Source organism: Watersipora subatra, chromosome 1 (assembly GCF_963576615.1).
Source record: "Watersipora subatra chromosome 1, tzWatSuba1.1, whole genome shotgun sequence".
Classification (NCBI taxonomy): domain Eukaryota; kingdom Metazoa; phylum Bryozoa; class Gymnolaemata; order Cheilostomatida; family Watersiporidae; genus Watersipora; species Watersipora subatra.
Genome location: NC_088708.1, coordinates 1,411,157 through 1,691,200, shown reverse-complemented (window position 1 = coordinate 1,691,200; position 280,044 = coordinate 1,411,157). Strand labels below are relative to the sequence as shown.

At 37.3% G+C, this 280,044-nt stretch overlaps 15 protein-coding genes and 1 pseudogene across 17 annotated transcripts; 10 read left to right on the top strand and 6 right to left on the bottom strand.

Moving 5' to 3' along the window:
• Positions 1-10,023: 10,023 nt before the first annotated feature.
• Positions 10,024-21,178, bottom strand: LOC137398608 (V-type proton ATPase subunit F-like). Its single transcript, XM_068084779.1, has 5 exons — positions 21,144-21,178; positions 14,907-15,011; positions 13,794-13,875; positions 11,805-12,010; positions 10,024-10,382 (listed from the first exon to the last, which is right to left on the bottom strand). The coding sequence occupies exons 2-5, from the start codon at positions 14,955-14,957 to the stop codon at positions 10,353-10,355; spliced, it is 369 nt and encodes a 122-aa protein (XP_067940880.1). The 5' UTR covers positions 14,958-15,011; positions 21,144-21,178; the 3' UTR covers positions 10,024-10,352.
• A 2,338-nt stretch (positions 21,179-23,516) lies between these two features.
• Positions 23,517-37,712, bottom strand: LOC137385783 (terminal uridylyltransferase 7-like). The gene is made up of 7 exons (XM_068072339.1): positions 37,673-37,712; positions 37,362-37,462; positions 37,170-37,262; positions 32,688-32,840; positions 26,338-26,415; positions 24,134-24,359; positions 23,517-23,668 (listed from the first exon to the last, which is right to left on the bottom strand). The coding sequence occupies exons 1-7, from the start codon at positions 37,710-37,712 to the stop codon at positions 23,517-23,519; spliced, it is 843 nt and encodes a 280-aa protein (XP_067928440.1).
• Positions 37,713-45,717: 8,005 nt separating this feature from the next.
• LOC137385782 (craniofacial development protein 2-like) lies at positions 45,718-46,332 on the top strand. The gene has a single exon (XM_068072338.1). The coding sequence runs from the start codon at positions 45,718-45,720 to the stop codon at positions 46,330-46,332; it is 615 nt and encodes a 204-aa protein (XP_067928439.1).
• Positions 46,333-54,970: 8,638 nt separating this feature from the next.
• On the top strand, positions 54,971-55,405 carry LOC137385771 (general transcription factor II-I repeat domain-containing protein 2A-like). Its single transcript, XM_068072323.1, has one exon. It carries the CDS (start codon positions 54,971-54,973, stop codon positions 55,403-55,405), a length of 435 nt encoding a protein of 144 aa, XP_067928424.1.
• Positions 55,406-55,537: 132 nt separating this feature from the next.
• On the top strand, positions 55,538-56,122 carry LOC137385765 (general transcription factor II-I repeat domain-containing protein 2B-like). Its single transcript, XM_068072313.1, has one exon. It carries the CDS (start codon positions 55,538-55,540, stop codon positions 56,120-56,122), a length of 585 nt encoding a protein of 194 aa, XP_067928414.1.
• A 5,150-nt stretch (positions 56,123-61,272) lies between these two features.
• On the bottom strand, positions 61,273-108,987 carry LOC137385761 (terminal uridylyltransferase 4-like). The gene is made up of 19 exons (XM_068072300.1): positions 108,829-108,987; positions 102,025-102,390; positions 99,855-99,968; positions 99,327-99,504; positions 98,832-98,972; positions 97,658-97,857; positions 95,320-95,427; positions 94,576-94,635; positions 86,714-86,945; positions 83,837-83,988; positions 83,477-83,636; positions 78,547-78,633; positions 74,738-74,838; positions 74,347-74,439; positions 68,828-68,986; positions 68,338-68,451; positions 65,128-65,208; positions 64,349-64,574; positions 61,273-61,799 (listed from the first exon to the last, which is right to left on the bottom strand). The coding sequence occupies exons 1-19, from the start codon at positions 108,985-108,987 to the stop codon at positions 61,648-61,650; spliced, it is 2,883 nt and encodes a 960-aa protein (XP_067928401.1). The 3' UTR covers positions 61,273-61,647.
• Positions 69,098-73,659, top strand: LOC137410575 (myb-like protein X; annotated as a pseudogene).
• Positions 108,988-114,176: 5,189 nt separating the features above from the next.
• LOC137385759 (uncharacterized) lies at positions 114,177-120,056 on the top strand. Its single transcript, XM_068072299.1, has one exon. The coding sequence runs from the start codon at positions 114,177-114,179 to the stop codon at positions 120,054-120,056; it is 5,880 nt and encodes a 1,959-aa protein (XP_067928400.1).
• A 2,267-nt stretch (positions 120,057-122,323) lies between these two features.
• Positions 122,324-130,809, bottom strand: LOC137385742 (cartilage matrix protein-like). Its single transcript, XM_068072283.1, has 6 exons — positions 130,769-130,809; positions 129,796-129,890; positions 127,136-127,304; positions 126,303-126,445; positions 125,198-125,400; positions 122,324-122,617 (listed from the first exon to the last, which is right to left on the bottom strand). Exons 1-6 carry the CDS (start codon positions 130,807-130,809, stop codon positions 122,324-122,326), a joined length of 945 nt encoding a protein of 314 aa, XP_067928384.1.
• A 172-nt stretch (positions 130,810-130,981) lies between these two features.
• On the top strand, positions 130,982-134,967 carry LOC137410259 (collagen alpha-1(XIV) chain-like). The gene is made up of 7 exons (XM_068095789.1): positions 130,982-131,064; positions 131,191-131,273; positions 131,678-131,739; positions 131,833-132,097; positions 132,305-132,504; positions 134,350-134,473; positions 134,774-134,967. The coding sequence occupies exons 1-7, from the start codon at positions 130,997-130,999 to the stop codon at positions 134,941-134,943; spliced, it is 972 nt and encodes a 323-aa protein (XP_067951890.1). The 5' UTR covers positions 130,982-130,996; the 3' UTR covers positions 134,944-134,967.
• An 11,854-nt stretch (positions 134,968-146,821) lies between these two features.
• Positions 146,822-176,525, top strand: LOC137394359 (transient receptor potential cation channel subfamily A member 1-like). 2 transcript variants are annotated; one of them, XM_068081074.1, is made up of 25 exons: positions 146,822-146,879; positions 150,035-150,191; positions 154,397-154,572; positions 155,998-156,105; positions 156,501-156,609; positions 160,307-160,404; positions 160,815-160,905; positions 161,184-161,332; positions 162,756-162,956; positions 164,157-164,323; positions 164,810-164,974; positions 165,372-165,486; positions 165,817-165,943; positions 166,214-166,338; positions 167,834-168,019; positions 168,354-168,424; positions 168,867-169,032; positions 169,652-169,738; positions 169,880-170,049; positions 170,824-170,953; positions 173,686-173,883; positions 174,855-175,034; positions 175,318-175,412; positions 175,521-175,711; positions 176,029-176,525. In XM_068081074.1, exons 1-25 carry the CDS (start codon positions 146,829-146,831, stop codon positions 176,166-176,168), a joined length of 3,453 nt encoding a protein of 1,150 aa, XP_067937175.1. In that variant the 5' UTR covers positions 146,822-146,828; the 3' UTR covers positions 176,169-176,525. The 2 variants fall into 2 exon arrangements, with proteins under 2 accessions (XP_067937175.1, XP_067937182.1); XM_068081081.1 differs by lacking the exon at positions 164,810-164,974 and adding an exon at positions 164,595-164,759.
• Positions 176,526-178,338: 1,813 nt separating this feature from the next.
• Positions 178,339-193,167, bottom strand: LOC137402222 (post-GPI attachment to proteins factor 6-like). The gene is made up of 12 exons (XM_068088723.1): positions 193,036-193,167; positions 192,475-192,661; positions 191,704-191,794; positions 190,693-190,821; positions 189,195-189,331; positions 188,682-188,962; positions 186,765-186,988; positions 184,289-184,454; positions 181,718-181,921; positions 181,185-181,363; positions 179,166-179,429; positions 178,339-178,994 (listed from the first exon to the last, which is right to left on the bottom strand). Exons 1-12 carry the CDS (start codon positions 193,076-193,078, stop codon positions 178,632-178,634), a joined length of 2,268 nt encoding a protein of 755 aa, XP_067944824.1. The 5' UTR covers positions 193,079-193,167; the 3' UTR covers positions 178,339-178,631.
• Positions 193,168-199,714: 6,547 nt separating this feature from the next.
• LOC137410531 (DNA (cytosine-5)-methyltransferase PliMCI-like) lies at positions 199,715-233,593 on the top strand. Its single transcript, XM_068095961.1, has 29 exons — positions 199,715-199,848; positions 210,061-210,109; positions 210,199-210,306; positions 211,743-211,872; positions 211,952-212,090; positions 212,255-212,440; positions 213,086-213,294; positions 213,726-213,877; positions 214,010-214,175; positions 214,417-214,547; positions 215,342-215,496; positions 215,654-215,767; positions 216,916-217,140; positions 219,278-219,487; positions 220,887-220,992; positions 221,104-221,286; positions 223,212-223,375; positions 223,477-223,684; positions 225,866-225,925; positions 226,041-226,125; positions 227,000-227,151; positions 228,307-228,438; positions 230,179-230,381; positions 230,553-230,664; positions 230,937-231,086; positions 231,302-231,462; positions 231,558-231,798; positions 232,977-233,093; positions 233,238-233,593. Exons 1-29 carry the CDS (start codon positions 199,796-199,798, stop codon positions 233,331-233,333), a joined length of 4,197 nt encoding a protein of 1,398 aa, XP_067952062.1. The 5' UTR covers positions 199,715-199,795; the 3' UTR covers positions 233,334-233,593.
• An 892-nt stretch (positions 233,594-234,485) lies between these two features.
• Positions 234,486-246,932, top strand: LOC137400597 (uncharacterized). Its single transcript, XM_068086930.1, has 13 exons — positions 234,486-234,627; positions 242,134-242,311; positions 242,759-242,894; positions 243,184-243,299; positions 243,391-243,457; positions 243,634-243,867; positions 244,231-244,283; positions 244,620-244,737; positions 245,044-245,171; positions 245,320-245,426; positions 245,592-245,741; positions 245,831-246,261; positions 246,433-246,932. The coding sequence occupies exons 1-13, from the start codon at positions 234,567-234,569 to the stop codon at positions 246,643-246,645; spliced, it is 1,992 nt and encodes a 663-aa protein (XP_067943031.1). The 5' UTR covers positions 234,486-234,566; the 3' UTR covers positions 246,646-246,932.
• LOC137400607 (U4/U6.U5 small nuclear ribonucleoprotein 27 kDa protein-like) lies at positions 246,791-260,777 on the bottom strand. Of its 2 annotated transcripts, none has more exons than XM_068086945.1 (8): positions 260,617-260,777; positions 250,440-250,534; positions 250,289-250,333; positions 249,953-250,094; positions 247,973-248,019; positions 247,739-247,818; positions 247,246-247,307; positions 246,791-247,132 (listed from the first exon to the last, which is right to left on the bottom strand). In XM_068086945.1, exons 2-8 carry the CDS (start codon positions 250,474-250,476, stop codon positions 247,078-247,080), a joined length of 468 nt encoding a protein of 155 aa, XP_067943046.1. In that variant the 5' UTR covers positions 250,477-250,534; positions 260,617-260,777; the 3' UTR covers positions 246,791-247,077. The 2 variants fall into 2 exon arrangements, with proteins under 2 accessions (XP_067943046.1, XP_067943041.1); XM_068086940.1 differs by having other exon boundaries at positions 249,953-250,100; positions 260,617-260,774.
• A 9,636-nt stretch (positions 260,778-270,413) lies between these two features.
• Positions 270,414-279,646, top strand: LOC137393146 (hydroxysteroid dehydrogenase-like protein 2). Its single transcript, XM_068079576.1, has 8 exons — positions 270,414-270,553; positions 272,013-272,176; positions 272,293-272,506; positions 273,620-273,723; positions 275,973-276,074; positions 277,923-278,120; positions 278,391-278,615; positions 279,037-279,646. The coding sequence occupies exons 1-8, from the start codon at positions 270,537-270,539 to the stop codon at positions 279,270-279,272; spliced, it is 1,260 nt and encodes a 419-aa protein (XP_067935677.1). The 5' UTR covers positions 270,414-270,536; the 3' UTR covers positions 279,273-279,646.
• The last annotated feature ends 398 nt before the right edge of the window (positions 279,647-280,044 follow it).

Genomic DNA, 280,044 nt, shown 5'->3' with positions numbered 1-280,044 from the left:
TGGTGATGACTGCCATACTAGAACCTACTGCTGTACTAAGGGTATTTGATTTTCCGCAAAAATATTTACAACCGACTCAACCAAAGCATAGACGACTGTTATGCCGACCAACACTATCTAAATCATCTCCACCAGACCGCAATGAGCCAGTCCTAGAACCTTCACTTTGCTATGAAGAGCCAACAGCCGCCAAGCAATCTGAAGAGATCATTCCCGACCCTCTACATAAGCGTACCTCATACCTTGGAATAGGGAATTAAATTTTTCAAACATTTCGCGAGGCCAAGTATTTACCTCTGTACAAGCTTAGACAAGAGCATATAGAAAGACTGTCCTCAAAGATTCGGGCCAAGGGAGGTTTCAACAATAATCCAGATGTCCGTAGCTTCAAATCTGTACTGAGAGCTCGACTAGTGAAAACAGACATCACATCAAGCACGAGTGCTAACTGTCCTGATTGTGATAGCTCAGATGGCTCCTGCTCCCTACTTCCCTCATCTAAACGAAGAAAAATTCTTGTAGAAAGTGATGATGACTTCTATGATTATTTGGAATCAAGCGAACGGCTGGAAATCAATCTGTCAAAATCTGTCTCGGACATAGTGGAGTACATCGGTAGGTAACTACAACCAATTCCTCCAAATTTTCTACAAAACAAGAGATCTGGCACACATTGCAGCCTTGCTGCATGTGCTAAACTGCATGACTGCCCATATTTTGGTACATGATTTATGTATGTACATGTATTTTGGTATTAGCTACTTTCACTTATTGTTAGTGTATAGAACAGATATACAGGTAGCAGAGTGGCTTGAAATAATACTGCAGCAAATCAGTGAGATGTAGGTAAATTTATTTTACGGTTGATACATATACTTTTTATAATAATATTAACATATAATATTTATTTAGCAGGTTATGTGGTACGGAGCTTAAAACTCAACTGCAATGACTGCACCAGCTTTATAGCCTCCTGTCCAGGTTTACGCACCAGGGATGATGCGATACTAATCAGTGTAAAAGATAGAGGTGGTCTGTTTACACCTCATCCTGTCATCACAAAGATATGTCTAGGCTCAGAACAGATTATACGGCAGTGTGTCGACTTACAAGGAATCACTGCAGACATACACAAGCTGGTGGTCACTAAGACTCTTTTATTGGTTTTACAAAGCAATTTGCATCAGGAATTTCCATGCTCAAGTCACAGCGCAACCAGCGTTAGTTAAAACTATCACATCCAGATGTCAGAATTAGAATTCACCACGAGGCTACAAAGGTAGCAGCTAACAAAAGTAATCTTAGATCAAAGCTCAGCCGAATGGTCGTCTTTAGTCATGTGTAGCCTGTCACAATAATTATGTCTAGAAAAGTGTACCATTTGTCGTTTGTTTTCTACGATTTTTCTGATGCTGTTTGCATAACACCTAAGACTCAACATTTATGTTCATGGCAGACTGCAATCAGTGTACCATTTACCAGTGTGTATGCATTTGAAATCTGTTTGTACACCTCGCTATCTGACATATGTTAGCCCATAGCATAGGGCAACATTGATAATTTTGCAATATTTTTTGAATAGATATATACATTTTTACTGGCACTTTACATATGAAATATTCAACTTTATGTTTACAAATTTGCAGGGTAGGAAAAGCATAGTGTATAAGCTTTGCATCTAAAATTTTAAACCAATATCTTGTGTACTTTAGTAGTTATGTCAGATTACATGTAGCAACAAAGCTGTCTCAGCCATTCTTTCAATGTAAACAATGATGACTCGCTTGCCTGACCAGCTGCAAGTGAACAAAGCGTTGACGTTACGTCGCGAGGAATGTGGCTATTTATGTAGGACACCGTGGCTTCGCATTGCCCAGTCTAGTATAGTTAATAGGTCTATGATTGGAGATCAGGCCCTCTAGTAAGTAGTCGGGACCTAAACTAGCCAAGATAGGGTCTCAGAGAGCAGGCCGTGCTAGCCTTCCAAGTAAGCCTGAACTGCGGATACCCAGCCGCGGCCTGACCCGACCACTAGGTGTGTCAGGCAGGCCGACGAGGGGAAGGCCCAGTGTTCAGACTGCACTGCCTTGCTAGGAAAAGTAAAGCTGGCTCAGCTACCGGGGCCAGACCTTTACACTGGTGGCAGCAGTGGGATCTAATCAATCCACAAAAGATAACTAGCAAGGCACAATCATGGCAAGCCGCACTCGTAGCGCGAGACGACCGGGAGTCCCCCAAAGGGAAGGACTAGAGGGTCTAGAGCGATTAACGAATGTGCTAGAGAGGGTGCTTGTGAACCAAGAGGCACAAAGGAATCCGGAGCCACCGGTACCCAGAGAAACATTCAAGGCTCCTGAGTACGATGGGAATGGTGATGTGGAGGCCTTCATAAGGCAGTTCAATGATGTGGCTGTCGCCAATGACTGGGGAGCCAGATCCGCCCTATTACACATTCGAGGGAGGCTGAAAGAACAGGCCAAGGAATGTGGGCATGGACATACACTACAGGTGGTGTTCAACACCCTCCGGGCAAAGTTCGGTATGACCCCCAAGGAGGCAAGGTCGGAACTGCAGGGCCTGAGGAAGGAAACCTGCACTACGTTATTCGAGCATGCTGCTCGTATAGAAAGACTTACGAGCATTGCATTCGAGGAGTTGTCCGATCGAATGAGGGAGGAAATGGCAGTGGATACTTTCTGCGGGTCCTTGGGTAACATATACCTGCAAAGACACCTTTTGGCAGTACCCACCCCCACCCTGGAGGCCGCCGTGAGAGCAGGAAATGAGTACCTACAGATACGGCCCGAGATGACCATTCGACAGAACCATCCAGCGAGACCCGGGGTAAGGGCAGTCCAGCCGGACGAGCTCGAGCAGGCCATGGAAGAGCAGGCCGTAATAGTCCGTGCTGCCCCCGACTCATTGGGTCTACTCCTGACCACGATGAAGGATCTAAAAAAGGGAATGGCCGATCTCAAGAGACAAGTCGGTCACTCGCAAGGTCCCCCACAGCAAGTGACTCGGGGAAAAGAAGTAAGGAGATGCTGGGGGTGTGATCAGGCAGGCCACTGGAGGAACTGCCCCAAGAACCAACCCCGTAGCCGCACCACCCAAGGACAGAACCAGGGAAACGCCTACCGCCCGCAGCAGTAGGGCAACCTGCTGGCTGCAATAGGGCACCAAGAACCAATAATTACAAAAAGGTGAGAGGGGCAGGCCGAAGGAAGGCGGAGGTGGACCCGGAAGGCTGGTCCTACCCCGCGAATTCGGTAGCTATCACGCAGAGGCCTCCGGTAGGGAAGGTTCCCACCTACAACCACTACCAGAGCTTAGAAGGCCTAGCCGAAGACGAAGGAGACATGGAGATGGATCCTCAAGTATCGCCGCAGGAGGCCCGACAGGCCCAGAGGCGGTATGTTTGCCAAACCCAAAGGCAAGCTAGACAAAAAGCGACATCAGGAGATGTCGGTAGTCTAGAGGAAGGTACAATCGGGAAAAACTACTCCAAGAGATCTGGACCGCGAGAGTCGGGACCGAGAGCCGATCCAGCACCAGCTGGAGCTCTCGAAAGACCTAAACGCAGATCGGGAAAGAAGGAGAAGTTAATCTCAAGCGAACGCTTCCAGGAACCAGGACGACCTAGGTCGGGGGAAAAAGGCCCAGCCAGTGCTGATCCTTCCCAGAGATTTGGACGGGGTAGATTGGGAGCGAGAGCCAGTTCATCCGGAGCTGAGCTTCTCCAGAGATCTATACCCTCCAGATCGGGAGTGGAAGAAGAACCAGCTATGGTGGAGCGATTCCAGAGACCAGAAGGTCGCAGATCCAGGAACGGGTGGGGCTGGGATCGAGCCTACTGTCCCCCAGGATCAGGAGTAGAGGAAGGACGGGAGTCGAATCAAGTCGACCCGTTCCGGGGTGAAGACCCAGGCCAACGCCTGAGCCCGGTGTCGGGTCCGACAGGCCGGTACGGGGAGAGCACAATGCCAGCTGCTCCCGAGGAAAGCCTGGCGGGCCAGCTCGATGAGAGTCCACAACCGGACAGGCCTCGGCGTCTGCCACGAAAAAGATATTCCAAAGGGGCGCCTAACGACACCTGCGAAAGGAATGAGTTACCAAGAATCGGAGCCTTGGAAAAGCCCCACAAATCTCGCTACTTCTTGCCCGGGAAAATGGAGAGACAGGACCTGCTCTTTCTCATAGATACCGGCTGCAATACGAACCTGTTGTCAAAGAAGGTGTTCGACCAAATGCCAGCCCGGATTAGAGATCAACTGGAGGAAAATGACCGATACGGTCTGATGGCAGACGGGAGTAAGCTCCAATTCTACGGACTAATCCGACTAACCGGGAGAATCCGCGATGTACCGATCGAGGAGAACTTTTGTGAGCCAAATCAGCGAGGACGCCATCCTGGGGATGCCCTTCCTGATCTCACACCAATGTCACATGGACTTCGACTAACCCGTCATCTCCATCGGGGACAGAAGACTCTCCTGTACCGATAGATACGGCAGACTGATGGTGTCGAAGGTACACACCTGGAAGAAGGTCACCATTCCACCATTGTCTGAGGTGACGGTGGCGGGAAGGGTGTCAGCCCGAAATTACGTACCCGTGGGCATAATAGAAGGAGCCGACCCGCACCTTCCGGTGGCACGTAGCCTGAATCAGCCCGGAGACCAGGGCGCCGTGGCCGTGCAATGCCTAAACCCGGGTAACCACCCCATCGAATTGGCGGCTGGACAAGTGATAGGCTTGTACACTGCCATCGGGGCAGAAGATGTGCAGGCCGAACCCTGGACAGAACCAAAAAACTTCAACACCGAAGTAACTGGAGTAGGGTGTACAGCTGTATACGCTGGGAAAGTAGTGCCCGAACATCTAGTCGAGCTCTACGATCAGGCCGTCCGGGGTTGCTCGCACGACCAGGAAAGGCGGAAGTTGGCCGCCCTGCTGGCTAAATACCAGAATGTCTTCAGTAAGTACGAGGGCGATGTGGGGCGGACCGATCTGGTAAAACACAGTATTCCGCTGATAGAAGGAGCCAGGCCCATTAGACAACCTCCCCATAGGTTGGGGCCCCTCAAGGAGGCAGAGGCGGACAGACAGGTGACCGACCTATTACGAAAGGTTATTACCATTTTACGAGGTTCTTTTGCAAATGCGGGAGAAATTCGACCTCGAGGGACACAATCGCCAAGCACCAATCAAGGATGAAGGACGTGGAGATCCGGAAAGCCCACGGTGGAACGGGCGTTAAGATCTACGAGGTCGACCGCGCCAGCTATCCCGCATGGAGCAGGAGGGTACAATTGGTCAACCCCCCGGCCTTCGAGAAACCTATGCCCTATGGTCCGGTTGAGATGAAGCCACCTGTGAGGAGAGGACCGCAGGCACCCTTTACCTCTCCCCCGAAGGAAAAGCGGATAGATCGGAAATGTAGTCCGCTCAAAAAGGGGAGACCCATACCTGCTCCCAGGAAGACGCTAACGACGGTCGGGAGCATCCAGAGCCGACTGGGAGATGTCCGACCCCGAGCCACGGTGGACGCCCTTCGAGAGGAGGCCTCTAGCCTCAGACGGACGGCCCGTCGCCTGGAAGAGTTGGCTAATCGGATGTCGACCAAGTGAAAGATTGCGACCCGAATCCCGTTAAAGACATTGACTATCCCTATTTTGTAGTGTGTTCTAGTTTGTTTGTGTTTTCTTTTATTATTTTATTCTTTTTTTTGGTTTTTTTTATTATAGCCGATCGCCGTCTATAGGGGCGGCGTGTGTGGTGGAACACCAAGTTTCTGTCCTTCTTGTACAATTTCTAACTGGAGTTATGTTCCCTTTTTATCCTTTTGTAACCACGCCCCTAAGGGAGGCTGGTCTTTGCATCTCATTTGCATAATTTGATGTACTTAAGGCAGGGCCTCGGCTCTTTATGTTCGTTCAATATATGCAGTGCATTTGGAATCATACTCTTTCTGCTACCCTGCGTGATACCAGAACCACCCCAGGCATATAGCTACCTCCAAAGACCTAGTCTATGGACTGTGCTGTGGGGATAAACTCGTAAAAACACTGTAGACCTCCGGTCGACCTTGTCGACCTAGTATAAAACCCCTCTGGGTGCAATCCCTTGTGTACGGTGGTTAATGTTGACCGGTGGAGTAAGCCGACCTAGTCGCCTCTGCGTGTTGGTCACGAGAAATCAGTACACAGCCCCTGTGAAGGGCGAATGCAGACCGGTAGAGTAAGCCGACCTAGTCGCCTCTACGTGTTGGTCGCAGGAACCAATACACTTTCATAGATGTTTGCGATAACTTATGGTATGTTCAGGTGTTTAGATTATGACATTTGCTGTTGCAGAATGGATTCATCAAACAGAGCTCGGGTTGTGAATACATCAGTAGCTAGAAAAAAGGCAATTTCAATAAACTTATTTGTCAGCGTTTGTCTTCCGGCTTTGACTATCGAACTGACTCTTATTATATAACAATACATTGTGTTGAATAAACTAGTTGCTGTATGCATTTTATGGGCTTACAATTACTGTTAAACCAGATATCAGCACATAATGTTTTTTTTGCTCAGGTACCTCTAAGCCTTCTAAAACATCTAAAACAGCTTGCAATAAATAGTGTTATTTCTATTATTTGTCTATGTATGAGTTCCGACTACAACGCTGTATGATAAAATTAATAAGGACGAGACATCAACAGTTACGTCATCCATACCTAAAACATGAAAACAGCCCACAAAAACACTATGCAAGATAATTCAGCAATGGTTATTATAAAATTACGGCAAAATTAGTGCAAACCGGCCATCACGGCGGTAAAACATTCTGAAATTTGGTCGCATTAAATTTGGCAGTAAATTCCAAGCTAGCTCGGCAATATCAACGTAAACTTACGTGCGTAATAGAAAATATTAGGAAAATATTTCGTGCGTCGTTTGTATCTAAGCCAGCTTTCTAGGTAGTCTACGTAATTACATAGACGTACTCTTTCATAAAACAAAGATTCCCTCGCTTCTTGAATGGGGCGTTGGACTTTTTGACAAATGTGTAAGCTTTAGTCTACAGTCTGGTGGTCTATATTCTGGTAGTCTACAGTCTGGTAGTCTGGTACTTTGGTCACACCTATTATCGAAAAAAATAATTACAGTCAAGCATATCTTGCTTAATAATTATTTTGTAGGTAATGAAAGCCCATATCTGCTATCTCACCTCGAGCATGCTTCACAAATTTTCTGGATAGGACATGGCATCGACTACAGTATGTATAGACAACTCCTAACTCCTTGTGCTGATTTAATCTGATTGCATGCAGTGACGAATGAGTTAAACCCCAGTTTGGGGGCTGTATATCATTAGTTAAACCATTTCATCATATTGGCGCTGTAGGAGCATCACTTCTTGCAATACTTTGATTTAGCAAACAAATATAGAATTTTATTAAAAAGTTGCTTTATTTATCCAAGCCGATCTTTTAAATCTTTATTGCTCTTTATTGTCAGAGGTCTATCATCTTGTTATGGATGGATGTGGAGAAATTATGTCATGCATAACTAATCCAAATTCACACACAACATCAGTGTCGAATTTGCTTGTCATATTATTCTATTTTGACTATGTTCAGTTTGTGCACTTTTGCTTAGCTTTTGGGAACTGAATTGATTATTATTGGCCCATTATTGGTTCAGGTACCAGTGAAGGTGTCAAGCTATTGTAAGCAATACTGATATTTACCAATAAAAGATACTCTTTTATTCTATAAGTAAAACAATTAAAATACAAAATTCTACACATTAGTATTAATGACAAGAAGTTAAAATAGCCAATAAAAGTCACTCACTTAGTCGAGCTGATGTCCATGTTTGCTTGCTCGGTCCCGTACAGCTCGAGTTTTGAAAGTCAAGCAAGACTCATGGCAGTTCTTAGATATAGAAATGTTGAAATAGTAAATTAGAAGAGGCTCAGCTGATAATGAAAAAGGAAGCTCCATAAACAGAGAGACATAGGCATAGAGGCCTCACAGGCAGAGGAAAGAGAGATGCTCCACAAGCAGAGAAAAGAGCCTCAGCAGGCAGTAGAAAAATAGCACCTCAGCAAGCCCTTGAAAAAGAGAGGCTGACAGTAGAGCTGTTCTCTTTTATAGATGTCTAGCATGTGGGAAGGCTAGCCTGTGGGGAGTAGGTTGAGTGTTAAGGCTCAATGCTTTATGTCAGGTATGTGAAGATATCTTGTTTGCATAAGTCTTTAGCTGGTGTATGTGATGTAGACATGTAGGGTGGAGCTCGTGAATTACTTTTGGTATCTAGGTCATGTTTGACAGAGAATGGCAGATCTGTAAATGTGTAATCATCTGATTTATCTTCAATGTTTCTTTGGTGGTTTTCTGGCAGGGCAATTGACTCATTTTCTTTAATGGATTCCTTTTACGTTGGAGTTTCTAATTTGCTTTTTGACGTTTTCAAATTATTGGATGTCTTGACGTTTTGCTGCTTGTATGTATTGTAAGCTTATTTTGTGGTCCGGCTTCACGCTCTGTTTATATCTTGCTTTGGTAATATTTCTATACAACAATCTATTACTCATCAATAAATCTATTACTCATCAATAAATCTATTACTCATCAATAAAACTACTAAGTTAATTTTTGCAAAGTCATAAAACACCAACAACAAGGTGCTGCAACAAAGTTTATTGAAACATAACACAAGTAGTGTAGCTTTTAATAAGGTCAAGTTTGTGTTACAAAACATTAAGTGACTATGTACTATTGTGCATGCTAAACGATTCTCAGCACGCTCTTGAGGGCCGAGATTATTGTGTGAGTAATTTTTACTTCAATTCAATAAGTATGCTAGTCTTTGCTAGTCAAATAGCTAGCAGAGCAGTGTCAACATTCACTTAAATATTGTCAGTGTGCTGTTGTAGATCTTTTTCTAACCGCCGAGGAGTTTATTGTCGTTCATCAGCTGTTGGACATGCGTTAGTTGGACAAGCAAAAGTTGCAATGCTTGACATCAAATTTATTGCTAGCATTAACTTACAGCCAATGAATATGGTCTGATTGTCTGTTTTGTACCTCCCACACTGTAAGCAGATTAGCGATTGTGGTTGCAATGGGTAAAGCTTTCAGATTTAACAGTTATCTACTCTTATCGTAGAAAGGAAATAACTCCAGTGCTTTTGGTTACAAGTTTGATTTAGCGTGGTTCAGGCTAGTCAAAATTCATGTGTAAAACTAACGAAATGTGAACGTAAAGTTTAACGTAACAACGTAATACAATGGAAAAAATTTGGCTTAACCAAACTCTAGTTTTGCTTGACCTAAGTGACCAATGAGGAGAATTATGAACTGTCGATCAGGCACCAGACCAAACTACATATACAATTAGTTATATTTCCAAGTTGTGTCCTTTTTGAAAAGAGATGATAACCATGCAAAAAATAGTTTTTCAGCACTTCCAGTCTATTAACCACAATGAAATTATTTTAGAAAAAAACAAAAAGCACAGAACTTTGGTAATTTTTAAAGAATTTTGCGAAAAAGGGATTTCTTGTATAGAATATTAAAAGACTAATTTTACAACAAACTAAATTATAATACAAAACAGTTGAGCAACAGTAGGCTTTGAAATGATTAAGAAAATAACATATTAAGCCAGAAAATTGAAATGAAAATTATGAGCCTTTGGTGCAGGTTCGGTCACCTACCTATAGTCAGGGTCAAAAATAACACGACAGACGAGAATAAGTAGATATCATGCTCTTCAACGAGTTGCAGTCCAAAGTTGAGGCTGACCTCTAGCACAATACCAGCAATTGTTCATACTATCTATGCTAAAATGCTTGTTCGGTTTTTCTCAAATTGGTAATAGTAAAGCCATAACCATGCTATAAGTTCTTGCCAATGACGAAGAGGTGCGGTGTAACTATGGCATGTAGTATAACCTTTCTACAAGCATGTTATCGGCGGCAAATGCATCAATATCTTGAGCATCTAATAATTTTTAAGTTACACGATAACTCTGACAGGCAGTATATTTATAACTCTGACAGTCGGTATATTTAAAACCGACCATCAAAACAACATAACTATGTTTAAAAATACTCTATGGAAAGTTTTGTAAACAATATTGATAAATAATAATATCGGAGAACTACCCTGTTCGAAGAACAGGAAATAAGAATTAAAGAGCCAACAAGAGTGGCAAACAGATTCGACTGACATGAAATTCCTCAGAAACTCTATTTAGTTTAAGAATGTTCTGTCCGGTTCCTTTTCACTTTTGAGTATGACTTGAAGGCAGCCCATCTGCACGCTCAGCAATAGCAATAGATAAATGTCCTGATTATCTCATGTCTTCTGCAGAGAACATTCCCTACGAATAAATTGTCATGTTAGCAAGTGTGCCCTCAACTACATAGGCCTTATATTCATGCTTTATAAAACGGTCTGATCTGGCTAGCTTGACCAGTATTAATCTATATATATTAATCAGTATTAATCTATATATATATTAATCAGTATTAATCTATATATATATTAATCAGTATTAATCTATATATATTAATCAGTATTAATCTATATATATATTAATCAGTATTAATCTATATATATATATATTAATCAGTATTAATCTATATATATTAATCAGTATTAATCTATTTATATTAATTAGTATTAATCTATATATATATTAATCAGTATTAATCTATATATATATTAATCAGTATTAATCTATATATATTAATCAGTATTAATCTATATATATTAATCAGTATTAACCTATAAATATATTGATCAGTATTAATCTATATATATATTAATCAGTATTAATATATATATATATATATATATATATATATATATATTAATCAGTATTAATCTATATATATTAATCAGTATTAATCTATTTATATTAATTAGTATTAATCTATATATATATTAATCAGTATTAATCTATATATATATTAATCAGTATTAATCTATATATATTAATCAGTATTAATCTATATATATTAATCAGTATTAATCTATAAATATATATCAGTATTATTCTATAAATAAAGACAAAGACATGGTAAGCCAACTTTCGGAGCCATTAATTATCTTCCATTTCATTGATTTTAGGTTGCTTTGAAATTTATGAAAACATGAAATACCTAATTAGTGACAGCACCGCAAAAAATCTTTGGTTAGCTGCAATTCTGCGTTAAAACAAACTAAATAAAATTTCTTTTCTAACTGAAAGCTGTTTGATTCCAAAGGAAACTGATGAGCATATTTTGAGAGTAAAACAAGATTCAGTAAACCAGAAAAGAGTCAGAGTTACTGACATACAGTTAGAGACTTGAACAATAAAACGTAGAAACATTGATAAAGTCTAGAACCCACTGATTATAACAGCTGCTTGCCTCTGTAAAATATTTATCTAGTTTTGTTTTCACTGGGTTTACATATTAAACAAGGAAAGGGCAAGGGTGGCACGACTGCTAAGATTCAATATTAGCTAAATCTTCAGCCCTTGAACAGCAATATAATATTATTATATAATATTATAACATATTATTATGTATACTCAATATAATATTGTAACATACTATTATGTATACTCAATATAATATTGTAACATACTATTGTGTACACTCAGTATAATATTGTAACATACTATTATGTATACTCAACATAATATTGTAACATACTATTATGTATACTCAACATAATATTGTAACATACTATTATGTATACTCAACATAATATTGTAACATACTATTGCGTACACTCAGTATAAATAGCATACCCTTGCTCGTCGTAGAATTGAATCTTTGGAGGCATCATACGGGTGCTCCTTACTGGGTATCTCTAGCACAGCGGGTATAGCATCAGTGTGATTGTCCAGCACATGTCTGATCATGTCAGCAACATGCTGGTTTATCAAAATTATGGCTATATCTTCCCTATTGACGAAACCTCTAAAGCAGTCTTCCAGCTCACCAATACTTGTATCTGTAAGAGAATAAACCACGGTGAGTCTTGAAATCTCATGGATGAATGAGAACATATAAACATTATCGGAATATACAGGAGCTATACATACATGACTGATATACAGATACTATACATACATGACTGATATACAGGTACTATACATACATGACTGATATACAGGTACTATACATACATGACCGATATATAGGTACTATACATACATGACTGATATACAGGTAGTATACATACATGACCGATATACAGGTACTATACACACATGACTGATATACCGGTACTATACATACATGACTGATATACAGGTACTATACATACATGATTGATATACAGGTACTATACATACATAACTGATATACAGGTACTATACATACATGACTGATATACAGGTACAGTCATACTTCAACTTACGAGCTTAATGCGTTCCGAGACTGAGCTCGTATGTCAATTTACTCGCATGTTGGTGCAATTCATTTATATATAGAACAATTAAATATATATTGATTGGTTTCCATACTCTAAAAAAGCAAATAAAACACTAAAAACAAGATATTGTAACAGAAAGAACATGTTGGTTATTGTCCTTACGTACTACATGCTTTCAAAAAGCAACAAATAAAAAATAATGCAAGGAAATGTGATTAATTAAAATGTAAAATTAAATACATACAATAGCAGTTAACACTCGCATTTGCCAGGGAAGGAGATATAAGTTATCCTTCGTTACAACAGTTGTCCTTGATAAATTTGGATTTTATCAAAGTGTTAAAAGACAAACTTAGAAGCAAACCTAAAAGCAAACTTTCATTTTCGACTAAACGTAATTAAAATTTCTTCGGCGTTCATAGTTTGAAATTTCTCGCTGGTTAGCGAGAAATTTTTCCTTTTTTTTCGCTTTCACGACTAGCCGGCCGTTTTAAGATAAACCTATCTAAGGACGTTTGCCTTTGTAGCCCTTGCAACATGTTGCGATTAGGATGAACACAGGTGCCGTCACAAATGGTTAACGCACGACCACTAGCCAACTTGTCCGAATGTCTATTAAACAGTTTGGATATATAGCGCCGGCCTTTTCACATAGCATCGTTTCAGTTACGCTGTCACCGGCCAATTGTTTGTCCAATGCCATCAGCGGTCGTGAAGATCGCTGCATCGCTTAGAAACTATGGTTAGTCCTTTTGCGAACTAAATGCCCTGAATATAATCCTTCTGTTTGATAATTATGAATGTATTTCTGTCATATTGCCGAGCTAGCTGAATCACGCATACACATTTCGCATATTTTTCAATATTTTTCCGTTTAATATCGACTGTTATCATTTGCTTTTTCTTTGTATTATCTTTCATTTTACTGGCAAATTTTCGGTCTACGCACAGTACATTTAATTCACATAATTCTGCACAGAAAATCGTGCACAAAAAAACACGGTACAACAGTATAACCTGAGCAGTTGAAAAATACAGAGTGATGCTGTTCTCATAAAACACCTCCGGCATACTTGGCAACTGACTCACGTGCTCGTATCTCAAACATGGCTCGTATGTTAGTGCTAAAACTTGCTTGAAAGCTGGCTCGTATCTCAAGTTTCTCGTACGTTGGAGCACTCGTAAGTTGAAGTATTACTGTACTATACATACATGACTGATATACAGGTACTATACATATATGACTGATATACAGGTACTATACATACATGACTGATATGCAGGTACTATACATACATGACTGACATACGCTAAGTTCATTGTGAGATACAAACAAATAAACTGTAACGAGCAGGCACACCTTTAGTAACTACTAAAAAGTTCGGGGTCCTCGTCTTATTCAGTTCTCCTATGCCTCCCAACAAGAAGCCTGTGACAGTATCCTGCAATAGTAAAAACCCATAGTACACACCTATAGGAAGACATATCACTGTTACTCATGAAAGCTATCATTAAAGACAGCTGTGGCTATACAAAGTTGTGGCTATACAAAGTTGTGGCTATACAAAGTTGTGGCTATACAAAGTTGTAGATGTACAAAGTTGTAGATATATAAAAATGTGGCAATAAAAAGTTGTGGTAATACAAATTTGTGGCTGCAAAAAATTGTGGTTATGCAAAGTTGTAGGTATACAAAGTTATGGCTAAACAAAGTTGTGACTATACAAAGTTGTGGTCATATAATACTCTTGGCTGATCAACGGACAGCAGTCAAGATACGAGGAACATAAGTTATGCTACATGTACATATATACATATAACGCACATATATACATATAACGTACATATATACATATAATGTACATATAACGTACATACATACATATAACGTACATATATACATATAATGTACATATATATGTATAACGTACATATATACATATAACGTGCATATATACATATAACGTACATATATACATATAACGTACATATATAAGTATAACGTACATATATACATATAACATACATATATACATATAATGTACATATATACGTATAACATACATATATACATGTAACGTACATATATGCATATAACGTACATATATAAGTATAACGTACATATATACATATAACGTACATATATACATATAATGTACATATATACGTATAACGTACATATATACATATAACGTACATATATACATATAATGTACATATATATATATATATATGTATAACATATATATATATATACATATAACGTACATATATACATATAACGTACATATATACATAACCTGGCAATATCAAAAGAAAGCTGACTAGAAGTGATAAAAGGTGTTCTTTAGAGTACTTACTTGTACTACTTACTTGATGGTGAGATGTCAGCTACTGATATCAGAACAGACAATATGGATGTTTCTGAGAACTTTCCACTGAACATTATTGAAGCCACTGAACAAATACTTACCTCATCTCCTATTATGGCAAGTAATTTTCCTTTTTGTGCCGAGTGTGCCATCACGCCTTGAGAGAAGCCTGCCTATGAGAACAGGATATCAGCAGTGCTTGAGAACTGTATAACAAGCAAAACATGACTTATTTTATTGCATGATATTTCAAGTGAATGTTTTCAAAACATGCTGAGATATTTAATGTTTTTTATAAGCCAACGGTAGTGAAAGTTAAAAACCTGTTAACACCAGTTATTGGAGAATAACTGGTAAAATATTCTAAAATCGGGTACAAAGAATTCTTAACGTGAGGAATAAATTTATCTTTATAAAAGACAATTTGTAGGTAAACCAGTTCACTAATGACATAATCAGTGAGTTATAACAGTGATATGAGACTCATTTTAACAAAGTCTACTCTGATAAGCAAAAATAACCAAAAAACCATGCGCAATGAATTTTATTCATCAAAGCTATCAGAACAATAATGCTATAAGAGTGTTATATGACTGTTATACAAACTAGGCAAAAATCATTCAGATTTACATTAATAGTTGCGTGTGATTGAAGAATGAGTTCAATTATTACTTTTTACAACCACCTAGTGCCAAGTGCACTGTTCCATTGCTCATGGCTGACCAAGATTGTATAATGGGATACCATACAAACGTCTTTACCCAAATTACTACTATCAAACCAATAGGAATAGCCAATGAACCTAAGTTAGAAATAGCGCATCACTACAAACCCAGGGTTCTAAGAATTGCATGCTAACATAGTAACCTGCCAGCTTTGGCTAACATTAAAGTAAAATGTAAGATTAGTATATCATAACGGATAAATCATAACAGATGATGCATTTTCATATCTGCTGAAAATTATTCAACAATAACATGAGACATTCGTAAAGAGCAACATCTGTGCTTACGGGAACCTCAAATTTTGCTCATAGACTAACACCAAATATCTCTAGCACATAAAGTCATTGTTCATATCAATACTTTTTGGCTGGTTATCATTGGGCAGACTACTCTTTTATATATTAAGTTGTGAGAACATCTCAGTATCAGTCTCGGAGTTCTACAATATTTTTTGAGGCTTCTACCATAAAAAAATCACAAAAGATTTGCATTCACAGTTGAGTTGCCGAGCTCTACTATATTTATATATATTTTATTTTCATTTGGTTACAGACAAGAAGAGTCGACCCTGAAAAATAGACCTATAGCTAGATCAGAATAGACCGAGGCTAGATTAGATATATCCATGGTTTGAAGATCTCCAATGTATATGGAAATAATCGTACTAAAATGGCTAAACTAAGGCCGTAACAGTTTACGCTGAGGTGAGTGTGGGATTTTATATATAGCTTCAGCATTGAAAATCTTTGGGTAGGGGAGGCTAATATGTTTGTTTATTTCGCCATTACTTAGGTAATGGAGGCATGTGGATTTTGTTTATTGTATTTTGTTATGTTAGAATTTATCTTTCAGGCTTGTGAAGTCAATTTAAGTATTCCTTATATACTTTATGCATACAATGTTTATGGTACACAATCTTGATTTTGACGGGATCCGTCGCGAACCCTTTACTGGTTCACAATCAACCAACCATTTAATCGAGTAGAAAAGTATAGAACTATAACAGATGTCTTTATATAAATAAATATATGAAAATACAGCCATGTTTGTGCATACAGCGAACTGCATACGGTGAGACTTCCCCAGGCTCTGCCTGGCTATCGATGGTCTCGCCTCTTTTATATCATTGGGGAAGGTTTAGGCTCTGCCTTCATCTCTAGGGGCTGAATAGTCGTCTTTTGCTGACATGGAAACTAGTCAGTCTTCTAGGTGCTGACTCGATGGCAGGCCAGTCGGTTCTCTACTGTCTTGCAGCCAGCCGGTCACACTTCCGCATAGCCAGGTCTCTTCTAAGCTCATTCGGGTAAGACTGGCCTGAGTCCCTCTCAGCACAGCCATCCTTCTGTCACTTGGCTGGCTGGTCGTGTCATACATACTCAGCCCTGGGCCCGCTCATCCATATCCGTTACAATACAATTCCCTTGATGTAAATTGTTACTGAATGATTTGGGCGAGTAAGAATAGACAATTATATTTTTATGAATTTTACTTGCCAATCAAAAAAACTTGCCTAGCCAATATAATTTAACTTGTGTGCATATTACTATAGAAAAAAGAATCCTAAAACTGGAATTAGAAAACTATAATGTTTACAATAGGTCTAGGTCTAGGTGTTTTAAGAACCCGTAAATCCCGAAATCGGGCAAAAGAAGGCCGTTGAGAACTTTATTTAAAAATAGTCAATAAAACATAAAATTATGGTAAGCCGCGCAAGTTGCGCGATGTTCTAGGTAAAAAACTATTCATATAAAACCCGGTGTTTGCACATACAGCTGAAGGAGCACCCCCCGTAACCAGTCTTGTTTCATGACTGTGAAGAACATTTTGTATTTGGTTAAAACTTTCGATAAGAGATTCATGGCAGTCGTCAGATAAAATCTTTAGCATGAGAGACATTCTTGCATGTTTGCGTCTTAGTTCTAAAAGTTCTAGATCTATAAAAATTCTTGCCTCTGTAACACTCTGCCTACCTTTCAAACCAGATATAAACCTAACCGCCTTTCTTTGAACTGCTTCCAATGATGCTACCTGTCGCATCAAATGAGGGTCCCATACTTCACTCGCATATTCCAATATTGGTCTACACAGAGTGAGATATGCAACCCTTCTAACCCTCATCGGCGCATTAAACAAAACATGCTTCATCATTCCCAATCGCTGACTTGCCTTAGATATGATTGAGTCTATATGTAAATCCCAATTAAAATCATTTGATATAAAAACTCCGAGGTATTTAAAACTGTCTACTACAGATAAAGGTCTGCCACTTAGGTAATACACCACATCTGGGTTTCCGCCACTCTGCCTTGCAAAACGAACGATTTGGCATTTATCAGTGTTAAAATTCATTTTCCAGTTATAGGCCCACTGGTCTAATATGTTTAAATCCTCCTGGAAATTCACTGAATCCTGAAGGGTGTTTACCTGAGAAAAAAGTAAAGCGTCGTCTGCAAAAAGCTTGATAGTAGAAAAATTTAGATTATCGGAGATATCATTTATGTACACCAAAAATAGGGTGGGCCCGAGGACAGACCCTTGTGGAACGCCCGATGAAACCAGCAGGTCAGAAGATGCAGCACCCTCTATCACTACTCTTTGGAGTCTGTTTGACAGAAAGTCCCTAATCCAATTTACCATGTACGGGTTTATGTTTGATTTTATCAATTTGTCGATCAACAAGCCGTGAGACACCTTGTCAAATGCCTTAGAAAAATCCAGTACCGCTGCATGTACTATATTATTGTTATCTACTAATTTCATTATTTCATTCACAGTAGAGACTAGCTGGGTGGAGCAAGATAGGCCTTTTCTGAAACCGTGTTGGTTAGAATATATGACATTTACCAGATCTTTATTGATGTTACTAAGCACAATATGTTCTAACAATTTGCAAGCAATGCATGTCAGAGATATGGGCCTAAAATTTCCCGGATCTTCCCGACTGCCTTTTTTATGTACCGGAACTACATTGGCCACTTTCCAGATATCTGGAAGTTTTCCAATGTTCAACGAGTACTGGAATATGCTCGCCAATATCTTACTAATAATTTCAGGTTCTAGGCAAAGATCTTCTTTTCTAAACTTATCTGGGCCCGGGGCTTTCCCGCGCTTAAGAGTATTTAGAAGTTTGAGAACTCCATCACTAGTTACTTGTATAGGGCATTTATCTGCAGAAAGTTCAGTTTGAGTTGTGGAAAAACAGTCACTATTTGAAAAAACACCCTGAAAAAATTCGTTAAAAATCTCAGATGATTCTAAGGCTGATTTATTTTTGAAAACCGCAGTGCCTTGTGAGTTTTTTCCAGTTTTCCGCCTATAAAAAGAGTAAAATGGTTTGCTATCACCCCTTTCCAAGGGTTCAAACAGCACTCGGTGGTAATATTCCTGCTCCATTTTACGAAAACTCTTTCTGTTGGTACGCCTAGTTTGTTTATACTTGGAGAAATCTACTTCTAACCCAGTGTGCTTACTTCTGTCATAAAGTTTTCGCTGTTGTTTCACTGCACGCCTGGCTGAGTTATTAAACCATATTGGCTCCCTGTTATCATTTTTCTTAGGGATACATTTAGGAACAAATCTATTGACAGCTAGATTCATGGACGTCTCAAAAATCTGCCAGACGGAGTTGATACTCGTTTTACTTTCAATTGCCTGTACTATATCTGTCAGAGAATCAGTCAAAAGCTCTTTAATAGCAGTAGAATCAGCCTTGTGGTATAATTTGATAAAAGAAGGCTGTTCATGAGATGTCTTAAAATTTGCTGCTACACAGAGTTCAACTAAAAAATGATCGCTGATACCGGGGTTGATTATCCTGTAGTCATAAACAAAACTAGACTTATTTGTCATAACTAGATCTAAAGTGTTTCCTAGCTGATGTGTTTGTTCCATTATAATCTGACGCATATCATGAGACAAGATGCAGCTCAAAAAAGATCTATGCAATTGTTTTTGATTTGAGTTTGATCGAATTTGTAGGTTGCACCAATCTATATCTGGAAAATTAAAATCCCCCACAACTAGTACATTAGACCCTGGAAAATCAGAGGTCATAAAATCCAGCAATTCCTCAAGTGGTGCAACTGCCTCTCCCGTCAGCCCAGGCGGAACATAACAACAAAGAACAAAAAATTCATTTTCATCTCTAGGACATCCAACTTTCACACAAACAGCCTCAACGGGTAAGAAAGATCTTTTGAAAAAGACTTGTTCTTGAGGCAAACTGGCTGTCAAAGCTAACAAAACACCACCACCATGACAATCTCGATCATGTCTGTATATAATTTTTTGAGAAGAGCTCAGAATCATTTCATTATTAAATGATGGATCAAGATGGGTTTCGGTTATGCACAATATATCATATTCCGAAGACAGAACTTGGATGTCATTCAGTTTGCCTCTAACAGATCTAGCATTGAGCAGCAAGATTTTAATCGATGTTATTACTTGTTCACTTTTATTATTTTCCCTTTTTTGATTTTGTACGCAGAATCTGGGTCTGCCTCCCTCGTTTCTCTCAACTCCTTTCGAAGCCGAAAATCCTCTTCTTGTTCTTTCTTAGAAAGATCTTTTCTAGCAAAAATACCTGACAGCTTCATGCCATTAATCCTGCTCAACAACTCAAACATTTGATTTTCAGACCTGGTGGATATTCTAAGAGGGCGAGGTCGCTCTTTGTGCTTTGAAGCATCGTACCTACCTAACCTATAGCTGTTATTCTTTTCTACTTTCATGTCAATATGGCAATCTTTAATGATTTTGTCTACTTGCTGTGCCCATTCCTCTCTATTGTCACTCTCTTCTATTCCAAAAAGGATCAGGTTCTTGGCTCTAAATTCAGAGTCTCTGTCTTGCTTTTCTTTATCCTCCAACTGGGCTACCAAGGAACCAGCCTGCCTTGACTTTTTATATAATATATATAAAAGTCAAGAATATAATTCTTGACTTTTTTATCGTAGTTTGTGATATTGTTTGCACAAGCCTTGCTAAACTATTGCACAAACTGATGACAAAATACTACAATAAAAAATACATTTGACAAACTAATGTCACCGATTTGTCATACACAAGGTTTGGTTTGACAGACGTTCATAAGGTTAATTGTAATAGTTCGAGCTTTACTAAGTGTATGTACAAAAAACAGTATGTGCAATGATTCCAGTTCATACGCAGTGCACAAATCAAGAATAAATTGTAATATAAATTTCAACTACCCAAGTTTGAATATAAACACAACCCATTGGATATCACATCTTTTTTAAAACTGATGTCTGCAAAAATATATATTGCGTGTATACGACAAGAGTGGCAAACTGAAGCTACCTAATCTCAATAATATAACACGAGACCTAATAGAATAAAATGCAAATTGAAAAAACAGTATTATTTCAAGTATACATGAAAATCACCGACGATTAAAGTTTGCACAGCAATATTCTAAAACCGGCTTTAATATTGAAAAAATGTTACTGAAATACAAGCAATAAACTTCAATTCACAAAAATGATGAATAATTTAGTTTGATAAAACAAAACCTGCTACTGCTAGGTCACCGTTTAAATACAAGATACTCCAAGTTGTTCAAATACAAGTTCATGAGAAACAGCTGACTACCTTTCCATTAAACTTTATCAAACCGGAAATCATGTGCTAACCATAAGATTGACAACATTGAACAATTTGAAGGTCATCGTCGCAACATTGACTCGATGCGTAGTATCCGAGGCTATAATCGTCGAGCCAGCGTTTGTCGGTTCAGGGCAGAGAACATCGGTTCGCCCAAAACGGTAATGCTTTTTGAGAACAGACAACTATTTCGGTGTTTTGCATACTATCAAAATGAAAGATATTTGTCTTCCATTCTGTCCATTGCTGTCTTTCATTATATTTGATCACGCAAGTATGTTTTTGCGAAAAGGCTAATGTATAAGTATGAACATTAGCCATTTTTAATGAACATTTTTAATCATTGGCCATCATTTGTTTTCATAATTCACCTTAGGTAATTTTATTATCTGAAACATAATTTTATGCAGTTTGTAGCCATCATTTTTTTCTTTAAGCTTTCTTCTTAAAATAACCTTAAATGTCTTCCCTTAGTTTGATTGGCTGAGTAGGCTGACAGAACAGAAGTGCACCATGGTCAGGTTTAGCAGTTACTGGCAGATAATGAATCACAGCTCACTCAGCAGATTAGCCATGACGTTTCTACACTAAACATGGGTTACTGAAAGCAAGACAACGGCGAAATAATTATGACCATAGACATGAAACTCAAGATAGGAGTCCATTAAGACTTGCAGCCAGTCAAAATTGTAGATGGTTCTAAAAAGAAGCCACGAATTGCTACTGTGGTGAGCGCTGATGCTCTTGAGGTGCTGCTTAAGAAGGATGGGAAGTTGCTGAAGCGTAATCAAGCACATGTTAAGTCTTTTGAGAAGTTGGCTTCGTCGTAGACTCCGCAATTGCTCATCGATGACCAGCTCATGTTTCCAGTACCCTCCTGTGATCTAACTGCCGAGACACCTAGTGAAGGTGAGCTATTTTCTGACCAGCCAAGTGTTGCTATTGAATTACCACGTAAGGCGGATCATCAAGCTACCACTACACCTAATAGTGGCGAGCTATTCCCTGACCAGCCAAGTACTGTTATTGCATAACACATATCAGATGGTGCTGTACGTCACGTCAGTTCAGTGATACTATGGTCTCGTGTCAGTCAGGAGATGCTACTGTGTCATGTCAATAAAGCTGTGTCGTTGCATTACAGGATAACTCATCTAAACCTGCCTCTCTCAAAGATGGCTTTGTACCAGCAAAACCTATATCTTGAGTTTATATCTTGAGTTTGAGATCTATATCTATACATCAGGCGGAAGGATGAAGGATGAAGCCACCGAACAATCTAAATCTCTAGCTAATTTAATGAATGTTATAATATCTAACTTTAAAATTAGTATTTGAAGGCATATCATTTTCTGTTATACAAGCTTGTGAAGCCAGAGGTGCTGAAGTAGTAAAACGAAAAGTTCAGCATGTTATAGGCATATTGATCAGACATGCCAATAAATAAAATGCTGGAATGTGCATTTTTATTATAGCATTTTTATTATCACACTTTTTATTATCGCACCTTATGTTTTTTGCACCTTTTATTTGTGGCACCTTTTATTATTTGCAACTGGTTATTGGGCTTTCTTGGTTTGTCCCATTCATACTCAGTCTATTGTCAGTTTTCATGACGTTTTTACAAATCAGGATGTTATCGTGTTATGGACATTGAATCATCTCCTACACTAATAGTGTTGTTGCATCAATACTGACTATCATTAATCTCAATGAAAACTTGAGGAAATGTAGTGTACAGTAATTTCGATGTCTATGAATGAGGCCGAAAAGAAACCAGCTATGCCGAGGTTTTTAGACCAGAGCTGAAAAGAGTGAGGCGAGAGAGCTTTGGTAACACTACGTTACGAATGCATAGTATTATTCCAGCCGCTTTTATATCACTATGCTATGAGACTCTACCACCGGACAGAGGTTGACGTAAAGTTTATAATATATATATGTATTATTATCCTGATCTAAATGTGTTGTCAACAGCCACTTTGATCTCTTACTCATCCTTTCTCTTGCTCGTTGTTTTTTCTCTCTTTTCTTTTTCTCGTTTTCCAAGGCATCAATTTTGTAAAAGCAAGTAGGTATATAATAAAGTTGACAGACAAAATAAACATCTCAAACTCTTGATGCAAATCTATAAAAATTTTGCTCTAGTAAATGTGTAAAGTTATTCTAACAAAATATGTTATACATTTAACGATTAAGAAAATTTTTTGAATATGTTTGTTTTAAAAAAATAAAAATTGGTCAAATAGATAATAAGATAAATAAATACACAGATGATAAGAGTGGTTAGATTCAGTTTCTCAGTCACCATCAATGCTTCAAGTTCAAACTTCACACGCGAGCTTGTCCACTTTTAGCTTATCATCTTTGTCTCTGCGTTGAGCCTGGAGGCAACTTGAAAAAGCGTTTGTTTCGCAAGTAGTAGTCATGCATTGGCTCTTCTTGTGACGGTTCCGGAGGATTTCCAAATACATCTCTAGCAATTCTCAGGTTGCTCAATATGCGCGTGTTGGCTGAAAAATAGATGACAATGCATCGATGTCAGGAGAGTACCTACGAGTATGTCTCAGGAGCAATCTTCACTAGTCCTTATTTTAGTCGATTATAATTTTACTTGCTATCGTTTCTCTTAAATAAATTCACCATTGAGTTTAAACATAATACATCCTTGACACAGCAGTCGTTGCTTTATTTCTTTAGCTATGAAAATATTGCTTATGAAGTTCCTTAATATAACTAACGGTTTGCTGCTAGTTGGGTATTGTAATTATGGCTGATCACCAAACAAGAGAAAAACTACAATTAATTGACATCTTTAGATATATCAAAACCGCATTATATGTAATGAATTTTTTATACATTGTGGTAATTTGTAGCAGTAGTAACTTGAATTGACTAATTTTGGTTTAAGGTAAACTTTGCTGTTGCTCGCAGAATTACAGAGTAGAGCACTCTTATGTGTAACAAAGGGTACTTACTTTTTCTTGTGAGTGCCTTGCCCAAGTTGTGGTCTGTATTGAACGGGTCTTCAATTACTAAAAAATCTGAATTCCAAAGTTTTTCCATCTTTGTGACATCTTGAGCTGTTCGTATGCTGACCACCTTCTTCTTGTAGTCAAACTTCTGGCTGTAGAAGTCAAGGAAACCAATCCAGAGTTCCGACTCATCTTGTTTATTTGGTCCATTTTGTCCCCATGTCGTTGCCTACAGCATTAACTTCAGTCTCACAAGCTTGATCAATCACTGTAGTCCCTGAATGAAATTATTGATATTATTTGCATTCATATTTGTTACCATCTTATAAATATGCCAAGCATTGTGCTAATCTCGTGCCTTTAATTGGGTATATTTCTATTTTCAAATAGATTGCTGTGATGAAGGTAAGGGGTCATATAATGATGCACGATTGATGTGGCATAGCATCTATATATGTATATATTATATATATATATGTATATATTATATATATATATATATATATATATATGTATATATTATATATATATATGGTTTATTAAAAACTACTGGTTGAAATCATTACTACTATTAGTTTCATGCAATCGCGTTGCAATCTTCAGGTAGAATGACTAAAATGTATACTGTACAAGCTATAAAATTACTTTATAAAGCTGAAGGCTCAATACTGTTGTATGATAATATATAGTATACAGCAAATATGTAGTCAAATTATGTTATTGAGCTAATTAGGTGTTTTCTAGCATGCCGGCATGTGGATATCAGCTCACTTCTAGTGTTAAGGCTGGCTAACTTCGATTCGAATATGATGAAGTACTTTTCCCATAGACATAACTGGCAAAATTTTGTTGATATGTCGTATGACCGTGCTCTTTTGATGATCTTCCAGGTTATATTATCGTAAATGTTCTTGATTTTTGAAAATTTGCAAATTTTGAACCGCGCATTTAACCACCAAGCTGCGCTGTTCTAACAATTATATTGCTCTTATCACACACCGTATACCGTATCCTCTGGTTATTGACTAATATTACCTTTTGCATTTATTAGTTTTTGAAATTGTTTAAAAACTAATTTTTGCTACCATTACCTACTTTTTAACTTGTAATTTTAAATGTGTCGTTTCAATTGTGCCGTTATACTTCTATTTCCAGTTTTTCGTAAGGTTCGATTACTAAATCCGTGAAAGATAATACTTTTTATGCGGACAATTGTATCATCCCGAGTAGGAATAGCCTCTACATTCTTTCTCCAGTCGGTCAGACAAAGTACCAGACTAAAACAGTCCATTATACCATTTTTCTCCAGTATCGAGAGGTACCAGTATCGTCGAATTCAATGTTTTCATGGATAGCTTCTGCTGGAACAGTAACCATTTTTATATACACACACACGCACACACACTTCTATGCACAAATTGTTATTATTAATTCAGCATATTCAAGATTTGTATTTTGTTTTCTCAGTTCTTATTAATTGTATCATTACCCAAATATCTTTTATCGTAATCTTAGTGAAGCAGGATTAATTTAGCTATTACTTACTAATTATTTCACACTTCTATAGTTGTTTTATTTTGTTTCTTAATTTATTTGACCTGCACAAAACATTTTCTTCATGATATGAAGTTTGAAAGTTACAGTTGTTTGGCAAAGTCTGAAAACCTTTACAGTTGTTTTATTTTTTCTCTCAATTTATTTAAACTGCACGAAACACCTTTCTCATGATATGAAGTTTGAAAGTTAGAATGGTAACTGATGTTATATGTTAAATAAGAATAAATTTTCTGTGCAAAGACTTTTATTACTCAGGCAGCGCCGGGCATTAATCTATCAGTTTTATACATGTAGGCTACAGTAACAGACTTTCTTTGAGTCAAACACATTAAGTGTATTCTAAAAATGCTTTATTGGATTTACTCACCAGTCAGTAATAAAGTAATAAGCATAATACCCATGTATTACTGAGATTATTGTGTAGAGAATAAATCCAAGTTTGTGGATATCTGTAGGACTAAATGAAACTTTCCATGTACCCCATTCAACAATGAGTACTTTTAATATTTCGTCATTGGAAACCCTCTGGAATATGTGTAGGAAATCACTATGTACTGCACCTGGGAAATCGCATCATAAAAATGTTACACTTGAGCTCTCCCAGTTAGTTCTAAGTTTTGTGGAGCTAACAAGGGGCATGTGAGACATACCAGAACTTTTTCATCTTGAAAGAACCAGGTGTTCCAACCTTCGACCAGGTTTTCAGGCTTTATGTCATCGGCGTACATCTGCAATATACTTTTCTTTGTATAAAAGCTGGTGATTTTTATTAGCTGAGATGGTCACATTACCAAAACATGCTTGTCAAGACAATAAAAGCCTGATAGTAACAGGAGCATAGTCCGCAGCTTGGTCATGTGACAAGGAATATGAAAACAAAAGCGCTGAAAAAGTTCATAAATGAGTCATTAGCAGCATAAGCCAGTCTAGGGTGTAAGTGAGCCATACCATGAGTCTTTTACAACATGAAAGGCTCATTGAAAAATAGTTCCACAACATGTGTAGTCCACAATGTGATTAGCCTACAACAGGAGTCCACAGCATGAGTAGTCCACAACACGAGTAGACTACAACATGGCTAGTCCACAACATGAGTAGACCACAGCATAAGTAGTCCACAACATGTGTAGTCCACAACATGATTGGCCATCACATGTGTAGTTCACAACATGAGCAGTCTACAACATGAGTAGTCCACAACATAAATAGTCCACAACATGAGCAGTCCACACCATGAGTAGTCCACAACATAAGTAGTCCACAACATGAGTGGTCCACAACATGAGTAGTCCACAACATGAGTGGTGCACAACACGAGTAGTCCACAACATGAGTAGTCTATAACATGACTAGTCCATAACATGAGTAGCCCACAACATGACTAGTCCACAACATGAGTAGCCCACAACATGAGTAGTCCACAACATAAATAGCTCATAACATGAGTAGTCCACAACATAAGTAGCCCACAAAATGAGTAGTCCACAACATGAGTGGTCCACAACATGAGTAATTCACAACATGACTAGTCCACAACATGAGTAGTCCACAACATGAGTAGTCCACAACATGAGTGGTCCACAACATGAGTAATCCACAACATGAGTAGTCCACAACATGAGTAGCCCAAAACATGAATAGTCCACAATGTGAGTAGTCCACAATGTTTATAGTCTTTAGTGTGGATGATCCGCAGTTTGAGTCGCCCACAATGTAAGTAATAGTCACCTCTTGTAGGACAGGAAGCACAGGTGGATCACAACGCTGCAGGTAGAATATCAACATCAGTATGTATGCGTAGGATGATAGGGTGCGTTGGTACACATCTGCCATTTCATATTCCTGTATATCATGTTAATTTCAATGTTATCACATCCCTAGAGATGAGAGCTAAATTGGTTGATAAACTAGAAACAGGTGGACAGCTAAGTAGGCAACTAGACCTATTGGTCGAACTGGTACACCGCGAGTAGACCTAGTGGTTCAACTAATACACTGTGAGTAAACCTAGTAGTTCAACTAGTGCACTGCAAGTAGACCTAGTGGTTCAACTAGTATACTGCAAGTAGACCTAGTAGTTCAACTAGTACACTGCAAGTAGGCCTAGTAGTTCAACTAGTGCACTGCAAGTAGACCTAGTGGTTCAACTAGTGCACTGCAAGTAGACCTAGTAGTTCAACTAGTACACTGCAAGTAGACCTAGTAGTTCAACTAGTGCACTGCAAGTAGACCTAGTAGTTCAACTAGTGCACTGCAAGTAGACCTAGTAGTTCAACTAGTGCACTGCAAGTAGACCTAGTGGTTCAACTAGTGCACTGCCGGTAGACCTAGTAGTTCAACTAGTACACTGCAAGTAGACCTAGTGGTCCAACTAGTGCACTGCAAGTAGACCTAGTAGTTCAACTAGTGCACTGCAAGTAGACCTAGTAGTTCAACTAGTACACTGCAAGTAGACCTAGTGGTTCAACTAGTGCACTGCGAGTAGACCTAGTAGTTCAACTAGTGCACTGCAAGTAGACCTAGTAGTTCAACTAGTGCACTGCAAGTAGACCTAGTAGTTCAACTAGTGCACTGCAAGTAGACCTAGTAGTTCAACTAGTGCACTGCGAGTAGACTTAGTAGTTCAACTAGTGCACTGCAAGTAGACCTAGTAGTTCAACTAGTGCACTGCGAGTAGACTTAGTAGTTCAACTAGTGCACTGCAAGTAGACCTAGTGGTTCAACTAGTACACTGCAAGTAGACCTAGTGGTCCAACTAGTACACTGCAAGTAGACCTAGTAGTTCAACTAGTACACTGCAAGTAGACCTAGTGGTTCAACTAGTGCACTGCGAGTAGACCTAGTGGTTCAACTAGTACACTGCAAGTAGACCTAGTGGTTCAACTAGTACACTGCAAGTAGACCTAGTGGTCCAACTAGTGCACTGCAAGTAGACCTAGTAGTTCAACTAGTGCACTGCAAGTAGACCTAGTAGTTCAACTAGTACACTGCGAGTAGACCTAGTGGTTCAACTAGTGCACTGCGAGTAGACCTAGTAGTTCAACTAGTGCACTGCAAGTAGACCTAGTGGTTCAACTAGTACACTGCAAGTAGACCTAGTAGTTCAACTAGTACACTGCAAGTAGGCCTAGTAGTTCAACTAGTGCACTGCGAGTAGACCTAGTAGTTCAACTAGTACACTGCAAGTAGACCTAGTGGTTCAACTAGTGCACTGCGAGTAGACCTAGTGGTTCAACTAGTACACTGCGAGTAGACCTAGTGGTTCAACTAGTACACTGCAAGTAGACCTAGTAGTTCAACTAGTACACTGCAAGTAGGCCTAGTAGTTCAACTAGTGCACTGCAAGTAGACCTAGTGGTTCAACTAGTGCACTGCGAGTAGACCTAGTAGTTCAACTAGTGCACTGCAAGTAGACCTAGTGGTTCAACTAGTACACTGCAAGTAGACCTAGTAGTTCAACTAGTACACTGCAAGTAGGCCTAGTAGTTCAACTAGTGCACTGCAAGTAGACCTAGTGGTTCAACTAGTGCACTGCGAGTAGACCTAGTAGTTCAACTAGTGCACTGCAAGTAGACCTAGTAGTTCAACTAGTGCACTGCAAGTAGACCTAGTAGTTCAACTAGTGCACTGCAAGTAGACCTAGTAGTTCAACTAGTGCACTGCGAGTAGACCTAGTAGTTCAACTAGTGCACTGCAAGTAGACCTAGTAGTTCAACTAGTACACTGCAAGTAGACCTAGTAGTTCAACTAGTGCACTGCAAGTAGACCTAGTAGTTCAACCAGTACACTGCGAGTAGACCTAGTAGTTCAACTAGTACACTGCAAGTAGACCTAGTGGTTCAACTAGTGCACTGCAAGTAGACCTAGTGGTTCAACTAGTACACTGCAAGTAGACCTAGTGGTTCAACTAGTACACTGCAAGTAGACCTAGTGGTCCAACTAGTGCACTGCAAGTAGACCTAGTAGTTCAACTAGTGCACTGCAAGTAGACCTAGTAGTTCAACTAGTACACTGCAAGTAGACCTAGTGGTTCAATCAGTACACTGCGAGTAGACCTAGTGGTTCAACTAGTGCACTGCGAGTAGACCTAGTGGTTCAACTAGTACACTGCAAGTAGACCTAGTGGTTCAACTAGTACACTGCAAGTAGACCTAGTGGTCCAACTAGTGCACTGCAAGTAGACCTAGTAGTTCAACTAGTGCACTGCAAGTAGACCTAGTAGTTCAACTAGTACACTGCAAGTAGACCTAGTGGTTCAACTAGTACACTGCAAGTAGACCTAGTAGTTCAACTAGTACACTGCAAGTAGGCCTAGTAGTTCAACTAGTGCACTGCGAGTAGACCTAGTAGTTCAACTAGTACACTGCAAGTAGACCTAGTGGTTCAACTAGTGCACTGCGAGTAGACCTAGTGGTTCAACTAGTACACTGCGAGTAGACCTAGTGGTTCAACTAGTACACTGCAAGTAGACCTAGTAGTTCAACTAGTACACTGCAAGTAGGCCTAGTAGTTCAACTAGTGCACTGCAAGTAGACCTAGTGGTTCAACTAGTGCACTGCGAGTAGACCTAGTAGTTCAACTAGTGCACTGCAAGTAGACCTAGTGGTTCAACTAGTACACTGCAAGTAGACCTAGTAGTTCAACTAGTACACTGCAAGTAGGCCTAGTAGTTCAACTAGTGCACTGCAAGTAGACCTAGTGGTTCAACTAGTATACTGCCGGTAGACCTAGTAGTTCAACTAGTGCACTGCAAGTAGACCTAGTAGTTCAACTAGTGCACTGCAAGTAGACCTAGTAGTTCAACTAGTACACTGCAAGTAGACCTAGTGGTTCAACTAGTGCACTGCGAGTAGACCTAGTGGTTCAATCAGTACACTGCAAGTAGACCTAGTGGTTCAACTAGTGCACTGCGAGTAGACCTAGTGGTCCAACTAGTGCACTGCAAGTAGACCTAGTAGTTCAACTAGTGCACTGCAAGTAGACCTAGTAGTTCAACTGGTACACTGCAAGTAGACCTAGTAGTTCAACTAGTGCACTGCGAGTAGACCTAGTAGTTCAACTAGTACACTGCAAGTAGACCTAGTGGTTCAACTAGTGCACTGCGAGTAGACCTAGTGGTCCAACTAGTGCACTGCAAGTAGACCTAGTGGTTCAACTAGTGCACTGCAAGTAGGCCTAGTGGTTCAACTAGTGCACTGCGAGTAGACCTAGTGGTCCAACTAGTGCACTGCAAGTAGACCTAGTAGTTCAACTAGTACACTGCAAGTAGACCTAGTGGTTCAACTAGTGCACTGCGAGTAGACCTAGTGGTCCAACTAGTGCACTGCAAGTAGACCTAGTGGTTCAACTAGTGCACTGCAAGTAGGCCTAGTGGTTCAACTAGTGCACTGCAAGTAGACCTAGTAGTTCAACTAGTACACTGCGAGTAGACCTAGTGGTCCAACTAGTGCACTGCGAGTAGACCTAGTGGTCCAACTAGTGCACTGCAAGTAGACCTAGTGGTTCAACTAGTGCACTGCAAGTAGGCCTAGTGGTTCAACTAGTGCACTGCGAGTAGACCTAGTGGTCCAACTAGTGCACTGCAAGTAGACCTAGTAGTTCAACTAGTGCACTGCAAGTAGACCTAGTGGTTCAACTAGTGCACTGCGAGTAGACCTAGTGGTCCAACTAGTGCACTGCAAGTAGACCTAGTGGTTCAACTAGTGCACTGCAAGTAGGCCTAGTGGTTCAACTAGTGCACTGCAAGTAGACCTAGTAGTTCAACTAGTACACTGCGAGTAGACCTAGTAGTTCAACTAGTACACTGCGAGTAGACCTAGTGGTTCAACTAGTACACTGCAAGTAGACCTAGTGGTCCAACTAGTGCACTGCAAGTAGACCTAGTGGTTCAACTAGTACACTGCAAGTAGACCTAGTAGTTCAACTAGTACACTGCGAGTAGACCTAGTGGTTCAACTAGTACACTGCGAGTAGACCTAGTGGTCCAACTAGTGCACTGCGAGTAGACCTAGTGGTCCAACTAGTGCACTGCAAGTAGACCTAGTAGTTCAACTAGTGCACTGCAAGTAGACCTAGTAGTTCAACTAGTACACTGCGAGTAGACCTAGTAGTTCAACTAGTGCACTGCAAGTAGACCTAGTGGTTCAACTAGTACACTGCAAGTAGACCTAGTGGTTCAACTAGTACACTGCAAGTAGGCCTAGTAGTTCAACTAGTGCACTGCAAGTAGACCTAGTGGTTCAACTAGTACACTGCGAGTAGACCTAGTGGTCCAACTAGTGCACTGCAAGTAGGCCTAGTAGTTCAACTAGTACACTGCGAGTAGACCTAGTGGTTCAACTAGTGCACTGCGAGTAGACCTAGTAGTTCAACTAGTGCACTGCGAGTAGACCTAGTGGTCCAACTAGTGCACTGCAAGTAGACCTAGTAGTTCAACTAGTGCACTGCAAGTAGACCTAGTAGTTCAACTAGTACACTGCGAGTAGACCTAGTAGTTCAACTAGTGCACTGCAAGTAGACCTAGTGGTTCAACTAGTACACTGCAAGTAGACCTAGTGGTTCAACTAGTACACTGCAAGTAGGCCTAGTAGTTCAACTAGTGCACTGCAAGTAGACCTAGTGGTTCAACTAGTGCACTGCGAGTAGACCTAGTAGTTCAACTAGTGCACTGCGAGTAGACCTAGTGGTTCAACTAGTGCACTGCGAGTAGACCTAGTAGTTCAACTAGTGCACTGCGAGTAGACCTAGTAGTTCAACTAGTGCACTGCAAGTAGACCTAGTAGTTCAACTAGTACACTGCAAGTAGACCTAGTGGTTCAACTAGTGCACTGCAAGTAGGCCTAGTGGTTCAACTAGTATACTGCCGGTAGACTTTTTGGTTGAATTAGTACATTGTATAATCTGCTACAGGACTGCTAGTGTGCTACAGAGAGGTGTTCTTCTGATGGAATTCCTTTTAATTACGATTAAGATATTACGAGAAATCGGACTCAAAGGTTACCTTTGCAAAGGCTTTAATGAAGAAACCGAGTGTTCTAAGGCGCTCGTCAATGCGCGAGTACTTTTTGAGCAGTTTGGTATTTTGCAGCGCCAACTGATTGTACAGGCTCAGATCACACTGGAGACCGTCAACTGTCAACTTCACTATAGGCACCTACAAGAAAATACTTTCTAAAATATTGATTATTTAAATTCAGTTAACTTGTGGAATCAGTGTGTGGTCATAAAAATGCCATGTTGATAATAGGTGAAGCAGGAATGTTGTGTATTTAGATTCGTATGCAACTATGACAGGTGTCTGATGATGACAGGAACAGTAACTTTTTGATGGCTTCATTTTCAAAAAAGCCTAGTAATCAGGGATAAAGGTTAGTTTACACAATCATATTTTTGCTGCAAGGTATTTTGCTGCAAGGTATTTTGCTGCAAAGTATTTTGCAGCAAAGTATTTTGCAGCAAAGTATTTTGCTGATGTTGTTAAAACTACTCAGGCAATCTACCCAGCTATGACAATCATCCACTAAAGTTAGGGCGATGTAGTATTTAGACTATAGCTAACAGCTATTCATAAAGCGTATACACCCACACTTGCACTGTCAACTAAGACACTGATGACACTCATACTGTCAACTAAGACACTGCTGACACTCACACTTGTGCTGTCAGCTAAGACACTGATGACACTCACACTTGTGCTGTCAAATACTGATGACACTCACACTTGTGCTGTCAGCTAAGACACTGATGACACTCACACTTGTGCTGTCAACTAAGACACTGATGACACTCACACTTGTGATGTCAAGTACTGATGACACTCACACTTGTGCTGTCAACTAAGACGCTGATGACACTCACACTTGTGCTGTCAAGTACTGATGACACTCACACTTGTGCTGTCAGCTAAGACACTGATGACACTCACACTTGTGATGTCAAGTACTGATGACACTCACACTTGTTTTGCCAACTGTGATCTGATGCACTCAAATATACAAGTACAACTACTTCTCACAAGAGAATGTAAGATTACATGGCTGTAGTAAGAAGGGTAGTAGATTAGCGCTGCTGGCACTTGATAGCTCAAGATGTTGCACTTCAAACTTTTTGGAAGACTTTCTGGTTTGCTTATACAGTTCTAACCTCTATTGTTGTTACAAAGAGCCCTCAAGGCTTTACTAACTTAAAGATCCCTAGTCACACTAATAATTAGTAAGATCTCACAATAAATACTTCCAGCAGGTTGAATGACATTGATCTAATCTTATTGTGAATGTCAGGTGTTGCAGGTTTTTCTGTCATAACATTATGATGTAATTTTTACTATTTCTTCTGATTTCTACAAGTTCAACTTTTTAAAATGGCACTTATTCATCGGCCCTTATTCATCGGCCCTTACTCATCGGTACTTACTCATCGGAACTTACTCATCGGCACTCACTCATCGGCACTTACTCATCGGCGCTTACTCATCGGCACTTACTCATCGGCACTTACTCATCGGCACTCGCTCATCGGCACTTACTCATCGGCACTCGCTCATCGGCGCTTACTCATCGGCACTCACTCATCGGCACTTACTCATCGGCACTCGCTCATCGGCACTTACTCATCGGCACTTGCTCATCGGCACTTATTCATCGGCCCTTACTCATCGGCACTTACTCATCGGCACTTACTCATCGGCGCTTACTCATCGGCACTTACTCATCGGCACTCACTCATCGGCACTTACTCATTGGCACTTACTCATCGGCACTTGCTCATCGGCACTCACTCATCGGAACTTACTCATCGGCACTCACTCATCGGCACTCGCTCATCGGCACTTACTCATCGGAACTTACTCATTGGCACTCGCTCATCGGCACTCACTCATCGTCACTTACTCATCGGCACTCGCTCATCGGCACTCGCTCATCGGCACTTACTCATCGGCACTTACTCATTGGCAAAATCACCTTAAAAAATAAAGACAATGACGAGCACCACATGAACCAGATTACTAATGATGAGCTCATTCTGGGAGAAGGCAGATGGTCTGCACCCTCCATGAGCATATTAAAAACGTCTTCTTACATACAATACAACCCTGAGCATGCGATATGAGACTAAATGTTTTTAAAATGTCTATAGTGCATGCTGATCAACTGACGCTAGTTCGACTTGGTGTACCACTAGTGAAAAACCAATCAGTACGCATTGTTGCTATTTAGCGGTAGATACGAAAAGCCGAACGCACTGAATGACTGAACAGACCGAATATCTTTTGGGAGTTGGCCTTCCTCAACTATTATCTATAAATCAATTATTATCTATAAATAATATTGATTGCATGTTTCATATAATTATAATAAATATTACTATATATAGAAATAAATATATTAATTTCCAATTGAATAAAGAAACAATTTTGGCTAGTTATTTAGCTACTAGTTCACCAATGGTTAATGATACTACTGAACAAATAAAACCTTTTGCTTCTACTAAGCATTTCCCTTTTATCTGTCAAAGGTAAGGCAAGTACTGATTGGACTAGTGACAGCAAAAATACTTTGATTGAATATGTAATATTTTTATTCACAGCGCGCTTCCCTGGCGCGAAAATAAACAACAGCCTCTAAAATGTTTCTACGGAATTCATTGAGCTCTTTATTTATAGAAGTTTGAGTTACGCACCCTTATCCTTAAATAGTCACACAAGAGGGCAACTGCCAAAATATTTGGTCTGTTCAGTCATTCAGTGCGTTCGGCTTTTCGTATCTACCGTGCTATTTAGATTCCACAGCAGTTTGGTCATAAAAGCCTGGAACTTTCGGTAAACGAAATAGATAGCAAAGGTCCCGATGCTGTTATTGTGATAGAAACAAGCTAAGACTTGGTAATTAGCAGTGCCAAGTATTCGCAGCAAGATTACCTCTATGTCATTACCTCGGATTGCCTTCATAAAGTATTACTAGCCAAATTTACTAGCCAGCACGCTCCGCCCACATTTATTGTTACCCTAGGACATTTATGTATTCGCGTCATCTAACTTTCGCATTTTCGCGGTGTCATCCTCTCGCGAAAATTTCATGAGCGAAACTAAACTATCATAACGAACGAGCGAAAGCGCGAAATTTAATAGCTTTGTTCATTGATATCCACAATAAAATCGTCATATTAGAAATGCAGGCAATTTTCGTCTGTGGTTGGGCTCAATGGGAAATTTCTGGTCAACTTATTATAGCTAATACACCGACTGAACAGCATGGCAAAGCAAATTAAGATGATATCAGTTTAGTCACCGAATTTTTAACTGATGAAGATGAAAGTCTGGTAGGTGAAGTCATAAAATTGAAGAATAATTATCGTAGTGATGAATTTTATTACCAACCAAAAACAATATCAACCCTCATCAGGTTCAACCACATTATCTCTTTCACTGCCAACCATGTACAAATTCGCTATCGGCCTAGTGCCAGCCATTTTACCGAAATTGCCGATATTGCTTCATGATATGTATACAGTATTTGTTCAAGTTCAATCTCTATCTAGAACATTTTTGTTACATATTTTATTTTGCCAACATCTTAACCAATATTGCTATGCAAAAATTCAATGTATCTCTGCTTGCGCGCGATGATAAAGCTATGTGAAGCTACGATCGATCCGAAGCTAAAATGTTCCTTACTCTTACAAAACTATTACTTTCACCACTGTCAGAGACAGTGCTGCAACTTTAATTATCTGTATAATCACGAAAATCTAAATCCCAATTGGCTATAATGTCATCAACAACTAATTACCTGTTTTATGACTCGCTCGCGGTAGTTAATGAACTTACAGAAAAATGTTTGTTTTTAGATTAGAAATTCTCAAACAAAAGTTTAAAATTGCTTCGTTGTTTTAGGCTGATTTTATAGAGAAATCTTCGGACAACACAGTTAATTTCATAAAAAACTTGAAGACCGTGGGTTATGTGGTCGACGAATAATAAAATCAGGTTACCACACAATTGCTGAGAAAGTCCAAAAATGCTTTTATGACAGTGGCCCCTAGAAAACGCATAAATGCGTTTATGGCAGCGAAAGGGTTATACAGTTTTGGTTGTGAAGTTGGTTGTTACCTATCTATTTTCTTCTTCTTGGGATTCGAGTGTGAAAGTCACGGCGAGAGGGACCGTCATTGATAGTCCAAGAAACAAACGGCAACAAGTGATCAAATTGAATTATCAATCTCACCCACACATTTCAACCTGCGGTTTACAAATACGAACTAGTCCCAAATTGAATTTTTTTTCTTATTAGCGAACTGGACCTGAGGAATGTAATCTGTTTTTTTTTCCACTGCATTTATTTTCACATCACTATATTTTCGCACTCATCAGAGCCGCGAAATTAAGTTGCAGCGAAACTTTACTCTGTGTGCTACTCACGAAACTAAATACTAGCGAAATAAAAGTGTCCTAGAGTACATTGAGTCAATTTGAACCAGCTTTTACCTTGCAATTAGTAACTGATTGAATCTCTGTACATCCTGGCAATTTCCTCAAGAGACTTGCTACAGACTTGATGGTGTCAGAGATTAAACCCGGCTGTAACACAGATATGTGGCTAAACACTCAGTAATACTGTATTCAAGCAGACACTAGCGTTATATATTATTATTGTTTATTTTAATAGAAATTCCTTACTTTCATTTTCTCTTGACCTTCCAAGATCCAGGATATATCAAGGTCGCTTGTGCGGCTACCAAAGCCATTAGCTGAAGATCCAAATATGGCCAGCTTTGAATCTGCAACAATGAGTTTACTTTTTTAAGACTGTTAATAATCCTTGGATTCAAACTGTGTATTATGTAGTAGTACATAGACAAGACAAAATACGGCAATAATTTCTTCAAAATTTGTCTTTTTAGTTGACTATTTATATGTGAACTGCCTCCGTACTGCTGATTCCATACTGCTGCTTCAATACTGCTGCTTTCGTACTGCTGCCTCCATACGGCTGCCTCCGTACTGCTGCCTCCGTATTGCTGCCTTCATACTGCTGCCTGCGTACTGCTGTCTCCGTACTGCTGCCTCCGTACTGCTGCCTCAATACTGCTGCCCCTACTGCTGCCTTCGTACTGCTGCCTCCGTATGGCTGCCTCCGTACTGCTGCCTCCGTACTGCTGCCTTCATACTGCTGCCTTCATACTGCTGCCTCTGTACTGCTGCCTTCATACTGCTGCCTCCATACTGCTGCCTTCGTATTGCTGCCTTCATACTGCTGCCTCCGTAGTGCTGCCTCCGTAGTACTGCCTCTCTACTGCTGCCTCCATACTGATGCCTCAATACTGCAGCCTCAATACTGCTGCCTCCATACTGCTGATTCTGTTCTGCTGCCTCCATACTGCTGCCTCCGTATGGCTGCTTCCGTACTGCTGCCTCTGTACAGCTGCCTCCGTACTGCTGCCTCAATACTGCTGCTTCCGTACTGCAGCCTCCGTACTGCTGCCTCTGTACTGCTGCCTCCGTACTGCTGCCTCCGTACTGCTGCCTCCGTACTGCAGCCTTCGTACTGCTGCCTCCGTACTGCTGCTTTTGTACTGCTGCCTCCGTACTGTGAGTTTGTGAAATGCTCTGCACATATGATCATAGATGAGAAGTTACACAGTCTTGTTGACAGACTAAAGTAAAAGTTGATACCCAGTGTACAAGTTCAATTTTGTTTGCTCCATTTGGTTAGACCAATCAACTTGTACAAGGCATGCACTTCTGCAGCTTTTCACTAAATCACTTCAATATCTTATTTCTTTAGTACCACTAGTTTTATTTTCCCTCTTATGTGGCCCATCATTTCGCCACCATCTCTTTCAGTTCTCTTCACATTCTTCTTCTACACCTCAGCTACATGATTTCTATATATCATACTGTAACACCTTCCTTTACCTAAACTTCCTTCCGATTAAGACTTATTGAGGCTGAAGTTCAAGGACTTCCATTTCTCTGAGTAAGCAAAAATGAAACTAAGAATTCGGCGGTCTCCCTTTACCACAATGCTCTTTTAGAACTATTTGTGATTAAAAAGTTTGCTAACATTTAATACATTAGCAAATACTTGAGCAATAGATACCTGGTTAGTGCACATCTTAGTAAAACAATTCTGCCTAGCAAAAACTGAGCTACCACCTGTATGAATAGCTCACTCTTGGGTGCTATGTAGCTAGGAAACACGGCGCTTCTGGCTAGAAAGTACTTAATCAGTAAGTTCTTTATCAGGACTTAGCTAGTACATACCTGGATAATGTTGTTGTACCAGATTAGTTAAATTAGCTACTAAACTTTCCCGTCTTTGATTTTCTTCATCACTAATCTCATTTTCGGCTGAAAATAAACAATGCCTAATTTGAAATCACACAGCACGGCTTTGATCATTCTATTCTAAATAAAGCCCATTCATTTTCACAGAAAATTTATATAGGCTGTTAAAGTAAACAACAGTTAGCTTGTTGAACCAGTTATGAATGAACTGCTGTCTAACATATAAAATGCATGAGACTTGAGGTGCCATTTATAACCGATACAGTCATTATGAATGCGTGCTTAATAAGTAGAGTCGTATAGAGATTTGAATACTTTGTTTAATTGATAAACTCTGTTTTCAAAAATAAAAGTGTGATGAAAACAATTTGTTTTGAATAGCTCGCTCAATGCGACATTTTTTCTGCTAACAAAAACTCTTTGTTTAACCGTTTTCAGCTTTAAAACAAACAGATATGGTAGCTCATGACATGCTTTTGACTAACATCTGATAATTTTGATTTAGCTGTCCAATACCTTTTATGCATTTGAGAAGTTTTGATAGAAAATTCTTTTGCTCATCTGTCAACTCTTTTAGAGGATTACACTTGGGAAGTTCCTCCATTGAACACTGCTGAGCTGTGTGCCCTGCTTCTTGACACTTGTGGCAGGAAATTGGAAAGCTGTCTCTGAAATTCTGTGTAAGAAAATTGTGTACACAAAAAAGTGCAATATATTGAGTGACTCTAAAAAAGAGTTCATATTAGCATAGATGCTCTAATGTAATCTATATTACTAGTCTACACTTATATGATTACTTTGATGATTGTACCTACACAAAACTTACACGCAAATAATCAAAGCTGAATAGAACAACTTTTTCAGGTGTACCAAACTGCTCTGGTACTACGATAGAAGTTGGCATCATCATCTGTCCTGTTGCTCTTAAAGTAGACTGTGTCATCAACTGATTTAGTGTTGTAATGGAGGGAGGTAACATGAACTGCCTTGGCGTTACATTGGTAGGTGGAGTCATCATCTGATTTGCTGGCGGCATAAAAGGTGATGTTCTTTCTTGTTTTGGTGGTTCCACCAAAGTTGATGTCATCTGTCTTTGGGCCACGGTAGGTGGCGGTGGTGATATTGATGCCATCAAAGGTGGTGTCGTCACTTCCATTGGTGTTGCCATGGTGGGCTGTGTCAACACATGCCCTGGTGTTGCCATGGTGGGCTGTGTCAACACCTGCCCTGGTGTTGTCATGGTGGGCTGTGTCAACACCTGCCCTGGTGTTGCCACATTGGGGGGTGTCATTACCTGCCTTGATGTTGACATAGAAATGGAAGTCATCAGCTGCCCGGGTGTCACCATAGAAGACGGCGGTACAACTAGCTTTGGTTTCGCTACAGAAAACGTCATCTGCATTGGCATTGTCATGAAAGGCGGCGATACCATATTTCTATGTGTTGCCATAGAAGGTGAAGCAAAGTGATTGAAACAGTGTCTTAAAAAGTCTGATACGTAATCCAACACACTCAGACTGCTCACTATTTGGCACAGATTGTTCTTTGGACATCCTGGTTCTAAAAGTATAGAAGTTTAAAGTTATAAATACAGTTTTGAAAGCGCGCAAAGTTTGATCATTATTATGACATCTTCATTAGAATTTTAACGAGTTCTATTGGCTGTAGCGAAATGTAAGCAAGTGACATGTTGCTAGAGTAAACAAGTAAATCACACACTAGTTTACACTAGCGTTTCTCAGAAATCTGAAAGCTAAAATTATATCTCTAAACTAGTTAATACTTTTATACAAATGCTTTTGTTCTCATCATTTTGCTATCTCAATTCAGTCTAGACCCAGTAATAATAAACTAATAATTCGTAATAATAACTTGTATCTGAATTATACATGTATATAACTACATAACTATAACTACATTTATTGATAAGATGTATATAGTAGTTACAACTGACAAGTACTGATTTACTGATAAGATGTATATAGTAGTTATAGGCGACAAGTACTGATTTACTGATAAGATGTATATAGTAGTTATAGCTGACAAGTACTGATTTACTGATAAGATGTATATAGTAGTTATAACTGACAAGTACTGATTTACTGATAAGATGTATATAGTAGTTATAACTGACAAGTACTGATTTACTGATAAGATGTATATAGTAGTTATAACTGACAAGTACTGATTTACTGATAAGATGTATATAGTAGTTATAACTGACAAGTACTGATTTACTGATAAGATGTATATAGTAGTTATAACTGACAAGTACTGATTTACTGATAAGATGTATATAGTAGTTATAGCTGACAAGTACTGATTTACTAGTAAGATGTATATAGTAGTTATAGGTGACAAGTACTGATTTACTGATAAGATGTATATAGTAGTTATAACTGACAAGTACTGATTTACTGATAAGATGTATGTAGTAGTTCTTAGAGATGCCCCGATTCTAAATTCACTAGCCGATTCAGATACCGATCCGATATACCGATTCAGATACCGATCCGATATACCGATTCTTATTGAAAAATAATCCGATTCAGATACTGATTCAGATCTTTTGTGTTGCATAAATAGTTGTTCATTTTATTATGCAAATATAAACATAATGCAAAGAAAATATAAATATTAATGTATTTATTTGTTTGAAGTTATGAAAAAAATATACATGTATATACATATTGATATACTGACATACCGTGCATGTAGTAACAAAACAGTCCATGTTTCTTGTAATTTGTAAATAAAGGTAATTACTGTTAGTGGTACAGTTCTCTATGTGATAATGAAGTCTCTCTTCTATTGCTGGATGAACTGCTGCTCCTGTACAAGTTTAGAGCAAATCAACGTTTCTTTTAATTACCGTTAGTGATTAAATTCTCTCAGTAAGAAGTATGTTTCTTCTATCACTATCAATGTAGCCAGGCGTACTGAAGAGGCACTCACTTGCCACAGATGATTGAGGACAGGCTAAATGCCGATAAGCCACGGGGGTTACCGTTTTTTGTATGGTACAAACGATACATTGTATTGTCAGGACCAAGAGAGTGATAGATAACTTTACGCATCGTCTGTTTAAATTACTTTTGTAATGCTAGTAAATAGAAATATTACACATCGTTTTTGTCTCTCATCTTTGTTATCTTGCTCGTGATTGACAGAAATAAATCATATCGCTGTAATTGGGAAATACCACATTTTGTGACTAAAGCAAAAAGGTTCTTCAGCTGTGTTGATCAGGCTATAGACATGAAATAAATTGTGTGGCACGAAATTCATTAGGTAAAAGTAAAGAGTACAAATAATTTTTTATTAGTGTAGCAGGCTAAAATACGGTTTTCTGCAAAAAAAGTTGTTCCGTAAAAAGTATCGGAAGTTTCAGATAGTTTCTGAAAAGATCGGCCGATACCGATTCAGATACTTAACACCCACATCGGCACCGATACCAAAATCGGGACAACTCTAGTAGTTATAGCTGACAAGTACTGATTTATTGATTAGAACTATTTACTCAATACCAATCAAGTCTGATCGGATTATTTTAGGCCCGCTTACCTTCAATTGCAAGACGCTTTCCTGTGTGCCAGGATTTGGCTAACTTCATTAGTAGGCCTATCTGAAGAATACTGACACAGTAATCATTATCAAAGTCAAGAGAGTAGAAACGAAGCATGTAGATCCAGAAATTTGCTATATTGTGTTCATTCAACAGAGTCCGAGGTATATTATATGACTCTGTGACTTGTTCCTAAAAATTGCACCAAAACAAATAATAATATATAATGATCTTCCAGCTTTTCACAAAGTATGTAAGGTATCTAAAAATTTAAAAAAGTTGGCACATTCAAAGGCTGCTGCTTCACATTGTGTGCTTTTTCAACTCTGTTTAAATTACGTTACTCTCGGTAATCTATGTTCACACAGACACATAGACATCTGGACACATCAAGAGTTTTCTCATGGCTAAGTAGCTTTAGCCATAAAGTAGAGCATGTCAGTAACAACAGGTTCAGCACAAAAGTGTTTGGGGCAAAGGTCATTGTGGTGACTCATTGTTTAGAACTAATCACCTTCATTCAGAGCCCACTGACCATTGTTTCAGTTACTTACCTAGCACACTATTTTAAGAATTACTATATATTGCAGCATTTATTAGATTGAAAAGATAAACTTTAATTCGAAACTTGTCTACTGCTCAACAAACGGTTTTAATACTATTTCAGAGACTACTAACCTAGTTGAGAAATGCATTGTAAGCATATAGTGAGCGGTTCATTGTTGATTCATATGAGAATATAGTAGACACGCCTAAAACGTAGACCTCTTCCTATGTACATTCCATGGAACATAAAGAATTTATGTAAAGTGTTTGCATCATATTACATAAAAAATTGCATATAACATAAAGCATCAAATCGGTTCAAGTTCTCAAATTGGTTTTGAATAACAATAATTAGCCTTAAAAATAGTGCTTTTCTCCTTGCTGCTCCATTGACAAAAACCAATTTTTTATCCTAATCTCTAACCATAGCTTCAGATAGATGGACAGACAGACACATTATGTAATTATGTAATTCTGTAATTATTTTATTTATTACACTTTATTTTAGACATGTACAATATTCTTTCTTTTTCTTTGCAGCATAGACCTTGCCGTAAATAAAAAATTTTTGATCGAAATTGACCTGAAAGATGTGTGCTCTCATTAACTTAACGTAAAATTACCATAATCATGAAACTTAAACCACGTGTAACTTAGGCTTGGGGCCACTAGCAGTGCAGTGCGCACTGCACTGCGCTAGTGAACTGCACTAGTGCAGTGCATAGTGCAGTGCAATCTAAAAATAGAAATGTCTAGTGCAATGCTAATGCAAATTTGACATGAGTCCCTGGGTGCACTAGTGCAAGTGCAGTGCTTAGTGTGACATGGTATGTACTAGTGCAGTGCCTAGTGCGGATTAGAAAATTCCCATAAACGTGCAAGTGCAGTGCACAGTGCAACATAAAATGCTCTAGTGCAATGCCTAGTGCGGATTGGAAACTTTTTCATAAATGCACTAGTGCAAGTGCAGTGCCTAGTGCGACATAGTATGCACTAGTCTAAACTAGATCTAAACTGACTGACGCCAACTTTGAAAGGCTAATGTTCCTTCGGTCTAATAAACATCTTCTCTGAACAATATTGCTTATCAATTTTGCCATCAATATGGCTTACTGTTTACATGATACTGGTTTATCCAAGGGTAGATTTTCTTGTTGTACATAGTACATTTATGTAATAAGAAGTGAATTCTTCCATTCCATGCTTGCTTAGTATATTTAGTTATTGTAATTGTAATACATTGCACTATTTGATATCTGTTGTCATCTGCACTATTTAATATTGAGCATTATTGTAGGTCTATGGTTTGTTTGAAATTTTAGGTGAGGCTAGTTTATTTGACAAATACATGGCTGACATCCTTTGCACGGCTATAATTGTACTATTGCAGTGGATAGCAGTAGATATCTGTTGATTAGCAAGCAATTCTTGCAGCTGCTATAGCAAAAAAGCTCATTGGTCTAGTGCCTAGTGAAGTTTAATAGTGAAGTGCCTAGTGCATTTATGATTTTACACTGCATTAGTGCTAGTGCAATGTCTAGTGCACAAGAATTTTTGCTGGTGCAGTGCCTAGTGCATTTTATATTATTACTATGCCATGCACTAGTGCTAGTGCAGTGCCTAGTGCACCTTACTGTCGTCTAGCCAGCAAATAGTGCAGTGCGCTCAATACTCACTAGTGGCCCCAAGCCTGCGGCGGTGTAAGTAAGAAGAACAAAGAGAAATGGTCAATATAAACAAATACTGCCACAGTTACTGTACAATCATAAAATTAAGAAATTAATTTTAGTTTTTCCATTTTGAAAGACCTTAGCTGTGAGTCTTAGAACAGATTAGGTTATTTACATGTATTTACGCTTCGTATCTCGTAAAATCCTTATAGCATAAATGTTTTGAATGACTTATCTACATGTATATTGTAAAAGTGTCTACTCCACCATAGTTGACTCCAAGTTAGTTTTATACTAAAAGTTTGCTATTACTTTTGCTCCTCACCAGTAGATTAATGGAGCCTTGCAAATATTTGCTTGTCTTTTCCACCATCCTACTCTACAAAATGAAAGTAATTAGCTGGTAGAGAGTGTGCATCTCAAATACCTTGTGATGTTTTCAGACTAGTATACATTGAGTAGATGTTTCATTCTATTATGTATTGAGTAGATGTTTACCATAGATATATAAACCTTATACGTATATATATATGATTATATGGTTTATATACCTATGATGTTTACAAACTAGCATATTCATAGCTAGACATATACACATCCATTGAATAAATGTCTTCAGACTAGTACATACCAAGTAGATACCTTCAGTCTAGTATATACAGAGTAGACTTTTCAGACTAATATAAACTGAGTCGGTGTCATTAGACTAGTATATACAGAGTAGATGCCATTAGACTAGTATATACAGAATAGATGTCCTCAGACTAGTATATACTGAGTAGGTGTCATTAGGCTAGTATATACTGAGTAAATGTCATTAGACTAGTATATACTATATACATAGTAAGTGTCATTAGATTAGTATATACAGAGTAGGTGTCATTAGACTAGTATATACTGAGCAAGAGTTGGTACGGACAGCACGACATGGAAGGACGTCATCGGCAAAGAGGGAATTGGCAGTATGAATGACAATGGTCTCATGCTTCTCACCAAATGTGCAGAACTTAACCTTGTGATTACAAACACCCTGTTCAGACAGAAGAATAGAAGGAAAACAACCTGGAGGCACCCTCGCTCCGGTCACTGGCACTTGATAGACTATATAATCACCAAACAGCGGGACTTGGCAGATGTAAGAGTAACCAAAGCGATCAACTCAACAGATAGCTGCTGGACGGATCACAGATTGGTGAAAACTCTGCTGAGTTTCACTCTACAGCCCAAACAGAGAAGAGCTAAACGGACAGCAAGGCCAAAGTACAACGTGAATCTATTCAATAAACTGGATGTGAAAAAAGACTTTCAAACAAAAATCAATGAGAGACTATCAGCTGAAATCTATGACCAAAATGTCAACTCGACTTGGACAAATCTAAAGAGCTGTATCACTGAGACATGCGAGGAGGTATTAGGCAAAGCGAAAAGGCACCACCAAGACTGGTTTGATGAGAATGACCTAGAAATAGAACAACTTATAAATAAAAAACGATCTAAATTTGCAGCCTGGCAAAACGATTTTAGAAACAAGGAGAAACAGAAGGCATACCACAGCATACGAACAGATGTGCAGCGATGAGTTCGAAGGATGCAGAATGAATGGTGGACACAAAAGGCAGAGGAGCTTCAGAGCTTGGCGGATCAGAATAAGACAAGGGATTTCTTTGCAGAGACACGAAAACTGTACGGTCCTCTGTCACATGGCTCTGTATCTGTTCGAGACAAGAATGGTGTGCTCCATAAAGACAAAGATGCCATCAGAGATTGCTGGAAAGAACTTTTCAAATCTTTTGAACCAAACATCCACGGTAGCTGATCCAGTCCTGCAGAAAGTCCCACAGCTGCCAACCCATCAGCAGCTAGGAGAAGAGCCAACACTAGTCGAGACGAAATCCGCCATTTGAGCAATGAAGAGTGGGAAGGCTGCTGGCGCTGATGGAATACCTGCAGAAGTTTTCAAGCATGGTGGAACTAAACTTACCAGGAAACTGCACTGCCTTTTTACACTTGTGTGGACAACTGAGAAAATACCTGATGAATTACGTGATGCACTGATTGTTACCATCTTTAAAAAAGGAGATAGGACGATGTGTGAGAACTACAGGGGGATATCCCTCTTGTCAATAACGGGGAAGATTCTAGCTAGAATTCTGTCCTATAGACTCTCCAGTGTTGCGGAAAAAATTCTTCCAGAGACGCAGTGTGGTTTTAGGCCTGGCAGGGGTACAGTAGATATGATATTTGCTGCTAGACAGATCCAGGAAAAATGCCGAGAACAGAACAAGGACCTTTACATGGCCTTCATAGACCTTACCAAGGCTTTCGACACTGTTGACAGACAATCTCTCTACAAAGTACTTGAGAAAATCGGCTGCCCTCCCAAATTTGTGGCTATTGTGCAGCTTCTGCATGATGAGATGAACGCATCAGTTTTGGTGGATGGCCAACAAACGGATCCTTTTGGAGTAAAAACTGGGGTGAAACAAGGCTGCGTGATTGCGCCAACGCTGTTTTCTATCTACTTATATGCTGTACTACACCTTGTGAAACAAGAACTCTCTGAAGGTATCACATTGAACTACCGAATAGGCGATCTGTTCAACCTGCAGAGACTTCGGGCTAAAACTCTAACTTCGAAACAAAGTGTTCTTGAGCTCCAATATGCTGATGACAATGCTCTCGTGGCTCATACAGAAGAACATCTTCAAGAAGTCATGACAGCTTTTGAAAATGCTTACAGGGCTCTTGGACTCAAGCTGAATGCAAAGAAAACTCAAGTATTGTACCAGCCGAAACCTGGAAAAAAACATAGTCACTCCACGCATTGTTGCCGGAGGCGAACCACTTTGCCCTGTAGATGACTTTGTATACCTAGGTAGTAATCTCTCCTCCAAGGCCGACCTAGGGAAGGAGATAGAGAGAAGACTGCAGGGAGCTAGCATAGCATACAGCAAACTGAGACAAAGAGTGTTTGAAAATCCAGTCTTGCAAGTCGACACCAAGCTAAAAGTGTACAAGGCAGTAATTGTCCCCACACTACTGTATGCCTCAGAAACATGGGCTACTTACAGCACTGACGTCAAGGTTCTGGAGAACTATCACATGAGGAAAATAAGAGAACTACTAATGATCAAATGGTCTGACAAACGCACTAACAATAGTGTGTATCAACAAGCTAAGATGTCCAGCCTCGAAAGTATGATCGTTAAGAACAGACTTCGTTGGGCTGGACACTTGGTTAGAATGCCAAACTACAGACTACCAAAACAGATTCTGTATGCCGAACTAGAAAATGGGAAGAGGTCACAGGGGGGACAAAGAAAGCGCTATAAAGACTGTCTCAAAGATAGCTTGAAGCGTTGTCACATCAGATGTGAAACCTGGGAATGGAATGCCATGAGAAGAACTGGATGGAGAACTCTAACTCATAAAAGGGTGAAGATACTTGAAAATGAAAAAATGCGTCACAGAGAGGAGCTCAAAGCAGCACGAAAAGTGCGGCTTAGCTCATCTGATACTTTGATGAATGATGACTACCAATGTCCACATTGCAATCGTCAATGCAGAGCAATGATCGGACTACGGAGCCATCTTAAAACACACCAAACACATCAATAAAGCAAGCAGACATCTTACTCTAAAAAGAGGGATTGCATAGAGAGAGAGAGATATACTGAGTAAGTGTCATTAAACTAGTATATACATAGTAGATGTCATTAGACTACTATACCTATACTGAGGAGATGTTTTCAGACTAGTATATATAAACTAGATATTTTCAGACTAGTAGAGGGGACAAAGAGGCTGTCACATTCAATATCTTATAGTGTATTTTCATAATGCCTTTCAACTTCGACTAGTTGATTGCTTTTCATGTTTCGTTGCTGAGCAGAAGCATGTCTACTTCATTTGTTTCAAGTGAATAGAAGTTTTGTCATTTTGCTTGATGAAATAATATTTTGCATACTCATTGATGAGAACACAATCCAAAAAGTTATACCTGTTAAATAAACACACATTTCAATTAACAGTAGCCAAGGAGCAACTTTTTACTAATAGATTTGCCACCGATAAGCCCTTTTTTAGGCCTATGAAAATTTTTTCTTTTCCTTCAAAAGCTAGAATCTAGAGGAACAATTATATTCAAAGAGCAGACAGCATTTCATTAGGTTTTTTATTCACAAATCTTTATTATTCTAAAATAATACTCAAGGAAGCCCAGCTACATGTAACTGACTGACACACAGACTGACACACAGACTGACTGACTGACACACAGACTGACACACAGACTGACACACAGACTGGCAGAGGAGCTCTGAAGCTCCTCTGCCTTTTGTGTCCACCATTCATTCTGCATCCTTCGAACTCATCGCTGCACATCTGTTCGTATGCTGTGGTATGCCTTCTGTTTCTCCTTGTTTCAAAGATCGTTTTGCCAGGCTGCAAATTTAGATCGTTTTTTATTTATAAGTTGTTCTATTTCTAGGTCATTCTCATCAAACCAGTCTTGGTGGTGCCTTTTCGCTTTGCCTAATACCTCCTCGCATGTCTCAGTGATACAGCTCTTTAGATTTGTCCAAGTCGAGTTGACATTTTGGTCATAGATTTCAGCTGATAGTCTCTCATTGATTTTTGTTTGAAAGTCTTTTTTCACATCCGGTTTATTGAATAGATTCACGTTGTACTTTGGCCTTGCTGTCCGTTTAGCTCTTCTCTGTTTGGGCTGTAGAGTGAAACTCAGCAGAGTTTTCACCAATCTGTGATCCGTCCAGCAGCTATCTGTTGAGTTGATCGCTTTGGTTACTCTTACATCTGCCAAGTGCCAGCATATAAGTAGATAGAAAACAGCGTTGGCGCAATCACGCAGCCTTGTTTCACCCCAGTTTTTACTGACACAGAGACTGACACACAGACTGACACAGAGACTGACACACAGACTGACACAGAGACTGACTCACTGACTGACGCACAGACTCACAGACTAACTCCCTGATTGACTGACAGACTGGCTGACAAACTGACTGACTGATTGGCAGACAAACTGGCAGATTGACTGACTAACAGGCAGACGAGTGATTAAACAAACTGACTGACTAATTAGCTGTGTAGCTGTGGCTGAGAGAGATATTAAGCATCAATCAGTGTCTCTGCAAAAGCAGCCCTAGAATTTGAAAAAAAACTATTTACATCATAGGCTTTAGACTTTATCTTCTGTTCATCTGGCCGGTGATTGGTCCAAGCAAATAGTTTTTCCTTTTATCTCTCTCTCTGCCTTCTCTCCCATCCCTCTTTTCCTCCCTCTCCTCTCCTCCCTCTAATCCCTCTCTTTTTAGGAATACTAAAATGGCTGGGCTAACCCCTGGCTATTAACTCCACCAACTGAGGCAATGCGTTACTACTGCATTAACTTCTTATCTTTGAAGATAGACTGAGCCTTACTATCAATCTTACTATGAATATAACTATGGGTGGGTGTGCTATCCCCCTTAACCGCTTGGGTACACCTTTCTAAAGTATACCGGTCTAATGTGTATTGCTGCCTACACATTGCTGTCAACACCAACAGTGATTGTATCACTTCGTAATAGTGTATCAACGTTTAATGTTGCTTCAATTTTGTTTTATTTCTATTAACCTTGTATTACACATGCTGTGTTTTCTGCTGCGTTGAACATATGAATACAGCCAAATTTTGTAATGTTTTATTATTTTTTGTGTATAGTTTGCTGATGCATTGCATAGACAGCAGTAGAATTTCATAGCCTACAACGATGCAATGCATGCATCGAACGCACCATCGTATTAAAGGCAGTCCAAAAAGGGCAGTCTAAAAATTGCTTTAAAATATATTCATATGACAACGAGTGCGTGAAGTCATCGTATCAAATGTTCTTTAAGTAATCATGAATGCTTATCAAAATATTTATCGGAAATATAGTTATAGCTATCGAAAATAAACTGGGAAATGACACACAGGACAAAAAATTTAAGGAGTGTAACAACACACTGAGATAAAGATTCATAATTGCTTACAATGCGTTTAAAAGTTGATCGCTATTTTAAATTCAACGTATGTATAAGAAACACTTACTTCAATTAGAACTGGTAGGAGTCTCTGTTGCTGGCAGTAGTAAACAACGAGTATGGGCATACACATAGGGAGTAGTCCTCCCCTCTCCACATCTGTCACGGCTCCCTGCTGCAATGTCACAAGGTGAAGGTTACAAGGTGTCATAGAGTAATAGAAGGCTGCTTGAGAAATGATATGACAGATAGGATATATGGTGGTGAGACTACTCCTACCTGAGAACCTTATTAACTGGTGTTATATGACTGATAGGATATATGGTGGTCAGACTACTCCTAACTGAGTACCTCATTAACTGGTGTTATATGACTGATAGGATATATGGTGGTGAGACTACTCCTACCTGAGTACCTTATTAACTGGTGTTATATGACTGATTGGATTTATTATGGTGGTGAGACTACTCCTACCTGAGTACCTTATTAACTGGTGTTATATGACTGATTGGATTTATTATGGTGGTGAGACTATTCCTACCTGAGTACCATATTAACTGGTGTTATATAACTGATAGGATATATGGTGGTGAGACTACTCCTACCTGGGCAGCATACTTGAGGAGGATGCCGAGTTGTTTAATCAAGGGATGCCATTGCGAGTATGCGGACAGAATCACATGCGACTTGTGTTTTCCTTCGTCTATTAATTGTATTTTGAATTTTCCAGAAGCTGCCGTAGTATTGAAACTAATAGATGGGAATGGTGACTCCAGGTCTGTTATGACATCGAAGTACATTTCACCTAAAATGCAATGCCAGGCCTTACAGGTTGCATTTTGTACATCACCGTTTAATCTGAGTTTACCCAACTACATGTACACCCTCATATAACTACTGTGTATACTACTGTCTACTTCATACCGTCTAGTGGCTCACTGATGTCAGCGACCTCCGAGTAAACTCAGCTCCTATCAGGCACTAATTATTCCCGATCAGGTAGTTATTGAGAAAGGAGCCATGACAGGGTCATGACAGTGTAAAATGGTGCAACATGATGCATCAGCTATTATTATGCAAAATAAGTCGCCGGCAACATAACAAAGGGCAGATGTAGATGGATCAGATGATTACTCTCTCTTACTACTAAATTTCAGGCTAAAATACTTGCCATCTGATGAGGTTTTAGCTATTGTGAGAATTGAGTGCGGAACTTTCATCTTTTTCATGGTTTGACAACTTCCAACATTTTCCCGTAACAGTATAGCGCTAAATCCTGTAGAGAGCTAGCCTCATATTAAAAACAACGGCATACCATTTTCCTCCAAGCATCCGCTCAACTCAGACAGTGTAGTAGCGCTGACTTTTGCCGCTGTAACCCTTATGTTTGTGTCGCTGTCTTTAAGAGCAAATCCAGCTTGGACTGAACCGCTCAGCTCCAAGGTGACATCTGCATGAAAATACTTCATTCAACAACAAAATAAAGATGAGAAACCTGGTTTCATATTAAAGCTTTAGAGTATGTCGCCCAATCCATGGTAGATGAGAGCAGAGAAAAGTTTTTAGATTAGAAATGAAACATAATCAATTAAATCAATACAGGATTAAAATAATCAATAGAGAGAGAAATGCATAGGGTATCTTCAAAATATGTAGTCTATTTCTGATATACATATATTAGTGGAGTACGATACCAGCCAATGAAGGCTTCTTATCGATGAGCTGTTGCAAGTCTTCTACAACGCGTTTCCGATCTCTAGCTTCGACATCTCCCAGCTTTACTTTGTCATACACAGCGTAGAGGTAGTCTGACAACTTGTGCAAGTGCGGCCCTGTTGGCTTTGGAATATTTCGCAGCTGCTCATTCTCCTTAGCAACCTGTCAAATACGTAATTTGCCTACCTTTAGTAAGTCTCCCACTTGATACTGAACGTCTTAAGGAGTGGTTGCGGGAAAAACAACCCACATCGTCCTACAGCAAAGGCTTTGGAAGGGGGAAGCAGCCTAAGCATAAAAACTTGCAATCAAGCAACCAGGATCTACATGAAGCTCAATTTGGTTAGACCAGATTTAACTTGACAGCATATTATTAGCTCTAGTTGCTTCTTAATTGTGGTTTGAAATGTAATAAATGAAATTAAGCTGCCATAGCTAAGAAATAGTTGAAATGACACAATGACATTAGTTTTCTGAATTTGGTTCGGATTCATATGACTACTCCATACTATCTGTGGCTGCTTCAGCTGAGATTAACTATCTGTGGTTGCTTCAACTGAGATTCACTATCTGTGGTTGCTTCAACTGAGATTCACTATCTGTGGTTGCTTCAACTGAGATACACTTCATTCAGAATCCTTGACTTACATGTAAGTCTTTTTCTACTCTGACTTTTAGCTATATTTTTAGCTAAAAGATAGCTATAAGCATCAATAACTTCAGTAGCAGCTTGCTCAGGTAATAGTTTTCATATATACAGCATGATGCTGACAGCACTGAATGCTGACAGTACTGAATGCAGCCAGAAAAACTGACCGACCCACCGAGCGACTAACCGATTGGCTGACCGAATTGACAGGCAACAAACAGTCGGGTATTTAGGTCTATGGACTTTTAGACAGCTAGACAACCTGACAGTTCAACTAACAGATAAATAACAAATAGGCAGCTCGATGTTGACTTCTCTCCATGTCAATCCTTTCAGTTCTAACTGGACAACCAACTTCTTATAGAGTTCTCTATTCATTGTATTGCTGATTATTTATGACTCTGGCATAATTACATTTTTTATGTTGATGAATTTTCCTTGCTGAGCTAGCTTTTATCTACCTATTGCTAGCTGAAAATTCTTTATCAGATATTGCAATAGACATGCTTCAGAGCCTTTGGGTGACAAGTTCAATTTTGGAGTAATCATCGCTTACAAGATGACCGTTCACTCATAAACACCATTGTATAAACCAGGGGTGTCCAAACTACGGCCCGCGGGCCAACTGCGGCCCACAGTCCATTTTTAATTGGCCCGCAAGAAATTTTATAAACAGAATGGAATATGGCCCGCACTTCAAATTTTGCCTGCACTTCTAAGTTTTAACATCAGGGGGAGCTACTGTTGATCAAGGCAGTTGCTCCACCAAAAAGGCAAGTTAATACTAAAATAATAGTTGTGATATCTGACGGCAGATATAATATTTTATTACGTTTGTGAATAACGGCCAATATATTGCATACTATATGGAACGTAGATCTGAACATAAACCGAATCGCTAATAATAAAACTCAACCGGATATAGATATAAATCTATGATAGTTACCGTAGTTAATCTTTATTGAATTAATATTAATATAAATTATAATATTATTTGTGCCTCTATTTGCAGGCAAAAATACATATAATCTATAATTAGTAAAAATATTACTAAAAAATATTCGGTTTGTTCAGTCATTCAGTGCGTTCGGTCATTTGGCGCATTCGGCTTTTCGTATCTACCGCCAAAAAGACCAATCCCAGAAGAAATTTACCCATTACTAAACATGACAGAACCAAAGAAGCGAAAGGTAGAAAGTGAGTGCAGAAAATTTCAGACACGGTGGGAGAGTGAATATTTCTTCAAAGAATTTAAGGGGAAGTGTGTCTGTTTGATCTGCACTGAAACTGTGGCAGTTATGAAAGAGTATAATTTATGACGTCATTATGAGACCAAACATCAGGCCTATGCATCCTACGCTGGTGCTGAGCGAGAGCAGAAAGTAAAGCAAATGGTAGCTAAACTGCAGGGTCAGCAACAGTATTTTTTGCGTGCTCAAAAAGTCCAGGAAAAGGCTACAATAGCCAGCTATGAGGTCGCCCAACTCATCGCAAGACACGGCAAGCCTTTTTCAGATAGAGACCTCATAAAACACTGCCTCGTTAAAGTCACCGAAATAATGTGCCCGGAGAAAGTGCAGGACTTCAACAACGTCAGCATGCCCAGAAATACAGTTGCGCGACGCATTGAAGACTTGTCAGCCAACGTTAAACTGCAGCTGTCTGATAAAGCTTGTGCTTTTGATTTTTACTCCATCGCATGGGATGAAAGCACTGATGCCACAGACACCGCACAGCTGCTAATTTTTTGCGGAGAGTGGACGAGAACTTTGGAGTTACAGAGGAGCTGCTCGATCTTGAGAGTCTAAAAGGCACAACAACGGGTATGGATATTTTTGAAGCTGTGTCAGACTCAATTGACAAAATGGGACTTCAATGGGACAAGCTGTGTGGAGTTACAACAGACGGGGCTCCAGCTATGGCAGGTGCACATAAAGGAATGGCGTCTATGGTGTGCGCTAAGGTGAAAGAGACTGAAGGTGAGGCTGTTAAAATGCACTGTATTGTTCACCAAGAAGCCCTTTGTGCCAAGACAGTCAATCTTGGAGATGTAATGAACACAGTTGTGAAAACTGTCAACATAATCCGAGCAAGAGGGCTGTACCACAGAGAATTTCAAGCTTTTCTTTCTGATGTGGATGCTGAATATGGGGATCTACTCTACCACTCGGATGTGCGCTGGCTAAGCCGCGGTGCCGTGCTGAAGCGTTTTTACTCCCTGAGGTCAGAAATTGACCAGTTTTTAAAAGAGAAGGATTGACCTCTTCATGAGCTGAGTGACCCTCTATGGTTGGCAGACCTAGCATTTTTAGTTAATCTTACTGATCATTTAACCACCCTGAACAAGAGCCTGCAAGGGAAAGATCAGCTTGTACCACAACTTTATGCGCACATGAAAGCATTTTGTGTGAAGCTCAATCTCTTTAAGACACAACTGCGCAACTTCAACGTTGTGCACTTCCCCACACTGTCCGAGATCAGAACTGCGTATCCACAGGCCAACCTTTCTGCTAAAAAAGGGAAATATGTGTCTGTGATTGCATGTCTCAAAACAGAATTCAGACAGCGCTTCCAGGATTTTTCTGTCATTGATAAAGAAATCAAGCTATTCGCTACTACTTTCTTGGTGGACGCCAAGGAAGTGGAAGAGAATCTGCAATTAGAACTCATCGAAATCCAGCGTGATGATGTTCTGAAGAATCAACATCAGCAGCTTTCCCTCCCCGAGTTCTACCGGAGCTTGGAAAAGGAAAAGTTTCTTATGATGAGACGCCACGCGAAAAGAATGATCAGTCTATTTGGCTCAACATACATATGTGAGCAGACATTTTCTCCGTTAACACTTAACAAAAGCAGAATGAGAACCAAAATGACCGACAGCAATCTCCATGATGTCCTTCGCATCGCAACCACTAAGTTTACTGCAGACCTGCCAGCCATCCTTCGGTCCAAAGCGCAGCATCACTGCTCCCACTGAGTGCAATGCCGTTCCCACTTTAGGTGAGTAAAAAATTTATTCAACAGTACCCCTGTGTTAATAAGCATGCATATGTAGGTAAATACACTAAAGTTAAGGCTATATACATAATTTCTAGTAAGTGGCCCAGCCCCTCCTATATTTTTATGTATGTGGCCCTCAGTGAAAAAAGTTTGGACACCCCTGGTGTAAACCATACATTGTAGGAAACCTCACTGCATATTATATCTACAACATTATAGATTTCTCAAATGGATAATCTTACAAAGACATGTAGGGAAATAGTGTTAGAAACTTGGCAGCATCTTGACTAAATAATGACCAGAAAAATTATATCAGTGTCATGCATAGCTAGTCGCACACTCTCCAATGGTAAATGGGATAATCAGCTGAGCCAATTGACCTTATAACCTCTTGTATCCTGAAAAGGTAATGACAATGGTAATGGTAGAGGCTGAATAGCACCCTGGACTAAATAACAATAAGGGAAATTACATCAATAGTATGATTGGCTAGCTACAGGCTCTGAAATACTTTGCACACAAAAAGAATCACAATAACTAACTGGGCAATTCATCATATGACCTCATGTATCTACACTAGAGAGGTGTTACTAGCCGTGGCTTCCTGCAGCAAATTACCACTAAACAGGCGCGAACGAATGTTTCTCTTTCAAACAGCATGCATGATTGGTCAAACCAGAACCCAGTAGCCACTTGCTGTTTATAGTAGCCAATTATATAATAGTTCGGAGAGGCTTATGACTGCACTATTGAGTTACATGTATGCTGATTCATGATTCCCTTATTTTACGCATATCAGTGTATTACGTGTTCTTATCTGCCCTGTTCACACATTGACACCATTTCTAAAGCTTACACTTTTATTGCTATGGATTAACATAGCTCTACCCACCTTTTTTAACTGACCCAATTTTCGCTTCTCCTATTTTAGTAGGAGTGCAAACCGCTGTTTTAGTAGCACTGCAAACTCCTGATTATTATGCCTCTTCATTGCAGAAAAAAACACTTTTATAATATTGTGATTCTATTGTGAGGTTGTATGGCTGCATGTATGGCCGGACGCACTCTTAATTGTAGCAAATTTTAGTTGTAAAGAACTTGATTGCACACTGGAGTATTGTTCTTCCTGCTGCTCAGCAGGGCATAGTTGTAGTAGTAGCATTAGTAGCAGTAATGATAGTATTGTAGTAGGAGTCGATAAGAAATATCCTGAAAAATCTAGGTACATTTTCAATAACAGAAATGTTCACAACAGAGAAGAGCACGAAATGCCATGTATTATCGCAGGGCGCCGTGACCAGAGCCGTAGAGACTGACCCAATAGTCACCGTGGTCACCAAACCAAGCCTTCCTGCCATCGAAGAAGGTTCGGTCACCGATGAACAGACTCGGACGACCGAGCAATAAATAAAGAGTTCGAGCGATAAAAGAGGACGAAGCCTAACAAAAAATGATCACATAAAAGAAGGAGAATGCGGTTGTACTGCAGAGTAAGCGCAGGCTCTTTGCACGATTGTCACTTGTTGCACACACATTTAAATTGATGTCTTGTGATAAACTATATATTCTCTGATGATTAAACACGCTGTGTGTTTATTTTTTGCTTGACTGTCTTGTGAAGAGTTAAGGAGCGGGCAGTTTCCTTGACATATGTAAATAGGGCGAGTTTATCAGCTCTATTGCACACCTAACAGTTGCTCCCCTCCCCTCAAGAACAGTGGCACTACAAATGAAAAACTTGATGAGTGGGGACAGTAAAGGTCAAAATGTTAAGGTACAAGACACAGATTGTCTTCTCCTACCATACGCCGGAGCACCCTGTAGGCCTACGTAAGTTATATAGGTCGTGAGTAGTTGATGGCACAGAACAGTGAAGAAACACTGTTGTAACATACCGAGCGCCAGAAATTTAGTTGAGATATAAATGGGTTCAGATGAAAAGTGAAGTTTTTAGTTCTTAACAAGAAAAAATATTTGGTCGATGAAAACTGTCTTGCTAGGAAATGCACTTTAGATTTGGTGGAGAAGGAAGTAAAGAGCAAGTCAAACAAACTCTGCACACTTATAATAGGAGTTTATTTGCAGTGAGAGTCGAATGCATGAGAGGTCTTTGCAAGCTAATTGATTTTATGTAGAATAGAATAGAATAGACACAATTGCACGCTATACTAATAAAAGTACTCCGTGCTCATGTTCCTGAAAGACTAACAATGCTGTCATTGCTGAGTGGCCAGATGAGAGCGAGCAGGAATCAGCAGTAAGTCTGGGCAACATGTGAATGCTTATATAGCAAATATCTTACCCGCACTTTTCTTGTGTGAGAATCTTCTTGTCTGTGTTCCTCCATGAGGGCTTCACTGTGAATATGATATTTGCAAGGCTCACAGTAGAAGAATGCATTATAGAACCTCTGTGACCTCTACAGAATGAAACATGTATGATATAACAATACCTTGTCATAGATGAGATTAGTTTACAGCGATATGCTATGAGTAATTATTTGAAAAGAGACATAATCATCCACGCTGTTACTCTTTATATCAATGGACCGATCTCAATAGCAACAAGCATTTTAAAAATATCAAAAGCTTAAACACATGTAAAGATAGTATCAACAAAACATTCTGGATTTATGAATTCACAGTCGGCAACAGTTATCATACCCTCAGTGACACGGACTATAAGCAAGGCCATTGCGTTTGGGTTTTTAGAATAAAGTCAGAACAAATTGATTAGGTCTAGCTCTTCCCCTATCAACTTTATTTCCACGCTTGCAATACAGTCAATGCATGTAATACATTCAATGTGTGAAATACAGTGAATGCCTAAAATACAGTAAATGCCTGAAATACAGTCAACTGTGAAAATACAATCAATGGTGAAAATACAGTCAATGCGTGAAATACAGTGAATGCCTAAAATACAGTCAATGCCTGAAATACAGTCAACTGTGAAAATACAGTCGATGGTGAAAACACAGTCAATGCATGAAGTACAGTCAATGCTTGAAATACAGTCAATGCCTAAAATACAGTCAACGCCTGGAATACAGTCAACTGTTAAAATACAATCAATGGTGAATATACAGTCGATGGTGAAATACAGTCAATGCCTGAAGTAGAGTTAGTGCTTAAAATACAGTCAATGGTGGCAATACAGCTTGCAAGCTTCACATGTACATGTAGTTGCAATCATTGCCTGCATTTTGTTCAGTGGCCCTTCATGGCTAACATTTCCATTTAACTTGTCGATAGGCTAAACAAATCTACAAGTGCTGTCTTTCTTCCCATAAATTACTTTGACAGTGTTTTTATACTTACGCCGATCTTTCCCTCAATGCTACTTCAGTGTATCAATTTTCAATTTTTTTCAATTTTATTATCAAGATTTATTCCCTCTCCGCTGCATGTATGGCACTTTATTCCGAACCAGATTTGTCCTGGAACTAAATATGCTGTGACCATCTACTCATGGTATTTCGCACATGAGCGATCGTGACTGGGCCACCAATGGTCCTTCTGAGATTTGAACCACCGACCTACTGATTATATGCCGGCGCACTAACCACTGGACCCCAGCTGCTCAGTATGATTTGCTGCCAACTGGTAAATCCTAATTTTGCATTTGTACATTTGAAAGGATGATAACTTCCTGATCATGAGTCAGCCTCTCTTGAGTCTTTCCCTCTTCAAATACAGTTTACTTTTTATTTTCTGCTCCCAAACAGAGTGTGCTATCAAACCTACGATAATAGTCACCTGACTGTATATACACATTGTTTTTAGCCTGTGGGGCACACCCTCAGCGGCTATTGATCTCATCCTCTTTCAGGCTCCAGCCACAAATGTGACTACCTGCCATCTACAGATAAACTAAAGCTACAACCACTACAAGCTGCTGGTTGTCATCTATGTAACGTTCAGTGTCCACATCCCTTCAAGCTACTCTCCTTCTCTAACCCTGAACCACAAGATCAGTTACCAAAATACTGTTGTGTATACATTGTGTACTTTTTATGAACATATAAACTACGAAGTCTATGCATGGTGCATTTTGATTATTTGCTAACTGACTTACTGCAATGCTGACATCTTCACTGCATCTATGAGTAAATGATAAAACAGATAATACAATCTCTATAATCAGTTCATAGCAACTGACATGAATGAGTGCACACACTGCTACCACAAGTTTCTCTGTAGCTTATATAAGGAAAAGCATCAGCTTATGTCCAACATTGCTGCCAGCCTACCAGACGCACAGGTTAGTGTCTGACACAATTGCTACTAATGAGCGTGCTGCCTTGCTCTAAAGTGTCCAGATGCTTACAGGTGAAGGATAACTCTGTGCAAGATGCCAAATCGTCACTCCGCGAAAAGAAACGCGGGAATCTAAGGCTGTCAGTCAACTTACTAGTTCCTGTGTGTTTAGTATATAAATTCCTTCCTGGTTCAGTTTCTGTAAGTATCTAGAGCCGACTCTGTCTAGATATTTTCTACTGAACTCTAAAAACTCGTGAAGAGAAAGTCTTTGCCTAGAGTTGGCCATCCTTTCCTCGATACCTCCTTAATCTGATTAGCTCCCCTGTATGTTACTTATCAGTGCGGCGTTTTTACAAACTCTTAGTAAGCCTAGGAAGTTGCATCTTATTTCTAGCTATACTATAATCAATATAATGTAATCAATAAGTCTGAATGGAAACTTCCTCACAGTGGCTGGGACTTCCCCATCACTAAACTCACTAAGCAATCATCTTTTTTAAAACGCAAGTCAAGCTGCAAGTGTGAGCTTGAGAACTAAACACATAAATCAGTGGGCTGTACTACTGCCCAACCCCTTTTAGGAATCATGATTCAGGAATCATGAAGAAAGGCCCTTATTAGAGCCTTACAATCTTCAAAAGCCTTTTGATGCTGATCATCAGTAGTAAAAAGAAACTGAGTCACTTTTCATCAAAGCTCACCCTGTTAAGGAGAACATAAGTCTTAGTAGACAAATTATGAGAACTTGTTGTATGCGTCCCGATTATGATGTGCCATAGAAACCTGCATGTTTTCGGCTAAGGTCGCGGACCATAATAAGGAGAGAGTTAAACGCCAAAAGAGGTGGATAACTAGAGCTGAGATCTTGCGCGCTGACAAACAGATTTCAGTATTCTTATCAATTCAGGCTGCAGTTTTATATAAGCTACCATAGGCTGACAGCAAAAGAAAGTCACCTATTTATTGTTCGAGAGTGCAATGAAAAATATAAACACGGCCATCTTTCAAGTGATTTTGCAATGCATATCTACTTTATGCATTATTGCATTATCTACTTAAAAGGACACCAACAAGTATGTAAAAATCCTATAAAAACATAATAACCAAGAATAAAAGTGTACAAAATAAAATCTACGTAGTGAGCGGTAAAAAGCAAATAAAACTCTATAGGAGTTACAGTAAGTCGGTGGACAGAAGGAAAGGTTCACCGGTCTCTAATATGTGCCGTCAAGGAGACAGTTCACTTCCTGCCATGCTCTGGCTCATTCTCAGGCAACAAATATGTCTCGTGTTTGAAAAAGTACTCAAAGTGTTTTCTATTCTGCAGAGATTGGATGGGATTTCCAAAGACATTCCTGGCCAGAATCAGGTTGCCAAGGATTCTTGCATTACCTGCAAGTGCATGAGACCGGTTGTTGGCAAATACTTCATTTCAGACTAACATGAGTATGAAAAAAGCCCAGAAAAGTCTGACCAACAGTTGGATAAATTTATCAGATCATTTTTTGTTTAGAAAAGAAAAGAAAGGCGGTAACTTTGTTTGAAAAAGTTGTTTTTTAGTGCAAATGCAATAAATATAACAACAAATTGCAAGGTATCGACAAACGTTTGGAAAACAAAGGAATTAATACTAGCGTATCGGTAAAAGAAAAGTCTTAAGTATTCGTGTTTCTATCTATAGAGTTAACATGATTGTATCTATAGAGTTAACATGATTGTATCTATAGAGTTAACATGATTGTATATATAGAATTAACATGATTGTATTTATAGAGTTAACATGATTGTATATATAGAGTTAACATGATTGTATATGTAGAGTTAACATGATTGTATATATAGAGTTAACATGATTGTATATATAGAGTTAACGTGATTGTATCTATAGATTTAACGTGATTGTATCTATAGAGTTAACATGATTGTATATATAGAGTTAACGTGATTGTATCTATAGAGTTAACATGATTGTGTCTATAGTTTTAACGTGATTGTACCTATAGAGTTAACGTGATTGTATCTATAGAGTTAACGTGATTGTATATATAGAGTTAACATGATTGTATATATAGTTAACGTGATTGTATCTATAGAGTTAACATGATTGTGTCTATAGATTTAACGTGATTGTACCTATAGACTTAACGTGATTGTATCTATAGATTTAACGTGATTGTACCTATAGAGTTAACGTGATTGTATCTATAGAGTTAACATAATTGTATTTATAGAGTTAACGTGATTGTATCTATAGATCTAACGTGATTGTATCTATAGAGTTAATATGATTGTATACATAGAGTTAACGTGATTGTATCTATAGATTTAACGTGATTGTATATATAGAGTTAACATGATTGTATCTATAGAGTTAACGTGATTGTACCTATAGAGTTAACATGATTGTATCTATAGAGTTAACGAAAGACTATTGCAAACATTAAAAACCCTGTAATAAAACAGCAGAATAAATTTTTGTCAGTAAAATGCAATCTTAACAGAAATATTCTAAATGGATACAGTGATATGCAATGGGATGCAATGCATGCTTTCCTATCTGTTCCTTTCAAGATTAACTTAGCATCAAACATGCATTAAGCCAATGTGGATCTGCTTTTACAAGTCACAGACAGCGTGACAGCGGAATTCTGCAAACTCTGCATTTTAATTTATGTTAAAACCAGTTTTAGATATGCTCCCTTTGGTTTACTTGTGCATTCACATGCCGACTATCCTGCATCTTCACATAAGATTTCACTGCAAGTCAGCTGTTTTTACTTTTCTAGGGCAGATCAAAACCAAACAAATTTTAAGTAATATCAACTAAACTGACATTTGAACTATTGCAATAGCACTATAATAATAGCACTATAATAATAGCACTATAATAATAACACTATGATAATAGCACTATAATAATAGCACTATAATAATAGCACTATAATAATAGCACTATAATAATAGCACTATAATAATAGCACTATAATAATAGCACTATAATAATAGCACTATAATAATACACTATAATAATAGCACTATAATAATAACACTATAATAATAGCACTATAATAATAGCACTATAATAATAGCACTATAATAATAGCACTATAATAATAGCACTATAATAATAGCACTATAATAATAGCACTATAATAATAGCACTATAATAATAGCACTATAATAATAGCACTATAATAATAGCACTATAATTATTATAATAGCACTATACAAATAGCACTATAATAATAGCACTATAATAATAACACTATAATACTAGCACTATAATAATAGCACTATAATAATAGCACTATAATAATAGCACTATAATAATAGCACTATAATAATAACACTATAATACTAGCACTATAATAATAGCACTATAATAATAGCACTATAATAATAGCACTATACAAATAGCACTATAATAATAGCACTATAATAACAGCACTATAATAATAGCGCTATAATTATTATAATAGCACTATACAAATAGCACTATAATGCTGCTCATATTGATAGAGCCTAATGCGCAATAGACTTATTAGATTTGATGACGAAGTGCTCATAACTATTTTTATGGTAGGACAACCCTAGCGGTATAACTATCACTACTACTAGTGCTAGCTATACGGCTAAATATAACCAGACTCACTAGGTGTTAGATTATTTTTGATTGGTTACTGTAATGAAATAATCATCTAAAAATTGACACGAATGAGCGAACTGAATTTAAAAAGTTGATCTGAATGCTCAGCTGAGTTGAGTTTGTACCAGTTGAACTGTGGAGCTGAGTTGTCACACGGCTTAACACTACAACCGGCTAGAAGCTCAGGTTTTTTCATCTACCTTTTTAGTTACTTGTGACTAACAGAAACATAACAATGATAAGAAAGACGCCTTCTGTTTTGAATGTCGAATAATAAACTCCGTATTCATCTTACTTTTCGCTGAAAGTGCCTTGGCTAGGTTGTGGTCAGTCTTGAACGGGTCTTCAATCGCTAACAAATCTGAATTCCAAAGCTTCTCCATCTTTGTGACATCTTGAGCTGTTCGTATGCTGACCACCTTCTTCTTGTAGTCAAACTTCTGGCTGTAGAAGTCAAGGAAACCAATCCAGAGTTCCGACTCATCTTGTTTATTTGTCCGAGGTTGTCTCCATCTGGACCTCTACAATAGTTCTTTGGTATGGGCGTAAGGAGTATGGGAAACTACCGCACTACAGTCACTTCCTAAAAGCTATTACTGAAGTACTAGACACATAGATTATAGACACAGAGATAGTTCTGTTTAATGATTACACATGGACACAGAGATAGTTCTGTTTAATAATTACACATAGACACAGAGATAGCTCTGTTTAATAATTACACACGGACACAGAGAAAGTTCTGTTTAATGATTACACATGGACACAGAGATAGTTCTGTTTAATGATTACACATGGACACAGAAATAGTTCAGTTTAATGATCACATATGGACACAAAGATAGTTCTGTTCAATAATTACACATGGACACAGAGATAGTTCTGTTTAATAATTACACATGGACTCAGAGATAGCTCTATTTAATGATTACACATGAACACAGAAACGGTTCTGTTGACAGTTCTTTGTAAAATTGGTAAGCAGTTTTTGAAGACTTCTATTAAAACCTGAACATGATAGACAGCTTTATGGAGGGGTTGGTAAATAGCTCTCTAAACGCTCAGATAACCTACCAGATCTCTCTTATTTCCTGAGTAGAACCAAGCATTATAGCCGTCGACCATCTTTTCTGGTTTGCAGTCTTCGTTATACAGCTATAAAATATATAGAGAAATGGTTATTACTCAAACTTCTATGTAATACCTCTAATTGAACGCCACCTTTATTTGAACGCCACCTCTAATAGGACACCATTATGAGACAAGTTTTGAAAAATACAGTGTCACTCTTTAATTGAGCGTCACCTCTATTCGATTGCCACTTTGACATTCTTTGATCTTCACAAACCAATAATAGAAAATGGTCAGTAGAACAACATCTACAAAACGGTACTAATAATTACTAATAATGTTATAATACTTACAATAATTCTAATAATACTAATAATGTTACAGCAATAAAAATTAAATCTTTTATTATTGCTGTTGTGGTTACCATTGTTTTAGTGACGGCGTACCTGAGAAGATTGATTATCACAATCATCAGAACTACAAGCTGATTCCAAGTCACTCAGGTCTAAATTCGATTCATTGTCCTCACTATCGTTCATAATGTGGCTTAAAACCTGCCGTGAAGACTTTAAAGTGTTTTGATGAATGATGAGAATAATCTTCAAGAACACCGTACTAAATAAAAGCAGCCATTATTATGGCGTATTGAAGTCTGTTTTCTAACTCCAAAAGCTTTACAGTTTTTTATGTAAAACTTTAAAAACTACGCCATTGACATAATTAGTAACTGTATCATGCTAATAATAGTTCTTTGTTTAATTCTATCTGATACTTTGATGTAATTGAAAAATGGTTTAACAAAAAAGCTGCAAATAGCATGTCGGCAGATGTTGCTGCACCCGAAGGAGAGTGCAAAATATAGGTGACATTAGCATCACTTCTCCAGTAAGAGGCTTAAATTTAACTTTTAAATTTTCTGAGTGAGAAGTTAGTTGAAAAATACAGCGCCACTCTCTATTTAAACGTCACCTCTAATAAAACGCCATTATAATAGAGGAAGGGTTGAAAAATACAGCGCCATGTCAATCAAATAGAGGTTTTGCGGAAGATGCCAAACAAATTACATCCTGCCAGCTTAGCTAGTACATGAAAATAGTCCAATATCACATGATTCATTCACAGCATGATTGGCCCATAGCGTGAGTGGTCCACAACATAAATAGTCCACAACATAAGTAGTCCACAACATGAGTAGTCCACAACATGAGTAGTCCACAACATGAGTAGACCACAGCAAGAGTAGTCCACAACATGAGTAGTCCACAACATGCGTAGTCCACAACATAAGTAGTCCACAAAATAAGTAGTCCACAACATGAGTAGTCCACATCATGAGTAGTCCACAGCAAGAGTGGTCCACAACAGGAGTAGTCCACAACATGAGTAGCCCACAACATGAGTACACAACATAAGTAGTCCACAACATAAGTAGCCCACAACCTGAGTTGTCCACAACATGAGTAGCCTACAACATGAGTCCACAACATAAGTAGTCCACAGCATGAGTTGTCCACAACATGAGTAGTCCACAACATGAGAAGACCACAGCAAGAGTAGTCCACAGCATGAGTAGTCCACAACATAAGTAGTTCACAACATGAGTAGCTCACAACATATATGGTCCACATCATGAGTAGCCCACAAAATGAGTAGTCCACAACATAAGTAGTCCACAACATAAGCGTCCACAACATAAGTAGTCCACAACATAAGTAGTCCACAACATGAGTAGTCCACAACATGAGTAGCCCACAGCAAGAGTGGTCCACAACAGGAGTAGTCCACAACATGAGTAGCCCACAACAAAAGTGGTCCACAACAGCAGTAGTCCACAATATGAGTAGCCCACAGCAAGAGTGGTCCACAACATGAGTAGTCGACAATAGTAGTCAAATAGGAGTAGTTCACAATATGAGTAGTCCAGAACATTTAAAGGTTGACTTGCAATAAAATTCACACTACAGTTATTTGGTATCAAAATATTCACTATGTCTTACTCTGTTGTGTTGTAGGTGCTAAATACGTGGAAATGTGATTACAAGCCCTTAAAAGCTCACAAACGAAAAGCCGCCGTAGATTGGAATCTCTTTATTTATCTGACGTTGTCATTACAGTTTGGTTATTGTCTTGTCACGTGATGTTCTCACGTGTATTGAAAGGCCAATAAAAAGCTCACTATAAAACATATCGTAGCACTAGTTTATGACAAACACTTCGGGTTTTACCGAAATCCCCGTATTAAATATAGATGCTCGCTACTTTACAGTTTTGTTTTGGCATTATTCAATCGTCAAGTCGTAATTTGATCACGTGACCCAATACTTCGCAAATAATTTTTGCAGCACTTTTCGATTATCGCAGGTAACCAACAGGCTCGTCATGATTATCAGACAATGATATGTACTCCTTCGAGCTAAGGTTAAAAAGTTTAACGAGTTTTTACGGTAAGTTATAAGATATCAGTGCTAAAAGTGACAGCATTACAATGACGATAAAACAGACGTGTAAGAACAATAGACATGGTTTTATTGAATGCGTGAAGTATATTTGTGAAAATATTTCGACGAATGAGGTTGCATGAATGTGTAAACAGAAACCATCCTGTAACAACTACGTCCCATTTGAGCTGTTTTTGAAAGCGAATCCAAACTACGGCTGTCTCGTGTGGCTGCGATTAACTGTTCGTTTTTTAGCTTTTAAGAGCTTGTAATCACATTTCCACATATTTGACACCTACAACACAACAGAGTAAGACATAGTGAATTTTATGATACCAAATAACTGTAATGTGAATTTTGTTGCAAGTCAACCTTTAAGGTCTTTACTGTGAATGATCCACATTTTAACTTGTCTACAATGTAAAGCCTGGTTTTCATATTGGCTGCGAGACACCAGCAGTAATCTCCACAACAAAAGACTTGCGGCGCTAGACTTGGCGGTTTATGTTCACATAAAGCTGCATGGCTGATGATCGCATAAAAATGGCCACTCGCCATGTCATTTCGAAATTGCTGACAGTGCGCATTAGAGCCGTACAGTGCATTTTGGGAAGGTTTTGCCTGCAGCACCTTGCGAAAGATAAACAACTTGTGTTGACTGCCAGCAACTATCAGTGATACTCGGCGCGTAGGTTTTCATTTCAGTGCAGATAGCCCTGTATCATGCCACAGGTGTTTGTGGCGTATATGGGAATAAGGCTTTATTGATAGTCACCTCTTGTAAAACAGGGAGTACAGGTGGATCACAACGCTGCAGGTAGAATATCAGCATCAGTATGTATGTATAAGATGATAGGGTGCGCTGGTATGCATCTGCCATTCCACATTCCTATAATAAATAATTTTGCTTGAGGTCATTCTTTTTAGGCACTAAATGCTGCAGAGAAGTTACCATCTTGTCTTCATCATAATTGTGTTAACATAGATGGAGAGTTCAGCATGAACCACACAAAACCAAAAACTTGTTGGCTTGCAGATCTCCATACCTTGAGATTCAATAAAATGAAAGAGGCAAGATTCACATGTAACTGAAAGAGTTTATTCCCATGTATAACTTTATGTATAACCTTTACTATGTATGATGGCAAACATTGATATCTATGTATCTTGATATCTATGTATGATAATAATCATTGAGGTCTATGTAAGGTAGCAGTCGCTGACCCAAAGTGCAAGAAATAATTTGTGGCTTAGGAAAGAATTACCTTTGCAAAGATCTTCAGACAGAATCCAAGAGTCCGCACACGTTCATCTATTTGTGAGTAGTGCAGAAGCATTTTTGTGTTCTGGATGGCCAGAAGGTTATTAACAGAAACATCGCAGCGAAGTTCCAAGTTCGCATTACAGAAACTCACAACCGGCACCTGAATGAAGTTGTCATACATGTAGGTCTTTTTGAACAGGCCAAAGGGCTGGTGCATAGAAGATAGTATGCATTCATAAGTTTCACACCTTGTATTATATAGTGTCTAGGGATGCAAGGTGAATGCATTTCAAATGAGTGCATTAGTGGTTGGTTTCCTAATCATCATGATCTAAGAATGAGATTTAAGGAGGAGATCTAAGATAATGAAACCAAAGATAATGAAACCAAAGATACTGAAACCAAAGATAATGAAACCAAAGATAATGACACCAAAGATAATGAAACCAAAGATAATGACACCAAAGATAATGAAACCAAAGATAATGACACCAAAGATAATGAAACCAATGATAATGAAACCAAAGATAATGAAACCAAAGATACTGAAACCAAAGATAATGAAACCAAAGATAATGAAACCAAAGATAATGAAACCAAAGATAACGCAACCAAAGATAACGAAACCAAAGATAACGAAACCAAAGATACTGAAACCAAAGATAATGAAACCAAAGATAATGAAACCAAAGATAATGAAACCAAAGATAATGACACCAAACATAATGAAACCAAAGATACTGAAACCAAAGATAACGAAACCAAAGATACTGAAACCAAAAATAATGAAACCAAAGATAATGAAACCAAAGATAATGAAACCAAAGATAATGAAGCCAGAGATAATGAAACCAAGATAACGAAACCAAGATAATGAAACCAAAGATAATGAAACCAATGATAATGAAACCAAAGATAATGAAACCAAAGATAATGAAACCAAAGATAATGAAACCAAAGATAATGAAACCAAAGATAATGCAACCAAAGATAACGAAACCAAAGATACTGAAACCAAAAATAATGAAACCAAAGATAACGAAACCAAAGATAATGCAACCAAAGATAACTAAACCAAAGATAATGAAACCAAAGATAATGCAACCAAAGATAACTAAACCAAAGATAATGAAACCAAAGATAATGAAACCAAAGTTAATGAAACCAAAGATAACGAAACCAAAGAAAACGAAACCAAAAATAACGAAACCAAAGATAATGCAACCAAAGATAACTAAACCAAAGATAATGAAACCAAAGATAATGCAACCAAAGATAACTAAACCAAAGATAATGAAACCAAAGATAATGAAACCAAAGTTAATGCAACCAAAGATAACGAAACCAAAGAAAACGAAACCAAAGAAAACGAAACCAAAAATAACGAAACCAAAGATAATGAAACCAAAGATACTGAAACCAAAGATAATGAAACCAAAGATAATGACACCAAAGATAATGAAACCAAAGATAATGACACCAAAGATAATGAAACCAAAGAAAATGAAACCAAAGATAACGAAACCAAAGATACTGAAACCAAAAATAATGAAACCAAAGATAACGAAACCAAAGATAACGAAACCAAAGATAATGAAACCAAAAATAACGAAACCAAAGATAATGCAACCAAAGATAATGAAACCAAAGATAATGAAACCAAAGATAACGAAACCAAAGATACTGAAACCAAAAATAATGAAACCAAAGATACTGAAACCAAAAATAATGAAACCAAAGATAACGAAACCAAAGATAACGAAACCAAAGATAACGAAACCAAAGATAACGAAACCAAAGAAAACGAAACCAAAGAAAACGAAACCAAAAATAACGAAACCAAAGATAATGCAACCAAAGATAATGAAACCAAAGTTAATGAAACCAAAGATAATGAAACCAAAGATAACGAAACCAAAGAAAACGAAACCAAAGATAATGAAACCAAAAATAACGAAACCAAAGATAATGCAACCAAAGATAATGAAACCAAAAATAACGAAACCAAAGATAACGAAACCAAAGATACTGAAACCAAAAATAATGAAACCAAAGATAACGAAACCAAAGATAACGAAACCAAAGATAATGAAACCAAAAATAACGAAACCAAAGATAATGCAACCAAAGATAATGAAACCAAAAATAACGAAACCAAAGATAATGCAACCAAAGATAATGCAACCAAAGATAATGAAACCAAAGATAATGAAACCAAAGTTAATGAAACCAAAGATAACGAAACCAAAGAAAACGAAACCAAAAATAACGAAACCAAAGATAATGCAACCAAAGATAACTAAACCAAAGATAATGAAACCAAAGATAATGCAACCAAAGATAACTAAACCAAAGATAATGAAACCAAAGATAATGAAACCAAAGTTAATGCAACCAAAGATAACGAAACCAAAGAAAACGAAACCAAAGAAAACGAAACCAAAAATAACGAAACCAAAGATAACGAAACCAAAGATACTGAAACCAAAGATAATGAAACCAAAGATAATGACACCAAAGATAATGAAACCAAAGATAATGACACCAAAGATAATGAAACCAAAGAAAATGAAACCAAAGATAACGAAACCAAAGATACTGAAACCAAAAATAATGAAACCAAAGATAACGAAACCAAAGATAACGAAACCAAAGATAATGAAACCAAAAATAAGGAAACCAAAGATAATGCAACCAAAGATAATGAAACCAAAGATAATGAAACCAAAGATAACGAAACCAAAGATACTGAAACCAAAAATAATGAAACCAAAGATACTGAAACCAAAAATAATGAAACCAAAGATAACGAAACCAAAGATAACGAAACCAAAGATAACGAAACCAAAGATAACGAAACCAAAGAAAACGAAACCAAAGAAAACGAAACCAAAAATAACGAAACCAAAGATAATGCAACCAAAGATAATGAAACCAAAGTTAATGAAACCAAAGATAATGAAACCAAAGATAACGAAACCAAAGATAACGAAACCAAAGATAATGAAACCAAAAATAACGAAACCAAAGATAATGCAACCAAAGATAATGAAACCAAAAATAACGAAACCAAAGATAATGAAACCAAAGATACTGAAACCAAAAATAATGAAACCAAAGATAACGAAACCAAAGATAACGAAACCAAAGATAATGAAACCAAAAATAACGAAACCAAAGATAATGCAACCAAAGATAATGAAACCAAAAATAACGAAACCAAAGATAATGCAACCAAAGATAATGCAACCAAAGATAATGAAACCAAAGATAATGAAACCAAAGATAACGAAACCAAAGATACTGAAACCAAAAATAATGAAACCAAAGATACTGAAACCAAAAATAATGAAACCAAAGATAACGAAACCAAAGATAACGAAACCAAAGAAAACAAAACCAAAGAAAACGAAACCAAAAATAACGAAACCAAAGATAATGCAACCAAAGATAATGAAACCAAAGTTAATGAAACCAAAGATAACGAAACCAAAGATACTGAAACCAAAAATAATGAAACCAAAGATACTGAAACCAAAGATAACGAAACCAAAGATAATGAAACCAAAAATAACGAAACCAAAGATAATGCAACCTAAGATAATGAAACCAAAGATAATGAAACCAAAAATAACGAAACCAAAGATAATGGCAACCAAAGATAATGAAACCAAAGATAATGAAACCAAAGATAATGAAACCAAAGATAATGAAACCAAAGATAATGAAACCAAAAATAACGAAACCAAAGATAATGCAACCAAAGATAATGCAACCAAAGATAATGAAACCAAAGATAATGAAACCAAAGATAACGAAACCAAAGATACTGAAACCAAAAATAATGAAACCAAAGATACTGAAACCAAAAATAATGAAACCAAAGATAACGAAACCAAAGATAACGAAACCAAAGAAAACGAAACCAAAGAAAACGAAACCAAAAATAACGAAACCAAAGATAATGCAACCAAAGATAATGAAACCAAAGTTAATGAAACCAAAGATAACGAAACCAAAGATACTGAAACCAAAAATAATGAAACCAAAGATACTGAAACCAAAGATAACGAAACCAAAGATACTGAAACCAAAAATAATGAAACCAAAGATAATGAAACCAAAGATAATGAAACCAAAGTTAATGAAACCAAAGATAACGAAACTAAAGATACTGAAACCAAAAATAATGAAACCAAAGATACTGAAACCAAAGATAACGAAACCAAAGATACTGAAACCAAAAATAATGAAACCAAAGATACTGAAACCAAAAATAATGAAACCAAAGATAACGAAACCAAAGATAACGAAACCAAAGAAAACGAAACCAAAGAAAACGAAACCAAAAATAACGAAACCAAAGATAATGCAACCAAAGATAATGAAACCAAAGTTAATGAAACCAAAGATAACGAAACCAAAGATACTGAAACCAAAAATAATGAAACCAAAGATACTGAAACCAAAGATAACGAAACCAAAGATACTGAAACCAAAAATAATGAAACCAAAGATACTGAAACCAAAAATAATGAAACCAAAGTTAATGAAACCAAAGATAACGAAACTAAAGATACTGAAACCAAAAATAATGAAACCAAAGATACTGAAACCAAAAATAATGAAACCAAAGATACTGAAACCAAAGATAACGAAACCAAAGATACTGAAACCAAAAATAATGAAACCAAAGATACTGAAACCAAAAATAATGAAACCAAAGTTAATGAAACCAAAGATAACGAAACTAAAGATACTGAAACCAAAAATAATGAAACCAAAGATACTGAAACCAAAAATAATGAAACCAAAGATACTGAAACCAAAGATAACGAAACCAAAGATACTGAAACCAAAAATAATGAAACCAAAGATACTGAAACCAAAAATAATGAAACCAAAGTTAATGAAACCAAAGATAACGAAACCAAAGATACTGAAACCAAAAATAATGAAACCAAAGATACTGAAACTAAAAATAATGAAACCAAAGTTAATGAAACCAAAGATAACGAAACTAAAGATACTGAAACCAAAAATAATGAAACCAAAGATACTGAAACCAAAAATAATGAAACCAAAGTTAATGAAACCAAAGATAATGAAACCAAAGATACTGAAACCAAAAATAATGAAACCAAAGATACTGAAACCAAAAATAATGAAACCAAAGATAACTAAACCAAAGATAACGAAACTAAAGAAAACGAAACCAAAGATAACGAAACCAATGATAATGAAACCAAAAATAATGAAACCAAAGATAACGAAACCAAAGATAATGAAACCAAAAATAACGAAACCAAAGATAATGAAACCAAAGAAAACGAAACCAAAGAAAACGAAACCAAAAATAACGAAACCAAAAATAACGAAACCAAAGATAATGAAACCAAAGGTACAAGTGATAAAAATAATTTTATGTACAGAATAATATGGTTACATTATCAAAAATGATTTATTTAAAAAGTGAGCAACTAAAAATAAGAAAGAAAAAAGATAAAATGGAGATGTTACCTTACTATCGAATACTGCATTGACATCCTTTATTTCTTGGGCTTCTTCCATAATGCCCTGCACTTTCTCTACCACATCCTCTATTTCATCACGCTGTAATTATTCCCATGCAATACACATGTACATGATATAAATATGATACCTGCAAGAGCTTAACCCAATGGCTTACATGTATGCTTGTCCTACAGAGGATTTACATGCATATAAATTATTTAACATAAACATCTATTGAAAGGAGAACATGATCAAATGTACCTCATAGGTTACCTCAAAGATAACCTCATATGTAGAGCATATGTACAGCTTCTAGTGAATGCTGTCTCACAGATGTTCTACATATATATTTAACATCCATGTAGGTGTTTGTCTTTAATCCTATCCCGCAACTTACATCCAATGGTTCTTGTTCCTCGCAAACCAGCGTTACATCTATGTCGCTATTATAGCTTCCGAAACCATTCTTAGATGAGCCAAATACTTCTGTTCTTGCACCTGCATAAAGCATGCAGCCAAATAGGGAATTTTCATTCAATCAACCAATCATCTGCTAAGAATGCTCAAAGTTTCAACAAGATTGTCCAACAGATTCAAGTCTATTAAAATGAACAACTTTTGGTTGATGTCCGTCCATGATCCATGTCGGAAAAAAGTTTTTTGGGTTATTTTAAAAACTTCTGTATATACTGTCCTATAGGGCTGTTTGGTGATTGCAACACAATAAAAAATGTGAAGTTGCAAAGAAAATGTGTAAACACATCATCTCTAGGTAAAAGTCAGACTAGTGCTAACCACTCACACTTGGTTTTTGAACTTTTTACTATGTATATATATATATAGTAAAAAGTACAAATATATAGTACATATATACATGTATATGTATATATATATATATACCGTAAAACCTCTAATCGAACGCCATGGCGCTCTATTTTTCAACCTTTCTTTTATAGTGGCAGTCAATTGGAGGTGGTGTTCAAATAGAGGCTGGCAGTGTATATTTTTCAACTAGCTCATCAGAATTTTCGGAAGGTAAATTTAGCCCTAATACAGGTGAAGCGAAGGTTGCCTATATTTTGCCCTCTTTTTCTGGTGGACCGATGTTAAACCTTTTGGATGCAATAAATCTGCTAACTTACCTTTAACTTGTCAAAGACCTCTTAATAAATGTGCATCAAAAACCGAAAAATATCTCTACCAGTTGACACCTATTGCTTGCAATTTACCTGCGATGATATTATAGCGTGTGTCCTTTTTTGCAGTTTGTTGGCATTTTCAGAATTTATTTCATTCTAAATTTGAAAACATTTTTATTTTCTCTATTTTTTAACAATGTTGAATAAAAGCTCATTGCACTCACTGATATGTTTGCTACAGTTTGCAGCCAAAACTAGCTTTTTATGTGCAAAAGAAGTGGAGTTATGAGCATCGATCCATTGTAAGCTGTGTTAAAATAGCCGGAAGGATGCTATTAAATAAAATGCTATAAATTTGCATATTTATAAGGTATACAACAAAAATCTATCAAATGATACAAATATATATTTATGAACAAGTGACATAAACAAACCATACATATATTACATGCAGAAACAAAAATTAACATTTTTAAAACAGAACTATTTCCATTGTTTGCTTGGATAGCTGCATTCTGATAGTTGATTTCGATGGAACTAACATTTTCTAGTTGTCCTATACCTTCCACAATATCTTCTGGCCTCAACTCTTTTTCTGCACTGCTGAACTAGTTGTTATTAGCGCCCAAACAATTTTTTGAGAGAGCAAACTTTCACCCGCTGCATTTAGCACTAATGCAATGCGTCGAAGTTTTACTCACAATAAGCGTAACCTTTGGTCTAAAACTTGGAAACCGGTTTTTATATGCATGTCCTTCGAAGTATTAAGACCGTGTTAAACAACAAACTACTATTAGCCTGAGACAGTTAGTAGTTATTTCTATGGTATTGCTTTCAAAGTTCCATTTACCAACGTAAATTGAAACCGTTTTTTGTACTTTTTATAACGCTACTTCGAGGTATCAAACCAGGAACTACTATTAGCCTGAGACAGTAATTATTTTTATAGCGTTGCTGTGAAAGTTCATCTACCATCGTAAATTTAAGCCTTTTTTTATCAACGTAGGCTACTTCGAAGTAGAAAGACCGCCGCGTTAAACAGAGAGCTACTACTAGCCTGAGACCGTTATTGATTATCGGTACGGTGTTGCTTTCAAAATTTTAACGAAAAAAATGAAAAACTTTGGAATTGGACAGCGAAAGAATTAACTGATGTTGATATAATGGATTCATTATTAATACGATTTTGTGGACACTTTTCTACTGATCAGTTGATATTATAAGATCTTGAAGATCAAATAATGTCCAAGTGGTGGTCAAATGGAAGTGGCTTTCAATTGGAGAGTGGCGGTTTATTTTTCAATCCTTCTCTCTGAGTGACGGTCAATTGGAGGTGGCATTCAAATAGAGGTGGAGTTCAATTAGAGGTTTTACGGTATATATATATATATATGTATAATATGCATGTATAATTGTATATGTATGTATATATAGTGTATATACTGTAAAACCTCTAACTGAACGCCACCTCTATTTGACCACCATTATGAGAGAAGGGTAGAAATATAGAGCGCCACCCTCTACTGAAACTACCTCCGCCACTTTGACTATCTTTGATTTTTGTGAACCCATAATATCAAGTGATCAGTAGAAATGCGTCCACAAAGTCATATTAATAATGAATCATTTACATTCTATCAATCAATTCTCTAGTTGTCCAACTCCAAAGCCTTTTGCTTTTTTCGTTAAAACTTTGAAAGCAACAGCATAAAAATAATCAATAAAGCTAATAGTGGTTCCGTATTTAATGCGGTCTTGATACTTCGAAGTAGTTACATGTATATACAAAACGGATTAAATTTATGATGGTAGATAAACTTTGAAAGCAACACCGTAGAAATAATTAATAACTGTCTCAGACTAATAGTAGTTCTTTGTTTAACGCGATTTTAATACTTCAATATACATAATTACATATATAAAAAACGGTGGTCAAAGTTGGGGCCAAAGATTACGTTTAACGAGCAAAACTTACGCGTTGCATTTGTGCTAAATGCAACACATAAAAGACTAAAATTGTTGCCTTGCCTAAAAATTGTTTGGACGCTAATATCGACTAGGTCAGCAATGCAGAAAAAATGTTGAGGTCATGAAATATTGTGAAAAGTATTGGATAACTGGAAGATGTTCGTTCCAACGAAAGCAGCAATCAGATCGCAGCTATCCGAGCAAAGGATTGAAATACTTTTGTTTTAAAAATGTTAACTTTTATCTTTGCATGTAATATAAATACGGTTCGTTCATGTCACTTGTTCATGAATGTATATTTGTAGTATTTGGTAGATTATCATTATATAACTTATAAATTTGCAAATTTATAGCAAATTATTTGATAGCGTCATTGCAGTAATATGGTCTTATAATTTTTCGACACTTGTATTTCCTCTTCTATTGCACATAAAAAGCTAGTTATGGCTGCAAACTGTAGCAAATATATCAATGATGCAAATGAGCTTTTATGCGACATTGGTAAACTTGGATATAAAATAAAAATATGTCTTCAAATTTAAAATGAATTAAAAATTCAAAGTGCCAACAAAATGCGAAGAAGGACACAGGCTATAATATTATCACAAATCAATTTTAAGCAATAGATATTAACTGGCGGAGATATTTCTCGGTTTCCCAATAGATATTTATTAAGAGATCTCTGACAAGTTGGAGATAAGTTAGCAGATTTATTGCATCCAAAATGTTTAATATTGCTTCACTGGAAAAAGAGAGCAAAATATAGGCGGGCGACATTTGCTTCGCCCGTAACAAGGCTGAATTAATCTTCCGAAAATTCTGAGGAACCATTTGAAAAATACAGCGAGCCTCTACTTGAACGCCGCCTCCAACTGACCGCCACTATAAAGGAAGGATTGAAAAATAGAGCGCCATGGCGTTCAATTAGAGGTTTTATGGTATATACAGTATATGAGTTATGTATGTAGATATATATGTATATACATAAGATATAAATAAATACATATACATATATATTTATATATATATACATGTATATATATATGTATGAGTTCGAGATGTATGTATATATGTATGAGTTTCTACTAAACATAGTCACCTGAATATGCTGTCAACAGCAAATCATCTACAGTTCTGATGAACTTGTGTCTTGTTCTTTCCTCCTCAGCTGTAAGCTGCATATCATCTACAGCAGCACTCCAAGCACTCAATGTGATATCATAGTTAACTTATAACTGGCAATCTTTAGAGTCAGCAGCTAAGTAGTATGTGAGTAGATGTGAGTAGGAGTGAGATAAAGTCAGAATGCTTTGGAGTATATCAGCTTGTCTGGGGAAACACTGTATAATTTGTTCTATCACCAATAATATTAGTGAATTTCTAAAGTAGCAGTGTAATTCTAAAGTTATGACAGAGCATTGAGTGTTTGTAAGCTGCTGTTTAGTTATAACATATGCAGGAGCTAAAGCTAAAGCATTCAGATTCAAACTCATCATTTGTATAAATAGATCGTAAGCTTTCCTTTTTGTGTCATTTATTTAAACCCCTTAACTTATCATATGTATTGAATCACTATTTACACCCCTTAACTTACCATATGTATTGGATCACTATTTACACCCCTTAACTTATCATATGTATTGGATCACTATTTATACCCCTTAACTTATCATATGTATTGGATCACTATTTATACCCCTTAACTTATCATATGTATTGGATCACTATTTACACCCCTTAACTTATCATATGTATTGGATCATTATTTACACCCCTTAACTTATCATATGTATTGGATCACTATTTATACCCCTTAACTTATCATATGTATTGGATCACTATTTATACCCCTTAACTTATCATATGTATTGGATCACTATTTACACCCCTTAACTTATCATATGTATTGGATCACTATTTATACCCCTTAACTTATCATATGTATTGGATCACTATTTACACCCCTTAACTTATCATATGTATTGAATCACTATTTACACCCCTTAACTTATCATATGTATCGGATCACTATTTATACCCCTTAACTTATCATATGTATTGGATCACTATTTATACCCCTTAACTTATCATATGTATTGGATCACTATTTACACCCCTTAACTTATCATATGTATTGGATCACTATTTACACCCCTTAACTTATCATATGTATTGGATCACTATTTATACCCCTTAACTTATCATATGTATTGGATCACTATTTATACCCCTTAACTTATCATATGTATTGGATCACTATTTATACCCTTTAACTTATCATATGTATTGGATCACTATTTACACCCTTTTACTTATCATATGTATTGGATCACTGTTTATACCCCTTAACTTATCATATGTATTGGATCACTGTTTACATCCTTTAACTTATCATATGTATTGGATCACTGTTTACATTCTTTAACTTATCATATGTATTGGATCACTATTTACACCCCTTAACTTATCATATGTATTGGATCATTATTTACACCCCTTAACTTATCATATGTATTGGATCACTATTTACACCCCTTAACTTATCATATGTATTGAATCACTATTTACACCCCTTAACTTATCATATGTATTGGATCACTATTTACACCCCTTAACTTATCATATGTATTGGATCACTATTTACACCCCTTAACTTATCATATGTATTGGATCACTATTTATACCCCTTAACTTATCATATGTATTGGATCACTATTTATACCCCTTAACTTATCATATGTATTGGATCACTATTTATACCCCTTAACTTATCATATGTATTGGATCACTATTTATACCCTTTAACTTATCATATGTATTGGATCACTATTTACACCCTTTTACTTATCATATGTATTGGATCACTGTTTATACCCTTTAACTTATCATATGTATTGGATCACTGTTTACATCCTTTAACTTATCATATGTATTGGATCACTGTTTACATCCTTTAACTTATCATATGTATTGGATCACTATTTTTACCCCTTAACTTATCATATGTATTGGATCACTATTTATACCCCTTAACTTATCATATGTATTGGATCATTATTTACATCCCTTAACTTACCATATGTATCGGATCACTATTTGGCAACTTGTTGTAAACTGATGACAGCTGTGAGGATTTTAGTACAAGCAGTCAATAACGATACCTAATATGTACTGTGAAGTGAATATAAGCGGAAAATGTCTGTTTGGTAACCGATGTTGACCACTGGGGCCCATCATGTAACCCTCTTACAATATGACCGTCTTGTGATATGACTATCTCATCACATGACTATCTTATCATGTGACCATTTCATCATATGATCATCTTATCATGTGACCATTTTTATAATATAGTCATCTTATCATATGACAATCTTCTCATATGATTATCTTATCGTATGACTATCTTATCATGTGACCATCTTATCATGGAATCATAATAATCAGAATTTCAATACTCATTCTTTTTATTAGTATCCTACCCTAGCCTCTAGCTACCCACCTACCTCTAGCTACCCACCTACCTCTAGCTACCCACCTACCTCTAGCTACCCACCTACCTCTAGCTACCCACCTACCTCTAGCTACTCACCTACCTCTAGCTACCCACCTACCTCTAGCTACCCACCTACCTCTAGCTACCCACCTACCTCTAGCTACCCACCTACCTCTAGCTACCCACCTACCTCTAGCTACCCACCTACCTCTAGCTACCCACCTACCTCTAGCTACCCACCTACCTCTAGCTACCCACCTGTTGTTAACCAAACGCCCACACTCAACCCAATATTTGTCGCTATACTACACTCACCTAGCTACCCGTCTCAGTCCAGTTATACCCATGCCTTTATTCCTTTATTTATTTCTACTGATTAGAACTGCCCCCAATTCTAGTGTCGATATCTGTAGCAGCATTGATATAGAGGGTAAACAATTGGATATCTGTATCAGCACTGATATGGAGGGTAAACAATTGGATATCTGTATCAGCACTGATATGGAGGGTAAACAAGTGGATGAGTATCAGACAAACTTTCCTCAAATAAAACCTCTAAAACACACTTTCTACTAATCTACTAGTAGCCATAGTAGTAGTATCTTAGGTTACCACACTGACACATATCAACTAAAAGTTTTTATCAATTTAATAGAAACATTTATTGAATTCTGATACTGAAGAATGACATTAATTAATACCTGAGCAACATAGTGCAGCTGATAACTTCAGCTAACAACTTTCTTGTTGAGAGAGGATGCAAATAATACATGCTGCGGTTTCCAGTTACAATGATAAAAACTATTAAAATTAATGAAAAGCTAGAAATGCAGTGTAATGCTTTCATTTGCTGTTATTACAAAATCAAATAAATTCAGAAGTTTATTGTGTATGTGTATAAGCAGACACACATTTTCTGTAACAAAAAGAATCAAGTAATTATTCAACTGTGGTAGAAAATTGCTGAGGCCAGGGTCAGCTGGGTAGCTGACATCGAGGTGACTGATGTCCTGACCGGGACAAGCCCCGGCTCGGCAAGATACATCAGCGCCAATGGGACTTCCGGTCGGCTTAAGGTCGTCTGCCAATGAAGCGGAGCCAATCGATGACGAAAATACTTAAAAGGAATGCCTGAAGCGATGATGAGCAGAGATCCCTGGCAGTCTCTTGCATGCTGTTCACTGCTCGCGCACATTTTGAATTTTTTATATTGTGAAATATATTTCTCTTATTGCCTTACACACAGTGGTTTGTTTTCTAGAGGACTAGTAAAGGGAACACAGCAGTTTCCTTAACCCAGTTATTAAAACTTGATCAACTGCTGAATGAAGTTGGGTTTTAGCAAAGATTGGTAGATCGGGGGGGGGGGGGCGTGTCTACAAACTATGACCCTGCCTTTAACGGTGCCCACGCTAGTCATCCTACACCAACCTCTAAAATAATCATTGTTTGTAACTTTACATATGGCCATAGGGCTGTTATAGACAACCACCTACCTACTCTAAAACCATTAATCTAGCTAGTGCATAATACTTTATTTTGACAACTTTCTGTATTCCTGCTCATTCCATGGACTTTATACCTACACTTTATACTTTTCTAAACCTTTACTTGGCACTAAATACTTACATTTTATACTTGCCCTTAGACCCTTACTTGGCACTAAATACCTACACTTTATACTCTCCCTAGACCCTTACTTGGCACTAAATACCTACACTTTATACTTTCCCTGGACCCTTACTTGCACCAATTCTTTTTTCACCTCCTCTGCCTTGACTATGCACTTACTCTAGTTATGCACCAGGACAAACTCTGCCCCTGTCATTATTCATTCACCTGCTCTACCCTTAATCTCGTCCTTGCACCTCACATGGTTAAATTTGTACTAAAATTCTAATGCCCTATAATGCACTATCTACTCATAACCCTAGACCGGTTGGTAATTTCATACTTGCCCATAACTTTGCAGTAGTTGACTTTATTCGAACGACCATATTTAATGAAACAAATGTCATATTTTCTCTCCATGACCAATTAAGTACATGTAACTGCATAATTGACTTTTTGTGTTACAGGTCATTCAGAGACAGAGCGGGGCAAAGTTGCATTGCTTGTACAAACAAGATGACGAAAGCGATGTTAGACACATGAAGCGAGTATGACGATGAGGTGCATTTCATCAGCTGTATGCACTTTTGTTTTCACCTCAGTTGAACTTCCAATTATTTAAAAGAGAAAATCTTTCGGTATATGTAATTGTTGGAATTGGAGGTTAAGAGAAATATCTTCCAAGAAGAACTATTTCCTTAATTTGAAGAAAAGGCTTCTGATCTTCCTCCGCTTTTAGCATGATAAAAACCAACAGGCTAGTAGTTGTCATTCTTTGTAGTTAGTATCAGCATTTATTACATTATGTCTTTTAATTATTCTCAAATTATTCATCACGCTATTACATGTATAACGTAGCTTAACAAGATTAAAGCAATTGCAGAACTTTTTGGCGCACAGCTAAAGTAACTATCATATTTACCTTTGACATTTACTAAGAGATCATTTAGCAGCTTCTTGTCTATGTGGTTAAGAACAGGCAGCTTCTGACACTCTGGCAACACACTTGTGGGACACTGCATTGCTGTGTGGTCTGGTGCGTGGCAATTGCGACAAAATATGGGAAATTTCTTCTTCATTTCCTTCATTCAAAGTACAGGCACAACTTGCAATAGTTTTAAATCAGTTTTTACATGTTTGTCAATGCCAGTCTCAGTTACAGTAGAGAAATGAAAAATCTCTTGACATTATGGCAACTCTGTATGTTGAAAGAAAGTCAGCTTAATTAAGGATGTATGTTTAAAACAAGCCAGTTGAGTCTGATTTGAATGGTTTTAGTTACCTGGCCAATACTGAAACTGAAGCGGTGCCGACGACCTCTGCCCTCATAGACACCAAAGTGGAGATAACAGAATCTGATAGAGTCAATCACATAATCTAAAACCTGTTGATTGCTTACCATCTGAGCAAGATTCCTCTCAGGAGAGCCAGGTTCTAAAATAAAGCAGTTAAAGATTGTTGCGTGTTAGGGCACTTTTCGGAGAGCTTAATTCTCTTGCTATCATGTGCTTTATTGAAGTTTTAAGACTGAACCTCCAAGTTATCTATGAATAAAAACATAAATTTAATATAATGTTTGAACAGTTTGGTAATTTAATAAAAACGAACATGAATTGATCATATTTGACACAAGCTTAGCTAGGGCAGATGAATAAGATGAGCAAACAGACAGAAAACGAAACTGTACTTATATGGTCATAAAAACCTTTACTCAAGGTAAAAGCTGTATAGCTCGAGAATGGTATTAGATGATTCAAGAGATAACTACATTTCATCAGTTTTCTACTGTAGTTATGTGCAACATTACAACGCCCGTAATAAAAATCATTATGCTAAAATTGAGACTACTGTCCAAAACTGAGAAGCCTTCATCTGCCAGTGTTATGATGCATTAGAACTGCACTGGGTTATTGCAATGCAGTACACAGCAATTGTGCTGTTCATTACAACCTTCTAGTTTGCAGTAAACATTTAAAATACTGCAAGTGCGCTCCTACTGCAAGCTTCTCACTGCAATCTTTTGTGCATTTATTTTCATTACTTCCAAGACCCACCAATACACACATACTGCGTATTAGTATGGGGTTGATACTCAATACCGTAAATCAACTGACGCTGTTGACTTTTCAAGCATTTTCACTGCAAGTTCACTGTTACTGCACATTGCCCGAAGTTCTCACCACAATCAATGGTGTTTGAAAGTTGAAAATGAAGCTGGATTACATCCCCAAATTGTCAGATGCATTGTGTGGAGTTTGCTGAGAACTCAAAAATCTTGCTATAGCATTCATGTCATTTTGAAATAGGGAGTCAGGCATCAGCACTATTCTGATAGAGTTAGGGTCTTTGTATTGTATTATCATTAACATTATACATTAAAACCATCATAATTTTCATTCTATCACATTTCATTGTCACAGTCTGTCACAATCTATGTATTTTTGTACCCAGCTCACCAATTCACAACAGTGATATGCATTGTGTGATTTTTCAACAGAAGTTATTAGGATACACAAATGGCGCCATAAAATTAATGCTAAGAGCTCATCAATTTCCTCTTAAAATTGACTACTTTAATAGAAAATGGGCAAAAAATTAGGATTGCAATAACACAAATAATTAAAAACTTGCAATTTTTGAAAGAAAAACACGTCTGTTTATTGGTTAATTCACTGTGAGTAACCATTATAAACTTTATACTATAACTGCATACCATAGTGTTGTTGATCGTTACAGGTGTTCATCATAAAACCGCCCAACGTAAGTCTCTTACATACCTACTGATATCCCATGGGTGTAAGATATACAACTTATAGGACAGTGAGCATCAGATACACAGCTGGTAAGACAGTGTGGGTCAGATATACAGCTGATAGGACAGTGATTATCAGATATACAGCTGATAGGACAGTGTGTATCAGATATACAGCTGATAGGATAGTGTGTATCATATGTACAGCTGATAGGACAGTGTGTATCAGACATACAACTGATAGAACAGTGTGTCTCATATATAAAGCTGATAGGACAGTGTGTATCAGACATACAGCTGATAAGACAGTGGGTATCATATGTACAGACGATAGGACAGTGTGTATTAGACATACAGCTGATAGAACAGTGTGTATCATATATAAAGCTGATAGGACAGTGTGTATCAGATATACAGCTGATAGAACAGTGTGTATCAGATATACAGCTGATAGGATATTGTGTATCATATGTATAGCTGATAGTACAGTGTGTATCAGATATACAGCTGATACTAGAGAGCACTATCAATGCTGCTAGTCACAGATATAAAGCTGATACGAGAGAGCACTATCAATGCTGCTAGTCACAGATATACAGCTGATACTAGAGAGCACTATCAATGCTGCTAGTCACAGATATATAGCTGATACTAGAGAGCACTATCAATGCTGCTAGTCACAGATATATAGCTGATACTAGAGAGCACTATCAATGCTGCTAGTCACAGATATATAGCTGATACTAGAGAGCACTATCAATGCTGCTAGTCACAGATATATAGCTGATACTAGAGAGCACTATCAATGCTGCTAGTCACAGATATATAGCTGATACTAGAGAACACTATCAATGCGGCCAGTCACAGATATATAGCTGATACTAGAGAGCACTATCAATGCTGCTAGTCACAGATATATAGCTGATACTAGAGAGCACTATCAATGCTGCTAGTCACAGATATATAGCTGATACTAGAGAGCACTATCAATGCTGCTAGTCACAGATATATAGCTGATACTAGAGAGCACTATCAATGCTGCTAGTCACAGATATATAGCTGATACTAGAGAGCACTATCAATGCTGCTAGTCACAGATATACAGCTGATACTAGAGAGCACTATCAATGCTGCTAGTCACAGATATACATGTATAGCTGATACTAGAGAGCACTATCAATGCTGCTAGTCACAGATATATAGCTGATACTAGAGAGCACTATCAATGCTGCTAGTCACAGATATATAGCTGATACTAGAGAGCACTATCAATGCGGCCAGTCGCAGATAACTAGGGTAGTGAACTTATTGTTCACTACCTGCCAGTTTATCTTTTTATTTAGTCTTAAATGCTCATCCTGATTTAACTTACAAAACCATTTATGGCTAAAAATAACCTGTAGTCACCTTCTATCGCTATCCTTTTTGATCGTTGCCAAGTTTTGGTGTCCCTTTTGGTTACTCCAATAGTAATAATGCCTACGCACTTCTTCTCAAATTCAAACTCAAGGCTATAGAATCTCAGCATGTCCAACCATAGTTCAGCGATGTTCCGGTCGCTCCAGTTGTTTTGAAAGTTTCTCAAAACTTTTTGCCATTTTGACCTAGGGCGCCTTGTCATAGCATTTTCTAAATTTCTCTGTTAAAAGATAAATATAATATATATAGATTTTATATCTCTATGTATAAATCTCAGTGTTTAGTTTTTGTTTTCTGTCATCCGTATGTCCAGCTATAGCTGTCTGTATGTCCAGCTATAGCTGTCCGAATGTCCAGCTATAGCTATCCGTATGTCCAGCTATAGCTGTCCGTATGTCCAGCTATAGCTGTCCGTATGTCCAGCTATAGCTGTCCGTATGTCCAGCTATAGCTGTCCGTATGTCCAGCTATAGCTGTCCGTATGTCCAGCTATAGCTGTCCGTATGTCCAGCTATAGCTGTCCGTATGTCCAGCTATAGCTGTCCGTATGTCCAGCTATAGCTGTCCGTATGTCCAGTCCGTATGTCTCAGTCTATGGCCAAGTACGCGAGAAGCTCCCTTCGAGAACAGATCGCTCGGTCTTTCTCCTTGAATCAGTTTAAAACAAGTTTTTAAAATGTTCGCTAAAAGTTATAGTGAATGCGAGGTCACTATAAATAAAGTTATAGCGAATGCGAGGTCACTATAAATAAAGTTATAGCGAATGCGAGGTCACTATAAATAAAGTTATAGTGAATGCGAGGTCACTATAAATATGACAATAAAATTAAGGTAAGTTTAGTAAAAGAATAAAACTTAACTTCAAGTGTGTATTTAGTCAGCTAAATTCCTTCAAATTAAATTCAAAGTTTCTATTACGAAAACGGGTCAAAAAAGTTTAGTGTACTGAAGATGTTGCTCTCAAGTCTCTCTCAGACAGCCATTATTCAAAACATCTGTCTCGAAGGTAAAAACTCCATTCAATAGTGTACATAGTGATGCTCCATTTTATTGCAGATAATAACCATCAAATTAGTATTTGTTACTTTGTTAGTGTAGGTGCTGAATTATAACAACAAACACTTTTTCCATTGTAATATTCCCTTTAGGTGGTTCTCCATAATATGGTATTGGGTTAATGTGTGTTTAGCTACTTCATATAAAAAATAGTTCCTTGAGATGCGAGTAAATTAACATATGAGTTCAATCCTAGAAGGCATTAAGCTCGTATGTCGAGGTATGACTGTACTATACTATTTTACTGTACTATGGGATAAAGTTATAATTGTATTTTTTGTATAATTTTATCTTATGTATATAAAGTTATACAAGTTATACACTTATATAATTCTACTAGCGGAATTCCGGATGTTGCACGCAGTGTTTGAAGTACTGTAATAAGTTAAAGTAAGTAAGTTAAGTGTTTGAAGTAAGTTATTTGCCCAACGGCTATAGAGACGGTTTTTATCGCTGTAGAATATCACTTTATTCGAAGCCATAGAGACAAACATCAACTTTTAGTAGTTCTTAGGCGTCATTATTGTCATCATCAGTGGCAAAATATTCTTGTTAACAACCTTTATAAAAGTTTGCAAAATATCAAGTTTTGCCAAACAACTAAAATAAAATCGGCAAAATTGATCTTTCTTAAATTGCTCAAAAGAAAAACATGTCTTTTTCTGAGTGTTCCAACTGCGGTCAAGATTTGCCTATTTTAATTTTAAAAAGTTTCGTCAGTCACATCACCTAAAACAAAACAAATCTCAAAAAATAGAAAAATGTTGATACTTTCCGATAAAAATTTTTAAAACTTCACACGAGGCCCTACATAAGAAAAACCTGTTTGGGGCTTACACTGCCCCCCCCAACACCCCCAGGTGTTCATAACTAGTCGCCTAACATTAGCCGCCCCAACTTGCAACCAGTGAATACAGGCCTGTCTGTCTTATACCCAATTTCCACAGCTTTTCAGTGAGAGAACAAATATTTTGCTATGGTATAATTGGTATTATTTTATTACACAGTAAATTCATCTTGAGTGCTTAACTTCACAGATATATTCATTAAAATGGAAATAAAATGAGCTTGGAAGAAACCATCAGTGCAACAAAAAAATAGAAGGGAAATTTCAAGTTTTCCCAAGAAAATCAACTACTCAGGAAAAATGAGAATGGTTTAAAGCACATAAATTACATAATTTTTTTATTGTATATTTCAATACATCAGAGTCTTGGCTTTCGAATGAGCTATTGTTTGCCATGGTGAGACAGACATTGGTTGGTGTTTATAGGATTTCCCCAGAGCTCTACCGCGAAAAAGTTTACTGGCATAGTCTCGAAAATTGTGACGTCACAATTCTCATATTCGTTGTTGTGTGCTCTTACCGCTTATTTATCAACTACGATAATGACGATAATGACGCTAGTAGCAAGCGAAGGTAGGACAACTCCAGAGAACGAATGAAGATGACAAAGGAATCAGTGTCATTAGTTCTCCATGTACATATTACTTCTATGATAAGTACATTATCTCAGACTCCAAGAACCATACTATATTTTCCTGATGATATTATGCACTAGCTCTTTATTTTTAATGCTGTGTTGAGGGTGACGACTGAGACTAATTAATTTCAAGCATTGCGTGATCTCGCGAAAGTGCAATTGACATTCAGTCCTAGGGCCACGCAACCGCAGGTTATAATTTAATCGATGTGATTTCATTACCTTTATCAACGACAGTACATTTATTGAAGCATAACTAATTAACCCAATATTATTGCAAGGTTATTGCAATATTGCTGTGATAGAATATAGCATTGTGGCCAGTGTCTAATATTAATCATGATACATGATTAAATGCAACTGGGCATGTGCAATACATGTGACAAAAACAGAAAATTTCTCGTCACGTGACCAGGTTCTGAGCCACTCCAGTTATACTCGTCCACCCAGAACATGTGTTTGTATTGGTCGGGCGTTAGCACGATCACGGGCATTGTTGATTATCTAGAATCTTAGTTTATTATTAGCGCTCTCCGGGTTTAACAGCACCGATTGTCACAGAAAAACGCAGCCTCAATGGCAGAAGGCTAAAGGCTAAATAAGGCCTAACCTAAGGCTAAATGAGAATTAGGACGTCACATTTTGAGTACCTGAACCAAGTGTTTTTTTGCAGGATGTACTTTTGATACCCCATTTTTCATAGTTCTATTATTCTTTGTGTATTGAAGATAGGCTCATTTGAAAGCCAAGACTCTGATGTATTGAAATATATAATAAAAAAATTATGTAATTTATGTGCTTTAATTTTTAAGCAAGCACATACAGCCTCATCTTTTAACATAGACACAAAAGGAAACCAAGCAAACAGAGATCACCTCAAATCTCAATAATATCACCCATTAAAGGTGTGCCCCAAATAGCTAAGAAACCAGCGGGACTTAAAGTTAAATTTAATGGCCTCAGACTTCCATCATTCCTAATCATCTAAGATAAAGCTTAGGTTTTATGTAGTATTAGCATAGTTTAGGTTATGAGTAGGTCAGTGATACATAATACATTAATTTACAAGCATTGCCTTGCATGATATTAAATATTTGGAGATGTGTGATACACGTACACTCCTCATCAGATATTCTGGAAAAAGCTTTGTGATTAATTGAGGTTTCATAATAGCCTTTGCACCTGATGTGAAAATGCTACCCCTTCCACTTGAGAGCTATTTGGGGTACACCTTTAAATAAACTGAGGGATTCAAGTTGGCATCACAATGAAGGTAAATGATCCTACCATTTATTTGCCATAATTCTATCATTTTTAGTGGCAGGGCTGTGATCAGCTATCATTTCTAGTTCAGGTCATGATAAGTAAGGGATTTATAAGTTTCCACTGCAAAAGGTAGATAGTTAGTATGTAGAATGTTAGTAAGGTAAATCAATCATCACATACTCTCACCCACCTTTGAAGTAACTATCAATTGGTCCATGACGATTCATCATTAATCAAATAAAAATGATAATGAAAAAACATTTTGCTTTAGATCTTAAATTAGATAAGTTTTCTGAGAAAGTTTACTTCGGTTAGCTAAAGACCAAAAAAATGCCTGCACATGGAATAATCTCGAGCTATTTGATGATGTCTTTGAACAGGTGACTAGGACGCCCATTGATTGTGTTGCTTGAAGAAAAGTTCAAGGAATTTATGCTTTTTACAAAGTAGCATAGTTGGTCCGTTGAGGCGAGGAACATGCTCAATGATTAGTAGCGCGGACGTAGTGTCACCCCTTCCGATAGTGCTTACTGTTTTCGGTTTAAGAGACACTCGGGTTAAAAGATTGAGAAAAAGTTACCTATGTGAATATTTGTTGACCTCATAGCGATTTTATCGCTATGTAGTCATTTTATCGCTATTTTATTTCATAGCTATTTTATCGTATATGAGCAAACTAATGTTAGGGGATACGCAGAGCAGTATGGGTATTTTCACCCAGATAGTGACATATATCGCCCAATAAATCCATCAATCTCACGTAGCTCAATGGGTTAGCACACCATCTGGTGAATGAGAGGTTCCGAGATCAAATCTTCCGCAGCACAGATTCTTCATTCCAAGATTTTAATAGCTACAGCTGGACAAATCGAATCACGCACAAACTTTAAGGTTTATATAGATTTGTCAGGTTTTTGTAAACGTAATTTGCATATAGTGTTTGAAGTATAAACATTGCTAATTTTTGAATCACTGCTATTATCACTTGGATTAATTTCTAGTCTTCCTCTATTGGTAAGTAGATATTATAGCTTTATAAAGTCTCTGATATGCTGCTGTTAAGTATTGTTATTTTGGGATTTAACCAACCGCATTTTAGAACAAACATAGCTACTTTTACTATTTAAACAGGGATTTTTTCAGTTTGTTTTAATTGTATCAGAAGCAATTCGCTTATTATTGTAATAAATAATACTTTACCTAGCTAATACTTGCCAATTATTTTACATTTAAACACTTTTACAGTTGTTTAGTTTTTCTCTTAATTTATTTAGACTACATCAATTTAACTTTTAAACATCATATCATGAGAAAAGTGTTTGGTGCAGTTTAAATAAATAAAGAAACAAAAAGAAAACAACTGTAAAGCTTTTCAAAATTTTTCAAACAACTGTAACTTAAAGTTCATGTCATGAAAAAATTGTTTTGCAGTTGAAACAAGTTAAGAGAAAAAATTAAACAACCGTAAATGAGTTTAAATATTAATGTGAAATAATTTGCAAGGGATAATAACGTCTGTTTGGCTATGATTACAACGAAGAATTATTTGGAATACAATTATATGATTTTATTTCATTTCATTGTTGGCATCGTAAGGCAAAATCGACCACCAATTTTTAATTTTGAAAGAATTTTTTGTTGATCTCGTATGGTGGAAAAAAGTTGGAAAAAATTTCATTCTCAAATGGTGAGGACGAAAAACATCGTGTTTCACTTTGTAAGGTGAAAAAAATCGTATAACAGGGTCATCGTAACCCGAGGTCGCACCGTTTAATGAAAAGTGCAGATTTGGCGTACGCAATCAGGAAATGCAAATTTCATGAAATGGATATACAGTATATGGTATATATACAGTATATGGTATATATACAGTATATGGTATATATACAGTATATGGTACGTATACAGTATATGGTACGAGCGACGAAAGTGATAAGAACGGCTTAGCCATTGTTTGTAGACTTGTGATTTCAATGTTGTGAGTTCAAATCCACTACGAAAATGATTTTTCGTTGCTAAAATGTGATTGCTACAACTGGACAAATGAACGACAGATGAAAAACAAACACTGAGATTTATATATATATAGTAGATACAACCATTCTGAAGAATAGCGTTTACTTAGCTTTTAGCTATCAGTTTAAACGATGCAGTCTAAATGTACATTTGGTTACATTGTATGATTAGCTGCCTTTAAAAGTGTGGATGTAAGAACTTGTAATAGATATCTATCTGTAGTGTCTAGTAGTATAGCAATGCTTACTTTAGTGTATTATATGCTCAGTAAAAAGCATTCTGTTTAGTCTTCTCTCAATATAGCATTTTATAAAAAGATGCACAGCTGTGACTGGAAAAGTATGATAACCAAGGTACCAATGTACTATATATAATGCACTAAATACAATTACTATGTACAATGTACTATATATAATGTACTCAATACAAGTACTATGTACTATATACTACTATGTACTACTATGTATTATATAACATGTATTGTATACTACAATGTACTATTACGCTCTATATACAATGTACTACTACGGGGGTCCTCCCATGTTTTGTGATGATTCTGACGATCCGACGACAGGGATATTTAAAAAGTGACAGACGAGACGACCATTTATCAATGTAGGTGACGATGATTGTGTAAGTAGGATTACTAAAGGTACGGCTACACGTAACAAATTTTTCGTTGTTCTGAGTTCAGGCCGAAATCACGAAAAGCACAGAATTAATCGGTCGAAATTCACAGAATTATTTGAGCTGTGCATGCTCACCGAGTTCGTTGACGAAACGCTTTTAACAAGTTAAATCAGTTATTAGCGAGCACGATTCTAGCAGCTTTAGCAATTAGTATAGTCCAAGACATGTATCGTGACACACAATAAAAGTACGAAAGCAATTCAACATAAAACACACAATGTAAATGTTTAAGTTGCGCTAATGTTGGTGAGCGAGCACGACTCTAGCAAATTTTAAGATATATATAGCCCGATAATATAATGCGACACACAAGAAAAGTATTACGGAAATTCACCATAGTAAATAAGATGCAACCGACTCGATTGCACTAAAGATGGCAACATTTTCTACCACATAACTTTTGCTGCTAAAAAGGAAATATAATTAAAAAATAAACAATTTGTAGCTATAGCGTCCAAACAATAAATACATACAATAACACAATCTAAGCAGTTGCATCGTGTGTACTATGTTGAATTGCACTTATACTTTTATTGTGTGTCATTATACGTCTCTTGGACTATACTAATTGCAAAAGCTGCTGGAATCGTGCTCGCTAGCACGATTCTAGCAGCGCAGAATAATTCTGTGTGTTTCAATCATTTCGTGATTTTGGTTAAAACCAACGAAAAATTTGTTACGTGTAGCCGTACCTTTACTAACTTATTATTTGTCCATAAATCAACACGTTCAACCAAAACTTCACCAGTTTTGGTTTAAAGCATCTGGCTCAGCATTTATTGACTGCCAAATAATTAAAGTAAACAGCAATGAAATGCCACGACATTGACAGCAAATCCGTTTCCATGTCTGTGACTGACAGTGATTCTTAAAGACAATCTCGGTCTATTTTTAGTGCAAGAAATGTAGCCCTAAAAACCTAAGACGGCTGTCACTCTTCGCGGAGTAATCAGCAACGCTCCCAAACATCACTAATAAGTTTGTGAAGGTCACTGGTTGAGCCATGCTTTTGGCTAGCAGAAGTTCAAACTGAGTAAGTTTCAGGTTTTTAACGCAACCCAGTGCCACCAGAATGGATATTTGTATTAAAATAACAAATGTGAAGAAAGAGGTTGTTTTGGTTACCATCTTGAAAAAGGTGACAGTGATTTTAAAAGTGACTATTCTGATGACAACTTTGTGTGGTAGGACCCCCACTACGTACTATATACTATTATACACATAGCCAATAATGAAACCTACTGCTAATGAAATACATACAGAAATACTGTATGTGACAATTTTAGCTCATCCTTAGTTGGAAAAGATCGCTTGTATACAAATACATACAACACTTACTATCTGCTTGTCTACCGTTTCCTGTATGTCTTCATCTGTTGCTCCTACCAGCTCATCAGCCTTAAAAAGATGTCATGTTTTTCCTATAATTCGGTATTACTCTAAAAACTCTGTAGAGAGACAATGATCACACAGACCGCTGTCACACACACAGCTGTAACACAGACCGCTGTCATACAGACCACTGTCGCACAGACCGCTGTCACACAAACTGCTGTCACACAGACCACTGTCATACAGACCACTGTCACACAGACCGCTGTCACACAGATCACTGTCACATAGACCGCTGTCACACAAACTGCTGTCACACATACCACTGTCATACAGACCGCTGTCACACAGACCGCTGTCACACAGACCACTGTCACACAGACCGCTGTCATACAGACCACTGTCACACAGGCCGCTGTCACACAAACTGCTGTCACACAAACCACTGTCATACAGACCACTGTCACACAGACCGCTATCATACAGACCACTGTCACACAGACCGCTGTCATATAGACCACTGTCACACAGACCGCTGTCACACAGACCACTGTCACACAGACGACTGTCATACAGACCACTGTCACACAGACCGCTGTCATACAGACTGCTGTTACACAGACCGCTGTCATACAGACCACTGTCATGTTGAAAGTTGATTCACATCAAGTGCATGAATAATTCACTAGAATCCAGTCATATGTACATGCAGGATGCTATGTGAAGACACTGCAGATATGGTGAGCCAACCTTGATAAGAACTGGCGACAACTTTTCTTGCTGAATGTAATGAATGACCACAATTGGCATGCACATCGGTAGTAGTCCTCCCTTCTCAATATCTGTGACACCAGCTTGCTGCAAAAGCATAGACAAGGTAAATGCTTGGTAGCGAGAGCAATCAGAAAAGAGTTCCAACCATTTACTGTACAATACTTGTATGAAACCATACTTTGTAACCATTAACCATTAGCTAAAGACAGGTTTATCTCCTAGGCCTGTAGCTGCATAATCTATCATAGTATGTAGCTGCGTGACACACAAGGCCTGTGTATACTATATTTATCATAGTATGTAGCTGCATACCACACACACACACGCTTGCACATGCACACACGCACGCACGCACACACGCACGCGCACACACACGCACGCACACGCACGTACACACACACACACGCACACACACACGCACGCACATATATAGCAATCTGGTACTGCATGCCACATATAGCAGACTGGTACTGCCTGCCACATATAACAACATTCTGCAGCTCGGTACAAGTATGGAGATCTCAAAGCTCTGATGTCAAACAAGCTAGGGTCCTTTTAGATTCGCTACGTGTACGTACGTGATTGAGTACATGTGAAGCAGTCAGGCTCCATTCACCTACCCATCACAAAGTAAAAAAAATAATGTAGCCTTGGTCTTGATTAGGTGCATTGACGGAGGAGGATGCCCGGTAATGTATGAATGAAACCATGACCCGAGTTTTTTACAATTATTTTTATATCTGTACAGGATACGATAACCAAATGCTCACTCTCTAATAAATGTGTTTGACCAACACTCAATACGTTGTATTTGGTTCGTTAGCAAGGCTACAATACAGTAATACAGCGATGCCTGGTTCTGTCACATGTTGCTGAAAGCAGAATGTAAGAGACAGGCCTGTATTCCCTGGTTGCAAGTTGGGGCTGCAAAAGTTAGGCGATAGTTATGAACACCTGGGGGTTTGAGGGGCAGTGTAAGCCCCCCAACGGGGTTCAGGGCAGCACCCTGAACCTCTGGACCTTTTAAGCATCAACAACCCTCAAAGTATGCATAAATGCAATCAATTGTAAGCATCAAAATTTACATAAATATATTGTTTATGGTTCATGGTAGGCAAAACCTTTTCTTTATTCAACGGACGATAAAAAACTCATGACACTACAGATTTCTGTAAGAGATATTGACAGAACAAGAGCTATTACTTCTTTATTGCAATAGCTCTTGTTCTATCAATGTGTCCATGGCAGAAATCTTTCACAACTGATTCTGTATCTATTTCAACCTCTTTATATATGTGTAATATTAGATTATTTAGACGAACCTGCCCAATAGTGCTCCTCATCGATGTTTTGACTCTACCTTGAATAAGTTTTGTATGATAAGGAAAATTCAAGTTTGGGGGTCTTCTTAACACCCCCACTATAAGCAATAAAGTTCAGTTTCCAAGTCTTAACAAACTCTCACAAGATCACTCATTTGGCGAGATCACCACGGAAACAGTATAGAACGCTAGTTGCTAGTAAATTAGTTGTTGGAAATTCCAAGTGAATGAGCTTAGACTGCAATTCTTAGTACTTCTCCGCTAAAAATCACTGAAAAGTTGGGGCGGCTGAGCCGCCCCAGGGAATCAGGCCTGGTAAGAAACTATGGATACTCCAAAATTATGGATGCGGGTAAAACTGTGTGCTCATCTTGTACTCTTCTAGTGTACAAGTAGAAAAACCAAAAGCACTTCCAGTGAAGTTACCAGAGAAAAGTGCAAGGCAGGGTGTAACAAGAGGTGGGACAGGCGTACTGTTTTTGTGAAATACTGTAAGTGTATAACACATTGCAGCCATTCTAAGCATGTGTTTGATGCTGCGTACCTATTTACATCGTTAAAGTACAGTACAACATACTCTTTAGAGAGATACTTCTAAAAACTTATTTCTGTTCCTAAGGTCAGTTTTACATTGAGGGCTAAATATAAATTTTGACACACCATCCCTGTAAAAATCCCCCTGTAACAACACCCCTGTAAGAACACCCCTATAAGAACAGCGCTGCTGACAGCATTATATAGCCCATACACCTAAACAAGTGAGGGAGAAAATTTTTGGTGCTGGTAGAGATTTACATTGAAACTATTGTTTCATAGAACCAAAAAATAGATCTTACGGGACAAATCAAGGGCGGTTAGCTGCTTATGACATTGAAATTTAAAGAATTTCTACAAAAGGAATGGAAGCTATTTTATGAGATTTTAAGGAAGTCAAATGTAAAGCTACATAACTGCATGGTCCAGCACCTAGTAATAGAAATCATAGCTCTTACTCTGGCGAAGTGTTTGAGAAGACAACCCAACTGTTGCACTTCGGGATGCCACTGGGAGTACGCAGACAATATGATGTGCGTGTTGTGTTTCCCATCATCTAGCACCAGCAGCTTAAACGTCCCTGAAGCATTTGGAGTGCTGAAACTGATGAAGGGAGAACGAGACTCCAAGTCCATGAGAATGTTTGAGTAGCGCCTACCTGCAGTTTTATAAACATTGAACCACTGGTGACACGCTTAAAATACAATTGACAGTTCACTGCGAAATAGTTTCAGTGCTATGCTATAAAAATGTGTTTTATATACATAACAAGTACGAGTGAAATGTGCTTTGATAACAACATATAACATGGAACGACATATTTAAGAACACTCAGGTCAGAGACATGGTTAGCCGCAACACTTACAGTCTGCACTTTAAAACTATGTAACATACTTTGAACTATTAGAACACTCCTTGACCTATTAGAACACTCCTTGACCTATTAGAACACACCTTGACCTATTAGAACACGCATTGATCTATTAGAACACACCTTGACCTATTAGAACACTCCTTGACCTATTAAAAAACACCTTGATCTACTAGAATACACCTTGACCTATTAGAACACACTTTGACCTATTAGAACACACTTTGACCTATTAGAACACACCTTGATCTATTAGAACACACCTTGACTTATTAGAACACACCTTGACCTATTAGAACACATCTTGACCTATTAGAACACATCTTGATCTATTACAACACTCCTTGACCTATTAGAACACACCTTGACCTATTAGAACACACCTTGACCTATTAGAACACTCCTTGACCTATTGAAACATACTTTGATTTATTAGAACTCACCTTGACCTATTAGAACAATTATTGACCTATTAGAACACTCCTTGACCTATTAGAACATACTTTGACCTATTAGAATACACCTTGACCTATTAGAACATACCTCAACATTTTAGAACATACCATGCCTTTTTAAATATACTTTGACCTTTTAGGACATACCTTGACCTTTCAAAACATACCTTGAAATTTTAGGACACGTCTTGACCTTTTTGGACATGCCTTGACCTTTTCAAACTTACAGTGACCTTTTAGAACACACCATAACATTTTAGAACATACCTCACTTTTTAGAACAAACATTGATCTTTTACAACATACCTTGACCTTTTAGGATTTGGTGAATTTCCGTGAAAATAATCAGATAGTTGGCATCTTTTGCAGCCATAATCCTTATGTTTGTATCGCTATCTTTGATTGCAAACCCATCTCGAACTGAGCCACTCAGCTCCAGATTGACGCCTGTTTCAATATAGGTATATAGTTTGTAGTTTACCTTGTAAATGTTTTGTGTTTGATGCAAAGGGAAACAGAGAAGAGATGTTGGGCCACTTATGTTGATGCAAATAAATAATACTGTAACTTTGTACTTACTCTAATAAGTAGAAGTTAATCAAAATAAAAAGTACATTTAATTACTTTCGCATTTCAGCGCAATTTAATTTTTAGGGCAACAGTGTAAAAAGAGTGAGCTAGAACATCTTCACCAAATTGTGTCTATCATGGAATCAGCCTTCGATCTGCTTGCTCAATTGTTTAAGAATGTTCCGGTACTTTTAGAAGACTTCACTTATGCCTATGCAAGCTCATGGGTACCTGAGAGTAGATGTCTCTGCTGCACTGCCACCTGTAAGTCTTCGACCACCTGCCTTCTCTTTTCAGCATCATGAAGTCTAATCCTTTGATAAGTTGTATTCAGGTACTCTGATAGGGCACCTAGATGTTCACCTGAGGGAGCCTCTATGCTCTCCAAGACCTCATCTTCTCTCAACACCTTTTAAAGAAAAGCAGAGAAGGTAGTTAATATAGCCATTTGAAGAGTAGTGAGCACAACTCCTTCAAGTTGTAAAAAAATAGAAAAATCACTATTTTCTTTGAAAGTTTCACGAAACTGCTAAAATATTTCAAGGTTTCATGAAATTACTCAAGTAATGGTGCGGCAGCTTATGAAATTTTTGAAAATATTTGCATATAAAATAGCACTTCAATTAATTAAAAGTAATGTACAAAAGAAGTATTATTGTGGCTCTGTTATGCTTTAATATTCCCAACAACATTCAATTTTTTAAATTTCAGACTAAAGCAGCTCTGGTGTGCCCCTCAATAAAGGACTATATTACGTGCCTTTATCTTCCGTGTGTGTGCGTAGGTCTTTCTATGCTTCTCCATCTCCTCCTCCTCCATGTAATACTTGCAGGCCCCGCACAGGAAGTGGGCATTAGGGAACCGTTTAGATCTCTGTATTGAGTTAATTTAATAAAAGAACACTTGTTGTAAACACAGCTGTAACTGGTACGGAAATTGTAGAATTGTTATATTTACTTATTCAAGTCTCACGTGACTTAAAGCGAGGCTTTGACTAATCCCTTGTATTTCATCTATGAAAGTACTACACCAGTTTAGTTAGTGTAATGCTCACATGTTATATGAGTCACTGTTATGTAATGCTCACATGTTATGAATCACTGTAATGTTCACATGTTATATGAGTCACTGTAATTTTCACACGTTATATGAGTCACTGTAATGTTCACATGTTATATGAGTCACTGTAAAGCTCACATGTTAAATGAGTCACTGTAATGATCACATGTTACATGAGTCACTGTAATGTTCACATGTTATATGAGTCACTGTAATGATCACATGTTATATGAGTCACTGGAATGTTCACATGTTATATGAGTTACTGGAATGTTCACATGTTATATGAGTCACTGTAATGATCACATGTTATATGAGTCACTGTAATGCTCACATGTTATATGAGTCACTGCAGTGCTCACATGTTATATGAATCACTGTAGTGCTCACATATTATATGAGTCACTGTAATGCTCACATGTTATATGAGTCACTGTAATGTTCACATGTTATATGAGTCACTGTAATGCTCGCATGTTGAATGAGTCACTGTAGTGTTCACATGTTATATGAGTCACTGCAGTAATGTTCACATGTTATATGAGTCACTGTAAAGCTCACATGTTAAATGAGTCACTGTAATGATCACGTGTTACATGAGTCACTGTAATGTTCACATGTTATATGAATCACTGTAATGTTCACATGTTATATGAGTCACTGTAATGATCACATGTTATATGAGTCACTGTAATGTTCACATGTTATATGAGTCACTGTAGTGCTCACATGTTATATGAGTCACTGTAGTGCTCCCATGTTATATAAGTCACTGGAATGTAATGTTGACATGTTATATGAGCCACTGTAATGTAATGCTCACATGCTATGTGACTATTGACTGCTCTTGAGCAGACTAGGCAAGGTGGTAGCAAATGATGCTACGAATAAAACTTCCCATGTATCTCTTAATATTATGCATTTGTGTGCATATTGTATTTTTAAATCTGCGTAAACGTTTCATATTTTATGGCCAATTTCATCCAAACTTCATACGCATTTGCTTCATGCTTTTCACCAAAAATAGTTGGTTTCAAATTCTATCTGGTTCTTAAGAACAAGCCTCTTGAATAACCACTTACAGGCTCAGTGAGAATGACAGATATCCTGGGCCTTCGATCGGCTTATTGGTAGTAGAGACTAAAATCTATCAAATGAATAGAAAAATGGGAGTTCTGTAGACATAAGTTCTATAGACATGTGTTCTATAGACCTGCGTTCTGTAGACATGAGTTTTATAGACATGAGTTCTATCGACATGCGTTCTATAGACATGAGTTCTATAGACATAAGTTCTGTAGGCATGAGTTCTAATAGACACATGGCCAAAGCTTATCAATTGATAAGCCTGTTTCCCAAAGCTTATTGATTGATTTGCTTTGGGAAACATGTTTGCAACACAACCATTAGAACAGTCTCAGAAATTTAGCTATAGAGCTCTATACAAGGCTGCACATGCCTGCCTACAGGTGCTGCACAGGCTGAATAGTAAGACAGACAAATAGTAAGCGGGCAGTCACAGACTTAATTCATATTTATAATAGGCACAGGAGTTTTTTCACGTCAGCATCTCTCCTTTCCTTAATCAGTGGTTTTGAGTTGAGGCTTTGATTTGTGATAATCAGGTCATACCTGTTGAAAATGGGAGGGAGGCTTATTAGGGACCATAAATACATCAGCCAAGCACTATCAGCATCAGATAAGCACTACAGCCACATTGACAGCAAAGCAACTCTACTGTTATCTTAAATAGCTTATAAGAGATCTTGTCCTTGATATCTTACAACCTCTGCTATTCTCCACGGATTGCTTTCTAGCAGTTCTATCAGTTTCAGAGTGCCAGCTAATCTTTGACTATTTCTATGACTACTTCTATGGCTACTTCTATGACTACTTTCATGGCTACTTCTATGACTACTTCTATGGCTACTTCTATGACTACTTCCATGGCTACTTCTATGACTACTTCTATGACTACTTCTATGACTACTTCTATGAATACTTCTATGGCTGCTTCTATGACTACTTCTATGACTACTCCGATGGCTACTTCTATGACTACTTCTATGACTACTTCTATGACTACTTCTATAGCTACTTCTATGACTATTTCTATGACTACTTCTATGACTACTTCTTTGACTACTTCTATGGCTACTTCTATGACTACTTCTATGACTACTCCGATGGCTACTTCTATGACTACTTCTGGATCTGTTTTATCCCAAGCAGATTTCTGGAGAGAAATAAATCCATTGCCAAGGAACAATCAGAGTGTATTATTCAGTAATGGCTTGCTAATTTGCGATGTTCTCAGCCTTTAGTACAAACCAGGGCCGTATCCTCCTATACTGCAGCTACTGCCATGGCAGTACCATTTTTTGAAGCTCAAAATCCCGGAATTCAGGTCATTTTTGCTTGATTTTAACACTTTGGCTGGGGAAATGGCCAAAATGTCGTTTATCGGCTGTGGGGGAAACGGCATTTACGTCGCTTTTAGTATAAAGCTGCCGACTCGTAACCTTAAACAAAGGATATGAATGCTAGTAAGTTTTAAATATCATCAACAAGATATTAGTCGATAAATTAAGATATGAAACGATTATCCGAAAGGCGTTGCTTTGTGCTAATGAAATCGCGCCTCCTTGGAAAAGAATAGCTTGAAAGAAAGCATAGAAAGAAAGCTTGAAATACCAGTCAACATCGGCTCAACCACAGGCTAGCCGGGTCACGCACTCAAGGATTTTCGCCATGCACATACACAACAAAAACCACAAGTTGTTTTTGTTTTGTATGTGCGTGGCGAAAACTCTTGAATGAGTGACCCAGCTAGTCCGTGGGCTCGACTTTCAAAACCGTAAAATAAAATATTATTTGATTCTCCGATTGTGAGTGACTTTTTGGTGTGATTAGAATAACAATAATTCAGATGATGGAAGTGATGTAAACTTTTTAGACTTTTATAATACTTGGAATATACAGAGAAAAACGATCGTTGTGGTAACTCGCACGGCAACGTTATAGCGTTGGACTCTAACGAAAGGAATGCTTCCAAGCATTTCATACAGAGACAATTGTACATGGTTGTATTTTTTGTAGTAGTAGATATGTAAATGAATGCTTATGTACAAAAGATTTTGTTCATAGAAATAAATTAAGTTTGAGCTATGCATGTAACATGCATAGCTCAAACTTAAATCTACTAGGTACTACTTGCTCAGTATTATAGACTATAGTATAAGTACATTATTTTTAACATGGTGCTCTATTAATTTTACTTTTTAACTCTACAATATTATTTAATTAAATTATTTCATAGGAGACTACTCATCTCCTGCACTATTCAGCTTTGTACCCGGTGATAATTCTACCTCATGCTAGCTGTGGCCAACCCCTTTAGCAGCTCCCATTCACATTATATTTTTAATAAGCGTTGTTAAAGACAATCTCAATAAACAGTTTAATATTTAGAAAACTGAATAATAATGTCAAATTTTCTGTTAGAACATGTGCCCCATCAGGAGCTAAGCGTGCTAAATTTCCACCATTTTGACTAGCTATACTAAAAATTTTCCCGAGGGAGAACCCCCGACCCCCCTCCCCCCACCAAGAGGGCGCTCGGTACCCCTCTTGGACTCTCCATACAGTACTATTTTCAAACAGATGGATACTGCCCTGGTACAAACCAACAAGTTAATACACTAATACATGTTCTGGAGCTGTCTTGCCTGTAGTTGCATTTGAACTAGCATTAAAGAAAATCACAGCTACAATTATAGATGCCATCACTATGAAGGAGCAAATCTGTATGTTGTTTGCACACTAGCTGATCTGTTGTTTTTAGTTTATAACAACACAGTTGGCTTGTATTACACTAACAGTAATTAAGAGTCTGTGTTTATTTGACAGACCGGGTTCCATCAGGTATCCTTGAACTGCTCTCTTTATCCCTTTGTTATGTAACAACCAATCGGTGCATTTGTAATCTATGCTGCCATTTTATATTCAACCATTCAGATTTCTCACCTAATGCTCTCACTTCTGGCTAGTTGGTGCAATAGGTGTGTGGCACTTCTAGCTAGTTGGTTCATATTGTATGGGGCAAAAAGAATTGGTGTGCATAATAAACAGTTGGACTAACTCAGTTATCCTCTAGCCTGGCATACTCAAATAAATCAAGATAAAGTTGGTCCAGTACAGACTCAACAGCTAATGTTAAAAGATAACATATAAAGAAGGAACTAAAGCAGTTGAATATTTCGAGATCCGTGAACTTTTAAAAGCGTCTTGAAGCTTTTGGTAGCATCTAGAAACTCCTGGAATCCCTTGGAGTTGTCTCACATTTTTTAGCACCCTCTGGGTTTTTTGAAGTTTCTGGCACCCTCTAGATGTAGCTAAAAGTTCTGGTACTCTACATGTGTTTAGAATTCTCATCACTTTTAGATGTATCTAGAGATCTTTAATGCTCACTAGATCTTTCTTAAAGTGTCTCTCATCCTCTAGATGAGTCTGAAGGTGTCTGGTACTCTCTAAACTTGTCTAAGAATTTTAGCACTCTCTAGATGACCCCATAAATTTTTTAGTACTATCTAGATGTATCTAGAAGTTTAGATACTGCTATTTTTAAAAGATCTGTGACCCTGGTACTGCTACAATGACAAAATCGTGGGTGTTTTTGTTACCTTGTAGACTAGAAGGTTTCTAAAAGATGATCAAATGCTGTCTTAGCGGCTGCTAATAGCAGCAGCAGGCTCACACATCACACTCTTTCAAGTCTCAAGGATTATCGACTTGATGTTGAATGAAAAGCAGATAAGGAAGAGGTACTTGGTATACCAGTATATATATATCGTATTAATTAGATTTGACTGACTGATCGGTCTGTTGTATAACACAGATGCAGTTGGAAGCGCTGGCTGCCTCCTGGTACTGATGGCTCACACCAACCCCTACTGGCTGGTACCCACTAATGGCTAGTACCTACTACTGGCTAGTAGGCAACAGACTGCTGCAAGCCATTCTCTGCTATACTTTTTTCAATGGACTTAGAGGATAATGTGTTAAGCTATTGATCCTTTTGAGTGTAGAGAGAGAGGAAGTACATGTAAATAGAGGAGATAGGGGATGAGGAGGTAGAAAGAGTAGGTAGGGAGAGAAAATAGGTAGAAAGAGAAGAACTAGGGAAAAAGTAGGAAAAGAGAGAGGGATAGAGAATAGCAGGCCTGTATTCACTGGTTGCAAGTTGGGGCGGCTAATGTTAGGCGACTAGTTATGAACACCTGGGGAAGTGGAGGGGGGGGGCGGCGTAAGCCCCCAACAGGTTTCTCTTATGTAAGGCCTCAGCCGGGCCTCTCATGTAAAGTTTTAAAATTTTTTATCGGAAAGTATCAACCTTTTTCTATTTTTTGATATTTGTTTTGTTTTAGGTGATATGACTGACGAGACGTTTTTAAATTAAAATAGGCAAAACTTGACCGCAGTTAAAACGCTCAGAAAAAGGACATCTTTTTCTTTTGAGCGTTTTAACAAAGATCAATTTTGCCGATTTTATTTTAAGTTCATACGGAGGTTTCTACGCTTTCGATGGGACATGGCCAAGCGGTTGTTTGGTAAAACTTGATATTTTCAAACCTTTATAAAAGTCATTAATAAGAATATTTTGCCACCGATGAGGATAATAAGGGCGTCTAAGAACTACTAAAAGTTGATGTTTGTCTCTATGTCTTGAAATAAAGTGATATTCTACAGCGATAAAAACCGTCTACATAGCCGTTGGGCAAATAACTTTTCGAATAAATGATGTTGAGGTCGAGTTATCTGAAGCAATTTATCATTGCGTGGGAACGGACCAAACAAATCCGTTCGAGTTAACCTTGTGTTTGAGATGAAATGTTACATTTTTTCCGAGGGCGAGTTATCCGAGTTTGACTGTACTTAGCCGCGGAAAGTTCCTAAAAAGTTGGGGCGGCTCAGCCGACCAGCCGCTCCAGGGAATACGGGCCTGGAGAGTAGGTAGGGAGAGATAGGGCCAGAAGATAAGATAAAGAGAATGCTACGCGTAGCTTTTTATCATCACAACTCACCATAGCTCATGACTCACCAGATCTTATAGCTCACCATAACTCATAACTCACCATAACTCGCTATAACTCATCATAATTCACCATAACTCATAACTCACCATAACTCATCATAACTCATACCCCATCATAACTCACCATAACTCATAACTCAACATAACTCATAACTCAACATAACTCATAACTCACCGTTACTCGCTATAACAACTCATCATAACTCATGGCTCACCATAACTCATAACCCATCATAACTCATAACTCATCATAACTCATAACTCACTAAAACTCTTAACTCACCATAACTCATAACTAGCTATAACTCATACCTTACCATAACTCACACTTGAACGATTGACAATGATTTTTGTGACTAGCTGCTGAATTAGTAAGACGATCAATCATATTATAATATAATGCATGCATGGCTAGTTATTGGCCTCTAAACAAAACAGGGGAAAAGCACTTTCAGTAGACGAGCATGAGTTAGTCAGACTCAGACCCTCCAGTGGCACAGACAGTTCCTACTATACAATTTCTAACTCCTCTTGTAAACAAGATTGTTAGTTCATAATTGCTAATAGCTGTATGCTTTACAAACAGTATAGCTGTATGCTTTACAAACAGTATAGCTGGATGCTTTACAAACAGTATAGCTGTATGCTTTACAAACAGTATAGCTGTATGTTTTACAAACAGTATAGCTGTATGCTTTACAAACAGTATAGCTGTATGCTTTACAAACTGTATAGCTGTATGCTTTACAAACAGTATAGCTGTATGCTTTACAAACAGTATAGCTGTATGCTTTACAAACAGTATAGCTGTATACTTTACAAGCAGTATAGCTGTATACTTTACAAACAGTATAGCTGTATGCGTTACAAACAGTATAGCTGGATGCTTTACAAACTGTATAGCTGTATGCTTTACAAACAGTATAGCTGTATGCTTTACAAACTCTATAGCTGTATGCTTAAAACAGAGTGAGCATAATTTATTCCTATAATATACATTATATATATAATGTATATAGATTAGTCTATGAAGATTTCTTCATGCAATGCATTGCAGCAAGTATGCACACTCTTTTGGTAAAATTAATACGAAAACTGCCATGTGAAAAGTATTTCAGCACCTGCAAGCAAAACCTTTCCAGTGTAACTTGGTTGTTACTATGTGTAGTTTATAGCGTGCGGTGTGTGAAACTGGGATGTGGTATGTGGTAGGTGGTGCGTAGAGTGAGGTATGTAATGTGTAGTGAATGACTGTGCTTTTAAAGATAAGATGTGCAGTGTTGTGTTTGGTATGCTGTATAACGTGCATTACGCAGCGTACAGCATCTGGCGAATGGCATATGATGTGTGACATTTAAACTGCTATATGTATTCGGATGTGTAGTGTGTAACAGGCGGACAGAAAGCTAGCCTTGTAGAAGTGAGACGATGCCTAGTCTCACATGCTGCCATACAAGGAAAATGGTTGTTGTACACTGTTGGCTTGTCTTTAATAACCACATTTATTATAGTATAGCAATAGTGAGCAGCGGCAGTGGCATCACGAAAAAGATGCAGATCAAATGTACCTAACTAACATAACTAGATATAGAGTTATAAAGTTATAGACATACACAAAGTTTCTATAGGTAGAGAGGTGTACTATTAATTGACAATGGCACTAGGTTGACTCTCAGATTTGACAGGGGAACATGTAGAAGAGACAGTCCTACTGCTGTTTCTCTTATACTAAAGGGGAACATGTAGAAGAGAGGGTCCTACTGTTGCTCTTATACTAAAGGGGAACATGTAGAAGAGAGGGTCCTACTGTTTCTCTCATACTAAAGGGGAACATGTAGAAGAGAGGGTCCTACTGTTTCTCTCATACTAAACTTTAATTTGAGAGAAATGGTAGTAAAATAACAAAATAACGAATGCTCCCCTCCCAAAAAATCTCCAAATTCTCCTCTGGGGGGAATTCCCCCTGGTTAAGAGTCGCTCTGGACCATGCATTGACTGTGTATAGATTATGCAGGCGTTCAGTCAATAGGCCCTTTTTGTTACCAGACAATTGTGTGACCCATTTATCCACTTTTCAGTGACAGTCAGTTGCTCACACTTAACAAACTGTAAAAATATGACATAGATAGCATAGAAGAAAGTTGTATACAAGCTATGGATCATGGATTGAGGAAGCTAGCTTCTGACAAACAGTCAACACAGTCTGTTCGCTTTAATGTTAGATATAACCATAGAGTTATCTTCCCCTAGAGTGATAAGGAGCATTTAGAGTTTAGACTTTAATGTTAGATATAACCAATTTTATTGCTTTAGAGAAAACTAGTAGATACAGAGGTAAGATTTGTGGTGGATAATTCCGGGTCAAGACAGATTTTTAAGATTTTATCAGAGTGGGCTGCTTCGATCCTCAGTATTTGCTCGAACACAGCTGAGCTGGACTAGCATAAGAATATAAATTGTCCTAAATACACCTGAGGAGAGTTTTCTGAGAAAATATTGTGTCATGCAGTAGAATAACTGAACTCATAGCCAACAGTTCTTTTATCAAGTTCGCTGACTGCTTTGATAGGTTATACTAACCTCTGATAGGCTAGACAGCAAAGAAATGCTGTCGTCCTCTTTCAACTCTTGAAGGTAATTTTGTCCTACTGTCTGTCTATAATCTTTGACGTAGTCGATGAAGTCTCTGTCCGCTCGTGATAAGTTCCTCCGGCCGCGACCTCGGCCTCTGGCAGACATTATGGTTGAGATGATAGGAAACGCAACAAAATTACCTGCAACCTACTTGACAGAGATGGAGGAGTAGCGGAAGGCAGCCGAGTGCTGTAATAGTGCATTATGCAGTGTGATATCAATACATGCATACTAACTTGTGATGAATCAGATAAAGGCTGATTGCGTCATCTTTTGTGAAAATTCCCCTGCAGCAGCCTATTATTTCAGGTCGCGCAGTTATGCACATGACTGACTCTACTACTAAATTGATTGGCTCTTCAGCTAAGCCTGCGCGACTGCATGGCTGCGTTACATAATTACAAAGACACAATAGGGCCTGCTATAGATATACACTACCATAGTTTAAGATATACACTACCATAGTTTAAGATATACACTACCATAGTTTAAGATATACACTACCATAGTTTAAGATATACACTACCATAGTTTAAGATATATACTACCATAGTTTAAGATATACACTACCATAGTTTAAGATATACACTACCATAGTTTAAGATATACACTACCATAGTTTAAGATATACACTACCATAGTTTAAGATATACACTACCATAGTTTAAGATATACACTACCATAGTTTAAGATATACACTACCATAGTTTAAGATATACACTACCATAGTTTAAAATATACACTACCATAGTTTAAGATATACACTACCATAGTTTAAGATATATACTACCATAGTTTAAGATATATACTACCATAGTTTAAGATATACACTACCGTAGTTCAAGATATACACTACCATAGTTTAAGATATATACTACCATAGTTTAAGATATATACTACCATAGTTTAAGATATATACTACCATAGTTTAAGATATACACTACCATAGTTTAAGATATACACTACCATAGTTTAAGATATACACTACCATAGTTTAAGATATACACTACCATAGTTTAAGATATATACTACCATGGTTTAAGATATACACTACCATAGTTTAAGATATACACTACCATAGTTTAAGATATACACTACCATAGTTTAAGATATATACTACCATAGTTTAAGATATATACTACCATAGTTTAAGATATATACTACCATAGTTTAAGATATACACTACCATAGTTTAAGATATACACTACCATAGTTTAAGATATACACTACCATAGTTTAAGATATACACTACCATAGTTTAAGATATACACTACCATAGTTTAAGATATACACTACCATAGTTTAAGATATACACTACCATAGTTTAAGATATATACTACCATAGTTTAAGATATATACTACCATAGTTTAAGATATACACTACCATAGTTTAAGATATACACTACCATAGTTTGAGATATACACTACCGTAGTTTAAGATATACACTACCATAGTTTAAGATATACACTACCATAGTTTAAGATATATACTACCATAGTTTAAGATATACACTACCATAGTTTAAGATATACACTACCATAGTTTAAGATATACACTACCATAGTTTAAGATATACACTACCATAGTTTAAGATATACACTACCATAGTTTAAGATATATACTACCATAGTTTAAGATATACACTACCATAGTTTAAGATATACACTACCGTAGTTCAAGATATACACTACCATAGTTTAAGATATATACTACCATAGTTTAAGATATATACTACCATAGTTTAAGATATATACTACCATAGTTTAAGATATACACTACCATAGTTTAAGATATACACTACCATAGTTTAAGATATACACTACCATAGTTTAAGATATACACTACCATAGTTTAAGATATACACTACCATAGTTTAAGATATACACTACCATAGTTTAAGATATATACTACCATAGTTTAAGATATATACTACCATAGTTTAAGATATACACTACCATAGTTTAAGATATACACTACCATAGTTTAAGATATACACTACCATAGTTTAAGATATACACTACCATAGTTTAAGATATACACTACCATAGTTTAAGATATACACTACCATAGTTTAAGATATACACTACCATAGTTTAAGATATACACTACCATAGTTTAAGATATATACTACCATAGTTTAAGATATACACTACCATAGTTTAAGATATACACTACCATAGTTTAAGATATACACTACCATAGTTTAAGATATACACTACCATAGTTTAAGATATACACTACCATAGTTTAAGATATACACTACCATAGTTTAAGTTATATACTACCATAGTTTAAGATATACACTACCATAGTTTAAGATATACACTACCGTAGTTCAAGATATACACTACCATAGTTTAAGATATATACTACCATAGTTTAAGATATATACTACCATAGTTTAAGATATATACTACCATAGTTTAAGATATACACTACCATAGTTTAAGATATACACTACCATAGTTTAAGATATACACTACCATAGTTTAAGATATACACTACCATAGTTTAAGATATACACTACCATAGTTTAAGATATACACTACCATAGTTTAAGATATATACTACCATAGTTTAAGATATATACTACCATAGTTTAAGATATACACTACCATAGTTTAAGATATACACTACCATAGTTTGAGATATACACTACCGTAGTTTAAGATATACACTACCATAGTTTAAGATATACACTACCATAGTTTAAGATATATACTACCATAGTTTAAGATATATACTACCATAGTTTAAGATATACACTACCATAGTTTAAGATATACACTACCATAGTTTGAGATATACACTACCGTAGTTTAAGATATACACTACCATAGTTTAAGATATATACTACCATAGTTTAAGATATATACTACCATAGTTTAAGATATACACTACCATAGTTTAAGATATACACTACCATAGTTTAAGATATATACTACCATAGTTTAAGATATACACTACCATAGTTTAAGATATATACTACCATAGTTTAAGATATACACTACCATAGTTTAAGATATACACTACCATAGTTTGAGATATACACTACCGTAGTTTAAGATATACACTACCATAGTTTAAGATATACACTACCATAGTTTAAGATATACACTACCATAGTTTAAGATATACACTACCATAGTTTAAGATATACACTACCATAGTTTAAGATATACACTACCATAGTTTAAGATATATACTACCATAGTTTAAGATGTACACTACCATAGTTTAAGATATATACTACCATAGTTTAAGATATACACTACCATAGTTTAAGATATACACTACCATAGTTTAAGATATACACTACCATAGTTTAAGATATACACTACCATAGTTTAAGATATACACTACCATAGTTTAAGATATACACTACCATAGTTTAAGATATATACTACCATAGTTTAAGATATATACTACCATAGTTTAAGATATATACTACCATAGTTTAAGATATACACTACCATAGTTTAAGATATATACTACCATAGTTTAAGATATACACTACCATAGTTTAAGATATACACTACCATAGTTTAAGATATACACTACCATAGTTTAAGATATACACTACCATAGTTTAAGATATACACTACCATAGTTCAAGATATACACTACCATAGTTTAAGATATATACTACCATAGTTTAAGATATACACTACCATAGTTTAAGATATACACTACCATAGTTTAAGATATATACTACCATAGTTTGAGATATACACTACCGTAGTTTAAGATATACACTACCATAGTTTAAGATATACACTACCATAGTTTAAGATATATACTACCATAGTTTAAGATATACACTACCATAGTTTAAGATATATGTAGAAACCTTTTAAAGACTGAGACTAAAGACCTTTTTAATGAGCGTGAGACTTATAATAATGAAACCAATAACAAACATTTTACAGGAAGACATCCTGCCTCTTAATTATCTAACAGCTACAAGCACTAAATAAGGTGGCCCAATGTGACCTGCTGTCTTCGTGTCAATGAGTGCGTCGTGTCACTGAGTGCGTCGATGGTGAATTCCACGTTTTTACCGTTGGCCTGCTGCCTGTCCTGACGTTGATCGGACTGTCAGGTGCACTCGCAGAGAGATTGACCAATCCGAGGACCCCTTTTGGTGCTTTAGTTTATATTTCTTCAAATTCAAATAAGTCAGCCGATTTCAGAGACAGTTAATTGGAAGCTTTAGTACTGGAAACAGTGTTTACTTCAGAACAATTTTATTAAACTAAGGTTGTTAAAAGGAGACAAAGGTCAGTGAATTTAATTTATGTATTTTTGATGTAATACATTTTATTTGCTGTAAAGATACATGTTTCAACAAAGTTAATTTTGGCATTTGGAAGACCTTTAATGGAAAGGTTAGGCAACCACCAGCATTAGTTCCATGACTTCTATATTGTATACTGTGTGTTATTTTACGCTATTGGGTTGTCCAGTTTATGTTTTATTACTTAGTTAGTATTATGTAACATTTTCGCCTAGTTTATGTGAAGTTATGTTTTACAGACTTCACGGTAGTCTAAATAAAACAAAGACTAGCAGTGAAACTTATTCCTTCTTCAAGCAACCCCAAGTAATTATAAGCGGGACGTAAAAGTCTCCACAGTGAAGTCTTTCCTAAAAGAAGATAAAGAATAGCAAGCGAAGGCACGGCTACAGAATTATCTCAAGAGAAGACGATTGCTGTATGACCGCAACCCTGAGCACAAGAAACAAAGGCACGGCTGCAGAGAACTTGGATCAACAAGGACCCAATCTGCTGCAACACCCGCAAGCCTGAGTTAATAGCACAACAGCTAAGTAGCCGTTTGCAATTTTCAGTGGCCATTTGCCAAAACAGATTGCATATCTATATGCAATAACACTCTTGCCTGCTAATATATAGCATTTTTACTTGATCAATAGTAACAGATCACCAACCTATCAGATTGTATTAGTGCAATCATACAACTTGTTTGTTAACCTTGATGATACCTTATGAACACTCTCACGATTCATTCGTAGGGCAATTACACTTCATAGACTAGTTGGGTTCACGTTGTTTTTGCTTCAAACCGTTTTAATTTTACTAGGACCTTATTTTATGTAAATGTGCATCATTTGAATCTGTTTTTTCAATTATTGTAAAGTTGACAGTATCTGAAAGCGGCTGACACCTTGAATTGTTACGCAAAATCTAAAAATTATTCCCTGCGCTAAAAATTAACCGGTATTGGCTTAACTTGTTTTCTGGTGCTGCTTGTGTGTTTGGCGCTGCGCCAGGATGGCCGATGCGGAGCTGGGCGAGGAAACGGTGGAGTCGCGCACTGACGCCTCAGACACTGACGCCTCAGACACTGACAGCGAAGGTACATGTTTGCAAAATCGAGTTGAAACTAAAAAACTGAGCAGTTCGGATAGTGCTAGTAGTCATCAGCAGGCAATTAATGCTGACAATAATGTAGATGTCGTTACAATTAGTGAAAACACTGTTAGACGCTCTTCAAGATTGGCTGCATTAAAGAAGTCCAATGACGCTATGCAGCTAATGAACATTATCGGCACAACAGTCTTAGATCACCAGAATGTTATTGATATGGTTAGGAAAAACATTGATGGTGTTGATGTTAGCATTGAAACGTTACGAAATGATGTGACAGAGCTAAATGAGTTTCGTAATCAATTTGATTCTATGTATGAGGAACTGCAAGTTATTTCTGATAATAAAGTTGATACAACTGTTACAAGTATGTACACTGAGCATATCAGTGAGCTTAAAACAGTGGAGCAGCACTTACAGCAAAGAATAAAGCAATTGGAAGTTCAACAAGATGAAGAGAAAGAGCTGCAAGATGAAGAAGCAGCAATGCAAGAGATGAGGAAACAGCTGGAGGAAAAAATGAGGCTGTACAAAGAGAGAAAGCAAAGCAGGCAGAGATTAGCACCAATTTCAGTTCTTTCATTACAATCTTCACACAGTTCAGCTACCAGTACACCAACAAAACCTGAGAATCGCCTTACAACGAGTATAACAGAAGACACTACAAGAAAAAGAATAGAGCCTGGCAATGCACGTTCACCACAACCTCCGCCCTCCACACGAATCACTTCTAGCAGGCCTGCAGTGCAGATCCATGATCTCACACTTCAACAGTTGCAATCAGATGAGCTCAGGTCGCATAGTCCAGTCGACCTACCACAACCGAGGGAACCTAACCCTGGCAATGTAGATGTCAAGTCAAAAACACATAATGACCTTGAACCCATTCACCAGCTTGCACAATGCCTTGTCACAACGATGAAAAGCACTAAACGCACAGCTCTGGAACCCAGCATTTTCACCGGGAACCCACTAGAGTTTAATGACTGGGAGATTGATTTTGAAGGTTATATAGAAGCTGAAGGCCTTGTAGGCAAAGAGCCACTTAGGTATTTGAAAAAATACGTGAGTGGAGAAGCTAAAGACTGCATATCAGGCTACTTTACACTCAACTCAGAAGCTGCATATAAGGATGCCCGCAAGCAACTGAGAAGAAGGTATGGTAAGGATAGCAGTATAGCTCGTGCTATGCGAACAAAGTTAGAAAATTGGCCAAACATTGGTGCGACAGATGGCAAACAGTTACGCAAGTATGCAGACTTCCTGTCACAGATCAAAGGTGCCATGATTTCAGTGCCAAAACTGAAGGCCCTCAATGACAGTGATGAGATAGAGAAAATAGCCAAAGTACTTCCGCGATGGATGAAAACCAAATGGGTGAATCTTAGCAGACAGTTAGAGAGGAATGAGGATAGGGAAGCTGATTTCCATGATTATCACTCTTTAATAAATGAACAGGCTGAGATCCAGAACACCCCCCTGATGGCAAATGATCGAGCCCCAGAGAAGACTAGAAATGACAACAAAAGACGAGGCAAAGCAATACAGCACACTACTCTAACCACAGCAACAACCGACAAAAGTGTGAAACACTGCGCGTACTGTGAGAAAGACAACCACGACACAGCCTCTTGTTTCAAGCTAATAGCCATGTCACATCGTGACACAATTGAAGTCTTCAAAAAGAAGAGACTTTGTTTTAGCTGTGCACAGCCACATCACATGACTTCCCAGTGCAAGGACAAAGCCAAGTGCAGGAAATGTAAAGGAGATCACCTACAGTGCCTCCATAAATCGGCTCAAGACTGGGAGGAAACAAAAGTCAACAAAGGTAAGCAAGAACCCAAGACAGTTGGTGAACAAAAGCCACCATCTGATACTAAAGAAAAAATCTCAAATGCTGCCGACAGTAGCGGCACAACAGAGCTACTCAACATGGTTGTGCCTGTGTATATTTCGGCTGCAAACGCTTCAGATAAAATTCTTGCCTATGCGGTACTGGATAACGGCTCTGACAGTACCTACATAGCTAAAGACATAGCCAAGAGGTTGAAGCCACCAAGTGTATCGGAGCAGATTACCGTAACAACGCTAAATGGAAAGAAGACTAGCCACTTGAGCAAGTACAAGATCGTGGTGGATTGCTTTGAAGGAGCACCAGATGGCCAAGACCACAGAATAGAAGCATACGAACAGGATGTGATACCCTGCAACCGGATGCAAATTCCTACCTCGAAAATTGCCAGCTCAATACCTCTCTTCAAAGAAATTTCTCAACTCTTCCCTCCCAAATTGGATGCACCAATAGGTCTCCTAATAGGCAGAGATTTCGCACACTTACTAGCACCACATGAGACGATAATTGGAAAAGAGAACGAACCCTTTGCGCTCAAAACTGTTCTGGGATGGACCTTGTGCGGTGGCAATAATGAACACCAGAGGTCACTACACACTACACTTCTTGCGCAGGCGTCAGAGTTTGATGACATTGATGACCGAAGAAAGATGTCCCAAAATGACATAAAGTTCACCAAAACACTAGAAAATGGAATGGAGCGATCCGAAGATGGGTCGATCACTCTTCCACTTCCCTTTAAAGATCAACCAACTATGCCCAACAATAAGGCTCAAGCTAAAAAGAGACTGGAACAATTAATCCATAGACTCAAAAAAGACCCGAATCTGAAAAAAGATTACTTTCAGTTCATGGAGGAGGTGATTAAAAGCGGACATGCTGAGAAAGTTCCCGATCACTGCACACCACAAGGAAAGGCGTGGTATCTTCCACATTTTGGCGTATACCATCCAAAGAAACAGAAGCTACGCGTAGTATTTGATGCAAGCGTGAAGTTTCTAAACAGATGTCTAAATGACGAACTTCTGGCCGGACCAGATCATATAAACAGCTTACTCGGAATTCTTCTAAGATTCAGAACTAAACATGTAGCCTTGTCGTGTGACATTGAAAAAATGTTTCACAACTTCAAAGTTCTTCCAGAACACAGAGATTATCTTAGGTTCCTGTGGGTTGACCCCAACTTAACAACAGTAACAGAGTACAGAATGACAGTGCACCTATTTGGTGCAACTTCATCGCCAGGTGTTGCAACCTTTGCGCTGCGTAAAATAGCCGCGCAAGCCACCAACGATCTTCCTGAAGCCAGCAAGTTTATAACAAGAAACTTTTATGTTGATGACGGAATAACTAGTGTTGCTAGTGTTCCCGAAGCTATTCAACTGGCCCGTGATGCAACAAAGATATGCGGAAGTGCCAACTTGCGTTTACACAAGTTTGTAAGTAATAGTAGAGAGCTTTTGCAGTCAATTCCCACCACAGAGATAGCTAAGGGAGTTCAAGGATTGGACTTGTGCAAAGACAAATTACCCGCAGAGAGAACCTTGGGAATGGAATGGCGCACAGATGACGACTGCTTCACCTTTAGCAGCAATCTGCTCGAGAAACCAAACACTAAAAGGGGTATCTTGTCCATAGTTTCACAGGTGTACGATCCTCTCGGCTTACTTGCTCCTTTCCTTTTGAAAGGAAAGGTTTTGATGCAACGTGCCTGCAAGAAAGTTCAAAATTGGGATGAGGCGGTGTCTGAAGATCTTGCAAAAGATTGGACTCTCTGGAAAGAACAGCTGTCAAATCTGCAAGATGTCAGTATCCCAAGGTGCTTAAAACCACAGGATTTCGGAGAGGTTAAAAACACTCAATTGCATTACTTCTGTGATGCCTCCTTAGACGGGTACGGAGCCTGTGCATATCTACGGATGATTAACAAACACGACAAAGTGCATGTTGCACTAGTCATGGCAAAGTCAAGAGTAGCTCCGCTCAAACCTATGACTATACCAAGACTGGAACTCCAAGCGGCGGTTGAAGCGACAAGACTGAAGAATCAGCTTCAAGTTGAGCTTGACCTGACAGTCGACGCAGAGCACTTCTGGAGTGACTCAACTGTTGCCCTAGGATTTATTAGCAACACTGAAGCACAGTATCATATGTTTGTCGCTAACAGAGTGGCTGAAATTCGGCGTTCTACGGACGTAGCTCAGTGGCATCACATTCCAGGATCTCTCAATCCTGCAGATCTAGCTTCACGAGGGTGCAACCTTACATTGCTCAATAAATCAAACTGGTGGTCTGGACCAGCCTTTTTACGCCAGCTAGATATTAGTGAGCATATTTCCGATGACGTTGACCACCGCAAGTACACACAAGATAGCGTAGAGGTCAAAAAAGTGAAGCAAACGCTGTCCACAGTTGCCACCGTGAAAGCTAACATGGATGAAACAATAAAGAAGTTCAGCTCATGGAAAAGACTGGTCAGAGCCCTTGCCCTTGTCAAAGCCATGCTAAAGAGTAAAAGTTTCAAAAAACCCACACTTACCGCGAGGGACTGGCAGGAAGCAGAAGACTGTATAGTCAAAGCAGAGCAGGAACGCTTATTCCCTGAAGACATTAAACGTCTAAAAGGACAAGAAAAACTTGCCAAGAACAGCAAACTTCTCAAATTCACACCATATCTTGATGAGAAAGGGACAATGCGAATGAGAGGCAGAGTCACATCGCCCTTGAGCTACAAAGAGATAAATCCTGTCATACTGACCAAATCTTCACTAGCCAAGCTCTTAGTTACTCACTACCACCAGATTACTCATCATCAGGGCCACAACCCTACAATAGCAGCACTGCGTCAAGCAGGTTTTTGGGTGACCGGCGTCTCAACTCTCGCCAAGAATATTGTGCACCATTGCATACGATGCAGAAGAAATCGTGCCAAACCGGAAGAACAGCAGATGGGTCTTTTACCAAAAGAAAGAACCAACCTCAGCCCACCATTCACTCATGTAGGCATTGACACCTTTGGCCATTTTTTGGTCAAAGAAAGAAGGACCGAACTGAAGAGATATGGCGTACTCTTCACCTGTCTCTACAGTCGTGCTTTGCACATCGAAGTAGTCGACGACCTGTCAACAGACAGTTTTCTACAAGCTCTTAGGAGAATCCAAGCAGTCAGGGGACCAATCACCACTATTTTCAGTGATGGCGGTACCAATTTCACTGGTGCGCGCAATCAGTTAGAAAAAGATCTACTCTCTATGCAAGACAGTAAAATAAAGATATATCTGCTAGCAAATAAAATACAGTTTCAAATAAACACCCCAACAGCCAGCCATCAAGGCGGAATTTGGGAGCGGCAGATCCGCATTATCAGATCAATTCTCAATGGAATGACAACTAAGTATGACCGTCGAATGACTACTGAAGGTCTTAGAACAGCCCTATACGAGATTATGGCCACTGTTAACAGCATACCTCTCTCAACAGCTAGTCTAAGTGACACAGAAGCAATTATCACTGCTAATCACCTTCTGACTATGAAGTCGCAGCACCTACCACCTCCTCCTGGACAATTTGACGGGACTGAGATCTATGGAAGATCCATGTACCGGAAGACCCAGCAGATGGCGGAAGAATTTTGGACAACCTGGAAGGCGCAATATCTCCCAAAGATTGAGAACCGGCCAAAGTGGGAGGCACCCCGGCAAAATATCAAAGTGGGAGACTTGGTTGTCATAGTTGACAATAACGAACCCCGGAACTCCTGGAAAACTGGAATAGTAGTGGCCGTCCATCAAGGATCCGACGGCTTGGTAAGGAAGACCTCAATCATGACTGGTACAACTGACCTTGATACCTCTGGCAAGCCTAGGCACCCCAGAGTTACCTTAGACAGGCCCGTTCAAAAATTAATCAGAATTATGAGTGCTGAGTAAAAATTAGAATATTTCATGCTTACATATTGCATTACGTGTGTTACATTATATAATACAATAGCCTTGATTTATCCTGATATTTTAATTACTATTATTTACTGGTTGTAAATTTTTGCAAATTTAAGTGGGAGTGTAGAAACCTTTTAAAGACTGAGACTAAAGACCTTTTTAATGAGCGTGAGACTTATAATAATGAAACCAATAACAAACATTTTACAGGAAGACATCCTGCCTCTTAATTATCTAACAGCTACAAGCACTAAATAAGGTGGCCCAATGTGACCTGCTGTCTTCGTGTCAATGAGTGCGTCGTGTCACTGAGTGCGTCGATGGTGAATTCCACGTTTTTACCGTTGGCCTGCTGCCTGTCCTGACGTTGATCGGACTGTCAGGTGCACTCGCAGAGAGATTGACCAATCCGAGGACCCCTTTTGGTGCTTTAGTTTATATTTCTTCAAATTCAAATAAGTCAGCCGATTTCAGAGACAGTTAATTGGAAGCTTTAGTACTGGAAACAGTGTTTACTTCAGAACAATTTTATTAAACTAAGGTTGTTAAAAGGAGACAAAGGTCAGTGAATTTAATTTATGTATTTTTGATGTAATACATTTTATTTGCTGTAAAGATACATGTTTCAACAAAGTTAATTTTGGCATTTGGAAGACCTTTAATGGAAAGGTTAGGCAACCACCAGCATTAGTTCCATGACTTCTATATTGTATACTGTGTGTTATTTTACGCTATTGGGTTGTCCAGTTTATGTTTTATTACTTAGTTAGTATTATGTAACATTTTCGCCTAGTTTATGTGAAGTTATGTTTTACAGACTTCACGGTAGTCTAAATAAAACAAAGACTAGCAGTGAAACTTATTCCTTCTTCAAGCAACCCCAAGTAATTATAAGCGGGACGTAAAAGTCTCCACAATATACACTACCATAGTTTAAGATATACACTACCATAGTTTAAGATATACACTACCATAGTTTAAGATATACACTACCATAGTTTAAGATATATACTACCATAGTTCAAGATGTACACTACCATAGTTTAAGATATATACTACCATAGTTTAAGATATACACTACCATAGTTTAAGATATACACTACCATAGTTTGAGATATACACTACCGTAGTTTAAGATATACACTACCATAGTTTAAGATATACACTACCATAGTTTAAGATATACACTACCATAGTTTAAGATGTACAATACCGTAGTTCAAGATATATACTACCATAGTTTAAGATATACACTACCATAGTTTAAGATATACACTACCATAGTTTAAGATATATACTACCATAGTTTAAGATATACACTACCATAGTTTAAGATATACACTACCATAGTTTAAGATATATACTACCATAGTTTAAGATATACACTACCATAGTTTAAGATATGCGCTACAGTGGTTTAAGATATATACTACCATAATTTAGGATATACACTATCTGTATATTACTCGAACTTTCCTTGGAAATGTTGAGTTAGGGCAGGAAAGATAGAGTCGAGAGGTTCATTTAGAACAGCCGTAATTAGGACATCAATTTGAGACAACAAGGCTTCATCTTATCTAAGAATAGTGAACCAATTGAGGAACAATTGATTATTTCATAATGTATATTGATTACAAGTACTTGTACTATAACAAACATTGATGATGCTAGAGAGGTCGAGGCTTTTTGTAAATCGACACAAAAGTGTGACTGAGCTTTTCATCCTACACGGACTGTTAGTATAGCAACAGTTAATGCTTGTGTCCTATTTCAGCTGGTCAGTTCATAAAGGTGGTACTTTGCCTGAGTTCCCATTGTATGTTTAGAGTCTTTGTTCTCCATGCCACAGCTACTTTCATTTAGCTTAAGTTTGGACCTAAATTTTAATAAAATTGCTAAGGTTCCCCTCTGTCATGGAGTGTCTGTACATCGTAGGTCCTTTCTAAGACAGCTAATGTGAGTTTGCAAAAGACACAGACTTTAACCAATAGATGATAGTGAAAGATACAGACTTTCAGCCAATGAATGATAGCAGAGATACATACTGTCAGCCAAAGAATGGTAGCAGAGATACATAGTTTTTACATACTGTCAGCTAATGAATGATAACAGAAGATATAGACTGTCAACCAACGAATGATAGCAGGTGATACAGACTGTTAGCCAATGAATGATTGCATAGGATACAGACAGTCCCTAACTGTAAAACAAATAATGAAAACTGTATGCTGATGTGGTATTTCAGTGATAGTAATTGATTACACACATTTATTAGGCATTGAACGTGCTTTTTCGACAACGCTTTCAGCAAGATCTTTAAAATATTTCATTCCATTTAAACCGAAGGAAGACTTAGGGACTTTTCCAGAGATGATATCTAGCTCACACTCGCGTGCTGCAGCAACTCCAACAGCAAAAACATTGACCCCTTGACCCATTGCTCTGATCGCATCAGCCTCCTTAGCCAAATCCTTGCAGTCAACATTACATCTGCCATCAGTGATAATGATCACGTCAGTCGAAACCTTCGGGTCATTGATTCTGCTGCTGCCCTGCAATGTGTGCAGAGACTGGCTATTATTACAAGCTACTAAAACTCCCCAAACTATTTATGGCTAGCTTTAACCTACTTGCAACTATGTCAAGTAAGGTTCAGGGCACAAGAGCAAGCACCAGTTTTTTAAAATCATTAGGGTTCTGTCCCGCATGCAGCTCTACAATTTAGTTAAGATATTTAGTTGTGTACACCCTTGCTGTCATTGTAGTTACACGGATGCATGTTTTGCTGTTGGTGTAGTTACAGGTTATGTTATAAATACATGTATAGACATATGCATGTATATACAACAATGTATTTAGCATAACATATGTATATATATAAAAACATTGGTCTCTCACTCTGGTTAATTCACATGGGTGGTAATTTCTGCTCTAACTCGGGTCTCTTAACAGAGACCTGGAAGTTTGAGCACTCACCTCAAGATCGTAGCTGTTCCCAATAGCACAATTTTTGCAACTCACTCGAGTTGATTACTGTCGGTATCTGGGCAAGCCACATTTTATGCGCAGGTGTTATTGCACTCAGTGCTCCAATGACTACTGGAATTACAGTTGTTCTTACATCCCAGCATTTTTCAATCTCTTCTCCAAGAGGGCGATATTTCTCTACTGTTTCCTTCTTTTTACTGGTTAATATATGCATTATATATAGATATCTATATATGTATATATATATATATATATATATATGTATATATATATATATATATATATATATATATATATATATATATATATATATATATATATATATATATATATATATATATATATATATATATATAGCACCTTGATAGAGCCACCTTGATAGGAGGCATCTATCAAGGTGACTCCTTATCACCGCTGCTGTTCTGCGTATGCCCTCTAAGCAATATGCTGGAGGAAGCTCAATCTCAATATGGGTACCAGTTTGAGAGTGGCACCAAGATAAACCACCTCTTCTACATGGATGACATCAAGCTGTACGCTAACAAAGAAAGGGACATTGATTCGCTAATACACCTCACTCAGGTATGCAGCAAGGACATCGGAATGACCTTCGGTATTGAGAAATATGGAAGGCTAATTCTTAAGAAAGACCATTCTGTGCTCACAGATGGCCTAAGAATGCCAAATGGTACCATCAAAGATGTAGAAGAAGGGTACAAGTACTTGGGGATTATGCAAAGCAACATCAACCACGAAGCCGAGGTACGTCACAAAGCCATTACCGAATACAAGAAACGCTTTCGGCAGGTCCTACGGAGCCAGCTCAAAGCCAAGAACCAAGTCATGGCAATAAATACCTACGCACTGCCGGTAATAAGATATCCAGCAGGCATAGTAAAGTGGACTGAGGAAGCCATCAAGGAAACAGATATAGCAACTCGTAAACTGCTGACCATGCATGGAGCACTCCACCCAAAATCTGATACTACTAGATTGTATCTCGATAGGAAAGATGGCGATAGGGGACTCAAAAGTGTACAGCAGACAGTGAAAGAGGAAGAGCAAAGCATCAAAGCATATGCAGCCTCCATGGCCACTTCAGATAAGTTGCTAGCTGAATTTCAATCGGCTGCTCTTACAATGGACCTACGCCCTGATGATGAGGAAATTGACTGGCACACAAAACCTCTTCATGGTGCTTACCACCGACAAATATCTAAGGTTGGCGATCTTCACCAGACATATATGTGGCTGAACAAAGGAAACCTAACGGCCAATACAGAGTCGCTAATCGTGGCAGCCCAGGAGCAAGTGCTCCCAACAAGGCAACTCCAAACAAAAATTTATCACACTAGAGATGATCCTAGATGTAGACTGTGCAAAGATGCACCTGAGACCATCTAACACATCATCAGTGGATGCAAGCCGCTAACAGGAAACGCATACACTGAGCGGCATAATCATGTCGCAGGTGTTGTATATAGAAGTATATGTGACGAGTATGGCCTTAATAAACCACAACAATGTTGGGAAGCTCCTGGTAAAGTGAATGAAAATGACCACGCTAAGATCCTCTGGGACTTCTACATCCGGACTGACAAGCATGTCCTAGCAAACCATCCAGATATAGTGGTGGTGGACAAGGAAAACAAGAAAGTTACTATAATAGATATAGCAGTAGCCAACGACTACAATAAAGCCAGCAAAGAAAAAGAAAAGGTCGAGAAATATCTCCCTTTTGGAGAAGCGATTGAAAAATGCTGGAATGTAAGAACAACTGTAATTCCAGTAGTCATTGGGGCACTGGGCGCAATAACACTGGCGCATAAAATGTAGCTTGCCCAAATACCAACAGCAATCAACTCAGGTGAGTTGCAGAAAAGTGCGCTATTGGGAACAGCTAAATCTTGAGGCGAGTGCTCAAACTCCCAGGTCTCTAGTAGGAGAACCGAGTTAGAGCAGAAATTACCACCCATACGGGGTATCTGGGGTGAGGAAATAATTATATATAAATTTATATATATATATATATATACATAAGCACAGCTAGTATATATATTTATAAGTTCTAAAACTATAACAGTACTAAAGTTCTAAAGTACTAAAAGTATAATTCTAAAACTGAGGTATCATGATCAGCCTACCTGGCCCAATATTGCCTCCCTCACGTAGTTTAATGCGGTTGCAGTGCTTGTCGCTCCTTCCCGCCTGTGCTTAACTGCCATGATCTTTTCTTGAACAGCGCGTAATCCCTTTAGGCTATCTTCAAAACTCATTACTTTTGTAACTCTTGTGCCAAAGACCACCATAGCAACTTGCTTTGTTCCTCCATTAGTAATCTCAGAACCTATATTGTTTAAGGTATGCGGCAGTTTGTACTTTCATAGCTTGTCAGTGAGCCTGTATTTCTATTGACAGACCTTTCACATATATTGAAGAAGGTACCAAAGCTATAACGTGTTTCTTTCAAAAGTGTCTCTTTCATACTTATATTTTCTACTGCTTCAATAACAAGATAATTATTTGAACAAATATTTTTGTATAAAGGGCTCCTATTAGTTGACCTTTGACCTAAAATATTGACTTATTAAATTGACTATTATATTATAATTGACTTGCATATTAATTTTTACACAAGCAACTGACACCCTACAAACAATAATATGTTTCTTTATCTTACATTAACAGTGATCTATGGATAGTTGAGCTTATTAAAAGATATAATCAGTTTTACTGAGCAAGCTTCTATCCCAGCCCTATTAAACATTAGATCACCTGCTATTTCTTTTAAAATAAACTTTTATATACTTGTGCACTGAATGCTTTAAAAGTAAAGTTATATATAATACTATATATATATAATATTATATATACATTGTAATATATCTTATATCTTATATATACACCCATATGTATGTATATATATTATAAATGTATATACAGTATAATATACTTTATACATATATGTACATATATAATATTATATACAATATGTATATAATATTATATATAAATATAATGTATATAATATTATACAATATATCATATTATATATACAACATGATATATATGCATATATTATACATATATAATTATGATACGCTATATCTATTTTGCCATACATTACATTATTTCCTCTATGAACATTTAGAACAAACAGATTTAAGGCTAAGGAACTGACGGATTTAAGGCTAAGGAACTGACGGATTTAAGGCTAAGGAACTGACGGATTTAAGGCTAAGGCCCCACCAAAGGTGTTCGGACAGAATGCTTCGGTGAGTGACGCAATTGCTTCTTTGGCGAGCGTAAACTCTGAACCAAGAATACTGCCCGATGTATCCAAGACAAATATGTAATCTCGATTTGCAGTCTTCACAAATTCTCTTCTTTCACTAAAAGTGCAAACATTTAAAAAACTGTAGAGACCTACTTTTTATGCAACAACAAGTTGCTAATTCTTTTAAAGGACAACATATGAACTTACTAATATATAGAGCTAGTAAAAAACTAAAGGCAAACTTTTACTGCAGAGGTAGCTAGCTTTTTTAGTTGATACTTTTAATTTTATAGTCATATTGTTGCCTGCACCTGACAGTTGGTTGAAATCCCATTATGGTGCTGTTTATAAAATCATCCAGTCTACAACCAAAACTAATTGTCAGTAAAATGCTCATTTAGCAATAATAACCTTTGTGTGCCATACCAAGCACACCAGCTTGACATGTGTGATTCACTGTTTTCTGCTCAGAATGCAGTGTTAGATAAACACTGGTTGCTTACATAACATCTTTGATTTGGTTAGGAATGATTGTACAAGCTCATTCTTTCTGCCAGTCTTGAGCAACATTTAGTTTCCTGATTGTTTTTAGGACACAAACATTTTGCTTTTACACTCATATAAGTAATTACTTAGCCAAGCATTATATACACATTATATATATATATATATATATATATATATATATATATATATATATATATATATATATATATATATATATATATATGTATGTATATTGAGCTACTATAGATATATAGTACATACTTGAATACATATACATAAATACATATAGAATACATACTTTTCCCTTTTGCCAGTGGATGTGTATCCCAGGCAGCTGTTTACATAGTTCTTATCTTTAGAGATTTGAATAGGTGGAAAGAAGGGATATGAAGAGCTTGAAGCAGGTTTCTGTTGTGTTCCAATTTGACTGGCAAACGCATCAGCTAATTTTGATATACCAACAGAGTCTGTAAAATTGAAACACAATGTCTCTAAATAGTATGTCTACGGCTCAGATATGAGTAGAAATATTTAAACATTGATCTGTTGTGGAGCCCGTATTCGTGATTATATGAGGAGTTGTGCTCTCAGTGAAAGGGTTGATCTACAGAGGCATCTATATATTGTGTGCCCAAGTTTATTCTTACAAAACGTTTTAGATTTTCAGAACAGGTAAGTTGGTTTTGTAGCTAGTGGCCTGAAGAATAGAACATGGCTAATATTCGAATCCGACATTTAGATATAATATAATTCTATGTGTATACCTTGACTGGTCACCCACAACATTTATTCTGCAAGACAAATAGGAATGTAATTCAGAAAGTACAAATTAATAAACTAAAGCTCCACCACCAAAATCAATAGATTAATATTGAAGCAAATGACAATTGCCATTTTGTTTCTCAATCTCTACGTTTTTGATCTTTTCACGAACTTGACTAATACTTGTTTTATGGATTGGTGTCCCTACTAGCACAGTCTCTATTGATGTTGTATCTATGGATTAGTGTCCCTACTAGCACAGTCTCAATTGATGCTGCTTCTATGGATTAGTGTCCCTACTAGCATAGTCTCTATTGATGTTGCCTCTATGGGTTAGCGTCCCTACTAGCATAGTCTCTATTGATGTTGTATCTATGGATTAGTGTTCCTACTAGCGCAGTCTCTATTGATGCCTCTTTTTATGAGGGTTGATTTTTTTGATCAAGACTTAGTCTAAAAAAGATGCCAGTTAATAGACTGGATGAGTTCAAGGTCACAATAAACAAAGACTATCTAAACCATATATTTTCATAGGAAGGTGTGGAATTAGTATTTTTAGTTCATTTAATCTTTGTAAAAAGAGACATGAGATGACATAAAAAAGGATGTCAAAGTCTATGACGTATATAGCACTGCAAATAGTCCAGTTGACCTGTGACATATATAGCACTACAAATAGTCCAGTTGACCTGTGACATATATAGCACTGCAAATAGTCCCAGTTAGCCTATGGCATAGTGTATATAGTGCTACAAACAGTCCAGTTGACATATGATATATATAGCACTGCAAATAATTCGGTTGACCTATGACATATATAGCAGTGCAAATAGTCCAGCTGACCTGTGACATATATAGCACTGCAAATAGTTCAGTTGACCTATGACATATATAGCACCGCAAATAGTCCAGCTGGCCTATGGCATATATAGCAGTGCAAATAGTCTAGTTGACCTATGACATATATAGCACTGCAAATAGTCCAGTTGACCTATGACATAAATAGCAGTGCAAATAGTCATTTTGACCTATGAGGTATATGCCACTGCAAGATTATCAACCAGCCAGAAGTCATACTCTTCTCTGAAAATGAAAACACACAAGGCGATATTTAGTGCGATATCGCGCTGCGTGGCGCTAATCTACGCTAGAACTCGCTCAGTGAGCTCATGCAGAGTGATAATGCAAGACATTCTCATCACAACTTTATCGCTAGCAAGATGCATTTTGATTGGTTGGTTTTTCCCAGAATGCAATTTTATGGCGGGTAATTATTTCTTATCGATGTTCACCCATGTACAGCAGCAAAATTTTGCTATTTTATTACAATTGAAACATTATCAGAACAAGCACTGAATTTTTCATAAGTTTAATGAAAGTACTCTCAGTCCTGTACGACATAACACACAAAAATTACAAAATTCTTAGTTGAAAACCAACATTTTTCAACCAATTGTAATGCGCACACCTCGACAACATGTACTCATATATATTTGTAAAATATATATACACCTTGTTGTTTACACTCGGTGTCTTTACTTTTGTAGAGCAGTAAAGGGATCCCGCAGTCTCCTTTGCTGTATTTTCAATTAAAACTCTTTCATTTTCTAAAAAATTACCTAATTGAACATTTACAATTTGTTTAAAACTTTACTCATAGATGATGCTGATAAAACTGATCTTGGCCCTTCACCTTAGACCACAACTTAGCCCTCTAGTTTGCTTATCTTTATAATTCAATGCACTAGAACGGAGATGGTAGTTTGAATAAAGCTGTCTAAAAGGTTGACAAGAAATGCTTTATGCAATTAACTGAATATTTTTACCTTTGTGTTTGGTAAGTAGAACATGGAACGTAATCACAGCCAAAAAAAGAACCATGACTATTCTGACTAGACACAGCTTCACATGCACTATTACTACAGAAGAGCTGAGTACCTCACTCTACTTGATATGCTTGTCCCCTTGTCCTTTCACCATATTCATCTTGTTTACCTCGGTCATCTCACCCTTCTTGCACAAACTCACACTACTCACTTTATTTGTCCCTCAGACTAGTAAATTCTCTTGTCGTCTTCTCCTCATCATCTTTCTCCTCTCTACCACTTTCTTTACTCACCATATCATTCCCCTTGTCTCCCATAACCTAAGGTCTCAAATCAGTCTAGTTTTTATGTTGGTACCAAGTCTACATACTTTGTAACAGAGCGCGTTTAGCTGTGTCAATGCTCCTCTCATCGTACTGCCCTGCCTCTAGACTCCGTAGTACATCCTCATTACCTTCTCCCAACCTAAAAAGTAAATACTGTAGGTATATTTCACAGGAAACCGTAGCCATTGCTGAACTGCATCTAAACCTAACCATATGTCATATTTCACAGCAGCCCTGCTTTTGAAGGATACTTTACCTGACTCTCTAACCTAGTGTTATACTTTACGTGACTCTAACCTGATGTTATACTTTACCTGAATCTAACCTGATGTTATACTTGACCTGACTTTAACCTGATGTTATACTTTACCTGACTCTAACCTGATGTTATACTTTACGTGACTCTAACCTGATGTTATACTTTACCTGAATCTAACCTGATGTTTTACTTTACCTGACTCTAACCTGATGTTATACTTTACGTGGCTCTAACCTGATGTTATACTTTACCTGAATCTTACCTGATGTTATGCTTTACCTGACTCTAACCTGATGTTATACTTTACCTGAATCTAACCTGATGTTATACTTTAAATGACTCTAACCTGATGTTATACTTTACCTGAATCTAACCTGATGTTATACTTTACCTGACTCTAACCTGATGTTATACTTTACCTGACTCTAACCTGATGTTATACTTGACCTGACTCTAACCTGATGTTATACTTTACCTGACTCTAACCTGATGTTATACTTTACCTGAATCTAACCTGATGTTATACTTTACTTGCCTCTACTTTACTTGAGAATACTCACTTCTAGCCTTCCGATATGTTGAACTTCTAACTTCGGGTTGTACTACCTTCAGTTACACTTAAACTAAATTCTTATACTCAGGAGTTAGTCTTTACTCCACTCCTTACCTTTAAGCTATGAACAAAACAGTTTGATGAACGAACTGAACTTTTTGCTATTTTTCAAAAATTATCAGTGTTTTATAGAAAATTTGCTTACGTTAATAGCATCAAGAACCCTATCAGCAATGCAACAGCCATCTTTGCCAGAAAACTGTTCACATGAAACTGGCAGTGACCGCAGAATATTACCATATGTTGAAGTCTCACAGCACTTCGCCACACGTCCACTAGGTTTGCATTACGGTACTGTGACCTAACTTAATTGCTCTCATCTGGCTTTTCACATGACGTTTGTTCAAGCGGTCTTATAGCTCCACCTGTGCCTATGTTGCAGCATTTCGCTACGATGAATTACCTCGGTGCTACCTTGATCTTGCTCGCTGGTCTCTGTTGGTGAGTTTCTCTTTTCCTTCCAAAGCACTTTTTCCTTCTCTCAAATTGAGTTACAATTCAGAGAACCTGCAATAAATGTTAATGCATAAGTGTTATATGTAAAAACCTTTACCTTTATGCTTGAAGGGCCAATGAGGATGTTCTGCAGGACACCATTTTAAATCATCTGAATGAAGGATTAGTAGAACGTAGAGCGGTTGTCAATGCCTGTAAGTTGAACTACTGCTGTACACATATCCGTGACAGACATCGTTCCTTACTTCGTTCTTTGATAAGTTTAGCACACATCTAGTACATGAATAGCAGACTCAGCTTACTTCACTTTACTAAAAGCTCAAAATATAACATATATACACATTCTACGCTCTACGCTCTACATCTATCATACATATCCCTTGAATTGCTCAACTTTTGACACCCGTGTATTGCATATACCAACTAATACAAATCTATTGTATGTATCTATTAAATACCTGTTACAAATAGTAGTTACTCTTCTATTCTATATATCTGCTGCATGTAAGCCTCAACCTCTAGAATGACTATTATGAACAATGACATGATGAAGCATGTGTTTGCTGAACACTGGTTAATCGATTCTCTTTTGTTTCAGTGAACAGTGCTGACATTCTGAATGCTGCTAAAAGTTTTGCTGGTTCATTAGGACAGAAAGCGGTGAGTATCACATGTTCTTTAAATCCTTACTCGCAGTCTTAATGATGAGCTAGGCTTGAAAAAATTTCAACTCCCTACCTTGTGTGCTTTCAGCAACTTGCAACTCCACAGAGCAAGGCTTTTGAGGATTCATGTTTAGGCAGCAGTGGCATAGGCATACGCCCCATCTTCCCCAGCAACCCCATCAACCCCGTTTATCCTTGGCAAAAGATCGTTGGAAAGAGAGAAGATAAAACTTTAGCAAACAGAGACATTGTCTTCGTTCTAGATGATTCTGGCAGCATCCCCTCTGACCAGTTTGAGAAGGCAAAGAAAGCCATCAACATACTCATTGAATCTTTCTGCCCCTCGAAGTTTGGTAAGAAAGTCATTCTATGACTTGTACAGTGTTTTGTATCAGTCATAGAGATAGACCCTTTGTATTGCTCTTTGTAGGTAGTTTATCAACACTTGTGGCAAATAGTAAAGGAAGGGCTTGCTTGTTTTATGCTTGAAAACATTTACCGGCATTTGTAACTTGTATATATTTTGACTGCAGATTTAAATGCAAGACATTCTGTTGCAGGTAATTCAGTGACTAAAGCAGGTACCAAGCAGATTTCCGTTGTTCTGTTTGATTCCACTGTGACAACAGAAGTTGACTTTAGTGAAAGCTCCAAGGGACTCGGTTACCTTCAGGACAAGATCATGAGCATAAAACACAGGAAAGGTTCCACGGCTACAGGCTCTGCTCTTTCCTATGTCAAAAACCATGTTTTAGGAAAGGTATACGGTGTCTGTGTTACAAAGAGTGAGGTTAAATAACTGCTTAATGTTTAAATTACTTTTTGTAGATTTGTTTATTGATGTGCAGAACCATCTGTGACATCACGTGACATCATAGTATTGCCTGTGACATCACATGATATCATAGTATTGCCTGTGACATCACATGACATCATAGTATTGCCTGTGACATCACGTGACATCATAGTATTGCCTGTGATGTTATGTGACATCACATGACATCATAGTATTGCCTGTGACATCACATGATATCATAGTATTGCCCGTGACATCACATGACATCATAGTATTGCCTGTGACATCACATGACATCATAGTATTGCCTGTGACATCTGTAATGACCCTCTGTTTAAAGGATTATTAACTATAAGTGCTGAATTGGTGGTTCAAGTAGTTGGTTTATGATGTGCGAATTTAAAGGACTGTATTTCAGGTGTAGATTTAATGTCAAGAATTAGACTGGTTTGTTTTAGCTGAAAACTTAAAAACAGATTATATTTATTAAAAATTCAAACTTTCAATTGCATAAACATAAAATATATGAAGGCTAATCAAGTCAATGGCTGATACTAATTGCGCAAGTCTAAAAATATAAAGAGTGATACAAGAGCAGAGTGATACGTAGAGCGTGAGTAAAATATGGAATTCGAATTGTTTCTGATCTACGCAGGCTTATATATGTTTGCCTAATCAGTCAAGCAATCATTACATCCGTAGATCACAGACGATTGGGCGCTGCAAAGCTTCCTAGGAAGTAAGCGAGCAAGTACAAAGAAGCAGATAACAATTATGCTAAGCAATAAAATAGCAGGTGTTAGGAAGTTGGAATAACAAATCGGCGTGTCAGGCTACCAAGAGTCCAGAAAGCTGTTTCCTAATTATATCAAAAATGGTTAAATAAAAGGGGATGAGTAGTTCCGTAAGAGGTGTATAATGCTCTTACGACAGGATACATAAATATTAATATAGAAGTTGATTAACATGATGAGTTCCTTTGTTTCACAATGACAGGTATTCATGGGCTGTGTAACTAAAGATTACAAATGCTGGGCGCTTCACACATCACGTGACATCATAGTATTGTCTGTGACATCACATGACATCATAGTATTGCCTGTGACATCACATGACATCATAGTATTGCCTGTGACATCACATGACATCATAGTATTGCCTGTGACATCACATGACATCATAGTATTGCCTGTGACATCACATGACATCATAGTATTGCCTGTGACATCACGTGACATCATAGTATTGCCTGTGACGTTATGTGACATCACATGACATCATAGTATTGCCTGTGACATCACATGATATCATAGTATTGCCTGTGACATCACATGACATCATAGTATTGCCTGTGACATCACATGACATCCTAGTAATCCCTGTGACATCACATGACATCATAGTATTGCCGGTGATATCCTTGTGAAACATAACTTGTGTTTGTTGATCAGATTTCACACAGCTATTGAGCAAAACAGCAAATATATTTAAAATTCTTGAATATTTAAATTGTACTGTAGTCTTTTGTCTCTGTTCCAGAATCTTACTTGTTGCTCCTGATTTGTGGGCATCTCCCGACTCCCATAAGTCCCACCCTCTCCCACAGACATGCTTTCTTCTAGCTATATTACTAGCTAGTTATCAACATTCAAAACCCTAAACTGAGTAGCAGCAATGTCCATTGGGTAGTTGAAAGTAGCGTCTGGTCAAAACCTTGCTGTGTTTGAAGCGTCATAGTGGTCTGTTCAACAGCTTATCTGTTGTAATGTAATGTATTGTAATGTATTGTAGAGTCTGTAATGCTTGTAGGGATCAAGTCGTCTTAATAATGCCGAGGTGTCTACAGACGTGATAGTAATTACAGATGGGCAGTGCAATATCAACTGTCGCATCCTTGGAACTGAAGCTAATGCTATCAGAAAGATGGGGCATGGTAAGCTAAATAGTGTCTGGCTGCTAGTGCTAGCTCTCCATTGCTGGTCCATAATGAACTGCTCTCACTCGCAGCCCTACAAAACTACCTTGTTACGAGTGTAAAGCTAGTCTCAAAGGGGACAAGCTCCATGAAACAAGCTTTATAAACAAAAACTGACCAAAGAATCCAAACTGGTCAAAATTTAATAGAGTGCCAAACAATATAGATATCAATGCTGTGTCTTTTTTTGGAATACAAATTCCTTCTTGAACCACTAGCTTCTGCAACAATAAATGCAACTGTCTTGTATACCCTCAGGTGTGAACTTGTTTGCTATGGGAGTAGCCAATGCCAGAGCCTGTGAGCTAGAGATAATCACTGGAAAGGGCAGTACGATGGCCTATGGACTCGGAGACTTCCGTAACTTTGACAGGTTTGCAACAGCAGTCAAGGAGATTGCTCAGGAGAATGCTAGCAAATGTGCATAAACTGTACCAACTCTTTTCTGGCTTCCATTTTATCACCGTAATAAAATCTTATGAATGTTTAGTAGCCATGTTTACTTGATAGTAAGAGAATTGGACGTGATTCAGTCCCTAGCATCCTTAAATCTACCAGTTTGTAATTTCAGTACGTTGAGAAGGCGATTCTGGGAAGGAACAACTTCAATAGCCTTGCTTATATAATTGTTCAAAATCCTTTAATTGCATTCCGCAGGTTCATTTATTCTACTTGGGCCTTTCAGTAGTAGGATTGTCATTTGCAAACTGTTTTTGTTGAATGCGAACTCCTCGACACTGAGTTGTCGCCTCTGACCCACTTCTTATTTGCCAAATGTTGCTATAGCTTTTCTTCTTAATATAACTGGCATTTGTCTTTAAAACAAACAGTTCAAGTATTTCTTACTAAGCAAGCATTGGGTACGAAAAGTTCTGTGAATTTTACGTACAACCAGTTTGATGACTTTGAGGAAGATTGAAAGATTAAACTTGCCAGGAAGTCAATGTCCCTACAATCGAAAAATGCTGACTCTTCCCAACATCAATGCTTTCAGAAAGTTTTGGGCATCCTTTGCTATAAAGAGGTTCAGCCAAGCCATTAAGGACTTCTTATGAAGCGGGTAACTTCTACAGGGAGTACTAACTCTGTAACTTCTACAGAGAGTACTAACTTTGTAACTTCTATGGAGAGTACCAACTCTGTAACCTCTACAGGGAGTATACTAACTCTGTAACTTCCACCAGGAATACTAACTTTTCAATTTCTAATGACAGCATTACTCATTTAAAGTCAAAAGTCAAATAGATTCACGGGCCACATGGTACAATACTTTTGAATAAAACCTAAGTTAGATTTAATTGAGAACTTTACTAGGAGCAATAATATGGGAAACATACCAAACAACTAAGAGAGAAATTTGGTTATATGACACAACTTCTGTGAGCTTAAGGAATAAAGCTCAGTGTAAAAGAATGGCTTCATAGAATAACACATGAAAGGCCAGGGGCTACTTACTGTATACTGAAGTGCCAAGTCAATAGGTCTTTGAGAACTACCAATATGAAGCCATAGATACAAATCACTTAGAATAGACCACATTGACGAATTCAAGAATAATTAAACACCAACTTGAAAGATGGTTAATATAGTCTTTGACTTATTCTATCTAACTGCTGATAGACTCCTGAGCTACTGAAGGATACACTAATCAGCATGTGATGTGTTAACTTGTAAGTGGTGTGTTAATGTGTAAGCTAAGTGTTAACATGCAAGAGAAGTGTTAATGTGTAAGTTAAATGTTAACATGTGGGTGATGAATTAACATGTAAGTTATGTGTTAGTAAGGAAGTGAAATGTTAACATGTAAGTGATGTGTTGCCATTTAAGTGAAGTATTAATGTGTAAGTGATGTGTTAGCATGCTGGTCATGCACTAAAATATTGTTTTGCATTGTCGTTAAAACCTGGTACACTAGTGCACAGAGGATATGCTAAAATCCAAACCTTGTTGTGATGGACCTAACCTAGAGTGCTACTATTTTTGTTTGAAATGTACATATTATCTTTATAACCAATTTCTACACAACAGGCCAATACGGATGAAACAGTCTAACATGGTACTCATAGGCTTGCTGCTATAACTATGCACCAACATGAACCACATTTAGTACAGATCAGCTGGCATGTTTTCAGTTCTAAGTGATTCAAACAGACACCTAGGACAGTTAACCACTGATGTGGGTAGATGGTGGAGGGTTTTTATGTTTCCTGTGCTAACCAAAGTCTCTATAATTATTCTATACTTCCTAAAGGGATGTTTTCACAGATATTAACTCCGTCACAAACAGTGATATCAACCTCCAGCTGCTGTATCTCACCACTCCACTCCGCTACCACTTGAAGGAAAAAGGTTAGCTGACAATGAAGGTTTTTGGAATAGTTTTATTCACCTGGGTTGGATCCATATGGTGAGTATCATAACCATAGATATATAAGATTTATATATCTATGATCATACTAATGCTACGAGGGGAATCTTTGTATCCGCTCCTGGTAAGTCATCGTTTCACTGGTTCTTAACAAATAATATATGTCTTGCTGCTGCCGCTATTGATAAAACAGTGCAATCCCTATATTAACGCTCTGCCTACCATCACAGGGCAAATGATGATATTTTACTAGATTTCCTCATCGATGCTATTCATGGGGACACAGTTGAAAGAAGATCGGTTTGGAACGCTGGTGAGTTCTTAATAGCTGTAGAGCCTCATGAGCATTTATTCTTTACCAACAAGTCGTCAGGTTATGACTAGACTCTGGTTTTCTGTTGTATTACAGAGACAGCGGGCTCAGTTGCTGACGCTGCTAAGAATTGGATAGGAAATTTAGGCTGGAGCAATGTAAGTATACGAGCAGATTTTAGGGAGGGGTGTGTAGCCCCGCCACTCAGGTAACACGCAGTAGTTCACCACTCAGGCTGTGACATTTTAATATTGCCTTATCTGTTATTACAGTCTCTCAACAGACCGGTCAGTCAGTCATTTGAAGACGCGTGTCTTGGGTCCGCTGGAGGAGGCATCAGCAACGGGTTCGGGAAGATTAGTGGTGGCATCAACCATGTAGCGGGTAGCATCAACGGCATTGCTGGTGGCATCAACAACATCGGTGCCAACATATGGAATGGAAAGCGGGAAATGTCGAAGAGGGAAGATGGCGTGAGATTAGCCAACAGGGACATAGTCTTTATTTTAGACTCTTCTGGGAGTATCAGTGAAGACCAGTTTGAGAAAGCAAAGAAGGCTGTGAATATTCTCATAGAGTATTTTTGTCCGTCCAGATTAGGTAAGAGCTGGCCCTTTCTGCGAATCTATATAATTGAGAATTTAAATGTTATACAATTTTATATATTAACATCATTTTAGAGGCTCAAATTAAAGTATATAAAGACACAAATCTTTAAAATTCTTAGACGACAAAAAACACAAACAGAATTGAGTAACAGATTAAAGGGATAATTGGTCAGCTTCTAAATATCTTCTGGCTTTTAAATGCATATTTATCGAGATGTGATCGACTTTTCTGATTAACTGTAAGCGTCTGTTATGCTGACGAATTTAAAGATTTTCAACAGCTTGTGTGAAAAAATTGAAGCTACAACAGTGGACTAGGGAAGGCGAGTTAAAAATCTGCAACGTCATGCAGGTAGATAAATCAAGCTCTTCATGTTCTGTAGCAACAGAGAAATTTCCAACTGCATCAAAAATGATACAAATAGCGTTGTTTTGAGAAAGCTTCATCATGTTGACAACTCAATTGGTAGAAATTATAGAAGTACTGAAACTTAGATCAGAAACCGGCAGCGCTTTCTCGACATCACCTGACGTCATCATAGATCTTTTTAAGTAGTAGTAGCAGCCATGATTAAGTTATATAGTGAGTTTCATAAATCTCACTAGTCAACGCACAAAGTTTCTATTGCTATCACACTCTATTCTATCTTACTGCTAAAATTTAGAGAAATAATGAAGGTTTTTCTAATCAAAAACGTGTAATTACTGTATCTCCCAGGGAATGAGGTTAGGGATGGAGGAAGCAAGCAAATCTCTGTCCTACAATTTGATTCCGCTGTGACAACAGAAGTCGACTTTAGTGAGAGCTCCAAGGGACTTGGTTACCTTCAGGACAAGATCATGAGCATCAAACACAGGAGAGGTTCCACGGCTACAGGCTCGGCTCTTGCTTACCTGAGAGAGAGAGTGCTAGGGAAGGTATATTGAAGACGGTCTATCTGTTGATTAGCAAGGAGATCTCACGTGTAAATATTTGTATGGTATAAAATAAGCTCTCCAGCAAAAGGCATGTTTTAAGACTAAAAACTGCAGTATTTGGCCGATGTGAGCTGGGCAGATAACTCTTCACTTACAAGACAATTCCATCTAGGTAGGAATTTCTTGAAATTAAATATAAGCGTTCACTGTGTCATTTAACAGATTTTTAGCAATTTATCAATTATAGTTAAAGTTGAAGGAAAAATCTTAGTAATTGATAAACAATAACTAGATGAATCAATCAATCAATCATTTGCAAGCTTATTCCGTTTTATCAGTCTTCTAAAAATAACATTCCAGAAGTTGTGTTCTCTCACAAAAAAGAAAAGTCAGAAAATTTTTCATTTTTGATCCAAATAATAATTATGGTCGGCTGCCGGTTGTGATACTTTATAGAATGGTTTGTCAAACAGTAGGCTAGCATTTTACAAAACAAAGTGGTTGCTATCATGCTGGAAAGCAGTGTGTTAATTATTTTATTAAACAGGGCTGTCTTCACTGCTGCATAAAATAGTATTTGCTATTTTATAAATTAAAGTTGCCTTCTCTATTTTAAAACAATGAGTTGCCTTTCGGTCAAATTACTTGATGCAAGTCAGCTTGTCTACAGATTAGCCGCAGTACAAATGTCTACCATCAAAGAGGGTTTATAGAGGAACAGCTTGTCTCCTGCAGCAGATATGGTGTTAGGGAAAGTCTAGTCTCTCCTTTATGCTAACAAGGTGTGACCTTTGTGGGACCTCTACTCACTGTTTATGCTTAGGGACTGAGCAGACTCAACAATGCAGAGGTCGCAACTGATGTAATCGTAATCACAGATGGCCGATGCAATGTTAACTGTGGAATCCTGGGAAAAGAGGCCAATGCCATCAGGAATATGGGTCATGGTGAATATCTGTAAATTTTTAACTTGTCAGATTATAGACATCAACTTGTGTAATAACAACTTCTTTTTTTCTCAACTTATGTAGTCTTACGTAAAGTTAAATCGGTATTGAGTGATGTCTGGCCATCATTTAAAGTTTTTGATAGAGAATGGGTGATTTGTACCATGTTTAATATGACAATGTACATTGTTTAGTGGTGCTTAACAACATTTCCTTGCATTTCTGGGTGTCTTCACTTGCCTGTAGCAGAGTAGGTCTTGCTGTTGTTTCTCTCCATTTATAATACACAGACTGCTCCTCAAAAACATCTCTAGCATCTCGAGTTGTCTTTTAGGTGTAAATCTTTATGCCATGGGAGTCGGCAATGCAAGAGCCTGTGAACTGGAGATTATCACGGGGACGGGCAGTCCGATGGCTTACGGACTGGGAGACTTCAGCAACCTTGACAGATTTGCTGTGGCTGTCAAAAAACTAGCCTTAGAAAAGTCTAACAAATGTGTTTAGATTCAAATATTACCAGACACTCCGTATGTCCGTGTTCTGCTGGTTTTCCTGGTAGCCTGGCTGTACTGTACATCAATGTACTAGCCTTAAAACTAGACATTATAAATATAAAACAGTAGATATGAAACTGTAACACTTGTAATTCATCTTAGATCATTCATCAGAACATGCTCAATGTGTGAGTGTGCAAATGCAAAGTTTTAGAAAGACATTTTGTGGCAAAATGAAGCTTGCGTAGGTAAATATAAGTGGGTAAGTATTAAGGAAATACTCTAGCAGGACTAGCAGAATGACTCAGATGGGAAATACTAGTATGTGGCTATTCGCCAGGGCCTGGACCAAGCTAGAGAGGATAGCCGACACTACCGAGCTAGAGAAAATAGCCGACGCCACCGAGCTAGAGAAGATAACCGACGCCACCGACACCGGGTGCACCAAAAACTTGCAGCTTTTTGACGATCTTCTTCAAAGCACGAGGGACTTGCTCAAAGAGTGTGACAGTCACGATCTCGTGGTCGATAGAACCCTACTGCCCTTTTTCAAAGTTATACGCCTACTCATAAGGTTCTGGGATGTAAAGGCCGAGAATGTCTTTGTGGTGAGCCACATACGCAAAGACGCCATCCTAGGGATACCTCTCTTGGTGGCCCACCAGTGTGCTATGAAGTCTCAGCAGCCCGTGGTTTTCTTCGCTGGTCAGCCGTTGATCTGTACGGATAAACATTGGCGGGAGCAGGTACTTTTACATGTTGCATTTGTGCCAAATGCAACGAGTAAATGTTTTGCTCTACTAAAAAAACTGTTTGGGTGCTAATATCGACTAGTTCAGCAGAGCAGAAAAGGAGTTGAGGTCAGAAGACATTGTGGAAGGTACTGAACAGCTAGAAAGTGTTTGTTCCATCAAACGCAACAATCAGAGCGCAGCTATCCGAGCAAACGATGGATATATTTTTGTTTTAAAAACATTAATTTTTGTTTCTGCACATAATATAAGTATGGTTCATTTAAGTCACTTCTTCATAAATATATATTTGTAGCATTTCATTGATTATCATTATGTAACTTGTAAATTTGCAGATTTATAGCATATTATTTAATAGCATCCTTGCGGTAATCTTAACACAGCTTAAAATGGATCGATGCTTGCAACTCATCTTCTATTGCATGTAAAAAACTAGTTTTGGCTGCAAACTGTAGCAAACATATCAATGAGCGCAATGAGCTTTTGTTCAATATTACTAATAATAGATATAAAATGAAAATATGCCTTCAAGTTTAGAATGAATTAAAAAAATGAAAGCTCTAACAAACTGCAAAGCAAGGCACAGACTATAATATCATTGCAGATTAATTGCAAGCAATAGATAACAACTGGTAGAGATGTCTCTCTCTCTCAGCTTTCCAATACATATTTTATTTAAAGACCTTTGACAAGTTAGAGGTAAGTTAGCAGATTTATTGCATCCAAAAGGTTTAACATCACTCCACCAGAAGAAGAGGACAAAATATAGACGATATTCGCTTCGCCTGAAAAAGGGCCAAATTTATATTTTCAAAATTGTGATGAGCTATTTGAAAAATGCCAGCCTCTATTTGAACACCACCTCCAATTGACTGCCACTGTAAAAAAAGGGTTGAAAAATAGAACGCCATGGCGTTCAATTAGAGGTTTTACGGTATTCCCTCAGAACCTGTCTTAGGCGCCCCTATCTGAGCCATACATTCTGAACACGGATGCTAGCAGATGTGGACTGGGTACATTGCTATCTCAAGTACTGGGTGGCACCAAGAGAGTCATTACATACTTCAGCAAGACCTTGGCACCCACAGAGAGAAACTACTGTGTCACCCGAAGAGAGTTCAAAGCCATGAAACACTTCCGATCTTACCTCTACGGATAGCAGCTCCTACTCCGCACTCCTCACTTCACTGGCTATGCAGGAGGAAAGATCCTTTGAACCAAATAGCTAGACGATTAGAAATTCTAATTGGGTTCTAATATACCGTAGAGCACCAAACTACACCATGAGAATGCCATCAGATTAAGCAAACAGACCTGTGAGGATTGCCAGCAGTGCAAACTCCATGAGTTGAAGAATGGTGGATTGATCAGGAAAGAGCCCGCTAAGTAAATCCAATCCATGTTAAGTAGACTTGAGGAAAGCCCAACAGCCACATGCGTGAGTCACCAGGACCAGGCGCAAGGTAGTCAGTTGCATGGGCCAGCCCGCTGCCACTACGGAAGCTGAGGGAGTAGACCCAGGGATGACCGAGGCAACCCTGGGACTCTGTGACACAGCTCAGGTGAAAACTTGAGGTGGCGCTGACAATTAGTTAGCTCACATGCAGGTTACATGCCAGAGACCCGTGGCCACAATGTACTAAGCAATCTTTCAAGCAGAAGAGCTGACTAAAGATCAGCTAGAGCTGAGAGACCAAAAGCTCTGAAAACTGTACTGGATTCAGCTGTTCCTCCAACTACAACTGGACAGAGTGCTGAAAGCTCGGACATCCCTCAATAGCCTGCCTCAGTGATGTGTGGTCCCGCCATCACAGAGACCACTGTGTGGCAGACACATGCTCTTGTCCACTCTGGTGTGGGAAGGACAACCAGCTACATCCGTCTAACAGCAACAGTAAGGAGATTGGACAAGAGCTGAGAAGTATGTTTGGAAGAAAAGCATGGAGGGACAAAGACAGCCGACGGTAGACACAGGCTGTATGTAGGACGTTCTCGACGAAAGGTAGCCATGGACTTGGTAGGACTACTACTGACGACACCAAAAGGAACAAGTAGATCCTGGTGCTGACTAACCACCTCACCAGATGGCAAGACGCTTTGGCTCTCCAAGAAGCCACGGCATCAGTGGTGACTAGTGCGCTAGATGGGAGAATCTTTTGCTACATCAGCTTGCCGGAACATATCTAAACAAACCAAGGAGGACAGTTCGAGAGTCAGTTAATGACTGAACTGTGTTCGCTCTGGCGTGTGGGGAAGATGCACACCACCTTCCTACCATTTGCAAGCTAATGGAGTAGTAGAGTGAAATAACCGGCAGTTGGGTGACTCACTTCGAGCTCAATTGCTGACACGAGGCCAAGAAGAGTGGAACACGCTGCTCCCTCAGTTGATGAGAGAGTACAGAGGTACACCCCACTCGGCAAAAGGAGAGATGGCCAATCTGCGGATGCTTCACTGAGAGCTGTGCTTGCCCAACCAGCTGGAGTTCCATACATCATCTACGGAAGCTCAACTAACACATGGATTTGTGGTGGATGTTCTCAAATGGTTGGAAGAATTGCATGCTACCCTCTGAGAAGAGCAGTTAGCCATCGAGCAGAAAGATAAAAAGGAGCTGGCCTTCTACGCTCCAGAAAACTAGGTAGGTTTTGCTGGTGAATAAGCGAAGCAAGAGAAGAGCCAATCTCAAGCTACAAGCCAATTTCATTGGGCCTTACTAGGTCATAAAAGCCTTTTTTAACCACAACTGCCTGATAGAAAGACACTGACAATCCTCTGTCCAGAGCGAGAGCCGTTTAAAATCTTATCATGCTTGCTCGAAGGAGATAGGACAAGCATCAGCCACCATCGAGCCTTTCTGAAGCCCTAACATGAAATGGACCAAAACCAGAAGAAGGGAAGCAAAAGGTAAGCTAGAAACTGAGCAGGAGTTGGTCAATCTGAGAGCCGAGGCTGCGAAAAACCTGGAGTTCAGTAAAGAAGTAAAGAACTGGAAGCTCGTCTAGAAATGCTTTAAAAGAAATTGGAGCAAGAATGACCCGGCGTTCCGGAGCAGTCAGCTAGGCCTCGGAGTCTAAAGCTACCAGCATTAGGGATTGTTCAGCATAACCCTCGGCGAGCCCGGAACACTCTGCAATCTAATTAATATGGAAAATGGGCATGGCTATCTGTCGTGACGGCTAGCTTATCTCGAGCAACCATCGTGTAGAGATAAAAAAAGCCGATGAATGGCACCAAACTCGAAGAACAGCTAGGACAGGGTTATTTGCATTTGCACACCCCGACGAGCAAATACTAGAAAAGATACCTACCGATATTCTTCAACCGAACACTTTGCAGCATTTTTACAAACCTTCATAAGTGACTCTGTTTTTGATAACAGAGAAACTCATGTTGAGTAATACCTGGTTGACCCTTCTATCGATTAAGACTAGTCAATTAAGACTGGCCTATTAGGCAATTAAGACTGTACCGTTTAAGGAAATAGTTGAACCCTAGCCAAGTGAAAGCAAACCTTTTCTACTAGAGATTCACAAAAGCCTCGACTGAGCGGAGGAAGTCGAACAAGGCAAGCTCGCCGAAACGGCTTCGATCTCTTCTCTGTCAGAAACCGAGCTGACTAGGGAGCCGACCGCGACCTATACCTTGGCTATGCTCTAGACGCCATTAGTAGAGTTAAAGAAGCTATCAACCCAGCCATCCAAGAAGGACGTTATCTGGGCAGAGCAGTTTGTCCGGTGACCAAGGCTATCCAGGGCAAGCCCAGCACTTGTGAACGGTGTGGCGTCATCATCAGCATCTGGAGAAGTTGGCAGCGCGTTTTACAGCACTTCGCCATCTTCGTGTGCCGCTGTCGAAGGCAACACATTTCACGTTTCTAGCCTCTAATGGAGGGGAGAGTGTGGTGGCTGACTGCCAGGGTCAAGGCCAATCTAAAGAAGATAACCGATGCCAAGGTGACCAATGCCACGATTAATCCGAGCCACTACTCAGCAGACGACACGGCCTTCAGTAACACTTCCGGTCAGCTGAGGGACAGCCTTACCACCAAGGGGTGGAGCCAAGCCACGTCCAGAAGCTATATAAGACAGCGCAGAAGCGACCAAAAGCAGAGCACCTGGAAATCTTTCACTGTGCAGTTATATATATATGTTTATCGTGTATTTGACTGTACCCTTATATATTTGCTGCGAACTATATATACTTTTTTGCCTTGTACTTAAGTGGTTTGATACTTGAGGAGCAAGTCGAAAAACTCGGTCAGTTCCTTCACACTAGCATATTCTGCCTTTGACTTTTTCTGTCAGAGACTTAAATTACAGATAACAAATGTATCCAGTGTCTTCATAACAGTGCTATGTCTTACATATACACATGTAGTAATGGTTCTACGGTGAGTGTGAGGGGCCTACAGATACTAGCAATCTATTAAAGTTGATTAAGAAAATGAACTAGTAATCTCTCAACTGCATCTCTCAACAAAAGTCCAATTAAGGCCACCAATCTTGTAGGAGTTGTTCTCTTTTTCTTTTTGAGTAGGTTATTCCAATACAATACAATAACCATATGACATCCGCTTTTCAAAACCTGTTTACACTATGTAGTTTACTGAGCTATTTTGCAATTGCATTGTACACAAAAACTACATGTGGAGACAATAAATTAGACTGACTACATTTGTAGGAATCTTTTGCGGTTTGTACACGCTATAGATTCAAACCATTTGTTATTAACATTCTATCGGGAGCAGAGAGCATTCAATTTTTTAGCAATTACACTAAATTCTACTTTGCTAGTAATAACTAATAACCAGTTTTGGCCGGTTTTGCTGGTTTTGCTGGAAGTAACTGGTCACTGATATCAGCTTTTCAATATCAATGGTTGTTAAAAGTGATGTCTATTGGCTGACACCAAAGCACACTAGTACCATGTTGCATATCGTAGGTAACTTCTCAGGAAATATGACTAGATAAGTTGCATGTTCAAACACTTATCTTGAAGTGGTCTTTAGAATGCAGGCTAGCCAAAGTGATGACCTTCACCTCTCTCACATGTTCACTACTTGCACTGCTTCACATTTCAGGGAAGTCGACAACAACGGAGAGGTTGGAAACGTGGACATCTTGTTTAGGGCAGTCAGTCCTTGGGCATACTGGCTGACGGTTATGTTTAGCTTTATATTATTTTTATTATGCGGAACTGTCAGCATTGCTGTCAGTCAGTATGTCAGCTTTGCAAAACATGTATTTCATAAAATTACAAAGAAATCTATCTCCAAGGTTACAGTTTGGCTGTGCACAAAACTTGTTATATAAGCAAACGAAAATTCCACCCATTAAAGATATGATGAAGAGAAGATTTATGCTTGGTTTGTGTCAGAGACTATTTCTGATCAAGGTTGTTAGCCAGTTAGTACAAGAGGAGGCTCAAATCTGTGTAAGTATAAAGTAACCCTTAGCTCTCTGTTTTAGCTAATTTAAAGACTCATTTCATACATCGGATCATTCTGTATTTATTTCAAAATATAAATCCATTTTACTCAGAATGCTGAGCATTGATAGAAGAAGACTTGAGATTCGAAAACTAATCAAATTTATATTACTCAGGAGAATTGAAGGACTCTCGATAACAAATGGTTACCTAATAACACTCCTTGTGTGATTCAGAGATTAGAAAAGCTTCTGATTGCTGGCTATCGGATTTCCTATCATCGAGCTAGTCGTAAGACGAGTGCGTGTATTTAAGGCATTTATCTTATAAATTATTCAGGTCCCTCTGGCACCTCAAAGACGGGTATAAATGGAAACAATTGGAAACAGGATGCATGGTTGACAGCGCCAGAAAAAACAATAAGTCATTCTTCACTATCGACGTGACAATTGAGGTCTATTTGTCAGCTTAGCACTTGCAGAAATGCTGAATTCTCGTTCAGACGCGCCTGACCCGAAGAAGCTCTGTCGTGAGGTGAGCTTGTAGGAGCAATTTCTAGATATCGGGTCTAGGCGTTTATTAACAACTTTAATATGAAATGGTAGCAGCATAAATTATGGAAATAGTCTTGTGCCTACCTTGGTACTCTGCTATTACTACAGGTCATAGGGACTATCACGCCGGCTGACATTCTATTTGCTGCTTTTAGATGGAAGGCTAGAATATTATGACTCTCTCGGTATTTTAATTTCAATTGGAGCATTTTGACAGGCATATGCTAAGATTTTCTCTCCAGGTTGCTACCGTGGTCTCTTTTTATTGTATTATTTCTGATAGACACAACAGCCTTGTTTTTGGTATGTAAGCACCTCAGCCAGGTTTGTTTTAAATGTAATGTTATATTTTCCCATAGCTATTTACCAGAACTACAAAATTATGATACAGACTGGAATTAATTTGAATTTCAAACTTTCTTGCCAAATGTTGAAGGAGTTGAAGAAACATAAAAGATAAAAAGTATAAGAAATAAATATGATGAATAGGACATACTGGCAAATCTAATTCATCAGTAACGTTTGTGAAACCATGCAACATCTAAGAATATAAAAGATAGGTCAACATTAGAATTGAGCTGTGAAGTAAACTATACAACCAGTCGCTTTGATAAAACAAGAAGCCAGAATAACTGAACAAGTGAATTTATTGATCTGATGTCCTCTATTGGCTTCTCCTATAGTGAGAGTAAAGTAAAGCCTGATACCACTCACCAACTTTACTAGATGCATCCGTAGAATTCACTAACAAACAATACACAGGCTGACTGGGTACTCATTACTCATGTAGGCTACAAGTAAATTATAGCTGCTTGCTATAGCAGTATCTATACTATAGTTGCTTGCTATAGCAGTATCTATACTATAGTTGCCTGCTATAACAGTATTTATAGCAGGATCTAAATTATAGTTGTTTGCTATAGCAGGATCTAAATTATAGTTGTTTGCTATAGCAGTATCTATATTACAGTTGCTTGCTATAGCAGTATCTATATTATAGTTGTTTGCTATATCAGTATCTATATTATAGTTGCTTGCTATAGCAGCATCTAAATTATAGTTGCTTGTTATGGCAGCATCTAGTTTATAGTTGCTTGCTATAGCAGCATCTAAATTATAGCTGCTTGTTATGGCAGTATCTATATTATAGTTGCTTGCTATAGCAGTATCTATATTATAGTTGCTTGCTATAGCACCTAGCTTGATTAATGACAACTCATCTAGAGTAACATGCTACGATATTTAACCTTTAGCTTGGTATTTCCTGCTGGTGAGCTTTTCACAGAATAGCGTGGATACACCAAACTTAACTCTATAGATACACCAAACTTCACTCTATGGATTTACCAAACTTAACTCTATGGATTCTCTCAACACCCATCAAACTTGCCGCCATGTTTGATCACTGTACAAACATCTCTTTTAATATGCTTTGGTACACACATAGTGCAGTTTCTGTACATACCTAGGAATGCTAAGTGCTCACTGGGTAGACTATACCAATGATACTATCAAATGGATTAAATAGTGGGTTCAGATGAAAAATGTCATTCTATTCATCGAAAAGTCTGATATCCGAACCTCACAGAAGCATGTTAACCATAATTCATGGCACCAGTCTGTAAATACGGGGCCATAATATGAAAATGCAGCATTTTATTGAACAGCAAAAGCTTATCTATAGATTTTTTCTGAAGAATAAACACACTCAATCACAACCACTGCATTTCCTGTGCAGTGCTATATACTCCAATATGAGCTGATACCAATAGTACTTGAGATAATAAGTGATTTGAGATAGTGTTCTATCGGCTAGTTAAGTAAGCCAACAGCTCTTTGGTTGCGATTGCGACAAGTTTTTGCAATTTCAACCAATGAAGGCCATTCCATTTAAAGGCAGTTCCCATGCGCCAGCCCATTCTTGCTCATCCAGGCGTGTAGAGCGACAAGTCTCAGTCGCATTCTGTTCTTGATGATGATTAGCAGAAGGAGCAGCAGTCAGGTTTACAGGCTAGACAGCTACTACTCGGCAGTGACGAACTCTAATTCTGACCGAGTCTTGTCTAGGTTTAAACGTAGTAAAAAGGTACCATCATTAGTCTGCTCCCCTAGCAAGGACAGCGCCAATCATGACACGCTACAAGCAGTGAGTCTTTTCATGTCTGAGCTCCAAGATCTCTAAGCTTTTGTATACATCAGCTTCTCATTCGGTCTGAGATGGTTAGCAGGCGCTCGGTGAGATTAGCTTATCTAGATTACTCCATCACCCTTGATAAATACCCTGCAGCCTTTTCTACCAGGCTGTCGGCCATGATGTGTCTCACATGGACAACATTCAAGAAATGCTTCCATAGATCACTAATGTACTGTAGTAGCTTCCATAGATCACTAATGTACTGTAGTAGCTTCCATAGATCACTAATGTACTGTAGTAGCTTCCATAGATCACTAATGTACTGTAGTAGCTTCCATAGATCACTAATGTACTGTAGTAGCTTCCATAGATCACTTATGTACTGTAGTAGCTTCCATAGATCACTAATGTACTGTAGTAGCTTCCATAGATCACTAATGTACTGTAGTAGCTTCCATAGATCACTAATGTACTGTAGTAGCTTCTATAAATCACTAATGTACTGTAGTAGCTTTTATAGATCACTAATGTACTGTAGTAGCTTTTATAGATCACTAATGTACTGTAGTAGCTTCTATAAATCACTAATGTACTGTAGTAGCTTTTATAGATCACTAATGTACTGTAGTAGCTTCTATAGATCACTAATGTACTGTAGTAGCTTCTATAGATCACTAATGTACTGTAGCAGAATAGAGTGTCACTGTTCATTTCTTTAATTTGTTAGCATCTTTTTAGCCTTCAAAGAGCATCACTGATATAAACCAGTAATTTGAGTGGAAAGTAAAAAACTTGAGTATAACTCTCCTCTCATAGCCGCACCCATGTATATAGCGACAGAATATTCAGTTACTCCAACTCCACATACTTCTAACTATTCCATCTTCTTCCCCCTTCTCCTTTAGAGAGCGAGTAATCCTCTGAACAGCTGACTTCTAGCACCTCGCAGCACAGTTTCTCCTGTGTCCTAAAGTTCCTAGATCTATATCTTGCTGTTTTAGGCAGCGGTAGCTAATGATGTTAAAGTATTTGTACCACTTCTGGAAGCGAACAGCAACCAGCTTCGGTTAACAGATAGCAATGGATGGACTCTGTTACATCACGCATGCCATAACGCCTCCCTTGATGTCCTCGCTATTATCTTGCAGCATAAGCCAGGTATGAGACATCTTAAACTCATTTTGTCACTGATCAAACAGGGCAACGGAGAGGGGAGTGGTTGTTACTTTTCCTATCTTCTCATTAGCTCAGCACAACAACTCACCCTCAGCGAGAGCATGAAATTATTATGAAAGTTTTATCAGTTGCAAATCAGAGGTGCGGGTGGTTGCAGGTAGCTGCAAGTGGTTGCAGGTAGTTGATGGTGGTTGAACATTACAAGTAATCACCTAAAATACTACTCAGAGTGTTATTTGAACTCTCTTAAACTTCAGCATTTGTAGTTAGGCTTTTATGCATAACATTATTTTACCAATTTTCTGTGTTGAAAATTAGTTTCTAACAATCAAGCTATTGAACTCATTGTAAGCCACGTCCTGGCGCGTCTGCAGGGATTCTATTACAGATATTAATTTATTTCTAAACATGACCAATAATACATTTACTCTTAACTCCAAATGATTTTTTTTCACCTGCCTCGGCATGTTTTTATTTTGCCATGAAGCTACCAACCAACTAATACTTTTTCACTCCTTATACCTTCCTTACCTATCAGTACACCTCCATTCCGTTTCAACACCTTATACCTTCCTTACCTATCAGTATACCTCCATTCCGTTTCAACACCTTATACTTTCCTTACCTATCAGTATACCTCCATTCCGTTTCAACTCCTTATACCTTCCTTACCTATCAGTACATCTTATACCTTCCTTCCCTATCAGTACATCTTATAGTTTCCTTCCCTATCAGTACACCTCCATTCCGTTTCACAATGCTGAATGGCTTTTGATATATTTGTTTGCTATAGAGATATACCAAAAGTTGCCATTTTTTCTTCACTACTCAAACATTGTTATGGTTTATGAAGAGCTCTAATAGAGGTTCCACTATGGAGGGTCGATAAATGCGGTCTAATGACAATGACAATCACTATTATTGCATGTCTTTGTCTAATTTATTCAATGGCAGCCCATTGTGTGTTTGAGCAACACACTCTCGGTTTGTTTTAAGTTATCTTGTTACATGGTCAAACCAAAATACTCTTTTTTGTACTGTTATTAATCTATATATACATATATATATATATATATATATATATATATATATATATATATATATATATATATATATATATATATATATATATATATATATATATATATATATATATATATACAGTCAAACATGGATAACTCTCCCTCGGATAGCTCGAACACGTGATTAATTCGAACGGTTTCTTTGGTCCGTTCCCACGCAATGATAAATTGCTATAGATAACTCGAACTCAACACTGTTAACTCGAACTGTTTTTTGCCCAACGGCTACCGAAACGGTTGCTATCGCTTTAGAAAATCACTTTATTCCAAGCCATAGAGGTAAACCTCAACTTTTCGTAATTCATAAGCGTCGTTATTACCACCATCAGCAAAATATTTTTGTCAACGACTTTTCTAAAGGTTTGGTGAAATTTGATTTATACCAAACACCCGCTTAGCGATTGCCCTTCGGAAGCAAGGTAAAGTGAGGTAATCTTTGCATAAACTTCAAGAAAAATCGGCAAAATTGATCGTGGGTAAAACGCTCAAAAGAAAAAGATGTCTTTTCTTTTGAGCATTTCAACAACGATCAAGTTTTGCCAATGTCAATCTAAAAAACGTCCTGGCAATAACATCATCTCAAACAATAAACCAATCTCAAGTGATAGAAAAATCTCTATACTTTTTAATAAAAACGCTTTAAACTTTACATTAGAAGCATTTAATTTGAAACAAGCTATTTGTGCTTTTGATTTATATTATAGTTTGTATATGTACATGTATCTACTAATAAATAGGTAAATGCATGGACTTGTGACAGTGCTCTGATAACTTGAACGCTCTGATAATTCGAACACTTTTGCTCGGTCCCGTGAAGTTCGAGTTATCCATGTTTGACTGTATATATATATATATATATATATATATATATATATATATATATATATATATATATATATATATATATATATATATATATATATATTCTATGTGTCTGTCACCTGACACCTGTCACAGGTGTCTGTCACCTGACTGTCATCTGTATGTTCAGTTATAGCGATTAAAATTTAGAAACGAGAAACCCACTTCAGGCTGGAATTCAACTCTGAAATAACCATTCTGCAGACAGGCATACTATCCACTATATAATGCTACGCGTTCACCTGGCTGTACTATGAAATAATTATGGTCACGCTTATTACACCTGCCAGTATTTTATGGCGCAAAAAGAATTGCGTGAGAGATCATAGTGTGAGAGATCATGGTGTGAGAGATCATGGTGTGAGAAATCATGGTGTGAGAGATCATGGTGTGAGAGATCATGGTGTGAGAGATCATGGTGTGAGAGATCATGGCGCAATTCTTTTCCTTACGCTGACTTCACATGGATGGACACAGTTCTTATTATAGTAAAGATTTAGGCTTTAGTCTTGAGTTACTCAAATTACAAAAGTTACTCTAGCTTAAGTTACTCAAATTCGTTGGGTAAAGAAACCTAGCCAATGACAACTACCATTACCTGCCATTGTTTATAAGCTGTTTTAAATTTGGAACAAAATGATGTGTAGCATAAATAGTAAGAAATGATTTTCAACAATCTACTTCACTGTAGCTCTGTCTTGAGCTTTTAAATATTATGCATTGGTTGGACACGCAGACAAATAAACAAGCACCATATTATGCACTGGCTGGACATATAGATAAATAAACAAACACTTTCACATTATGCATTGGCTGGATACACAGAGATGGTAACAAACACCTTGATTTAAAATTTAGAACAGTGAATGTATAGTATATGTTGATGAAAAATTATTTTTTGAGCGAAAACTTTTTTATTACCCATGCAACACTGGGCATTCAACTAATGCAGTATAAAAGGAAGATGAGAGTCATCAGAACTTAACCTTAGGGTTAGTTGCTGATCACAACAACTCTGAATGCAGCTCTACTAGCAACAAGTGTACTCCCTGCTGACCTACTATCACAGTGTGTCAGCTAAAACAATTAGATTCTGGTTAAAGCTACACTGAGGTCTTAAACGCTTCTGGAATGTTCTGATATATTCTACTTTTAGCTTAGAACTGAAGATGTAGTCCCTGAATTTCTCTATGCAATTTACCAATTATTTAACTTTTTTCTGCTAATGTCTGACCAACAGCATTGATGTTCCACTGACATCAACCCCATTATATCTATTTTTGCTAGCTCGACCCTACTCGGTGTCTTTGTGTATTGACACTGAAAAAGATGGATGAGTATAATCAACAATGTTTATTAGCGTTTGAAACGCATTCAGTACAAAATGAACAATATGATACATATATACAATATGATACATATATACAATATGATACATATATACAATATGATACATATATACAATATGATACATATATACAATATGATACACATATACAATACGATACATATATACAATACGATACATATATACAATACGATACATATATACAATACGATACATATATACAATACGATACATATATACAATACGATACATATTTACAATACGATACATATATACAATACGATACATATATACAATACGATACATATATACAATACGATACATATATACAATACGATACATATATACAATACGATACATATATACAATACGATACATATATACAATACGATACATATATACAATACGATACATATATACAATACGATACATATATACAATACGATACATATTTACAATATGATACATATATACAATATCATACATATATACAATATGATACATATATACAGTATGATACATATATACAATATGATACGTATATACAATATGATACATATATACAATATGATACATATATACAATATGATACATATATACAATATGATACATACATACAATATGATACATATATACAATATGGTACATATATACAATATGATACATATATACAATATGATACATACATACAATATGATACATATATACAATATGATACATATATACAATATAATACATATATACAATATAACACATATATACAATATAACACATATATACAATATGATACATACATACAATATAATACATACATACAATATAATACATATATACAATATAATACATATGTACAACCCATATTTGTGAAACACATTACAATGCTTTACTTATTACAGACATTGATGCTGTGGACGCTAAAGGAGACACCGGGCTTCATCTGGCAGTTAGAGCAGATCATCCAGAGGTGATCAAACTGTTGATCTTTCATGGAGCTCAAGGTCATATCATCAACAGCCAAAAACTAGCACCACTCCATCTTGCTGTACAGCTACAAAAATATAACTGCCTCATGGTAATTATTGGCATTAGACAAACTAATTGTACATGTACATGCCTTTGCACGCTTGTTTAGCAATTAAACTCGTATAAAGCAATAGCAAAGGTTGCTCCCTAGAATGATAGTAAGAGTCAATCATCTCACTATCTAGCAACATTTTCAATAAATCATAAATATATAAACCATAATGTTTTTGAACTTCCGTCCTCTTAGTCGTTGAAGCTTGGTGACTTTAGTGAGAATACGGTAGAAGAGATGTTATCGTATCTCACTGTAAAGACTCCAGTTATGTTAATGATTTTGCTCATATTGAAGCCAGTCTAGTAGAATGATGTGAGCTGGTTGTTGCTTACGCTAATTGGAAGGTTCTAGAATATGAGATTAGTCATGCTATGTGACACTGATTTAAAATAGGGTGGAATTATAGCTGCTCGATAGCCTCTGGGGATCTAATTGATCTGCTAGCGATGTGGGTATACACCCACGTAGAGTCAGGTACAAACCTAAACAAGAATAATTTTTCATAACTAGTATGGAGACACAGTTCTTACACTAAACCTCTGCACCTGGCCAGCTATGTTAACCCCACAGCCTGTAAACCCTTAAGCCATGTAGGCTAGCTCACTATCCACTCTCTCAACCATGCTAGTTTAATCATCAAACAGGCACTAAGGCCAATATGAATGTCGTCAATAATACTCTATAAAATGGTCTTTCTATCCGCATAAATTCTAGACGCAAACCAGCCATTTGGTGCTTTTGAGTTCTCAGCAAGTACCTTTCTAGGATGCTCTTGAAGAAACATTTATCTTTGATTAGAATATATGAGGAGCAATCATTAAATTTTAAACTTATTCATAAATTTGAGGCGCTGGAATTTGGAAATTTTGTACAGCGACTTCCGATGACACCCGATCATTAACATCAATTAGGGTATTACCTACAGACAAATCTAATAGAAACAATTTTGAATTTACTGAGCACATTCATTTTGTTATAACAGTCAGTTAGGATAGCCCACAAATTGGGATAGCCCACTTTATAAAGTTTGTAAAGGTGCATAGAGAGGCGCCCTCTTGCCATCGGCCATCAATGGCTATTTGACTCTGTTTTCCCGCGCAACTGCTTACTCCAGCTACTGGAAAAATTACTGTAATTTTTCTAGAATTGTGAGAGGTACGCAATTAGAATTCAAACGTTGTACTACTAGCCTATACTCCTAGCCTGTACTCCTAGCCTATACGTATACCTGCTGTGCGTAGGGAATTCAGAAACACCCCTAGTCTACTGCGAGTCAGAAGCTACGCAAGAAGTATGTCTGTCAAGCAGGAGAGGGCCCACTATAATGTCTGCTATTGATACTCTGTAAATATGAATAAGGTTGTAATGGTGAGAGAAACTGAATGATAATTAGTGTTTCTAAGTTCTAAATATTCACAGGCTCTGTTTGACGAGGGAAAGCTGAAGGCAGATGTAGAAGGAGAGTTCAAGATGACACCCCTTCATTTGGCTGCCATGTTGAATGATGTTAAAGCTGCCCAAATATTGGTAAACTTGCATTCGCTTTCTTTCGTTCTTCGCTTAGACCCTGATACTAAAGACTGCTTTTACTCTTTCGTGTTTCAACAAAAATCTCCTGGGCTGTGGATTCTAGCTTGGCATTTTTACCTAATTATCAGTTACGAAGAAGTTTACTAACACGCTCAAAGAAAATATAAATAAGCGGTCATATATATTACCTGTTAAGTCTGGTTAATAGATTGGCAAGTTTGTACTAACCTTCTTTAGCCAAGAAAAATGGTTTGTATAAGTATATTGACTCACGCATCGTCTGTGTTGTTGGGGTTGGATAACTCCAGTGAAGTTGTGCAAGCAATATCCGTGTCCAGTCATGATACTAAAACATGTGTTTGGATCATTTATGGCTGTTACCATTGTTGCAGCTTGACCATGGAGCCCGAATGTGTAGCAAGTGCTCTCTTGGTCTCTCAGCTCTACATTACGCAGCCAAGAATGCCTCCAAGAGTGTTATTAACCTTCTCTTAGAGTTGGGTAAGCCGTTGTCTTCTTTTAAAATGTCTGGGGATGTCATTAAAACAGGCCGAGAAGTCTTGTGTATTGGCTAAACCAATTAAGGAAAGACAACTGCTGTTTGGTACAATAATTAGCATACGCGCATTCACTATCCGCTTGTGTCGCTGTCGACGGTCATTAAAGATCAGCTGACTAATTTGGGTAGTCCCTTCACCTAGGTGAATTGTTATAGTTGGGCAATGTAAGTAATGGACTCTCCGTCACCCAGTCGCAATCATAACTCAGTCTCTTATATCCTCTTTATTAAACTCCCTTTTAAAATAATTACTAGGTTTATAATTGGCTGGTTTTTAATTGTATTTTACCGTCTATTTTAAAATATTATAATCATATTTTAATATAATCATATTAAGTGCAATAAAATAAAAAATAGTGATAATCTTTTATTTTTGCTAAAAATTGAAAGAATAGTTTCATTTGTAAACAGCCTGTAAATGTATCACTTACGTATAGCATATACGTATAGTATATACTATACCTATAGCATATACGTATAGTATATGCTACACGTATTACTTATGTATGCTTACGTATGCTTATCTATCACTTAAGTATAGTATACCTTGAGTATAGCATTGAGGATATCACTGTAAGTGTATCACTTACACTCCTTGAGTATAGCAATGAGGAGATTGCTGTAAGTGTATCACTTACACTCCTTGAGTATAGCATTGAGGAGATCGCTGTAAGTGTATCACTTACACGCCTTGAATATAGCATTAAGGAGATCACTGTAAGTGTATAACTTACACTCTTTGAGTATAGCATTGAGGAGATCGCTGTAAGTGTATCACTTACACTCTTTGAATATAGCATTAAGGAGATCACTGTAAGTGTATAACTTACACTCTTTGAGTATAGCATTGAGGAGACCGCTGTAAGTGTATCACTTACACTCCTTGAGTATAGCATTGAGGAGATGACTGTAAGTGTATCACTTACACTCCTTGAGTATAGCATTGAGGAGATGACTGTAAGTGTATCACTTACACTCCTTGAGTATAACATTGAGGAGACTCAAAATGTAGTTTTAGCTTTAAAAAGTTTTGTAAGTTTAAAAAAAATAAAAATGATAAATTTTTACTATCCTTAATGCGAGAGTACTTAAACATGCAATTGGAACAAGTAATTTTTTGCAGTAAAATCTCTTTAAAATGAGAATAAAAAATGGCTAGCGAGTTATTCACGTACTTGAGACAGTGATGTGCGGTATGTGGTTTGTTTGATATACTTCACTATGGAACAGTAAAGTACTTGAGACAGTGATGTGCGGTATGTGGTTAGTTTAATATACTTCACTATGGGACAGTAAAGTACTTGAGACAGTGATGTGCGGTAAGTGGTTAGTTTAATATACTTCACTATGAGACAGTAAAGTACTTGAGACAGTGATGTGCGGTATGTGGTTAGTTTAATATACTTCACTATGGAACAGTAAACAGTAATGATGGACTACTGCTCTTTTTTCTAAATACGAATCATTGACCAACCTAAATGTATGCGAGCTAAATACATCTCTTCAAAAGGCTAATTAATTAAAATTACAAAGAAGCGCAATTAAATTAATATCTGTGAAACACAGCTCAAACCCGAAAGTTACGATAAGCACATTTAGCCTGACTACCATTTAAGGTTTATATGTGAGACTTGATAGTAGGAGGTTATAGATTTTGCTCACAATAGCCAATAGTAAATTAAAATATTTCATAACACATTTGCCTATTTTTCAATAATATTAGGAAGGCAAAAGCAATCCGTATCTGTTTTTTTATTTAAATGTTAAGTCTGTTAAACATGAAGCTTGTTTTACCAGTTGAAGTAAAGCTTCTATCATTATAAAGAAAGCGGAAGGCTGTGAGATAAACAGTGAGATATACTATAGCAGTTTGGGTCTGCTAGACACCCTGCAAGCTTAATTGGAGAGCGTGGAACTTTACTGATGCTATCCAATATATAACAATAAGAAGCAGCTTGATTTGTTTGTTGATTGATGCTGTTTCTATATTGTATTTTCCTATTAGAGTCAGCAACGTGAAGTCTATAAGAAAATGGTTAACATGTATAAAGCACAAATCATGATGCTAGAATATAAATTGAGACATAAATGATAATTGAAGTAAGCAAAGATTATAGCAGCAAAAATCAGATCTCAACAATTTTCCCAAAAGCAGTGACAAGATGAGACATAATCCATTGATAAACAAAATAAAACGAACCTTTTGTTCTCCTTGGCTTGCACTAAGTAAATAGTTGTTGGTGAGTAGACTAATTTAATTAAATGTAACCACTCAATATATGTAAGAGTGAAATAAAATGCTGGTGATCAGCTGAAGATATCGATGCCTACTGACCAGGAGAGCTTACCATCTACCAGAGCTTCAGGGAGAATTCAGTAAACAAAAACAAAACAAAAAACAAGGGTTTTGTCTCATTGGTTATCGAACCTGGGCCACCAACCCCAGCCAATCTCCAAGCAGAAGGTTCAGATAACTTCCTGCGGAATCATCGTCAAACGATTCTTTTCTATTTCGCAAATGCTGACAAAACACTGCCTGAATCATATTCTGTGGTCAACTGCGCTGTGCTTAGAATTGTTTATGATGATGTGATTATAGCGATATTTGTACTTTGCACCTTGCTGCCAATAACATTTCGGTAATGAAAATAAGTTGATAGTGTGATGCGTATGATAGGTATTAGGTGGAAGCGTGATTGCATGCTTGTAAAGTAAACAGGTATGATTGTACACAGCACAACAGTTTCAGCTGTTGCAAAATTTCAGTGGAATCCGCTACATATACAGTATACATAGTGTACAGTATTTAGATAAACAGTGAGATATACAGTATACACAGTATACAGTATACATAGTGAGTACCAAAAGACTTGACCTTGTTTTTTTAATCTGCATGCACAAAATAATTAGAGACAGTTCATTAAGCCATCAGTAAGCTTGACTTGTGAAGGGCATAATAGGTGCTTGTAGATTGGTGGCAGGTGGTGGCAGGTACTTTACACAAACGAAGGAGAATATTGCTTTACATTAAACTATTTAGACTTTCAGTTAAACTATATGAGTGGTGAGGGAGTTTGACACGAGTAGCCGGAAGTGAGACTTGTGTAAATATGAACAGCTTGTTACCCAACCTGTTGTTGACGTTATGTCATCATATTCAGCTTTCTCCACAGAAAGGCCTTAGTTAACGATGACTTTCAAAAACCTTTATAGATATCACTATGGGAATCACAAACACAAGTGGACCTTTATTGATTTTTCATAAACATCTCAAGGATAGTGATTGATGATGCAGTTTGCAATGTTAGACTATTATTTACCCTTGTAGTTTTAAGGAAATGTGAAACATAAGGTACAATTGCGAACCCTTGAGTTCTTTGACAAGTATTCACAAGTCTTCCCGGTGAGACTTCACTGGGGTAAAAATTTAATGCCTTTGGACTGGCTATTCTTAACGTTTTAATAAAATGTCCAACTTGTTGATACTTTGTGACGTACAACCTCATGGGTCACACCGTTTCCTGTGCAGAGATCCAATTTATGAAGGTTTTAGCGAGTGCACGCACTAGTAGAAACTCATAACTGAGAAAATATTAGCAGTTGCTCAGGGTACATGTTAGTTATCATCTCTTGTTGCAGCTGAGGCCAAAGGCTATACTCGGGAATTTTTGCTGTCATCAGTAGACAAACACCAACACAGTCCACTGCATCTTGCTATCAACAGTGGCAACACGGAGGTAGGCAGCATGCTCTTAAGAGTTGTGAACTCTTTAGCTTTATATATTTGCTGATATCCATCTACTAAATTGTGTGGAGATTGTCAACTGTTGGCTCTTACAGGCTCCCTGTTTTTTAAGCTGCACAAACTATCGGCTTCCAGAGTGGCATCAACACCTTTCTACCAGCAGTAGCTATTCAATATTTTGTTTTCTTAAGATATATGTGCTGCCGGAAGTAGAAATGCTGTCGGGAGTATCGTCATGTAGTTGTGACTAAAAAAAACTCGCTAGTTTGAAACTTTTCAGGAACTTAGGACTCGCCATGAGTTACTCTCCTTTCTTTGTCAGCTATCTTATCTGCATCATTACTAGTCATTTTATGCAGTCATTTCTGGGCTTCGTTATAAACTAATCACTTTATCATGTAGCCCGTGAAGGTCGTCTTAGAAGCAGGCGCTCATATAGACTGTCGGCAGGATGATGGGTCGACTTCGGTGCATCTGGTCTGCTCACAACCAGGTAACCATCAATACTTTATAGTCTGACTGACTGCTAATATGTATGTGATAAGAACGCACTCTACTTTTTAAGTATTGGCTAACTTTGGTAAAAATTTAGTGGAAATCAAAACTTCTACCATTATCTGTGCAACTGTAAGCTGTCATTAAGTTACTGATGGATGCAGCAGATTTTAGAGTCATCTATTATAAAAAAAAACTATTTATGCAATGCTGAGATATTAGAATTAAAATTAGTATAAAGTTAACCATTTTTAAAAAATAAATGATCTTATGCAGGTACTCTAGACATTCTCACCTTGATGTGCAATGCCCAGCCAGAGAGGTTTAACATTTGCTTAAACACATCTGATGCGAATGGGATGATGCCTCTCCACAGAGCCGCCCTCTTTGATTTCAAGGATGTTGCTCGATATCTTATAGACCAGGTAAAAGTTAGATAGCAGGTAACATGTGAGCAGTAAACACTCCTATAAGGTAAACCTATAACACAGATTCCACATACCATAAAGAATTTATGTGAAGTTTTTGCTTCGCGTTGCATGAGAAATTCCATATAACATAAAGCATTGAGCCATCGCGAGTCCCATAGTTAGCCTGCAAATATTGTTTTCTATCTTGCTACACTTGGGAGAGAAAAAACAAAGTATAAAAGTATCTTTATTATATCTACTAGCACTTTTGCAATCTCGCAGTCTCGCAGTCTAGCACTCTCGCAGTCTAGCACTCTCGCACTCTCACAGTCTAGCAGTCTTGCAGTCTAGCAACCAGAGAAAGATTGTCAGCTGTTCTGATAAAACAAAGAGAATAAGTAGGCGCACACTTATTCAGAAATACCTAAAGGTGGTCAATTGGCTCAGGTATTAGAGTGTCGGTCAACCAATCAAAATGTCGCGAGTTGGAATGTCGTTGAAATCAATCTTTTATCCTAATTTCAAACCTTGACTTCGGGTAAACGCATGGACAGACAGACAAACACCATTTACGGTAGTAAATATGTATTTTTGTTTTACTTTATTTTAGACATATACAAGATTTTTTTTCTTATGAACATCAACCTTATTGTCAAGAAAAAATGTGAGAAACTTATTGAAATTGACATTGAAGGTGTTCACACCCATTAACTTACCGGAATGTGAAATTACCGTAATTATGAACCGTAAAGTGAAGGTGACAAGAAAAGAAGAGAAAAGTTGTTTATACAAACCGATACTGTACAGTCATTAAATTAATAAGGTAACTTTAGTTTGTTCTATTTCAATGGTCAAAGGGGTAAGTTGGAGATAATTTAGAACGAATCAGGCTATTAACATTTATTTTACTTGTACCTACAACATAAAGTACCTATAATGTAAACTTTCTCAAAACAGATTATTAACGTTGTACGGGCGTCTGCTGCATATCGCTTCAGTCTTGTCAAACTTGAGCATCAGTACTGCCAGACTTTCTAATAGACAGTTTGTAAAGGAGTCCTGAAGTCTGCTGAGCAAGCTTCCAGTAAATAGAATGAAATCAAGGCAACACATAGTAATATTACAAATAGACCGCTTTGAAATCCTGAGCGCATATTTTTAGGATAACGTAAAAACTAAATGATTAAAATAGCTCTGATCTCATCAGCAATCTCAAGTTATTATAATTCATTACAATGTAGTATAATATTAATATATATACATGTATATATTAATACTGATATTTACAACTCTAGGTAGTTTGAAAGAGTCGTTACTTACCCAGGTTTACTTCCTGTGATGGCACACTGATTCATATGACATAAAGCAAAGATTTTAAAGATTTTTGTTGACTAGCTTTCACTTTCAAAGTCTTTTAGATAATTTGATTACTGTTAAGGGATCTCCACTGAACCCGAGGGACGTAAATGGAAAGACTCCTATGCTTCTGGCTGCCTCAAGACAGTCGTGGGGCACAGTTGGAGTGCTGTACAAGGCTGGGGCAGAATGTTCAGCAAAAGATTATGAAAATTCTACTTTTCTGCACTTGGCCATCAAAGCGGGAGGAGACATGAGTGACCTTATCAACTGTGAAGGCAGGGTGAGCTCCAGCTCTCAGCTGAGCTCTCTTATATAGACCCATTGTCTTTTGGCTGTTCTAATCCGACACTGATAGAGGAGTGAAACATATATTACTAGAGTTTCTGTTAAACTCTTGGATGGTTAGCGGAAAATTTGATCCACTGTCTATCAAGCAATTGGTGAATAATTGAGTATTTTCAATTCTTGTCTGATTATTCAGCTGAAAAGGAAAATTTTCTACGTTGAACAAGTCCGGTGGTATTTTATCACCGACAAAGAAACATATTAATTTTTTTATTACCATCATCCAAATCATCTCTTTGTTTTAGCCTGGAGAGTGTAGATCTAATATGAATATTATATTTCTGTTAGCATAGAAACTACTTGAGTATTTTAAATAGTAGCCAGCATATCAAGTCATAAGAACCTGAAAACATGTTAGATTACCCAAAAGCATAATTTAATGTTAGTTACCATGGAAACGTAATAACATAAATCAAAGAGGCAAAATAGAAAACTAATTATGAGTAAAGAGCTCATGTTTTACTAAAAAAGTTTCCACAACCATTTTATACAAGCTTTCTCAATTGTTAGCTATGAACAAAGTTACGCAGAGCAATGCTTAAACATCCCGGTTGATTGGTTTCCTCAACTTTGCCGATAGCTCCTCATGTTTTGCTAAATAATTTGTCTTTTTGTAATCATTTCTATTTGCTAAAGTCTGAAGCACTTTTTCGCTGTAGTCTAAAATATCAGAAGTTGTCTGATATTGTATGAACTGAAAATGGCTGCCAATAGAAATAAACAATGTTATTGGCCCAACTTGAAAAGATTTTAGGAAGTTACCCCGAATGATTTATTTTGTTCTCCTGCAAAACCGAAAGGAACTTGTTCGGATTAGACATTTTAATTCTCTTTATTTAAATGTGTTTTAATTTGATGTCGCAGCCATTAATCACTAAAAAGAATGAAAGGAAAAATGGATAGTAGGCGTATAGGTCGTACAATCGATCAAGTTGATCACTCATAAGGTAAATTGGTTGGCTTTATGATTGGCTGAAGTTGTTTCACATATTATCAACTAGTTGCAGCACCTGCCATGAGACTAGCTCTTGATAACAATCATGCCAACATCGTATATCATCTTACCCATAATGCTTCACAATAAGCTCTAAAAAGCTGTGTAAAGTTATACATTGAATGACCCTTTTGCTAACAGTGTGGCTTGAAGTCTCAGATGAATGAGGAAGACATCAGTGGATGCACCCCTTTACACTACGCATCCAAAATAGGAAACCTGCCTTCACTCATGTCTCTACTTGCCCTAGGAGCACGCGTGACCTGCACAGATAAAAGCAAGCAATCTCCTCTGCACTTTGCAGCAATGTATGTAGAGTAATAATCACCAGGTATCGGCAGTAAGTTGCCAATGAATGCATGATGCAACTTGAAAGATTTCACTTCACATTACTAGACTACTTGGATACTTTAGACTTGAAACTCTACAAAGTTTGAAAATTACTTTGAGAAAAGGAACCATGCTTGGTTGTCAGTGGACTGAGAACTGTTAAACTAACATGTTTTGGATGTACAAGCTCAATGGAGCGGAAGTAAGCGACGATTTGCGAAAGTAACTTTTAATGTAAGCGTGTTGCAGGTATGGAAGATTCCAGACTTGCAAGCGAATATTGAAAGACCCGCAAGGAAAATTCATAATCAATATGTCAGATGTAAATGGGAGGTCTGCTCTTCACTTGGCCGCTCAGTTTGGAAATGTGAAAATAGTTGCATTGTTGATGCAGAGTGGTGCTCTTTTCAATAGGTAGGCCATCTTGCGGTAACTGTATTTTCTTTGTTGCTCTTCTGTTATAGGTATGGCCGAATAAACACGTGCCGGGCCTTGTTAGATAGTCTCAATGGGAGTTATGTGATCAATGAAGTTAATAACGAAGGGAAAACTCCCTTGCATTTAGCCTCCGAATCTGGTCATGTTAAAATAGTGGCACTGCTGATGCAGCAGGGAGCCCTTCTTCATCGGTAGGAATGGTGACTAGTGTGTTGTTCACTGCCCTTCTATACCTCCTTTATCTCACTTGTCAAACCTACTAACCCCGCACTCCTTTTCTCTTTTCTATCAGTGTCTTCCGCTAGAAGCCGCACGCTTTCCTCTATGATATAGTTTCATACAGACCACAGTAAACATACAAGTTTGTGGGAACTGCTATTAGCAGATTTCTGTTACCCTTTTCTTTACCTAAGTATGCTTGCCTTGACCTCCAGCGCATAACCGCTTGCCTTGACACATAATTACCATTGTGATATGCTGATTAGCAGAGACAGAGTGGATGTGCATCCGCATGAAGTGCTACTATCTTTCACTGCTATGTTGCACTAGTACTAGTTACTTGTACTACTATTTCAAATACTCTTCAAGGGACCATGGAGGAAACACGCCACTCCATTTGGCTAGCAAGCAAAGCTACACACAAACTATAAAACTGCTCCTTAATGTTCACCCGTCTCTTCTCAACGCTGAAAACCATGATGGTGTAAGTATACATGTCACTGTCAGTATGCGTGTCGGTGTAAGTATGCGTGTCGGTGTAAGTAGGCCTATGCATGTCGGTGATTGCTCATATATAATTGCATCATTAGCGGCATTCCATGGTGAGGTGTGTGTTGTGTAGTATCACTCACTAGTAACGGTTTTCTATATACCTTCCTGAATATTATCGCTGGCAGTTGAGATATTATAAAGTGTGCTCAATTAAATGTCATTTTGATTTTGTGTGTTGTGAATTATACTAAACTAAATCATTTTAAAAATAAGGACAGTCGTAAGCTAGCATAATGTTATTAATAAATTTATCATGTTCTAGAACACTTCGCTGCATGAGGCCATTATGGCTAACAAACCTAAATGTGTCGACCTGCTTCTAAGCATGGGAGCCGAAATAAAAGAGAACTTTGAAAATCGAACCTTCCTTGATATTGGCATTGAACGGTGTAAGTATCAAGTTCCTATATCTGAATTATTTCACTGGAGACTGTACCAGAGAAGCCACTGACTTGTAGAATCAAACTTATACACAACATTAATAAACGCTAACAGCCTCTTTACAATTGTTCAACTATCTTCATGGAAGTGTTGGGCAACTCCCAATCCTTGTTGTGTTGTTCAATCTACAATTCTCTGACTGGTAGCAGTACATAATATTTTTTTAGTTTTATAACAAATGTAGTGACTTGAGAAGTGTCTCTCTACACCTGTTGTAGCGCACTACGAGGCTACACTGGCTGTCATAAACAATACACGGTGGAAAGAAATACTGATGATGCCAAGTCATGTACACGGCAGCTACCTCATTGGTCTGGTCAAACACCTCCCAAATATCTGCAATGTATGAACTCTCATGTATTACTAGTTTAGAAACATTTTCATCTTGATCTTATACAAGTTAGGCAATTTTGGTTGATCTTCATTTTGCATTGAGCAGTAGTAATACTATACTGAAGGACTTATACTAAATGCATTGAGTAGTAGTAATACTATACTGAAGGACTTATACTAAATGCATTGAGCAGTAGCAATACTATACTGAAGGACTTATACTAAATGCATTGAGCAGTAGTAATACTATACTGAAGGACTTATACTAAATGCATTGAGCAGTAGTAATACTATACTGAAGGACTTATACTAAATGCATTGAGCAGTAGTAATACTATACTGAAGGACTTATACTAAATGCATTAAGCAGTAGTAATACTATACTGAAGGACTTATACTAAATGCATTGAGCAGAAGTAATACTATACTGAAGGACTTATACTAAATGAATTGAGCAGTAGTAATACTATACTGAAGGACTTATACTAAATGCGATTTGTTGTTTCCTTAAAAATCCAACTTTTATATTTTAGCAAATCTGACTGATACTACAGAAATATGATGGGGCTCCAGTTGAAAACCCTACTTTACATTTCTCTAACTAAAGTTGTCTATACTTGTCTCTAAATGATTAATTTAGGCCATTGACATAGTGAATGACTCTAGCTAGTGATACGCACTACTAGGGCTCAAGGAGCTGCCATATAGTCAAACTGATGAGAAGACGACTACCGGGGCTGACTCACTGAAAGTCTAGCTACAAGTCTTTTTTTGTATTAATTATAAGCTTAAAGCTCAGCTTTCTTTTTAAAGTAATAATAATAGTTTTTCAGCTGAATATTTTTTAAGGCAAAAATCAAGACTGTTTCAAAACATCATGTAAGCTAATGTACTAGACCACTTTACTAGACCTCTTTACTAGACCACTTTACTAGACCTCTTTACTAGACCACTTTACTAGACCACTTTACTAGACCTCTTTACTAGACCACTTTACTAGACCACTTTACTAGACCACTTTACTAGACCACTTTACTAGACCACTTTACTAGACCTCTTTACTAGACCACTTTACTAGACCACTTTACTAGACCACTTTACTAGACCACTTTACTAGACCACTTTACTAGACCACTTTACTAGACCACTTTACTAGACCTCTTTACTAGACCACTTTACTAGACCACTTTACTAGACCTCTTTACTAGACCACTTTACTAGACCACTTTACTAGACCACTTTACTAGACTACTTTACTAGACCACTTTACTAGACCAGTTTACTAGACCTCTTTACTAGACCACTTTACTAGACCTCTTCACTAGACTGTTGAATGAAATATTTTGGTGTCCTCTTTCTTATTTTCTTGTTTTTGGTCTAACCTTAGTGCCTTAAGATGCTCTTGCATGAGGAGAGACGGGCAACTGTAGTGATACCCTCTGGTGCACTAAGCAAAATTCATACATGGATGGCTCAGAGGTTATTGATACATATTGCTGTTTTAGGCTGCCCTTGACAGATGTGCAGAGTCATCAGAGCATGATCCGATCTCGCCTCAGTACAGCATCACTTACAACTTTGACTTGATTCGCACAGATCCTGAGTCAATTCCTAAAAAAGAGGAACTAAAGGAGCAGGACACCCTCTCGGAGAATATCTATCGATCACACATGCCGATGGCAGCGCTTATGGTATGTACCTAAGTCATTCACATTATTGATTATTTATTGACAGCATTTATAGGATGCTTCACAGTGTATCTCTTTTACCTGCAAACGTCTTCACTACAGTGTATCAGGGCTACAATAACTTGAGCCGTTCACATTAAAGCCAGGACAAAGCTTAGAATGGCAAGTAAATGCTTTATGGGCAAACAGTGCGAGTCAAGAACATACATGTAGTTTGCTGCATCTAATTGCACTTGTTATACATTATCTTTTGACAGGTATAAAATAAAGTGCAACCTGACTTGAGGAAGAGTAGTTCTGAACATTCTGTACTACGACTTCTTTCTTTTGTTTATAGTCGATGGTGAAGTATGAACGAGTTCAGTGCCTATCTCACCCGGTATGCCTGGAATTTGTCAAGATGAAATGGTAAGATATACTAAAGCGAACTTGTGTTTTTATTAACTACATGTGTATAAGCCTTTAGCACCTAATCAGGCATCAATATCATCTAAAAAAAACACTGCATTTGTCATTAAAAACACAATTTTACCAAAAGAGCAAAAATGGGACAAGTTAGAGTTTAAAGTAGTAACTATTGGAATAAAACTGATGTATTTTGGCAGTGAGCTAAATGTATATGCAGTGATAATGGTATTATTTAGTGTGTCAGTAGGATTAATAAGTAAGTGGTACTCTCTCCTTGATTAGCAATAATATTATTGATTAATATCTGTTATTAATATCTGGTAATAATGGTACGATTTATACTAATGAAAATTAAATCAGAGCTTCCTTGAACTTTTTGAGTAAGTTCTCTTGAATAGAGGTCACTGTACATGTAAGAACTAAGGGTTATGTGAATTGCTAGGAGCACCGTTGGGATCTGGCTGCACATGCTAAACCTCCTACTCTATGCTCTCTATCTGGCATCTCTGACCGGAGCGATAATTTTCATTGGACCATTGGGTGGGCCCACTCACACTTTATCGGTTAATGATACCACCACAAGCAGTGCTATGAATCCTAGTACTGGGGTGAGTCACACAGATCTTATTTAAATTTGAACAAATAATTTAAAGCCAATAAGTTCTGGGAAAACTTACTACATGTACTTGAGTCATTTTATCGATAGCAATTTTAACTTGTAAATACGAGTTCCATGAAGCACCTCTATAGCAGGTGGTAAAAACCTGTTTATAGTTTATAGTAGATAACCTGAAGGGTAGGTAGTGGAGAATCCTCTATAGCAGGAGTGGAAAACCCTGTATAGTAGGTTGTAGAGAAACCCAGATACCAAGGAGGTCGAGTAGAATTTTGTAGAGACAATCAACTTTGTGTCAGATATTCTGTGAAATGGCTTAGTTTATGAACTGTGTGCTATGATACTAATTATGATGCCCCTTGTAATGCCCCTTGTAATGCTCCTTGTAATGCCCCTTGTAATGCCCTGTAATGCCCCTTCTAATGCCCCTCATAAGGCCCCTTGTAAAGCCTCTTGTAATGTCACTTGTAATACCTCTTGTAATGGCACTTGTAATGCCCCTTTTAATGCCACTCGCAATGCCCCATGTAATACTCTTTGTAATGCCACTTGTAATGCCCGTGTGATACCCTTGTGATGCCTTTGTGATGCCTGGTGTGATGCTGTTATAGAAAGGTCTACGAATCACCGTACTGCTCGTGCTTTTGGCTTTCATCGGATTTCACTTATTGAAGGAGTTTGCTCAAGTATACCAAATGGTAAGTTTGTAACTGTCAATTGAACTGACATTCCTCCATTGGTAGACTGCTTGCAAATGTCATTAAATTTATTTTATCATTAAGATGAGCTGCCAACTTCACCTCGTTTTGCTAACAGATTTATTTAAACAACCTTTGTAGAAATGGAGGTACTTCCTTGAGATTACCAACTACATGGAATGTTTCATGTACATCTGTACTATGCTTTACGCTATCTTCACGCTCATGAACAGCACTGCTGAGTGGGTTTTTAGCTGCGGAGTCATCGGCCTATTCTTTTCCTGGATAAATCTATTGCTAGTCCTTCAAAGGTATCTCTGTGTGCCTCTTTTTGTCAAAATGAATTCAATAGATTTGTTCCTTTTTCTCTAGTTAATCTCGTCATGTTCATTTAAAGGTTACATTTATGGAAAGTTCTGGCACTAATAGTGTAGTCATCAGGTCTTACAGCTCGAGTACTGTAGAGATAAACTCATAGAGGTGTTGGTTAGGGAGCTGACATTTTTCTGTTTCAGATAAGTGAACAGCTTTGAACCTTTATTTAGCAATTCACATTGTTTACATGTATACACTGTTTAGAGTTGCCACTGTTGTATACACTGTTTAGAGTTGACACTGTTGTATACACTGTTTAGAGTTGACACTGTTGTATACACTGTTTAGAGTTGACACTGTTGTATACACTGTTTAGAGTTGACATTGTTGAATACACTGTTTAGAGTTGACACTGTTGTATACACTGTTTAGAGTTAACATTGTTGTATACACTGTTTAGAGTTAACACTGTTGTATACACTGTTTAGAGTTGACACTGTTGTATACACTGTTTAGAGTTGACACTGTTGTATACACTGTTTAGAGTTGACACTGTTGTATACACTGTTTAGAGTTGACACTGTTGTATACACTGTTTAGAGTTCTGAGACATCTTCGACTGTATCTACTTTGCTGAAAGTCAAAGCCATTCTTATGCACCTGCTGCAGGGTATGGCTAAAAAAATCTGATGACTGCCTGCAGCTTTTAGCTGTCGGATCTGAAGATATGTGTGCAGTTTAGTTTACTAATTACAGATGTTTTGTTGTAGATTTGAATTCTTTGGAATTTATGTGGTCATGTTCAAGGAAATCCTTGCTTCACTTCTGCAGGTCCTCATCGTGTTCTCCATTCTTCTCTTTGCCTTCGGAGTAACTTTTTATGTTCTACTTAGAAGAGAGGTAGTTAGTGATATGTTACTTTATTTATTAGAAGAGAGGTAGTAAGTGATATGTTACTTTATTTATTAGAAGAGAGGTAGTTAGCGATATGTTACTCTATTTATTAGAAGAGAGGTAGTTAGTGATTTGTTACTTTATTTATTAGAAGAGAGGTAGTAAGTGATATGTTACTTTATTTATTAGAAGAGAGGTAGTTAGTGATATGTTACTTTATTTATTAGAAGAGAGGTAGTTAGTGATATGTTACTTTATTTATTAGAAGAGAGGTAGTTAGTGATATGTTACTTTATTTATTAGAAGAGAGGTAGTTAGTGATTTGTTACTTTATTTATTAGAAGAGAGGTAGTTAGTGATTTGTTACTTTATTTATTAGAAGAGAGGTAGTAAGAGATATGTTACTTTATTTATTAGAAGAGAGGTAGTTAGTGATATGTTACTTTATTTATTAGAAGAGAAGTAGTTAGGGATTTGTTACTTTATTTATTAGAAGAGAGGTAGTTAGTGATTTGTTACTTTATTTATTAAAAGAGAGGTAGTAAGTGATATGTTACTTTATTTATTAGAAGAGAGGTAGTTAGTGATATGTTACTTTATTTATTAGAAGAGAGGTTGTAAGTGATATGTTACTTTATTTATTAGAAGAGAGGTAGTTAGTGATATGTTACTTTATTTATTAGAAGAGAGGTAGTTAGTGATTTGTTACTTTATTTATTAGAAGAGAGGTAGTAAGTGATATGTTACTTTATTTATTAGAAGAGAGGTAGTTAGTGATATGTTACTTTATTTATTAGAAGAGAGGTAGTTAGTGATTTGTTACTTTATTTATTAGAAGAGAGGTAGTTAGTGATTTGTTACTTTATTTATTAGAAGAGAGGTAGTTAGTGATTTGTTACTTTATTTATTAGAAGAGAGGTAGTAAGAGATATGTTACTTTATTTATTAGAAGAGAGGTAGTTAGTGATATGTTACTTTATTTATTAGAAGAGAAGTAGTTAGGGATTTGTTACTTTATTTATTAGAAGAGAGGTAGTTAGTGATTTGTTACTTTATTTATTAAAAGAGAGGTAGTAAGTGATATGTTACTTTATTTATTAGAAGAGAGGTAGTTAGTGATATGTTACTTTATTTATTAGAAGAGAGGTTGTAAGTGATATGTTACTTTATTTATTAGAAGAGAGGTAGTTAGTGATATGTTACTTTATTTATTAGAAGAGAGGTAGTTAGTGATTTGTTACTTTATTTATTAGAAGAGAGGTAGTAAGTGATATGTTACTTTATTTATTAGAAGAGAGGTAGTTAGTGATATGTTACTTTATTTATTAGAAGAGAGGTAGTTAGTGATTTGTTACTTTATTTATTAGAAGAGAGGTAGTTAGTGATTTGTTACTTTATTTATTAGAAGAGAGGTAGTAAGAGATATGTTACTTTATTTATTAGAAGAGAGGTAGTTAGTGATATGTTACTTTATTTATTAGAAGAGAGGTAGTTAGTGATTTGTTACTTTATTTATTAGAAGAGAGGTAGTTAGTGATTTGTTACTTTATTTATTAGAAGAGAGGTAGTAAGTGATATGTTACTTTATTTATTAGAAGAGAGGTAGTTAGTGATATGTTACTTTATTTATTAGAAGAGAGGTAGTTAGTGATTTGTTACTTTATTTATTAGAAGAGAGGTAGTTAGTGATTTGTTACTTTATTTATTAGAAGAGAGGTAGTAAGTGATATGTTACTTTATTTATTAGAAGAGAGGTAGTTAGTGATATGTTACTTTATTTATTAGAAGAGAGGTAGTTAGTGATATGTTACTTTATTTATTAGAAGAGAGGTAGTTAGTGATATGTTACTTTATTTATTAGAAGAGAGGTAGTTAGTGATTTGTTACTTTATTTATTAGAAGAGAGGTAGTTAGTGATTTGTTACTTTATTTATTAGAAGAGAGGTAGTAAGAGATATGTTACTTTATTTATTAGAAGAGAGGTAGTTAGTGATATGTTACTTTATTTATTAGAAGAGAAGTAGTTAGGGATTTGTTACTTTATTTATTAGAAGAGAGGTAGTTAGTGATTTGTTACTTTATTTATTAAAAGAGAGGTAGTAAGTGATATGTTACTTTATTTATTAGAAGAGAGGTAGTTAGTGATATGTTACTTCATTTATTAGAAGAAAGGTAGTTAGTGATATGTTACGTTATTTATTAGAAGAGAGGTAGTTAGTGATATGTTACTTTATTTATTAGAAGAGAAGTAGTTAGAGATTTTTCTGTTACTTCACTTGTTCAATGAGCTAAAAAGTAAAAGGAACATTAGCTTTAGGGTAGGTGTTGAAGGTTACAGTAGTCCCTTTATTCCTTCCAATTGATTTACCTATTGCATCTACATTGACTAGAAATCTCAGGCTCTCTGATTGATGTACAAACATCTAATTGAATGCGAGCAGAGATACAATTATTTTATCTGCCAGACGTTTGATGAGCGCACCATAATAGGTGTTTTAACCAAGCAGAAAGTAGGAGCTGTTACTTATGTTGTTTTTCAGTAAGATATTATAGCCTAGTTAATAGTGCAGGTTAATTTTGACGCAGCTCACCTCTGTAACACAGAGCTTCTTTACTCCAAAAGAATAAATTGAAGGCTGACAGCGATAACAGTCCTGAAGCCTGTAGTCTGACAATAGTCTCAGCAATCTGCGGATATGAGCTTTAAAGATTGTGTTGCCAACTTGGGTGTTTTGTAGGTGGATCAAGGCTATACCACTCTACCCTTAGCCACTCTTACCTCTGTTGTAATGATGGTGGGGGACATGAACTATATGGACACATTTCTGACACCCCACATCGACGGCGATCCAACGACATCCCGCTTCAGCAGCATGGCACTCATCATCCTTTGCTTATTCATCCTCCTCATCCCAATCCTTCTTATGAACCTGCTGGTCAGTATCTCTGCTATAGAGTTCATTCTTGACATCCCTCAAGGTTTTTTCTCTATTCTAGTATATAGGAGGACTCGCCAAGTTGATAGGTAGGTCAGCGAATGGTTTGGAAAGTACAATGTGGACAAATCTCGAGATACATCTGAAAATATCAATTAGAAAAAGTACTTCTTACTAACCATTGCTGTGAGAAACACATGATAAAAGTACTTCTTACTAACCATTGCTGTGAGAAACACATGGTAAAAGTACTTCTTACTAACCATTTTTGTGAGAAACACATAGTAAAAGTACTTCTTACTAACCATTGCTGTGAGAAACACATGGTAAAAGTACTTCTTACTAACCATTGCTGTGAGAAACAAACAAATACAACAACTGCAACGAGTTAAACAGTTACATAACTTATAAATATTGATTTTTAAATAGCATTTCAATGAGCTTTTTGTTCGAGTCCTTTTTTTAAATGGTAGTCTTCTAAATATCAGATTTTTTTAAAAAACCTGAGTCTTTGCACTTCGAAATTATGATGTCAGTGCATTGTTAACAAGATTTCTGCTTCATAGCCTTGTACCCTCTCTGTTTCATAGCCTTGTACCCTCTCTGTTTCATAGCCTTGTACCCTCTCTGTTTGAAACTCTTTTACAGCCTTCCAACCTGTACACTTAAACATCTTTCTTAGTACTTAAACTTCTATATTTGACAGTTTCTCATTTAAATGACACAAATATAGAGTAGCATTAAATTAGTTTATCCTAGCATGAAAAACTTAAGAACAAATGAAACAATCGAAGACTAGCGGAGTAAGAAGAGGCCAGTTATTCTTACAACTACTGATCCCACACTTTCCACGATGTAAGTCCAAGTTGAAAACAGAATCACTCAGTAACTCCGACATAGTCTGTATATTGAAATTGTTGTTTCCAATTTTGAGATAATTTTAGTAAACTATTAGATGGTTGATTTTGCAGATCGGTCTAGCGGTTGGAGACATCGAGGGAGTGCAAAAGAATGCTCGGCTGAAAAGATTAGCGATGCAAGTGGAGCTAACTGCCGACATGGAGAAGAAGCTGCCAAACTTTGTTATAAAAAGAGTTAATAAACATTCGATCACCAAGTTCCCTAACAGTCCATGCGCTGCCATTACCAAGGTGAGTCACTGTGGTCTATGATGACACTGCCCTATTCAACCTTTGTGTAAAAGGTTAAAAAAGATAATATAAGCAGTCAGAGCTAGAGTACAAACATCTGCTGCCTTACATTGTACGAATGATGATCCTCTGATGACATATACAGACAGCCACTCTAGTTTGGGAAAGCTGTAATAGCAGCTTGCTTGTGAGAATGACTCAGATTATACTGTATATCATTGCTTTTTATGTAGTTGGAGTTGTGCACCCATGCACAGCTCATTTCTAGTTTTTGTTTAATCAGTGGTATGAGGGGCTGGTACAGAGCAGTGACAAGGATATCAACTCTTCCCCAGAAAATGATGAACTGCGTTCACAGCTATTTCAACAAAAATTAAGGTATTGTGTTCTTGTGTGTATATATGATAGCACACATGTAATGTCATGCGCTCCAATGCTAGCTAATTTGAATGTAGTTATCCTTAACTAGAGGTGTGTGTTGTCCAGGTTAAAAGGCCTCCAGGCGGATATGAAAGCTCAGACAGAACTGCTCAAACTCGTTGTCGCTAAGATGGAGATAAGAACTGAGTCTTCGACCTTGGACGAAGGCAGTCAAGATGAAGACATGGACTTGGCGATCATACTTAAACAGGCAGCGTCAAAGAGCGAATATCGCTGGCAGGCGAAAAGTGTCAAAGGTGACTTATTCGTACCTTGGGTACTCCCATGCCGTTTTGGCAGCTCTATAGTGAATTATCATTGCTATATAGGCAGTTTTATCAGCTACTAGATGAGCTTGCACTGAATCTTATGTGATATTGTAAAATGTCACATTGGTAAACATGCACTTGCGTAATCACCATTCCACAGAGAGGCCTACTTTGATCCTATACTTACTTTAGATGTACCTACAGTTAAGCAGCAAATGTATTGACAACGTGTGCAGGTGTGCTCACCTCATACTCATTGAATTCGTGTTGCTGTTTGGTCTGAGCACCTGCTCCATTCCTTTTAGATACTGTTGTCAAATCTCAAGTTGTCAGTGTTTGGCAGAAAGATAGCAAGCAGTCAACCTGTCAGCCAATGGAAGATGAAAGTCAAAGGAGTACCTCTCTTACACCCGTTGATGCAGAGCATGTGGAGACAAACTTCTAGTGTGATTATGTATCCTTCTCAATATGTATTTGTGCAATATCTAAGCTACTGGGTAACACGTGCATAACTCACCCCTATGAAGTCATATTTGTAATTTTATTTTTGAATGATATTGTCTGTAACCGATAGTAATTATATTTGTACGTATTTAATTCAATGTTCAATTTATTACGAGCCACAGTCCTCCTACTTAAGACTCACACATAAACTGTAGATTATAAATCGCACGGACTTCACTTGTCACGATTTCAGCGGCCAAGTGTGCTGAGATGAGCCTTGTGTCACATACATGTATTGTGTTGTTTTATGTTTTTGTCGCTAGAGACTTCTTTGAAACAATAAAAGGTAATATTTGCACGCCAGCTCATTCACCTAAACCTGTATTGTCCCATTTAGAAAGAAATATAATACATACACAGATTGGTGAATTATGTGAACCTAGTCACCGAGGCCTCTTGTGCCTACCTACTACATATTCAGGCTGTGCCATGTCAGTTCGACTAACTTCTAGGTAAATAGTACACGAGGGCTCTTCGCCATTGCACTCATAAATAGTCTCTGGTACTTACCCTCTCATTCTATGAGACACCAAGATTTTAAAAACAAAATCACAAATTGGGTCTGAGCGATCACCAAGCTCACGGAGAGACAGAGGAGTGCTTGTTGTCGTAGAAGATTGAGAATTATAAAGTAGGCCGAAGAGGAATTGAAAGACAGCTCATAGAGACACACGACTGGTTGCTTGTCAAAACCTACATTCTATTATCCTTACATTTTCAGACCTTTTCCCTTTTCATAACTGGGAAAAAGCTTGCTCTAAATGAGGGTTTTTATTGGTTTTGTAGATTTGAGCAATGTATATAATTTTCAACATTTTTCACTTTGATTTCTGTGTTAGAAAAAGTTTATTGTTCATACGGAAGCAGTTTTTGCCCAATTTGTCTCGATTTTTATCTAGAAATATTTTTGCAAAGCCTTTTACATATTTGTGCACTGCACTTTTAAAAATGGTACAATAAGGTAAGATGAGCAAGTACTGTAGAGCTCTGTTGAAACATGGTACAGTAAGATGAGCAAGTACTGTAGAGCTCTGTTGAGACATAGTACAGTAAGATGAGCAAGTACAGTAGAGCTCTGTTGAGACATAGTACAGTAAGATGAACAAGTACTGTAGAGCTCTGTTGAGACATGGTACAATAAGATGAACAAGTACTGTAAATAACCAACTGGAGGATTTCCCTAGGTATAACAGACTGCGAACAGACACAAGACGATTTTTAGTTTTGAACATGAACATGGCAGACAAAATACAATAAATGTTCAGCGTTCACTGAAAGCAGCGTTTTATCAAATATACCAAACCGTGAACAACAGCTGCCAGACATCCAAGCGAGCATTGTTCCATTATCACAATAGTGATGCTGAGCTATTATAGTGATATATTATTAAGTGTTTCTCCGCTTAACATTGCACCTCTGAGAGCTGTAGTTGCAGACACGATGCTAATCAATGTTCAATTCTTCTCCATCACTACCTCATCATCAGCGAGTACAATACATAGACATTTGACAAGCAAACATAAACTTCAAGTCTGCTGTATACTCATTTGGCAGGTTGAGTGCCATTAATCTATGAGATAAACATGGCATAAACACGGTTTCTGTATTGAATTTGTTAATGGTTAAATTCATTTATCCACAAAAATTTCATAAATGTGCAAAAACTTAACCCAAAACTACCTTCACGAGTGCATACATGACTAACCACATACACATCACACACGCCCCCACGCTCATGCAAAGCAAGACAAACTTCATTGACAGATTCAAGTTTTGAAGACATCCACCCATCACATTGAATAAACATAGACATCAAACTCAAGTGGGTAGCGGAATGAATTGTTGAAATTTTGATTTTCACAAAAGATGAGACAACAATTCCCAATGTATGGATTAACTTTTTGTGTCCATGTCTAACTGCTTACGAGCACACACACGCACGAGCACACATGCATGAGCCCACATGCATGAGCCCACACGCACAATAGCTAGCACATACAGCCAATAGAAACGCTGTGGTGTAACATATAGCCAATAGAGATGCTGTGGTGTAGCATACAGCCAATAGAGACGCTGTGGTGTAGCATGCAGCCAATAGAGACGCTGTGGTGTAGCATACGAGAGATGAAGTATTTATTAAGTCTGATTGAAAAACAAGTTCAATGTAATGACTGCCATTGGAAAGATGTCTTGTTTATGATAACGGCATGAAATTATGCAATGCACGCACAATATACAACAGCTAGATTCATAAGAAGAAAATTTTCGAAAAATATATCTAGTACATTTCAATGTGCAGATTTTACAAACATACTTCCTAATCTAAAAACAGTAAAAATATTTTATAGATACAATAAATATGGCGAAATAATAGTAAAATAGTGTATTAAGCGTTTGTCTATCTTTAATCAGAGAGTGTGGATTCACCACTGCTTCCCACCTCATTGCTGACAAGAACAGGTTGATTGTCTTCTCTCGCCACCTCTCCATCCACCGGCTCATTGCGACGAAGGTGATGAGAACACAACTGGCAGCACCAACCTTTTATATAACCGCACGCGAGCGACTCCTCGCGAGGAAGAAGAAACATGATAGCTAATGCCATTAAAAGGTGCCAGATGCTGTGAACATAATAATAATTTGCTTCCGTCTCTACGAAGCTATAGAGAGCGAGACCAACAAGAGCGCATACAGCACCTGGCAGCAGCTGTGCTAGCCACACTCTAGCCTTAGGGTAGCATGATTTTTCCGCCCGACACAGCCTTGCCTACAACGCAGACAGGAGTTATCAGGTAAACTGATTATAAGAGTTAGGACTGTACTAACTACTGATTATATTTTAACTGGCATCTATTTTAAGCAGCCCTATATGAAAACCATTTACTTTCTCTATTGGATGGAATCATTCGATAAATAAGTGACAATCTGCTGCACTTACCCAAGAAGTGGCAAGGATGACCACAGCGATTATCAACGGAATGACAAAGTTCCACAGTCCACTAAGCGTAACCTGAGTTCCTATAAGTATACCAAGAACCCCGGCGGTGTGAAGAAAAGATCGAAGTTGAAAGGAGAGCTGAGACAGTGCCATGGCAGTCACCCAGACCGCAAGTATTGATCCATAAAAGTCAAAGTATTGCAGCATCCCATAGTCGAGCACACAGAGAGTGTAGACGGTGCCATTGTCGCATGCATGGTAGAACTGTGAACAGAGATAAACCAAAGCAATCAACTATGCCATACAGAGGAAACCTATACAGTGGAACCTCAGTTCTCGAACACAATCTGTTCCAGAAGGTTGGTCGAAAACCGAGTTGTTCGAGATCCGAAACAAGTTTTCCCATTAGAATAAATGTGTAGAATAAGTAAGTTTTAACCATTCCAAGTCGATTTAACAACTTCGGTAAAGTATTTTTTAACATTTTACACCATAAACTGTACTGTAAACTGTTGGATATGCGTGTGTCTGCCTCGTGCCCGCTTGTATTGCAGGAACTTAGGTTACGTATGCTAGCCGGTATTGAGAGGTCACACCGCAAGTACGTGGACCTATAGGAGTCAACTATGTGGATGACTACGAAACTATATAAGCATGTGACCAACTGCAAAAGCGGCTTTTTCTCTTGTGGATTATATTGTGAGTGAACCTATTTAACATATACTGCATACTTTAAATAAAAATGGGTAGATATAGATTGTGTTTAACTTTAATAAAAGATTTACTATTTATGATGATGAAAAAAGAAAACAAAAAGTAAACATTTCGTATGCTTTGCTCTTAACACAGCAAAAACATTAAAGGTTACGATTCAATACCAAAAATCGCAGAAATTGATAATGAAACAGCAAAAAATGCAACAAATCAGTTACATCAAAAATTGTGTGAAAAAGAAAATAGAAACAACAATGGCACGTTTACTTCACATTTTTGATGAAGAATCTTCCTCCAAAACAATTTAAGGTAATTCGACTGGAGGAGTTGTGTCCCTAGAACTTCTCTTCGGTAAAGACGACGTCCTCCAGATGGCTCCTTTTTGTAAAGAATAAATGACGCGAAACTTCTCTCTTTTTTGAGAACCTTCCAAAAGTGGCTCATAACAACGTCATTAAACGTATAAACATGCTGTTTCCGGAGCTGTTTCTAACGTTTAATTCCAATGCACATGTTCTGGTTTGGTCGAGAACCAAATTCATGGTCAGATTTTTTGTCAAAAACCGAAGCATTCGAGAACTGAGGTTCCACTGTATATAGTGCATCAAGCTATTAGTGCACTGCTTCTTTCTACACCCTCCCTGTCTATCTATCTTGTCTCTACTTATTGACCTATCTAACTAGAGTTACTGTAAAACCTCTATTTGAACGCCTCAACGCTGTATTTTTCAATCCATCGACTATAATGACGTTTTATTAGAGGTAACATTCAAAAAGAGGGTGGCGCTGTATTTTTTGACTAGCTCGTCAAAATATTAGGAAGATGAATTTAACCCTTTTACGGGCGAAGTGAGACAAATGTCACCTTTATTTGACATTCTCCTTTGGGTGGAGTGACATTAATTGCTTAAGGATTTTTGCTAAACTGTTTTTATATACTCCAAAGTATCAAACCAAGTTAAACAAGGAACTACTTTGAGTAAAAAATATTAGCTGAGTACAGTTATTAACTATTTCTATTGTGTCACTTTCAAAGTTTTAAAGAACTGTAAAACTTTGAAGGTACAAAACGGACTTCGATATGCCATAAAAACTTAAGAGCCATTACCACATTATATGCACACCTGCATGGGTCTGTCAATATGCTTAGAACTAATTTATTTTGTCAGACGTATGATAAATTAAAAGGTGGCATGAACAGAGAGCCCCAATAGGAAGCTACCAAACTTTTTGTAAGAGCAAAAATATGGCAACCAGTCAAAGGAATTGTCTTCTCCTACTAATAATACACCTATATTTACTCACTGATGAAGCGAAGAAAACAAAGAAGTATATTAAAGCCTCAGAAAACCATTTCCGATAAATAGCCCAAAAACCAGCCACCGCAAAGAGGACATTACTGAGGGTGAGCAGAAGCGTCTCAAGGAGTTGCATACCATCGCTGAGAGCTTGAGAAGAATCAGTGCATCCGTACCCTCTGTAACCTGCAGAAATGACAGGCATTTATAAATGGTGACAAGGAAAAACCTCTCATTCCTATCTGCAATACAAACGATTTATTCTTAGCAAAAACTGCTCACATGCCAGTGATGAGATGCACTGAGAGAAACGCATAACAAGAAACGAAGTTCACTACTGAGAAAATAGCACTCAATAGATACAGGCAAGCTGAGAGTAACGTGTGGTCAAGTAAAGCTTGAGCGACCAATGATGAATAATTCACTGAGAAAAACATGAATTAATTAAATGTCTAAACCTGAAGTAGAATGAATGGAAATACCGGGTAGCAGAAAACTACAGAGCACCTAACCATAGGTAGTAATGTCAGTAAGACCAACCTGCTTTGCACCTGCATGCAGACCAATGCACGATGCCCTGATAGTACATATAACACTCGCCATACCGGCCACACATGTTGTTAACGCATGGCCGAATGTTGAGAATAATTGTTGCTTGGATGATACGTGTACAGTTTATTCTGTTGGCCTCCTTAACCATGGAGGAGTTATAGCACTCTGCCACAATGCTCAGGTACCAGATCCCTACAAAAACATTCAGTAGTCTATTACTTCTGCTCAAAGAACTAGTAAATATGACTTGGCCGTCACTCACTGAAATTTTTGTGATCACATTATGGTGAGTCAAAAAATCTCAAGCTGGAGTTCATATAAATTACTTCAAAAAGCATAAAAGCTGCTAATTTTATCTTCTGCTGCCATACTGATTTTGTGAAATTTATTTAAACTATCACAGCCTATCCTAAGATTCCAATGACTACATATAGATGCTATAGACGTATATACATTACATATAGATGCTATAGCATATATACATTACATATAGATGCTATAGACATATATAGATTACATATAGATGCTATAGCGTATATACATTACATATAGATGCTATAGCGTATATACATTACATATAGATGCTATAGACGTATATACATTACATATAGATGCTATATCGTATATACATTACATATAAATGCTATAGACGTATATACATTACATATAGATGCTATAGACGTATATACATTACATATAGATGCTATAGACGTATATACATTACATATAGATGCTATAGACGTATATACATTACATATAGATGCTATAGACGTATATACATTACATATAGATGCTATAGACGTATATACATTACATATAGATGCTATAGACGTATATACATTACATATAGATGCTATAGACGTATATACATTACATATAGATGCTATAGACGTATATACATTACATATAGATGCTATAGACGTATATACATTACATATAGATGCTATAGACATATATACATTACATATAGATGCTATAGCGTATATACATTACATATAGATGCTATAGACGTATATACATTACATATAGATACTATAGACGTATATACATTACATATAGATGCTATAGCGTATATACATTACATATAGATGCTATAGATGTATATACATTACATATAGATGCTATAGCATATATACAATACATTCAAGCTTTAGGTTGAACACAATGCATATGCATTGCGTTCAATTATGTATTGCAGCAGATGCTCAAAGATAAAATTCAGCGCAACTACAACAATGAACAGGTACCTGACAGTTAGTGTTGCTCACAGATATTTAACATCTAGGGCTAGGCAATAGATACCTGACAGCTAGTGTCAGCCCACGGGTACCGGACAGCTAATGCCAGTCAATAGGTACCTGGCAGCTAAGGCCAGTTTGCAGGTGTGAGATGCCGATGTGCAAAATGACCAGTTAGTTGACTTCTTAAGCACAGTGACCATATTAAGATCGCACTGAGCAGGCGAGATGGCACAAAAATGCACCTTTTGATGCACTAGGTCTACATTTCCACTGTAAAAAGTACTAACATATTCCATTAAACTTAAAGGTTGACTTGCAAAAAATTCCCATTTCAGTTATTTGATATCAAAAGATTCCCCAAGTCTTACTCTGCTGTGGTGTAGGTGCAAAATATGTGGAAATGTGATGACAAGCTCTTAAAAGCTCAAAAACGAACAGTTAATTGCGGCTATCACAAAACCGGCGTATATTAGAATTTCTTTTCAAAACGGCTCAAATGGGACGTAATTGTACAACATGGCTTCTGTTTACACTTTCACGCAACCTCATTTGTCGAAATATTTTCACAAATATACTTCACGCATCCAATAAAACCATGTCACTTGTTCTAACGCGTCCATTTTATCGTCATTGTAATGCTGTCACTTTCAGCACTGATATCTCAAAACCTACCGTAAAAATTCGTTTAATTTTTTAACCTTAGCTCGAAGGAGTACATATCATTGTCTGATAAACATGATGAGCTTGTTGGTCACCTGTGATAAGCGAAAAATGCTGCAGAAATTATTCGCAAAGCATGGGTCACATGATCAGATTACGACTAGACGATTAGACCAAGCCGAAACAAAACTGTAAAGTAGCGAGCATCAATATTTCATACGGGGTCTTCGGTAAAACCCGAAGTGTTTGTCATAAACTAGTGCTACGAGAAGTTTTATATTGATCCTTTTATTGGCCTTTCAATTTACGTGAGAACATCATGTGACAAAACAATAACCAAATGTAATGACTATGTCAGAGAAATAAACTGATTCCTATCTACAGCGGTTTCGTGATGGCTGCAATCAACTGTTTGTTTTTGAGCTTTTAAGAGCTTGTATTTGCATTTCCACATATTTTGCACCTACAACACAGCAGAGTAAGACATGGTGAATCTTTTGATACCAAATAACTGTAATGTGAATTTTGTTGCAAGTCAACCTTCAAGATTGCCGTCCATGATCCATGTCGAAAAAATGTTGCACTAGGTCTACACTTCCACTGTAAACAGTGCTAATATCTTCCATTACAAACTTAACTGCCTCATTTTGAATGCTACCTGATTGTGGATATGGAATAAAAGCCGTCGACTCCGACTGTTTGGAATCTTCTGTAATCAAGGCACTTCCCTCAGAGCAGGACATGATCTCTCCGATATCATTTGTAAAATGATTTCGAGAGATGCAGCTGTACAAGATCACATGGTGTGAACTGGAATTCTCTAGCTATATGAAAAGACAGAATCCGTCTTGAGCTCAAAACTGTACAACGAAGAACATAGTTGGAGCGACTGTCACACCAAGCAACATGAGTTGCAGAATGAATTGTGGGCTTCATACAGCCATGAGAACTTGACTGAAAATAAAAATTATAAAACAAGACACACACTGCCCAAATAAAGTTTCAGGCATTAGGCCATTGGGCTAGCTCCATATAGTGATACTGCTTTGGGCTATCTACACATAGTGTTATTGTTTTGGACTTGAAAATGTTTTCTGTTACAGATTCACATGCTGTTAAAAGTTAGTTTATCGATAAGAACACGTGCCCAGGCCAGACTTTAATGGACCAGACTGGGTCTTGCACACAATTTCTGCTTGCTTTATATGGCACATATAACGGTGTGATGTACAGACCAATCACAAGTTAGCACATCTCCCAAACATGAACCGAGGCTCAACATGTTTAATAGATGATTTAAAATGTATATATATTCTTATTTGCGAAAGTATTATCCTACGACCAAACATGAGCAAAACGAGTGTTTGGGAGCTTTATGATAAATGCATGCGCACACAACTTCCGAAAATTATTCATCAACGCCGTACCCAAACCCTTGTACCGAAATCTCATCAACAAATTTAACCGTTTTTTGTTTAGAGTCGTTTAAGTATAATAACGATACAAAACACATGTAAACCTATTTAAATATATTACCAAGTCTTTGAAAAGTGTAGACAATATCCTAAAACTTACCCATCTGATCGGATAATACATAACTAGACAGATTAATTTGGCCTAAAATCGCCATCAAAACCTGGCAAGCCTTTTTTAATCAAAATTAAGACCGGCCAATGAAACGCCGATAAAGCCGTGCGACAGAGAGTAGAACCATTAAGTCATACGCGTTTCACGAGGAAAATGTGCACATTTCACCAGTCTATGGGCATTATCCAATTGCCAAAGGTTTCTGTAATTAACGTAGAAGTACTGAAAAGTAATCGTTTCTTTTTTGCCAATTTTAAAGTTAACTCTGACATTTTGGACATTTATAATGAGTACTTTGGTATTCCAACAGATGTCCAAAGCAGTGAAAGTAAAGGAAATGACGATGATATTTTTCTAACGATTCTTATAAGATTATTACAATATTTAATTATATGAATAATTATTCGATTTTATAAGATTATTATAAGATTTAATTATAAGAATTATCATTCGAATTTACAAGATCGAAATATATAGAAACCGATAGTGGGCAATATGTTACTGTTATTATTTTTCTAAAGATTTTGTTGATGATACTACGGCTGCGCCCAATATCGCGGTACTGCCAAGCCATTTTTAATATCTGCAAAATTAAGAAATAGGCCTCCACTTTTTTTTATAGATATACAGCTATTTCTATGACAACCAACTAAAATCTGTTTACATTTGTAAATTCAGCATAATCTTTTGCATGTAAATACAAAAATCTAGATATATATCCCAACCACTTGATATTTGTTGCTATGACGTTTTGAAATGTAAACAAAATTGTGCATTGGTTTTTGTTTCTCAAACTCTAACACCAGTTTTCTCAGAACTATGTTTTCGCACTAATGGTAAACATGCATTCAGTTTATTGACCATTAAATCTGCTGTAATTAAGCTCGAATCAAATTTTTTTGCAAAATAACTGAGAATTTTCTCCTGCTAGTGTAGATAACTCTAAATCTCACACACCCGACTTAACCATGGTTTCTGTGATCATGACCCATTTCTTCACTTTGGTTACAGATCGCTGTCAAAACCATTCTACATTCAACACAACCAACTTTCAAACTGTATATATTACACAGCAGCTTACCATTTTACTTCTAATATTGCATTTCTCATAAAACATAAAATCTTTTCCTTTCATTATTGCTGTTTGTTGTGCATAATATCACCCAGTACATTGCAGCTAACATTGCAGTTCTCCTATTGCACTACAGTGCCATTTGACTGCTAATATTGCATTTCTCAACCAGCAGTACCCTTTCTTTTTTCCAATATCACTTTGGTCGTGAGCTGTATGTCGAGGGAATTTCTAGTATTTTTATAGGCATAAAGTGGAATTTAAAAAACATTAAACGGCAAGTTCTACAACTGAAGCATTATTACACGTTCACGACTCTTTTTCTAGCAACAAATATGTTCTCGTAGATACCGTCCAGACCTACCAGATACCCACACAAACTTGTCATACCACCAATCAACCAACTTCATAGAGTCGCTATTAATCAGTAACACTCAATTAGTTTATATAATCGCTATCACTCAGCAAACCTTACTAGGACAGGCTGAAGACGGTAGTTGAGCGTGCCGCCACTGTGTTGGTAAGTTTCGACGTTAAACGAAGCATGGTAGGGTATGTCATCATGTATGATAGGCAGAGTCTTCATAAAAAGAGGTCCGGTCTGCACAAAGTCTACTGTGTATGGGCGGCTCGAGACCTCATCCGTCGAGAGCTCATCCACCTCACACGACTGATTCACTAAATAGTTTACACCACAACCTGCAATACAATAGCAGGTAGTCAGAGGAGATGTACCATATATCCTCGCGCATAAGCCTATCTCGCATATCAGCCGCCTCGAGGAAAACAACCCAGAACTCAGGGAATTTATATGAATTCACATATAAGCCGACCCGATATATCGTAACACGCCGTACATCAGTAAAATGAAAAGCATAAGTTTGCCGAAATGGGGGCTTTTGCAGGCTTAGTGCAGAACGTTTCTGATTGGTGAGTAGTTGTATAATCAGCCTATCGCGCCTCCCACTTTATCGAAAGAAAACAATCATCTGTTTGCATTGAGCCAATAGAAAACGTGTTGCAATTCATGCTGACCTTAGTTTCGAGTTTCAAAACAAGTTTTGTAGCTATGTCCTCTTCGCGATGATCAGCCGCATTACAACAACATAGGTTTCACAAATTGTAGATCAATGGAATTTTAATGACCATTTATTGGGCAATAGTAGTAGTGACAATGAGTGCTTATTTTTAACAGTAATAATAATGCCGAAAGCTATAGTAATAGTGGTAACTCGTCTGACTCGGAATAGGCTTAACTTGTCAACCACAGCAGTATGAAGAGGATAAAAAAGTGTCAGAACTCATTCTGAAACGTATTTGTGGCCTTTCAATGGCATCAGATGGAAAATTTTATGCAAAGTAATTTGGTCAAATGTTATGACAACTTATATGAGCCGATGTCAAATGTTGTGACAACTTATATGAGCCAATGTCAAATGTTATGACAACTTATATGAGCCGATGTCAAATGTTATGACAACTTATATGAGCCGATGTCAAATGATATGACAACTTATATGAGCCGATGTCAAATGTTATGACAACTTATATGAGCCAATGTTAAATGTTATGACAACTTATATGAGTCGATGTCAAATGTTATGACAACTTATATGAGCCAATGTTAAATGTTATGACAACTTATATGAACCGATATCAAACATTTGGTTCACCGAATATTTAATTGTCTCCACAAAAGAATCTATTTAGTAGTTAATGAGTTAATGATAATTGTTATTGTTATGTTTTACGTTAATAATAGAGTTAATAATAGAGCTAATAATAGAGCTAATAATATAGTTAATAATAGGGTTAATAATAGAGTTAATTATAGAGTTAATAATAGAGTTAATTATAGAGTTAATAATAGGGTTAATAATAGAGTTAATTATAGAGTTAATAATAGAGTTAATAATAGAGTTAATAATAGAGTTAATAATAGAGCTAATAATATAGTTAATAATAGAGTTAATAATAGAGTTAATTATAGAGTTAATAATAGAGTTAATTATAGAGTTAATAATAGAGTTAATAATGGTTCAAGTTATAGTTGTTGAAATAAAGTTAGCATCATGTCATCTCATTCGCTTTCAATCAGAGTTGTACCTGCAAATAGAGGCACTTTTATACTCACTAATGCAATAAAGTTTGATGATGATCATCATCAGAGGTGCACACGTATAAGCCGGACCCCTCAGTTTGGTAAATTTGTGGTAAATAGGTAATATGTTATAGTATATTAACTATACTATAGTTAATAGGTCTAGGGAACAGAGAGTGAACAACTGTTTGAATTGTAGACTGTATGCTGGGAACTTTGAGTGATAAGGTAATCAGTTATGTATATAAAGATTTGAATGTATTGTATCTATTAAATCTTCTATCATTGTACCTTCTGACACGATGATAAGAGTCATCTGCAGTAGGAAGGACTCATTGCTGTTCGATATAGAGACAAAGTGCCAGTGGTTCACTGTCGGCCTGTTAACTGCCAGTACACAGCCTGTGTCATTAGCCGACCAATCACATTCTATACTGTGGGTACTCTGGCTAGAGGGTAACCTGATCTCGTTACTATGCAAGTAAAGTGCGCAGCTGGAATTTGCAGCCGACAACACTTTGCAGTCTGTCACTTGTACCGTATACCTATAGGTGTGCTTGAGTATGAAGTATCTACAAAGATATGTCGTGTAGTAAATGTATGTCATGTCAACACTTATGACCCTCGTAATGAATAAAGGTCTGTATCATCTACATGTCATAGGAGATGTACACCATCTTGATGACAACAGATGCAATGTATACAGGCTCAAATAATGATATATACTGTCTCTAACAGATAAGTAGGCCCAAAAGGTCTCACGCCAGCTTGACACAGACCTGAAGAATAGCCAGATGGGCTCACCTGATGATAGCACCTGACCCTTCCATCTGTAAGGTCTGGCTAACACCGAGCCTTACTGGGATCTGTAATTCTTGTCGAACATTGTTGTGAATGATGCTTGTCTTCAGGTGGTGTGTGCATGGTGCCGGGGAAAAACCCTGCATAATGAGAATAAATGCATCAAAGCAGCGTTGCCAAGTCTCAAACACCAAAGCGGAGCAATGAGCTAACAACCGACTTCTAGAGGGTGTTATAGCATAATCATGAGCTCAGACGAAAGAGTGAGGCGTTAAGGAGGGTTACAGAATGTGCAGTCGAGACTCGGGTGAGCAGGTAAATACTACAGTATAGAGTATACGAGCAACCACTGACGAATACAAGCGATGATTATGCGATACTTTATAAGAATTGCTTATTGTATGTAGAAAGTGAAACTATCACTAATATTGACAGTCGTTCAGTAAAGAATTATCCAAAACTCTTGATAAGCAGTTAATACTGAGATCTTGTAAATGCAAATTACATATTCGATGTTGCCAAGATAAGAATTTTGTTGTAAAAATGAACATGCGCTAGAGCTCAGGTCTGCTATGATGGGCCATTTCTCTGTTATGATTAATTCTGAAGATTTTTTTAACAGTGACATGTAAGTAATGATGCAGATAACAAAGGTACCCTGTAACAAATATGTCACCAAGTGAAGCTTGTTTGAGTGGCTCAACTGCGGAAAAGACTGATCTCAAATTTGGCTAGTGTTTGCTAATCATTTATTATTGTTCATTATATTTTTACTTGACCCTTTCTCCGGTCTACCCTGGAGATGACTCCATCTCCCTTTCTCCGGTCTACCCAGGAGATGACTCCATCTCCCTTTCTCCGGTCTACCCAGGAGATGACTCCATCTTAACTTATGTTTAAGGACATGCGAGAGATAGTGTACTACCTGAGGTTGATGCTGTATACTACCTGAGGTCTGAAGTTATACACTACCTGAGGTCTGATGTTACACACCACCTGAGGTCTGATGTTATACACCACCTGAGGTCTGATGTTATACACTACCTAAGGTCTGATGTTATACACTACCTGAGGTCTGATGTTATACACTATCTGAGGTCTGATGTTATACACGACCTGAGGTCCGATGTTATACACTACCTAAGGTCTGATGTTATACACCACCTGAGGGTCTGATGTTGTACACTTCCTGAGGTCTGATGTTATACACTACCTGAGGTCTGATGTTATACACTACCTGAGGTCTGATGTTATACACTACCTGAGGTCTGATGTTATACACTACCTGAGGTCTGATGTTATACACTACCTGAGGTCTAATGTTATACACTACCTAAGGTCTGATGTTATACACTACCTGAAGTCTGATGTTATACACTACCTGAAATCTGAGGTTATACATGACCTGAGGTCTGATGTTATACACTACCTGAGGTCTGATGCTATACACTACCTGAGGTCTGATGTTATACACTACCTGAGGTCTGATGTTATACACTACCTGAGGTCTGATGTTTACACGCCGATTCGATGGCTCTATGTAACCGGCAGCAAACCAGACGCCAGGCGATGGGGAGGTGATGAATATATCTATCCCGCGATCGCCAATGCGCTCTGTCGAGAGTTGCACCTACGAGTAGAAAAACTTACCCGGGTGTAGTAGAATCTTTTTGCATGTAGATAAACATACAATTGTAGTGGGGTTGCAAGGCAAGCGCTCTGAAAGTGTTTAAATCCACCAATAACAACTGTTTTTCTACATTGTATTTTACTGTTTTTACAGTAAATGCATATTGAGGGGCTCAGAAAGATTCAACAAACTCTAAAAGGTTTACTGATGTGTCAACAGCTGACACGCAGCCCTCAGTTACTTTGTCCACAGTACGACTTATTTAGAGTAGTCTGATGAGAGCCATAACCACATCATGAAATTGACAGCAGCTGAAATATAAGAACAAACTATTCTTTTAAACTATTCTTTATATATATGGGTAGAGTAGTTAGTTATTCCGACAAAGACACCTGACGAGCGGCATCGCGAAACATATTTGTAGTTAAGAAAAATTCAACTTTCCAGACAAGTTTTCCTTTAAAATGTATATATATATATACACAGTAAAATGTAAAAACTATTCGTAGGACAGCTAAAATATAGTATGTACACATTTACACTCTCTTACTTGATTATTGAGGAGACAACCCTGCTTACCTATGCGGTCAAAGTTATAAATTCAACAGTCACTTAATCTATATAACGCGTTGATAGACATAATGATGCATGATAATCACAGCAACCCCAACTTCATGCATCAACATTTTGTGAAACCAGGTTTCTATGTATGATTTGTTAATTTATAACCTTAGGAAATGTTAACATACCATATAAAAAGCTTACTTTACGCACAATTGAAATTGACTGGCATGAAGTGAGTAGGTAAGAGGCTTAGTTAGATGTTTGAGAGAGAGACAAATATATATATAGACTATATGAAACATCTAAAGCAGAGCTTACCTTAGTCAAGTATGAACTGTTCACGAGGAAATTGTCAGGAAAAGTTTCGTTGGCAACAGAGAAAACAGGAAGACCATTATTCTGGATATATCTACAGAAATAGTTAAGATGATAGAACATCATATAAGATTTTCATAAAAATCACCGGACATATTGTTACCAGCGTGCAATATAATCCAGTCATGGTGATGTGTAAAATATGATTGCATGAAGCGCACTGAGGTCCTGCACTGAGGTCTATGTGAAGCTATTGGTAATCAAATTGTATTCAAGGGTTAATAAGTGGTCTCGAGCTATTCATGGAGAAAATTATATTTCTATCACTGACATTAACCAGCTAGTAGGCAGGGGAACTTCATGTAAATACACTGCGCACTCTGTATTCATGCGTTAGTGAGGACGCTGACAATGTATCGCTACACGAATGTATCTAAATAAAGGCCACCAAAAACCTGCACTACAATGAAGCCGCGATAGTTGAAGGACTACTGTATACATATATACCAGTATATACAGCAAAATACAAATCATCGATAGAACAGCTCACATATAGTATGCATTTATCCTCTGTGCTTTACTTGATTGTGGAGGAGACAACTCGGCATACCTAATAGCACATGGACAGATAATTTTACATTGGGTTTGAGGTCTGGGTTAGGGAGTAGAAAAAATCTTGCTCCTAACCACTCAACCTCACATCAATGTCTGTACAATTCTACACACAAAACAACAAAAGAATCAACATTCAGCTGTTACCAATGAGATGCATACACTGTGGCATCAACTAGGTCACATGACCGGTTGAGATTGTCGGTAGATGAAAAAAGTGTAAAAGACCAGATGAGGTAACTCGTCGTATCTGGGATAGTGACGTGAAAAAACTTAACATCTGAGTAGCTCTTGTACTCTCTGAGTTCGACAGGCTCCTGAAGCTCATATACGCAGTTCGACAGCGACACTGTATAACAAGAAACACACATAAATCTTATAAATCGGCTTATGGGAAATCATCAACACATTTTAGCTAGTAAATATGTAGCTATATAATACACTTGGTGGCATTGATCAACATTACAAATGATTATTATAAAATACACTCTATTTAAAACAGTAAAAATAAATTACTTTCACAGACTAAACCTTACAAGCTTTGAGCTGCACAATTACCATTAGAGCAAAGTAATAAATTAGTTGACCTCGTTTCACAATGAATAGAAAAGAATTTAAAGTCGGTGAATTGATTTGAAAATGTGAAACTTTGGGTTAGATAAAGCACATCTTTTATGCTGCAATGTAGCGGTGCAACGCCATGAAGTTATGATGATACCGTACCTAGACAGAAGAGAGACACGGACAAGGCGTGACATATAGACATAGCCTAAGATGGGCTGTCTTAGATTATCCTAGCTTGACACAGCAGCGTCACCATATTCATCAGCGACTCAACAAATAGCTCCTTTCATCCAGTGGCCCACTTTGTCAAGTAAAATGGTCCAAATAAGGCGGATAGCAAGATACGCAATGTTTATACCAAAGCCTCAAATCAAAAGTTTTTACTTCAGAATACTACAATAATTTTAGCACAGATTTATCGCGTCAAAACTGAAAAGAGACATGGAAGTTCTTTTGTAATTTTACAAATGAAATTCAGCTGTACATTACTAGCAGTGACATGAACAGAAAACACATACAATTGAACAGAAAAGAAAACAAAGGGCATTAGACAATCTTACAAAACAACAATTCAACAGCTATGTCGCATACACTGACACATTGCATACATCTATAGTCTTTAAAAAATTAAAGGCCTATATGTGTGGTCAGCACTATAGATAAGCCTTAGACTGGCTGTCAGCACCATGGAGAAGTCTTATACTGGCTGTCAGCACCATGGAGAAGTCTTAGGCTGACTGTCAGCACCACGGAGAAGTCTTAGATTGGCTGTCAGCACCATGGAGAAGTCTTATACTGGCTGTCAGCACCATGGAGAAGTCTTAGGCTGGTTGTCAGCACCACGGAGAAGTCTTAGATTGGCACATTTATTATTGACAGTGAAGAGGAATGAGTGTTAATGTATGGCTAAGTACTGTCATCTCTCATTCATTACATATAGAGCTATTCACAATCATACAAGACCATCACTGAATAACTAATTTTAAAGAAACCTAAATATATTATGTAAGAGGCACAATGTGTGCCACTTTTTGCAACTAAAGCCCTTGAGCTCATTAATTTTATGCTGATTTATTTTAGGCATCTGGTTAGATTATGCAACGATAACCGATAATTATTATATACTGTAACCTTATAGGATTACTTGTTTTAATGTGAAAATGGGTGCTAATTTGACCAAGCATATACACATATCTGCAATTCTTTTAGCGCGTACCAGTGCTGTGCAAAATTGTGGCAACCCCCTGCACAATATGACAAGCATCACGTTCTATTGGTAACTTTGGTGCTTAAAATCAAGATAACTAAGCAATGTTATACATCATTTTGTTCAGAAATTTGTGAGCAATTCAAAGATGCATTTGATTTTTAGCACATTCCAACTGTTTTTTTATAGCTGAAAAATATATTTCTAATGGTGGAAAACTTGTCGCTATAGTGAAAGTGCTCAAATTGGTTTAGCAGCAAACATTGCTCAATTGAGGAAAACTTAAAAACTGAACTTTTTGTACAAGTGATGGTGGCCCTGAAAAAGGCCGTTGGGTTTAAAATTGAGGTTTAGTACTTTGTTGGCCAGCCTTTTTTTCTGATGACAGCGCGACACCGCCTTGGCATCCTGTCAACCAGCTTTCGAGTTTGTTCAAGTGTCACTATGCGATGCCAGGCCTCAATAATCTTCTCAATCAGTTCTCTTTTGCTGGTATGTTTGCACTTGCTAAGTTCCATGTCCCTTTTTTGCCACAAATTTTCTATCGGCTTGAGGTCCAGAGATTATGCGAGCCAGTTTAGAAACTCAACTTGTTTGGTATCTGCCCATTCCTTCACTTTCTTTGCTCTATGACAAGGAGCGTTGTTATCCTGAAAAATCCCATCATCAGTGAACATCTCTCTGGCACATGGCAACATGACTCTTGTCAGAACTAGAATGTATTTGTTAGCATTCATCATTCCCTCAACGATCTTCAGGCGACCAACTCCAGCTGCGGACATGCACCCCCACACCATAACAGATGTGGGATGCTTCACAGTGGGCAAAATACACCGAGGCTTGAACTTTTTACCTGGTTTCCTTCTCACATAGTTATTTCCAGCGTGATTCTGTATAGAGTGAAGTTTGATTCATCACTGAAAAGTACTTTATGCCACTGTTCTTCGGCCCAGGAGCGATGAATCTTGGCCCATGCCAAAGGTTTCTTCTGCTTTTCTGACAGCAGTGGCTTTCGTCTTGCCTTATATGCTCTCAAACCATTTTCAATCAGTCTTCTCACTAATGAAGATGAGGCTTTTACTCCAGTAGACTCTCTCCATTCTCCTCGCAGGTCAGTGCTGGTTTTTTTTCTGTCAGAAAGTGAAAGTCGAATCAAACTGTGGTCGTCTCTGGTAGAGCTTTTGCGCTTTCTCCCTCTGCCTTTATGTTCATCTGTCGTGCCTGTCGACTTCCATCTGTTGACAGTGCCAGCAATACCTTTCTTGGAACAGTGAATCTCCTTAGCAATCTGCTTGTTTGATTTCCTTTGCTGGTGAAGGTGAATGATTAGGGTTCTCTTCTCATCGGCCAACCTCAAGTTATGATAGAATTTTAAAATGATTTCGCTGGTCATTGTGAGCCTACTTTTATAGCCAACTGGTCATTGTTGTGATGGATTTGAGATAGTTTGGATATGGTTTTGCATTGTTGATAAACTTCTTACATGGATTCAACATACTGTACAACATTGAGCAGATTAGAACACTTCAAAGACCCTGTTGATGTAATTAAGTGAGTGACAAGTTTACAGTGAGTTTAGAGATTAGAAGTAAATTAAGCTCTCTAACTTTTTGTAAACAATGAAACAAATACATTTACCAAATTAAATGGAAAGATCAAACATTTAGCTTCAAAATGATATATAGATGTAAGGAATTAGGTGAGTTTGAGATGAGATATGAGACAAGAGATGCTTTCAGCCAACAAATTACAAAGGGGTTGCCATAATTTTTCACAGCACTGTAGCTCTATTTGCCCAAATTAAGTTTCCTCCCATACAAACATAAATATGGTGAAGTCTTTCTCTGCCTTCGTAGCCTGTCTTGACAAACTGTTGTTTTGTGGAGTTGTCCCCGTCGAGCGGAGCGAACAAAACAACAGCTTGTCACAATACGCACTGCACCTGATGCATCAGCTGCACTGAAAAGGAGTTGTTCTCTTCCATCTATCCGGTTTGGCTGCGATTTTATGTCGGTCACTCCATCAGTAATCATAACGGATTTAGCACAAAAATTTATGTAGAAAAAAATAAGATAAACATGTTTAATCAAAGACCAGGCTCTGCGGTAAACTTTAGTAAAACTTGAGAATAAAATAAATTAAAAATAAAGTAAACATGAACAAATAAAACCGACTGAGCGCACAAATAACGACATGTTTAGTTGCTGTTGTTGCCCAAGTTCTTAAGTTGTACTAAAGTTTACCGCAGGGACTGGTCTCTGGTTAAACGTTTCTATCCTATTTTTGTCTAAATAAATTTTTGGGCCAAATCCGTTATGATTACCAATGAAGCGACCGACATAATATCGCAGCCAAACAGCATAAACAGAAGAGAACAGCTCCCTTTCAGTGCAGCTGATGCATCAGATGCAGTGCCTATTGTGACAAGCTGTTGTTTTGCTCGCTTCGCTCGCCAAGTGGCACTTTCGCAAAAACAACAGTTTGTCAAGACAGGCTACTGCCTTCATAGACAGAAGAAAACAACTCCCTACTGCTACTGCCTTCATAGATGTTTTGTCTGAATAAAAATCAATATACGCATTACATTCAAAGGTATCAAAACCAACAAACTTTCGGAATTAACAGAATAAATGTAACTAAAATTTCCCTTAGTTTATTTTATACAAACAAAAAAGAAAAAAAATGTGTTAGAGAAGAAAATACCAGATTAAATATGAGTCGGCAGTGTATTGTTTTAACAATAGCAATAAAAGTAGAAAAAAACAGTTTTAGGAATTTTAAATTTGTTATTGCATAATAAACAGCTAGAGAACAGTGAGCTTTGGTGTATCAAAAGCTTTTGTAAGAGTTAGATTTTTAATATGAAACAGCGATTTTACAGCTGTAGAGGGATTTTGTGGTTAAGTGTTACTTAACCCTTGCGTATTTCTCAAAAATTACAAGTGCGTTGACTTTGTATCTTTCAATATATGCACAAAATAATGACCAACAGAGTTATGAAGTCTTTAAATTTTTATTAAGAAATGATAAGTTTCAGAGCAAAGGCTACGTACAAATCTTGTGCACACTGAAGATATGAAAAGAATGAAGATGATGTGAATATGTAATTTGCTCATATTAAACTAATAAATAAGCGGAAAACACATAAAAAAGTATCAAACACTAAAGAACAGATGGCAGTTAACTAATGACAGAATATTACATGAAGGTAAGAAATGGCATTTCTCCCAAAACTACATGTATATGTACATGTATAATCAAACTGTGTGTCTATGGAGACTAAATCAAACAGATCTTGATTTCTCTGAAGATTGCATCAAACGATGTTCCTCTCAAGGCTATATCAAATAGTGTTTTAGCCAAAGCTATATCAAGTAGTGTTAATCTGAAGGTTATATCAAATGATGTTCCTGTAAAGGCTATACCAAATGGTTGTGACTTTCGAGAAAAAACACGAAGTACTATGATACAAATGCTAAATATACTGAACACAAGCGAGATTCACATCAGGTTCATGGTATATTGAAAGTATGCCTCAGCAAAAAACTACATATCATTGACTATGATGATATGATATACAACTGACCGACAGCCATGGTTTCCACCAGATCTATGTCCCGCGAAAAACCACAGATAATATACACCAATAAATCTGCCTACCACAACAGTTTCCTACCACGAACCATTAGAAAACTTAAATCAAAGATCTTCCACTAACCACACACATAATCATTAAAGGTTGACTTGCAACAAAATTCACATTACAGTTATTTGGTATCAAAAGATTCACCATGTCTTACTCTGTTGTGTTGTAGGGGCCAAATATGTGGAAATGTGATTACAAGCTCTTAAAAGCTCAAAAACGAAAAGCCGCTGTAGATCGGAATCTCTTTATTTCTCTGACGTAGTCATGAAATTTATTTATTCTCTTGTCACGTGATGCTCTCACGTGAATTGAAAGGCCAATAAAAAGCTCAATATAAAACTTGTCGTAGTACTAGTTTATGACAAACACTTCGGGTTTTACCGAAGACCTCGTATCAAATATAGATGCTTGCTACTTTACAGTTTTGTTTCGGTTTGGTCTAATCGGCAAGTCGTAATCTGATCATGCGACCCAATACTTCGCAAATACTTTCTGCAGCACTTTTCGATTATCACAAGGGACCAACAGGTTCATCATGATTATTAGACAATGATATGTACTGCTTCACGCTAAGACTAAAAAATTAAACAAATTTTTACAGTAAGTTATAAGATATCAGTGCTAAAAGTGACAGCATTACAATGACGATAAAACAGACGCGTAAGAACAATAGACATGGTTTTATTGAATGCGTGAAGTATATTTGTGAAAATCTTTTGACGAATAAGGTTGCATGAAAGTGTAAACAGAAACCATCTCTCACAACTACATCACATTTGAGCCGTTTTGGAAAACGAATCCAAACTACGGCGGTCTCGTGTGGCTGCGATTAACTGTTCGTTTTTGAGCTTTTAAGAGCTTGTAATCACATTTTCACATATTTTGCACCTACAACACAACAGAGTAAGACATGGTGAATCTTTTCATATCAAATAACTGTAATGTGAATTTTGTTGCAAGTCAACCTTTAAGCTAACACCTCTACCGCACTGACACTAACTCTAGTCGTAATCTCTAGCATGACATAACTATTAAATGCTGGCTAATAACTCAAATGTAAAAGTCACACCCCTTGCATCTGCTTTAGTTCGAAAGAAGAAGAGGTAAGAGACTGATGGTTTGCACATTCTGAATGATCTTTGAAAGGAAGCTTTGGTGATACATTGGTTAAGCTTCCATGTTAGCATGCATCTATCAGACTAGACATGGTGATGGCCATAGATTGATGAACCAGTGGTAGTTCCTTCTCATTTCACATTAACTTCAGTTAACAACATAATGCAGTTGTATTTTTTGGCTTTATTGTAACTAGGGCGTCTTGCAAAATAAACGTGCTGATCATCTTTGACATACTCTTAAGGTCACAGCTTAATCAAAATAACGAAGTAGCCGTCATACCCGCAGTTTTACTATATAATAGAATTTAAATTATATCAATTCAATAATTGCCACTGCTTTTTAGCAAAACAAAATACCTTTCATTTGCAAGAACTCAACTATCCTCAAACAGAATTTTAGTTATTTCAGTTAATTTCACTAAAACACTAATTGAGAAAATAAACGCATCTACCAGCAAATGCTACTGCAAAATGAGCAAACAGCGCATCCGTTCGAGTCTAGATCATTTTACAACCTCTCCATTACATCAATATAGCTCAATTTTTTTTTGAAATTTTGCAAACAACCTTCACTGCCCAATGACAGTGTAAATAACAATCAGTTTCAAGCTATATTGAGATGTACGACTGTGGTTTTATATTCACCCTGACTGAATGTCAGTGACAGCTGCTCTTCTTTATCTTATAGCTAATTATAACTGAAGTGGAGTGGTTGTTGTAACCAGTGATCGATTACTAACACGAGATACAGGATGGCCTTGTATTTCAATCGGAAGTTTAATTTAGGATCTCTTGCTAACAAAGTCTCGCAGTCACGTGAGTCAAACATTGGCTTTGATTGGGGAAGCTCTGGCGGGTAAATAGTCACTTCGCCGAACGCGGGACAAGAAAATTTGGCAGTGTGATACTCTTGTTTTAGTCAAAACAGCAATTTGCTTATTATAGACAATGCCAGAATCTATTGAAAGCTATGATCTTTTGCCATCATCAACACAGAAAAGGTGCTGCAAATATGTATATCATCTTTGATGAATGCTAAATACTCTATAGCCCGTTTTATTAAACGCTTGTCGCGATAACATCAATTTTATGTGAGCTATGAATTAGTTTTTTTATTATAACAGGCTCACAAGACTATTTTTGTATATTAGTAACCTTGTTCTTTGCCTGCCTCAATGAGCCGACTGTCTGTGGGTTGATTTAACCATATGCTGATAAAACATGTCTGAAGCCGTTTTGGGAAGACCAACTAACTGGTAGGAGGTGCAATCTGAGATCGATGAATCTAAGAATTGTTCAGGACGAATTAGCAGAGTTGTTGTATCATTCTGTGGAAAGCTACACTACCAGAAGAACAGTGCATTATTCAGTGACATATTTCCATTTTTCCATGTCTGATAATGAAACTGTGAAGGACTCTGCCTAGCCCTTTACTCTCCACAAGATTGATAAGTCAAACAAAAACACTCAGTGTTGAGGCAATAGAATAGATATATATTCTGCATAAACATATACATATAAATACATGCATACACCAGGGTCGGCAAAAATATCATATCACTGATATATATCATGATATTTATTGATATTTTTGATATCTGACATTTTTGAAACAAATGACATCTTTGATAAAAATTTGAAGCTAGGTTGAACTTGTATGGTGTTTACATTGTGATTTATGTACTTTATAGGTTGTATGGGACCAGTCAGCAATGTTTAATACCAAAAACTTGATTTATTGTAAGCCTAGTATAATAATAATATTTATAAATATGAAAATGTTCGTCAAATATTGGATTGGAAATCATGACATGAATGCAAAGTGCAAACAAAATAGTGCAAATATTAAATACACACTATGATAGTGTAAGCATGTTCTAATGTCCTACTCTTGTCTAGTTTAGGTATTTGTAAACAAACACCAGCTTGCCAGCCTTCACCACACCGGGAAAATTTCTAAACTCGCTGTGAACCAGTCCACATACAGAAAACACACACTAAACACTAGCAGTCAGAGTTATATCATCATATTTATAGATTTTACACTGAGCCAGAATCCTTTAAAGCTATTCGTTGAAAGATTTTTACAGAAAATGATGAGATGAGTTACTCTGTCATCTCAGTGAGTCAGTGTAATGTGCTTACAATTTTGTTTCTGGGTGTCAGATTGTTCAATTCAAAATCATAGATTATGAAGTTAAAAGGGTTTTCAGCAGGCTGGTCTCCCAATAAGGCAATAACAGAACATTTTAACATGAGATGAGATAATCAGATTAGGGAGATAGTACAGTCATACTTCGACTTACGAGCTTAATGCGTTCCGAGACTGAGCTCGTATGTCAATTTACTCGCATGTTGGTGCAATTTATTTATATATAGAACAATTAAATATATATTGATTGGTTTCCATACTCTAAAAATGCAAATAAAACACTCAATACAAGATATTGTAACAGAAAGAACATGTTGGTTATTGTCCTAACTTACCACACGCTTTCTAAAAGCAACAAATAAAAAATAATGCAAGGAAATGTGATAAATTAAAATGTAAAATTAAATACATACAATAGCAGCTAATGCTAGCATTTGCCAGAGAGGGAGATATAAGTTATCCTTCATTACAACAGTTGACTTTGATAAATTTGGATTTTATCAAAGTCTTAAAAGACTTAGACTAAAACTTAGAAGCAAATCTAAAAGCAAACTTTCATTTTTAACTTAACGTAATTAAAATTTCTTCGGCGTTCATAGTTTGAAGTTTCTCGCTGGTTAGCTAATTTTTCCTTTGTTTCGCTTTCACGACTAGCCAGCCGTTTTAAGATGAACCTATCTAAGGACGTTTGCCTTTGTCGCCCTTTCAACATGTTGCGATTAGGACGAACACAGGTGTCGTCACAAAGGTTTAATGCACGACCACTAGCCAACTTGTCCGAATGTCTATTTTTATAGTTTTGATAGATAGCACCGACCTTTTCAAATAGCGTCGTTTCAGTTACGCAGTCACCGGCCAATTGTTTATCTTTTTTCCAATGCCTGAGCGGTCTCTCCATCAGCGGTCGTGAAGATCGCTGCGCCGTTTAGAGACTATGGTTAGTCCTTTTGTGAACTAAATGCCCTGAATATAATCCTTCTGTTTGATAATTGTGGATGTATTTCTGTCATATTGCTAAGCTAGCTCAATCACGCATACATATTTCGCATAATTTTCCGTTTAATATCAATTGTTATCACTTGCTTTTTCTTTGCATTATTTTTCATTTTACTGGCAAACTACGCACAGTACTTTGAATTCACATAATTATGCACTGAAAAGCACGCACAAAAACACGGGACAAAAGTATAACCTGAGCAGTTGAAAAATACAGATTGATGCTGTTGTCATAAAACACCTCCGGCATACTTGGCAACTGACTCGCGTGCTCGTATCTCAAACATGGCTCGTATGTTAGTGCTAAAACTTGCTTAAAAGCTGGCTCGTATCTCAAGTTTCTCGTACGTTGGAGCACTCGTAAGTTGAAGTATTACTGTACAGGGATGAAGGAATACATTTTAGATCTGAAACTCTTCTCAGTTCAAACACTAATTTACAGTGCACCCTCGAGATACGATGTTAATCCGTTCCAAGGCTGGCATCGTATGGCGAAAAAATCGTATGTCCGGGTATAGAAACCATTGTAATTATACAACGGGAAAAAAAGAAGGTAACAATCGACCAAAATTTTATAAAAATGCTGTACATGTTGAAAATTAGTAACAAAATAGTATGTTAACTTTAGTAACTATAGTTACCTACAGTAGCTGCATTGTATTAAGTGCATCTAGTGATTATAATCTGCAATACTGTAAAATTGTAATCTGTGTACCAAATGCAGATCGTACGGTAACAAGTTTCTACCTTCAAAAGGTACGCATAACATAAACGTTGAATTCATTTCAAATAAGTTTTCCAAACTCACCTTTAAAACCAAGTTTTAGTATGTATTTTGAAATATTTCAATGAATTTAAACTGTTATCACGAAATTTTATCTTTCATAAGTTTCTGTCTTCACTTTCATTATAAAATTTAGCGTGTCTGGTTGAAACCTTTTTCAACCAGAATTTCAAAGAAAGGCCGAGCGATGCAGTTATCGAAAGAGGCCTTTCACACACCTGATCATTTAATAGCTACTGAAAAGAAAAAATGAAATTTTATTTACTATACAGGACGTACATACCTTTGGAGTAACGTGACTTTAGCTGATACATGCATAGAGTTTTCTCCCCCTAGAGTGATAACTGTGCATTCAACAACACGAGCGTTTCCGTTGCCAACAAGGAGCGTTTAGGCCACGCCCCTTTTTTGTGCTAGTCAATCGTAGTGATCGACAGAACAATAACGTCAGCCATGAGAATGATCATGAATTCCCAGTTAAGATAGTAATTATTGCTCATATTAAAGAAATGATGATTATAGTTTATTACTCTAATATATGCTTATTATTTAAAGCAATTCAATACCTACATGCATTGCAAAGGCACTGAATAGATGGTGTTAAGTAAGCGAGTTAATGCAATCAGTTACTCCAATGATATACAGCCCCCACACATGAGGGGCTGTATATCATTGGTTATTCATAGATAAGATAGATAGTCATACTGGGGTTGTATTACATTGGTGTGATGGGAAGCTAATCGACTACCATCAACTGAAAGTATTGACATTGTATGGTGATAGAGTGATTCATTGTCACCTCAGTTCACAAACAGCCCTTGCATGTAATATTAGATTTCAATACATATCAATCAAATACATAGACTAGCTTGAAGCAAAGATGTCCACTAGTTAGTGGACATCTTTGCTTGATGTAAGCAAGCAAAAAGTTTGAAAGTTAGAGTGGCAAATGTTGTTATATGTTAGATAAAAATAAATTATACTTAATTATACTAAATTATAATTATTTAAAAATAAAATAGACTTTTTATTACTTTATTTATTAAATAAAGTAATAAAAAGTAGTTGTGAATTACTTTATTTATTTAATAAAGTAATAAAAATTAGCTATGATTACAATAATTTTTTATTGTAATCATAGCTAAACAGATTATATTTAGCATTACTTGCTAATTATTTTACATTTAAACACATTTGCTGTTTCATTTTTCTTCTTAATTCATTTTAACAAAAAACTTCTTTCATGATATGAAGTTTAAAAGTGGTAGTTGTTTGAAAAAGCTTGAAAACATTTACAGTCGTTTTTATTTTCTCTCTTCTCTTCATTTATTTCAATTACACAAAACACTTTTCATAATATGTAGTTTGAAAGTTAAAGTGGTAAATGTTGTTATATGTTAAATAAAAATAAATTATACTTAATTCTACTAACTATAATTATATAAAAATAAAATAGACTTTTTTATTACCTTATTTATTAAGTAATTTTTCATTGTAATCATAGCTAAACAGATTATATTTAGCCATTACTTGCTAATTATTTTACATTTAAACACATTTACAGTTTGTTTTTTTTTTCCTAATTTATTTCAACAAAACACTTCTTTCATGATATGAAATTTAAAAGTTGTAGTTGTTTGAAAAAGCTTGCAAACCTTTAGAGTTGTTTTCTTTTTCCTCTTAATTCATTTAAACTGCTTAAAAATATTTTCTCATGATATGAAGTTTAAAAGTTAGAATAGTAAATGTTATATAAAAATAAATTTTCTGTCCAAATACTTTTTTATTACTCGGGCAACACCGGGTAGTACAGCTCATAGTTGATGGCAGTTGATTAGCTTCCCATCACACCAATGGAATACAACCCCAGTATGACTATGTATGTTATCTATGAGTAACTGCTTGCATTACCTTCACTTTCACTCACTATCTATTCAGTGCCTTGGCAAGTCATGTAGGTATCAGGGATTACGTGTATGTCACAATTTCCATTTTCATAGTTCATTTCCATATTATTTCCATTTCCATAACATTTCCATAATTCATTTCCATATTATTTCCATTTCCATAATTCATTTCCATATTATTTCTATTTCCATAATTCTTTTCCATATTACTTCCATTTCCATAAAAGTTCCATAATTCATTTCCATATTAATTCCATTTCCATAATTCATTTCCATATTATTTCCATTTCCATATTATTTCCATTTCCATAATTCATTTCCATATTATTTCCATTTCCATAAAAGTTCCATAATTCATTTCCATATTAATTCCATTTCCATAATTCATTTCCATATTATTTCCATTTCCATATTATTTCCATTTCCATAATTCATTTCCATATTAATTCCATTTCCATAACTCATTTCCATATTATTTCTATTTCCATAATTCATTTCCATATTAATTCCATTTTCCTGCTTCATTCCCATAGTATTTCCATTTCCATATTATTACCATTTCCATAATTCATTTCCATATTATTTCCATTTCCATAAAAGTTCCATAATTCATTTCCATATTAATTCCATTTCCATAATTCATTTCCATATTATTTCCATTTTCATATTATTTCCATTTCCATAATTCATTTCCATATTAATTCCATTTTCATAATTCATTTCCATATTATTTCCATTTCCATATTATTTCCATTTCCATATTATTTCCATTTCCATAATACATTTCCATATTAATTCCATTTCCATAATTCATTTCCATATTATTTCCATTTCCATAATTCATTTCCATATTAATTCCATTTCCCTACTTCATTTCCATAGTATTTCCATATTATTTCCATAATTCATTTCCATATTATTTCCATTTCCATAAAAGTTCCATAATTCATTTCCATATTAATTCCATTTCCACAATTAATTTCCATATTATTTCCATTTCCATAGCATTTCCATAATTCATTTCCATATTATTTCCATTTTCATACTATTTTCATACTTGTAAAATAAAATTTCCATATCCATTTCCCTAAAATTATGGAAATATTTATGTTTATGGAAATGAAAAAGTAAACATTTCCATAATATGTTTAGCAATCCCTGGTAGGTATTGAATTGCTTTAAATAATAAGCATATATTAAAGTAATAAACTATAATCATCATTTTTTTAATATGAGCATTAATTACTATCTCAACTGGAATTCATGATCCTTGTTTAACCCTTCTCATGGCTGATGTTATTGATCTAGTCAATCACTACGACTGACTAGCACAAAAAAGAGGCGTGGCCTAAACGCTCCTTGTTGGCACCGGAAACGCTCGTGTAGTTATCACTTTAGGGGGAGATAACTCTATGGATACATGTGTCGAATAAAGCAGAGAGAAGGCAAAAACGTATCAATGTTAATTATGTTGCCGTACACTTGAAGATTAATTTAATACGTAATAAAATGGAATTTTTAGCAGGCTAAAGAAGGTTGTCTAGTCCTGTCCAATTTTTCTTCTGGTTTAAAAGAAAAAAAATGCTGGTGCAATGCAGAAAACTGCTAGCTAGCTAAAGCTTGTAGAAGGATCCAGAAAAGGTGCTACAGTAGTTTTTTTGTATGAAATGCAGGGTTGGCTTGGTTTAAACCAGCCCGAAAAAACCGGTTTTATTCATTATTTTTTGTGAAAAGCATATTTTAAGCTCCTAGTGGTTCAGGTGTTGTAGAAATGCAATTATATGTAATTATCAGCTGTGGAAGTTTATTTAGGACACAGTAGTAAATTGATGGCAGAGCTTAAGTTGAAACTACATAAAATCCTAGCACAACAATGAATTAGTGAATTTCATTTTCAATTACTTTTATCAAGTGATATGATGATCTCTTTACTGGTGAAATATAAAAACTGTGTGAAATATACTAATCCAATCATCGTCTCTAATAATGAATGAATATTTTCTCAAGTCTGGCCAGTGAGAAAGGATTACTTATAATTAGAAATTACAACAATAAAATCCTTTTAGGCAAAAGCTTCAAGTTTGCAAACTGATATTTCATTTATTGGGCACAAGCCAAAGTCGTTGGATTGATAGAATTCAGTTTATCAAGTTTGTTGTGTTTTGACAAGTTTTGAAAGGCAAAGGTTTTAAGGCAAAACGTAATAGGTGTGCTGTCGTAATGCGAGGTCACGCAGATAGACTTGAAGCTCACGTAGCAAAATGTCAAGCTGAAAACACCAATTTAGACAGTGATGCTAATATTCAGGTGATAGAAGTTGAGTCATCTGCCACTGCTCCAAACACTAGCAATGCATCTGCATTATTGCTCTGCTCTACACTACCACATGACTAATCACAGGGATTAAAGTTCCTACTTATACATAGAGCTGTATGTAAAATATTCACTTTATGTTATAAGATTTCTGCTCTGTATTTCATCGATCATGTTTGATTTAAGACTCATTCTGAAATTTCCATACGTTTTCTCTCTTTTTTCCCATAACATCTCCCACGGTACCATCTTTAACAGATGATTCCACATATGTATGTTCAATACTCAATCATGCAGCTATAGTAAGTGATGTTAATTAGACTTAAAATTGCACAAACCTTGGTAAAATTATAAAAACTTGTTTAAACCATAAAAAACCGGTTTAAACCATAAAAACCGGTTTAAACCAAAAAACCTGGTTTTTTCATAAAAACCGTGGTTTTTTCCAACCCTGATGAAATGTGCACAATAATCAATGTAACCATACGTACAAAGTTTGTACGTATTTATACCCTAGAGGAAAGGGCTTTAACAAGTTTCAGAAAGTAATATAAATGCGTCAACTATCTTGAGTAGCTAGTTATATGAGTTACATACATACGATGAATTGTATTCACGTAGGAGATAACAAGCCCATCTGCAAAGACATGGTTAAACAAGAAATCAAAACATAAAATCAAAAGGAAACAAATAAAATATGAAAAACATTCCACACAAGAAATAAATAATATATATTATACATGCATTGTTTTAATGTACCAGTCCACATCAGTAAATTAAACACTTAAAATATTTCTGCCAATGTGGGATTTTCTGTATCTTCTACTTCCTCGCCTTTACTAAATGGTTGCTCCTTTTACAAGCTGATCGCGTGCATGACCTAGCTCCTTCAAATCTTCAGTCGTAAGCTCTTGTGCTTGCTTTAATGGAGTTCTTGTTTTAATAATAATTGCAAATGCTGATTGATTGCGATCATATTCCTTGACAATGTTAATAATACGGGTGCCTTCTTATTTATGACATTCGACTTTGTTGACATAGAAATCATTTTTCCTTCGTTTTGTAACGTTTGTATCGGTCTCAGATTCCATAGCTAACGAATTAAATGTAGATACTTGTAGTATGCTGTTATATACGTATGCTGACTTAAAAGTTTATAGTAAAATATATAATAACGCTAAAAATGAATATTTGCTCTCGCTTGTGTATTTTACACGAAATTTTCCACGCGGAATGCTGACATGAGCGAAGTCGATCATCGTCTCTTTTAAACTTTCTGAAAATGTTTTTTGCCAAACTATATTTCGGTGTCTTTTTTATTTGGACGTGCTTTATGAGCTCACCCACCGCCAAATTTTAACTCGGGCGAAACTTTTCTCAAAATCGTATGGTGAAATAAAATTCGTATAGCGAGGTGAAGATATCACAATGTTTGACTTCGTAAGGTAAAAAAATCGTATATCAGGGTAATCGTATCTCGAGGGTGCACTGTATTGGTCTAGCCAATGTCACCACCTTAGTCTGGCTGTCTTTGTTCGTCTGTGTTGGGTAAGCCTAATAGGCAGGCCCCTATGCAAGTATTTGATGATTTTAGATGGTTTTTAGCATTTTTGACTGTACGCAATTATAGTTGTAAGATGAAAACGGAATGATAAAATGGATATTTTTCAAAAATATCGTTTTTTTACCCAAAAATATATCTATCGACGATGTATATCAAGTGATGTATATCAAACCAACCCTGGCATACAATACGTGCCCATTATAAAGAACAGCATGCGAGAGATTGCCAGCGATCTCCGACTTTCTTGGCTCATCTGGCCTCCTTGTACATGTATATTATTCTTCTTTTGCTTGGCTTCCGCCTCCTTTACTTTTGGTTGGTCTTACCTACGTGACTTGGCTTTAGTATATAAGCCATATTGTGGCTGGTTTAGCCTAGCCGAGTTCTTTGTACATAAAAGCTTGGGCAGCCCTGACCTTGCCAACTTATTCCGTTAGCCGAGCTGGCTATTACGCAATTGCTCAGCTTATAAGGCATGCCACTACTTTGGGGCCTTTTAGCTGGAACGCTCGATGTTAGTATCTGACTTACTGCCACTACACACTCCTCCATTATGAAAATCGTCGTTCCTAATGACTCGTCGGAAGTGGGATAGCCAGCCGCACATAGGGTTGGTGTTGCCGATCTTGTACTCTAGACTTCTCGCATCATGTTCTGTTCCCGGTCGATTGGTGAAAGGCCGAGTACCAACAAGGTGTTATTCGACGTGGCAGCCTGGACAAGATGGTCTCCTTCTCCGCCGTTGGGTGTCAGGGCCACCATCTTCTACTCCCCATACCAGCCCGGTGGCTGAGCTGGCCTGGGGTTATCTTGAGTGGCTTCACGAGCTTGTTTTGTGAGTTTGGTAGCCGGGCCATTGATAAATAAGCTGGATGGTCTGGTTCTCCCGGAATATCGTTTCATTGTTGCTCCTATCTCCTCTAGAGCTACTGCAGCCGGGTCTTGAGTTCTTTGCTTAAGACAAGGTTGGTGGAGGTCTCTGCCAGCTTCAACTCGTCATTACACTCGGCCTTTGTCTCCTGCTTCCTGGCTCTTGCCCCTTACATGTTGGGACCTCTTTGGGTTCCATGGTGGCAGGTGCTTGTCCGAGCTTTTCTGCACAAACATGAAAAGGGTTCAAGCGGCTCTTGCGCCGTACTGAAGACTGGCTCTGATGCTCTATGTGTTTGCCTGGTGTCTCATGGGTACTTGTTTCAAGTTTTTGTGAATAACCTTTCATTTATCGCGATTGATAACATGATTGTTAGAAAATAGCAAACAGATACTGGTATATTGCCAGTGAGAAGTATGTTGGTAAACTATAGATAATAGTCATTTTTTAATACTATTGCAATCATTGTTTTCTCTAAGCTGTTTCCTCATGAGTTCACTGCTTGCATTGAAATAACCAAATTGAATGAGTACGCCCACTAGAAAGACAGTTCATTTATTATAAGTTTGTTTGTCGAAATATTCAATAAGCTGATCAGATATAATTGGGTGTCTCTCTCACTGTAGGCTGGCTGGTCTATACAATGACTTGAAGAATGGGAAGACCAGTCAAAAGGTAGGCGATAATAATCCATTTTTAATTCTTTTATAACTCATAATAATAATGCAGGATCATTGGTAAAGTCCTGTGCATTATCTGTTTAGAACTATATCAATCATATGCTGGGTGAGCTTGATGACTTCTTACCTGAATCTATCTTGGAGAAACTTAGTGAGGTGAAAGCAAAGAATAAGCAAAAAGTCATAGATAAGGTAAGTATTAAAGTTATCATTATTTGTGTAACCGTGGTAAAAGGTTGATGAATTATCAATGACTGGTATCGCATATTGTGATGGTCAACCTTCCAATAATAACCATTATTGGGTTTCTCTCCTCTCGCTTATGTTACATGCCACTTCTCTTGTTGTTTGCTGTAAATGGATTACGCTGAATTGTGTAAGGCTCAAATATATATTGCTTTAGATCTATTTCAGTTATGTGCCACGGATGTTTATATTATGTCAAACTGCAAAGTGTGAGGATCATGAACATATATTTCAAGTTTGTGGTGTGTTTTGGTGTCTATCCATACGTTTGGTAAATTCTGAGAAAACTTTCTCACTGAACTCGTAGTTGATATCGCAGTGTATAAAGAAATACACATTGTTGGACGAGTTATCATGGTCTCTATCAGAAGCTAGATTGCTAGATAGTCAGGCTATAGCAGTTGAGGGGTATCTGCTCCACAGACCTTCGGGAGTTGCAGGCCAACTGGATATCTCCTTGGAGACTCCTTTGGAGGCAAGATTACTAAATAATCAGGCCACACCATTTGGTGACAAATCTAGCGATTGTGAAGTTGGTTGTCAGGCCAAGTATCTAGTGATTATCCATTTCATAGGCATTGGGGTGTTGCAGACCAACATGGTTGCGCAGCAAAGCTTGCCGAAATATTTGGAAGAGTAAAAGAAGAGAATTCTCTTGGTGCAGTTCTGCTGCAGCAATATATTGGGTTCGATCTGATAGCATTATTGGTTCATGAGAATTTGGAGGTTGTTGTCATCATTTGGCTGGCTGCCTCTGCATATCTGGAATGAACTCTATTCGCATATAATACATGTTTTCAATTCAAGATGAAGATGTCTTGAAGGTGACTAGTCTGAAAGTCTTTCTTCAACATTTACCTTAGTGCAATGTGCCTTTAATGCTATGGCTAGGTTGTTTACAATGCATAGCAACAGCCTTGACATCTAGCCTGAAAGCACCTTTTAGTGTTTGTTGAAATTTGGCTCATGCATGGCCAGCCAGTTAGATGGGCTTTCCGTGTAGTTCTGCCCATAGTGCCTATTAGAACTGGGCATAGCAATATTTAGCTGCGTGTCATCTGGCAGTTTCAACAACAAAAAGGGCAAAAGCTTTCACTCATATCCTTATAGCACCATGACACAATCTTTCAAAAATGTTATAACAAAATGACATTTCACCCGTTACATTTTGGTCATCGCACTAATTGGCTACAGTTTATCAAAAAAGGAAAAGATAGTCAATAGCAACATTCCAAAAAAAATTTTTTTTTGTGTATGTGCTGGTTCGAAGTTGCGCAGTAGATACTAACTGCTAATTTTTGCAGTGTGTGCTCTATTGTTTCCTTCCGATATATTAATAAATCTTTCTATTGATGTCTGAATTGATTGCATCATGCGTGCAGGAGGAATTCACGAGACGAGTGCGAGGGATCATCTCTTGTTATGAGCCTCGCGAGACCTCGAGCGATGGGGAGAAAGAAAACAACTCCATAAAAGTTGAAAAGAAACACAAGATAAAGGTAAACGGAAAAGGTAAGTTTGTGCTACGGTGATTCATGAACATGGGTATGGATAGCCAATTGGTTGGTTTCAAGTCTTGTATGTATTGTAGAACCTGTCCCAAGTCGGGCGGCAAAGACTAAAGGTCAACAATCCATAACCTCTTTATTTGCTTCAATGGCAGCCAAGAGGAAAAGTTCTTCCGTTGAGGACAGTGCAGAGAAAAAGATCAAAACTGAGACGGATCTTAGGTAAGGACAATTACTTTTGTTTTCGTTAGTTTCGTAGGAGTTCAAATGGTATGTCTTATATTTCTATGGGCTTTAGACAAGGTTGCCACGCTGCTTTGCATGAATCAGCAAATACGTTGTTACTAGTAAGATTGCAACTAGGTATTATCACTGACTACCTGTAGCCATAGCTCACTCAAGCGGTGTCCAGACTGTCGGCAGTACATTGACGATGAGTTAGTGACTGTGAGCAAGTTGAAGGGAGCAACTGCTGAGTATATCACCCTCACCAACCCTGATCTCAACATCTATGAGGATGACAGCTCAGCCATGACTGATGAGCGAGTCCAACACAAAATTACAGGGTTTAGGTGAGCTTGCATTGAATCGTAGGGGTTAGTTGAGCTTGCATCATCTCTAGCAGTGAATTGTAGGGTTTAGGTGAGCTTATATTATCTCTAGCAGTGGTTCAAAGGGGTTAAGTGAGCTTCTATTATTTCTTTGAGCATTCCGGTAGTACAACTCCACCTTATATCACACTTTCTTAGTCTGGTCTAATCTGATATAGATGTTCCAGATTAGGTTTTTTGACTTTTAATAGGTGTGCAGCTAATGATAACACATGCACAATTTGAATGCGGTGAGGATAATTTAATAGATGCGTCCATGTTTTCATCGATTGCTGTTGTTTATTTATCATTCCTAGTCGTATGTAATGCCCTGACTATTTATGCTAGGAGTATTACAAGTTGCTAGCTATTTCCTTTACTGAAATCTACGATAGTACTTTAGGCCATGGGCTAGTATGATTAAATTAGCTATGTACAATGCTCAGACAAACTACATCTAAAACATGCGAGAACTGTTTGACCTCACTGTTTGACCTCTTAAATGAGCAGTCTTTGTCAAGTCAGGTCATATTGTTAGTCCATTGATATCTGTTGGTGACAACCTTGCTGTCCGCATGGAATTCCTGGTTTTCACTGATAATAACTGAGATGTTCCCTGCCCAACAGCGTTTATGCCAAATGTGGTCATCTGTGCGCTTTTGATGACGGACTTATTGAGAAAAATAAAGAGCTGTATTTCTGTGGCCATGTCAAGCCAATATATGCAGAGGAGACTGGAAGTGAGGGAGGAATACCGACTGAAGAAATGGGACCCATCAATGAATGGTTTGTCCATGGTTTCGATGGCCACTTCCCTGTGATAGGCTTCAGCACGGGTCAGTTAAGTTTGCACTTCTCAATCACTTGCACACGCTTATTTTCTCTGCGCATTGATGCAACCTCTTTTCACTCTTGTCCATTTCAACTCTTCCCCCCCCCATGTTTATTTCGATACCTTCCCAGACAGGTCCACTTCGATTTTTGCCCACATAAATTTTATTTCAACCTTAATTTGAATGTTTTAATGTCAACTCCTGTCCATATATTCATTCAAGCACCCATCCACATGCCTTTACTTATCTTACATCACCTATGGGTGTTGAACAACCAGTTGGGATGAACTAGCAATCAATATTTGCGCAACCATTCTTGAAAGTGTTCTTACCTTTCTATATGTCAACAATAACAGATGCGCCTTTTCTAACGTCTGCTACGCTCTTGCTTCTGATCCTCTTGTTGGCCCTACTCTACACTCTCTTGCTTTTAGCGTTTGCTGAATATTTCCTTATGGAGGCAAGTGAGGAGTACTCGGGCTACATGCGAGTTGTGAAGGAGAAAACATTCATGAGCAATCTTGTGATCTCATTTCTCATAGAGAACAACTCGGCCTCTTACGAGGACCTCTTGCAGAGACTAGAGGTAGCTAGTCATTGCTAGAATGAAGGCTTACCATTGCATTTTTATGTACTGGAGCAGATGATGAAATTGGTGCTGTGAGGTTTAATGCAGTCTTGGAGGCGTGTGAAGTACATGTGGGTCGACTATTTTTAGGGCGCTGCACTTCCAGAGGGCGTTACATGTCCTCTTACTGAGGACACTCTCATTAGGCACTCCCAGTTCATTTGTGACCAAGTACAGAGCTTTGACATGGGGGCTGACGCTGATGAGGACCTCATCATCAGCACTCCCTGCATTCGTTCTCTCGTCAAATTGGCAGGTAGATCTATCTATTTGTAACATTTTTGATCGCTCATTACAAAATTTTAATCAAGATAAAACAACATGAAAGCGCTACACGTTTTTTTATGAATTATGCAGACATTTGCTGCATTGAAAAACTTGTCCGAAAGAACAGCTTGGTTTAAAATTTCAAACATATTTGCTGTTGCTGTGGTATCCTGACTGTCTTAAAGAGTCGAATGTCATGTGCGCTGCAATAGGATACTGACATATTGTAGGTGTAACCCTGGGTATCAAAATAAAAAGGTCAAGGATGGTTAAAGCCGTAAAGAAAGACAAAGGCCATGCTACAATGACTTATGCCACTACGACGCCCCTTGTCACGAGTGTTTTCAACCAGATTTTTGGTGTAAGTGCATTCCCAAACTCCCATCATGCTACTCCCTCAAACTCCCTTCATGGTATTCCCTCAAACTCCCTTCATGGTATCCCCTCATGGTATCCCCTCAAACTCCCCTCATGCTATTCCCTCAAACTCCCTTCATGGTATTCCCTCAAATTCCCCTCATGATATTCCCTCAAACTCCACTCATGATATTCCCTCAAACTCCGCTCATGATATTCCCTCAAACTCCCTTCATGCTATTACCTCAAACTCCCATCATGTTATTACTCCCCTCATGCTATTACCCCCTTCATGGTATTCCCTCAAATTCCCCTCATGATATTCCCTCAAACTCCGCTCATGATATTCCCTCAAACTCCGCTCATGATATTCCCTCAAACTCCGCTCATGATATTCCCTCAAACTCCCTTCATGCTATTACCTCAAACTCCCATCATGTTATTACTCCCCTCATGCTATTACTCCCTTCATGGTATTCCCTCAAATTCCCCTCATGCTATTCCCTCAAACTCCCTTCATGCTATTCCCTCAAACTCCCCTCATGCTATTCCCTCAAACTCTCTTCATGCTATATCCCCTCAAACTCTCATGCTATATCCCTTCAAACTCCCCTCATGCTATTCCTTCAAACTCCCCTCATGGTATCCCCTCAAAGGTCTTGTTTTTCAGGCCTCATCGTACCTCACTATACAACACTGTACCATACTTTGTCGTATCTGGCTAAGATCGCTTTGACATGCCTGACTGGCTGTTACATGTGCTTCTCAAATAACGCTATCCTTATGTGGTTATTACAGGAAGAGATAGATGATAGTGTAAGCGAAGCTAGACGCAGGCGGTGCGGGCAGTGTGAGGTTTGCCTCCAGCCCGATTGCGGCAAGTGCAACAATTGTAAGAATATGGTTAAGTTTGGAGGAGAAGGGAGATCGAAACAGGCGTGTCTGCTACGCAGGTCGGTTGGTGCAGTGGCTAGAGAACAGCTATTAATTCTGTATAATTGTATGTGTTCTATTACCAGGCTTCTCAACTCTTCAATGCTGAGCATGCCAAGCTTTGGCTCTACAACCAATTCGTTGTAAAGACTAACGATAAATTTTTATGTGCTGTAGATGCCCTAATATGGCTGTGGAAGCGGGTGATACACCTGCTGACAATGAGGAGGAAGAGGATGACATGGATAAAAAGGCAAAACAAGCTGCTGCAAAACCCAAAAGAAAAGTCAAGTAAGTGGTGCTGGTGTCTGACGCAGGGATTTCAGCAGGAGGAGTGCGAAGCTGGAGTGATGAGTGCTGCTCACTATGAGGGAGCGGGACACGCAGTCTGATGCTCCTTCATACTGACCACCATGGGAGACAAATCATGCTGCCCAGGGGCCATCTGACCAGTATACAGTTCCTTGTTCCACCCTGTTGCTATCCCTTAGGCTACTTGTTAGGTATCCCTGCTCGAATGAATGGATGTTCACATTGGCATCTCATAATAGTTCCTGCACCGATGATTTATATGCTATCCCGTAGTAGTGCAAACCAACAACACAGATAGTATGCTCTCTGATAGGCAATCAATTAACTGGAGTTTGATGAGAAAAAAGCTTGAACTTTTGCAGTTGAGGAATTTATTCATATCTCCCACAGCTTGTAATTACTCTCCTATCTTACCTGTGAACATGGGAACTATAGCTATAAGAACTAGTCTGTTATTGTCATCTAACTAACAGACCGAAATGATGATGTTAAATTCAACGCATTCAAGTTGAGTTGTTATGTTGTTGCGTAAATTGATTTGGCCTGTCTGGCCTACTCAATCAAGTAATCTATATATTAATCTCAAAGTTTCGCATTCGGTGTCTGTTCAGCTATGGCTGATTTAAATCGAGCAATGAAAAATCTGTATCGCAGAAGATTTGACCTCGCAAGCTCCTGTTCATAAGGCCACAAGGTAACCTATTAAGCTACACAGGATGCAATGGATTCATTGGGCAGATATGAGTTATCTCGGTTAACATACGCATAGCGACTCTGCATTACGCGCAATGTCAGCAAAGCTTGATCTCACGGCTCTTATAAGTAAGTTTAGCAATACAGATACTAGCTTACTCAAATTAGCTAATGACAGCTAAATTACCTATCACTTTTTAATAAGCTGTTTTTTAATACTTGCGCAACACCGGATATCCGGCTAGTACATTATTTAACTCGGCACCATTATATTCAAGATATACATGTAAGGTATAGGAGACCTTATATCAAGATAGACTTTTACACCATCATATTCTTTGTTTCACATCAATGATGTACCCAGCACTCACAGTTGCGCTTCAAGCATTTGTTTAAGTCTATTGAGAATCGTCTGTACATGTTCTCTGTTGTAGAACCAGCTCAAAGGGTAGTGCGGTGACATTCAAGGGCAAGCCATTGGAAACGATCAAGTCAAAGGAATACTATGCTGAAGTGGAGATAGGGGGAGAACTTTATAGTGTGGGCAGCTTTGTAGAGGTAGCGGATGACGACTGTCCGGAGGAAAATGATATCGGGCGAATAGAGTACATGTGGAAGGACAATGGTGGCACTGGGCACATACACGTTCATTGGTTCAGGTCAGTCAAATGCTTTTATGCTGTAAAAATTCAGTGATTTTGTTTATTCAAATCATTCGGCTTGATTCTCGAGTGTGGACGCTTATTGGGAGCCCTTTCAGCCTCCTCCCTCCCAAGCATTATTTTGGTCAGATCAGCTCGGTGCTAATATCACATACCATATATGTTAGAGAGGTATGGCGACATTTAAAACATCAATATCACATAAAAAATTTGGGTTGTTTTTTGGGCATTATAAAAATGGCTTCTCTAAACTTTTAGTCCAAATATTGTACTAACATACATTTTTGAGATGGTACAAGGCGTACAGAGCTATCATCGTGAACAAAGCTGCAGTAGGTGCACTTTTTTAATTAGTTTGAAAACGAACTCGGCGCTCAAATAAACAGCAACTGACATTATTCAGCATGCTTAGGACAAGCTGAGCCATATGAGTGGTGTTAGTTAGACCTATGCAGACATGCGATAACAGTGGACCTTCTCCATGCGATTTCAATTCGTTCCAGTGTTGGCATCGTAAGGCGGAAATGTCCTATAGAGGAGTAATAATAGAAACCTATAGTAATGGTTTAATGCAAACACCCCCTGGTGAAAATCATCAAAAATTTTATATGATTACTGTACATATTAAAAATTAATAGCAAAATAATAGGTTAACCTTAGTAACTATAGTTACCTAAAGTAACTTTTAGTATATCTAGTAGTTATGGCCTGCAATGAAATGTAACATTACAATGTACTACGTGCAGTACTTACCGTAGGGAGTTCTTACCTTTGAGACAGACGTATAACATAAATGTTGAATCTAAAGTAACTGAATTTAGCTTAATAAACACGTACATAAAACAAAATTTTGGTATGTATTTTAGTAAACCTCAACTTTGTCATCAGTTAAAATTTTATCACCTGTTTCCGGTTTTGTTTTCACAATAACCAATAACGTTAAAGCTGAACTGAGAGAGATTGAGCATCGTATCTCTTTCATGCGTTGTGGAAGGGATTTCGGTGAATACATATCGGCATCTTTGTTATTCCGACGTATTTAGCATATTGACCGCCAAAGTTGGATTTCGAGAGAAATTTTTGTTGCAGATATTGTATGGCGGAAAAAATCTCGTATGGCAAGGGTGAAAAAATATTGTGTTCCACGTTGTGAGGCGAAAAAAATGGTATAACACAACAGGTTCATCGTAATCCGAGGGCACACTGTATTTTATAGTGAGGAGACTTGCGATAAGCAGCTGTCTAATATACATGTATGCAGCGGAGGGTTGAAAGTAGTGCTGGGCACGAGTACTTCTTGGCCAACGGGTTTTTCGGGTATCGGGTTTGTTGAGACGGGTTTCATGTCTAAAATTTCTAAACATCAGACATTAAAATTTACAATGCAATTATAATTCTATTCAATATATTTATAATTTTTTACTATTTTATATCGACCGATATTCGTGCTCACAACATTAACAGGCAGGTTGTTAAACAGAGCTCAGGGCTCAATAGACCGAGTTTTTGTCCACTCTACTCGACGGATTCGCATACCAAAACCTGAACTCGCAAGTCAGAACCTGAACCCGCAAGATCGAAATGCTCAAAATTTCTATTACTCGATAGAAGATAAACCGGCTAGTCCAACGTTTTTTGTTACCCGCGCCCAGCACGAGTTGAGAGTACTTGCACAACGTGATATGCTAGTAGTGTACCTTGAATGGTTGAGAGTGCTGCTGGCATTTGTAACTGTATTTGTTACTGATACATTAGGCTATATAATTGATTATATATATATATAAAGAGATAATAATTTAATAATAAATATATAATTTAATCATATTAATAATAGATAATAATAACTTAAATAATATAATATCTAATTGATATATCTCTATATAACAGCTTTGAACTCGGAGACAGAATGTTTGGTCAGTGTGAGGTCATCTTATAACAACTAGATCTTAGAAACTATGAGAAATGGGGGAGGCTTGTGGCTAGTCTTACCCGCAGCTGGTCCTATTCTTCTAAACATATGTTGGTTTTGTACACATTTGCTTACCTATAGCACCGGTTTTGACTAATCTTGTTTGTCCTCATAGATGATAGTATCTTAGCTCTATCAGGCGCAATCATCACATTTTGTAAACAGTCGTTCCAAAGCTACCGTGCTGGGAGAAACTGGTGACAAGAAAGAGTTGTTCCTGGTAGATGAGTGTGATGATATGAAGGCAGGGCATATCGAAGGTCGGGCTGATGTGCATAGGCATGAGCTCTCTAAAGACTGGTATAGCGAGGGAGGGCTTGTTGACGGAATGAGCCCCATTTCTGAGGACAAAAATGCATATTTCTTTCAAAAATGGTAAGTCATATCTGGTTGTATTGAGGAACACCATAGATGATAACTTGATACCCTAGGTCCCAATATGCACCGTTTAAACAGGTAAGACATTTTTACCCGCAGGAAAAGGCTGTCTTATTAAGCATGGCGGGTATTAGCATTATGTAGAACGGCAGCAAGTGATAATCTCAAACTTTATGATGTGTTGTGATCCAGACCACTGATGGCATTCTATACCCTTCCTGCTAAATGCCAATTTACATAGCATGCATCGCAGTGAGTCCTTACTTATTATGGTTGCTAGGGACCAGCTTTGCTGGTGCTGGTGTGCTAGCTGTAGCCCTTCATCTTATGCATACATTAGATTAATGATAGCTTGTGTAGTGTGAGACAGTTAAAGTTAACAATTGCTGTTGCCCCACAGCTTGTGGTCTATCAAGAGACTGCATACTTGTCTTATATAGCCTCGCTATAAAGACCAACCTCACATTGAAGGAAAGTGTCAGACTGCTGCCAGCTGCCAAGTCACGTTATAATGAATCTCAATGAACAAGTTGTACTAAAGTGATTGATTTCTATCAAGTGCCAGGGTTTCCTATGCAGTCGGAGCTATGGTTTTAAGGTTCAGGATATGAAAACTGATTTTGTTTCAATAGATATTTACAGCATCGGTTAAAGCTTCACTTTCTACCCACATCTGTACTTACCTCTGGACTTAGCTCTGCCCTCATCTATGTACTTACATCTGTACTCTGTAATGAGGCATAAGTTGAATGAATAGAATTTTGTCGCGCAGCATGTGGCGATTAGCTATATCTCACCATGGTGCAGCTTATGACAGTCATATAGATAAATACTGTTTTACATTACTGTACTTGTGTGTTTAATTTGAGTGCTATATACCGAAGCTAGGCTCTCCTTTTCAGTAACAGGGTTATACTCTGGTTGAAATTGTGTTAAATTATAAACATGACTTGTTAGAATATAAATCTTAGAACAGTGGAGCAATGTTAGCGAATTGTCATCTGAAGTTGAGCCACCTTCTTGTATCGGTGCTCTTATAAACTATGATAATTATGAGTTTATATCACAAACTGCTTACGCTGATCAAATTCAGTTCTCCTTCATCGAACTGAATTGCTCAATAAGGTCTATTGTGTTCTTTTCAACTTGTAAGCCATTTAACTCAAACGGATTTGTTTGGTCCGTTCCCACGCAAGATAAATTGCTTTAGATAACTCGACCTTAACTTCGTTAACTCGAACAGTTTTTTGCCCAACGGCTACCGTTATCGCTTTAGGATATCATTTTATTGCAAGCCATAGAGATAAACAACAACTTCTAGTAGCTCTTAGGCGTCATTATTAAGCTAGACATCTCAATAGACTATGATTTTAGCGGGTATTATCTTTGCTGCCAGGTATGATACAAAACTCGCCAGATTTGAAGACATTCCTAAAGTATCTAATCTTGAGAAGAAAGTCAAATTCTGTGATGCGTGCATACGAAATGCAGAAAAGGAGAGGGTGAGTTCTAGCCCAGTTCTACCTCTTACCTATTTGTCCGTCACTCCAATCTCTACCTGAGGGACTCTCCTATTGTTTATGCCCTCTCTTTCCTAGACTTGCTTATTGCAGAGAGAACGAATGATAGTTGGAGATAAGTTGGATTCATCCTCTGGCAAGAGGAACTTACACGCCAGCGTTGACTATATGGGCTACACATATAGAGTAGGTGGCGGCTGCTTCCTCAATCCTGATGCTTACAGCTTCAAACACAAAAAGACTCGAAAGTCTGCCTACAAGGACCTCTCCTCAAAGGTAGAGTCATCCATCTTGCATTTAGTGATACTCTAGAGCAGGTGTCTGCCAGAATGCTTGCGCAGGGATTTCAGCAGGAAGATTGCGAGGCTGGAGTGATGAGTGCTGCTCGCTATGGGGGAGCGGACACGCAGTCTGATGCTCCTTCATACTGACCACCATGGGAGACAAATTATGCTGCCCAGGGGCCATCTGACCAGTATACAGTTCCTTGCTCCACCCTGTTGCTATCCCTGAGGCTACTTGTTCCCAGTGAGAAAATTATGCAATAAGCATAAAATGAATATTCAGTCGCGTGTTAATCAACATCTGAATGGTTAATTGTATAAAAATTTGTGGTTACGCAAACTCCTTAATGTTTGGCCATCAAAGGACGCACAAGACTGGGAAGCTAACGCACTTTGCAAACATGGTTATAGGGTAGACACTTCAACTTTGATCAAGGGCAACTTTCTAGTGAAACAATCTGAGCAAACTGAAGAAGACGAATCTACAATTGGTTATGCCATTTGTCCAAGAATGAAACAATTATTACTGTTCAACGCTGTTAAGATTTTTGTGTCTCATTTTTAACAGTGAAACTGGTAATATTTACATATATACCGTCAAACTCGAATAACTCATCCTTGGATAGAGCTTGAACGCATGGTTAACTCGAATGGATTTGTTTGGTCCATTCCCATGCAATGATAAAATGCTTTAGATAACTCGAACTTAACATCATCAACTCGAACAGTTTTTTGCCCAACGGCTACCGAGACAGTTTTTATTACTTTAGAATATCACTTTATTCCAAGCCATAGAGATAAACATCAACTTTTAGTAGTTCTTAGGCCTCCTTATTACCATAATCGGCAAAATATTTTCGTTAACAACTTTTCTAAAGGTTTGCAAAAATCAAATTTTACTAAACATCCGCTTTGCGATGGTCCTTCGAAAGCAAGAAAAAGCGAGGTAACCTTAGGATAAAGTAAAATCGGCAAAATTGATCCTGGTTAAAACGCTCAGGAAAAAAGATGTCTTTTTTCTGAGTGTTTTAACCTGAGAATGTCCTGGCAGTCACATCACCTAAAACAACCAACAAATCTCAAGTGATAGAAAAGTATCTATACTTTCTGATAAAAATGTTTAAAACTTTACATGAGAGGCCCTTTAAAAGTTCAACCTGCAACAAGCAATCTATGCTTTTGATTTACCATTTTTTTCAGACTTAACCACACCCTTATATAAGCCGCATCTGCTTTATTTAAAAAAACAATAATAAAACAATACATAGGCCGCACCTTTGTGTAGGCTGCAGGACTCAGGACGGTGATTTTTAACACAGCAGCAACTTTGCTAGTTAAAACAGAACAGTGCCGTTATTCATAAATTGACGCTTTTTAACCCAGTGCCTAACGGAACAGTACTGTTAGGCATTGTTTTGTATTTTCTTTCACTGCTAGAGGCGCACTAACCAGAGATTCCGGTTGATGCGCCCTAGCGGTGAAAGAAAAACCACAGAATAGCCGCACCCTTATATAAGTCGCATGGCTCAAAACGTCAAAAAAAAGTAGCGGCTAATAGTCCGAAAAGTACGGTATACATGTATATATGGTTTGTGTATGTACATGTATCTACTAATAAATTCATGCACTTGTGACAGTGCTATGATAATTTGAACGTTCTGATAACTCCAACACTTTCGCTCCCTTGAAGTTAGAGTTATCCAAGTTTCACTGTATATGATTGCTTAGTTTCAAGAGCTTTGCTACATAAAACTCAGCTTTATCCAAATTAATCGTGAAAGTAGCACATAGCATCCTGTTTCCTCGGCATTAGTTTTTGTTGTGCAAAATATGTCATCATTTGGCTCGCATGATTATCATATTATCATGCGACATCATCATTATATGCTGCTTCTTACAAGTTTTTATGCTTTTAAGTTTGATGATGACATGAAATATCCAGAAGTCTACAGGCGGTCCAACAACTACGTAAAAGGCTCTAACGATGAATGCCCGGATCCATTCCGTGTTGCTCGAATACTTGAGATCTATACGAAGGAGTCACCAGAAGATGTGCACTTGCGTGTTGCCAAGTTCTACAGGTAAGAAGGACCAGCAGTAAGTTTGAGGGGGAATGCTAGACGATTGACACATTGTTATTTTAGTAAGTTAGTCATTTGTAAATAACAAGAGGCTGTTGTAGACCTGAGGATACGCACCTCAAGATGGAGGAGGTTCACAAAACAGACCTGAATATGGTATACTGGAGTGAGGAAGAGGTGAAGGTTTCCTTGTCTGAGGCCAATGGAAGCATTGATGTCTTCTATATTCCGATGAAGGATGTGAACAATCCTCGTGGAAAAGAACTGAGGGACAAATTTTTTAAAGATAATGATTTCTATTTCTCAGAGGTAAAACTTTGTTCATTTATGTGTGTCTGATGTTTTCAGTAAAAATATCATGTTTCTTTGTGTAGGTTTGCAATAGTGTGAAAGAATACAGACAAATCTCTACAAATGTACAGTCATGCGCAAAAGTAGAAGGACCGCCCAATAATTGTTATGCTCTCGAACTTTAGGACTCAATAAGCCTAATATAATCAACCTAAATAAAAGAAATATTTTTATATCATTTTAATCTTGAAAATGTACACTTTTGTATGATTTTACTGTATTGTTTGTGAGTTAGAATTTTAATCAACCTTATTATATAATACTCTCACACGCTGAGGTCTACTCTGTGTGGAGACACGAGCAAAAGTTAGGCAGTACCAATTCCTTCTTTCAAGTCGTTGCCTATTCGTTGAAGTTTTTTCTAATGTTTGACATTTCTATTTCTTAGCAGTATGAATTCAGGCATTCTTGGTATTTTAAGCATTCATTTATCAAATTGGCGTTTAGTGAAAAAAACATTTACATTGAGCACTGCTTAGCAAGATCACAGCCAGATGATTGCTTTTAAAGACTAGCTAATAAAAACAGATCTTGGAGATTCTGAACATTAAAATGATACAAAGTTTTTGTATTTTGGTTCCTTTTTAAGACAAATTACAACTTGTTATCTATATTTCAGAAATATTAGATTATTGTAGGTGGTCCTATACTTTTGCACATGGCTGTAGCTGTTTTGTGGCAGGACATGGTTTGTATGTGAAAACTTGCACATTGTCTGTTGGAGCAAATATTACTATAATTATTTAATTTATTTATTTGTAATCTATTACTCCTACGGATAATTACGCATAGCATTAAAATGAATGCGTTATATAAAACTTAGCCTGTCTTGACAAACTGTTATTTTTGTGGAGTTTTCTTCCATCGAGCGGAGCGAGCAAAACAACAGCTTGTCACTATACGCATTTCACCTGATGCATCAGCTGCGCTGAAAGGGAGCAGTTCTCTTCCGTCTATGCGGTTTGGCTGCAATTTTATGTCGGTCGCTCCATTGGTAATCATAACGGATTTAGCCCAAAAATTTATGTAGAAAAAAGAAGATGAAAAAGTTTAACCGGAGATCAGTCTCTACGGTAAACTTTAGTAAAACTTGAGAATAAAATAAATTAAAAATAAAATCAAGAAGAACAAATAAAACTGACTGATACAAAAATACAAATAAAACTGTCTGAGCGCACAAACAACGACATGTTTAGTTGCTGTTCTTGCCTAAGCTCTTAATTTTTACTAAAGTTTACGGCAGACACTTGTTTCTGGTTAAACGCTTTTATCTTATCTTTTCTGCATAAGCTTTTGGGCTAAATTCGCTGTGATCACCAATGGAGCGACCGACATAACATCGCAGGCCAAACCGCATAGATGGAAGAGACCAACTTCCTTTCAGTGCAGCTGATGCATCGGGTGCAGTGCGTATTGTGACAAGCTGTTGTTTTGCTCGCTCCGCTCGATGGGAGACAACTCTGCAAAACAACAGTTTGTCAAGACAGGCTATATAAAATTATGAACTACTAAGTTACACATAGAAATCAACTAATAGAGTAATTTTTAATAATAGAGTGTTTTTATTGTTTAGCTTAAAGATTCACCAAGGAAATATAGGCTTGGCAATGCATAAGTTCAGTGGTATAACTTGCTCTAACGTAAGTTAGTGGCATAACTTACTCTAACGTAAGTTCTGTGGTATAACTTGCTCTAACGTAAGTTCAGTGGTATAACTTACTCTAACGTACATTCAGTGGTACAACTTGCTCTAACGTAAGTTCAGTGGTATAACTTACTCTAACCCAAACTCGGTGATGTTTGAACCAACTTAGTTTACATATTTTTATTGTTTTTTCATTTGCAATTCTCAACTGTTTCATCACCTTCACGAATGAAACTGATGTTTTGAGAAATTTGGAACATCGCAAGCTGGACAGTACTTTGCTGTAGAGTGAAATATTCGCTCCAAATTGCATGGGATGTTGGTAAATGTTGTGGTGATTATTATATGAGAGGTGACTGTACATATGTGTTGGGATGCGGTCTAGTGGATAATAGGAATATTAATAAGTATATATCATATCTCAACATATCATATATCAATAAGTAAATAACTTTATCTGTAGTCCGTTACTGAAAATACTGCGCTGTCTGTAGGCGTATGATGGTGAAAAGAAAGAATTCATGGATCCTCCCAAAGAAGCGGAAAAGAGTAAGGTAAGAGGTATTCACTTTCTTTGTAGCACTCCATCAATCCTTGCAAGTTCAATGCTCAACTAACGTTGTATTCTTTTGTTGTGGTCTTTGCTATCATATTTATTAATGGCTGCAGCTCAAACCCCGGATAGGGGAGGATGAGGGTGACATCGCTGATGAGAGGAAGTTGAGATGTCTGGATGTGTTTGCAGGATGTGGAGGTAAGTTCATTGCCCTTTGTTCATATTAGATTTATATCTGGTCTACTGACATTCTATACAGTGAAACCTCGGTTTTCGAACGACTCGCAGTTCGAACGAATCGGAGTCCGAACAAAAAATTCTTGCTTCGTAGTTTGAACAAAAATCGGAGTTCGAACGCCGGTGCGACGCGTGAGTGCGTACGTGAGGGTGGGATGCTGAGCGGCGTACGGGTGTAGATCACTCTCTCCGTGACCAACTGTTGTCGCATTGTCCGAGATTAAACAAATGCGTAGCGAATGGGCCGAGTTACAGAATTTCGTCGAACTCCACCACCCCGATTAAGCTGCAGCCACCAGAGTCATCAACGACTTTAACGACACTATCATGAACTTCCGAAAAGTGCTAAAAAGAAGGCAGAAGCAAGTGTCATTGGATAGATATTTTAAGAGAAAAGAACATCCTGTAGCCGAGTAAAAAATCCTATTCATAATTTTCTTTATCCTTTTTTTTATTTTTACACGTTCATGTTAGCGTAATCTTTCGTATGGAAGATTACGACAACGCAAACGTACGATTAGCCTGGGTTACATTTATGTTTATGTTATTTGTGTCTTTGCCATTTTGCTTAACATTTTCTGAGATATACATTGCTTTTTATGTGTTGGTCAGCATTTTAATGGGCAATTTCATGCATAAAATAATGTATAAAATCCTAAAAAGGTAAACATTCAGGGTGTTGGAACGGATTAAAACTTATATATATTAATTCTAATGGGAAAACCTGTTTCGGATTTCAAACAACTCGGTTTTCGACCTTCTGGAACTGATTGTGTTCAAGAACCGAGGTTCCACTGTATATAGCTCAATCAACGTGTTTTATTTTATGTTTTAGGCTTGTCAGCTGGTTTGCACCAGTGCGGTATTGCTGAGAGCCGTTGGGCCATAGAGAAGGTTGAGCCCGCAGCGAGAGCTTACGCACTAAATGCCAGCAAGTGCACAGTCTTCACTGATGACTGCAATGAACTTCTCAAACTTGTCATGCAGGTCAGTTATAGGGTTCAGGTCTAAGGTCCCAGTGTTCTAGCATTTCTCCTTGGCTTCTCTTCTTAACACCTAGTTTTCTTTCTTGCATCATCTTAAAGTATGACTGTCTAACATCTGTCTATCACCTGTCTATGACTGGTCTATCACTGATCTATGACTAGTTTATCACCGATCTATGACTGGTCTATCACCTGTATATGACTGGTCTATCACTGATCTATGACTAGTCTATCACTGATCTATGACTGGTCTATCACCTGTCTATGACTGGTCTATCACTGATCTGTCACCTGTCTATGATTTGTCTATCACTGATCTGTCACCTGTCTATGACTGGTCTATCACTGATCTGTCACCTGTCTATGACTGGTCTATCACTGATCTGTCACCTGTCTATGGCTGGTCTATCACCTGTCTATGACTGGTCTATCACCGATCTATGGCTGGTCTATCACCGATCTATGACTGGTTATCACCTGTCTATCACTGATCTGTCACCTTTCTATGACTGGTCTATCACTGATCTGTCACCTTTCTATGACTGGTCTATCACTGATCTGTCACCTGTCTGACTGGTCTATCACTGATCTGTCACCTGTCTATGACTGGTCTATCACTGATCTGTCACCTGTCTATGGTTGGTCTATCACTGATCTGTCACCTGTCTATGACTGGTCTATCACTGATCTGTCATCTGTCTATGATTTGTCTATCACTGATCTGTCACCTGTCTATGACTGGTCTATCACTGATCTGTCACCTGTCTATGACTGGTCTATCACTGATCTGTCACCTGTCTGACTGGTCTATCACTGATCTGTCACCTGTCTATGACTGGTCTATCACTGATCTGTCATCTGTCTATGATTTGTCTATCACTGATCTGTCACCTGGCTATGACTGGTCTTTCACTGATCTGTCACCTGTCTATGACTGGTCTATCACTGATCTGTCACCTGTCTATGACTGGTCTGTCACCTGTCTATGACTGTATCACTGATCTATGACTGGCCTATCACTGATCTATGACAGATCGTTCATAGCTCTTTCTCAGCTGAATTGCACGCAAATTTAATCCTGCCAAAAATACTTCACAACTGAGCTGCTCTATCTATCTAGCTGTTTAAACTGTGTTATGTGCACTTTGTGGAACAGGGGGAGACGATAAACCGACAAGGTCAGACACTGCCACAAAAAGGAGAAGTGGAAATGTTGTGCGGAGGACCTCCTTGTCAAGGCTTCAGTGGTATGAACAGATTCAACCAAAGAGAGTACTCCAGGTTTAAGGTTGGTTTAGCGTATACATCGTGTCTGCATTGTTTATGATTATCCAAGTATTAACCACCTGATGTTTTTATATATTATTTTTACAAACTTTCAGTTTGATACCAATACAACAATATGTAATCTTTGCAAAATATCAACAGAAAGCAGCTGCCATGCTTTATAATTCTATTAAAATCGCTCACTTTTTCAACAAATGAACTAAAATTTGTTCAAATCCCGTATTCATGAGAGGAGAGCATGAGAGGAGAGCATGAGAGGAGAGCATGAGAGGAGAGCATGAGAGGAGAGCATGAGAGGAGATTTTTTAAGTAGATGATGTCCAAAAATGGCTAATTTTTACAGACAGTTATTAAAATTTCCAACAGTTCCAATATGCGTCAATCGAGAATTTTTTGTTAGCGCACTCCACAAGATGATATGAACAAGCTGATAGGTGTAGATCTACATGTATAACTACTGCTCGAAAATTAATCCTAGGCTTCATAAAGAACAAAAATTGTTTGGTGTTTGCTGAATCTGCTTGGACGTAGTGGCATAATTATCTGCCATGTTGAGTAACCAAAGCGATGTAGCCTGGTAACTAGATGAAGAAAATGTATTAAACTGGCCGCCAACACAGAACTGCTTTTGATTGACATTGACATTGACATTGACATTGACATTGACATTGACATTCACGAATTGGCTAATCATTGACATTGTAGTTAATACAATACGTCTGTGTTTTACCGATAAACTGACCTGATGCCACAGCTTAAAACCTGCATCCCAAGTGTTTTAGTATCTAAAACTGCTGAAAGACAAAATATCTTTACGATATTGGTATACAATGCTGTCAGTTAAGCAAAAAGGTTGGGTTGGTTGTGCAGCATAATACTATACATCGTGTAGTATTATGCTGTCTTGTGAGGAGTAGAATATTGTTCTAGTTGCTGCATGTCTGTTCAATATACCACACGGAGGTCATATTGTATGGCTTTACCTTTCCTACTGAATTTATTCGAGGCATTCTAACATTTCTGAATACATCGTAGAATAAAATTTATTTTTATGCATTTAGTAATCATTCATTTTCAAGCTCTGTCTGTTTTCACTGTCACTAAATTTGTTATGGTCTTGATATCTCAAGCAATCCTAAGTTTAGTCGTGTGGATTTTTCATTCTATTCTAGCTTAGCTTGCAGGGAATAGCTGTTTCTGCCCTGTTTTGTATGGGATGAGTTGGGACAGCGTATTCTAACACTACTTTATTCAGGAAGCCACTCGTCGCTTTATGTTTACCAAGCATGTTTTGTGGCCTTCAATGTTTTTTCAAATTGTGAGTTAGGAAGTTTTAACATCTTAACCCTCGAAGTCGTTTTGACAATTGCGGGTGGCCATAGTTGGCTTCAGTTTTGTATTAATTGGTTGAAAGCTGGTCATGAAAACAGCTTGCTACCTACTATAGTCTCGTTAACTAGTCCGTGTATAGCAGAATATGTCTATAGGCATCATTTCTGTTTATTGCTAACTTAGCTATAATAAATAGATGAATTCGCATACCCAGTCTCTATTGAGTATATGACCTAGCAGTCTCTATTGAGTATATGACCTAGCAGTCTCTATTGAGTATATGACCTAGCAGTCTCTATTGAGTATATGACCTAGCAGTCTATTGAGTATATGACCTAGCAGTCTCTATTGAGTATATGACCTAGCAGTCTCTATTGAGTATATGACCTAGCAGTTGTTGTTTTTGTAGAATTCACTCATCGCCTCCTACCTCAGTTACTGTGACTACTACCGACCTAAGTTCTTCATCCTTGAAAATGTCAGAAACTTTGTCTCCTACAAGAACTCGATGGTGTTGAAGATGGCTCTGAGGTGTCTCGTAGCCATGGGCTATCAGTGTACATTTGGCGTGATGCAAGCTGGCTGCTACGGTGTGGCTCAGACACGCAGGCGGTAGGTAACACTGCAATTATTTCAAGCCAGCATCACTTGGTCCTGATATTCACTATACACTATATAGGCATCAATACACTGACAGTTCAGCAAATGTCTGTGAGCCATTTCTAACCAGTTTAAGTTCATCACACCTTTTACTTACTAAGTCGCTCCTAATATATTTTGCAGAGCCATAATACTGGCTGCAGCTCCAGGTGAAAAGTTACCATTCTACCCTGAGCCAATGCATGTATTTGCCCCTCGAGCCCTCCAGCTTACAGTTGTTATTGATGATGTTAAGGTGAGTTGTTATTGATGATGTTAAGGTGAGTTGTTATTGATGATGTTAAGGTGAGTTGGTATTGATGATGTTAAGGTGAGTTGGTATTGATGATGTTAAGGTGAGTTGGTATTGATGATGTTAAGGTGAGTTGGTATTGATCACAAAAGCCAAGGTCAGCAAAACCTTAGTTTAATTGTTGTGATAGAATTCCTTTCAAGTTTTGTTTGTTGTTGTCAAGGTCTACAGCATTGGTAGCTCAACGTATGATTGCTTGCCCCTCTCTTTTGCAGTACTTATCAAACATACGGAGGTTGCATAGCGCCCCTTACAGGACTATTACTGTCAGGGACTGCATGTCAGATCTACCAGAAATTAAAAACGGCCATAAATTGTCCTCCATTAGCTACGATGGTAGCGCAGGGTCACATTTCCAGCGACAGGTGAGTTGACCGTATAGGGTTGCGCTTCTGGTGACAGGCGGGTTGACAATGCTGGGCTGCGATTTTTGCGATTGTTGAATAGGCAATCTTTGATGGTATATTGTTGAAACTGCAATCCTTTGCGATTAGCTCAGGAGGCTTGGTGTCACTAATAGCTATCTCGTGTCTCTCCAAGCCTTTAGACTTAGTCCTTATTGAGCTCTTGTTTGTGACAGATACGAGGTGGACAGGAGAAGCTGATAGACCATGTATGCAAGGAGATGAACCCTTTGGTTGCCGCTAGAATGTCATATATACCAACATTGCCTGGCTCCGACTGGCGGCTCCTGCCTAACATAGAAGTGAGGTTAAGTGATGGAACCAAAACCAAACTGCTGTAAGTTTTAGTTTAGTTTTTAGTCATTAGGCTGTGTTCCTCCTGTTTTTCCCTCCTCAGTCGTTATAGAGTTTCTTGTTTCGCCTCTATGACAGTAAGTACACCCACCGAGACCCAAAGAATGGTAAAAGCTCAAGTGGAGCTCTGCGTGGCGTTTGCTCATGTTCTGAAGGCAACAAATGTGACTCGGAGTTCCGGCAGTTCAATACCATAATTCCTTGGTGTCTGCCTCATACTGGCAATAGACATAACCATTGGGCAGGGCTGTACGGAAGGCTTGAGTGGGATGGTTTCTTCTCTACAACTGTCACCAATCCGGAGCCGATGGGCAAGCAGGTGGGCCGCATCACTATACGCTAGCTACTCCATTAATAGTGTTTGTTCTATTTTGGTATTTCTTTCATAATATTGAACTGGTTTTAACATGATCCCCAAACAAGAGCCCAAACAGAATGTCAACATATAGTTGTTCAGTTGTTTTAAACATTCAATAGATCTGAATGAATCAATAATATCTGAATTATATATAACTTACCGTACTTTTCGGACTATTAGCCACTACTTTTTTCTGATGATTTGAGCCATGCGGCTTATATGAGGGTGCGGCTATTCTGTGGCTTTTTCTTTGACAGCTAGGGTGCATTAACCATAATCTACGGTTAGTGCGCCTTTAGCGATGAAAGAAAATACGAAACAATGCCTAGCGATACTGTTCCGTTAGGCGCTAGGTTAAAAAGCATCGGTTAGTACGAAACAGTGCCGTTAGACACTGTTCCGTTTTAAACAGCAAAGATGCCTCCGTGTTAAAAAGCACCGTTCTGAGTTCTGCGGCCTATACAAAGGTGCAGCTTATATATTGTTTTATTATTGGTTTTTGGAAAATAAAGCAGATGCGGCTTATATAGGAGTGCGGTTTATAGTCCGAAAAGTGCGGTAATATATACATCGTCCCTAATCAATATTATCTTTCTTAAGAGAACTTGCTTTGAATTTTTTACATTAACAACGGAAACTTACACATCATTTGCGCAGTTGGTGTGAAACCTCAATTAGAATTTCTTTTTGAAAACAGTTTTCAATGTTTGTTATTATTATTGGCTAAAAACGATAGCTTTTATCTTATATCCTTTTCATCTGATAATAATTGTAATTGGGCATTCTTCCCACGGTAGAAGTTTGACACTTGCTGCTACACGAGTCCAAAAGCCTCAGACAGACATTGAAGCAGCAAGGTTGCTTTTTTTACAAATGTTGACGGCATTGATAGTACTTTTGTGTAATCCTAAAGCCATGAGAGAAAAAAGTGAGGAAGGCAATGAACAATGAAACAAAAACAATGAACAGCAAACTTTGCTGCCTTATAATTCAAATGCAATAAAACGTTATGTACATAGTACATTAGTTGCCGAATTTATGCCTGTGTTACATCATTAGCCACTGCCAATGTTTGTTCACCATTGTCATTTGCCATTGTAATTGATCAATGACTGAGGTTGCCTGCGGTCTTTATTTAGGGTCGAGTGCTCCATCCTGAGCAGCACCGAGTTGTAAGTGTAAGAGAATGTGCTAGATCGCAGGGCTTCCCAGATTCCTTTTCCTTCTATGGAACTATACTTGATAAACACCGACAGGTTGGTAGTCTTACATGAAAACTTACCCATCTGTGTCAGAAAAGGAAAAATGGCATCATTTAGGTTATGAATCTGTACTACCAACATATGGGTTGTTAGCCTTAGTCCCAAACTAATCTACCATTATTTGTTTTTTTCATATAGGTTGGTAATGCTGTGCCACCACCTTTGGGAAAGGCACTTGGTGAAGAGGTTAAGAAATGTGTTTTGCAAAAGTTGAAAGAAGATGAGGCTAAGTAAACGAGCTGTATCGGATTGTTTACACATCTTTTATACCTTTTTATATACTGGTCTTACTAACTACTCTGCGCAGTAGTTATCTTTTTCTGTTTACTTTTATTGTATTGTATATCTAATGGATATTTTTATTTTATTTGAGTTATGGCTGAGCTATTGCATTTTATTCATTTATAAGATTTTAAAAATTGAAGATTTTTGCTCTGATTTTGTGTCATCAGTTTTTGCAGATGTATTGTACAATATGTTAGAAATAAACTTGTAGAATAGTTGAAGCTGAAACAGTAAACAAATTGTGATGGTTCATTACAATTGAGAAGCCAAACAGTATTTCACTGTCGCTCTCTGAGGGCTGTGGTTTGTATTGAGGTAAAACTAACCTAGTTTTATAAAAACTCAATCATGTTTATCTCAGTTTTATTTATATTGTAAAGGGCAGCTTTAGAACGCCTGCCTACAGCAACTGAAGTTTGGATTACACCAGACTAATGCAATCCTAATTAGATTAAGGAGAACTAGCTTCATTCATACCTTTTAGATATTGGTTATAATACCCTCTGCTAGTCATTTTAACAATTGGATTGGGGTTATTCGCCAAAAAATTGGTTTGTAAGAATTGTGTTGATAAAAAACCTGAAAACTTTATATCTGGTTGTTGCTAGATTTAGTAAGAGGCCCAACGGTTTAGCAATAAAAAGTACAAGAGCTGACCACCCTAATATTGCAGTTGTGCTGATAAGTGATGACGTCACGAAGCTATTTGTAGTCGTACGAAAACTTTTCTCATGACCCGGTGACGGACTACTTTATTGTACTATAAGTGTAGTAAATGTAAAAGGTAAACGTTATTTACATCCACTTCAATTTGTTCAAAGTAAACTTAGCAAAGCATTTGCTAATTTGTTCAAAGTGAACAAATTAGCAAATGCTCAGAAATTTAACGGTTTCAGTAGCAAATATAGTGGAATAATATAATGCTAAAATATTTAATATGAATTTTTTTCTCGTTACTCTTCCTATATTTTCCTAGCTTAGCTAGATTTGCTCTATCTTGCTTATACACGCCTCGTTTGAGGGACCGTCCCGCAGTTGAGAAAAACCTTGACATTTAACTATTGCCCGACTGACGAGTCATCAGCTTCAAAAATCCCAGAACGCTGGATTTACGTTATCTCATAGAATTTACGCAAAGTATCATAATGTTTTAGATTGATTGTTTTTTGTCGAATTTTGGTGATGGAATGTTCGATATCACACGTCGTTAGCCCTGGTCATTTTTATGCCCAGCGAGGAACAGGTATTGAATTATGTTATTATATCAGTTAGACCATTCATTAGTTTTTTTCTCATTTTCTACACTGCGTTTTAATTACTTTACGTGCTGTGGTACCTTGTGAAAAACATTGTAGAATATGACTATTGATTACCACAATAAATATTGCTTATATATATGTTTGTTCATATTCGTCGTTTTCGTTCTATTAATCACTCTGCTACTTGTGATTAAAATGCCGTTTTGAATCGGCATTTAAAATCAGCTTACGATGTAGCATTTACAGCAAATTTTATCTTGGCTAAGTCACCAAAAACCACTGATACACTTCACCATCGTATTACAATTTCTCCTCAAGTATTGCACCTGCTTGTTAGTTATCTTTGGGGATAACCATGTCGTGGGAACGTATGTCTTTCACTAAACTGTTTGGTGTTAGCATGGTTAAAGTTAGCATAGCTAAAATCTTTTCCTCTTAATAAGCAACCTTTTGGGAATTTGTTTGTGACTGATTTGCCATTTTTTGCAGATACCAAAGCAGATGAAATTTGCTTTTTCGAAAAGTTGCCAATTGAATCACCTCAAAGTAAAATTATTGTTGTATTTAATATAGCGCATTGCATGTTTTGTATTTTCTGACTTGTCACTAAAAAGCAAGTTTCTTGAAACTTCTAAGCAAGAACTGTAATCAATGTGCTGCTATAGTAAAAGCCATCTGAATGCAGAACATGAGAGCACAACTCAAAATGTACATAAAACCGTGAGAGCAAATCCAAATACATGTACATTGAAATAATGACACATAGACATACGACATCTCATATCATGACTTTTTAGCTTTTTTTTAGCCTATATATTTTCGATGGCTCTATTTGACTGTCTCATGGAACCATCTGATGGGAGGCGTGTGAGACCACAACTGGTGACTGCTACTGTGCAGAAATGTTTTTAAGGCTTTGAAAAATGACTCGATTCATTCCAATTCTCATCAAAAAATTAGCAATTCAATTCCCAATTCTTTTGCATCATAGATCAGATAAGAATCGATTCATTTCAACTCAATAAGCAAAACACTACAATTCAGTTCTCAATTCTCTAGCTATCCTAACATCCAATGATTCAATTCAGTTCTTTAGACAAAATTAATTTTCTGTCAACTCACCCCCTGTCCACTAGTTAGCCTGTTCAGCCTTTGCTCTCATAAGAAGTTTCTGCAAGACAAGAGAAATATAATAAACATTGATAGTTGCAGTTTTATTTTTTTCGTATATCATAGGAAAGTTTATCATTAAAGGTGCTAGGGTCATCCTCGATTCATGGAGTGCATGATGATGCCCCTATGACTAAATACGCGCTCCACCGGGGCACTGGTTGCAGGCGGAGTGCATAGAATCTCTCTAATTTTAGCCAAGCTGGGCATCTGCCTCTTGAGTTTACTTCAACACTCTATACAGAGACCTGTGCAAAATTTTTCTGTGGTGACAATCAAATTGCTTTTTACACTTTGTCCAGAATGCTTATTGAACAGCACCAAAGCAAGACATTTTCTATTTATAGAAACTAGCTACCAGATTTGCATCATCACCAACACTTGAGTAATATCACATCAGATTAGTCAACACATCACTGCACATAGCTTACAGCTACGGCAGCAAAAACAGCAACCATTAAAACTATTTTTGCAAGCTAACATATACAAACAATGGAAATAGAATAGTACAGGTGAAATTATTGTTATGTGTAGCAGCCCACTCGTGACATTCAAGTAGTTCACTCTAAGCCAATATCACACATAACTCACATCACACACAAGGAGCAATGCAATGAATTTGTCTATGATGACAGGAAAGAATCAACTCAATTCTTAATGGCAGGATGTGTTGAGTCATTTAAATTCTGCGGTGAGTAAAACATACCAGATAATTGATTCAATTCAATTCGCTTGTAAATTGAGGCTTGCTCGAGCGAGCATGTTAACTCGAGTGCCCATCTTTGCTACTCTGGTGCCAGCGGATGAATGGCAAGTCGGAGAGGGGGCCACAAACTGTGACTGTGCTAAGGGGTGCCAGAGTCAGCATTTTGGAGAATATGAGTGAGCGCAGATCTATTTCATCTCAGAACACGGCCAACTGACTATAGCTATTATTAAGAGGTTACTTGGCATGGATGATACTTTCCCACTTCACGTTTTTGATGTGTATCCTATCACCTCTCTGCAGTACCAATAACTCTCTCACCCTAAAATGTGAAACATTGTTCTTCATTCGCTGTTTGTATAGCTCATTGCGAGTGTAGGAAGGTTGCTGATCTATAGCTGGCACAACTGTGCAGAGCTCATGCTTCATCATAAGCTGCGAAGGTAAAAAGCTTGTTGACAGAGATGTGGTTCGATATGCAAGCAAACCTAGATATGGGTCAGAAGATATTTTGAGTATATTTTTCACGGTTTGTACCATCTGATCTTCAGTCCTGTTTATTTGAGGGTACATAGGTGATGAGGAGGCAATTCTGATTTTGTAGCTTTTACTGAACTCCTCAAATTTTTGGAATACTGGCCATTGTTGTCAGAAATAGATCTCCGATATTCCATGCCTAGCAAAGATGCTTTTGAGATGTAGCATTATCTCTCTGGGTGTCTATGTTTTTAGTAGGGCGATCTTCGGATATCGTGAATAGACATCTACAACGAGTAGATAATTTTGGCCTTGACGGTGAAAAACGTCCTATGCCACTCTGCCATGGTTTAGCTGGAGTTTCCATTGGTCTCAATTGTTGCTTTACTTCTGAAAGTTTGATTTTGCAGGTTTAGTAGGTCTTGACCAATTCGTCTGTTACTGTTGATATGTTTGGCCACCAAATATGTAGTCTTTTTGCCCTATCCAAACACTAAGTGATACTTAGATGACCTTTGTGTCCTCGATTTAAAATTTCTCTCTCAAGTAGGTGAATCACAATCCTGTTCTGGTACAATATTAAGGCACTTTTGGGGTGAATTGTTGTGAAGTCTCTCGTTTTGTAGTAGGGCTTCATTAAATCATCTTCATATTGCAAGTATGCTGCCCATTTTTTCTCTATTTACTGTCATACTATCTGGGAATGTTATTATTTTTAAACTTTAGATTGACATTCCAGCCAAACATCACTGGCAGAGAAGGAGTAGGCTGAAGTTGACTTTTCAGTTTGTTCAGCAAATTTGATCTCATTCGCTGTTGGTATATCTGTTGGGTACTGTAGATGAGCATCAGCTGTAGCATTTTTCCTCTCCGCTACATGGACTTCTCTGAGCCGGTTACACATCAAACATAATCTTGAGCGCTAAACTCTCAGGGGCTCTTTGTGAAGCGGTTTATAGGTGATTGAAGGGACAAGAGACTTATCATCAGTTTTTACAGTGAAGTCATCCAGGTTTAGCAGATCTTTGAGAATCTTATACTTGCCCAAGTCACATTGAAAGCTTACTTCTCTATGATTGCATAGCCTTCCTTGGCAAGATCCAATAAGTAACTAGCGGCAGCCACTAGTCATTCAGTGCCATCGTTTTGCTGCCCGATATGCTAAATGCCAACCCCTGATTGGCATTTAGCAGATGGGCCATCCCTGATGAGCACTTCCAACCTTTGATTAGAAGTGTCTGTTCACAGTGCGGTTTTATTGCTAACTTCATAGGGCACCCTAAGGTTTCACAAACGCCTTCGTATCATCAAATGCCTTTTGTTGCTTGCAGTCCTACATTTAGTCAGCACCTTTGTGCAATAGATCTCTCGATGGTTTGCTGATGGTTGCTGTGTTGGGACTGAATTTGGTAGATCAAATCACTAATCTTAGGAAAATGCTGAATATCTCCTGGTTCAGATGAGGTGTAGAAGTCTAATATGCTCCTAATACGCTTATCACTGGCATGAATACTAGCGGCATCTAATATGTCTCCGAGGAATGACACCCTGATGCTTCCAGACTCGCATTTTTTTCGATTTAATGCCATTTCAAAATCCTTGATTTTCTGTAATACTAGTTTTAGTCTTCTATCATGCGCCTCTGTATCCTTCCTGAAAATGAGCACATACAAATGCAGCGCGACCCCTTCAACCTTTTCAAGAATACGCAACATATTCCAGTAAAACATTTCCATCGATGAGCATAGCCCAAAAGGCAATTTTTTTGTAAATGAACCGCTCAAAGGGTGTTAGCTAGAGTTGCCCCGATTTTGGTATCGGAATCGGTATCGGTGCCGATATGAGTGTCAAGTATCTGAATCGGTATCGGCCGATCTTTTCTTAAAAAATCTGAACCTTCCGATACTTTTTACAGATCAACCATTTAGCAGAAAACTGTATTTTAGCCTGCTATACTAATAAAAAATCATCAGCTGTAAGCTTCTTACTTTTACTTAATGAATTTCAGGCCTGCCACACAATTTATTTCATGTCTATAGCCTGATCAACACAGCGAAGGAAACTTTTTAGCCAGAACGTAAACAAAAAGTGTGGTATTTCCCAATTATAACGATAGGTTTTATTGCAAGCAATCACGAACAAGATAACAAAAGTGGGAAACAAGAACGCAGTGTAATATTTCTATTTCCTAGCATTACGAAAGTAATTTAAACAGTCGACGCATAAAGTTATCCATCACTCTCTTGATCCTGACGATACAATGGATCGTTTGTATTGTACAAAAAACGGTAACCCCAGTGGCGTATCGGTATGTAGCCTGTCCTCCAACATCTGTTGCAAGGGAATCCCCCTTCAGTACGCTCGGCTACATTGATAATGATGGAAGAAAAGAGACGTCTTACTGAGATAATTGAATCACTAACGGTTTTTAAAAGAAACATTGATTTGCTCTAAACTTGTACAGGCACAGCAGTTCATCCAACAATAGAAGAGGGACTTCGTTATCACAGATAGAACTGTACCACTAACAGTAATTACCTTTATTTACAAATTACAAGAAACATGGACTGTTTTGTTACTACATGCACGGTATGTCAGTATGTGAATATGTATATATTTTTTTCCATAAATGCAAACAAATAAATACAATAATATTCATGTTTTCTTTGCATTATGTTTGTATTTGCATAATAAAATGAGCTACTATCTATGCAACACAAAAGATCTGAATCGGATTATTTTTCAATTAGGATCGGTATATCGGATCGGTATCTGAATCGGCTGGTGAATTTAGAATCGGGGCATCTCTAGTGTTAGCTATGTGGTCAGCTCTTGAAATTTGTTTGACAGGAGTATCAGCCAAAGCCCGTAATTCATCCCAGGTACGCCCTAGATAATTAGTCTCAGATACGCATGATAGGCTATCATCAACAGTGGCCATTGGAAAGAAAGATTTCTCTTTTCACATGTCTATTCAGTTGAGTCACAACTGAACATATTCTGACTGATCCGTTAGATTTTGGTATAACCACTATTGGCGAGCACTATTCGGTTGCTTCATTAACCCTTTCTATCACCCCCATATCTATCACTTGACCAAGCTCGATTTCAGTTTCTCTAAAAGGGGTCAAGGAACAGACCTAGGCACAGTAATTCCATATGACTTAACATTTTTTACTAAATTAATACTATATATGAAACATGCATTTGTCCTAGTTTTTCAAAAATGAAGTTTTATTATCAACATGTGTTTCACTAACAGTGCACACTAATAGGCCAAAAGCCTCCCAAGCTTTCTTACTCGTGAGTTAATCAAATTGATTCTCTTCTTCGTAGATACATTTGTATATAGTACGATTTTTATGAGGCAAAATTGCTTCTATTACTCCTAAGCATAGTATTATGAGGCCACCAGGACCTTTCAAGCATTTTTTACTCTTGAACATCACTACACCTGGGGGATAGATTCGTAGGCATACACACAGTGACAGCTGCACCACTATCTAACTTTTATTTAATGTTCACTGATGTCTGATCCCCATCAAACCTGGTAGCTACTTGAGCAGTCCAGGACTGTATACTTGCCTGCTTAGCCTGAATAAATTATAGGAACAGATCACACATATCCTCATCGGTTGTTTCTTTTATCTCAGCACCTTTGGACTGGCACTGTTTAGCAAAACGTCCGAATTTACTGCATAAATCACAGGCTTGCTTGGATCTTGCATGGTTTGGTTTGTAATCATATCTAGGGCATTCATCAACTTTATGACTACTGGCAGACTCAACATTGTCGCATCTGTTCTCTGTCTGATATATAATGTGCCCAATGGCATTTACATCGTCATCTACATGTGTTTATACATCACCGCTAGTAGTTCTCTCACGACAGCCTATGCTTGCTTAGCGCTTTAATATTGTCTTGCTGTCTGCACTGCCTGAGCTAATGTCAGATCTGGCATGGATTGTAGGTTGTCTAAAGGTTCATCCTCTCCTACTCACACAACTACCCTGTCTTTCATCAACTCCTTGTTAGAGCTTTATAGTCATAATACTCTGCTTGTCTGTGCAGCCCGTTGATGAATACATCCATTTCATAACTTTGCACAATTTTATAAAACTTGGCACGCTCCACTATTATGTTCCTTCTCAGGTCGAAATACATATCAAATGCAGGAAGAATGTAGTCGTGTGTGTACTCTGGAATATTCCTCTTTAGAAGAATATGTTCTGCTTGATCTCCAAGTATATATAGCCAATATTTGATTAATTTATTGACTCTCTAATTGGTTTTTTTGCCCACTAGCTTCCTGGTACATTTTTCAACTCGTGGTTCACCTCCTCCAGTTTACAGCCTCACCAAAATCAAATGCTGCATTCATAGTCAGAACTGTTCAGCCTTATACACAGCTACTGCCTACTGACAACTACTTTAGAATATTCGCTCTGCGACACAAATTGTTTTCAACTGTTGCCACCATGTCATATTTAGTATTGTATATTCAGTGTTTTGCATTTTCTGACTATTCGCTAAAAACATGTTTCATAAAACTTCTAAGCACGAACTGTAAGAACTGTGATAAATATGCCTGCTATAGTAAAAGATTTCAACAAAAAGCATGAGAGCACAACTCAAAATTTATACAAAAACATGAGAGCACAATTTCATAGAATAATGACATACATATATAAGATCACAATTATGATGTTATATGATTTAATTATAGTGATGGCTATTTTTAACGCAACATTTTGTTGAGCTGAGTGAAGTGTTTGAGAGAATATATAGAAAAATATTTGCCAGTCATCACCAAAGCTGCTAGCAGATATCACACTAGTATGAGGCAGTTACGCTGATGACTTTACTAAGCGGGTACTTAAGGTTTTTTATACAAAAAAGATATATATACATAATTTAATTTACCATGTATCGATTTACTACATATCAATTTACCGCATATCAATTTACCACATATTAATTAGTTGATTGCAAATGTGTTCTTATATCACTTTCTATTATTTCTAACTTGATTAATTGGACAGGGTGGGATCTCGAGTCTGATTGTTTTACTGCATTACACAACATTACATAGCATGTAGAAAGTGTCTGACATAATTTGCTGATTTTATATTTTAGCGAAGGAGTTTCTTGACTTTGAGAAGTTAGTTGCCTTAATACAAAAGTATTGTGATGCCAGAACAAGCCATTTCCATAACATTGGAAACATTGAGAAAGGAGAAATAATATTTTTCAAGTCTGCTACCCGAGACGGAGAGTATGTGAGAGGTGAAGTGATAGCGACGGATTCTGATTCGTACGTTTGTGTTATTTTAGTTCCTGTGAATTCAGTTTGCTATTAAAGCTTAGGCCTCCTTGTGTATTTCTTATAACATTCCTAAAGATACGCGAGAGAATGTATTGATTTTATTCTGCTTTGGTCACAAAATAGGTTATATATCATTATTTGTGTCACCAATTTAGGTTTAATTTAGTTTTAGCTGCAAAAACATGACATCTGACAGGAATATTTTCTCTTGGTTTTGAATAGCTATTTGTTTTAGCACTGTATAATAAGCATCTTGATTGTGCCTTTCAGTACTGGTTTTGTTAGTACCAGACATATTCAGGCATTAACGATTGACAATCGTTTGTGTAATGTAATCAACTATTGCTGTATGATTGTAGTTGCAAGCGTTGTATCTTTCTTCTATAAATATTTCATAAAATCGCCAGAATTACGAGACTTCTTGTTATATTACAGCTGCTCTACATGCCTGATTGATTATGGAGTAACAGAGCTCGGTGTGACTTCAGTGCTGAAGATTGACCCGAGTGTTAAAAGATTTGCTACTATAGAGCCACGAGCTAAGAGATTTGCGCTCGCTTTTGTCAAACCGGTACTCATATATGCACTTCGTTTTATATAATTGAAATGGCTGACTCACAGGCATGTACAGAGAGTTATTTGGTTTGTTTATGTTATGAGGCTTTAGCGCATCGAAACATATCTTGTCTCCTTTTGACCTGAACAGCGGACTGGCCAAATCAATATTAGCCATTGCGTTGAAGTACTTTAGAAGTTGTCTGTGTTATAACTTTTAACTCTGTGAGACGCATTTATCTGCTGTTCATCATTTTTGTGACAAATGTTTTTTAGCATGCTATGTCGGTTGCTTTTTCTTCCAGACTCGGGGAGAATGGTGCAAAGAGGCGACCGAGTTGTTCCGTCAGCATTGTCAGCCAACCACTAAACTGATTTACCTTCCTACAGAAGATCCAGACTATGTAACACTGGTGACAAGGTCAGGCTTTGGTCTTAGCTTTGAAATAGGCTGCAGTTATTAATTAACTCTGTTATTCATTATTTTTAAAAGCATTGTCTGTATTATTTAGGAGAATAGAGCCACCAAATGGAATTATTGATGTGTCTGTTCTACTGATACAGGCTGGTCACGCCAAGGTATGTCGCAAGTCTTTCTGCGTAGCACTTTATAGCTTGGTTGGACATAACCATAATCATGTACTATTACAAGACGTTTGACTAGATCATTACAATAAAGAGATTTCCTTTTTATAACTGTTCCTATTAGGATGATTGATTAGTATGCTAAAAGCCTGTGGTTTATGAATATGCAGAGGGTATCATCCATCTATGAGGATGTGACCGCATCCCCTTCTATCGCTGCCTCCATTTCTGATGTTACACAACAACTCCATTCGGTTGGTATTCAAACTGATCCCGGGCCAGAAACAAACCTTTCTACTTGTGATGCTGAACCTACAGATAACCCTTTCATTTCATCAACTTCTGGCCTTCTGCCTCCCCCAGGCTTTGATACACAGATAGCAGCTGCAGGAGATTCCGTCCAGGTGTGTCACTGAGTGCCTGTCTCTCAAAAATTTGCTCCGATCCAAGTTTAGAACAAGCACTTTTCATAGTCTTCTTTGTGAGTAATCAGTGTACAACTGTTGTGGTCCAACAACTCCCATCGGGTCTGACCTGGTGTCAAGTAAGAAGTAGCTATCCTGTTCAAGCAGCTATCTCTATTAGACAATAGAGAACTTTTGGTAAAGTCTCGCTTGCTAATCTGAGCACCTTCATTGAGTTGACATTCTCTTAAAGCTAAATATTAACCAAAACTGAGCAGACATAAACTTTAGTTGCTTGTTGGCTTTTTTTGACAATCCAGTCAAGTCTCTCCTCTTATCTGTTGCATTCGCATCTACTTTCAGCGAGGTATGCAAAGCAGTGATGAAACTCAGAGTGTTGTGAAACCAAAGAGCAGGTATTAATCATAGGGCATTACAATTAAAGTAATCGTTTCACTTAGCTGTTGAATTGTGTATTTGATTTTTGAATCCTTGAACATTTTTCTCTAACTATACCATTGGTTAAATCTCAGGGTGTATAAGTATCTTTGCATGATCTTTAGCTCTTAGAGCACCATGAGAGCATTCACTAAGTATTTACCTGTTTACCACAGAATATTGGCCTTTCAGCATTCTTAGTAAAAATATACATTAATTGTCGCTTGTGTGTTTTTGTAGTAATGTGTATATACCGCCCATTTGTGTGTTGTTGCAGTAATATCTATGTACCGCCCACTTGTGTGTTGTTGCAGTAATCCCTATGTACCGCCTGCACTACGAAAAAGCCAGAGAAGTGGTGCCGATAAATATCAGCAGTTTAACCTGAACCATGAAGCGCTGTGCATCTGTATTATATGCAGCATTAGACATGTAAGTAGCTACCAGAGTCTGGGTATCAGGAACATCGAGTTCAACTGTTACTCCTACATTGAATACGGGTTCTGCGTAACGTGTGGTCTCATTCTTTATGTAAGCTCTTTTAATTTTTAGCTGCCAACCTTTATGTTAATGCTTTATAACTATGGAAGATTATGACAAAGTTAGGATTGTCTGAATGAGAAGCAGTCTTTGCACACATATTCATATAGAGTAGTTGTCTCTTAAATATTTACTCCTTACATATTAGGGCGTAAGCAGTACATTTATCTGTAACTAGAGGGGTCTTGGACGTTGCAGGCATTTGAAGATAATCAAATGACAAACAAGGAAAAGTTGGACACTGTTCTCGCAACAGATTGGCCCAAGCTGACTAGCAAAGAGGACACAATTCTCAAGCGCTTCATCATAGGCGATCAGCTGACAAGGTACATGTATATGCTTTGAAACTCTGATTCTCTCTTACTAGCAGAGTGTTTTAATATTCTGTTCGACATCATTTTTGGATCTGCTATTTGTTCTGTTGGTCAGATGTGAACTGAGTTTCAGTACAATGTTGCTATTTGGCGTTTGCAGTGAAGACAGAGAGCTTCTGCTAGACATTATCCTGGGTGTAACGAGGCAACAGGTAGATGTGCTTCAAGAACATTCAAAAAGGAAATCTATTGACAGCTCAATACAGGGTAGGTAGAGTGCTATGGTTTTCTTTATTCTAAGTATTGCAGGTTGATGATAATATTAGTTGTAAGTATTGCAGGTTAATGATACTATAGCTCATCATATTCATTGCCAAACTCCTTCACTTACACTGTTGCGAAAGCATTCAAGTTTGAAAATTAATTTTTTAGTTACAAGTAACTCCAACAAGCTAACCCTCAGTTCTTATACCGTGCAATCTGACGTACAGACGACCGCTAAGAGTGATAACATTACCATAATGCAAGAGTCCACCGACAGGCCACACTCGAACACTACCTTCCACAATCCTGACCCTAGTGGTAGGTAACCCTCACATATATCGTCTTACTTGATGACTAAATCTGTTAAGAGCTTGTTGCTCTTTTTATGTGACATTTTGGTGTTTCAGATCCGCAAATAACTAGCAGTGTCCATTCACCACTTAGTGGCTTCGATGATGATGACGATGATGATGACCCAGCATACAAATTTCTAGAGTCATCAGACAGCGAGTCAGATATTGTTTTGGAAAGCTGTAATAGTGCTGCTGAGGATTTTGCTGCCAGCAAGCCTAGCGCCGCCCTTACATCAGGCACAGCAGATGGCTCTTTTTCCTCTCACATCTCTGCCGCTAAAATTGTTATTCCACCACATAACCAGTTGAGGGTTGGCCGTGGAAGTCCCCTCAGGCCGTACGGAAACTATTCAGCTAGTCCGACGTCATTTCAACATTCAGCTGAGAACAGTCAGCGTTCTCAAAGCTCTAGCAGAAAGTCATTCAATAATTTCCCCACATCCGCCAACCATCGTCCTAAGGCTCCAATCCGCAATCAGACCAAGGTATGTATTCGCAAATATTTCCTTTTTTAATCTTTGCAGGCAGATTGTATGTACACACTTATTCACCTGACCCACATGCTGGTTTCTTTCTTTATAACGTTAAGGTTTCCAACCGTCAGTGTCTACCAAGAGTTGAACCCAGCTACGTAATACTATTCATACACTTTTTAGGTGGTCACCTATGGTCTGGGCTTATCCGCAACAAATAGTTATCAAGATAACTCGACGAACTATAACTCCGACAACATTGCAGATGCTGATGAGGGTTCAGCGAATGAACGACTAGGAGGCTTTGGCATGATAATGTATTGTACATTTTGTGGCTCTACGGAACACCGCAGTGCTAACTGTCCAGATGGCACTAAAAACTTATTTATAAACTAGTCATTTCCTACTAACATAATGTAGATGTGTTCTATATGTACAGCTGGAATGGGTACACAATTGAAGCCCTACTCAGATATTTTATTAGAGAACTCAGTCAATATGCTTTGAAATACTCATCCGTTATATAAAACCAAATACCAACTTAATTAATTACCAACTTTATTTCTGTAGCGCAACAAATTCACAATGTTGAGATCTGCGTATTAACAATATATATCTATATTTTATGTTGCTGCAATATGTCAAAAACAGCCTTAAATTTAATAAAATAGTGTTATCAGTTCCATGTGATCTTTATTAGTGATATGGCAGTCACAATGTATTCTCCCAAAGGAAACTGGCCGTCTTATAGCAGTCAGTCTCCACAAGTTGCCTGACAGTCTCGGTGTAGTCTCCATAAAGCAACTAATTTTGTCCGTGTAGTATCTACTAGTGAACTGCATCAAGTGGTCTGTTGAAACCACCTCTTCGATTCATGTATTGCCTAAAGATTTTAGAGAGGATGGTCAACTATATGTGTGAACAGGAGGCGAGGAAGAAATAATTGACATGTGACATGCATGTGTTATATACAGAAACTTGATCAGCACTGTCTACCTGTATGTTCGCTTTAGTTTGACATGAACCGCTCCGACATCATTTCCTTCCACCTTCTTGCCCTAAAAATAAAGACCGACCTTGCCTTAATAATAAAGTAGCATCAGTGGGACCTGGTCTTTTTGGACTTGATAAAACTTGTTAAGCGCATCTAAGGATCCTGTCAACTCATATTACCACCATCATAGGCTGATGAGTAATAAGCGCTATAACCAGTTATAGATAAACTTACACATATTATGGTAGATTTTATCAAAAGGTATCGATATATTTCTCTCAGTTGCGATTGTTTTTAATGTTTGCGATGATCTGATTGCCAGGAAGTTTCTAAATTAAAATGGATAAAACTTGATTGCAGTTAAAACGCTTAAAACATTGAGAAAGACTTAACGAGTATTTGCACTGTGATATGTAGTTAACATATTTAACCATGACTAGCTGATGGAATATTCCACTACCCAGCTATACTTTCACGAACTGGTCTGTAACCCACCTTTGTAGAGTCAAATCCTCCAAAGCCCATGCATTTCATCATCTCAATCTCCTCTTCTGTTTTACCAGCAAAGTCCTCCGCTGCCATACAAAGCACCCCAACAAGTTTTATTTACTTAAAAAACTACGATTCGTATAGATAATAGTACTGAGCGATTTAAAGAGGTGTGAAACTGTTGATCAAATATAAGCAGACAGAAACACTGCTGTGATGTCATAAGATTGTAAATTGTACCTGTAAATCTCTTTTTCTCATCTTTAAGGGGCTTTGATGAACTTGAGCTACAAAAGTGCCATCGATATAAAATAATAATTGTTGACTTTTCACCTTGGATAATTTCAGAGTACATGGAGTAGAGATTGGCCAACATTGGGAAAGGAAAATGTATACGTGTATTATACAAAGTGTAATTTCATTAAAGGTTGACTTGCAACAAAATTCTCATTACAGTTATTTGGTATCAAAAGATTCACCATGTTTTACTATGTTGTGTTGTAGGTGCCAAATACGTGGCAATGTGATTACAAGCTCTTAGAAGCTCAAAAACGTGAGAAAGATTGATTTAAATTGGCATTGAAGGTATGCACTCTCCTTAACTTAACATAAAATTGCTGTAATCATGAGCCCTAAACCAAGTGAAAGTGATACGAAAAAGGAGAAAAGTTGTCAATACAAATCGATAATACCACAGTTACTGTCATTAACTTAAAATGTTAAGTTTAGTGTTTTCTATGTGAAGGGTCGATGGGGTGATTTTGTGACAATCTTTGAGCGGATTAAGCAATTTACATGTACATGTATTTTACTGTTTGTATAATACAAAATCGTTATACGCTAATTTTCTCGGAATGGATTATTTACATTGTAGGAGCATCTACTGTAATTTTGTTATGAATGGCCTAACGATTGAAAATAAAGATTAGGCAGCGAGAGCGTGTATCGACCTCTTGAATACCAATAGAACCGTTGTAAACGAGAGATTAAATCAAATTTATAACTTTTAGTCATGAAAACAATAGTTAATATGAGTTGTAAATTATTATTGGCCGTCTCATTTTAATAGGTTATTTGCGCCACTTGACTTGCGAACCTTCGGAGTCATTTTCTCAACATCGCCGGATAGTAGGGTTTCCAAGAACTGGATATAAGAAAGTATGCGAATCGAATAATTATAAAAACATGTTTTACTAGGATTTTATCATGAAGAAGAGTAGAATGAATTTTAAATATTTTATTGCTTATGGGTGTTCACAGACAGGTCTGAAGCAGCAGATCACATCTTAAGGGCATCTTAAGACCTTTTTTATTGCAACTTTTATCGCACTTATTTTCGTTTTAGTCTCTCCACCTCATCTTAGCTGCATTACATGCTGTTAGCCTGTTAGCCAACTGGCAGCTACAGGTTACTTTTTGGTGCATTTTAAACCAGAATATGCTCAAAAGTCTTTGATGAGAGTAACTTTTAACTTTGTAAATCTATAACGGCGAAACACTTTTTGATGCACAGGTCTACAAGATGTCGGACAGCACACACCTTATATCAGAATTTACCCAAAAACTATTGAACAACCCTTCAAAGAGTCACTCGCATAAAAATGTACAAGAAGTTATCAGAATGTATAGCAATTATTTTGTCTTTTAAGATTTTGTTGGTTGTTTTAGGTGATCCGACTGCTAGAATGTTTAAAGACGAACATCGACAAAACTTGATCGTGGTTAAAACGCTCAGAAGAAAGACTTTTCCAAAAATGACATCAACAGTTTCACTTCCTGTTTGTCCCTCTCGTTATGACGGTTATTGCGTTCAAGTTCAGTGTTACGTGTCTTTGTGGAATAAAACTTCAAATATAGCTTCAGATACACTGCTGTAGATGCTTCAAATAATTTAAAAATAGTTTGGTTCGAACTTGTCCTATTGGTTTCCTCTCAATCCTATGTAAGCATACGAGTGCGGGTGCTGATGCGACCCATGGGATGCATATTTATCATCTATAAACGATGTGCACGACTATTGACGCCATTTTTGGGAAAGTCAATGTGATCAAGTTTCGTCGATATTTATTTTGAAACATCTCTGCAGTCACCCCACTTAAAACAACTAACATCCATAATGATAAAAAAATTTCTATACTTTTGGATAAAATCTTTTAAGATTTAGTGCGCATGACCCTTGGAGCAGCCGAATAATTTGGAGTAACAAGCAAACATGGCTACCTTGAGGGGGCATTTCTTGGTCGGTCAATAGGAGACCGAGATCTTCTTGAGAATCGATCACCCCTATCCTGACCTCGGTCTTCTCTTTCTCGATCTAGTCTGTCTGATCGGAAGTCTTGATCTCTCCTCCTGTCTCTATCACCTATAACTAAATAAAGTTTATCATGAGATCAGAGTTGCACAGGAGGCCTGACTCCCTATCACCTATAACTAAATAATGTTTATCATGAGATCAGAGTTGCACAGGAGGCCTGACCTTTACAATTTTAAGAATGTTTTAATAATAAATGTTTGCAATTATGTCAATGACAGATTCAATAGAACAAAAATACAAACCACGTCTATCTCTGTCTCGAGATCTGTCTCGGCCACGGTCTCTATCTGTAATTGCAATACAATGCTGTTACGGGAATGCCACAATTATAAAGGCACTATAGTGCGAGCAAGTAAATCAGTCAGAATGCACTCGATTCTTTTATATTCAAACCTCTTCTTGGGGATCGACTTCGGCTCCTTCTAGGCATAATACTTCCTGCTGATTGTTAGGCTGCCAGATACTTGTTAGGTTTAAGCCAGGTGATGCTAAAATATAGAGACCAAGTCATGAGAAAGGTCGAAGTGTATAAGTTCCGAATATTAATGAGAATGTAATAGATAACAATACAGGATACTGGGAAAGTTGAATAATTTATCGCTACTAGGGATCGGTAGCAGACGAGCATCCAGTCTAAGCATTAGAAAAAATCGTGACTTTTTGAAAAAATAAGTTTCTGATTTCAACCAATTTTTTCAACATTTTTGATTTTTTGATAAATTAGATATTTTCACTCATTATTGCTCATGGAAATTGTTTGTGTATCGCATTACGCATCAGAATGCTGGTGAACTCACTTTAGTATTGGTGAACTTTACAGTATTGGTGACTTACACGCTTTACTTTGACAACTTCTTATATTTCTAACATTCAACAGTATATGTACATTAGTATAATTGAGTTACCAGCAGTTTCACATAGAGAGAGCCAATGACATAAAAAAGCATTATGAATAATGTTTATGCAATTTCTTCTTTTATTTCTTCGTTATTACGCGAAATATAAACACCAACTTGCCAGATTTTTCAGTAAATTTATTGAATGAATGAAACCAAAAGTGGAGAATGCTCTAGCGATGCTTGCGCTGAGTTGATAGCAGTAAAGCATTAAATATCATGTCATTTATTAAGCAGAGTAGTGAGAGAAAACTGCACCAGTTATAGTTGGTACCTCACTATCAGTCCTGCTTTAAAGGTTGACTTGCAACAAAATTCACATTACAGTTATTTGGTATCAAAAGATTCACCACGTCTTACTCTGTTGTGTTGTAAGTGCCAAATATGTGGAAATTTGATTACAAGCTCTTAAAAGCTCAAAAACAAAAAGCCGCCGTAGATTGGAATCTCTTTATTTATCTGACGTATTCATTACAGTTTGGTTATCGTCGTCACGAGATGTTCTCACATGAATTGAAAGGCCAATAAAAAGCTCAATATAAACTTATCGTAGCACTAGTTTATGACAAACACTTCGGGTTTTACCGAAGACCCCGTATCAAATATAGATGCTCGCTACTTTACAGTTTTGTTTCGGCTTGGTCTAATCGTCAAGTCATAATCTGATCATGTGACCCAATACTTCGAAAATAATTTTTGCAGCACTTTTCGATTATCACAGGTAACCAACAGGCTCGTCATGATTATCAGACAATGATATGTACTCCTTCGAGCTAAGGTTAAAAAGTTTAACGATTTTTTTACGGTAAGTTAAAAGATATCAGTGCTAAAAGTGACAGCATTACAATGACGATAAAACAGACGCGTAAGAACAATAGACATGGTTTTATTGAATGCGTGAAGTATATTTGTAAAAATATTTCGATGAATGAGATTGCATGAAAGTATAAACAGAAACCATCCTGTAACAACTACGTCCCATTTGAGCCATTTTGGAAAGCGGATATAAACTACGGCGGTCTCGTGTGGCTGCGGTTAACTGTTCGTTTTTTAGGTTTTAAGAGCTTGTAATCACATTCCCATATATTTTGCACCTACAACACAACAGAGTAAGACATGGTGAATCTTTTCATATCAAATAACTGTAATGTGAATTTTGTTGCAAGTCAACCTTGAAAGTTTATTTAATAAAAATATAGGTCCTAACTTCAAAGGTCCTTTCTTCTGTTGCATTGTAATCCACATGCAATCAATTATTTCTATCACACTTGGTAATTCATGACAGAAGGGGTTTACCGATTTGTTACAAACCCATCAAAACAACATTGTTTGTCAAGAAACACTGATTTTTGCAAAATTATGAAAAGAAAAAACCATGATTTTCCCGAAAGAAATGATTTGAAAAAGCAATTTAAATCATGTGATTTTTGCGTGCAAATCATGATCAAATCCTCAAAAGTAGTGGCCATTTCAAATTTACTCCTAACTAACGAACTAAGGCTAATCCACATAACCAAGGCAATATAAAATATCTAATTTTACACACGCGTGTAAGAGGACACAGGAGCGCTAACACGTACTGTTACATGTATATTATATGATAGAGTATACCAGCTTGATCTGTAACTTCATTCAACCAACATAAGCAGTATTAGAAGCCAAAGGAGACAATCTGATAGGACTAAGTGAGGTTAAAGGCTTTGCCCTTTGACCTTTTGAGCTTTGACAAAGAATATGCTGATTCAACCCGCAATACCCTTTGCACAAACCTGCAGAAACAACTCTACCAAATCTTAACAAAGGGTAAAATTCTATCACGACCAAAAAAACTTTAGTAGCTGAGCTGCCACTATTATCCCACACCAAATGAGCGGAGCGAAGTTTGAGTTTTTATGATAAATGCATGTGCACACAACTTACAAAAATTATTCATCAACAACATCGCAAACCCTCGTTTCAAAATCTCATCAACAAATTTAACCATCGTTTTGTAGAGTTGTGCAAGTATAATAACGATACAAAACACATACAAACCTATTCAAATATATTACCAAGTCTTTGAAAAGTGTTGACAGTATCTTAAAACTTACCCATCTGAACGGATTATACACAAATAGACAGATTTATTTGGCCAAAAATCGTTATTAAAACTTGCTAAGCCTTACTTTTATCAAAGTTAAGACCGGAAATTGAAACGCCGAGCGACAGAGAATAGAACGATTAAGTCGTGCGTATTTCACGAAAAAAAACCGTGCACATTTCACCAGTCTATAGCATTGTCAAATTGCCGAAGGTTTCTGTAATTAACGTAGTACTGAAATCGTTTCATTTTTGCCGATTTCAAAGTAACTGACATTTTAGACACTTTTGAGTACTTTGGTATTCTAACTGATGTCCAACGCAGTGTAAGTAAAGGAAATGACGATGATATTTTTCTCTAACGATTCTCATGAGATTATTACAATATTTAATTATAAGTTTGGATGACTACAGAACAATGACTACGTAGTACAGATTTTCTAAAAATATATACCAATATCACAACTTCTTGATATTGCTAGCTATGACGTTTTGAAATGTAAACAAAATTGTGCATTGGTTTTATATTATTACTATATTAATAATATTGGTTATTCTAATAATATCAGTGCATTTTACTTCTAATATTGGCCAATATTGCATTTCTCCTATTGCAGGGGAAGAGATATAAACATATAATCTTTTCCTTTCATTATTGTTATTTGTTGTATATAATAACACCCACACCCAGTACATTACAGCTACCATTGCAGTTATCCTATTGCACTGCAGTGCCATTTGACTGCTAATATTGCATTTCTCAACCATCAGTACCCTTTCTTTTTTTCCAATATCTTTTTGGTCATGGGCTGTATGACAGTGGAATTTCTAGTTAAATAATAATTGCTCCTTAGAACCTTTAAAGGCCTCGCTTGGTTTCTGATATCGCTTTGAGTACATTTTCTCTGGTTCTAATCCTCTCCAAGCTTTATGCAATATGTGGTGATCATTTGTACTGCTACGTATTCAGGTGATATTACTAGCACTAAATATCATTCAGTATAACAAAAAAAAATGATTGGTGATACTTGCATATTTTGGACTACAGCATGCAATTTCACATTGATTTACAGCTTGGTTTTGCGAGCATACAGATCGACAAAAATTTTGAAAAAAAAAGGTTTAAAAGTTAATTATGGATGGCAACCCGTCATATGAAATGGTTTTTACTTGAATCGTTATTAAATACAGATGGATAAACTTTGAATGGGGTAGAAACGTTTGGTGAAAGTTATTTTAGAAATTGTAGGTTATACTACCTATATTCCTATATACCTATACTCTATATATACCTATATTCGATGACAGAATGTTATTTTAGGTAAAACCTAACCCAATTTTACACTAGTTCTATCTATAACCATTTTAACTTTTGTGTCTATTTCATAAATAATGCTCATCATGCAATACCACATTTTCAACCTTCTGAAGCTGTTTGTACAGTGGCTGTACTTTGTAACTATCCATATAAATGGATTAGTCCATGCTTTCAGTCTACTACTTGTGCAATATAATTATGCTACACTCTTTCCTTTTATTAAAGATACAACTAATCTATTTAATTAATTATATTACTCACACATATTGTTTCTAAAATAAACTTTCAATTTTTATTGTTTCTGATACTACTTTAGTATGACTTGCGGACACATGAGTAATTCTTAGAAGATACAAAGATAACAACTGCCCTTTGAAAGAAGAATAACCAGTAAAAAATTAAGTTATATGAATCTTGTTCATTTAAAGAAAATGATAGCGTCTATTTGTATGAAAATGTTGTCTCTATTTATAAAAAAAAGGCTCAATATGAAAACCTGCCAATTCGATACATAGGCCTAAATGGAAAGTGATATTTGTGGAAGAGGTTTAATGGATAAATGATTTTGGTAAGATCGAAAACTGAATATTGCTCAATGCAAGAAGTTGTAGTCAATTTCTTAACACTTGTTGAAAATGAACACTATTACCACCCCTGTTTTCTTCGGTTCATGACAGTAGACTTTCTGCTCTTTTACGCTTTACTTTATAATTTTAAAGCTGTTAGGAAACAGGGAAAATGGATGAAAAGCTGGGGTATGGCAGTCTTACAGATAATCTTTTTAACTATTTGTTCAGATTTGTCAAAACTGTCATATGCATATTTTTGTGCTTTTTTTGTCTGATAATGGATCTGACTCACTTAATAAAAATGAATTCAGTTTTACAGATGAGAAAAAATATTTCATGAAAAAATTACAAAAAAAAAATAGCTAAGCTGCAATCAAACAAATGTTTTCAACTATTTGAATGCTGGCTCCCAAAATGAGCTAAGTATTGCCTAATGCTACATCGGCAAATGCAGATTAGTGATGCATCATGTTTTACAATTGAAAAGCAGTTGAAATATTGCCAATATACTCTTTAGTCATTTTGCAATATTCTGTAAGATAAATTTTATGAATGTATGTAATTTTGGTTTTGCAAAAGTACTGGTTCAAGTTAATTTACCCTTGTTTTTAAACGAATTATTCTCCAACATTTAGCGCAAGTGTTTGGTTTTGGTTCTTGCTCACTTCCCTTTTATTCTTCAATGAGACATGACATGCTGCCAAATACAGGCTAAAAATACATCTCTTACAAAACAAGGTATTCAATAAGTTTAAAATGATGAGTTTCTGACTTTCTGTAATAATAAAAGTAGCCTTTGTATGCGTTCATCCCACCAATGCTCCACTAAAGTGAAGCTAACGCACCGAAACTCCTAAATAATTTATCTGAGGACTAAGTATAATGACTTAAACAAAATGACAGTGATGGTTAACTCCATTTCAAACAAATTAAAAAAAAGTTCTAGTTTCATAAATATAGAACATTCCAGATTACGTTTAGGCTGCTGTGAAAAAACATTTCAGTTGGCTCGGTACTTTATCATCTGCAGGCAACAAAAGTCTTATAGATTCTATTTATGTTCATGATATAATCTATACAGAAACTGAAAAGAGGAATGGATGGATATTGAATCATTGAAACGAATATGTTGGTGCTAGCTAGAGACAAAATTTTTGCTTTCTAATAGATACCTGTATGGACATTTTTAAGGGCTTGTAAAACATCGTTAAGTGAATTTCAGACAAGGTGGGACAAAATAGTTGATCATCAGTATATTAGCACATTTTCAATCATTTCTGACTCTTCATTAATTCTTTCAACCCTAATCCCGAAATATCCAGGAAGAAGTTATTATCCCCTGGGACAAATCCTGAATTTATCAAGAATGTCTTTTGAAGCAATTTGTGCAAAATTCATTTTATATACCGTAATTCTGTTGCAATATTCCAAAAGCACACATTCTAAGCTTTTAAATGAGTACCAGTGTGTTATAGGTTGGAGCTCGTAAAACGAACCAATAATGCTTTTATTTAAGTTGTAAGAAAATCAACCATATCGGCAAAATTTGAGGATTGTTATTTTCAGCAGTATCACTATAATTTAAATATTAAATTTTAACTCTACAACTTTATCATTTTACCACTAGCTCTAGATGAGTCTCAAGAGAAAATGTGATCATAAGATTTACTTAGAGGTAATTTAGAGGTAAGTACCAGACTCTAAATAAAGGCTGAGCAAGACATCAAATAATAATGATAATTTCTACAACCTGATTGAGTTTAACAGCTGTTATTGTAGTTCTTTGCGAGTTGAGTGAACTTTAATGTAGTACGATTTTATTTTCAAGCAGCCTTAGTGCTTGCTGCTAAAATTGGGCATATTGACAATAATAATTAGGCTACTTAATAGCAGCTGAATACAATCAAAAGCTGACCAATCATGTTTTACATAATCCTAATTATCTCAGCGTGTAGGGCATAGATCTTCAGAATTTTTGATCCACTGTCTATCCTAACAGATGTGCCTACAACCTAAACTTATAGCTTGTCAAGTTGGGTTGGTATTCCATGCTTTTAGTAGCTAGTAATTTTTTTAATCATTCAGTGATTCGAAACAATTTTTGTTATTTTGCTTTTAACAAGTTTATTTGCTTGTACATAGCTACATTATTTTAATATCGAAACATTGCTTGATATGTCTTCTTCTTGAATAAAAAACCAAATTAAGATTAAATTAATAGAAAGGGAGATATGGGCATTTTCGTAAAACTGAGTCTATCATTTGTGAGTAGTCAATTGACTAATTGGGCCTGGATGCGCCTAATAGAGTTATTTAATTGAACTTGAAAGGGTTAATTCCCCTTCAATAGTCCGCTAAATGAACTCAAATGCTTATGCATAAGAAAATGAATATTGTAGTGCAATAATAAGCTACTTTTACTTATTTTTAAATAATTTGAAAGGCTGTGATATTTATAAACATGTGGCTGGTATTAATAGCTGCAGACTCATGCAGATGCTGGCTCTAGTCCTCAGCTAAGGGTAAAATCAGACAGCAATAGGTTTCAAATGAGCCACTTTGGAACTTCAGAATAATTTACTGCTAACTACAGCTCCATAACAAACAAAGCTCTGAAACAACTCTTAATAAAATTACTGTATAACCTCTAATTGAACGCCAACTCTCTTTGAACGCCACCTCCATTTGACCGCCACTTTAACAATATTTGATCTTTACGAACCAATAATATCAATTGATCAGTAAAAAAGTGTCCAAAAAATCGTATTAATAATTAATCGTTTACATCAAATCGTTTAAATCAATAACAATCAATTCCCTCGTTGTCCAACTCCAAAGCTTTTCACTTTTTTTATTAAAACTTTGAAAACAACACCATAGAATTAATTAATAACTGTCTCAGGTTAATAGTAGTTCCTTGTTTAATGCAGTCGTGATATTTCGAAGCACATGAATATTAAAACGGTTACATTTATGATGGTACAAATGTTACGTTTAGCGAGCAAACTTTTACGGGTTGAATTTGTGCTAAATGCAGTGCGTAAAAGTTTTGATCGGCCAAAAATTGTTTGCACCCTATTATCGATTAGTTGAACAGTGCAGAAAAAGAGTTGAGGTCAAAAGACATTGTGGAAGGTAATGGACAACCAGAAGGTGCTTGTTCCACCGAAAGCAACAATCAGAATGCAGCTATCCCAGTGAAGGATGCAAATATTTTTGTTTTAAAAACGTTAATTTTTGTTTGAGCATGTAATATAAGTATGGTTCATTTGGGTCACATGTTCATGGATATATATTTGTAGCATTTGATCAATTACCATTATATAACTTATAGATTTTCAGATTATTTGATAGCATCCTTGTTGTTATTTTAACTCGGCTTGCAACAGATGGATGCTCATAGCTCTTCTTCTATTGCACATAAAGAGACAGTTTTGGCTGAAAACTAGCAAACATATCAATATGTGCAATGAGCTTTTATGCAAAGTTGTTAAATACAGTTATAAAATTAAAATATGCCTTCAAATTTAGAAGGAAATAAAAAACTGAAAGCTTTAAAAAATTGCAAAGCAGGGCACAGGCTATATTGTTGCAGGTTAATTGCAACCAATAGATATCGACTAGTTGAAATATTTGTCGGCTTCCCAATGCATATTTATGTAGAGATCTACAAGTTGGAGGTACCAGTAAGTTAGCAGATTCCTTCCATCTAGAAGGGTTAATGTCGCTTCGCCCGAAGAAGACTGCCAAATTTAGGCGAAATTCGCTTCGCCCGTATAATGATTAAATTTATCTTCCCAAAAAGTCTGATGAGCTACTTGAAAAATACAACTGAAGCCTCTATTTGAACGCCACCTCTATTTGACCACCATATAGGGGAAGGGTTGATAAAGAGAACATAATAGCATTCAAATTAAGGTTTTAACGGTAGTTTAGCTTCACGATGAGCGTTTCGAATTTTGGTGTGAACTACTTCAATAACTTTTAAATTAGTTAGGTTTAGAGATAATTCCTTTCTACACTTCTAAAGCTAACAAAACTTTTAAGATGTTATTAGTTTGTAAAACATGTGGATTGCTGCTTTACGGTTATTACAAAACAGGCATTTTTGCAAGCTCATGATAGCAATGATATAAAACTTCCAGGGTTTTATATCATTGATGACAGTTTCTATGTGAGGTGTACGCCGTTTATCTAGCAAATGATCTCTTCTTACGCGCGATATCAAGTTGATGGTGCTAACTTTTTTAGATGTTTTGTTTAGCATGAGCAAATTATTTATGACAAGCTCGGTAGGGTACACTGAAGTGTCTCTTAGTATAGCATACCAACCGAGAATAGGCCTATATAACAAGCTGTGATAAATGCTTGCACTAAATGTATTTAACTTACGCAAAAAGTGTCTGCTATATATTTGGAAGATCTTGATCTAAAGCAGCCTTTGAGAAGCATTGCGCATACAATAAATACTTATACGGGACACAAGTAACGATGTTAATAAAAATGTGTATACGAATAATCATAATCGTGGAAAAAAAATCGGTAACTGGACTCAATAATCGAAAATTGTATCTGGATCTGGATGATGTTTAGTCCCTAGAGCCTCATGAGAAGCAAGAGAGGGACCCTCCGATCGCTAGGTCTTTTTTTTTTGTTTTTTTTGTTAGTCCGCTACAATCTCCCCAGTGCGGATCTCCCGAGATGTCCTCAGAATGAATCCCTGCAAAAACTGACCAGAGTCACAGGAGAGGGCGTTTAGATTGTTAGAACGTGTGGTCATGGGGAAACAGTCCCAACATCGACAAGTCCGAACCTAGACAAGTCCCAATCTCGACAGAGGTTGGTCCGAATCTAGACAAAGGTTAGTCCGAACATCGACAAAGGCTGATGCAGTTTTACAATAATTTAATCTTCAACAAATAATAAATGTCTTTTTGCAGTTCTATCCTCACCTCAAAAAATAAAAACCAAAGCTACTCACTGAAGTTTAGTCTTCAAATAAAACATTTTGCTAGCATAACAGTCAACCATATTTATGATTGTTACTTGTTTTAGCATTCGTTCTATATTTAGGTTGGGCAAAATATTGTTAGGCCTACATAAGCTGGAGAGTGCTGCATCAAATGGATAACAATATATTTTTGTGCAAATAAATCTTTTACATATAAATCGCTCATTTACTATGAAAATAGTAGCTGATAAAATAGTAAAACTGCTGTCGAGATTGGACCAACCGTTGTCGATATACAAACTCGTCGAGTTTCAAACCAGTCGAGGTTCGGACTATAAACCGTGGTCATGTAGTGAGTAGATGCGTTCATTTCGGTCAGTGTGTCATGGATGGATGGAAACGTATCTTTGTTTGATACGATATTAATGTACAAAGACAATCTCTGTTGCTGTCTTCTGTGTTTTAAGGACTTTAAGCCACACATGAATTGTTCTTCTGTATAATATATCATACTGTATATATATCATACTGTATATATACAGTATGATATATTATTTGTACTTATAAAACAACGCACGGATTAATTGGTATATTATACTTTAACACTCACTTTGAAAATTATTTATAGGTAAACTAAACTTAGTCAAGCGAAGCGAGCTAACTTCTTATTGAGTTAAGAGAAGTTCTGACTGAGGAAAGATATGCTTAGAAACACAGACTGGCTAGAACACTTCATATAATGATATTTTTCACGTACATGTTCTTGTTTATCCCGTGGCTCCTTATTAGTCATTAAATGTACATGTATACGGCTTCCAAAAGGTTGCGTGAGCCAAGTTTTTTGTAATCTTAACGAATTTATGGTCTTGGTAACGATACGTATTTCTAACGAAAGCAGATTGGGTATATCGAGCCGAGTTTAAAAGGTTACGCTCTGCATATACTAAGGCTAACCAATGCGACTTATTATAGGTTGATTATTATAAAATTTGTCATAGAGTTCTACCACTCACTGTTATTAAGATGTTTTATCATAGAGGTAACCGTACCTCTATGACCCTACAAGATACTACTGTAGATTTTAATCGCTGACCTATACAACCTGGTAATAGAGGTCAGTGATTTTAATACATAATATAGCCTTGACATTTAAAGAAAGCATTGGTGTCGTTCGAATTACTGTTTGTTAATTTTATTCCAATTTCATGGAGAGCTCATTGCAGTTGCGATGCACTCTGAACCCTTCTGAAGGGTTGATCACACCTTCTAAACCGTTGATCACACAAACCGGTGGTTAAAATAGTCGTTTAACTTCAATAGTACTCAAGCTTTTCAACTCAAAACAATGAAATATTTACGGTATATTGGTGGTGATCGACCGACCACAGCTGACGCTATTTTTTATCTTTGTTCCATGGCATTGTCTATGATGCTGCTATACTCACAAACTTCCAATTCAACACATGCAAAAGGGCAGACGGCAATTTTTATCTTTCATTGCCATCGTCAAGTCTTAACGTAGACCTTATATTTCTTAGCGAGTGTATTAGTAATATAGCTCAGCAGTTGATTCAACAAAACTCATGGCGTATTAATTTTAGTTTATGATACACAATGAGTGAATGAGTCACATCCTTGGAAGCTAAAATTAAATTAATGCAAAAGAACTAATTGATTGCAAAAACTTGATGTATAGACTATCATCAAACCAATTAAACAATATTGTTTCTGGTCCTATTGATATAACTCAAATGTTCACTTCTTATTTAACTAAGGGTCGTACTTCTTGTATTATGTGCAGAGCACGACCCAACGATGTCCTTTGTCCTTGCGGTGAATATAGTTTGGCGAATCTATATCTTTCTCTGTGGCAAGTGTCTGTGTGGCTTGGAGGACCACTACTGCTTATAGTTAATGTCATTTTCTTCAATAGTAGTAATTTCATGTAGCCAAGTGTCTGTCTTTCTTGGAAGCTATTTTCTCCTAGCTCACCACTGTTATATGTTAGCTTGTTGGATGTTATTGGTTGGTTATATATTTGTTAATAACAGAAGTACGTTAAAAAGGACAACCAGTTTTCTAGCACGAGTTTTCATGAATGCCTTTGCGCATGTCACGCACATACGTATTTTCGAATTTAACTGAAGTGAAACTAACTAAACGTAATCTGAATATAACATCTCCCTTTCTGTAGAACAAACTAGGCAGTAAGAAAGCAATGAACTAAAAGCAGCAAATGTGAGAAAACAAGAGTACAGACATGATAAAATAAGGTACTAGATACTGAAGAAAATTGTCACTCACGATACCTCAGAGGTCTCACCACAATTCTACCAGAACGAGTACGTAAGGCCGGGGCCGTAACAGGAATGGATTTTTCCATGTGACTAGCACTTGAATCAACAGGCTGCTTGATAGGTGTGCCAACCAGTGGTACATTTGAAACCAAAGGGGGACTTGATGCTGTATCACTAGTGTGTTTTCCTACAGGTTTTGATACCATGTCAGAGTAAGTATTTGCAGGTAAAGTATTGTCTGTCATAGTCACAGGCTGTGAGATCTGTCTGCTCGCACCTGGCTTAGTAAAATCTGGTTGTAGGTGCTGACGATTCCGTCGTAGCTCATGTCCTGTTGCATGATTTTGAATGACATAAGACCTGTCGTGTAGGTGATGATCTATCACTGTAGCTTTATGCCACTTGCCATCCTGACCATGAAACCTAACGGGTTGACCTGGTTTCAAAATAGGTCTTTCCTTGCAGACTTTCACCTCATGGTTTGCTTTCATGACTTCTTGTCGAGATGACAGTTTGGCATGAATGTATTTCCTGTCGTAAGCTCTAGGAAACAAACAATGTCCTTTTACTGGAATACCATCAAAGAGATTTTTGCCTTGCAGAAGTTGAGCTGGAGATGGCAAATCGGCTGCCAAAGGAGTGTTTCTGAGCATCTGCAAAGATCGCCAGAAACACTTGCCATCCTCATCAGCTTTGATGATCAGACGCTTGACGGTTTGAACAATGCGCTCTACTTGACCATTTGATCTAGGATAACCTGGAGATGATGTTACATTAGTAATACTTAACTGTTTTGTAAATTCTCTAAACTCACGACTGGAGTACTGAGGACCATTGTCAGACTTTATAGTGAGAGGACAACCAAAATCAGCAAACAGTTTCTGAAACTCTTGTACAACACTTTTGCTAGTTGTATCACAGAGCTTAGACACACTAATCCACTTAGAGTAGTAGTCTACAATAATGAGATAATGAGCACCCTTGAATTGAAACATATCACTTCCAATGACTTGCCATGGATGTGTGGGAATTTCACTTGGAGTTAGGGATGCATTCACCTGAGCTCTATCATGTAGTTTGCATATGTCACACCCAGCAACTCGATCTTCAATCTGTCTACTCATACCGGGCCAAAACAAAGCAGTACGAGCTCGCTGCTGGGTTTTTATTATGCCCTGATGACTTTCATGTAGCTGATCAATAAGCCTAGACTGCTTCTCATAAGGAACTATCAGACGATCTTCATAGAATAAGAGATTGTCAAGAACACTTATCTGGTTGCGATATTGCCAGAATGATTTTGCCAGTGGATGGCACTGCCTTCTTTGCTTTGGCCAATCATTCTGTGTATATCTTAAGACTACTTGTAGAGTAGTATATTTTACAGTCGACTCACTATAGTCATTTACATCAGTGTCAGTTCTGAGAATGACTGCACAGATTTCCGGTAGGGGATCGTCTATGTTCAAATCTTCCACTATGGTATTTACAAGGCATGAACGTGATAGATAGTCCGACATGTACATAAATTTGCCTGTTACATGAACTACATCGTAGTCATAGTGCTGCATTCGCATTTTCATCCTCTGCATGCGAGGCTTCAGATCATGTAGAGGCTTCTTGGTAATATTTACCAAAGGCATATGGTCTGATTCAACCTGTACAGTACGACCATAGACATACTGGTGAAAATGAGTCAGCCTAAACTGAATGGCTAATAGTTCCTTTTCTATTTGAGCATAAAGAGTCTGTGTCGGTGTTAAAGATTGAGCAGCAAACTCTATGGGTTTGCCCTCTTGAGTCAAAACTGCTCCCAGACTATGGGAGCTGGCATCAACATTGACAACCACAGCTTTTGTGGGATCAAATATATAACCAACCAATAACATCCAACAAGCTAACATATAACATGGTGTAAGGGCCCTGAAGCCAAGGCAAGAACTGCTGTGTCGACTAGGCAACCCTGATTGTCTAGACACAGCACGGAGGCTATTGAGCTAAGTATTCCGGTGATATGGTGTATATTGTGAAGCTGAGAAGGGCTATTATAGGCGCAGATGGAAAGAATTTGCTCGTCTATTTCGCTATTTATGATATATCATTGTGACAATCCGAATCTATGCTGATGTTTAGTTCCTTGGCTTCTAGATACATTATATTTAGTAAATATTTTGTTTGTGTTATTGGCAAGCTTAATTTTTGTGTTTTATTGCAAGGGCTTTGCAAACATGTCGGAAGACGCACAAACTGACACACCAGCGGCACAACAGCCTAGAGTGCCTCCACTGAGAATTAAAGTTGACAATCCTAAGTCTCTTGATTTTGCTAATGCTGCTACTGAATGGTCTGACTGGCTCAGACGCTTCAAGAGGTTTTGCAATATAAGTGGATTAGCATATCAAAGCAATGAAATGCAGGTTGATACTCTTTTGTACATTATGGGGCGAGAGAGTGATGACATATATGATCAGTTGGAGTTTGATGAAGAAGAAAGGACAACCAGTTTTCTAGCACGAGTTTTCATGAATGTCTTTGCGCATGTCACGCACATACGTATTTTTGAATTTAACTGAAAGCGAAACTAACTAAACGTAATCTAAATATAACAACCACTAGCTATCTCACTCTCCACTCCTTAACACTTCCTTTTATATAATTAGAGTAAGTGCTAATATTAGATTAGTATACTATAGAATTACATGTTTCTGGTTGTCGTTAACAGTAAGTAAAGGTATAATATTATCTGAGGTGTAGTCTGTTCAGTATCTCGGTATAGACTGACTAAGAAAAAGAAATGCACTTGCTATTATACCGTCTTGTCAAGTGTGAGTTGTCTGTCACTAGCCCAACTATATAATTATGGAATGGCAACTCCAAATCTCGATAATTATGTGAAAAGCAACCCAGCACCGCTGGAAATAGTAATGGCTAAATGAATATAAATTATTCTATTCATATCACTATTACCGGTATTTACGACAGTCATCACAAGTTGACCTTAAGTGTAACACTTGCTGTGTTCACTTTTATATGACGTGTACTAATACGTTCACTACTACTTAGTAGTCTTCACAAACACAAGTTCTCAACTTCTATTTATCAGAAGCGAATGAGTCAGGTGTACATGCCGTCATGTCTAGTGGAAAGATCATAATTTAGCCACACCGACAGAAATCAGTAAGGATTGCGAGTCACTGGCTACTTGCCTATGTTGCTCACTATGATATTCTGTCAAAGGAAGGGCAATTCTGTGGTTACGATTTCCAGTAAATGAGCAACACTACTTGCCTGACCGAGCACTTCTATTAGAATTACCCACTGAATTCACACAGTACAAATATTTAAGAAAACAGAAAAGGTTATGCAATCGCACAAAGAGAACTCAAAGGGAAGGTATTACATCACAGTTACTCAAAGTGTCTAACTAAATGAAGAAGCAATTACAATGCACTGAACTCGCAAAGACCTACATAACACATTTTCTAACAGCTAATCTCAAGCACAAATGATAATAACCTAATGGTTTCAGAAAAGAGTAAGACAACAACAATAAGGCAAAACACACAATTGTAATATGACACATACACTCAATTACGGATACGCATAACTACAATTTTGTTCCAACATGAATAGTTTTTTTCACTGTTTGTACTGCTCTGTAGTTAACTTTTGCAACAGAAATATGTAGGATTTTTATGGGTTTTGGTGAATAGATATTTATTATCAACCAAGTTTTAATGCTCTTTTTGCAACTGCTTTTGAACAGAATGCTCCAATCGCTGTTTTTTTATTAGTGTTCCTGGCTTTTTACCCTCCATCTACTAAAGCTACCCTACATGATGAAAATATTCGTTGGTTATAAAAATTTGCGATTTCGCGAACAGTCAATTCCGCGAATTATTAAATTCCACGAATAATTAGTTCTATTTTTAATCACAAGGGAGAATAACTACTGTCTCAAATTAAAAACTCACCGCTAGGCATAAATACTAAACGTAGTTGAGTTCTAAAACCTTTTTAAAATCATTGCTGGGGCTTTGAGTTAACCCCCATTGCCAATGCATCACATTTCTTAACAAAATTATTCAAGGTTGTCACAAAATATGCAGAATGGCGTCATCGCAAAAATTGCCGCTAGGCAGAAGTATCAAACGTAGCCTAGTTCCAAAAAATCCTTTAAAATCATCGCCGGGGCTTCGAGTTTTATTGCCATTGCATCAAAATTCTTTACAAAATTATTCAAAGTTTTCACAAGTTATTCAGCATGGCTTCGTCATCGCAAAAATCTCTCCATCAATCTCTAATACCGTAATTGAGGACGATTATGATTCTGATCTGAACATTATGGTATGTATTTGATTTGCAGTGCAGATACGTTTTTCCATAATTAACTGCGTTAGTTAATTCTTTTGTTTAAAAAACTGATCGCTTTCATTAAATACTTCAGCTATTGTTTTTGTACTTCCTCAACACTCATTAATATGTTTTTCTTTTTTGTGTTTACTGCAGATTGAATGAAATATAATCTATTCCGATTACGAAAACTAGAGACAAGTAGTAATATTCATCAAGGCAGGAATATTGGCAGAGAAGCGACCAGTCAACCTAGACCCCTTCATCAACAACAACTCCTAGATATCGATGCAGCAAACATGATTAAATTATATATTTTATTTCATGTATAGATATATTATAATTTATTCCAAACTTGAGTGTACAAATAAAATATTTCAAATACAAATAAAATTTTACAAACGATGAATGGAGTAAATATAAACAGTTTAGTCCATATGGCGGTTGTCTAGCAATAAAATTAAACTGATACTCTTGATAAGTGAATACTAGTGTGCAATGGTGCTCTCTGACTAGTTATTTTGATAATAGTAGCTCTATAACGCTGTCACTGTCTTGGGTAGATGTTAAAGGCGATTCTCTCGGTACTACATGGCTGGTAAGGAAGTTATCAGAACTCTCCTCGTGGCTTACTATTGCAAAGTTCTGCCGGTTGGCCAAAAATTTGAGCTCGTAAAGGCGTTTTTGTTCCTTTTTAAAACAGATGTATTCTCCTCGTTAGCAGCTGCAATCACTTCTACCTCAATTTCAAGACCTCCCTGAATGATTGGTGATCTTCTAAGAATGACATCTACCACCCTTACAGTCATTGTGCCTCCATGTATGATGGAGAATCTCTCTCTCACACTAAAACAAATAACGAAGCGGTAGGATGGAAAAAATAAATATTGCGTTTTACCGAAGAACCAAAATAAAATTCACCTAATTTAGTAAATAGTTTTGAAAAAACTTATTACTTACTACAAGTTGTTGGTTCATCAAAGGCCTCCAAATCGATGAATATTCGTGAAAACCTTTGAACGCAGCAGAAAATTCATAGCTTAGCATAGTCGACTCGTAGTTGTAAGCTAAATAGAAACCGAAACACGCAGTGTGCGCATGCGTAGGATTAACTCTATTGCTAGCCGCAATAGAGAGGCTAGCAATAGAGTTAACTCTATTGCTAACATTGTTAATATTGTTAACTCTTTATAGAGAGTGACAATGTTCAGCTGCGAATAAATTAATCCGCGAATAGCATGAAAAAAGCAATTTACGCAAAACTTGACTCCGCGAATAAATTCATCCTGTAGGGTATACTGTCATGAAAAAGTAAAACAATGTTTTGTTATGCTACTTTGAACTTGTTTTTTTCACAAAGACATACTGTAGTTAGTCAAATTAAACTAATCTTACAGGAGACTTAGCAGTTTGTCATTAGTTGTAGTGTGCTTACGTAAGCTGAAATACAATCCCAAAGCTTGGCTTGCATTTTCTTTAACAGTTAATATTTTTCATTTTGTACTAAAAAGAAGTTGTATGAATTGATTATATGACCTTCTACTGGTACATCAATTTAGGATAAGAATATTTAGCTGTCTATTTGCAGCTCACTGTTCACTCAGCCCGTAGCCTTGACCTAGCAGATAAGATCCGGTAGCTTGTAATATTTAAAACCATAGATTTTGCTTAGATAGTGGTCTGCTGAGTCAGAAGAAGATTATCTGTATTTGGTTAATTAAAGGTGTAACATCGAAGTTTTTGCAAAGTTTATACGATAACAGCTTTTTCATATTTCAACTTATGTTACAACCAATTTTAAATTTGCTTCATTCAGTTCAGCAATGGTGTGTTGAAATGTTGGTGATGCATTTTTATTGCTGCCTTTTTAATATTTCCTACATGCTTATACATATTAGTTTATTAGTTTGTAGAACACTAGCTACTCAGATTTCTCTTATTGTAACACTTAGAAAATCTACTCTTGTAACCTTGTTATTGTAGTAACTATGTATTCTTTTTTGTCGCCATGTAATAGCATGGGTATTATATGATAACTATGTATTCTTTTTTGTTACCATGCAATAGGGGGTGTATTCAAGGATATACACTCCCCAAGGATAGGCGATGGCTATCATATGGGCGGGGTTTGATGATCGTGCTCTGTTAGGATTGTGCTAGCCTGGGTTTCGGAGCTAACACAATTCTTGCGGACGGTCGCGTTGCCTTGTTAGGTTTTGGAAAACACGACTTGCTGTTATCGTGTCATTAGCTCATTCAGTCAGTAGGCCCCCGTGGTTCACAATAGCAAACCTTGAATTTCTACCATGTAGGTGTAACACCTGACTAAAAAAATGGATCCATGGAAAATAAAACATTTTAAATTATCTACTTTCGCTAATTTTGAAATTGGTAGGTGTCGTAGTATATGCTTAAAGTGGAATATAATTTACCCAAAACCACCCAAACAACCGCCTTTTTTTCCTAGTTTTTGATTAATATTTTGCCACCCTTAATATAAAATGACAGTCTTTCATTGTTGTCACATTGTTTTACCTAGCCAATAAGATGGGACAGCATGCAAAGCTGTGGAGTGTAGTTTTCATACTCAAAATATAAAACCAAATTTGGGCTATTTTACGATTGCGACTATTAATATCACGAATGCTTGTGAATGGCAACTGACTGATCATAACGGTGACAATATTGGGCAACTATATTTATTTGACAACAAAGTGAAACCAACAGATCAGTAAAATAACCACTATTGTTAATAATATTTGTAAATTTACAAAGGGCTTTATTCAGAATATTCAGCACCCCAACAGAGCTCAATCATTAAGCCCCGCCCACATGATGCCCGTCGTCTATCCTTGTGGGGGCTGTATATCATTGGTGTATTAATACAATAACTATGTATTCTTTTTTTTTACCATGTAATAGTGTAAGTAGTGTATAATAACTACATGTATTTATTCTCTCTTTGTTACGATGTAATAGTGCAAGCATCATACCTTTTGTGTTTCTAACATGAAAAGTTTAGAATAATGGCCACCAATCAGATATTGATTTGCACATCATGAGTCATACATTAATACCTTGAGATACAAGCTTAATGTTTTCCAGGACCGAGCTCGTATGTCAATTTACTCGTATTACAAACGAGTATTTCCTATATACTGTAAAATAACTACATACAAGTTTTCTGATTCCACTATTTAAAAAACACCTTAAACCCAAGTTATTACATCTTAAAAACATGTTTTAATAGTTCTAATTCACCACCTAAACTCACAAACTAACAAATACCTATCTAGTAGCTATAATATGCAATAATAAAATATGGCATTATTATGTACAATACTGTGTAGAGTTCTTATACTCGAGACAGATGGTAGCGGTTAACAGCAGTACGAGAGAGACTTGACGGCAACACATTCAGTACTCTACACTTTTGTGACACTAAGTAACATAGCAAAAATTTTAAATTTAACTTAAATGGATGTCGCTTCCAATGCATTCATTTGAAAATAAAATTTGATCCTACGCTAAACTTAATTTTAAATTTTAGTTTAGTTTTTGTTTTCTTCCGACTTGGCTCTTTAGCCTTGCTTTTAGACTCGCGCTCACCTTTCCTTGTAGTTGCTTTTTAAATCTATTTTGCTCCAACAATTGCTCTAAGCAATGTTTTTCTCATAAGTGATCTCTCGCATACTCGGCTGCATCAGGAGCTGTCTTGTACGCTCATATCTCAAATTTGTCTCATATCTCAAGTCAAACATTTGCTCGGAGTTTTCCTTGTATCTCAAATTGCTCGTGTGTCAGGACATTCGTATCTCAAGGTGCTATCGTAGCAACTAAATGGAAGACTGTATGTAGTTAGAAAAACAAACCAAAAAATTGTTTGCTGATTGTTCCAAGTTTTTTATAATGTCTTAATAGAACTTGCGATGTTGTGACTCTAAAACATAGTTCATTTAGAACAATACTCTAAGGAGAGACAGTTAGGAGTCTGTTTAATGTTTTAGGTTCAATCCATTAAGCAAGTATGGCGCTGAACACAGGGTAAGCACAAAGGTGTCTAATCTTCTAGGTCGTGCTGCTTATTTGGTTTCAAATCTAATCATTACACATCGTCGCTTTAAAAGTCTTCTTCATTTTGAGGAGAATTTTGAATGCATAATTGTTCAAAAAGCATTGTAAATCTATTCCTTCTATAACTCATCTTCTAGTATGATTTCCCTTCAGATACTCTTTGAATGTCAAAGCGCTATTCTTGAGTACATTTCAGTATACGTATTTGATATCATCACTTTTCACTATTTGGGAATTTTTGTGATCCTTTGATTTATGTGCAGTTATTTTTTTGCTGAATCCTTTCACATTCTGTGACAGCCTGTCTAACTGTGATCTGGTAGCTTCTAGGTAATTGTTCTTATAGTGCAACTCAAGATACATGAGGAACAGTTCACAAGATAAATTGAACTGTCTCTGACAATATCTTTACCATTTAGTTTTGCTGTTTCAATTTGCTTTTACCCCTGATCACTAGTAGTACTCTTATCACTGATCACTAGTAGTAATTTTATCACTGATCACTAGTAGTACTCTTATCACTGATCACTAGTAATACTCTGATCACTAATAGTACTCTTATCACTGATCACTAGTAGTACGCTTATCGCTGATCACTAGTAATACTCTTATCACTGATCACTAGTAGTATTCTTATCACAGATCACTAGTAGTACTCTTATCACCGACCACCAGTAGTACTCTTATCACTGGTCACTAGTAGTACTCTTATCACTGATCACCAGTGGTACTTTTATCACCGATCACTAATAGTACTCTTACCACTGATCACTAATAGTAGTCTTATCACTGATCACTAGTAGTGCTCTTATCACTGATCACTAATAGTACTCTTACCCCTGATCACTAATAGTAGTCTTATCACCGACCACCAGTAGTACTCTTATCACTGGTCACTAGTAGTACTCTTATCACTGATCACCAGTGGTACTTTTATCACCGATCACTAATAGTACTCTTACCACTGATCACTAATAGTAGTCTTATCACTGATCACTAGTAGTGCTCTTATCACTGATCACTAATAGTACTCTTACCCCTGATCATTAATAGTAGTCTTATCACTGATCACTAGTAGTGCTCTTATCTCTGACTAACTCTTACTCTTTATCACTCACATTTTTACTGTTGGATTTCTTGTCATATTTGTAGTGTCTCCACTTATAGGTCTTGCTGCTTTCTCAATTCGCTTTTTCAGTATCCGATATTTTCCTTTTTATGAAAATCTATTTCCTCTTCTTTGTACTTGTGCTATGCAGACTCCGCCCATCGAATCTAACTAGGGCTACATTCTCTCTCCTCATAGAATCGATCTCCCTGATGCTGTGTTGACTCCACCTACTTCCTCTAGTTTCCTAGGTGAATTTGCAACAATTGCTTTTTTCAGGTACATTGTGGTTTGTATCACAAATGCAAATATTTTCTGTAGAAAGCTCGCTGGCAAAACGATATTCATAACTGGTGCTAGCAGAGGTATTGGAAAGGCCATCGCGATCAAGTGTGCTAAAGATGGAGCAAATGTAACCATTGCTGCCAAGACTGCCACACCACACCCAAAGTTGCCTGGAACCATTTTCACAGCTGCTAAGGAAAGTCAGTATATTATATAATATGCCGCTTTATCAATTTTGCTCTGTTAGCTATGTTAAGGTGTTTGTTTCCTGTTACGCCCAAACACAAGAAACAATATAAATATTTCTACCTTGTAGTCGAGGCAGCCGGTGGCCAATGTCTGCCATGCACAGTCGACATCAGGTCCGAGGATCAAGTTAGGTCAGCTGTTGAAGAAACCGTTCGCAAGTTTGGAGGCATCGATATTCTAGTCAACAATGCATCAGCGATCTCTCTAACAGGAACACTTGAGACATCAATGAAAAAATATGACTTGATGATGGGAGTAAATGCTCGCGGAACTTATCTCTGGTAAACTCTTTTTTAGTGCTGGACATTCTTATCTCCTCGCACATACATCTGTTGTACTCGAGCTCTCCTGTAGTACTATACATGGCTATCTACTCACATATACCTGTTGTACTCGATCTCTCTTGTAGTACTGTACATATCTATCTACTCACATATTTGTTGTACTCGAGCTCTCCTGTAGCACTGTACATAGCTATCTACTCACATGTATCTGTTGTAATCGAACTCTCCTGTAGTACAGCTGTACATAGCTATCTACTCACACATATCTGTTGTACTCAAGCTCTCCTGTAGTACTGTACATATCTATCTACTCACACATATCTGTTGTACTCGAGCTCTCCTGTAGCACTGTACATATCTATCTACTCACATATATCTGTTGTACTCGATCTCTCCTGTAGTACTATACATGGCTATCTACTCACATATACCTGTTGTACTCGATCTCTCTTGTAGTACTGTACATAGCTATCTACTCACATGTATCTGTTGTACTCGAGCTCTCCTGTAGCACTGTACATATCTATCTACTCACATGTATCTGTTGTACTCGATCTCTCCTGTAGTACTATACATAGCTATCTACTCACATATATCTGTTGTACTCGAGCTCTCCTGTAGCACTGTACATATCTATCTACTCACATGTATCTGTTGTACTCGAGCTCTCCTGTAGCACTGTACATATCTATCTACTCACATGTATCTGTTGTACTCGAGCTCTCCTGTAGCACTGTACATATCTATCTACTCACACATATCTGTTGTACTCGAGCTCTCCTGTAGCACTGTACATAGCTATCTACTCACATATATCTGTTGTACTCGATCTCTCCTGTAGTACTGTACATATCTATCTACTCACATGTATCTGTTGTACTCGAGCTCTCCTGTAGCACTGTACATAGCTATCTACTCACACATATCTGTTGTACTCGAGGTCTCCTGTAGCACTGTACATAGCTATCTACTCACATGTATCTGTTGTACTCGAGCTCTCCTGTAGCACTACATAGCTATCTACTCACATGTATCTGTTGTACTCAAGCTCTCCTGTAGTACTGTACATAGCTATCTACTCACATATATTAATGTTGGGCATACTTTTAGCTCACAAGCTTGTTTGCCGTATCTAAAAGTTGGTAAGAATCCTCACATCCTCAACATCAGTCCACCCCTGAACATGAGCCCTCACTGGTTCAAGAACCATAACGGTACGTGGCCCTTATGGTTGTGGAGCCTTGTGTTTAGTTTTTATCTATTGATTCTAGTGCGGTACATTAGTTATGGTTTTCAATTCAGATTAAATCCTTTGTCATTTCTCTATAAATGAGTATAAATGATAATTTATATGCTACACTTATTTAATTTAGGGATGAAACAAAAATAATTTAGGTTTTCCGTACGCATTTCTACTGTAAATCATAACATCACAATCTTTAGACAACTTTAGCCTCACTGCGAACAAAATCAATTGTCCAAATACAGTTATATTATGTGATTTATTGCCATGGATACACATTAATCGACTCATGATTTCATCAGTTTTAATTTTTTTCACATTTTTGTATTAGGAAGTGTGTGAGAATTCTGTGCAAACAAACTTACGTACTACATGTTTAATCTGTAGTTCATATCTGATTGCTGTATATTTGAAGTTGTTTAAATTAGTAATATGCATGTTTTGTTTTATCTAAAGTGTACTGTTTCTCTAAAACACTAATCAAACTAATTATAATTTTTGTTTTTCAATATTTGAACGTTTCGAGTATTTGTTGAGGTAGGTGTTGTTAATAGAAATTAATTCTTTTAATTATAAATATTTTAAGTTTGCTCAGCTTACAAGCATTAAACTGATGATAATAAGTTTAAGTCGGTTTCTCAACTAAAGAAGTTATTTCTTTCAATGTATAATATGTAGGAAATTTTATTTACCATACATGGAGTATTTTAAAAAATAGCACATATACTTTAAATATTATATGGTGTTATCAGCTGCGATTGAAATGCAGTTTGTGACATAATTACAACATAAACCAGAAGGAATGAATTTCGACTGATGGTTTTGAAAAATGGCCAATTTTGCAAATAAAGATGCTAAAGTAATTCCTTCTTGAGGAGCATGTGATGCCATGATATCAGCCATATAAGAATATTCAAAGTTTAATTTCGTCTGTAAATATGTACCCCTTTCAACATTATTATTATTATTATTTATATAAATCTGCTCAATTTTTCAGTAACATTATCTACAGCTATAATAATAATAATAATAATCTTTAACATAAAAACAAGTCGGTGGGTCTCTAACTTTTTTGAGATCTTACTGATTTCTTTTGGATGTATCTAGTGCCTTTAAACTATTATTGTGTACATGGGAGACTCGTCTATGGGCCCACATGTAGTTCTTACTAGTTACTGTGTCTAATGTATGTACATGCGAGACTCCTCTATGGACCCACATGTAGTTCTTACTAGTTACTGTGTCTAATGTATGTACATGGGAGACTCGTCTATGGGCCCACATGTAGTTCTTACTAGTTACTGTGTCTAATGTATGTACATGGGAGACTCCTCTATGGGCCCACATGTAGTTCTTACTAGTTACTGTGTCTAATGTGTGTACATGCGAGACTCGTCTATGGACCCACATGTAGTTCTTACTAGTTACTGCGTCTAATGTATGTACATGGGAGATTCCTCTATGGGCCGACATGTAGTTCTTACTAGTTACTGTGTCTAATGTATGTAGATGCGAGACTCGTCTATGGGCCCACATGTAGTTCTTACTAGTTACTGTGTCTAATGTATGTACATGGGAGACTCCTCTATGGGCCCACATGTAGTTCTTACTAGTTACTGTGTCTAATGTGTGTACATGCGAGACTCGTCTATGGACCCACATGTAGTTCTTACTAGTTACTGTGTCTAATGTATGTACATGGGAGATTCCTCTATGGGCCCACATGTAGTTCTTACTAGTTACTGTGTCTAATGTATGTACATGCGAGACTCCTCTATGGGCCCACATGTAGTTCTTACTAGTTACTGTGTCTAATGTATGTACATGGGAGACTCCTCTATGAGCCCACATGTAGTTCTTACTAGTTACTGTGTCTAATGTGTGTACATGGGAGACTCCTCTATGGACCCACATGTAGTTCTTACTAGTTATTGTGTCTAATGTATGTACATGGGAGACTCCTCTATGGGCCCACATGTAGTTCTTACTAGTTACTGTGTCTAATGTATGTAGATGGGAGACTCCTCTATGGGCCCACATGTAGTTCTTACTAGTTACTGTGTCTAATGTATGTACATGGGAGACTCCTCTATGAGCCCACATGTAGTTCTTACTAGTTACTGTGTCTAATGTAGAGCCAGAAGATGTACAATGCTGCTAATACGTTGTCTTGCTTCTCATGCCTTTGCAGTTTTACTGATCTACGTTGTATGTCTGCAGCATACACATTGGCTAAGTATGGCATGTCTGTCTGTGTTCTCGGCATGGCAGAGGAGTTCAAACAGGATGGAATTGCTGTAAATGCTCTTTGGCCACAGACTGGTAAATACTGGCTCATATCCTGTCTTGTATTCTGATGGTATTATTCATATAGGTACTATTATTAGTGCAGGTTATACTTGTCAAATACCAGTACTTGAGTTATTGACCTGTGTGTCTGCTGTCAAATATCAGTGCTTGATTTATTGACCTGTGTGTCTACTGTCAAATATCAGTACTTGAGTTATTGACCTGTGTGTCTGCTGTCAAATATCAGTACTTGATTTATTGACCTGTATGTCTACTGTCAAATATCAGTACTTGAATTATTGACCTGTGTGTCTGCTGTCAAATATCAGCATTTGAGTTATTGACCTGTGTGTCTGCTGTCAAATATCAGTACTTGATTTATTGACCTGTGTGTCTACTGTCAAGTATCAGTACTTGAGTTATTGACCTATGGGTCTACTGTCAAATATCAGGACTTGATTTATTCATCTGTGTGTCTATTGTCAAATATCAGTACAGGAGTTATTGACCTGTGTGTCTACTGTCAAATATCAGCATTTGAGTTATTGACCTGTGTGTCTGCTGTCAAATATCAGTACTTGATTTATTGATCTGTGAGTCTACTGTCAAGTATCAGTACTTACTTTATTGACCTGTGTTTCTGCTGTCAAATATCAGTACTTGAGTTATTGGCCTGTGGGTCTACTGTCAAATATCAGTACTTGAGTTATTGACCTGTGTGTCTGCTGTCAAATATCAGTACTTGATTTATTGATCTGTGAGTCTACTGTCAAGTATCAGTACTTACTTTATTGACCTGTGTTTCTGCTGTCAAATATCAGTACTTGAGTTATTGGCCTGTGGGTCTACTGTCAAATATCAGTACTTGAGTTATTGACCTGTATGTCTACTGTCAAATATCAGTACTTGAATTATTGACCTGTGTGTCTGCTGTCAAATATCAGCATTTGAGTTATTGACCTGTGTGTCTGCTGTCAAATATCAGTACTTGATTTATTGACCTGTGTGTCTACTGTCAAGTATCAGTACTTGAGTTATTGACCTATGGGTCTACTGTCAAATATCAGGACTTGATTTATTCATCTGTGTGTCTATTGTCAAATATCAGTACAGGAGTTATTGACCTGTGTGTCTACTGTCAAATATCAGCATTTGAGTTATTGACCTGTGTGTCTGCTGTCAAATATCAGTACTTGATTTATTGATCTGTGAGTCTACTGTCAAGTATCAGTACTTACTTTATTGACCTGTGTTTCTGCTGTCAAATATCAGTACTTGAGTTATTGGCCTGTGGGTCTACTGTCAAATATCAGTACTTGAGTTATTGACCTGTGTGTCTGCTGTCAAATATCAGTACTTGATTTATTGATCTGTGAGTCTACTGTCAAGTATCAGTACTTACTTTATTGACCTGTGTTTCTGCTGTCAAATATCAGTACTTGAGTTATTGGCCTGTGGGTCTACTGTCAAATATCAGTACTTGAGTTATTGACCTGTGTGTCTGCTGTCAAATATCAGGACTTGAATTATTGACCTGTGTGTCTGCTGTCAAATATCAGTACTTGATTTATTGACCTGTGTGTCTGCTGTCAAATATCAGTACTTGAGTTTTTGACCTATGTGTCTGCTGTCAAATATCAATACTTGATTTATTGACCTGTGTCTCTACTGTCAATTATCAGTACTTGAGTTAATGACCTGTGTGTCTTGTTGTCTTGTTTTGTGTCTGTGATCTGTGTGCCTGTTAAATTTGTTTCCCGTTATTCTCAATCACTTATATTCTCGACCTATTTTTCTTGATCTGTGTCATTAATAAATGACTCAATTTTATCTTGTGTTTATGAATAACATTTTATGAGCTAAGTCCAACAATTTTTACAGCTATTCTCACAGCTGCTATGGAGATGCTCGCCGGGAAGGGTGTCGATGCCTCTTGTAGAAAGCCCGAGATCGTGGCGGATGCCGCATATGCGGTGCTGTCCAAGGATAGCCGCTCATACACAGGCAATTTCTCTATAGACGAAACTTTACTCAGAGAGCTGGGAGTGGAAGACTTTGATCAGTACGCCTGTGTCCCAGGTTTGTGAAGTCGAGCGTGGCCTGTCATTTGCCCCCCCACTCATGCTTGACTGTACCATGGAAATAGAATGACTCATCAATTGTAGGTCATGAACTTATGCGTGACTTTTTCCTTTATCATTTGCCCCACTCATGCTTGACTGTACCATGGAAATAGAATGACTCATCAATTGTAGGTTATGAACTTATGCCCGATTTCTTCCTTGATCATTTGCCCCACTCATGCTTGACTGTACCATGGAAATAGAATGACTGACTCATCAATTGTAGGTCATGAACTTATGCCCGATTTCTTCCTTGATGCTGCTAATCCGGATGAGCAGTTAAAACATTCCAAAGATATTGACAGGAAAATAGCGGCTGCTGAAGCTGCTGGTGGTGCCGACGGTCAGGCTGATTCTGTGGAGGTACAGAAGATTATGAGCGCTGTTGAATCTCTTCTCAGTGAGAAATATGTGTCCTCCGTAGGTGGCATCTTTGTCTTCAAGTTGAAAGGTTTGTGCATGAATTGCTCTGTAGGCATACATGAGTGCTCATGCATAGGTTGCTGTGTGTACCTGCATGCGTGTGTGTGCATGCGTGTATGTGTGCATGCGTGTGTGTGTGCATGCGTGTGTGTGTGCATGCGTGTGTGTGCATGCGTGTGTGTGTGTGTGCATGCGTGTGTGTGCATGCGTGTGTGTGCATGCGTGTGTGTGCATGCGTGTGTGTGCATGCGTGTGTGTGCGCGAGCGCTCATGAGAGAGCATGTGTAAAAGTGTCATAGCCTGTTATTATATCTTCCTGCATTTGATCGGAACAGCAGATACAACTCAGCTAATGTTGTTATTACTTCTCTATTTATTCTCCTATCTGTAACAGCTATTGATATTACTCTAGAGAAACTGCTAACAAGGTAATTATCTACACTTACTAGATGGCGGCAGCTGGTTTGTGGACATGAAGAATGGAACTGGCAGCATAGGAAAAGGTGACCATAGCGGTGCTGATGCGACTCTAACAATGACTTCCGCCAATTTTGTCAAGATGTTCAATGGCCAACTGAGCAGCACGACAGCATTTATGACTGGCAGGCTGAAGATCGATGGAGATATGATGCTCGCTATGAAGCTCGAGAAAATTATCAAGAATCTAAACAAGTCAAAATTGTGAAAATTTTAGGTGCTTGGTGATACTTCCTTTTTCTCTGACTTTTTCCTCTGACCTTTTATAAACAGACTTGTGAAAACTAGTCTCATCTATGTTTGCTCATGTGTCAAGGGATCATAGTTTATTTACACTAAAGTATTACATAACATATAAAGCATGTTTGTAGCATTTTTTAAAATGAATAATGTAGAGCGTGTCTCTTTGTCACACCCGCGATCAGCTGCTCTCCAATAAACTTCATAGTCATATTAGACTGTGCTATTCGTGGTCTGCTCTACTATTGCCGAGTTCATGGTTGCTCCATCATCGAATGGCTTAGAAGTCATGCTATACGTTCTGACTTGCTCTAGTGTTCTCGTACCTCTTCTGTAAATGAGATATATCTCAATACAGCCATGTGAAAGATTGTCCAAGTTGTAAAAAATAGATGTTAACCAGCTATATTGGTTATCAGAAATTTCGCAGGACGGTAAATGAATTTGTAGGAGGGATATATCTTTAGACAGGTATTCACTAGTTTCCTTTGGGTACACTAAAAATGTTCACGTAGCCTGTGATTCCAAATATATATATTAGATGCGTTAAGGGTTGACCTAGTTTATATGCATTGGAACTCATCACCCATTTAGTGGCAATCCGCAATACCATCAGTATAGTAACCACACTAGTGCCAGTGCAGTCGTATGGTAAGTATTGGTATATAAGAGGAAAAGATTCCCTTCTGACAGGCCCTGTATGTTGATGACTCTGTTCCCTTTCCCCTTTGTTTGCAGCG

Bases quoted from the DNA above. Each gene is read 5' to 3' on its own strand.
- LOC137400597 (XM_068086930.1), top strand. From the start codon at position 234,567: ATGGAATGTTCGATATCACACGTCGTTAGCCCTGGTCATTTTTATGCC. The intron at 242,312-242,758 runs GTACGTTTGTGT...GTTATATTACAG, and splicing joins ATAGCGACGGATTCTGATTC to CTGCTCTACATGCCTGATTG. The intron at 245,172-245,319 runs GTACATGTATAT...TGGCGTTTGCAG, and splicing joins ATAGGCGATCAGCTGACAAG to TGAAGACAGAGAGCTTCTGC.
- LOC137385782 (XM_068072338.1), top strand. From the start codon at position 45,718: ATGAATGACAATGGTCTCATGCTTCTCACCAAATGTGCAGAACTTAAC.
- LOC137410531 (XM_068095961.1), top strand. From the start codon at position 199,796: ATGCCAGAATCTATTGAAAGCTATGATCTTTTGCCATCATCAACACAG. The intron at 214,176-214,416 runs GTAGATCTATCT...GACATATTGTAG, and splicing joins TTCTCTCGTCAAATTGGCAG to GTGTAACCCTGGGTATCAAA. The intron at 221,287-223,211 runs GTAGAGTCATCC...TATGCTTTTAAG, and splicing joins ACAAGGACCTCTCCTCAAAG to TTTGATGATGACATGAAATA.
- LOC137398608 (XM_068084779.1), bottom strand. From the start codon at position 14,957: ATGGCACACTCGGCACAAAAAGGAAAATTACTTGCCATAATAGGAGAT. The intron at 12,011-13,793 runs GTGTGCCTGCTC...ATTCTCTTACAG, and splicing joins CTTTTTAGTAGTTACTAAAG to ATACAAGTATTGGTGAGCTG. The intron at 10,383-11,804 runs GTATGCTATTTA...ATTTATTCGTAG, and splicing joins CAATTCTACGACGAGCAAGG to GGAATGTTCTCTGCAGAAGA.
- LOC137385765 (XM_068072313.1), top strand. From the start codon at position 55,538: ATGAAAGCATTTTGTGTGAAGCTCAATCTCTTTAAGACACAACTGCGC.
- LOC137410259 (XM_068095789.1), top strand. From the start codon at position 130,997: ATGTTGCAGCATTTCGCTACGATGAATTACCTCGGTGCTACCTTGATC. The intron at 131,065-131,190 runs GTGAGTTTCTCT...TTATGCTTGAAG, and splicing joins TTGCTCGCTGGTCTCTGTTG to GGCCAATGAGGATGTTCTGC. The intron at 131,740-131,832 runs GTGAGTATCACA...GTGTGCTTTCAG, and splicing joins GTTCATTAGGACAGAAAGCG to CAACTTGCAACTCCACAGAG.
- LOC137402222 (XM_068088723.1), bottom strand. From the start codon at position 193,078: ATGTCTATATGTCACGCCTTGTCCGTGTCTCTCTTCTGTCTAG. The intron at 190,822-191,703 runs GTAAGCTCTGCT...TTCTACTCGTAG, and splicing joins ACAGTTCATACTTGACTAAG to GTGCAACTCTCGACAGAGCG. The intron at 179,430-181,184 runs GTGAGTAAATAT...CTCTGTTCACAG, and splicing joins TTGTTTTCTTCGCTTCATCA to TTCTACCATGCATGCGACAA.
- LOC137393146 (XM_068079576.1), top strand. The intron at 273,724-275,972 runs GTACGTGGCCCT...GTATGTCTGCAG, and splicing joins CTGGTTCAAGAACCATAACG to CATACACATTGGCTAAGTAT. The intron at 276,075-277,922 runs GTAAATACTGGC...CAATTTTTACAG, and splicing joins TGCTCTTTGGCCACAGACTG to CTATTCTCACAGCTGCTATG.
- LOC137394359 (XM_068081074.1), top strand. From the start codon at position 146,829: ATGCTGAATTCTCGTTCAGACGCGCCTGACCCGAAGAAGCTCTGTCGT. The intron at 165,944-166,213 runs GTAAGTATCAAG...CACCTGTTGTAG, and splicing joins TGATATTGGCATTGAACGGT to CGCACTACGAGGCTACACTG. The intron at 173,884-174,854 runs GTCAGTATCTCT...TTGATTTTGCAG, and splicing joins TCCTTCTTATGAACCTGCTG to ATCGGTCTAGCGGTTGGAGA.
- LOC137385771 (XM_068072323.1), top strand. From the start codon at position 54,971: ATGGATATTTTTGAAGCTGTGTCAGACTCAATTGACAAAATGGGACTT.
- LOC137385761 (XM_068072300.1), bottom strand. From the start codon at position 108,987: ATGTCTGCCAGAGGCCGAGGTCGCGGCCGGAGGAACTTATCACGAGCG. The intron at 99,505-99,854 runs GCACGTAATATA...TTTCTTTAAAAG, and splicing joins CACACACACGGAAGATAAAG to GTGTTGAGAGAAGATGAGGT. The intron at 83,637-83,836 runs GTAACTAAAACC...CTTTGAATGAAG, and splicing joins TCAGTTTCAGTATTGGCCAG to GAAATGAAGAAGAAATTTCC.
- LOC137385759 (XM_068072299.1), top strand. From the start codon at position 114,177: ATGGCCGATGCGGAGCTGGGCGAGGAAACGGTGGAGTCGCGCACTGAC.
- LOC137385783 (XM_068072339.1), bottom strand. From the start codon at position 37,712: ATGAAGGCAGCAATACGGAGGCAGCAGTACGGAGGCAGCC. The intron at 26,416-32,687 runs GTAACCTTTGAG...AGTATATTGCAG, and splicing joins TCATTAAAGCCTTTGCAAAG to ATGTACGCCGATGACATAAA. The intron at 23,669-24,133 runs GTAAGTACCCTT...TCTATTTTTCAG, and splicing joins CAAGGCACTCACAAGAAAAA to CCAACACGCGCATATTGAGC.
- LOC137385742 (XM_068072283.1), bottom strand. From the start codon at position 130,809: ATGGCTGTTGCATTGCTGATAGGGTTCTTGATGCTATTAAC. The intron at 129,891-130,768 runs GTAAGCAAATTT...TTTACTTTTTAG, and splicing joins GGGTTCTTGATGCTATTAAC to GTTGGGAGAAGGTAATGAGG. The intron at 122,618-125,197 runs GTAGGCTGATCA...CACACATTGCAG, and splicing joins GGGAGGCAATATTGGGCCAG to GGCAGCAGCAGAATCAATGA.
- LOC137400607 (XM_068086940.1), bottom strand. From the start codon at position 250,476: ATGCCTAGAAGGAGCCGAAGTCGATCCCCAAGAAGAG. The intron at 250,334-250,439 runs GTTTGAATATAA...TTGCAATTACAG, and splicing joins AAGTCGATCCCCAAGAAGAG to ATAGAGACCGTGGCCGAGAC. The intron at 250,101-250,288 runs GTTTGTATTTTT...AACTTTATTTAG, and splicing joins TCGAGACAGAGATAGACGTG to TTATAGGTGATAGAGACAGG.